The 286,495-nt window shown below is 39.5% G+C and overlaps 18 protein-coding genes across 34 annotated transcripts; 11 read left to right on the top strand and 7 right to left on the bottom strand.

The window, feature by feature from the left end:
• Positions 1-43,296: 43,296 nt before the first annotated feature.
• Positions 43,297-68,199, bottom strand: deptor (DEP domain containing MTOR-interacting protein). Of its 2 annotated transcripts, none has more exons than XM_088013635.1 (10): positions 67,827-68,199; positions 67,528-67,617; positions 63,668-63,846; positions 62,882-63,005; positions 56,621-56,799; positions 52,961-53,143; positions 52,029-52,166; positions 50,605-50,675; positions 50,239-50,343; positions 43,297-46,180 (listed from the first exon to the last, which is right to left on the bottom strand). In XM_088013635.1, the coding sequence occupies exons 1-10, from the start codon at positions 67,838-67,840 to the stop codon at positions 46,052-46,054; spliced, it is 1,212 nt and encodes a 403-aa protein (XP_087869761.1). In that variant the 5' UTR covers positions 67,841-68,199; the 3' UTR covers positions 43,297-46,051. The 2 variants fall into 2 exon arrangements, with proteins under 2 accessions (XP_087869761.1, XP_087869760.1); XM_088013634.1 differs by having other exon boundaries at positions 67,528-67,620; positions 67,827-68,198.
• A 4,208-nt stretch (positions 68,200-72,407) lies between these two features.
• Positions 72,408-91,051, bottom strand: limd1a (LIM domains containing 1a). The gene is made up of 8 exons (XM_014976111.2): positions 89,372-91,051; positions 83,148-83,249; positions 79,932-79,999; positions 78,163-78,225; positions 77,465-77,595; positions 75,551-75,602; positions 74,683-74,751; positions 72,408-73,718 (listed from the first exon to the last, which is right to left on the bottom strand). The coding sequence occupies exons 1-8, from the start codon at positions 90,462-90,464 to the stop codon at positions 73,584-73,586; spliced, it is 1,713 nt and encodes a 570-aa protein (XP_014831597.2). The 5' UTR covers positions 90,465-91,051; the 3' UTR covers positions 72,408-73,583.
• Positions 91,052-95,545: 4,494 nt separating this feature from the next.
• On the bottom strand, positions 95,546-131,985 carry lars2 (leucyl-tRNA synthetase 2, mitochondrial). Of its 2 annotated transcripts, none has more exons than XM_014996001.2 (21): positions 131,730-131,985; positions 126,943-127,180; positions 123,606-123,737; positions 119,358-119,449; positions 119,220-119,280; positions 118,702-118,791; positions 118,381-118,524; positions 114,629-114,736; positions 112,639-112,798; positions 112,253-112,357; positions 111,831-111,946; positions 111,424-111,707; positions 107,094-107,192; positions 103,595-103,732; positions 103,410-103,513; positions 102,468-102,647; positions 102,108-102,277; positions 100,617-100,694; positions 100,407-100,518; positions 98,713-98,840; positions 95,546-95,922 (listed from the first exon to the last, which is right to left on the bottom strand). In XM_014996001.2, the coding sequence occupies exons 2-21, from the start codon at positions 127,174-127,176 to the stop codon at positions 95,743-95,745; spliced, it is 2,715 nt and encodes a 904-aa protein (XP_014851487.2). In that variant the 5' UTR covers positions 127,177-127,180; positions 131,730-131,985; the 3' UTR covers positions 95,546-95,742. The 2 variants fall into 2 exon arrangements, with proteins under 2 accessions (XP_014851487.2, XP_014851486.2); XM_014996000.2 differs by having other exon boundaries at positions 126,943-127,184; positions 131,730-131,984.
• An 8,593-nt stretch (positions 131,986-140,578) lies between these two features.
• Positions 140,579-143,826, top strand: tmem158 (transmembrane protein 158). Its single transcript, XM_014996005.2, has one exon. It carries the CDS (start codon positions 140,908-140,910, stop codon positions 141,619-141,621), a length of 714 nt encoding a protein of 237 aa, XP_014851491.2. The 5' UTR covers positions 140,579-140,907; the 3' UTR covers positions 141,622-143,826.
• A 1,351-nt stretch (positions 143,827-145,177) lies between these two features.
• Positions 145,178-154,026, top strand: LOC106923114 (CUB domain-containing protein 1-like). The gene is made up of 7 exons (XM_088013698.1): positions 145,178-145,368; positions 147,101-147,304; positions 147,954-148,298; positions 148,387-148,737; positions 150,270-150,357; positions 152,578-152,721; positions 152,808-154,026. Exons 1-6 carry the CDS (start codon positions 145,296-145,298, stop codon positions 152,714-152,716), a joined length of 1,200 nt encoding a protein of 399 aa, XP_087869824.1. The 5' UTR covers positions 145,178-145,295; the 3' UTR covers positions 152,717-152,721; positions 152,808-154,026.
• Positions 154,027-156,647: 2,621 nt separating this feature from the next.
• LOC106923123 (CUB domain-containing protein 1-like) lies at positions 156,648-164,332 on the top strand. Of its 2 annotated transcripts, none has more exons than XM_088013920.1 (6): positions 156,648-157,749; positions 160,125-160,328; positions 160,669-161,007; positions 161,098-161,448; positions 162,319-162,406; positions 163,678-164,332. In XM_088013920.1, exons 1-6 carry the CDS (start codon positions 157,677-157,679, stop codon positions 164,006-164,008), a joined length of 1,386 nt encoding a protein of 461 aa, XP_087870046.1. In that variant the 5' UTR covers positions 156,648-157,676; the 3' UTR covers positions 164,009-164,332. The 2 variants fall into 2 exon arrangements, with proteins under 2 accessions (XP_087870046.1, XP_087870047.1); XM_088013921.1 differs by lacking the exon at positions 163,678-164,332 and adding an exon at positions 163,039-163,550.
• Positions 164,333-168,695: 4,363 nt separating this feature from the next.
• On the top strand, positions 168,696-175,188 carry LOC106923113 (CUB domain-containing protein 1-like). Its single transcript, XM_014996002.2, has 7 exons — positions 168,696-168,892; positions 170,208-170,414; positions 171,696-172,034; positions 172,126-172,476; positions 173,460-173,507; positions 173,600-173,687; positions 174,561-175,188. The coding sequence occupies exons 1-7, from the start codon at positions 168,814-168,816 to the stop codon at positions 174,940-174,942; spliced, it is 1,494 nt and encodes a 497-aa protein (XP_014851488.2). The 5' UTR covers positions 168,696-168,813; the 3' UTR covers positions 174,943-175,188.
• Positions 175,189-179,656: 4,468 nt separating this feature from the next.
• On the bottom strand, positions 179,657-183,285 carry LOC148155073 (SUN domain-containing protein 3-like). Its single transcript, XM_088013815.1, has 5 exons — positions 183,110-183,285; positions 182,900-183,012; positions 182,589-182,762; positions 182,249-182,338; positions 179,657-180,797 (listed from the first exon to the last, which is right to left on the bottom strand). Exons 1-5 carry the CDS (start codon positions 183,177-183,179, stop codon positions 180,684-180,686), a joined length of 561 nt encoding a protein of 186 aa, XP_087869941.1. The 5' UTR covers positions 183,180-183,285; the 3' UTR covers positions 179,657-180,683.
• Positions 183,286-223,110: 39,825 nt separating this feature from the next.
• On the top strand, positions 223,111-226,084 carry LOC106912802 (SUN domain-containing protein 3-like). 3 transcript variants are annotated; one of them, XM_088013904.1, is made up of 5 exons: positions 223,111-225,019; positions 225,107-225,227; positions 225,325-225,437; positions 225,575-225,748; positions 225,994-226,084. In XM_088013904.1, the coding sequence occupies exons 1-5, from the start codon at positions 224,912-224,914 to the stop codon at positions 226,000-226,002; spliced, it is 525 nt and encodes a 174-aa protein (XP_087870030.1). In that variant the 5' UTR covers positions 223,111-224,911; the 3' UTR covers positions 226,003-226,084. The 3 variants fall into 3 exon arrangements, with proteins under 3 accessions (XP_087870030.1, XP_087870029.1, XP_087870028.1); XM_088013903.1 differs by lacking the exon at positions 225,994-226,084 and having other exon boundaries at positions 223,111-223,953; positions 224,091-225,019; positions 225,575-225,770; XM_088013902.1 differs by lacking the exon at positions 225,994-226,084 and having other exon boundaries at positions 223,111-224,264; positions 224,510-225,019; positions 225,575-225,770.
• Positions 226,085-226,395: 311 nt separating this feature from the next.
• On the top strand, positions 226,396-228,293 carry LOC148155072 (SUN domain-containing protein 3-like). Of its 2 annotated transcripts, XM_088013906.1 has the most exons (5): positions 226,396-226,503; positions 226,591-226,711; positions 226,809-226,921; positions 227,059-227,232; positions 227,485-228,293. In XM_088013906.1, exons 1-5 carry the CDS (start codon positions 226,396-226,398, stop codon positions 227,491-227,493), a joined length of 525 nt encoding a protein of 174 aa, XP_087870032.1. In that variant the 3' UTR covers positions 227,494-228,293. The 2 variants fall into 2 exon arrangements, with proteins under 2 accessions (XP_087870032.1, XP_087870031.1); XM_088013905.1 differs by having other exon boundaries at positions 227,059-228,293.
• A 3,152-nt stretch (positions 228,294-231,445) lies between these two features.
• clec3ba (C-type lectin domain family 3, member Ba) lies at positions 231,446-234,262 on the bottom strand. Its single transcript, XM_015010513.2, has 3 exons — positions 234,018-234,262; positions 232,242-232,340; positions 231,446-232,134 (listed from the first exon to the last, which is right to left on the bottom strand). Exons 1-3 carry the CDS (start codon positions 234,112-234,114, stop codon positions 231,734-231,736), a joined length of 597 nt encoding a protein of 198 aa, XP_014865999.2. The 5' UTR covers positions 234,115-234,262; the 3' UTR covers positions 231,446-231,733.
• Positions 234,263-234,928: 666 nt separating this feature from the next.
• On the bottom strand, positions 234,929-241,163 carry fez2a (fasciculation and elongation protein zeta 2a). 3 transcript variants are annotated; one of them, XM_015010508.2, is made up of 9 exons: positions 240,475-241,138; positions 239,112-239,220; positions 238,839-238,955; positions 238,633-238,759; positions 238,262-238,527; positions 238,028-238,108; positions 237,812-237,887; positions 237,671-237,736; positions 234,929-235,835 (listed from the first exon to the last, which is right to left on the bottom strand). In XM_015010508.2, the coding sequence occupies exons 1-9, from the start codon at positions 240,804-240,806 to the stop codon at positions 235,819-235,821; spliced, it is 1,191 nt and encodes a 396-aa protein (XP_014865994.2). In that variant the 5' UTR covers positions 240,807-241,138; the 3' UTR covers positions 234,929-235,818. The 3 variants fall into 3 exon arrangements, with proteins under 3 accessions (XP_014865994.2, XP_087869947.1, XP_087869948.1); XM_088013821.1 differs by having other exon boundaries at positions 238,262-238,759; positions 240,475-241,163; XM_088013822.1 differs by lacking the exon at positions 238,028-238,108 and having other exon boundaries at positions 240,475-241,133.
• Positions 241,164-241,590: 427 nt separating this feature from the next.
• ubxn11 (UBX domain protein 11) lies at positions 241,591-245,374 on the top strand. Its single transcript, XM_088014018.1, has 14 exons — positions 241,591-241,646; positions 241,742-241,782; positions 242,319-242,429; positions 242,520-242,617; positions 242,723-242,774; positions 242,872-242,951; positions 243,554-243,638; positions 243,733-243,950; positions 244,037-244,114; positions 244,182-244,296; positions 244,399-244,502; positions 244,579-244,670; positions 245,018-245,161; positions 245,242-245,374. Exons 1-14 carry the CDS (start codon positions 241,591-241,593, stop codon positions 245,372-245,374), a joined length of 1,407 nt encoding a protein of 468 aa, XP_087870144.1.
• A 915-nt stretch (positions 245,375-246,289) lies between these two features.
• cep85 (centrosomal protein 85) lies at positions 246,290-257,587 on the bottom strand. Of its 3 annotated transcripts, none has more exons than XM_015010514.2 (14): positions 257,462-257,587; positions 255,903-255,962; positions 255,665-255,796; positions 252,034-252,800; positions 251,143-251,273; positions 250,904-251,021; positions 250,629-250,814; positions 250,091-250,243; positions 249,830-249,984; positions 249,616-249,733; positions 249,035-249,085; positions 248,850-248,957; positions 248,232-248,475; positions 246,290-248,136 (listed from the first exon to the last, which is right to left on the bottom strand). In XM_015010514.2, the coding sequence occupies exons 2-14, from the start codon at positions 255,940-255,942 to the stop codon at positions 247,973-247,975; spliced, it is 2,367 nt and encodes a 788-aa protein (XP_014866000.2). In that variant the 5' UTR covers positions 255,943-255,962; positions 257,462-257,587; the 3' UTR covers positions 246,290-247,972. The 3 variants fall into 3 exon arrangements, with proteins under 3 accessions (XP_014866000.2, XP_014866001.2, XP_014866002.2); XM_015010515.2 differs by lacking the exon at positions 257,462-257,587 and adding an exon at positions 257,286-257,444; XM_015010516.2 differs by lacking the exons at positions 255,665-255,796; positions 255,903-255,962; positions 257,462-257,587 and adding an exon at positions 253,394-253,997.
• Positions 257,588-260,094: 2,507 nt separating this feature from the next.
• Positions 260,095-268,590, top strand: wdtc1 (WD and tetratricopeptide repeats 1). 7 transcript variants are annotated; one of them, XM_088013864.1, is made up of 17 exons: positions 260,095-260,158; positions 260,489-260,590; positions 260,735-260,841; positions 260,951-261,034; positions 261,786-261,832; positions 262,211-262,322; positions 262,470-262,657; positions 263,147-263,329; positions 263,405-263,499; positions 263,723-263,838; positions 263,920-263,995; positions 264,100-264,181; positions 264,259-264,429; positions 264,528-264,763; positions 265,011-265,176; positions 266,698-266,890; positions 267,156-268,590. In XM_088013864.1, the coding sequence occupies exons 3-17, from the start codon at positions 260,794-260,796 to the stop codon at positions 267,351-267,353; spliced, it is 1,995 nt and encodes a 664-aa protein (XP_087869990.1). In that variant the 5' UTR covers positions 260,095-260,158; positions 260,489-260,590; positions 260,735-260,793; the 3' UTR covers positions 267,354-268,590. The 7 variants fall into 7 exon arrangements, with proteins under 7 accessions (XP_087869990.1, XP_087869989.1, XP_014865979.1 ...); XM_088013863.1 differs by having other exon boundaries at positions 260,489-260,841; XM_015010493.2 differs by having other exon boundaries at positions 260,112-260,590.
• A 1,133-nt stretch (positions 268,591-269,723) lies between these two features.
• On the top strand, positions 269,724-274,551 carry LOC106932031 (transmembrane protein 222). The gene is made up of 6 exons (XM_015010498.2): positions 269,724-270,005; positions 270,227-270,311; positions 270,469-270,500; positions 270,586-270,682; positions 270,788-270,918; positions 273,468-274,551. Exons 1-6 carry the CDS (start codon positions 269,887-269,889, stop codon positions 273,553-273,555), a joined length of 552 nt encoding a protein of 183 aa, XP_014865984.1. The 5' UTR covers positions 269,724-269,886; the 3' UTR covers positions 273,556-274,551.
• Positions 274,552-275,505: 954 nt separating this feature from the next.
• On the top strand, positions 275,506-278,629 carry tpbg1a (trophoblast glycoprotein 1a). Its single transcript, XM_015010495.2, has 2 exons — positions 275,506-276,423; positions 276,635-278,629. The coding sequence occupies exons 1-2, from the start codon at positions 276,161-276,163 to the stop codon at positions 277,602-277,604; spliced, it is 1,233 nt and encodes a 410-aa protein (XP_014865981.2). The 5' UTR covers positions 275,506-276,160; the 3' UTR covers positions 277,605-278,629.
• A 1,256-nt stretch (positions 278,630-279,885) lies between these two features.
• Positions 279,886-286,319, top strand: kdf1a (keratinocyte differentiation factor 1a). Its single transcript, XM_015010497.2, has 4 exons — positions 279,886-280,365; positions 281,605-282,647; positions 283,027-283,101; positions 285,656-286,319. The coding sequence occupies exons 2-4, from the start codon at positions 281,624-281,626 to the stop codon at positions 285,739-285,741; spliced, it is 1,185 nt and encodes a 394-aa protein (XP_014865983.2). The 5' UTR covers positions 279,886-280,365; positions 281,605-281,623; the 3' UTR covers positions 285,742-286,319.
• The last annotated feature ends 176 nt before the right edge of the window (positions 286,320-286,495 follow it).

Raw genomic sequence — 286,495 nt, 5'->3', positions numbered from 1 at the left:
TCTGCTTTGCTCTGTGAAAGCACTACCTTCTTGTTTAAACAAGCATGTTCTGGGACAGTAAAAGATCTTGGCATTAAAAGACTCAAATACAAAGAAATGATGAACTGCTTAGAATCACTGGAGTTTAATTATACTGCTGTTCTAGTCTATATTACATGAGGTTTTTGTATTGATTATGTTGGCTTCAACTCATTAATTTCCCCTTACTGACTGTCTTGCTGTCCATTTATCAGTCTTACAGCAAAATCTTTGCAATCCAGTGAGTCCGCTGAGTTCTGTAGTAGCCGAACAGTGAAGATTTCCCTGCATTTGTGCAACTGCTGGGGATTTTAAAAGAAAACTGAAGGATGCATGGAAATGCTCTGTCTGAAGAAAGGCTAAACAGGAGACAAAATTTGAAGGATGATCTGCAATATACATACTCTTGAGAATAAATTGCTACAAATTTGGAAACTTTAATCAGCAGGTGAGAGTTTCTTGCTCTCTGCAGTGGTGACAGATAAGACTCGCCTGCTCCTTCATGACCAGTATGTCAGCTGAATCTCATTGGCCTCCAGCTCAACTTTAACAGCATCTATCTCTGGGGTTCAATTTGCTTTTTTTGCATATGTGTGTTAAGTTCACCTTCTGTTAGAAATACAAAAACTGCAATGAAGCACCAAAGCCTTTAAGAAAGAAGATTCTGCGGCATTCAGAAGTTTCCAATCAGCATGAATGTCATAATTTTGATCTTTAGTTTGATGCATTTCAACATTTCTTTTTGCTGGGTGTAATGGTGATAAAGCAAACAAATTCATAACAAGAAGAGGCACATATTTGATACTTTTGTATTCCACACACAATCATAATTGTATATAGCAGGTCTTATGTACACTGACATAAATATTGGGTTAAATATCCTTCAGCAAATTACAAAAAAAACTACAAACATTCGAGGTAGTGCTCATTAAAATCTATAGATTTTCTGATTTGGAGATTTTTTTTTCTTTGCACATAGCCCATACATATTAAACACGGTTGAGGTCAAGGCCAATCTTAAGGTCAGTGTTGGTTTGACTTGAGATTTGAGAGTTTGTCTGGTTGGAAAACCTGATGGCTCAAGTTTGAACCGTCCAGCTGCTGATCAGAGATGTACTCGAAAACCCTCTTGGGTTGCTGCCCTCCTCATCAATGCCCCCTCTCTGAATGCAACAGTTTGGAAAAGGACAATCACACAACTACCTCAAGAATACACCAACACTGTTTTCAAGTGGATGCATCTAAAATTGATTTCCTAGATGTGATAAGTTGCGTTCTAGAGTTTCTAAGACTCGAAGGATGAAGGGATGTTAGTGTTGCACCCCTGAGCTGTTACCACAGGAAGTCACAGAACTGAATTTTTGCCACTCTAGACACCAAAGCTGTTGTATTTCACATCATGTCTTTGATTCTGCAGTGCCAGCAAGTTAAGAAACCTCGTGTTCAGACAGTCCAACACCCCTTCGGTACAGTCGCTGTGAAGCAGCAAAGGCGAGCAACTGTGATAAAAAAAGAGCTCTCTTGTGTCACAGCTGCTCGCCTTTTGCATGTCAGCAAACGGAAATATTGATTTACCATTTCTATTTTTAACATATAAAACTTTCAAACTATGATTGAATTAGGAAACAAACACTGCTTTAAATTGTTATTAAAAAAATTTAAGGCTTTCGACTGTATTGACCTCTCTCAAATATCATGGCTTTCTGAAGTAACGGTTTATGTTATGTCTTTATTTAAATTATGCCTTTGAGCTCTGTGTGTAATACAAGTTTCTCTGCTTTGGCGCTTTGAAGGACGCCTGCCAGAGATGATGTCTGCACCTGCAGTGGACAGATAAACAGACACTAGTTCTCACAGTGCGTCTTGTAAATATTGTTGCATTTCTTCTTCTTGGGGTATAAAACACAGCAGACAGGGTTCTCACCTGCGGTTCTAGATAAATCTGTCTGGGTGTTTCCAGCTTCAACAGATTCATTCTTTCTATTTTCCCACAATGCAACCAGCTGCTTTAATACTAAAGGCTGCTTAGCCTCCAGCACTTACAACAAATGCAGTCATAACCCCACACATATCCCTTGACAGATTTCTTAAAAGAGCTATTGTTGCACAGCTGTACAAATACAAGATTCTTTTTTTATCCAATAATATTGTTTAGGACTGATTTCCAGAGAAATACATCAGCCTCCATTCTTTGCTAAGCAAAGCATGAATATTAACTTTCCTCGTCCTTTTCTGATGATGTTGGAATGAAAAACAAGGTAACCCTTCAGGAACATGTAATCCTGCAGCAGACAGAAAAATCTCTGCACACTATGATCCATCAAATGAACCTTAAATTAAAAGACAACTATGTGAAAAGCAACTAAAAAAAAGAGACAATATGTTCTCTGTTTGTTTGCCTGTGGTTCAATAATATTATGAAATAACACTCATCTGTCTTCTTTAACCCTCAAATAGAGTTATAATTTTAACATGTTCAGTCACAGATCTGCTTCAGGCAAAAACCAACGTGTGGTTGGTTTTTACCTGAAGTTGTTGTCCTGTCAACATGGGGTTAAATATTCATCTCAGTATCAGTTTTTCTTTTTCTGAAAACATTTAATTTTGATTCATGCCATTTCAATTAAATACACCCATCCACTACAGCATGTAAATATTTTTCTGATGTATCTTTAGTTCCATCATCTTCTCTTCCCCTGCTGATTAAAAGGAATCCCACAGCATAATACTGCTATCGCCATGTTCCATCGTGATGTTGGTGTGTTTAGGTCTATATGGGGTGTTAGTTTCTCCTCATGCATAGCGTTTTGCAAAGTAAAAACTTCCAGTTAGGTTTGATCGGACCAAAGCATGTTCTTCTGTTTCCCCCGTAATGGTTTGTTTCAAACTTTGAGCTGAACTTCGTACAACTGTCTTTCAGCGATGGTAAAACAGAGGTCAGATATTGACGTATGGGGCATCAGACATCGGTTTTGGATTTTTATCAGTTCCCTGAGTTTCAAGTCCATTTTTGTAAGTTGATGCCCATCGTCGATGTGCATCGACTTCTCTGCTTGCAATCAAACACGGTCCACTGAAAATTGTTTCGTCATTTAAAAACTGAAGAACAAAACCCACCCAGACTGATCAGCTGCAAAAACATAAGCTCAAAAGAGAAAAATACCTAGCTGCTTTTAAGGAAGCTACATTTTATTACACACAAGTATGTGTTATTAAATTAACACAACAGGGGAATTTTATTTTCACACCTGAATGCTCCTGTTGGGGCTGCAGTGGACTGAAAACATATTCTGCCCAAACCTTTTGTGTTTTCTAACAGCCCGAGTCACTTGGTGTCACCACAGAAGAAGACGGAAAACAAGTTTCCTTTGACTGAATGGAGAATTTTCATTTAGCTCAAACAGATGCCGAAGTACGGTAACATATGGTTGGAGAGTACTTGCAGAAACCAAATAGTGGATGGCAAAAGCAGGTATTTCATTGACAGAGGAAATTTTTTGGCATTTATTTTGGCTAACGGCCTTATCTGCTGCTTTCTCGTTACACCCCGTTCAACAGCAACACCTTAACCAATCTAATCCCTGAAGAAGTTGCTTGTATGATCTAGACAATAAGATTAAAAAAAACATGCTTGACAAGAGATATCAAACTTTAAATTGTTCAAATTGAAACTGTAGGATTTTCTTTTATCCTAATACTAACCTAATTCTAAATATAATCATCAGCAATCTATAAAAAAACAACAAAAAAAAACTTTTTCCTGCCAATGATGCAGCTGTGAATCACCACATATACAGGAAGGTATGACCAGCTTTTATAATTAAGGTATTCTTACATGAAAGCCCTGATTGCTACTCTGGAACAAAGATGGAGCAGGTCAGCAACTCCACTCAGCTACACCTTCGTCTACGAGCACACTCTCTCACAAAACACATTCACACAGGAACCCTGGGAGACTGTCTGCAGCTCCATCTCTGTGGAGCTCAGTGGGACGCCGGTGTTATCACCGTGGAATATAAATACACATGCAGAGCATCATGTGGAGAGAAGAGGAGAAGCAGTCACACATTATATCTCAATATAAAGGAGCGTTCTCCATTGAACTAAAGAGATGCATTATTATTATCGCTGCAGCTGAATCCAGACAGAATCTACAGAAGCACAGCAGGATATTATTGTAATCCCCAACAGGTAGAAAAACAAAGAACCAATCAAAACCTCCAGTGTTGCATTGAAAGGTAGCTGGGTCTAATAACACAAATCTGAAGGAAACCCAACTTTATAATATCCTTGCTTAGAAGAAAGGGAAGCAAGGGGAACTTAATATGAAAGACTAAAACCTGTGGGTGGGTCTAGATACACAAAGCCTGCTTTATGTGGTTTAATTTTTTTTTTCATTTTAAAATAATTGGAATACAGGTTGAATTACATCTGCAGAAAGTTTTTTTTTTCCTTTCAGTGGCCCAGATATTTGGTTTTAAACTTTTCTCACTTAAATTTTCTGAACTTTTTTCTTTCAATGTCAGCTGTGAAACATGGTTTCTAGTAAATATTATTTTTTAGCTGTAAGGTAAATCTACAAACTGCATCTGCAGAAAAAAAAACCCCATCTGGTTTTACATGGACGCAAATCACTTTTTCACTTGTTTTTTTTTTATTATTCTTATTTTTTAATTAACAGTTCTTACTTCTATTTTAAGCTACTCCTCTAATATAAGCAGCATGGAAACTACATTGGCAAATTCTTTCTAAAAGTCTCATTTGAATAAGAATACAAAGAATCAAATGTAAAACTTTAGACAACAATAATTTCTCATCAGTGAAAGGTCCATTGGAAAATTGTTTCATTTTCCAAACAGCAAGCATCATAAGTAAGCACCAGATTGCACCAGATTATAAACCATTTTTACTGTGGAAGTTGTGGATTCCCTACTTTTAATCAAAGTTAGCTGCAATGACGTGTTTAAAACTACATTAAAAATAAAGCACAAAAAGTATAAGAAAAAGTCTCAAATGAATTATATTCTGTATGGTATTTCCCTGCCTCATTCAAACTGCAGTGGGCAGAGAGAGCAAGACTTCTGTAGATAACAGGAAGGCTGAGTACATTACCGAAAAGTAACTCCGTTTAATTCCTTTGAGTGTTCAACTTAAACCTGTGATGAATCATACTGGGTTGGTAAAGTTTTAGTCTCTTTTGCAGAGGTATACTAAGGCCATAAGAAGGTTTAAACAGTATCCTGGTTATTTATAATCACATTTATAGAACATTTTTAAAATGTTTGACTAGGATAAAGACAGATGTAGCTAACACAACCAAAAATACAAATTAATATGTGTCATTAATATGATGGTGCATTTATTTTATTTAAATAAACACATTTATCTACATATATGTAAAACTAAATATATAAGGAATCTTAAATCTTTTTGATTTTGACTATCTAGCATGGTTGTATCCGGCATACTAACGGACAAAAAACAAACCACAAAAGCTGAAAAAAGTTCATTTCCCTTTCTATTTCTTCTTTGTCGTTAGAGTTTATCATTTTGTGTTTTTATTTCTCTGTATCACCATGATGACACAGCACAGGGAAACATACTCCCCAGAAAAAAAAAAAACATAGAAAATGTTTAATGTCTGAAACTGCACTAACACAATTATAAGCATTGTAATCATAAATGAAATTACATCAGATAAATCCTTAATTTATCATTTTAATCCAAATTAAAAGTAAAAATTTTAATCTTTTAACTTGTTTGGTATTGCAATTAACAAAAAATTTCTAAAACTTACAGTCAGTGCAGGAGTTCAGATTTATTAGCTATGTGCTTCACACCCAAAAGCCAATTTATTATGTTTTTTATGGAAATTAATTGTTCATTGCTTCTCTCAGTGTGCATGAATAAATTGTGCTTGTGTGCTCCATCAGCATCTCTGAAATGCACATTTAGCATATTACAGAGGAATTATATGGTGCAATCAATATATAACTGTATAGTCCTTAAAATAATTGCACTCTGTACATTTAATGCACTGCAGAGGCCAACACAACAGCTGAACAGGGTGGAGGCTGGTATCTTGATGGCTGATTGCTCTTATACGACGACTTAAAGAGTTTCCTCTCACGCCAGTTGCAATTTCATTTTATGCATCCAGGAAATGTCCAGTAATTGTCTCATTACAACACCAGCACAAACACCTGTCACCTGAATTAAATTTGCTACTTGGTATATACACAAAAATAACACGCTGTTTGAGCGTTATACAAATTTCGAATGCACCTTTAGGTGGTGTAAATCAAATGAGTTTAGATTGAAACAATTAGCATTCTTCCCCAGCAAATGCTTTCTATTAGACTTGGGCTCTAATGCGGCTGCTGGACTGAAACTAAAGTGTAGATCAAAATTTAACCACACTTCTGGCAGAGCAATCGTTTTGTTTCTTCTTACTGGAGGTAATTTTGACTTTTAGGTCTCAATATGAATCTGATAGAGTCTCCAGAGGGAACTAAAGATTAGGGTGACGGCAAGGAGGCCTTCCAACCCCAAAGACTCTGAGCCAAAGTTAAATTGTCAAAATACAATAAAAACATGCAGAAAGCTGGCCAGCAGTTAAAATAAAGGTTTTACTACTATGATTCCAACAAATGTTTCCATATATTATTGAGAATGAATGGAAGCATTGTTTATTATAATGTAAATAAAAACAGATTCATGGTTGATTCTCCTTTTATGTTAATTTATTATCTTTTGAGAGATGCAGGGTTATTCCACAGAGACAAACCTCTTTTTTCCTGGTTTGTGTTGGAATGTAATTATATGTCATCAGTGAGATGATGATGTTGTATAAAGTGTAAATGAGAAGGCGAGGGAAAGACAAGCAAATATTTTGGTTGCACGAAAATAATTTTAAAATCCACATCTGTCTTGGGTATGAATACATTTAAACTCACATTTAATAAAACAAACACATTCACGCACTAACAGCTTTCCTAATATCTGAAATGTTGCTATGAGCATCATCTGTGTGACGCGATTTTTTTTTCATGATCTTCACACATTAGTAAAAACCAAAAGCATTGCAAAAATGATTACAGACGCAAAACAAATCCCCATGTTAACTGGGAATGTGTTAGCAGGAAGACCACCCAGTAAAAGATCTAAGACATCTATCTGTAAATCTCTTTGAAAACAAATCTTAAAAAAGAACATCTTGGAGCAGCTTGGTTTCAAACATAAAGCAGATTCTTTGAGAAAAAAGCAGCTTCAGCTCATGCTGACAAGAGTGAGCAGTGAATGACACTCTGCTTATATCAGGAGTTCACGTTAAACACTAAATGTTTCCAGAAATCACAACTGTGATGGATACATAAGCGAGGAATACGCGGTTCTGGCATCTTCGTTCCCACTTGTTGGGTGAAAACCTGACGTGTGCCAGTCAGGGCATTTCTCCGACGTTTTCCATTACTGATTGCTCACAAACTCTGCATGTTGTTGGATACAACCTGATCTGCACTGACACTACACATGCTGATCTGCCAGCCTCCAAAACATTTTTATAGCAACAGACCGGAGAAACCATCCAAAAGGTATTTATCTCATTTATAAGTTCAGCTTAAAGGCAGCCTCCTGTCATGGAAACAGTGTGTGTTTTCGTCATACCTCCAGAGATCTCGTTGGCATCGTCAGGAGGTCCATCTGAATCAGTCAGTCTCTGCGGCTCGGACTCGTCGTCTTTGTCAGCATCACCTCCAGCAGCTGGTTTAGCTGGAGAGAGGCAATGAGATGTTAACAGAGCAGAAATATAACACGGATTAAGAAACTTTATTTTGCCATAAATATAATGTGGTAATATGGTTTAGGTCAAAACTGTTAGTTTCCCTGATGAAATCACACAAAACTCTTAATATTTCCATAGAAACAACCACAATAAAAACTGCACATATTTGTATTGTTTCCAAAACACCAGATAAAATCTCCATAAAGTTTTATGTGTTTTTTATTTATGTGCTGAACTAAACAAGAAGCTTAATTTACTTCCAATATATATCAAATAACAAATTAGCATTAAACCTCAATTGAATATTCAACGAACTTTCACACCATATCTAGGAAATCAATTAGCACAGAACCTCACAGAATGAACGTCAACAGGACCGGTGCCATCTGAACACTTTGACTAATCTGACATTTTTGGTCAGAAGCAAATTCATCATGCCAAAAGAAAATAAAAGTCTGGCCCTTAGAAAGAGGATAATGTGAGGGTGAAGGCTACATTGTTATTTCCAAATGTTTCATGATGTGTAGAACAGCTGCATGATGCATCATTGCATAGCATCAGGGCGCAGATTCTTTTGCAGATAAACCTGGGAGTGGCTGAAAGCACAACTTTTTAAAAACTGAGGAGGAAAATAGCCAGAGATGTCACCCTTTGTGTCTCTGCCAAGATGATTGTTGCTAAAATAGCCTCTACTGGACTTGATGCGTCAAGAAAGTGTCAGAGTTCTTCATCGTGAAGAACTTCAAGGCCCCCAAAAAAAATTCCTTTGCTGAAGCAACAGGGCATCAATGTGCAACTAAAGCTGAACATTTGAAACACGGTGCTGTGCTTTGGAAGTGCGTTCTTTGGTTTGATGAGTTGAGCTCTTTGGGCACAGGGGTGTTGATTTAGTTTGGAGAATGAAGGGAGAGACCTTCAGCTCTAAAAACACAGTTGTACTGTGAAACGCTATTAATACCAGAGTGCTGGTATTTATGTTGAAACTGATTTCAGAGACATTTGGTCCAAGCCAAGATGGGGGGAATGAAAGAGAGTAGAAACTAACTTTTAAAATGAGACAATGCAGCAACAACAAAACCAAGCAGAAGAACAAATAAGAGAACACAGATGGAAAAAGACACTGCATAACAAAATGACCTGAGAGAATGTCTTAACAGCTTAAAACAAGAAAAAGCCAAATGTAATAACGAGAACAAAACAAAAAGACTATTTAGTTAAGTAGAAAAACAGAAAAGACAAGACTATTCCAGAAGGGCAGAAAGAAAATGAAACAAACCTTTAAATCTCCCCCGAAGTGGTCTGCTCTGCTCTCTGCCTCTAATAGCAATGACGCTAATAATGTAGTCCTTAGACGGATTGTAGTCCGTTATTAAAACCTTTGGGTCAGATTTAGACACAATGACCTCCTTTTGCTGACCACCTAAAACAGAGAAAGATACATAAAAATACATAAAATACATAAAAATAATGTTTTATTGTAAGGAGCCATCTAGGAAAAAGTAAACTCATCTGAGGAGCTGCTCAATAGTCAAGGTGGAAATATTTTGTTATGTGGATTTATTTATGCAATTCTCATATAGACCATATACCTGACAAATACAAGCGGTTAAATGTGGATAGAAAAAAAAATTCTAATATTATTATCTTGATTTTGTGTTTGGTTTTCTGTTCTTCCCTTCTGCTAGATGCTTTCTGTGCTTTTATTGACCTTCTGGATCTGCCTTTGACAGGTTACTAAATTGTTGCAGGTTGACGATGGTAAAATTTCATCCTTAGAGTTGACATAAATTTCACAAATGTTTCTAAACTGTAGCTGCAGAAACAAACTAATGTGTTATACCATTGTGGAGACAAGTTTACATTAATCATATAAAATCCTGCAAATGTGAATTATTCCCTTGTGTGTGTGTGTGAGTGTCTATTCTTCTCTTCCTGCAAACTCTAAGCTTAGTGTGTCCCAGCCAGAGAGCTACAGAGTAAACTGCAGAAGGTTACACACAACGTCCTGCAGTCAGGAGAACAGAGCGGTCATATGAGCCACATGGTTTAATGAACACAAGTCTAAAACTTACAAAACCTGGAAACCCAGAACATGGAGAGGCGGCAGAGCGCAACAATAAAACAGAACAACGAATGAACCACGGGAGTGGACGTGATAAAGGAGCTAATCAGAGGTAACCAGCTTCAGCTGTGAAGGGAGTAAGACTAGACAAGAAAATGACTAGTAGCTGGGGAGCAAATGACAACGCGACTAAAACAAAGATGAAGGCAGAAGGAAGAGAGCCTAAACAATAACAAGAATAAATACCAAATCTAACAAAAAAAACCAAACAGCTAAAAAGAGAAACTAAACTAACAGAAGGAATAAACTATAATGAGAAGATAATACTGAGTCCACAATACAAATCCAAAACTCAGGTAATGAAGAAACTGGGTGAATAAACTGGGCTGGAGGGGAAAGATAATCAAAATGACAAATCTATACAAAGAAATGAAAAAAGCAGAAGTGCACAATAACAAGGGATGAGACAGAAACACTCTCCTCATTCACAGAAGTTAATTATTGAACCATTTCAAAATTATACACAAAGACTCAAATATATGCATACACACCCTGCTATTTGAAATTAGATCAGTTTCCGATGTTGCAGAGAAACCACGCACTTTTTAAACCTTGAATTGAAAAAGCTACCGACAATTTGATATTTGTCAACTCTTCACTGTCATGTGCTCGCGCTGCTTTCCTGGGTTTATAACCAGTTTCTTATAATTTCGACACTACTCAACGCCAACATAGGGAGAAGTCAAAACAGAAACTTACAGCAGGACCAATCGAAAGTCTTCTGAGATTTTACAGTCAGACAAGACAAAGATTGAACTCATCAGGTGCACGACATATAAAAGAAATGTCTGGAGGATTCAATGCGATGCGTTCAGCCTAAAAAACACTGTTCCACCTGTCGGGGATGGTGTTGGGTTTCTGTGTTGCATGTCATACAAAAACCCATCAGCGAGGTGAAGAGGCAGAGATTCTCTCCTGAATTTAATCAGCCGCAACGACAACCCGATTTTAAGAGAAACTCACTGGGAACAAAAACAGGAAGAAGATTAAGAAAACATCCAGCCAGTCATTTTCCCCTGTGAAATCGATCTGATCTTCTTTCATAAAAACCTAGCTCTGTCTGTCTTTGTAGAACAGGAATATTATCCTGACCCAAAGGGTCAGTGACTAATCTAAATGAATCCTTTGTGATCTATAGAGATGTTACCTCAGCAGCTCTGAACCAGCTCCATCATTCTTCCCATCTGACTCAGAAACAAGAAGGAAGGAACACAATTTCATTCTTTTCACAGTGGTCAGAAAAGGCTTTATTAACCATATGAATGCAGCAAAGATTGTGCTGAAATTAATTACCTGAAACTGCATTTTCAGCAGTAAGCTGTTCTTTTCCCTGAGACGGAAGGAGCCATGAAGCTGAATTTTAGTTCTATTCTCATGATATGAGTTTTATGCGAGAATGCCTATTCCTGCATATTCCCTTTTAACGCAGGATGTAAAAGAATCGACTGTAATGTTAAGCCCAGCTTTATTACCAGATGCAGACGGTAATGCAGTAGCAGTGAAGTGCCTGAGTCTTGGCTATGAATGCAGGCGCACTGCGACTACAGGATGAGGATGTTCTCAGCGATGATTAGGGTGATTTCTCCCAGGCTGTGGATGCACTGCATCTGCACATTGATCAGCGTGTGATAGGTGCAAAACAAAGCAGGACATGATGCATTCCTCAGCTAACCCAGACTGACCTTCAGTGTGAGTTAGAAAGTGGCCCAGCTACTGTCCCCTCTATTAGTCCCTCTTTTAAAAATCTGCTGACAAGCCACACATATTCAGCAGAAACACTCCCCCACGCCCTCCAAATTGGCAAGGGTGCAGAACAAACTTTGAGGTCTGCAGATCTCCCAGAAGTGAAATTTGTTCAAAGGAGTTTTGATAAGAAGTAAATTACATAATCCTTCTTGGCAGATAAAAAAAGAAAAAAATCCAGTTCCTAATTCTTTCCTCGGGTTCCTGCAGTTACACTACTCTTTGACATAGTGTTTTATCTGTGTGTGCGTGTGTGTGTGTGTGTGTGTGTATATATATATTCTGTTCATGTGTGTGCTGTAGAGGATCCTACCTGGTAAGCTGTTGTAGAGAAATAAATAGCTGTCGACATCTCCTTTGGGCTCCCTCCATGAAACTAGGAGTCTGCGGGAACTGTGCACTTTGAAACGGAGCCTCCTCGGAGCTGGAACTGAAGAGGAAGGCAACACTTACCAGACACAAGGATGCAAAAAGAGACCTGTGTCTAACTCAAGAAAACTTTGTGACCTGAAAAGTTCCTAACCATCATTAGACATGTCTTAAAAAGTATTTAGAAGGGATGTGAAAGCTGCAGAATAAGATGAAACAAGGAAACAGGAAGGAAGAAATTGGAATGAAGCTCAGATTGGGAGTTCAAACAGCTAAAGATGGAATAAATATGATATTTTTACACCCTGTCACTATACAGCCACATATGTTGATGGGATGTTATGGCATGTACTTGTATAGCACTTTATCAAGTCCAGACGACCCCAAATCACTTCACACTACACTCAGTCATTCACACATTCATGCACACATTTACACACTGCTATAAGCTACATAGTAGCCTCAGCTGCCCTGAGGCAGTCTGACAGAAGCAGGGCTGCCATGCACCGGCGCCTCTGGGCCCTCTGATCACCGCCAGCAGGCAAGGCGGGTGAAGTGTCACAAAAACGACAGAGCGGGGGTTGAAACTGCAAACTCCTCCAGAACAAAGTAGCACATAATTGTCACTTGGTTGGGGGGAAAAAATATGGATTACATTTTTTGTGAATACACACCGGTAACTTTGTAGGAGATGCAGGTAGGAGAATCTGTAGAACAATTGTAGAGTCATGCACTCAAGTAATCTGCCCTTCATGGAAGATTGGTATAAAGAAATACTTTGCCGAATGAAAGTCAGAAAAAGTTTAGCTTCCAGTGTCCCACAAACCATGTACAGGAGTAAACATGCTGTGAAAGCTGATTTGTTTTTTCCCTCCATGGGAAACTTGATATGTGCCAGCAAAAGACGTAAGACTGGGGTGGAAATTAAACTTCAAATTAGACAACGACAATATATGTACACACAGAGATATAACGGATGTAACGGGACAAAACCTGCAGAAGTGATTGAATTTATGTAAAGCATTTATAAATGTATGGTTCAGACAATGGATTTTATAAATGAATATGTTATGTTGTATGTGTCATTTTGTTTTAAGTTGTTTTTCTCTCTCCATCCGTCCCAAACGGGCCTTCCCGGGTCTCTGTTTTCTGTATTTGTTAATTTTAAATTGCATTTCAAGATACATCTTCTGCATGTGTAGAAAGTCCTGATTCTGCTGCTTCTGCCTGAGGGACCCTCATTGGGCCTCAGTGGACCACCTCTCCAGACTCCTTGATAACATTGATTTTAGGTTTTCGTTCTGAGCCTGGAGTTCTGCATTTGGCAGCTAATATCTCGGGTTTCTGGGGCCAAGACTGGCCATGTGTGAAAGAGAAGGTGGAGCATTAATGCTGGATTTTCTGTATGCCTGCAATGGATAGCTGGACCTTGAAATTACTTTATTCCAAACTTCTGTCTGCTCAGTAGGGGCAAATGAACAAAATTGGTCAGTCTTAATTTTTTTTTATTTAATCTCCATGAACATCCATCCATTTTCCTGCACCCTTATCCTGGCAGGGGTGCCGGTGCCTAACTCCAGCTGTCGACGGGCGAGAGGCGGGGTCACCCTGGACAGTTCATCTCCATGAACAGTTCTTTTCAAATATAATTTTTTTGCAAAATTTGTTTTATGGTATCTGAAACAGCAAAAGATTTAAGGTGCTGTGATGGTGGTGGTAACAGCATCCACCACACATCCGTTTCATGACAGAGGTTAGCAGTTGCCTAGAAAGTTGCTTTTACTTTGCATAAATGTGAAACTGCGTTGGCACCGTGTTCCTCTGGTTTGCATCATGTTTTGTATTTTGCATTGTGGGTTTTGTTTTTTCAGTTGTCGTTATTAAATCGGCCGCCTTTGTTTCTGCACCAGCCTGCCTGCCGGCGTTTGGGTCCTTTATTCAACATTCGACTGATAAAACAGCTACAAGGAGTCATTCTGGGTTCACGGGGTCCATCAGCAGTCCTGGCTGACAATTCAGCAGCTCATGACTCATGGTCGATTATGTCGGCTTTCTTCCCACATCGTACTCTGAGGCAGTTTGTGTCATTAGTGCCTTTACTGCCGGTTGTCCAGAAGACATTTAGAAAGAAACTGCATGTTATTCTTATTAGTGAAGAGAATACAATTTATTAATATATTCATAGTAAAATGCCACTGTCTTAACAAAGCAAAAGCACGGATTTATTTTTAATGTGTTGACATCATAATCGCATTAAAATAATCAAAATGAAAAAGACAAAACAGGGAAAAACATTTAAGCTGCACATTCTAAAAGTTACATCCAATACATATGAAACTGTATGTGGACCTGTGTTAATTAACATTCTAGCACAGACCAGGTTGAGCTACAAATATCTGCATAAGATCATAATGCATGTTTCATGTGTCTAGTTATTGATTCAGCCATTCAATAAAATTGGCTAAGCATACAATTAAAGCTACTAATTATTTACAATTAAGTTATTAATTAAATATTTTTTATCATGTCCCATCACTGACCTTAAAAAAAGAACCAAGTCAATCAAAAGCAAGCCCAGCAAAAAATGTTACATTTTCAAGAATTTTCATAAATTGACAAATTGTAAAATTGACTGCCTTAGCATCTTATAGTTTTTGGAAAACATGACATTTAAAAAAAAAAAAAAATCACATTATTTTTGTTCAAATATATAGAAAAAAAAATGTAAATGCATCATTTAACAGACGCTAATGTCAGTGCTTGCTTAACTTTTTACTTATGGAGTCGAGCAACTCCTGGCACTTAGGCACAAAAGCAAAGTCAATCAAAAGAATCACATCCCTTTGTGATATTTCATGCTCTATTGTAATTTGCAAAAATGGCAATATAACACTTTAAGTTGTACACTTTCCTTGCCGCGTTTCTTAAGAGACGACACTATAGCACCTATCCAATATTCTAAATGCACGGGCTGAAGATGTATAATTATACCACACAATAAAAATCTATGAATAATTTTCAGTGCATGATGGCGCTCAGAAGATTACTACCTTGGTATCACTTAGTGTGTTTGATGGTAGGTGAAGTGAGTAGGTAGGATCTTTATAATTGGGTGAAAATTGCCTGGAGTGCCCCTACTTTTGCTTTGCATGTGAATGATCACACTCACCTACTGAATTATGGAACAAACCTATAAGAAAAATAAATTGAGCCCACTATATGTCTGGATGTCGAGATCTATGAGCAGGATGATGATTGTATCGGCATAAAATTTTGATGAATGACTTTTGGAAATCACCCCAGGATGCCAACAGAACACGAGGGCCTCTGATTACCCTTCAACAATCTCACACGTCTGTTCTTGTTTATCACCATATGGCCGTAAATATTATCCAACCGCTCCACATTTCACATTTTCTTTCTGGATAGGAGTGCCCACATTTCATGCATTCAGTAGTGTTTCTCTGTGTCTCACAATATCACGTGCTGTGGACTTCATATTGTGTCTAATATCAAAAGCAGCAGCAAATCTTGGCAGATTTTGGCATGTCAATAAAGCTCTGCGTGGTTAAACAAACGACTGCAAGAAGCATCATTAGGCTGAAGGTAGAAGTTCATTGTTAAATTTTTTTTTAAACTAATATACAAACGATAGATTATGCAGAGACTCCAAGAAGTAGGTTTCTAATATCACCTTTGCAAATCCAAAAATCCTTTGTGCGAGCATTTATGCTTATGCTCCCTCAAATGGCCAACAATTGAACCAGCATTACTTAAAACTACATTTACACAAAGTTACCTTGATGAACCGCTATTTCTGCTTTTCAGATGCTGTGATCGAGGTAAATACAAAGCTAATTGAACCAAGACAGCAGGAACAAGTGAGTAATTTCTAAAATACAAAACAAAAACCACAACAGAATTAGTAAAGACAAACAATAACAGAATAATTAATATTATACCCATAAACCCAAACAGCAATTTCTTCAAGTACTCCGGGAAAAAAAGTTGCCAAATCGTCAATGTGAAATAAATGTGTCATGTTCCGTGTTTCCGTATGTTTATTTTTGAGTTCTCTGTGTTCAGTCCTGTGTTCCTGTGAGTCTCTGTCCTGTCCTCCCCGTTGATTGCTCCCCAGGTGTGTCCCATTCCCCTGATTACCCCGTGTGTATTTAAACCCTCCTGTTGTCTGTGTTCCTCGTCGGGTCCTTGTCGTCGTTTGTCTAACGTCTTGTGTTTGTTTCCGTTCACTCGCCAGTAGAACTGTTAAGTCCTGGTTTGTGTTCGCTCACACTAAGTCCTGTCGTTCAGTTGCTACCGGTATTTGGCTGTGTGCCTGTCTCTCTGCCGTGCTGCCTGTTGGACTGTTTGAGCATCTCCATTAAATATCTTCATCTTCACCATAACCTGGGTCTCAGCGTCTCTCCTCACCACCAACAACCACACTTCATGACAAAATGCTTATTCATTCCTAATGTATAGTTCACATACTCTCCTTTTTCAAGCCATCAGTTAAATTATTTTCTAAAATTTGAGCTTGGGTTATCTCTCTTTCAGTGTGCAGACTAAAGATGTCATTCAGCTGTATGAGCTGGAATTATGTGGGCCAACGTGAAGCAAACACGGTTTGAGATTTCCGGTCTGAAAAGGGGGATGATTCCTGTCAGGATTACGAGCAGAAAGAGTTCAGAGGGAATCCTGACTGATGAGTAAATGCTCACCGGTGCGTCACTCTCCCACCCTCCTCTCAGTCATTGTCCTCCACTTCTGCTGCAACAGAGAAACTTCTCATCTTCTGATTTGATTTGATTTGAAGTTGTTTTTTCCCCCCAAACATCTCTTCTCCTATTCTTTACTTCCACCTCACCCTCCACTCTTATTCTTCACTGCTCTTTGCAATCTATTCAACATTCATTCAAAAATCTTTTTTTGTCCTAGCCCATGTTTATCTTTGAACTTGCTGACTTCTCAGTCTCCTCTTTACCATTCCTTAGCATCACCTTCCTTCTCATTTTAATCTTTTATCCCTTTCTTCTCCAACTCTCTTTTTTTTTATAGCTGTTTCCTTCTCAACCTCATCTCATATCAGTCACACTTTGATTTTCCTTCCTCTTTTATCCTCTCGACAACATTTCTACTTCATTTTTTTTTCCTTCCTTGCTTTAAGTCCCTGGCTACCCTCTCCTTGTCTCTCCAGATAAGCCTGGTACTGACTCCGCCGAGTATTCAGGCTGCAGGAGCTCTGCTAATGCTCAGGATTTATGGATGACAAATGCTCGCTCTGTCACCGCAAGATAGCTATCCTGTACCGAACCCGAGGGAGAACGCCCGGGCATGCTCACTCAACGTGGCGACCGTCTCGTTTGTACACAAACTACTCTGTTCACGGAGGAGACAGCACTTAGCGCAAATCCACTCCGGCTTCTATCCACCTCTCCCCTCTTTTTATCTCCTCCACCGCTCTCATGGAACCGTTCTCTGTTTTATCACATCTTCAGGTTTAAACTGTCTGCCTCTCATCCCATTCTGCTCTTTTTTTCACATTTTATTTCACCCCCTCCATCACCACCTTACACTCCTGCTTGTGCTTCTGTGAATTAATGCCTTTTTGCCGCCTTTCATTGCATCCTTGTGTAAGTAATGCCTTTTTCTTCCAGCAGTCATCTGGCTGCTGCACTGAGTGTGTGTGTAAGACTGAATACTAAGCTGCATGATTACACTGTTGCCCTATCAGTCCCCTTCAGTCATTTGGTCAAGGTTGAGCATTTAAATAATACTAGCAATAATAATGAACAAGAAGAAGAACCAATAAGATAATCAAACCTCTGTCATCACTGATTATGTGTTAAATCATATGCAAACGTTTATGTAGTTGATGTGTTCAAACAACTCAGTACGTTAGAGTCTCCATTAAAGAAACTCGTGATTTAGATTCATGTACACACAGAGTGAAATATATGAAGTGTTTATTTCTGTTAATGCAATCAGCATAGGGCAGCTCATGCTTTGAATATTTTAATGACAGAACCGAGGAACATTACAATCTTCCAGGCGGTTTTCTAAATCTATTAAACGGTGGTTAGGAACAAATCACTTCTGTGATCATGTGTGGATTAGTGTCTGTTGAATATTAAACATGTTTTTGTTTTGTTTTTTTGGTCTTGTTCTTCATTCTTCAGTATTTTATAACTTAATCGTGTGACTTAATACATTAATCATATTCGAAACCATCATCCTGGTACTGCAGATGACCTTTAGCTTTCATAGCCTTATTTAGCACAGATGCATGCTAAACTGACATAAGATGATTAAAGTGAATTGCCCTGTTAAAACTGAACTAAACTAAAAGAAATAAGATCTATAGTGATGTTTTAACTCATAATTGTTTTTGCTGTGACCTGTGCAAGGAGAGTCCTTGCAGGGTGACTCACAAATGATCACTGCTGAACAAGCTGGCTGTTCACAGAGGGCTGCATCCAAATATATCAGTGAAAGATTGAGCGGAAGAAAAGATGTGTGAGGAAAAAGTGCATGAGCAACAGGGTCAAATGCAGCCTTGATATGATTATAAAGAAAAGCCCATTGAAGAGATTGGGGTAGATTTTCAAGGTATTGAAAGCAGCTGGAGTCAGAGCTTCGAGGACTCAGCCAGGACTCTGGCAATACGACTGCTGGACTCCTGGTGTGAAGAGGAGGCCTCAGTGGTCCGAAGTTATCTTTTCAGGTAAAAGTTAATTTTCTGTTACAAAATTAAGATCACAGAGTCTGTAAATACAGTGGAGAGAAGCCACGTCGCTTGAGGTTCGGTGTGAAGTTTCCAATTAGTGGTGATTTGGAGAGTTTTGTAGTTTTCATGCTTCCTGCTTGCTGACAAGTTTCACGAAAACGCTACTTAATTTTAGAGCAGGACTTTCCATCGGCTGACTCTCTCAAAATGAATCAATACTGGTTAAAGGACAATAGTATCCCTCTGTTTGAATAAGCCAACAAACTGCGAATCCTACAGAGAATCTATTAAATGAGATTACTATATAACAGTATTTTCACCATGAAGATAAATCACATCAGAAAACTGAAGGCATGGTGTTAAAGGAACCTCTGCTTCCCTAATGCCTCCGCAGAAACACGGGATGATCGTTTCTATTTTATGCTGCAATAAATGCAGCAATTCAAGCAAAAGGAGCCCTGATCAAATATCGAGTGGATACAATCACAGTATGTCAACAGAAGGCTGACTTCTGTGTAATAAAATCTTTTATTTGGTTTTAGGTAATATTTAGATTTTCTGAAAAACTAAATGTTAGGTTTCCATTAGCAGTATGCCAAAATCATCATAATTGCAGATGGGAACAAAGGATAACAGCGCAAACTGTTTAAGCCTGCAAAAATATTTGCAGCGTTTTCATTTGCTCAATATGGATTTGTGGTGCATCTCGGAGCTAAAACCTGCACTGACATTTGAAGGTTGCTGCTTCAAAAATCAGATTATATGACAGGTACTAAAGGCTTATAAATATTCACACTATTGTTAAACTCAGTAGCACTGAGGGATTGTTTGTTTTGTGGGATATTTTATTTATTTATTTATTTATTTTGCAGAGTGTCATGAATACAAAAGTCACAACCTCTTCATATGTCTCAGTGGGCAAGAAAAGTAGGTTTTGCCCCCCCTGCAGTGCCATTTTCACCATTTGTCTAAAGTACAATTCAAAAATATGTTCTTGATATGTTTGTCCAAGCTCATCAAATTTAAGGCACAAACTCGTTGTTGTTCCTGAACATTTATATTCGTTTTGTTATGTGGGGAAGAAAAAAGGCTAGGAGAAGAGAGTTGCGCTCAAATGCAATATCTGCTCAACTTTAACATCAGCACAATGTTTTAGAAAAAGAATATTTATGTTCTGAAAAGCTTGTAGTCTATTTCATGCTTGTCACACAGCTGCTGCTTTAGCTGACGCTTCCTGTTTGTACCTTCAGCGCTGTGTAATTTAGCTTATGCATGCATTCTGGATGTAGAGTGACCTGGATACGGTAAAGGAAGCGGTGCACTCACCAGTCACGCTGCTTTTATAGTCTGTAACTTTCTCCTAAAGGGCTTTCAAAGCATTCATCAGTTAATGCTGCTCATTTACAGTCACAGCAGGCCATGAGAATCATCAATACTCTCCGTCGGTACTAGAGGGCCGCGGTGCCTCTCCGCTAACTCAACGCTCTTTTTTTTTAGTGTGAGGCTGCAGATGATCGTGACAGGCTGGATTGCAGTCAGCAGAGCCAGATGAGAAGGTGACAGCAGCTGCGGCTCTGATAATTTGACAGTTTTTAAATTCAAAACAGGTTGTCCCATCTCATCACCGCTTTTGTTTATGAATAAATGATTTCCCATCATTGGCTTCTCCCCTTGGTCATTAGAAGTGAAACTACTGCCCAACACTCTCAGTAATAGTAATGCCCTACACACACACACACACACGCGCGCGCATACACATACACACACAAAAAGTGCAATATTTGTGCAAATATGCATTTTAGCACATAATCTCTTTTGATATATCCTGAAGCTAAATATTGATCCGGGCTGCCAGCTAATCGACAAAATCAATCCCGGTAATTAACCATGCAAGTGAACACGCACAAAGCCATGAAGCAACAAACACCAACCCACGTCTCCAATAAAATCTTTACGATGCATGACTTATTCAGAGCTGAATATATGAATACATATTTTAAAAAGAGATTTAGCTGCCTGGGAATGAAGTCGGCTGAAAACAGGAACATAAGGTATCGGTCACTACCCTCCGGAGAAGAATAAACTGAGAGCCAAATCTGCATTTTCTTTCGCCGGTCTGTCTAAAGTTTTAGAAATACATGTATTTAAAGAAAATTAAGAAGAAGATTGTTGACAGCTTAATTTTTTTTTTTTTTTTTTTAAAGAACAGTCGTAGCGGTTCCCATGGGTCGGACAGAAGAAAGCTGCAGCACAACAAAGGATAAGAATTATGTCCAAATGCTGCTTCCTGAAATTACACAAGTGTAAATTAAGCTATACTGAACTTAGACAAAATTATTGATAGAGAATTGAGGATATTAGACATTCAATACTACCAGTGTAACCAGTAGAGTTTCTTTGGGGGTGTTATACTTTAAATGACTGGTATTATGCAAAATAGACTTTTTTTTTTTACATCATGTTATAATGTTATTCCCTCATCAAAAACATACCTGCAGTGTTGCTTTGACTCTTTCATGCAAGTTTGAGGAACACTTGACAATCTACTGTGCGCTCCACTGCTACGGCTCCACTGCAAACCGATGAAAACATGCCAGGTAGACCTTCAGACTCCAGCATGCTAAAAGCCATTCTTGAATTAGTTTAGTGTGGACTGCTTTTGATGGCTTAATCTATTGGATGCATTCTCTTTTTGAACCAGACTAACTCTGTGAATGACTCATTTTTCGTCTCATTACTATTGCTAACAAGTGATAACTGTACTGGTGCAGTTTTCTGTAGCCTTTTCCTATCCTGTAGCAATATTTATGTTAGTACCACTCCATTGTGTTTGCCTTGAACATTTTTGCTTCTTTTCAAAACTTGTTTGGCTCAAATATCTTCAGAGCTTTGCTTCATGGACCTGATTTTCTTCAACATGGCAGACGAGTGCAACGCCTACAAAACAAGGTGCCAGTTCTTCAATCCATCTCCTGTAGCATTCCACCATCATTCATAAATAAGACATAAAGATTCTTGAGCTACTCCTCTTGAGGCACACTGTTGCCCCGAAGCCCTCAACATAACAATCCTTCTATGTTGCACTCCTCATCTGTGGCCAGGAGAGGCAGCTCAAATGAGCTTTCTCCATTGGCTGGCTGGACCTAGCCTCTGAGAGAAGGTGAGGGGCTCCATTATTCATCTGAACTCAGAGTAAAGCCTCTGCAAGAACAAGTCAGTTTAGGTAATTTGAGCAAGAATGCAAGTCGGCTACTTCTGTTTGGAGGTTTTGTGGGTAAGATCCACTGGAAGAAGACCCCAAAGTTGACTTAGAACTCACTAACAGGACAATATTTTCCTTCTGCTCTGGGAATTACTCTGGACCTCCGTAATATGCTGGAGGGTATCAGCAGGGAGGGAGATATCTAGGTTTCTCTCCTGCACCCCTGTTACCTCCATGACCTGATGGCGAATAGAAATTATTCAGAAATATTAAACCAGACATCTGTGATGCTGAATCCTAATATTGTTAGGAAACCTCCTGACCCTCTGTTGAACGAAACCTGGAAACTCTCATAAAAAACTGAACAGCACAGAAATTTTTAAGGACGTATGAAGAGTGTAAATGTTTTGTTCCTTTCCCTTAAATGTCTATTTCCAGAACGGCACGGACTACCTGCAGCCTTCAGTGGTATACTAAATATAGTGGGAAGTCTTCTTGTCAGCAGTACTGCTGCGAGCATGATAGTTTGCTGATATTCTGGTTTCTCTCTGCCGTGGCTAATCCCATCCTCAACCTACATTCACAGGCTGAAACAGGAGCTTGCTAATTTAAGCAGCAGGTGTAACATTCAGGCTTATCAAAAGTGTACAGAACGACACTACAGACTTTGCTGACATTGAGAAGAAGCTGAATGCAAGTCAAACACAAACTGACTGCCCAAGTCATGAGTACATCTGCTGAAGCTGACAGCATTTACACATGGTTAGAATGAAAGCATCTGCATCTTTGGATAAATATTTACTGTATGTCTGGGGAAACTTTAAGGACTCAGTCAGAAAGAGAAGCATTTTGAAAGGGTAAATGTTGCGTTAGTGGCAGCTACTGGAGACACTATATGGCAGACGAACCGAAGGATGCACAGATGAAGAAGCAATCCAGGTACCGATTGTCTTGCTTATAAGTTCCAGACCAGTGGCAGGATTTCCTTCCTTGTAATAAAACTTCCTGCTCTGGCGCACCCCGTTGGAGGGAGACCCTGACAACATCAAGACATTTCAGTACCATATGCAAACATCCTGAATGAGCGGAGCGCTCTCTAATCCTCCAGCTCAAATCCACGGTGACCAGATGTTGCAGCTTACAGAAGCAGACCCAGCAGACATTAATGACCTCCCTAATGAAGGGACGGAGGAGCACTTCCTCCAGCATCTGGGGGGTCACTCCTGTTTAGTTGTGATTGACTAGGATCAAACCGCAGTCTTCCAACGCAACATGAAAGAAATGCTGATTAGAGGTGAGAAATATGGAGTGCAGGAGAAAGAAAAGAAAGGAAAGAATAAACTAAAACGCCCTGTTAACATTGATGCAAATAGTTTTAAAAAAGGCAGATGCGGATTGAGTTTGAACCCTGTCCACACTAATTAAAATTTTGGTGACTTAAACTGTGATTTTTAGACATAAAGTGGAAATTTAAAAACTGTATTTGTGGTAAATCCATCTGGAATTAAAGATTAGGTCATAATAGCTAACTTCATACCTGTCAGCAAATTTTAAATAAAATCTTTAGCCTAGCGCTAAAGATTTGCTTGCTTTCAGTTCTGATATTGTTAACATCAATATTATTGCCTCCTTATGGTGCAGCATCGGTAGCGCAGTCAATAATATTGGATCAGTATGAAATTCTCCCATCATCAGTACTGCTATGTTTTCTGCTACTATTTTAGCAGAAAACATAAAAAGATGCTTAAAATAATCTAATTGCTTCAAAAGATAACATGAAATCAATTATTCATACTGCTGCTGAAATTAATGTATTATAGTTATTATGAAAGCTATAATAATCTATAATATTTGGACATTTTGAGACATTTGAGAGAAAACACAAGTAAGTGTGCTGCTGATGTAAACGTGGCAGCATCATGGCAAATGCAAAGGAGAAGCTTTAAAGCTGCAGTAGTCCGTAATGCAACTACTGATACAGAAAAAGACAGAACAAGAAGAAAATGACCATAAAGTTGCCAGCAAATGTGCAAACAGCTGAATTTGGCAATATTCTTGTAACAAGAAAAAAGTGAAAAGGAGAAACAAGTGGGGAGGGGGCAGCACTACACTAATACATTAGATGTACAGCTAGAGAAAAGTTATTTCAGCTCTTCTCTGGTGTCTCATTAAAAGGATTTCAGACCACAGGAACAGTATGGGAACCTTTAGTTTTTAAAACCTTGGTACAGGTTTCATTTGTTTACTTTTTTTTTTTTTTTTCCCAAATAAAGAGAGGAAAATATTAAAGAAAATTAACCTGATTCATGTAGATTGAGTCTGAGCACAAAAATGTACTCTTGATATTTTCTTTTAAAATGCTTGTTTACAGCAGAACGATAGACGTACACAGCAGACCAACCCAATCCACTCAGGAGTAAAACTCAAAAGAAAACCTTAAACCGAAACACAGAAACAGTTCTAATCATTAATATTCATATGTGATAAACTGATTAGAGAATGCATTTTCAATATTTCGATGAGAGATTCTTTAAATGAAACCTGCAGCTTCTCTGGTTATCACTCAGCATGAATGGAGATCCTGAAAGGGCGTACAAGCTGCTCACACACCCACATACTGTATACTTCCACATAAATGCAAAGAGAGGAGAGCTAAATATTTAAGACTTCCTCTGCATCATGTCTGTGTGATTACCGTCCACACACGACCCGTTGTTTTGACGGTAGACGCCAAATGCAAATAAACTCTCCCGAAGTCTGATGAGTGACATAATGTCACACACTATGACTCAGTCATGAGACTAATAAGGGAATCCAGGGAATTATGCCCGAAGGGAAATACTGAGCCTTTTCTTAGACCTGTTGTCAGGAGAGGGCAGGCAGTGGAACAGGTCACTGAATTCAAGGGAGCAATCGTAGATGACAAGCTGACCTTCCAGCCCAATATGGACCGTGTGCATAAAGAGGCAAGATAGCGTCTATTTCCCTTATGAAAGATAAGGAGCTTCAACACAAGTAAACACAGCTGGTCTACTGGGGATTCATTGAAAGTGTTCCCCCCTTTAGTATTGTTTTTGGTTTGGGAATCTTTTGGCTAAACATAGAAATAAGCTCAACCAGATAGTCAAGCGGGCGGGTAAGATAATCATCACCAGCAAATGTGTCCTCTCCTCGATTTACATGAACACGCTTTAAAGAAAGAAGCGGCTCAGATTCAGGATATCTTCTGCAGTCCTCATTTAAGCTGCTGCCATCTTGTAGAAGATGGATGGTCCCATTAACATAAACAAAAACCCATTTATCCCTTCAGCTGTGTTGATTCTGAACAAGCCATGCCTTAAATAGTAACACAATCACTAGAACATTCTTTTATTTATTTTTTAACAATGTAGTGATTTAAATACTGTTTTATATGCTTTTATTATTTCAAGCTTATGTAGTTGGAGTTTTGTTTATACTGGTTAATTCTGTGGGGTTTTTTTATTTTTATTTGTTTATCATCTATTAAAAATTTCTGCCATATGTCCAAGACATATCTCCATATCAAATGGGATGGACGATAAAGTTATCATATCTGAGCTCAGACAATAATTTCTGTAGTTATTGCAACCCGCTGTGAGTGAAAAACATCAGCACTGGATGTGAGTCATTGTGCACTTTGGGTGTTAAATGTTTAATTCCGATGAAGAATGAGTAATGCAGATTAGGGCTGGATTCCCACACACCATTTGCCAATATATGGGATTTTACTTAAGCCTTTATTCAGGTCAAGATAAGTATAGATAAAATAGAGCATGGGAAAATATCTTCCAGACTTCAGTCGCTCTCCTAGTGTGTAAATCAGGGCTCTTCAGGTCCGCTCCTCAGGAGCCACTATCCTCTAAATTCAGGATTCATCCAACACAACTGGACTCACTCATTAGATGTATGTGTTTTGGCTGCATTCATTTCTACGTTTAAAACTTTGCATCCATCTCTTCATCGATCCATTTATCAGTCCACATGCACTCATCCACACAGAATAGTAATTAATTGATTCATCTAAACTCATACATGCATCCGTCCACCATTATGTCCCTAATTATTTATTTTCCTTAACTTTCTTACAGTCTGTCTGGTTTGCAGGTTGCATGTTTTAAAACTTGAGTTTAAAACAACTGAGAATTCAGAAAACTTGACGAAAAATTTGAAATAAAAAAATGTGTAGGGACCCAGGTTAAGAGAGCAAAAGCAGACATCAGTAGTAAGAAGAAGCATTTTAACATGTCAGCTTCTTATTGACAAGCACAAATCCATCAGGATTTTTAACATTCTCTAATTAAAACGCTCACCCAGAAGAATCACTTCTTCTCGGTTTGATCAACCTGGGCTTAACGTGTCTAATTGCGAAGCACACTGAGGTGTGATGCGTTGTGCAGCAAATTGCTCTGAGAAATTACAACAGCATGAGGCGTGCAATCACAATACGTTTAATAAAAGGATGATACTTTGACAGGAGGTGCCATGCTTCCCGGGTGAAAAGGTATAATGATACAAAGGCAGTATGATGATGATGAGTCTGATGGGATCTGATCAGAGTCTGAGAGTCAAAGAGAGAGAGACAACAAAGGGACCTGTACGGATCAAAACACGGGAGAGGAAACAGTAGAAGGGAGGGAGCATGATGTGGAGGAGCGAGGGGGGTTTACTGAACATGATCTAGAGGAGCTGAATGACTGGATATGGGGGAGATGTTATTAGGATGGTGAGAAACAGACAGAGAAAAATGAGTAAGGGGTTCTTACCTTGACCCTGAGCCTTACTGGGGTCACAGGAAACAAAGACAAGTAAAACCAGCGGGGCCAGACAGCACCACCTGACCTCTCCCATCAACAACATCCTCAGCATTAGCAGTCTAGACCTGCATGGAGAGGGAGAAGTTTGAGTTAGTTAGGGAACCAGGTAGAGATCGGATGAATTTAAAGGAATCTGTATAAAGAAGCAAACAGAAGCAGCCTGAGTGCCACCGAGGCGTTTCGGACTCTGGGGGTCAAGAGCAGCTCAGTCCAATCCACTGATCTGGAATCAGTTATTCATGCCTTAAACTCCTGCTTTACAGAGCAGAAGTCTGTAGTCTAGACTGCCCACAGAGCAGTGGTCGACCCTCCCGCCTACACTGAGAAAACTGGGGCAGAAACAGTAGAGGACTTTGTGTGAAAGAAGAGAAAAGCTGAGAAATTAACAAAAGGCCCAACAGAAGGAAGGGACAAAGTGACAGAGAGGAGGACCGTAGTTTGACTGACAGTTCCAAGGGATCATTTGATGAGTCCTATTGTCTGACGAAAAGAGCAAACACAACAGAACCTCTCCTCTTTTCCTCTATCTCCCCATTTCACCTTTCACTTTTTGTTCTCTGCATCCACTCAGTCACCTGCCTCCCCCCCTCCCCCAGTCTGTCTCTCATTATTACAGAAGAGATGGAAACATTAAAGACGCCTTATCATCTGACTCAAGGGATCAACACAACCTGGCTGACAGTCACATGAATAAAAGAGCACATGCACCAATAATTATTTGGATCTGAACAAAGTAAATATAACCCTGAGCCAGTGGCACTTAATGCTATGAACGATATGGCTACCTGTCCAGGGCGTCTTCTGTGATGGGGCTGCACAACAGCAAACAGCTTATTTGCATCTCCAATAAATGGAGATTTGGTGTCTATCTTGTCCAGCTTAGTGTATGAATAACTTAGTTGGTTACTTGACTTGACTCCATTTCAATTTTTTTATGAATCTGGAACCTTTGATCAAAGCCACTAGTCTGCAGACATAAAGTTGGAGTTTGATTTGAAGATTATAACTCAGAGATTAAGCAAAAGGCTATTTCTACTCCAAATATATTTGTATCTATAAACCGCATTTTAAAAGAAAAACGTTTATAGTGCTGCACGGTATTGAGCCAATACATAAGTTAATATAACAACAACAACAACAACAACAAAAATAAAATAAAATAAAAGCAGAAGCAAGACTGGAATGACTAAAATTAATGCAGGTAAGCTCTGGGAAGCGCTCTGCTGTTTTAACTGGTAAAAACTGAGGGTCGAAATGAAGGAAGCACCTGTTTTTAAAAAATATGCAGGGATGGCATCAGAGGAAGACCCTGAAGGTTTCATTGCACCAACTACTTTGTTTACAAATTAAAATGAAACAGGCTCAAGCTGATTGAAGACAGCCAAGCAGGCAGCATAGACAGATGGATCAATGACCTGGTGGACTGAACCTTATCAACAAAGAAGTGAAGGAAATTGTTACAAATGAGAGTCTGAGAATTGATGGTTGTAAACAGAACCTGTGGATTATGATCATTTGAGACTATAATTTGAAGAAAATATTTGCTTTTCTCCCTTTTAAAAGTCCTCCGCTAACATTCACAAAACTTTTTCCATGTTTCTGGATCATGACCATGTTCAACAGCAATATATCTAGATTGCTCAGACTTGAAATGAATAAATGACTGTACAGATAATCCTCAAAGCACAAGCTAGGATGTGTGAAAGCTTTGTGGGGGTTTTTTTTTTTTCAAATAAAAACAGAAAATTAGCATTTTTTTTCTCTCTGCAGCACTTGCATATGCTGAAAGTTTTAAAACAAAATAAGGAGATTATTTGTTTACTCAAAAATAATGTTAATGCCGTTCCAGTTTTCATCACTCTAGATCAAGCATTTAATCACAAATATCTCTTATAAGTCGTTACATATCAAAACAGTCCATTCAGGAAGGAAAACCTAAAAGTGTTAAAAGAGCAGAAAATTGTCGGCAGCTTTCATTGTTTTCAAAATGAAAACAATCAGACTTTATGAAGGGGGACTTAAAAGGGACTGAGCAAAAATAGGCCTTTCTAAGCACCACACAGAAGAGAGCAAACAATAAAAAACAAAGATTTGTTTTTGTTTGTTCCTTTTCAGACCCATTTTCTCTTCATGCAATTCTTAATGAAAGGCAAAACTGTTTCTCTCTGCCTTGTGTCATGTTCCTGGTTAACAATGATAGAGTTGCCACCCTGTAATTTGGTGGATAGAAATACCAGATTTAAAAGGTCACCCTGATTGTTAGCTAATCAGTTTATTAGGGGTAAATGCTGTTGTCTAACACTGCATGCAGGACACAGTTTGCAATCGTTCTCTGAAATTGTTAGGAGGCATAAAAACAAAACAATAGCAGATGTGCACATGCATAGATTGAATAGAGAGCGTGTGAAAGTCAGTGATGCAATGTTCATCTCTATAATTTGCCAAACACAGTCATAGACTTTCAGGTGTACTTTTTAATTATGTTTGCTTAAGATAAGGTTATTTATGTATTGGGGTCATATTTTTTGCCATTTCTAAATATAGCCTCCACCTTCTGTCTATCTAGCTGCAGCATAAATAAACTTAGTTTTGGTTTTTGTTTTCAGAATGCCACCCTAAGATTAAAGGGCCCCCATGTGGTCAGTCTGTCTGAAAACTTTCTGGAGGCGCCCCTGTTGGAAATCACCAACTACGTTCTTTCTGTGCAAAAATCATCTCCCCATTTTAATAATAATAATTAAAAAACTCTTCTTTATCAAGTTTCAAATAAATTTTATAAATTGCCATTTGAACTGCCATCGGCACACAGGTGCATCTCTGGTTTCCTTGTCAGCCTATCGCTCACTGATTCATAACAAAGTTTCCAAGCACAATTTGAGCCAAATAATCAGTCAGCATACCAAATGCAGCGCCGTTCAAAGACTCCTGCGTATATTAAAATAAATAAAATTGCGCTCCTACCTCTGGACTCATGAATTCAAAGCGTCTTTTTTTTATCCCCAAAGGAGATCCTCTGAAAACCAAAAAATGTCTGAGAGCTGCCGCTGCTTCCTCCTGAAGCGCTCCTCTCTCTCTCTCTCTCTCTCTCCCTCTTTTTCTCCCACTCCTTTTGGGACGCGGTCAGTCTGGAGAGTGGGTGTTTCTCTCCTTGTTATTCAGACATCCCTCCCTTCGGCTGATCCTCCTCGTCCCAACCCTTTCCTTCGGCGGGGCACATCTCAGATAGAGAGACAAACATGAAGCAGTGGCGCTGCAGAGAATCCTCCTCCAGGTGTCAGATCGCTCTCAGCCCCCCGGGCTCCTCCAGTGCGCTCCCTCGGACACAGTGGGACCCGCCGCGGACGATTTAATCCGTGAGCTGCGGCTTCAAAGGACCCAGCAGGTCACTTGTGATGCTCGCTTGTTTTGTGTGTTGACTTGTAAGGGGGAAAGTCTCAGGATGGCTCTGTGCGCTCGGAGCAGGTGCCTGGCCATGCCCTGCTGCGCTGCCAGCTTTGATTTTAAAGGAGCAATGACACTGCTTTTTAATCGGAACTGAAAACACACAGAGACACACCCGTAGGTGTTGATCCTCCTCCCCCCTTCCCCAAGCTGTTTACACTTTATTGCTTCACCATTTTCAGGAACAAATAACCCTGGAGGGTTAGTTTTGGTAATTTTTCTCATTAAAGGAGAAACGTGCAAAAAGAGTCGACCAGTTATTTTATTTGTTGACTTTGGGAAATCTTCAAAGTCTTATTTGAAATAAAATGGAACAACAACATAAGACAAATAACATTTCTTCTCACTCCAACATGAATCAGATCAAATTATGACCACAATAATTGATATATGCTTAATGCCAGAGTAATGAGCGATGTTGTTTTTTTTCTCAACTTTGATTTGTTTTTTCATATTTGGTAGAATTGTGTCAAATGTTTGAATGGCGATGTCAACCCTGCTACATTTACACTCACTAATTCAATTTGTGTTGAATTTACCTTTTAAATGCAGCAACACTTTGCAAACTAATCTGTCTGATTGTTATTTTTAGAGTAATTTCTTCCCATTAAGCCCATTTTGGGCACAGGATCCACACACCATGGATAATACTCACCAGCTTCATCCAGTTCATTTTAATTTGTGAAACACCAAATCTGTCTTCTTCCCAAAAGCTGTGGCTGACATTCCCATAGTGTTTATAGATGGATATAATTGTTTGAACAGATGAAATTGGCACCTTCAGGCATCTGGAAATTACCCAGGGATGATCCAGACTTAAGGAGATCCACAGTTCCTCCTGAAATCTTTGCCTTTTCTAAGATTTTACATAAATACTGCCTTGAGGTGTTCTCTCTTAGTAAATACACAGCTTTGCCTCCATTTAAGTCAAATTCTGTGAAATTAACTAGAAGCTTATACAGAGCCATCATTATCTGGGCTTCACAAATCTTTTAAAGGCGAACAAAATAATTCTGGCATATTTAAAGTTATGATTTTAAGAACAAAGAGAAAATTATTTTTGCCAAACCTAAAAACCTAAAAAGACTTACACAAAAGTCTTAAACATTTATTTAGTCTTGTACTTCCAAGACGCCATGTTTGTAACACTTAAATGGTTTTGATGAATTCAGTCAAGTGGTTTTCTGAAAGTCTTTTAGCCTTTAGCATTGGTTTAGCTTTCCATTCATTGACAAAACTACTATAAAGAAACATAACAAAATAGATAGGAAAGTGAGAAGAACAGGGATGTGGTGAAAGGAGGGAGAAACTTGACGAAAACAACTAAAACTTCTCCCTGGTAAGAATAAAATAAAGAGCATAGACATAGGTATGCATCAGTGTCATCATAGAGATTTTCTTCTATCATTAAAACGTAACTAAGAGTCCAAACCTTCAGATTTCATGCTGACACACAAAGAGACGAAAAACTCAGGAGGACTAGAAACTGTGGGAGAACTTACAGGACAAAGGAGAAACCTAAGGGGAAGCAGTGACGTGTGAATGTGCGTTACTACTGAGGAAGCTGATTGCTGGAAAGCTTTACAGGTGAGTTCATTTGTTGTGAATGAATGTCAGCCGTGAGGGGAGCAGAACTGAGTGAGTGGGGGGAACAGGATATTATACAGAGGAAGGAAAACACTGGAATCTATGGAACTGAGATTAAAATGATAGAACCCAGAAAACAACCCGGCAGAGGAGCAGATACCGGCTGAAACATGACAAGCAGACACATGAATTACATGGAAAGAGTCATCTATAGACTAATATCATGCACAAGAAAGCCAAAAGCAATGACTATACAAAATTACAACATGGAGGATCATGATTGATAATATGACTATACAGTGTTGGATTTAAATTCTGTCAAAATAAAGATTTTGGTGCTTTAGTTTGCATAAATTGCAATAAGCTGTTTTTAAAGTGTAATAGTTGTTTAAAGTGCATTTATATTTACAAAAACCTTGGTGAAAATGGATGAAATCAGAGTGTCTGCAGCAAAATGCAGCAGTATCCTACCATGACTCTATTTGTGGTACCAAACAGCCAGCCTCATATTTTTTAAATGATTTTAATCAACAGTTAACATTTTTGGAAAAAAAATCTACCAAAATTTACATTTGATGGTAGTTTTCATTCATTTCATTTTTTCATTCATTGATGTTTTAGTTATTTTAATGGTAAAAGCAAAGTACGATTGGTCTGAGTGCATAAAACCAGACAGCACAGACTTCACCTCGTTATTTTATAAACACAGAGGAAGTTAGTGAAACCCCAAACCGTCCCTTCAGACGTCCTTATATCACAGGATTGTTTGAGCATTTTTATCAGTTGGTCCAGCAGGATGTTGCTAATTCAAGAAGGAGACAAGAACGGGGATCAATATGCAGACGGACTCCGTCCAAAGCTTAAATGAGTCCCACTAACAAATCCTCTAAAGGCTGCTAATCCTATAAATTTAATTTGGATGGAACTATACAAAATAATGGGAATTGACTTCAGTGAACTGAAGAAGTGCTGCAAAAAAAAAAAAAGTTTCCTCTGTCATCGTGCCAAGATTTATTGACCTTAGAGAAGCGGCAGGCGAATGCGGCGCTTTTCATTCAGGCTCTGGACAAACTCCCTCAGGTTCCTCCCTCTGAAAACAACTTAGTACATCAGAATAATGAGTCAATAACAATTTACCAAAACGTTTTCACATCTACAAAAACTATGCATCACATGGCAGTTCTCGCTATATTTCCCAGGCTTATTTGTTGTATTTTGTTGTGTATTATTCTGTATTCAGTGAAAAAACAAAACTTCAGTATAATACTGTTCCTGTCAGCTGGAGCCAGTCTGTTGTGCATTCAGATATTTGACCAATAAAGCTGATTCTGTTCCAGTTGAAGTCTCTCCATCAGCTTTGTCTTGCTCAGGGTCAAAGGGCAACTGGATCCTTTCCCACTAAAAGTGAGAGGCAGAGAGCCACCCTGGAAAGGTCACCAATCCCTCATAACGTCTCCTTTTGTTTTGCTCTGTGTTTCAAGCTAATTTGAGTTGAACTCTTATGAAAGATCTCGGGTTGTGATGTTACAAACCTGCAGTAAATTCAACCATTCTCTTATATTTTTATTTTTATTTTTATTTTTTTACATTTGTGCACTAAAATTCTAAACTTTTCCCTTCAGAAGAAAATTAAGAATCACAATGAATCAGTGTTTTCCTCAGTGTGTGTGTGGGAAAGACACATTCTAGCTGTGTAACTCTGCCCCTGCAGATGGCTTCGCCGCTGCAGAGCCGTTGCCCTGACTTTGCCCTGAGGGGTTACAAGTAGGAGTCATGGGAAAGAGAAATGTGCCAGTGACTGGCTGATTTAAACCGCTGAATACTTTTGTTCCAGGTGTGCCTCTTGAGCCCAAACAGACACACATGCTTGACTTATTTAAACAAGAGTCCATCTGCTGCAAGCACTATAATCAGGTGAGGAAGAATTGTGCTCCTCCCTCCTTCCTCTTCCTCTCTTCCTGTCCTCCTGTCATCATCTGTTTATTTATCAGCTGCTCGGTAGCAGCGGACCACACACTGATGCAGCTTCTCCTCTGAGCTGATCCAGCAGAATACACAGTTTGGTCGGATTCAGCTCTGCAACCTGCTGCAAGCAAGTGGCTAAAATTGATTTAGAAAAAATGAAATCTTTATAATGTAGATATAATGCCGATTGTTGGCTTGAATTTCTACAACAGGATACTAGAAGGACTTGTAATGTTTTACTAGATCTAGGTTTTTCTTTCATTTGTTTGGAAACTTCAAACTGTTTTTTTCACATCATTTTCCACAAATATCCATAGTAGAATCCTCATTTTGCAAAAGTTTTGTTTTCTTCTCTTTTAAAAGATAAAAACAAAACAAAAACAATTTATTTCCTTAAAAACAGCAACACATTTCCCACAGAAGATACTTATCAAAAACTATAATCTGTCTTTTTTCAAAAGGTCATAGAACATTTTCAACTCCAGACACAATTTATTTAGCTGGGTTGAGGAATTTCTTATCACGTAGAAGGGATTCTAATCATTTTAAGAATTAAAATAATTCGTAAAACACTTGCCTGTGTTTGGAAATCAGAAAACTTCCTGCTGAACCCCAAGAAATCATTTTAAAGAATTGCAAGATCAGTGGAATAAACAGAAACATGTAAAACAATTCATCCGCATCTCTGGATTCAGCTAAAATATTTAGAGTAACACCTCATACTAACTCACCTGTTACACTCTATTACCTGTGAAGTGGCTGAAAGAAGGACAAGAAAAATAAATTATATATACTTTTGGCAATCTTTCAGTGAAGTTTTATTATTCCCTTGAAATGTAACCTAAACTTAAAGAAAAGGTTTCAAAGTGATGCTTATTAAGTAAGAAAGGGACACAGGAGTTGCACAATGTCTGAGTTAAAGTCTGGGTTTGGTTCCCACTGAAGCAGTAAGAAGGCAAAAACTGGCTTCACGTGTGCTAATAGAAATATATTGAAAAGATTTTATGATAAGTTGTGCTAAACACTGTGATTTCTTTTTTTTTTAATGTGCTAATTAAGTAACCAATCTATAATAATGCTTTTTTTTTTTCAAAAACAAAGAGAGCTAAACCACGACAGAAAGTGGTAAACATTGTTATAACTAAACACCATGTTCACATTGACCAGGATACTGAGAATCAGATGTTACGCTTCACATCGAGTTCAACATTAGGTGGATTCACACTCACCACTGTTAGACTTTATTCACTGATAATTAATAAAATGTTGTGTTCACCAAACTTTGAGGTGGCGAAAGAGAACGTTGAGACCATGAAGGGTAAAATGTTTCCAGAACAAATGGACACTACTCATCAAGCATTTCTTTCTCTTCAAACATAAATTCAGTCTTTTATAATTTATTTTTCCTGGATCCATTTGTTGTTGTTTTATTTCCCTCATCCTTCTTTTTCCTTCCTTCAGTAATTTTCTGCTCCCTTCATCCTACATAAAATGCGGTACTGCAGAATAAAGGCATGACTCACAGAGTGAAAGTTGGTCCACACGTTATTTACTCCAATGAGATTGTTATGATTCACAAAGTCATTTCATGACGTCTATTTATATATTTAAAAAAAACACTATTGCAAAGTAGCCTAGAGCCTTTAAGGCTATTTGTTTTTTAAGCTTTTATCTAAAAAAAAATTAATAACTAAATTAAAAAGCGAATAAATAAAGAAAATAGCAACATGGACAGTTTATTCATGCCATGTGGTGTCGGCCCGATAACTTTTTAAATGTTACCTGCATAAAAATCCCAGAATAGTTTCCTTCTTACCTTTGGTATTTGCATAACTCTGTAATCAGAGACGTAAGCCTTACTTTAGGGACGCCTTTGCACATGACCAATCATTTAAGGCTCTGAAGCAGGTCATCATTTTTGGAGTGGTAAAATCAAACTGCGGCACAGTCCCTCGCACTTCCTCTGTCTTACTGTAATTGTTGGGAACAAGCCATCATTGTTGCTCTGTCAAACAGAGAAAGCATCATTTCCTGAGCAGAGGAGGATTTCTCCCAGGAAACACCAGCCTAGTTATTAGGCTTCATAAGGACACTGTTTTTACCAGGCAGTGTGCAACACGACAGAGGAATAAATGTCAATTAAAAAAAATAAAATAAAACAGAGAAATTTAATTATTTTTAACTAATTGATTAAAAACAGACAGTTGTGTAAACGCAGAAATACAAGAAGGATTATTTATTTGAAAAGGACAAAAGTTGGAAATTCGACCTTTCCAAGTCAATTTTGAAGAAGTCGGCTGAGTTGAGTTTGTTTATTTGGTGTAAATTCACAGCGTATTCTCAAGGGGTATTACGGGGCAAATGGATATATTCACAGTTGATGAAAGTAATCAAATGAGTCAAATGTAGACAGACTTCAGTTCAGTTATATACAGTCCAAATGGATGCTGGAACACAGTTCAGATAAATACAGCTAATGATGTCAGTCGATTTAAGGTTATTTGTGATTCAGTTCTCTGCATCTCTGCTGTCATGGGTCCCATTCCCAGTTTGAGCCGTTTGCTGCTTCTTCCCTTATTTCATGTCAAGTTGCTGTTCAACAAATGCAGCAAGTGCCAAGAAAACTGTTATTTATGCAATTCCTTTGTATTAGGAAATGCATTTGAAGGTATTTTTTTCTGTCCTATGCCCAAAAACACTGCTGCTGGACTATAAAGTGTGATCTTACAGGTTTTTTTTTTTTTTTTTTATGTGCAGATGAACTAACAGAACCATGCTTTGTTTCTCTCATTGCCTAAAACTAAAGACCGGCACAAGTTCAAAATAGCACACTCACACACACACTTGAATGTATGAACCTGCATCCACACACTTCTCTTGAGCTGTGTGTTAATGACAAGCTGCAGGTTAATATGAGGGCAGCTGAGAACAGAGCTGAATCACAGCCTACTGATTAGTCCGACTGGTCACAGTTATTAGTCCGCTTGTCATCTGGTATCTGGTGCGATGCCGAGTCCTGACCGAACACCTCTGGGGCATCACGAAATACAACACGAGCAATTCAAGGGAAATATGTGTAAACCTGCAATGCCCAAGCAAAACAAACATTAGCAAATAATATTATTACATCTCAGCATTTCTTCTTCTGAAGCTCCGACTTATAACCTGAACCAAATGTGGACCAAAGCAAAGCAACGCTTCAAGTGGACCGACTAATACTTTGACCACTTCCAGAAATCCTCCAGCCCTTCAGTAATCAAAGGTCTACCCTGTAATGTCATTGCTGTCTGCACAGTGTGTGCTGGTTCAAACACAGAGAACAACCAGCCTTGTTTTATTGTCTGGAATAAACAAACGCTCCTTTCGCCCCACATGTAAAACAGATTTAAGCTCGCTGAAAAAGCAGAATGCAGCAGAATTATCTCAATCTGCTCCTGAGGTCGTGAAATGTCACAGCAAAGACCTGCCAAGCCAGTCAGCAGCACCTCATGTCTGAAAGCTTCTGTTCTGAACAAAAAAGGGTTGAAATTGTAAAATGCTGTTTAATTGACTAACATAGTTTCTCATTCGTGCAGAAGTAAAAACAAACAAAAAAAAACCTACAACCTGAGTGGAAACAGAAATTATTTTTCTGAAAATAGCTGGTAAAGGTCAACAATGGCACAAAATTGATCAGGAAAATCCAACCTTAAGTTTGAGAACAATTACAAGGACAGAAAAATAACATCATGTTAAGAAATAATCTCATTTTTTGCCATCTAACTCTTGTCAGAATTACCAACCACTTTTTCCCCCATAAAATAATGCAACCGAAGCGTTTTTCTGCTTCATCATTTGCTTTTTAGAAGTTCAGCAGAATGTTTGGGGACTTTTAATCACTGCTTGCTTCTTGGGAGGGAAATGCCACGACTCACAAGTAATTTTCCTTGAGTTCCTCAATAAAAATGGAAAGACAGGGGAGCATCACACTCAAGTAAAGGAACTGCTGAGAGCATCCACTTTACTCAAACGAACTGATCGGATCGCACTGAAGACATCACTGCTAAAAGTCACACCCAGAAACATCTTCTTGCATCATTTCTAATCTGATGAACAAGCAGAAAACACAGTTTTGTTTATGCGTCTGAGCTGCAGTTAAATAAGAAATTTTAGTCATCCTTACTTTTATGTTTGCTTGATGCTTCTTGCTGAAGAGTTGCAGATTGTACGCTGTGGTTAATACAGTTCTTTGTCACTTTTGACGCCGCATTGCTGCAGTCGTTGTGAAGTGATCTGTACCTAAAGCCTAGAAATCATCCCTAGAAGTACTAACTAATAAAAGTAGGTTTTTAAAGGCGGTTGAGCAGCTTAGCTTAAAACCTTGAATCCCAGAAAATATTTGGCAACCGAGCGCTCACATTTTTGTCTTGTCCTGAGCTGAACTCACCAAAAAACACCGTAAGCGTACCTAAGAGAGATGCAGCCCATCCTCAACTCAGCAGCACAAATCCTTCTTGTTCTCTTTCTTTTTTGACAATCAAAAGACGCTCTTATTTCCCCCGAGCGAGTTCTCTGCCGACCTCTATATCATCAAAGCTGCTGGCACACTTATTGGCACTGTGTGTCAAGAAGCTAATTAAACTGGTCCAGAGAATTTCCTTGGTATTACAATATGTGCTCTGTCATAATGTTACATATCACGCGATAAAACGCTATTAGAATATATTAATGGCCTGGAGCCATATCTTTTCATTAGGCCATGCAGGGTGTGTTTTGACAGACGACGATTGTTAATCCTCAGAGAAATTTGCGAGTAATAACCTTAAGTTATTCTGAGAGTAAGAGCAGACGCAGAGGAAGGCGGACTGATGGACAAATCGTCCACACAAAGAAAATCGTCCTTTTTACTGGTGACCCATCAGATAGAGGGGAAATTAAAAAAGAGGGACAAACTGTTTTTCTTGCCTCTGAAGCGAAGCACCAATCAAACTGCCTTCAATGCAGCTAGCTTCTCTTAAGCCCCTTCAGGACCTGCACTGCTTTAATTATACAGATGGTAAATGAAAACTCAGCAGAGCAGCATTGATTCGGCATAATATCAGAGGAATACGACAGATCTTATTATTATCCTGTTGTGGGTGTTTTTTTGTTTTTTTTTCTGCGGTTACTGCCACGTGAGAGATTCCTTTGTTTTAATTGTTTGGTTCTTGCTTGTGCCACATGTACTGGGTTCACTTCAATTGGAACCACTGGGCTTTTTGAACCAGATTCAGCTACTTGCAGAAATATTCATAATCCTTGAGGGTTTTTGTATTTTTTTTCTTCTTCTTCTGTTTACACCATAAATTTCAACGTGGTTTTATTTTTCGTGGGACTTGATGTCGTTGTGCTAAAAGAAATCAGCACATAATAGTCGAGTGAAAACGATGGTTTTCAACATGTTTTACACTTAAAATATTTGAAAAGTGTGCGATGGGTTTGTGTTGTCAGTCATTTTGTCAGAGCCATCCTTTACTATCTTTGAGTTTTTCTGGACTAACTATGCAAATTCATAGACTAAATTATATTTTTTTCAATTCTTCTTTGCAAAATGATTCAAGCTCGGTCTGACTGAAAGGAAAGCGTCCATGAACAGTAACGTCCAAATCTCAGCACAGATTCCCAGTCAGATTTCTGTCTTTGCTTTAACTGAGCCATCCAAAAACTTTACATGCCCATTCCATTACAACTTTTGTTGAATGTTCAGGGGTTTTTTTGTCCTTCTGGAAGAAGAACCTGTATTCAGCACTATTAAAACTCCCACTAACTCTGACCAGCTTCAATGCAGTGGATGCCCACAGCATGATGCTGCTGCCATCATGTGTCACAGTCCGGATGGTGTGTTCAGGGTGAAGTGGACTGTTAGTTTATTTGAATTTACGCCAGTTTTCTTCACAGCCTCTGATCAATACTGTCTTTGTCCCAGATGTCGTTTCGGTGGTTTCACAGCCGTCACATGCTTTATTCTCCAGCACTGAGCTGAGCTCTGACGTTCAAAGCTCAAAATACAGGACGTAAACTATTTTATTTTTTGTAATTTCTCCACAACTTTCTCCCTGACCTGCATGCTGCTTTGTCTTCGATGTTTGTTGTTCTCCGATGTTCTCTGAACAAACCTCTGGTAGATTTTCATACAATTTAGATTTTCTGAAGTATTTCTCCTGAAAACAAATCTAACACAGATGAACTGTGCTTTCTAGATGAGTCACTCGACCTATTAAAATCTGTTGGTTGTGCTGGTTTTAATTTATCAAAGTAAAAAGGGGTGAATTTATGTGTGTATTATTTGTTTGGGAATAATACATCTTTTGTGGTGTGGTTATAATGTGATAAAATGTGAAGAATTTCACTTGGAACAAATACTTCTTACCAGCGATGCGTTCATGCCAGGTTTCTCTCTGATCGTGCGTTTGCCCCGTTTAGAATATTTTCTATGAAAACAGTAAAACTGACAACAATAATTGAGGTTTCTGTGCAGATGTGTCTATTTCTTTCCAACACCAAGCCTGCCTGAATTTTGTGTCTACAAACAAACACAATCACTGCAATCTAAATCTGCTGACGCCACTAAATAAATCTTTTACTTGGACTGTATCAAATGGTAGCCTGTGCACTCTCTTTCTATTTATCTCTCCCTAAAGCAAAAAGAGAAAAAAAAAAAAAACAATAGCAGACCAAACAGCGTGGAAGTTTCTGCTTGGTGGCTTTTAATTTCCTGTGTGTATATCACATTATGTACACTGACTACAAATATGTACATCTGACTGGAGTGATGGATGGAGGCAAAGAGACGGTCGGTTGCTGACCTTATCAATGGGAATTATGGGAGAGATAAACAGGCAGCTGGGTGAGTCAGTGGCCTAGTAACTGCAGTACGGTCATTCAACAACAGGCACGTTGCTGACATTGCTTTAATGAGTCTGAGGTGTTCTCCTAACGTCCACAAAGCTGATTGGTTTTGATGGAACCTGTAAAATGCACTTTACAGCTGCAGAAAAAAGAAACAAACACAATCATGTGTTCCCAAAGAGTTTATTGCTAAAGTGCAGCCAGTCTACTCCTTTGAACACCAGAAAGAATAAAAAGAAAGACGAGGAATATTCTCCTGCAGCTCCCTGTTCCCCTCTCAGTGTTAAACGTTGCCTAAAAGATATTGTATGCGTTTCAAATCAAAAAATTGATTTCCTTCAGCAAAAATTGTCCTCTTTCCAATCCACTTCTCACCTGAACTGAAGGACGACAAAGAAAGATCCAAGACTTACAGCTCAGATCTCACCTGTACGACATAAAGGGTATTTTGTGAAGATGATACATGTCTAAAAGGCAATGCACTGTTTTTCTTAAACACATAAATAATGTGGGCTTCACTGTGACACAAAGCAAGATATTGTTTGTTTTTAATTGTTAATAAAATAAACTCTCAAAGGTGTAAGGAAGGCTATCTGAAGCAACCAGCCCGCTGCCGCCTTGCTCCTGCTCGTTCACGCTTCAGACAGCAACGCGGCGTCGCCGTCCGGATTTCGGTACCCAGCCTGGATACTGATGAGAACCCATGTCTGTGAAAATGCTGCTTTAGTGTTGGAATGCAAATAAAGAGAACCACATCACTAGAAGGTTGTTTTGCTCCTTTTAGTCGGCACCAAAGCAAATAGACTTTCCCATAGGTTTTTTTCAAATTGCAACCAGAACAAGGGTGACATCAATCCCAGATCTGGACTTCGTCTTCTGAGGCAAATCGAACACAGCGGAGGACAAGACCATGCCGTTGTTTTGGACTTGAACTAACAACTTGTCTGAATCCATCTAAACATGCAAGCAGAGATGGCATTTCATATTTATGCATCCAATGAAAATGTGACTCTCCTGCATCTTGTAAAATAAGTTAAGGAAAAAAGGTCAGAAAGCCTTGGTCCAGTGAACCAACGTCACAGTTGTGAAACTTTCTTCACATGGTTAAAATGAATGTTTTCAACATCTAGATCACAGTTCAGCACGAAAGCTTCTTATTACGTTGCCTCATTTAAACACTTGCACATTCTGCTCAAACTTTTTTCAGGCTTTTGCCTATTTTCATTTGTTTGGTGGTAAAAAACAAAAACAAAAATAAAAATCTGTGATGGTTCCATAAAGCTGTGGCTCTGGGCTACACTTTAATGGAGAAGATCTAATTAAAAGTAAAAAAGCAGCAAATGTTGCTATTCCACAGGTTTTTGTCTGTAAATGGCTAATAATCTTCACTAGGTGGTTCAGAGCTTTTTCAGTCTCACCTGGAGCTTTTTTTTAAAGAATGTCAGAACAGTTTTGGAGCTGCAGTGTGATAATAGCTTAGCGAGGTAAGTTGGGGTTTTAATGTCATGACGATGTCTCGATTCTTTTTGGGGTTTATTTCCGTGGTGACTTGTGTTGGATATGTGCACCAACGCAGGAAAAAAAAAAAATAAATAATGAATACAACTGTGACAAAAAGTTAAATCAGAAGCATAAATGATGTAAAATTATTTTCAACAGCAAATAAAGCCTTATTCTGCTTTATGATGCAGTTTGTAGCTATCATAGTCACCAATATGAATCAAACAATGCCTCTACGATATCGCCGCAGAGAATCCTAAATAAATGTGTTTTGCATCAGAGAGATTAGAAAGATCAGGCTTCAGAAAACATTTCAAAGGAGTCAGGCAGTTCAGAGGATTGTCTGTCTGTGCTGGAAAAGAAAAGGTCAGTGAATTGCATCAGCGCAAAATGAATGAGGATGTAAGAGGGATGGAAATATCTGGATTTTAACAACAGGAGACATGAAGGCGGTCGTGAATCCACCGCCAAGCATTTGGCTGTTTGTTCTTTTTTATTTCTTCTAAATTAAAGAAAGCTAAAGTGGCATGGGGAAAAAATCTGCCACAGAGGAACGTGCAAGTTGGATTGTGCAGAGCAACATTGCCCTCTTGTGGTACCAGAGTGTTGGTGCATCAAGAGGCTGGACGCGCAGTCGGGCATCGATACCATAAAGGTCACCATAAAATATCACAAATGAGAGTGAAAAGAACTGCAAGAAGTTTGTCACTGACGCTTTAAATTTCAGATGTAGCTGTGTGAATCTGTGCCCTGGTTGGAAGTGACGTGATTTATCATAGTTTTCTCTGTTTTATTGTAATTTGAGAAATCTGAGACACAATAACACATGTTGGAAGGGGTTATGTGTGACATAAAAGGTTTTATGTTTGCATCCAAAACCAAAATGAACATCAAATGCAGTACAAGAATGCAGCCATGCAGTAAAGTATGCAATAGTTTATTTGAAACGGATGATAGTGAGCTAAACTCAGTTCAGTGGGTCATCATTCTTATAATTTATCATTATTGGGTTGTTGTTCAGTTTTTAGGTGCTGGTTTAATTTTTATGTCTTAATTCCTGTAACATGCTCAAAAGGGGATCAAATTATCACGTCCAAATATTGAAAATGCACAACGAGCAGAAATAATGAGACAATCCCAGAAATGAGGTTTTTATTAAACACTTAACCTTTCTGTACATTAAAACATTGTAATGAAACAGGCGCTAAGCTTATATTGTCTCAAAACATCGAACCTCTGGAAACAAAGGAAAACAAACACAAGTGAGTCGCCAGTGTCAAGAGTCCCTTTAGTGAGTAGAAATTTCCATAAAACTAAAACTAATAAGGACAACATAGATATTAAGTTACATTCTGTCAAGCTGCTTTTATGAAAAAGAAAAGAAACACTAGCCATTTCCACACAGCAGGGTTAGGACAGGACAGGTGTTGTATTTGTTTATCTGTAGGTCAAGATGAGAGTCAAAACTCACACTGTCAGTGGTGTCACTAAGAATCTGGGGCGAGACACAAACTCAAATGTGTCATGAAATTCCCCAAAATGATCTGAATTTTGACATTTCAATTTCACTAACTGTGGAAGAGGAACATCACCATCACTGTGTTTTTTGGTTACATCTCGTTTAACCGCCGTGTGAAAACGGCCACTGATTGTCAGTGGAAGTTTTAATGCATCGAGTTGAGAAATCGGGTGATAACCAACCATAATTAGCAGCTAAAAAAGGTCTTAAGGCAAACATTTCTAGATAAAAAAAAGGCCTGGGAACCTGCTTTAAGTCAACCCAACACCACAGTTCCCCCTAAAATTATCATTACATGTTAAAGCTCTGCAAATTTCTACTTCCTGAAAACGCAGCATCACCTTTCCTTTTATGCCCTTTTATCCCCAAACCTGGTCCAACATCTATAGTATTTTCTAGAACCTTTCGCCAGATTATTTTAGATTATCACTGCAAACACATGAAAGACGCTTACATCAAACCCTGGCAGATTAGACCTCAAATGAGACAGACTGACACCGTCTCTCCAGCAGAAAAACTAGGATCCGTCATGGCTTCCCTCCCCGCTTTAAGAGAAAGACATGACGCATGTCAGTTTTCCTCGCGGTTCTGTAGAGACGTTTCATTAGTTCTTCACGTTCAAGAGAATCAAAAGCTGAAACGAGTTCTGGGTTGTCTGATCAATCAGTTCTGTGACACTAAAGAAGAGCTTTGGGTTAAAAGATAAAGCTACATATGAACATATTTACAGCATCCAGGCCTTCCTGTCAAAAACATTTAGCTAAACAAACACATTGGAAGGCATACGACACAATAATTGCACAGCTTAGTGATATTAGAGGCATAAAAATCTGACTTATCTGAAGTATTTAATGCTCTTTAAGGTCTGAACCAAGTCTATCTATTGACACAGGCAGTGTGGCTTTTAGCTCAAACAAACATGTAAACAAGTGTTGCTAAAGATTATGGCTGTACTGCATGAGCAATGAGAAACACTTAGCTACAGGTTTCTTCTAACTCAGTAAAGATTTCAGATGTTATGTACCGATGGCACATTTTGGCACGGCATAAAAGCATCCAGTAATATGTCGATGTTGTGGACGCTGACCTTCTGACGCTACCACAGCCCCAAAAGAGAATATTCAGGTCCTTTCAAGTAGATCCCCAAAAAATACCAGAAAACCTGTCGGTGCATCTTACAACAAAGAGAAAAATTAATTACCAAATGAGACAAAAGCTGGAACTGGAACTATATAGCAAAGATAAAGTCTCACTAGTTTTGGTGCAATTCAAAATGACATTAGAGTCGTCGCTGTGGGGATTTGAGGTTGTGTGTAAATACTTTGAGTGAGGTCAATCATTTAATTGTTGAAAATATGCAGCTTAGTTTAACTTGCAAAAGTGATTTTTTTTTAAGTTTGTCACATTATAATCATATTTTTGCAAGAATAACATCTACTTTCCCTAATATTCTTCACCAGTGTAATTATTGATGTCCTCACATCTAAATTGTCTTTGATCACCAAATTAAAAGCTTTATCAGCAATAAAAGATGAAAAGAATGTACATTGTCATTTGTAAAAAAAAAAAAAAAAAAAGAATGAGTAGTGACTGCTCAGACAATTTCTTTTTTTTTTTAACAAATACGACTTTTTGGTGTTGTAAATAAAGAAATCTTCAGCTCTTTAATTTGTTTTCTTTTACTAATGCAAGCAGCACTTTTCCATTTTTATATATTTTTCCAAAACATTCTCACAACTTAAAAACACCTATACATTTAACAAATGTATCCTTTAAAATGATGTTTATCTTTATAAAAAAAAAATTAAAAAAAAAAAACAGGATAAAACTAAAACCAACAGCATGTAAAATGTGCGTCTCTCTGTTCTGTTCAGTAGAGGGCAGTGCTGAACAGCAGGAGGAGTCTGGGGCAAAGGTCATGGACTATATTCTTGAACAGTACAAACCCATTTAGGTCTACCCTGCTTCCCTTATGATTGCTTATCTCCACATTCTGATGAAAGGCGCTGCGTCGAGTCCTGTAACATTCATTTAAAACTCTCAGAATCAGCAAACAGATTCAATTTGAGCACAAAACCAGGAATACAGTTTGGTAATTTATTTTTTCTGTTTCCCCACACTTGTGTTTGATGGGATTCTTGCTCTTTCCCTTCTGAAGGCAAAAATAAAAAATAAAAAAATAAAGAGGAACGGCCAGCAAGATGAGCCGTTTACCCAAATCAGACATCTCAGTGTCCGCTTAGATCAAACCAGATGGAATGAGAGCTTCGCTGCAGGTTGTCCACGTTTCTCTGGTGAAGAAGTTCAAAGTCCTTGTTTTATTTCCTCACTTCAGTTCGACATGTTGGTATCTTTTTTTCCTGGTTGGCCTCGTCAGACCGCCGCCTCCTCCATCACCTCCATGACGATGGTCCTGGGGCCGGTCAGGATCAGGTTGCTGACGGTCCGGTAGTCGTGGCAGAGGACGTTCAGGCCGTTCACAGACACCACAAACTGACACACCTGGAGGCGGACAGGAGAGCTGCTTCAGGCTCTTTCTAAGGTGATTTCACAGTTTCAGTTACTCTTTAAAATGAAATTATCTTTAGCAGTTGTTTTTCCTAAATAATTAATTTAGCGAGAACACATTTTGCAGTTATGAATACACATAAAACACAGTGATGCTTCAGAGATAAAATGAGAACTGGAAAAAAAGAAACTGCAGACACACTGTGTTTAAAATGTCCGTTTTCTGGCGTGCAAGAAAAATACTATTGAAAATATTCTTGGTTTTAGTTTTCTGACTTTACTGAACATTGCATAAAGATCACAGTGGCTCTTGTAAAAATAATTAACTAATATTTCTGGTATTGCTTAATAAAAAGAGAAATAAACATCTGAAACAATTGGTTGGTGGATTTTCTTCCTCCTTAGTTGCATGTTTTTGTTCGTCTGATGGTTGTTTTGATTATACTTGAAACAGAAACAGTTTCAGATAGTTTCTGTGATTACACCAAAACACAGAGTTTTGGTGTAATCAGAGGAAGTTATTAGTTAGTGCAGCCAATAAAAAACTTCCTAAATTGACATTACATCAGAGGAATAATCTTTAATAACAGAACAACACTTTAAATCTTGTTAAACGGGTAGTAACCAGCAAAGCGTCTAACTGAGCAAACGTTTAGGCGCAGAGAGTCATTACTGTTATCAGCAGTAACGCTATAAAAGCACGACGGCCACAGCCCAAACACACTTCTTACACACATAAACCTTGAGACTCTTATCATTATTACCAAAGCTGCAACAGCGTGGCGACTGATAATAACATGACCTCATGTTTTAACCCTTTTGAACTCCTAGATGTTTAAAAACAACAATATTGTTAGATAGCAGTTAAAAAAAAAAGAGATGAATGTAAAACTTTTTATTCTTATTTTGGCTGCCTTGTATATAACTAAACTAGACCCTAAGCTACAATGCTGATAGTCCAAAATGTCTAAGAGACTTGTAATAAGTTAAATAGATTAGTTTGTTCTGAGGATGACATGAGGTAAACATTTCATTCCTATGAGCTTCCTCCAGATTCAGTTCTTTATTTATCCCAAAGTGAGAGTAAATGTTGCCGTAATTTATATCACCCAAGTGTCTTCAAAAAGTTGCTAGGGACTCCATGGTGACATTTCCCGGACGACAACCAATCTGCCTCATTCCCTTTTGATGCTCTTTTTTTAAATCTCTGTCGGCTACGCATCAGAACAAACGTCTGAAAGTAAGAATGCAAGAGAATAATTGTCCAAACATACAATGTCTGAATCCCAAAAACGATGAACAAAAAGAACAAATAACCTAGCACAGCTGCTCCAACATGAGCTGTGCAATTCTAGAAATATTGGACAATGGATGGATACTAGAGTCATGTAATTACATTTCCTTAAGTGTGAGTAGATAGCTGCATCCATCTCTAGTCGTCAAAGACGGATAATATTTCCCCAAAGCTAGCCATGAGTTAAAATGTAGTCAGTGCAAAACCTCCAGTCTAAGACCGCTTACCGCCAAATCATAAACGTCGGTTAATGGGGAAGAAACGACCATGCTGGTTCAGAGGAGCTTATGGTAGCATTTCACTGTAAACTAAACAAAAACAATTTTGGTTTTTCTGATAAATCAGAGTGAAGGAAAGAAACGGCTGGGAAGAAAACGAGGTGATCAACCTCATATCTCTCTATGCATTATTAAGAAGCTTAAAAGAAACAAACAGTTTCCCTTAAGGCAGTCCTCGAGGTTCTTCTTCACTGCTTCTTTCCACCAACCTGCTTAACTATCTCTATACACATTCCTCTTGGACTCTCCCCCTGCTGCTCTTTTTCTTTCGAGCTCAGGGATTATTAGTGTTGGCAGGGGCCCAGCTGGACTCTACGGCTCGTTGTACCAAGAGAGTTAAAAATCTGTTTTACAGAGAGAAGGGAAAGCAAACCGTCCTCAACAAAACTAAACAGGCCGTAGATGCAGTGAGGCCTTGCGGAAAAAGAGATGATGCAGAAAAACAGAGTGTAAATAAAAATATATAAATGCTACAGTGCAAACTAACAGGAGCCCTTGGTTACTGAGAAAGAAGGGGGTTTACACCAGTTTCAGGTTTGTTTGGGCAAACGCAGCAGATTTGTGGACAGATGAAATAAAAACAAACCTACACTTACATAGAGATAGATGTGACATTCAATCTCAGTCTTTATGATGTTGCATGAAATGAAATCTAAAAAAAACAACAACAAAAAACAGTGTTTTCACTGAATGGTCCAAACACAAATCTCTGCCAGCAGTGGGGATTCTGCTGAGCGCACAGGTTTCCTGGAGACCTTGAAGTGACAACAGAAATCCAGGAGAGTCTCAACAAGAGTGTTTACCAAAAATGTCAAACTGTAACTTTAACAGCCAGTCTGATCCTGCTCATTCCCACAATCCAGCTCAATAAACCCAATCTGTGTGAAACAACGTGGCTCCTACTTCGTTGCTAAAATTGTTTCAACTTGAACCGACAGCAGCAGCAGCAGCAATCTTGTACAAATTTACAATCGGGACGCAGGCAACCCGTTCGGTACACACAGAAATCTCTTGTGAAACAGGCTCATTGGGGAGAAAGACAAAGATGCAAACACTGAGATCATAATCAGGCCGTTAAACATGAGGAAAGCCTGTTAATGATTTTACAACCTGCAGCATGAGCTCGCCCTCTCCTTTGACCTCCGGCCTGAGCTGCAGGGCCATCACTTTACAAGCTCAGACGTTTCTCTCTTAAGAATCATTACACATCACTAAAGTACTCAGGTGAGATGAAACTAGAGCAACCTTCAAGGAAATGCAAGCAAATAAACCCACCAGGCTGACGAGAAACTCAACTAGTCACTGTTGATGGAGTCGCTGGAACACAGTCGTTTATATTTATACTTTATATTTCATAATGTTTACTGTAACATACTAAATTATATGTCTGCAACTGAAACTACGTGATGTTTCCTTTCACATGGCAGAAATACTGACTTGTAGAGAATAACTATATAATCACAACGGCGCTTCCAAAACGCAGCAGTGTAGAAACACATGTGGGATTCTTTTCAGCAGCGCGGCCTCTGTAACCTTCGTACAGAATATTTCCAAGGTAATAACAGCAACCAAAGAAGAACTGACAGTTTCCTCTTTCAGTGCTGCTACTAAGACTTCATCTTCAGCTCAGTTCAGCTCACATGATCTGATTTTTTTCTTTTCTTTTTTTTTTGTTCTTCTTCTCTCGTCTTGTTCCTTCATTTTTCATGTCGAGGCGTAGGTCCCCACTGAATTCCCAGAATTCTTAGCTGTGGCTCTTGTTGACATATTTGCATGCCAGCTGAGGCAGCAGAGGAAACATTACCCTGTTTACATTTCATTTTTCTCGGTTTTCCCCTTGGACGTGGCAGGTTCTTTGCTGTCCTTGCCGTCTTCCCTTTGCGGACAGAAGCCACAGAAACGGTTCCTCTTTTCTATTCCTGTCTAACGCTTCTCCTAAAACATTTACTTCTTAAAGAACATTTAAAAAGCATTCAACTGAGACACTACTGGAGATTAGTCGTTAGAAAATTATGTTTTAGTTTTCCCAAGTGAAAAAAAATGCTTTTCACTGTAGTGTGTTGGATAATAATTAGTGGATATTACAAAACGACTACCTTTATCTTTATGTGAGACAGAAATGTTTCTCAGTGATTTGAATACTTTTCTTTTAAATGCATTGAAACAATCAAATTGCTAAATGTCAGGAGACCATCCATGTTGAAAAAATATAAATACAGATTCCAGAGCACATCTGCTAGTTAAACCATAATGGCTAGATAGTTAATATACAGTTTAAAAAGGCAACTTTTAAACTTTCTTAGCCAATTATGCATCCACTTCTGCTTAGTGTGCAGATTCTCACCAATCTGTCCTCTGTGGTCATAGTTGAAACACATCTATCTATCTATATATCTATCTATCTAGATCTTATTTGCAGGAGGTTTGATTTTGCAGTAAATGTTGGTTCTCTGTCGGGTCTAACCCCAGCGGATGTTTACCTTCATGCCAACTGCAGCAGCCGGTCCACCAGGATCCACCGCCTGGATGTGACAGGGTTTGCTTCCTCGCACCACGAAGCCCCAGCCCACAGCATCACCCACAATCTGAGAAATCAAAACCAAAGGGGAAATCTTTAAAATACATCTGCGTGCTTCTGATCGCAAATGATTTGTCAATAATTTCAATTATCACATAAAGCAGGTAGTTAGTCATATGCTAAATATCATCAGTGAATATTTGTCTTCTTGAGGCACACACACACACACACACACACGCACACACACACACACACACACACACACACACACACAGAGAGGACCAAAGTGTTACAAATGTAGAACTGCTCTCTGTTTGTGCGATCGTACAGTGAAAGTCTTCTTTATAAAAGGCCCTCCTGGTGTCAGAAGCTCCTCTGGAGACACTTGTCTTTTCACAACTGTTGAGAAAGAAACACCAAGACAAAACACATCGTTAGAGTGACAGTGAGACAAAATTATAGGCCTGAACATCATGAGTGAAAACACCTTCCTGTAAACTGAACCACTGAGCGCATACACTGAAAACACAAATACAGAAATTATTCATCTGCTTAAAAACGTTTGTGTTTGTCTGCGTGTAGAAAATGGGAGAATAGGTCACATACTGACAGCCAAAGGCACGTTACTTCCTAAAAGAGTGCTGCTGTCCCCTTCTTTGACTTCCACTAATCAATACACACATCCCTATAACTTTATTTTTGAATTGCATATTAAAATATGCAATTCAAAAATATTTTGAATTGCATATTTTAATCTGAAAAGAGAGAGGAGAATGACAGGATGCCATATGTTTCAATGCATTTAGGTTATCAGATAATTTGCTTATTGCTGTAAAACAACAAACCTCTACAAATAATAAAAAGAAGTGCAGCTGACCAACCTTTAGATCATTTTTATACAAATGAAAAAGGATAAATGAAAAAATTTTTTTTTTTACTATAATCTGACATTTCTGCCTCCCATTTAAAGACCGGCACTGTGGAGGTTCTTTGATCTGTCCAACTTCATAAACGGCTATGAATGCATGTGACCATGAGCTCATCTTGCTGTGATCACTAATCATCTGCTATGAATGCTTGGATTTTCTGTCTCACTTTTACATCATAAGATACAAAAAATAAATGGTTTTGTGTGGAAACATATGACCTTTAAAGTCCAAAAGCACTGCATTTAAGATAATAGACATTTCTTGTTTATTTAAGAAGCAACAGTATTTATAAAGTAATACAGTTGTGGAGGAGTCCAATGCAGGGTCAGATTACAGTACAATTTTTCAAACCAAAGCATATGTGTATTAATGACCTAGTCAAAGTCCAGATCTAAGTTCAATTAAGTATCAGTGACAATACTGAAGAAAAAAAAACAAACATACAAACTGACTGAGCTTTATTGAGTAAAAGATATGAAACATTTTGGAAACAGTACGACATTTTGCTTCACTTTATGTTGTTCCGTCACACAAAATACAGAACAGTTTTTGTTGGTAAAGTGACAAATGTCAGCAAATTAAAGGGTTTATGAGTGAGAGTGGGGTAAATGTTTTCGAAAGGCAGTGTTTGTTTTTTTAGCTTTATACCAGTCATAATTGAGCAATGATTGATTCTTGATAACAAAATAACCTGATAAAACCTTGTTTGCAGAAAACTGAGCTTTAGAGACCTGGATTCTCCCATTTACACATGAACAAGATGGCATATTTTATATAAATCTGAGTGAACAGTGCAGCTGGTAGTGCCTCCATGCTGACCTACCAGATTTGGGGTTGCAGAGGACCGGTGGGCTGCTGCTGAGCGTTGGGCTGCTGCTGTAATAGCCGCTGCTGCCACAGCTGCTGCTCATGCTGCTACGTCGAACTCCAACCGCGACCTTGATCTCCTTAGTGGGACTCACTAACGCACAATTAAAAAGTCAAGAGGTGAAAAATGCAACTACATCACCTTGCCTGTGACGTGCAGAAACATGAAAAAATTGTTCAAATTTAACTTTTATAAAGTAGGAATTAAACAAAAAATGACAATTGGTATTGTAATATAAAATGTAGAAATCACGGAAGCTTTGTTTCTTAACAAGCTACCTTACTCCGTTTTGTTTTGGGGGTTTTTTTTTTATAAAACACCAAAAATATTTTCCATCTAAAATTTCTTTGAGATAACAATAATACACCAAATCCAAAGCTGCTAGAAAAGGCCTTGACACCTTCAAACATTTGCAAAATTTGTTGTGGTTATAAAAACGGGAGAACTTGTTAGACACAGACCAGATTATACTGCAATAGAGGGAGGAATCAAATTAGAAAATCCCAAGAAACGGCCTCTGAGGTCATGATGGGAGGCCAGTGACTGTGTGACTCTGCATAGCAACACAATCAGGACTCCTCCTCTGTTATCTTTCTAAACCATGGACACCAGTATTACCGAGTGGGAGTGTGCCTCTGTTCTGGTATATGAGTCAACAGGAGATAAGGCAAATTAGGTAAATATGTCACTGTTTACAACAGAATGATAGGGGTCATCGCCAACCTTTACAACTAGATTGTTGTCTTGATGTGTACACAAAAACATCTCCGCAGTTAAAATTATATGAATTTACAGCTTCCCAGAAAATGTGATGACATCTTCAATTGTCCACATATCCTCTCACAGGAGAGGTAAACCGGGTGTGGGTCAGGCGGCTCACTGGGTACCTGAGAGGAAGCTGGTGTTGCCTCCGTCCGACTGCTGCTTGCGGAGGCAGAAGGGGCTGTCGTGGCTCTCGGGGATGCCGCGGCCGCGTTCGTGGAGAAGTTCGATCAGCCGCCGCCGTCGCCGGAAGTTCATCCGGAACTGGTAGAGGAGCGGCCCGTCCACAAAGTGGTGCTTGTTGGTGACTGAAGCAAAGAAAAAGAGGAAAATGAATTTGTTTTTCACACATGTAAAAACAAGCAAAAAAAAAAAAAAGAGTAAATTCATGAAGTGTGTGGCCTTCCTTTGACGCTTATGTTAAAAAAACCCCAGAAAAATATGATAAACATATTTTATTAGTCTGCTACCTAAGATGATCAGATAAGACCAGTCATTATTTGACACAGTTCAAGCAGTTAAACCACAGCTGCAAAGTACAACCAACGCAAACTTATGAAACCAAAACAGGAAACAAAACATTAAAAACAGAGAGCTGCTCAGGGACACTGCTGCTGCAGAGTCTCATCTTTTTATGCTAATAATGAAAACATTTCCAGCTAATTCAGTACATTTTCTGTAAAGAGTTAGACACGCAGTTTAAGGTTGGTGGTGTTGAATTTTGATTTATATTCTACCGTGTTACTGACTTGGACATTTCATGACATTCTTGTTCAGTCATGTTCCTGCATTTTCACAGATTTATCCCGTTTTCCACTTTGCTTCTTGGTAATGTTTTCATGGTTTCTGCGTCACGTATCATTAACGCCTATATGTACTGTACTCTGGTAGTACAGAGAAATTTGTTCTTAGACACAAAGTTCTTTCTGTCCAGAACATTTCATACTTCACAAGAACTTTATTATCTCCTTATTAACCTAAGCATGCTCATTAACAAGAGGAAAGCAGATTGTTCTCTGCAATGTCAGCAGTCCTGTAATGTGTTTCCTTCAATTAATTAATTCAAATCCACTATTCGGACTACTTCATTATGTTAGGAAGTACTCTTTATGTGCAGCAGAAGAACTCTCCGTGATCCTATAGAGATCATCTATGCCTGATATTTAATATTGTGGTTTTAGTTTGGTCTTCATGGGGCTGAGATTGTACGGACCCGTGCCTCTCAGAGTGCGTTACCATGTTTGTGCTGTGTCGCCACATTCTTCTGCCCTCCAGACACTCAGCTCTGCTAAGGAGCTGGAGGACAGGAAGTGAGTCACAGAAGAGGGAACAAATGGAGAAAAAGAAGGAGCAGAAATAACTTTTTCACATGATGCAGCATCGGCCCGTTGTGTGGCCCGGGCTATGCAGGCAGCCCGAATGCCCATAGGAAATGCACCATTTTTTTTTTTCCTTTATCAAATCAGTTCCATTTTTAGATACCTAATAATGTATGAAAGAGCATAGCATTTGGCATACAGACAAGGAGAAATTAAATTATAAGTGGATAGTAATCTCTAAACATCAGCCAACGGCGCCTTCTAAATATTTAGAATTTAAATACAAAAATTTTTATTAATCTCAAAGAAAAATAAATGTTGTTGTATCTCATATCATTGAAGGTTCTTCAAAGAGTTGCTGTGTATAGTGATGGCTGTAGGCAGGAAGGATCTCCTGTAGCGGTCTGTATTACAACGGCTCTGAAGAAGCTTCTGACTTAAAGGACAGTTCGTTTTTCTATGACAGTCTCAGTAAGAAGATGGTCAGGGTTGTCAATGATTTTCTTGATTTTATGAAGAATTCTCCTTTGCATCGTCATCTCCAGAGGCTCCACACAGTACTTCCCAGAACAGAACCAGAACAGATCCAGCCTCCTTTATCAGGCTGCTGAGCTTTTTTAAGTCTGTGGCTCTGATGCTGCTGCCCCAACAGATGACGGTAGAAGAGACGACGCTCTCAGCAACAGACTTATAGAAGATCTGCAGCGTCTTGTTGCAAACCTTGAATGAGTCTAAAATGGACAGAGCAAAAAGTAATGGCGAGAGTACAGGGCCCTGTGGGGCTCCTGTGCTGCTGACCACCTAGTTCCTTCAGTCTCACAAACTATGTTCTGTACGGAAGAGTGCTGCATACTGTGCACATCTGAAGCAAAAACTGGCTACAATTTATTCTTCAGCCCTTAAGAGAGCTGAAGTAGAGGAGTGTCATATGTTCTACTTCTGTATTTGCCAGAAGATTCATTTGAAAAGGAAAAAAAAACAGCACAGTATAGACACAGTATAGACTTTCAACATGAGAGAAAAATCACTGAGAGAAATGGGAGAAGAAAAGAAAATACATTTTAATCCAATCTTCCAATCAACAGTTATGTTCCCTGCTGTAACACAGTGTCTGATCTGATTAGATGCCATTTCCAAATCAAACTGTCTTTCATTTGATGAAATTGTTTGACAGAATGTAAAACATGAATGCTCTCACCCAAACTGCACAAAAGGAATTTAAACCAGCTGGTGGACGAACAAGCTCTCAGCCACAGAAGCCACTGAAGAACTTTGGAAACTTTGCTGTCGAATCTAACAGAGACAGAAAACCTAAAGGCCCACTGGCACACTTTGGGGAAAAATGTTAAAACAGCAAAGTGTCTATTATACCAGTAAACAGGCTGATCCACAGGCAGGTGAGGATGACTATAAACCAGAGAACAAATTTAAACGTGATCTTGGCTAATGTGAGATAAAATATGTGTCAGTATCGACTAAGATGAGCAGAAGCGAAGTTTAGGAGAAGTTTCCATATTTCAAACTTTCAGATACCACCTAAAGACCTTAGTAACCTATTTTTTTTTATCTTCAGGTGTGATATTTTAATAAAATATAGAAAATAAACCTGTTAAAACCTTGCTATGAACAATGAATTTGTTCAAATAAGACAGACTGCCAAAGCTTTACATGCCAACAAGGTATTTTTCACAATAGTGATTAAATGAAAGTTTTTAAGAGTTGGTGATCCAGCATCTATAACAGTAACCAGTATCCAAGGGGGAAAAACATAGACTTTTAACCCCAGAGGTGAAGCTCTTACAGCCAGATGAAAAAGAAGACATTCCTCCTCCCAAAAAAACCCACCTTGCATTCAATTTGAACCAGAAATCACTAAGTTAAGTATTGAAAACCCAAAAAGTGGTAGATGAAACTCAATACACTTTAACACATACTAAACGTTTTCTATCAGGTAGAGACCAGTGTTGTGTAGTTGCTAATCATCGCTGTTTGGGAGTGGCCGAGTTTCTGCTGGTTTATCACTGCGGCCCAGTCTCATGCAACCATTTCCTTAAAGGAGCGGTATTATGAGCCTGGAATTTTTTTCCAGGCACATAGTGTCCTTTTATAGTACAATCAAGTAACTACTTTATCTCCAGTTGTTATAAAAATGTATAAATAAAACATGACTTAATTTTGCAGTTTGATGCCTTGAAACTGGCGTCTGTCTCTTTAAGAAGCTCCTGCTGTTTCCTTCACACCGCCTTAAGAACGTCATGTGAGACCAAGAATTTAGGCACCGCTGAATGTCCGCCATGAGAGAAGTACAAATTAAAGGATTTTTCAAATGCACATTAGAGGAATCGAATCAACGCTCTGGATATGTTTTATGATGAGGAAATAAAATTATATCATGGCCTACAGCTCAAACAAGTTGATTTCACATAATAAGATCATGTCAGGGTGAACATTACTTCTCCTCCTCACCATGCTGAATGATGCCATGTTCAAGCAGCCTCCGTCCCAGCTGCTCGGCCTCCTCTCTGGTGGGCATCTCCGCCTCCTGCAGCAGCCAGTCGATGAACTCTGAAGCAACCAGGGCGCGCTCAAATGCCATCCCTTCTTCTTCTCTGGTTTGTATCAGGTTGTTCTCAGTGTTCATCAGCCTGTATTAGGAAAAACAGATAAAACCATGGCAAACTGTGAAATAACTAAGAAATACATCCACCAACCATAATGGCTACAATGCTATTATTACCAAGTTTTATTTCCATAGCAGAATATTAAGTGGAGAATTAAGAAGGTTTATTTAAACTCAACTAAACCAAGATAAGAAAAAATAAGCTAAGATGAAGTGCCTAAGAAGAAAAGTAAAACTAAGTTAAAAGTATAACAAGCTAAGTTAAAGGAAAATAATAAAAAAAAAACTTAGGATAATGCAGTGCTAAAGATAGGCTAAGCTAAATTAAGACTAAATATGCCAAAATACACAAAACTAGAGAAAAATACAGCAATTTAGGATAATCCAAGATGTAAGCCAAATACAATAAATTAGGTCATGTTAAGGTAAGATAAGAAAAGAAAAGCTAAATTACAGGAGGGAAAACTAATTAAAAATGTACTAAAATAAACAACATTAAATTTAACTAAACAATCAAAGAAAAGGCTAAGAAGAATAAGGGGGAAATAAGCTAAACAGAAGTAAAATAAGGCAAAATTACCTAAGCCAAGCTAAAAGAAGCTAAAACTTAGCTAAACCAGATAAAAACGATAAAGACTTGAAGGATTAAGATAAACTAAACTAAATTTGGTTAAACTGAGACACACTAAGTCTCATTATAACAAGAAAAAAGAAGTTCAGTAAGCAAAGATTAAGAAAAACTCAGCTTAGCTAAAAGAACCTAAAATATAATTCATTTGCTTTCTAGAACCTCTGGATTCAAAACTATCCCTTCCCACGCTGCAGCGTTCATGGCTCAAGGAGAGCCAGAGGCTTTCCCAGCTCAGCAGGGACACAGACAGGTTTCAGCTGAAATGCATGATAACAATCACTCCACTGCTCCGAGGGCTAAAAACCACATTTCTGTCATAACTTTCAAGGAACATGACAAAAAAAGGGTGAAGGCGATGCTAAAACTTATACATCTGCTAAATTAAAAAGGACATTAGCAGTTGGTATAAAACACTTGCTCAAAAATAAATAAAAATACAATTTAAACATTTTCCTGCTGGTGCGTACTTTAGATAATTACCAACTTACTTTTGTAAGTCAATTAAATCAGCTTGAAGTAGAAGTGTGTGTTCTGAGTTGAACTGTGTGACACACGGAGAACTAAAAATAAAGTGACACACACACACCTATGAAGACCAGAATGTCTGAATCTTTTCTCCTGCTGCTGTTTAGCAAGTACACCCATAAACTAATCATCTACCTGCTTAAATTATATAAGACATGCAAGTCATTGCAGACACATTGCGCTTTCGTTGCATCATTTGCACGTGTCAAAACATGTCCTAGTGAGAAACTGTGGCATTAAACTTTCTGCCTTTCTGCCTGTTGGCTATTATTTGCAGAGTCAAAGTAAATTTCTGCAACCGGTTTTAGCTCCTAAATATTAATTGCTGGATAAACATGTATACACCTGCTCTGGCTGCAGGGAACAAAAAGCCCCCAGCAACTGGTGACCAGTTAAGAGAGATCCAGCAGACTAGAATAACCAGTGCTTTCTGCCTGTGTGACGACTGAACAGGTAAAGTGTAAAAGTTTCATGTTTCACAGCCGGAGATGAAAAGCAACAAACACAGAGCCAACACATGACCGAACAAAAGAAATTAAAGTGAACTTTGAATGAGTTTGCCAACTTTCCATTTCCTGTTCTCAAAATTGAGTGATTTATATGCCGTTTGTCGGGGCATTTAAGAAAAGTAGTAGCAATTTTTTATAACCCAGCAGAAAATATATTTATTTTCCACAAGACAGATGATTGCGGGTATGGGGGCATTTTGCACTAATCAGTAAATGCAGAAGGCTAGTTTAACTTGGGAAAAGGACTTAAATTTAGACAAAGGAGACCAGCTTCTGTGTTGTTGGTTAGGCAGAGTGGGATCCTAATGAATCCAATTTGAACCAAATGAAACCGTACTCAGGTGCATTAACAAGCCTTCATTCTGCAAAAAGCTTCAAATTACCACAGGCACTTTATTCTGTCCTCTTAGTTTGGTTCGATCCACTGTGTAATGACAGTTCAGAGAAAGCCAGAGGCCCCGATGACGACGACAGACCAATGCTCTCATTACACATCGCCCGGGGACACAATTTATCTGCCAGATTTGGACCAGAGCTGCGAAAATAAAGTAGAGCTGGAAGCATTCAGGGATTAACATGTGGAGTGAAATTAGTACTTTTAAACTCAATGCAACAAAGATTGTTTTTCCCAAAGTCAAAACACAAATGTCGATTCATTACCATGGAACTTGAAAGATTGAATGCTGTTTGATCCACATCAACCTTTAAACTCAACAGACTGTGTTATGCTAGCTCAAATGCATTAGCTCAAAGTACTGCACTTTGTACTTAAATAGAAACTTAAGCAATGCAATGCATTATTCATCTCCTGAGACCTTAAATATTGTGCAAATACTGTGTTTGAACGGAGAACGATAACAGAAAATGGGACACTTGGGCAACTCTGGCCTGCAGACGCTCTTAGCTATTCATTCGACAACGCTCACTCCAACGCACAACGACGACTCTACAGCCATGCAAAAACTTTCAACAATGTCGGTGTCATGTTCAGGGTCACTGAGTGGGCGAGTGAGAGCTTTTAAAAGTTAAATATAAGGAGAAGGTTTCTTTAAGGGCTTAGTGGTAGAAGCAAATTCTTAACATACCGGATTTCGATGAAGAATTTAATTGGACTAAATCAAGTTCTTTCTCTGAATGAATGTTTTTTTTTTTTTTTAAAAAAAGCTCAATTTACAAGATTTCCACCTTAAAAGCAAATACTTACACAGCCTCAATACAAAGTACAGACTGACTTGTAAAAACCAAGAAACAGAAAACTTGGATTGATTAATGAAAGTTACAGTTATGTCTTTAAATCAGATATATCTATTTTAATTAGGTTTTACTGTTAGATGTTGAGGAAAGGTTGAGTCAAAGCAGTTATGTAAGGAGCTATGTTTCTTTGTTTCCCATTTTCTCCTATTGAACGTCTTTTGTTCTTACAAAGTTTAGTCCAACTTGCAACCTTCCACTGTCCCGTACCACGCCACAAAACGCTTCTATTTACAGGAAGAGATCCAGATAAAGCTGCCAAACTAACCAAATTTGTGCAAACTTGACCCTTTTAAGAATAACTGAATTACGAAATGCTTGATTGTGTTCTACAAATATGTTCACAGAACTTTGACTCTTTCTATACTTTTAGGATGTAGTTTCTACCCATGATAATCAGTCATTTTAAGAACAAACAGCCTCCATTTGCAGTGGAAAATATATGCAACCATCAGTGGAGCATGTCAGTGAGTGTGGTTCACCGAGGTTAGAAAAGACTCTGACTAAATTGCAGCTTAAGGAATGTATTTTTTTTTTCTGATGTCGTTTTTAGCCTTGACAACCAACAAACGACAATCCTCGCTATGGTAAATTATCTTAGCAAGTGCTGTTCAAGTAAAGTGGACACGTGTGGATCTTCGTAAGTGACGAAACAGTTGCTTCATGATCACACGTGGCCAAAATGTGGCATGCAAGGCTGGACACATTTATTTTGTCACCACGTTACATAACATGGATGTCCATACCAAAAACAGAAAAAAAGGAAAGAAAAAAAGGACCCAAAGATATAAGGAAGAACGAAACCAGTGTGTTGAGAAAAAATACTCATAGTCCTCCCCACAAGATTTAGAAACTGCTGGCTGTCCAAACCAGATCTGTCTGCTGCCTGTGTTTGGAGTCTATTTATGTTGTTTTGATATTTGACAGAATAAGAAATAAATGCATTTATGAGGACGACTGTTTTTGTTCCAGTGGGAAAGCTTCGTGGAAAAGGTACGAAACATAACAAACTGTATGCTCACGTACTTTGCATGCAGCAGGGTTTTTGCAGCTGCAGAAAAATTTCAGTGCCGTCTTACTAAAAAAACCGAAGCAGCTCACAGGATTAAAATGGGTGTCAAACAGGACTGAATCACCGTGTTCGTGTGTTTCGTTGATCTCGTTGCTCTTGTTGCTCTCGTTTGGTTTGTTGTCATAATAAATAAAATGATTCTGATCTGTTTACATAAACAAACAAAAGCTTGACTTGTGAAAAAGAAAAAACTAAACTTTCCACAGAAAAAAAAAACAACTAAGTGGTTCATTCAAGCTGCAAGAAGTCAAGCGAGAGCAAGACTTCATGAGGCTTTGCTGTATGTTTGACATGTTGGCAGTCTTCTTCAAGATCTCAGAGTCAAAATAGAGCTCTGCTTTCTCCTGGGAAAACAGTGAGAGACAACTGCAAACAACAGGAAGTAGGAAAACCCACATCACCTAAATGACAAGCAAGTGTACAAACTGAAAGCTTTTTCTCCCTGTCTACCAATGCTTTAATTGAAGCCTTAGAGTAATTTGAGTTACCAAACAAGCGTGTAAATGAGTGCGAGGGTGGTGCGCTGCACCATGGCAATTGCATAAACATGTAGCTTTAAGAGCGGACTTGACAGCTGTGTCCTCTTCCACTATTTCATTCTCTTACGCAATAGTGGAGTGTATGGGTGTGAACATGTGTGTGCGTATTCCCAGAGACGCTAAAATAATAATAATAATAAAAAACAGGTCTGTGATTAAAAGTGTGTGCCACTTCAGCTAGAGGCACAAAAACACAAGCTTGCTTGTATTCCTGGGCGCGAATGCGCTCGCAGCGATTTCCAAAATCAAAGATGTGCAGTAGATACAAAGTTGATGACAAGCAGAGTCGTCCGTGTTTACGGTGTTCTGTAAACAAAGCTCTTGCACGGACAAAACCAGTGCGTCATCGCTCGGTAAAGATGCTTCCAGTCATTTCTGCCGCTCCCCCTTTCCCCCTCCCCCCCAACACTCCTTTCACTCTCCCCAAATTTGCAGGCTTTTATCTCGGCCAAGCTGAACTCTGTGTCCTAATTTAATGAAAACCATTTACAACGAAACTAATTCTCAGAAAAACATGAATGATGCTTTTTCTTCCTGATGTAGTCAATCAGCAGAGCATCAACAACAGTAGGGTAGATGAACAAAAGAGAAAAAAAGAAACGGGAGCAGTATGAGTGGAGTGGTCATTCACTATTCATCAGGCCATCTTCAAGGAGAAAAAACTCTTACATCCTGTAGCTCAACATTTGATGTTTTAATAAGAAATGTCTGAGTACAAGCCCAAGTATCACACTGGGGAAACAATCACAATATCTTTAAAGTGACAACTTTAGGGAGTCACAAAATGTAACTCTTGGCTGTTTCCTCTACTGTCTGTGATATATACTTACATTTCTCTAAATTAAAAAATTACAGTTTATTTGTTTTGCAAATCATCTTTTCAGCTTTTTAAAAGATGAAAGACGTTCCCAATGAGAGGAAGACTGTAATGGCTGCTTCAGTTTCCTGTTTGTCTGGGTCATTTATCTTAGCTTAGATTCAAAAGCTCTTTATGTAGGAGAAAGCTGTGCAGAAAGCAGCAGAAACACGAACCTTAAGTTTAGCAACCTTCAAAGCAAAGTCTTTGAAGCACAAAAACAAGTTTTTGCTTCACACAATTAACATTTTGTTTGCTGATCTCATCCAGGCTGGTACCTGTAACAACACCTGACCAAGACTGAAAGTGTTGAATATTGATTGCTGATAATCAGATGATGCAAAATTTCGATCTTGGTTCTACTCTTTAGTCACCCGTATTTATGCAGTCACTGATAGGAAATTGTTTGTTAAATATTTCCTGTTTTATTAAATAAAAACTCAGACAAATTGGATCATTCCCCCTGTTTTCAATCTTTAAATTAATCTAAGTTCTGAAAAGCTCACTTACGGCATACTATGAGGCAGCTATTGATTGTTTTTTCCCTAAACTCTGTCAATAACTAAAATAACAGTGTGTTTTCTCATCAAATGCAGTACCATTTCAGGTGAAATGCATGCTAAACAGACTAAAGCCATGTGTAGATTATCCCTTCGTTTTCTCGTTTAACAGCATCAGACACGGTTGCATTAGCATGTGCACGTGTTCTCATGTGTGTCCATACTTTTCATATAGCCTCTGTCCCCTCATGAAGACCTTGGCTTCGCTGTCCAATGGGAATGTGCCGTCGTCCTTTCTGAAGCGGTACAAGAGCTTCATGTCTTTGAACTCCCGGTGCTCATCACACACTGAAAGCACACAAAGGGGAAAAAAAATTTAAGTTAGAGTCTGAACATCTTACTGGCAAAAAACTTAAGAAGTAGAGTAGAGTAGTAGAGTCTGTAAGTAGAGTCTGAATCACAGCATCTCTGTGATTCAGGAGTAGGGGAAGAACAAGGCAGCTGTAGTTGGACTGAAGAGGTTACTGTTCTGGTCTGTCTTGGTGAAGATGGATCTGAGCCAGACAATCTTGACTTACAAGTCAGTCAACATTCAGATCCTCACCTATGCTCAAAAGATATCGATCAGGACCTAAAAATAATATATATGTACTGAGATAACCCAATATACGTCAGAGAGTCAGTAGGTAGGTAGATACCTGCATAACTCCATGATGCTCATGCAAGATGACTTTGTGTGATCACTTCTAAAAACATTTCCTAAAAGGTTGATATAAAACTGTTCTGTTCCTGTCCGTCTCTGTAGTTTAGTCAAATGTAAAGCAGATAGAGGAGCCACTGCTTTTAAGCCAAGTTGACCGAGAAAACATGGAGAATCATCCATTAGGACACACTGCTTGTTCCCAGAAAATGTCAAGTGAGGCCCTCACTGTGAAAAGACACACTAGCCATTAACACCCAACATTAACTCGCCCAACCTTTCTCTGGGATGCAAAACATTTTAGCCTCACCGTGGTGAACAATGCTCTGGTCCAAGAGTTTCTGCATGATCTTAATGGCCGTGTCCCGGTCTGAGGCTTCCTTATGTTCGATTAGCCAATCGATGAGCTCCTTGGCGACAAAGCAGTTCGGGTAGGTTCGGAGGTGGTGCCTCCGGTCCTTGATCACCTTCCCCTCATGGAGCCGCAGCCTGGAGATAAACGAGCAGCAGAGGAAATGTGATTGACGCTCGATTCCTAGAAAGTAAGACAAGAATCTTTCCGCTCTATTTTTAACAGTTGGTAATTTATGATTTAGTTCTGACAGGCAGTTAAATCATGAGCTGGAGAACCTTATCTCTGATCTCTGGACATCATTACATTTCCTGTTTGGGTTGAGCAGCATTATGGTCACTAAATCCAACATCTCTATCAGAGCAAACAGAGAGTTAGTTGAAGAATAACCTGAACTCTAAAACCTTCATAACATTTGGCAGAGCACGTGTCTTTTCTGGGCTCATGGTGGACGTATGGAGCTGAAACACAGTTTTCAGGGAACTACAATGCATTTGTTTCAATATTAAAAAATCATGACCTCATCATGCTTCAGCAGCTGCCCTAGATTCCTGTTTCCCACCATCTCCGTGTCCTCTACCTGAACTGGAGTGTTGTGAATCGGCTTTAGCCAGGCTTCCTGCAGCTTGCTCGATCCTCACCATGCTGAGTCTGTGTGCAGCTGGCCAGCATCGCTCTGAATTAGCAATGACAGCCGGCCTAACTGTTCCGCCAAATCTGCATGATGGGCAAACAAACGTGGCTAACAATTCACAGACCTCAGATCTAATCTGCTGTTTCATCGGCGTTTCTTTCCACAACTTCTCAAAGGTTCTGACTGTTATCCTTGAAAAATAACCTCCTCTAAAGCTGGAATGTGAATTATTAAAGTTGGAAGTTTATCAGCACATCAGTGAATGACTTACTGACTACTAGTATCTTGATTTCTAATCTAATTGCTCTCAATGCTCCACAATGCATTTTGCGACGGCGCTACAATGTCCCTATTCATGAAAGAACGAGCTGGTCACAAGACTTCCTGGATCCGCTGCATGTCTCTGTAGGCCCTGATAACTTTCCTTAGGCCAACATGAGTAAGAGATGTATGTGCTGATATACAAGCAGTAATCCTATCTGCCACTTCACTGTTATCAGTTCAGGAACTGAGAGGCATGTGTTGCAAGAGACAAAAAAGAATGGACAAATAAAGGTGTGGACTCCGCAAACTCCTCGTTTCTAATAGAAGTAGTTTCACAGCCATGTCTAATTCCTCACGATTTCTTAAAATACTTCAAACTAAGCTACACAGTCAAGCTAAGCTCACATTGAGCATCCAGCTGTCTAGTGTTTGCTTGTGTTGTACAGTGTAACAAAAGCTGCTTCATTCAACCAGAACAGAGCTCTGAGCTTCGTGCAGAGATCAGCATTTTACCACGCTCACCGTAACAAAACAACATGATTGTACTGAGCAGGTAAAACTTTTACCCCTGACACGAGTAACAGGATGTTAGCATCTGCTTATTTGGATTTATAGGCACATTTAACGGGGGGAAAAAATTATAATTTAAGTTGAATATCAATCATATTCACACTTTAAAGGCAGTGAGAAATGTATTTTAAGCACATCTATTTAGTTAGGTGGGGAGATCATACTTTAAAATTTTAGTTTTTAGCAGGATCAAAATTATTACTATCCATATTAATGGAACTGAAGCCTTTTTAAATGTATCCTTTATTTTTCTAAAGTTGATCTAAGTTTCTGGGAAATTACTGCAGCTAAACACGGTGAGTAGGATGGTAAGGGAGGTAACACAAAATATCACCAGAGCTCATTGTTAGAGAATTACACAAAAGAAAACCATAAATTGTTAAGTCTTTGCATTGATAATAGAAAAACCATAACAATTCTGTTCTACCATCACAAACAAAAACATGCTGAACTCTATTAAACAAACTGGAGCCATGTGTCTTGTTAGGATGAGAGCAATGAAGCCTTCCAGCAACAAACACTACAGACCCACCTGTATGATCATGAAAGCACTTTATGTCCACTGTTATGTATGGTAGAGGCTCTGTGATGCTGTGGGCTTGCTTCTTTGCTGAATTCACTTGACACCTTATAGAGTACATCGCATCTTATGTGGATTATTTAATATTAAAATCTACTGAACTCATTCTATTAGAGACGCAATCAGCCACAAATCTGAATCTGGCAATTTGCCTTTGATTGACTATAAAATCATCAGCTAGCAGCACTTGATGCATTTTTTTAGTTTAACCTAAAACTCCTAAACAACATAGGAGCATGAGATACATAAATTGGGGAAGATTGTGTAACTCCTAAAGAATCAGCAACATGTCATTTCCATGTGTTATAGTCCTTAAAAAATATAATTTTTAAACATTTTAAGTGACAGGTGACATCTCAAAGAAAATTAATGATCACTGCTTCTCTCAGCAGCATACTGATTCTAAATAAATTACTATAAAAAGACACAAAATTGCTCTCTGTGTGATCGAGTCTTACTATATGTCATAGGAGAAAACAAATGGCTGTCCTGTTGGCAAGAGCACATTGTAAAGATGGATTGTTTCTCACCTCTGAAAACAAACAAACAAATTCTAGATTATTATTATTTTTGTATGTGCAAGATAACTTGTGCAAAAAAGATTTTAGGTTTTTTTTTTTTTTTCTAAATCTTTGCCAAATGTGCCAGTATGGGCCAATGTATATGGTTTAGGTGAGGGATGAGGCAGTCCATTAAAGATAAGATGGAGTGGGTCAAGGTCTAATTTTATTTTTAAAGAGGGGCGAACAAGATCTTACACAGGCAGATGGAAACACGCAGTATGTCACGTCAAGCGTCCAGAACAGGGACCGCTATCCCAAGCAGCTCTGCATTCACTGACACCAGTGATGCAGCCAACTGGCAGCGTTAGCATACAGCTGTGCCAGAAATCCTAACACACACAAACACATGCATGCTGCACACAACATACAGTTATAAACACAGAAACTCTCTCTGGAGCAAAAGAAGAGCACACTGCATTCACCTCGTAGAATGTGCAGCAAAAACCAAAAAAAAAAAGGAAGAAAAAAGAAAACTATAAATCTCTGCAAGATTATGCAACTCCTTAAGTGGGTGCCTCTGCAGAAAAAATAAATAAATAACACCACTTACACCCAGTTGGATAAAATCTTTTCACCAGCATGCCTGTTTCCTTTTAGTTCAACTGGGGGGCTGAAATTCCAGGCATTGGTGCCATGCTTCCCTACTGAGCCTCTATTCATCGGCTGAGGTCATGAGGCAGTGAAAGCCAGGGTTCTGGAGCCTCTCTTTATATACAGTAGGCCTGAGGTTTCAGACTGTCAACAACTCCACCAGGGGAACTCCTATATGATTCACTGACAGCGGCGATAGGCAGGGATTATAGTATGTTACTGCAGCTAATAGGGAACTGTATCAGTGGAGCAACCAAAAAAAAAAAAAAAAAAAAGGAGGGAGTTATGCAACCCTGCAAAAGGCAGCAATTACAAAGCTAAGATTTCTATGGGTGTGCATGTATGGATGTCTTTGTTTGACTCAGCATGCTGCAGTAAGGCTGCTCAATCTGGCTGTAGTTGCAGGGAACATTATATAAAACATGTTTACCACAGCAGTGTCTTGTTCTGTCATGCCTTTATTTATTTTTTTTAAGTCTCTTTCCAGGGGAATGCAGGAGGAGATAAGGACCTAAATTATTTGCGACGGTTCAAATGTGCTTAGGATTCACGCTGGAGGTACAAGTAGAGATTAATACACAAGTGTGTGTTGTTGGGGCAGGGCTGAGAGACCCACCTCAGCTGCTCTCCGGTGACAAGCACCTCAGCCAGCCGCTCCAGTTCGGCTGCCTTCTTCTGCATGGTGGTCCCGATCCGGTCCATCGCTCTGCTGAAAACAAAAGGCGCCAGACCACAATAACATTGGTGTTAATCGAAGACAAGTCCGCTGTCTCTGTCGGGACTGCTGCGAGGAAGAAATGTTGGCAAAGCTGAAAATTAAATGTCCGTCAGAGGCGTTTCAACTTGCATTAAGAAAGTAACAAAGACATGCCTTCTGATGATGGACGCTGCAGTCTCACCTGGGGTTCTACTTACCCTTCAAGCACCATGGAGAGCGAATTGATGAGATTATTCCTCGAGTAAATTTTTGAAATGATAATTATTCCATGCGAGGAGAAAACTGGGAGTCACAGCAGCAGCAGAAGCAGCCCCATCAACAAACATCCACGTTTAACCTCAGAAAGCATCCTCCCCAAAAATAATAATAATGAAAAATATCAGCTCATTAATGAATGCACTTCTGCACCGCACCTTAACAGCTTCTCTTCTAAATTTCAATCTGAGTTGTTTGGACGCAGTGCAACTGGAACAACTCTGTCCTTTCAGAGCGGCTGTCTGAGCGCGGTCTGTTACTGACACTGTCACACCACAAGGCGTGAGCACACGCTTTCCTCCCCGCACAGCGCGCACAAAGCCCCCGCATTGGGAGGACTCTGCTGGCGTCACGGGGGGAGTTAACCGGAGAGGGCGGGGTCAACTGAGGGTGAGCTCCATTCCGACACCGTGTGGGTATAACAGGTTGGTGGGGCTTGGAGAAAAGTCATGTCACTTTTAGGAAGTTTTCAAATAAAACAAACCAAATAAAATAAAATAAAAGTTTTTTTTTCAAACTGTTTTTTTTTTATGTTGAGCTGATCGTTGGATGTAACTCATATTCCACACTAAGATAAATGGCATATTTATTCCTTTGCCATAAATAATAATAATAATAATAATAATAATGATAATAATAATAATAATAATAATAATAATAATAATAATAATAATAATAATAATAATAATAATAATAATAATAGTATTTATTATGTATTATGTATTTTTTATAACCATTTTATCGTTGCATATTTGATGATTTATTTATTTATTTATTTATTTACTTGACTTTTTCTTGTTTTCTCTGATTCCATTCAGTTCTTTGTAAGCCCTTCTTTAAGAAAAAATATAAATAAATACATCTATATTATTTAAGATACAATTGTTTTATTTGGGCACTAACGCAAATCCGCACTGGATTTGAGCATACTGGTCATGCGCAAAGCAACAACTGTTAAGTTACAACTTCGGAGTTATTACTTAACACAACTTAGTTGTTTCTTAACAGGAACGACTATAAGTAGTTCCTCCATTGAAATAATGTGTCACACACCACAGAAATGTCCGATCATTTCATCCAGTTCATTTGATTTGAGTCATATTCACCAAAAAAAAAAGAGAGAGAGAGCAACAATATCCCTGTACATGCAGGCTGCCTGCATGGTTTGCAGAACATGCAGAGACTTGCCTTTTGTCTAAAAAAACACAAATCTGCTGACTGCTACTGTACCTGAACACAGAGCCATAAAATGGAAAGCTTGTATGATCAACCTTTCAAACTTTACATTCACACACAAAGAATTAAAGCAAGTGCAGTGTTTGATTTTAGAGTGTAACATTTCTGTGCTCGTGAACAGAAGGTTTCCACTCTGTAAGGATGACGTCATCCGAGTTTTCATTGTTATTGGCTGCTTTCATTCCAGTCAACTTGCACACGTGTCTAATCTGCAGAGTAACTTTCAATTTTGATCATCTTCACCGATTTCAAGCAGAAATGTATTAACTGAAACAAATGTGAAATAGTGAGGAATATATTAAAATATATTGCTGATATATGCTCTTCAAACATATTTGTCAAATGCTTCATTTACCGCAGCTGTTGGTCTGTAGGTGGATCTGTCATCTACCAATCAGATCATTGTTAGTTTGAGGATATTCAGCAGCTCCTCCAGGGATTAAACTGAAGAGCTACATTGTTGCCTCAGCGCTGTCTGGTGACCTGCAAATCAAATACTTAAGAGACGTTTTTAGGTCCTTCTCTGAGCCATGTAAAGATACACAACATCCCGGGTGTTGAAATTGCCAAATTAATTTCCCTAGTATTCCCTCGGAGACAGACAGAGAAGCCTGTTGAAAAGAAGTTTGTTTCAAAGCACTTAAAGGGCTTTGAGAAAGGATTTTGACCACATTGATGTAATTGCATAACCCCAATTTATAGGCGGTGTCGTGGTGGACCTACACAAAGTACCCTGAAATAAAGACGCAGAAGGAAAAGTATGCATGACTTTGAAAATTCCTTTACCAGTAAAAATCTGAAAATGTCTTGCATTAGTATTAGACCCCAACATCAACCCCCAAGCCTAGCTTTTCAAGTGTTTGTACCTGATACATTATTTCAGTTCTCCTTGAGTTACAATGGGAACCATCCATTTAGGTGGATGGCCACAACTTCGTAGGTTTGCGGTTGTGGCATTTACTTTCCGTCTTCATGTGGAATATGCTCATTTTTATTGATCATGTAAAATCCAATTAAATACAGCAGTCTGTGGTAGTGTTGTTCAGTGTCAATGCTTTTTATTAAGGCTAATTGTACAACAGTTTTGCTCTTACACAATTTTTTTTTTTCCTTTGCATGGATAACATTTTGTAATCGTGTCAGGCATCAGACCTTGGACTCGAAGCCTTGAAAAGTTACCAACAAGTACATTTTAACAAGTGCTTTGCTCAACCTTAACATTTGTTTGTTGTTTGTCTCCTGCTGGGAAAGTTGTGCTCTCAGCTAAATTACAGCATCCCAGAGAGAGGTTGGCGCTGCAGGCAGGAGTTTTATTTGTTAACCACTCATTGTGTTTCCTGTGTGCTGCTGCTCTTTGGGTTTTGTCACTCAGCATGAATCATGTTCAAGAAGTACACGTCTTCTATCTTGAAAATATGAAGTTCGCAAGCTTTAGAAAAATTGCCTCCTACTGTTTTCTATGGTGCAGAGTGATGTAATTTTCCACCTTCATCTTTCCTGGTCTCTGCTTTTAGCGTTTGAGCTTGTAGCAGGATTGAAGCTTTGTATAACTGAAGCATTTCTGCAGCCTATTGCACAAATGTTTAACAACCTGCAGAGCCTGTTCCCTACAACCACAGATTTCTCTAGAAGATTATTAATTTCAGTTTGTATTGTGCATATATCTCATAAATTGATGAAACAAAATATAAATTTATTTATAGACTCTCTTTTCTTCATGTATAAATAAAGGGAGTTAAAATTGGTATTCCATGCAGGTATTAGGTTGCATGGTGGTACAGCTGGATTTGCCATGACCTTGCTGCCAGAAGGTCATAGCAAGGTCACAGCTATGTTTGAATCCTGACCTTGGTTCCTACATGCATAAAGTTTACAAGTTCTCTCTCTGAGTACTCCGACTTCATCTTACAATCCAAAAGACATGACTGTAAGGTTAACTTGCTACTCCAAAATTGCCCGTGTGAGTGTGTGTGTGTCCATGTATTTTTTTTTTTAATCTGCCATTTAGAGAGCTCGTTTTAATTCTTCCACATAATACTTTTTTATGCTTTTAAGCATGTCTAAAATACATGAAATAAGTAAAAAAAAATGAAAAGTTTAAACAAATACAAAAAATTCACCTGTTAGTTTTCTTTTGTATTCTACACTCTTTAAAAAAGCACCGTGTAAAGTGGAATGAACGTGAACTGTGCATTAAAATACTAAATGCAACAGTGAATCGCACTTTAGTTCATGTTAAATCAAAGAAGGAAGTTTAGATGTGTTCTTGGTGCCATCTAGTGGCCTATAGCATGAACTGGCTGTGCATGAAAATTGAAGATAAACTCAGAGGGAAACTGACTTCAGTGCAAAAGTTAAAAGCTTCACCAGCTGTGATGGGAGAAAGTCTGAAACAACGACTGTCACCCCAGTTCTTCAACAGTCAAAGCTTACGGGGAGAGCGGCAACCTCTCATCAAACCTCAACAAGAGTTTGACTCCACGGTCAAATTGAAGAACGCTTTCTGTCTTTTTGCCCATCAGACAAGACGCTAAGGACGACACCAAACACCTCACATAACCACAAACACACAATTTACACACGTCCATCAGAATTTGGGACTGAACTTTAAGGAGATGTTCACAGCCGACAAAGCTTGAAAAGTTAAGCTATGAAGAATGAAGTAAAGCTGCAGCCTGACAGAGACCTCAGGTCAGACTCTCTGCTGTGATTTTAGCCAAAGGTGTATCTAACAAACACTGATTTGGAGGGGCTGCATATTTATGCAGTCACTTATTTTAAGCTAAATACTTTTCCTTACTTGTCATTATTCTGTAAAAAAACAATTCCCACTTGAAGGGTTTCTTGTAATTTTTTTTTTATGAAAAAGGCACATTTTGTTGATATGTAAAAACATCATTGAAGGGGGTGAATAGGTTTTAAACTGTAATGGCTTCAGCAGAGTGACTTGCAATGTTAAAATCATAATATTACATCAATGCAATGCAATGCAATGTAATGTAAGTGGTGAAGCTCATGTGGTATCTGCAAGAAACTAACCCCAGCCCTGAGAGCAGACTGAGAATCTCTTTACTGCAGGAAAGATTCTTCAGTCCTTTAGGTGAGGATCAGAGATTTCTTCTCTGAATAATTTAGATCTCAAAAATGTCAGCACTACGGGAGGCTTTCGATGTATGTACATGGCGGGAAAGGAGAGGGGACTGATGATAAATGCTGCCATCATTTCTTCATCAGGTCAGAGCTGAAACGTGATTTTAAAGGAAAGAGAAAAACACGCAGAAACAAAAGCAGGTCTATTAAAATTTATTAAATATCTTTACAATAATCACACAGCTCAAAGTCTCTGCTTTGCTCTTCATCTTTTCCAACAGCTGGTTTAGACATGAAGGTTTTAAAAGACGAGCAACAAAAGTGTTAAGTTAGTAAAGTCAAATTATGGACAATAAAACGCATGGAGACAAAACCATTTACTCTGCAAACCCAGCAAGCACGCATGTAGGATCAGGCTGTAGGCTGTGCAGAAGCTCAACATATTCCTTATCGGTCTTATATAATCAAGCCATGTTGTATCAAAACAAACGAGGAAAAACAGGCCAGAATATATGTATCTTAAAAAAATAAATACTAAGTTCTGCAAACCTAATGTTATATAGGAAATCGAAGAAAAGCAATTAGTATTTACAACTGTGAGGGAAACACAGAAAAATAGAGGCAGCAGGTATTTTAGAGATTCATTTTTCAGATTTAGGAAGAGAAGAGGATGTGCATTGATGTGAATTAAAAAGCCCTTCGAAGAGACTGGAGGTTAACGACCTTATCTGACACTAATGTGAGGTGGTCGTCTAGGAGTTGTTTGGTTTGCACATTATTTACATCAAGAAAATTAAAACTTTTGTTCTGCCAAGCAAAAACATGAAGAAACAGACGCAGAGACAAAAATAAAAATATTAAAGAAGTTTATGACGGAAAACAGAAAAAAAAAAATTCTGATCAAAATCATAATTGTCAGTAATGTTTGACAGAATTCATGAATTTAGGTATCAAAACCTGTAAAAGGAAAACTCTTGTACCTGAATTAAACTGGAAGCTATGAAAGCTATAGAGGCACAAACGTGAACCAGAAGGCATTCCAAATAGAAAATTAGCAGATCAGAAAATATTTACAAAGAAAAAAGCAGCTGATCTCTCTTGAAAAATAATTAAAAGGCAACACTTCTGCAAAGTCTGCAAGCCGTCTCTGCTTTCCAAGGAGAGCTTTGGTGTAATCAATATTTTATTACCGTTTCCTCCCTACATAAACGTAACTTCATTAATAATGTCATCTAAACACACAGCACAACTCAAGAGTGACTTAATAAACCCATCAATTCTCTACAACAAGAATCGAACACATCCACTGCTGCTGCCAAGCTTGGCAGTTCCTGTTCAGAACCACCAGGTGTCGCCCTCCCCCCACAGAGCTGTCAGTAAGTGGAGGCAGGGACTGCGGGAGGACAGCAGGGCTTGATGTGCTTCAGGTGGCAGGAGTGGCAGAGGAGGTGGCCGTTCAGGGGGTAGCAGCGGTGACCCTCTTCATCGTTCAGCTCCATCTTGCAGTCCTGGTCAACGAATCAGAGTGAATCATCCTCTCACAATCAATCAAAAAGACATCCCACTCCATGTTCTACGTTCACATTAATTATTTGATTCAGTACCTATAAGAAAAGTATTCACACATCAGTCATGATCAACAAAACGTCATCAGCGTAGCTAAAGACGTCCTCTCTCTCTGGTCTCCTTCTTGCTCTGTCAATCAGGTTGTGAGGACAACCTGGTGGACCATATTCCATCCGTTTCTTTATGGACTCCAGGGGATGTTCTGGCCCTTCGAGATTGTTTTTTTTTTGTAGCCATCCCCTGACCTTCATCCATCCATCCATCCATTTTCTTTACACCCTTGTCCCTTAGTGGGGTCGGGTGGGTTGCTGGTATAGGGTTGCTGAGATAGGCAGCTATCTCCAAACGATAGCTGGAGATAGCTGCCTATCTCCAGCTATCGTTCTGGGCGAGAGGCGGGGTTCACCCTGGACAGGTCGCCAGTCTGTCACAGGGCAACAGGACAAACAACCATGCACACACTCACACCAATTTGGAGAGGCCAATTAACCTGGTAGTCATGTTTTTGGACTGTGGGAGGAAACCGGAGTACCCGGAGAAAACCCACGCATGCACAGGGAATCGAACCCAGAACCTTCTTGCTGCAAGGCAACAGCTCTACCAACTGCGCCACTGTGCAGCCTGCTGACAAATCCCATCTCCAGCTATTTAAGAAAGACCACAGCTACATTACCCAGATTGTACTCTGATAAAATCAGAGCAAAGCTGCTGTCAATCAGTCTAGAGAAGGGGGGAAAAATCTTCTACATACCTGCTTGTCTCAGCATTGCATAATTATGAAGAGTGTAATTAAGATTAGGGATCTACTCATTAAACTTCCTTTAATGAGCTGCTCAGACTCCAAAGCTCAAAGTCACCAAGCGCACACTGTCAGGTGCAAAGCTTCATTTCCAGTTTGTGACTCACCTCACAGTGGTAGCATTCTACATGGTAGTCTTTGTCCATGGATACGACTCGGATGGTTTCATCAGAGCCCTGAAAGGAAATCAGAGCCGAGCTCAGCAGAGGCGGCTGAAAGGTCTAGTTCGACTCTGCACTTTGATAAGAGGACACCAGAACTGGATTTTTTCTTAAGAGCAAATGTTGCTGCATTTTGTTCTGCTGTACCTTTCACGTGTACAGCTTCTGAAATGTAAAGCCTATATTTTCATGATATATAACAGATATTGTGCTTAACTGGTCAATTAAATATGCCCATCCTCTGAAGATACAACTCTGATATACTTTAAAGGCAAATCAATACAGTATTACAACGTGCTGCAGATCTTTTATAGTAATTTCAACTCAGTCGAGATTACTATGAAGAGTGATCAGATGAAACGCAAATAATCCCCAGATTAATGAAAGTTAACTTAAGGAAAAAGGCTTTTTAATAATAAGCATTTTTACTCAGAGGTAAATGTGAACGAGGATGGGCACACAGACATTACGGTCGTTCTGCTTTAAATCAGGCGTTTAAACCATGTTTACCTCCAACAAAACGTGATGTCACTATTACTTTACATCAAAATGGCTTCTGAGGACAGGATATTACTGCTAAGTAAAACTGCACTCAAATTAAACATTCCTTAAATCATCAGGAACTCAAAGGAGAGAATGATCTTAAAGCATTGTCGTGTCAAAGAAATCCAAATAACACAAACACCGTGGTTTTCCTTTAACTCTGATGTAGAGTTTAAGGAAAACTACATTTCTGTGTTTCTCAAAACCTTTGGTTGCAACTGTGCAATTTAAACATTATAAAAAAAGAAAAAGGTGTGGAAAGACTGCTCACCTCTGAGGGCAGAATTGGCTGGTTACAGGCTGCACATTTAGGAGCTAGGACCCTGATGGAAAGAGAAACTTTTTTTTAAATTGGAAAAAAAAAGAAAGTAACTTTGGATGTTTTTGCAGCAATTTCCAAAAAAGGACTCCTGTACATATTTTTGAATTCTTTAACTCGTTGACCTCCAGGACATTTCTTCTCTGACTAGATTCAAAGATCCTAACACACAGAGCGACTTGCCGGCTTTGCAGATGTACTGGCAGGAAGAGTGGGAGAAATGAAAAGCAAATGAAATTCTCCACACATGACAGGATCTCCGAGGATACAACGAGGCTCAGTTCAGCGTGAGCGATCGTGGCTGCAAACAAACACTCACTGTACACGTAATAAGGCTGATTCAATCAGGGAGGAGAGCATGTGGGAGCTGCCAACAGGCACGCGCTACATGGCGCTGGACGAGCCGTCCACACAGAGCGCCAGCTGCAACCGGCGAGAAATACTGAAAACTTTCGCTCATGATCAGAGAGGGAGAATTTTGTGTCTGTTTTCTTGAGTTGTGAACACCTTCAGGGACAGAGAGAACTTATTTTTGGACAAATACCAGCAGCAGACCTGAATTTTTCTGCTTTTGGACCTGAGCAGCTGAGTCTGTGCTGCTCTTTACACCTAGAGCTGAACAGTGATCTTTTCTCCCCCTCTCGTTCTCATGTGTCTGCCAAACGCGGCCTAGAGCACCCTCTGAGAGCTCCGTCGGGCCTTCACGGTCTCAGCCTTCACCAGCGGTATAATTATAACAAAGTTGACAGTTTGTGCTGGGACCCACGAGACCCTACATACTTGACACGGTGTCACATTTTAGTTATTCAGCCCAGAAAACGGAGGCCGGGCTCTCGCGTATCCAAGCTGCAGTGCAAAACTTTTCATTTCTCCCAAAAACCTTTTCCACATTTTGTCACGTTACAACCGCATGCCTTACTGTATTTTATTAAAATTGTATAACTGAGCAACAAAAATAATTGTGAAGAGAATGGAAGAATGATTGTTTTTTTTAATAAAAATCTGAAAAGTGTGGTGTGTTCAGCTTCCCCTGAGTCAATACTTTGTAGATTCACTTTTTGCTGCTGTTACAGAGTTATGGTTATATTTCTTACAATTTTTTCCAGACATTTGAGAAATAGCTCAAACTAATTAGCCTCCTTCGCTCCGCCTCAGTCATTTATTGGTTTTATTAGGTACCGACTCACCATTTAGTGGTGGGTGTGTGAAACACAATTATATTTTTATATGATGTATACTTTGATCCGAGCCGTTCCAATGTAGCTCTGTCCGTCTGTTTGGGGTGATCCTTCCCACAAGCCTAAAACTTTTAGCGCCTTTCTGGAGATTTTATTCCACGAACATCTGTTATTTAGTTCTCTCCATCTACTCTGAGCAGCTTCCCCATAATTGGTGAAGAATAGGGTTTCCAAACTCACGACTGACCCTCCCTCCCAACTGCCCAGGCAGTCATTTTAGGATGTACTCTTTCCATTTGTGGTTAATGGATTGACCAGAGCTCAGTGGGATCTTCAGATCTTGATTATAACCTGAACCTGCTTTAAACTCCCTGACCTTCTGATGTGTATTATTGCTCTTCACGATGCAGTTTGTTTACTAAATGGCTGGATTTCAACTGGACTTCTGTTTCACACAGATGAGCTATTTATTAAATAGGAAACTTCTGTAAAGGCCAAGCAGGGAATAATTTCAGATTTTTTAAAAATATAAATCATTTCACAACCCAGCATTTGTTTTCCTCGCATTTTACAGTCATGTGTTGTTTTGTGTTAATCTACCAACAAAATCTGAATAAAATACACAAAAGTTTGTGGCTGCAATGTGACAAAATGTAGCAAAGTTTAAAGCATGTGACGATTTGTTCACCTGTGGTAGTCCTTGACACAGTAGATCTTGTTTTCCGTGTCCACAGTGAAGGGAACTCCATCGAGGCTCTCGTTGCAGATCACACAGCGGAAACAGCCGGGGTGGTACGACTTCCCCAGAGCCTGCAGGATCTGCAGACGGAGTCAGATTAAGGACATCAACACGATCCTGTCCACATCGTACACCTCTCTGTCAAACTGGTTGATTAGTTGGTGAAACTAGTTTGGCATCAAAATACGGTACTGTTGAATTGTACCACTGTTTTTTTTTTTTTTTTGTGATTGTCCTTAACAGAATAAATTCAAGCTAAACCGTCTTAATAGATGAAGAAATCACACAGGTCATTTTTAAAGAAACACACAATATTTACATAAAAAACAAGACTCAATGGTTTGTGTGTTTACACATAGAAGTCTATATTGTTGAGGATATGGAGACATTATCTACTGATGTGCAACACCTGCAGATTTATTTCCTGAGAAGTCCCTTAATTAATGACATTGCTTAAACCTCCATTTCCACTCTGTGTCCGCCTGCTGCTGTGTTCAACACAGACTGTGCAACCTGTCCACACAGGTTTTACATCCACATGTGCACACACAGACCGCACTGAAGGGAAAACACATCAGAAGTTTCTGTCTGCTTTGCTTCTGAGTCACACACCCAGTCGGCCAAAGAGAGGAGAAACAGACACTTACCATGTCCATGATCAGATGTCCACATGCGTTGCACTTATCAGCAGACTGCTGGAAACCAGAGTACTGCAGAGAGGGAAAAAAAAGATGAAAAGTTTCTTTGAATTTGGTGGCAGAGAATGAGATTTCAGTCTGTTTTAGTCTGAGATCTGATCAACCACATGCTGCCTGTGCGCCTCCGCCTGTTAAAATAAGCTATTGCTTTGAACAGCTGGAAAGCATTCAACCAGAATATCATCTCTAAACACTTTTGCTCCTTTTGCATGAAATCCTGCATCAGTGAAGGGTGGCTTGTAGGTGGTCAGTCTGTGATCCTGATGAGTAGATAAGGTGTATCTGAATGGGATCGTACTGGCTAAAGTCATATTGTTTTTCATTATTATTATAAAAAAGCCCAGGTTGCTTTAATGATGGCTTCCAGCTCATCTGCATTCTTGGATCATGTGTCCCTCTTCTTCCTCTTGACAACGCTGCACATATTTTCTGCAGGCTTGATGTCAGGCCAGTTTGCTGGCCAATCAAGCAGAGTGACAGAGTGATTATTGAACAAAGTATTGGCACTTTCGACTGCAGATGGTTGCCACGTCCTGCTGAAAAATAAAATCACCACTTCTATGAAAATTGTCATCAGAAGAAATCATGAAGTGCTCAGTAATTTTCCGGTAGATGGATGAGCCGACTTGGACTTGATAAGACATGATGGACATCAGCAACACTAGCAGATGACTTAGTAAGTAAAGTTTATTTATAAAGCGCTTTTCACAGACATAAAAATCACAAAGCGCTGTACAGTAGAAATCAACCTTAAAACCATACAAAACATAACACCAACATAAGAAACAATAAAATCAAGAGATAAAAGCCTCTTGGCTCCCCAAACCATCACAGATTGCAGAAATACACCCTGGAGGTTCAAGCAGCTTGGAACCCAGACTCCTCCACTCTCCCTCCAGGCTCCGGAGATTGGTTTACAAATGACATGGAAATTGCAATTTTCATGTCATTTGTAATCCAGTACAAAATGGGAAAAAAAAGGAAAGATTTCGATTAAGAAAACGGACCAGTCTTTTTCTCCTCAGTCAAGGTGATATGGTAATATTGGGTATGGTTTAGAAGTGGCTTCACTCAAGGAATGTGTGTGTGCTGGCTCCTAAATCACAGACTATTGTCAGAGTAGAGACCTTCTGATTCTTCCTTCTGCCACACTTTTTTCCTTCCACTTGACTTCCAAAAAACCTAATGTCTTCTTAAACTGAATCTGGGGTTTTCAAAAGCTATAAGCCCTAATCATTTAAACTAACATAAATTAAACTAACAAATCACCCTACGTGTTATCAACACATCTCATACAGATTTTTAAATAAATTATTTTGGTCATACTTTATGATTTATTGTGAGCCGTGGTTTTATAAACAACCACCTCAACTTTTGGAAGTCGCCTTGTTTTTAATGTAATCCTCTCTGAGGTTTTTGCAAAGTGCTTGTTGTCATATTTGACCGGTGAAAATGGCCCGACTGCCCTCTAACCCATAAAGCAAAGCTAAACAGCTTCTCAAGTTACCGACCTCCTTCCAGCTGCGACCACAGGAGCAAACTGACATGAAGCGGCCGCATTAGGCGCTAGAAACAGGTCACAGGGTCAGAGTTGGAAGGTCATGCCTTTATTGTTAGTGGACGCAGCACCCCACAAGGTCTTTTTGTTAACCTCCCTCAATAAGAACACACACACTAATAGAGGGACTGAGAATATTGATTATATATTGATCACCTACCAGGAAGTCCTCTTCACAGAAGACCTTCCCTCCAACGTAGTAGAAAGCCTTCCCTCTTAGCCTTCGACCTGGAAAAACAAGAAAAAAAAAAAAAACACTTTATCACCATAAGACCTTTTTGTCACCTGTGGAAACACACGTTTTATTCATCATAAAGATATGAGGAGAAAGTAAATTAAAGCAGACTAAGAAAAAGGAAAGTCGATGTCAAGATGTCAGAGTGGAAAATCCTGCATGAGCTACAATCCGAATCTGAAAATTCTTTTTTTTTTTTTTTTTTAAATCGTTCCAGGACTTCGGCACAGGGAGCTTGGTGATTAATTACAGCCATTGGAAGGTAATGGGCCCTCTTGTAATATTCACCATATCCAAGGAGATAAATCAAAGGGTGGGGATTTATGGTGTGCTGGAGTCTTCATTTAATACTGCGGGGGGGTGAGGGGTGGGAGGACGCGGAACAGCCTGCCGCAGTCGGGACAAGAAATGCATCTGGATCGAACACGTGCGTGGAAAAAACTGATTGCGTCCAATTACCAGACAGGTGCAAGAGATTAAGCACTCTGCTCTGTTTGATTTCACGGCGGGAATGGGCCAAAGCCCACAAAAACTCCCCTCTTTGTTCCGTTCCAGTGTCGTTCCACATGGTTGGTAGGTTTCCTGTCTGTCTGTGTATGGTCTGGATCTCACTTCTCAATACACACACACACACTGGCAAAATCACTTGCAAGGAGTGATCCATCCATCTACCAGAATGACTCTTTCTTGCTTACTTCACATAGCTATACTTGACCAGGTCCCACAGGAAGAGGGAACATTCCTCAAATTTTCTGAGTGGAGTGGGGTGGGGTGGGGTAGGTGGGGTCGGCGGGGGGGGGGGGGGAGGGTTGGTTGGAGACGACAAGAGAACCCTTCTTTCCTGCTGTTTACCTGATTATCTGGATACACACGACTGCTTCCAGACTGACAGATTTATCACAATTAACTTGCAAAGTAGCGCAACAAATTGTATTATTATTGGTATTTAATACTAATTCATTTCATTCAAATATTTTTTAAGTGTTCAATTATTTACATGAGCTGACTTAATGAGAATAAGACATAACTACATTGTGTCATTCAGGTCATTTTTCAAGGTGTAAAACTTGGGTAATTATTGACCAAACGTCTCAGACCAAAGTCCTCTGTTAAAGTCAGTTTGGATAAGGGAAATGGAAGTAAGCTCTGGGTCTTTCTCTTCTTCAAATTCTTGTCTCTTTTTTCTTTTTACTCCAGCGAGTTAAAGAAGGAAAACTCCAAGCTTTTCTGAAAAGATAAGGGCTTAATTAAAGTCAGGCGTCAGGACTGATGGCTCGAAAAGCAGCAGAAAGGACTATGACTGTAGTTCTTTCATAAAAATGTAAAACACCTGTGGGACAGAACAAATCACAAAGGCATTTTTCTAATTAAAACCATTCCGTTAGCCCTCAAGACTAATCCCATTCATGAAAAATGACATAATCAATTCAAAGTGACCGTGGGACGCCTCGAGCCGTCACCCTGGTCCTCCCTCTTTCCCCTCGGCTAATTACTCAACTGAGACACCCCCCTCCCCCCAAAATAAAACACAACAGTAGAAGAAAATCCTGTTAGGAATATTCATAGCTAAAATGAATAATTAATGACCGCTAATGAAAACAAGAACAAAGTTCCTTATAGAAAAGAAAAAAAAAAAAAAACTAAAGCTGCTAAAATCAGTGCTGGCACATTAAAGCTTCACAAAAGCCAGAGATGTGAAATCTTCAACAAAAATCTCAACCAGAAATGTTGGAGTTTCCTTCATCGCTCATGGCTGTGCGTGGTGCGATGCATGCTCTAGCTGAATGGCCCCCCTGTCCACATACTGTCCTCCATCTATTTACACTTTGTTGGACCTACATGGGCCCCTACTCCTGCATTCCTCTCTGGACGAGATGTTTTTTTTCCCCGTGGCCACTTAAAGCGAGCACAACCCTAGTGCCCCCACATGGAGCGAGCTATGAGAGGTATGTAGTGTGTAAACTACGACCCCCCCCTTCCTTCCCCACCTAATGTCAGACATCAGCCTCAATCTGAGCCACAATGCCTCCGTTCTCTTTTGTCTCCCGTCTCATACGCAGGACAGAGAGGCTGGGGAAAACAAGAGATGTTTATCACATGTTTCAGAGCATAACCGTCCGAGGTCAAAGGAGCTGGAGAACAATGAGCCTCAGCGGGGGTTCGCCAAAACAGTGGCACAAATACTCGGCATACCCATGAGCTGAAAAATGGAGCGAAGATTTTAATTTGCCGTCGTGAGGAGCCAGGTCGTATTTCAGTCATTCTGTTCTAGACATGAAGATTCTGGTCAAGAGAAATATTTTTGATTGGGATAATATCTAACACGAAGCATGAATTTAAAAATGAGATAAAATGAGAAGACACCAATACACGGTTTTTGTTGCACTTCATAACTATGCAGTGCAACTTACTGTTGTTCTATTGCATAAATTCCCAATAAAATACCACAAAGTTTATCGAAGTGGCCTCAAAAAGTTCAAGTATTAATACATTTGCAAGACAGTCATATATTTGTTTTTGTTTTTGTTTCTTCAAAAGACCTTCTTCTTGCAATGTTTTTCAGTCCAGGGAGGGAGTGCACAGAAACTTAGTGAGAACAGAACAAAAATATAAAGGAAAACATTTCACTGGAGAATTTTTGATCAAGACTATTAGAAAATTCTACATTTTCAAAGCAATTACAAATGTAAGCACACCATGTAAAAGGGGAATGTCGTGTTACTTTTCTAGAAGCGACAAGTGGTCTCAAGGTTTCTGAGTAGAAGCGAAGATATTCGTCAATCAGCGACTTTCAGCGTGAAGTTCTGAATCTTTTCATCCAAAAAGAAAAAGGTATTCAATTGACAGGTTGATAAATCGGGCAGGTAAATAGTTCAACTCTGTCTTTATGTGGGCTCAAAGATAGACCGACACACCCGCAAACCAAACACCAGCAATACACGATAGTAATCCCTCCATAATTGTGTGCATTTACGAAGGGAAGGAAACGACCGAGGAAGGTGCCACTTTCTTTCACAGATACAGGAGCTCAGCAGCCTGTTATTAAGGAGTCATAAGCTCCATGTATGGGGCCAAAGGGGTTTAAGTGAGAAGAGAAAATCTCACAGTGAAGGCATGGTGTGTGTAGGTGTATGTACTTACTGCAAGCACTGCAGGTGAAGCAGGTGTCGTGGTAGAGGCTACCCATAGCCTGGCAGGCCTGGTTAGCTCCGTAAACCGCCTTGTTACACTTCATGCAAAGCCCTGGAACAAAAAACAGTGACATGGAGAGGGGCTTCACTACATATTTACATGAAAATACAACTATATACACAAACAGTAAAAAAAAAATGGTATCCTAAAACAAACACAATACACCACAGAATTAGCTTATCCAGACAAAAGTCAGGAAGTTGATTTAGTAAAAAGGGAAATATTTCCCAGTCTGTTTGCTTGACTTGGCTCTGAAACCTGGACTTGTGTTAATAAAAGGAGTTGATAAAAATCAAAGTGTGCCTACTCTCACAACACACTCTGCTTGGCTGGCTCGACATAACAACACTGGAGTGGAGTCTGTTTAATGATCACACGGACACTCAAGCCAAAGTATAGACACTAAAATGTGTAGATAAAGTAAGCCACATGTGGATGTCGAGAGCAATAAGACCGATCATAGCAGCGATGCTCCTTTGATCGAAGTAAAAACATCCCTCCTTTGACACAGTTTATATCCTAACCATGTTTTATTTTCATCTAAATATTACCTACTTGGTAATATCTACACAGGAAGTCATACAATGATAAAAGACAGGCACCAAAAGGTGAAAGAGAGGTAAAACCTGGACTTAGAACTGGTCTTGATACATCAGCATTCAACACCAGAATCACAACAATCAAGTCAAAACAAGTGAGCCTTCCTTTGGTCCGTCAAGGCAGGAAAAACAATAATCGTACATAATCAGAAGAATCTCATGATCAGTTGTTCTTGCTCAACCTTCTCTTAGCTTAGAGGACAAACTGGGTTATTAGTAGAGCTACACAACACATTGAATCATATCAATGTGTGCCAAGTCGTAGCTCCAAATGACTGCCTCTCTTGCATGTCCTTAGTAACCAATATTTATATAAAGAAAGGGTTAGCGATACACTTCTCACATTTTGCAGATCCTGGCCACCAGATGTGGGGATTTGTCTGAGTGAACCTTTAGTTCTACAAAGACATTTTCAACGGACTGGTCAGAATCTAGTTGGTAAAAGATCAAATCTGCACTTTACTGCTCTATATTTATGCCTCTGAGCATCCACTACACAACTTGAGAACAAATCCGATGACAGCTTATCACCACTAAGACGCAGTCAGATGGGTGTCAAATCAATCAGCTATGGTATGGCTATATGGCCTTCCACTCATCAACCACTGACTCAACACAGGGGCTTATGGCACTGATGGAGGATGAAACCTTGAGACCTCGAGTTTCCCTTTTAGTTTAAGAATGTACACGCAAGGGCACCGAGTTATTTGTGTGTGTGTATGTTTTTTTTTTTATAGAAAAACTCCTGAGGGACTCTGAATTGGAGCCCAGCAGAGGAGGTCCGCCCAACTCTGCTCCTCCTAAATCACTGACAAAGACCCTTCTGTTTCCACTGTATCCAACAAACATCACATGGCTGACTCCTTCAAAAACAGTTTCACTTAATAACGCTGCTGAGCCAAATTTTCTTCTATAATTTAGTCAAAATTTTGGTAGAAATTAGAGAATCATTTCAACAACAACAACAAAAAATGAATCTAGTGCTCCAATGGCTGGAGAGGAGATTTAGAGATAACAGAAGGATATTATTAGAAAGTAAAAGAATGCAGCACTTATGTAAGCTATTTGGATTATAATCAACTACTAAAATAAGCAAGTCTGGTCATTTAAATCCCTTTTTCTAAAAGCCCCAATGAGATAAGAAAACACATATAGGACATTTAACATGTTTTGCTTTAAGATTTGCCTCTGAACAAAAATATACATTTCATTATTTTTTTTTATTTCTAATTAGAAAGATACACTAAAAGTCACAAATTTTTTGTTTTTTTTTAATGCATTAAAATTCCTGTCTCTGCATCAACCTTGTTGCTGCTTTGGTCATTTACAAGCCTGCCTTTTAAATGGTCTGCCTGGGTTAAATTTTGGGGGAAGGGAAGCAAAACACACAGCCGTACTTCTCATTCTACCTTCCTCACCTTTTCCAGCTGTCAAAACTCTCGATAGATGGCTGCTTACTGCCAAATATTCCACTGACAGGGGAAAAAAAAATGTTTTAAACATCTATTCATCCCATGGATCTCTCTTGAAAGTTTCTAACAGAATAACCAGACCAGAAAAAAATATTTTTTAGATGAAGTCTTACTCTCAGGTCAAACTTTAAATAATCAGCAAAAGATTTCCACTCTTTCTGGTGCTTTAAGCTCAATAAATACATGTCTTCGACCTTTGCTACAGCTAATTACTTTTCCATGACGTTTCTACGGGAATACAGAGTCAGGGTGTCTGTGACTCACACTGCTGGGACTCAAAAGCCGCATATGGAGAAGCCAATTACAGCCTGCAGCTTGTCCATGTATAAAAACTGCTGGTGTAGTGCGCCCGTACTGTACATACACACACATTTATTAGTTGATGACGAGGAAAAATTATACAGTGCAGTAGCATAACCTCACACTGAAAAACCAAAAAAATTAACCTTCAATCTGAGATTATTTCCAATGTTGAAATAATAAAAAAAGTAACACAATCACGTTTTTTTATTTTTTTATTTAAAACTTCATTAAATCAGCGTTTCTATGAGATTTTATTTAGTAATCCACACCAATTTGTTATTTGGGAGTGCTACCAGAAAAGAGCTTTTCCTGTCCAACCATCACAAACATAAACATGTGGAGTTTACTCCACTCTACTGGGACTTCCATTGAAATATGCATTTTGTACAGACGACAGACTCAACTTTTGGCAACAAGCTCCTGGTGGGATCGGTGTGGGAAAAAAAGGGGAGAATATATGGGAAAACGTCTCGTTAAGTACAGTGGAGGATCTGTGACGCTACGGCCCGTTTGTCTAACAAAAGCCTTGGGAACTCTAATAGAGCGATTATTACTTAAATAAAATTTTGTGTTGTATCTGGATGATGTGAAGAGATCAAAAATGAACTTCTGAATACCTCAAACCTCTGAATTAATATAGAAGACAAGTTAATATTTTTGTACATTCATCAGGGTGAGATTAGAGTTATTTATTTCAGGGTTTTTACATATCTTCACTAGAATTAGAATATGTCTGTAGCAATTTTAATGCTGATGGTTGCAAAAGAGTCAACTTGTACCCAATACATTGGGATAATTGAAACTGGGAATCCACTTTCAATCCTGTAAAATATGCAGTAATGTTTCATTCATGGATTCATTTCCTAACTTTCACCAGTGCGCACAGTGCGACTCCAGTCTAAAGTCTGAGCTGACACAGGATATTACATTCTGTCAGCTTCTGCAGGCCATATATTCACAAAGATGCTCACATGCGCATGAAGGGCTATCACACACTCACACACACGGGACCGGGACTCCAAAAGGCCTGCCAGAGAAGAAGCCAAAAAATCCCTGGGAAGAGTTAATATGGTGCTTTTTGACTCCACAGCCAGATGGGATGAATTAATCCTTCATCTTAACACAACATTAAACCCTCCAGTGATTGTGTGTGCGTGTGCGTGCGTGTCTGTGTGTGTGCGCGTGTGTGTGTGTGTGTGTAAAACTCCGGTCCCACCACTTCTCCCCATCTTGGATGAACTTTCCTGTAAATCTAGCATTCTTTTATTCCCTTGGGGCCAAATACAAAAGACACATCCACAAATTTTGCCCCCAATGCTCTCCGACTGGCCACTCATCCATTCATCTGCACACCAGGCACCCCTGAACTTGTCTGGGTACCACCACACCTCCCTTTTGTGTCTAAAAGCCTCATTTTAAAAATTCCTGCAGACATTCCTTCGTGTTTCCCCAGTGCAGCCATTTGGCACCGAACACCATTTCCCAGAACCTACATCTGCAGTTATGCCGATCGGCAAAGAGTAGTCATGGGAAATGTGATGCATCTGCCTTCAGGACACTGCTTGGTGAAAGTTTCACTGGCAAAGACTTTTTGGAAGCACACAGTCTTACTAAAACGAAGAAGAAGAAAAAAAAGTAATTTAATAACCTACAGCAGATGTGCTACTGCAGTTCGGATCAAAAATATACAAAATGTGCCTAAAGAAATGGCATTTTCTTGTACATTTTCCTCACGGAATTAGAAAGATACTTTATGAGGACAAGAAAAAAGGCCTCCACGCTGTTTTTTTTTTTTTCTTTTCTTTTAAATCTAGCATGAATGCATGACTCAGAATGAGCCACAGTGTGGTGGGAAACTCCAAATAGGAACAACTGCATGTGTGGGCTGTGTGGGATTGAGCATGTAGAACTGTGTATTTATTTATATACACATTTAGTGTATTACTTATAATCTACACATTTCCTGGCTGCACATGGGTCCTGTACTGTCCCACACGTCTGTAACGTTCACGTCAGGAGGATATTTATGAGCCGTGTCGTGACAGTCCCATGCGCTGCAACTTCTTCCCTTACACACTAACACAAGTGTGGGGGGGGGGAGCGAAGAAGGACTGCGAATTGCAATCGTGACATTCCAACAGGAAATTCCTCTTGGACGGAGGAAACGATGATGGCTTTGCAGAGCTGCTTCATAGCGAATGCATCAACTTTCATTTACTATCCATTATAGAATACTGTTGAAGTAGGGCACACTTATTTACATTTTATCTTTTCTTATATCTCTTTCTGCAGATTAGAGCTTACAAACTAATCTTATGAAGGATATCCTTCTGAAAGCTCAACTACAGCGTCCAAAGTCATTTATACTTCCTTGAACTAAACTGATAAGAAGGGCAATGAGAGCGTTAAAAAAGAGAAGCAGCCAACAGCTCATAGGAGATCTGGAGGAGCTGCAGAGATCCAAAGCAGGGAGAATCTGTTGACACAGTCACACACTGCAGAAATCTGATCTTTGTGGAAAATTGACAAGAAGAAAGACGAATGTTGAAAAAAGCTAAAAGAAGTCTCGTTCTACAGTTGTACATTTAGGACAAAGCAAACATGGAAGAAGGTGATCATCGAATGAAACCACAACTAAACTTTTTGGTCAATATGCAAATTGCTATGTGTGGTGGAAAAACTACGTTAACTGAGATGATTGATAATGTTGAACCTAAGTAACATCTAAAACTAAGACGGAGGTTGTCCGTCCTTGGCTTAGATTAAACATTTATATGCTAGAATGGTCCAGTCAAAGTCCAGTTCTTAATCCAATGGAGAATCTGGTGATGTTCAGAGACTTTTCATTCAATCTAACAGAGAGCTATGAGAAGGTGCAATGATTGTGGTCTGAAGGTGCAATGATTGTTGTCTGTAAATGTGTCCCAAAAGACATGCAGATGTGTGTGGAGTAAAATAAGGCTTTTTCAATGTTATTAATTCAAAGTGGCTGATCAAACGCACACCACAGACACCACAAAAATATCAAAAATCTTCCGTATCACAAATATGTGCAACCTTTTGTTTCCCCATCGTATGAAGTCCCAAAGCATTACAGGTCGTGTCTGCAAAATGACAGAATGTGGCAAAACTTCTAAAGGTTTGCAAAACTTTTGCGAGGCACTATGAGCAGAACATCACCGTTCTGCTGACGTTTCTCTGCACCTTCGGCAACAATGGTGGAACTCAACACGCGCTCAAGCAGGTATTAAAACGCTCAGTTTGGGATAATTGAAAAATGTGCAAGCACAGGTCTATGGAAGCCATTAGCTAAAAACAGTGGAGGCCATTGTCAGTCAAAGTAAACACTGGAAAAAACACGATAACGCACAAGCTCAAACACTGCAGTGAAGATATTTGTATGCTGAAGCTCTAATTGCTGTGTTACTATCCTTGTGTCAACGATGATAAAGTGATCTCTGGGAAGAGACAATATGAAAGCATACATCTGCCTGGCTTTGGCCATTTTTTACCGCCTGAAGGCTTTGTTTGGAGAAGACAAAGAAGGATTATTGTCTAGCAGACTAAAATAAAAATTGTTCTGCAAGACAAGTTCAAGAATTTATCAGTAAAAACATAGGACATTGTGAAAACATACAGGACATTTGTTTATGTGTGACATGTGGCAGTCAGTGTGTATAATATGAAATATGAAATCAAAAACAAATGGGTTTGTGTCCATGAATGTGAGTGGGTGCTTTTGTCATTCAGATGGTGATAAACTGACAGAAACCCCCTTGTTGGTGTCGGCTAGTCTTACCAAAGTAGTCCGATTTTGGCTGGGCATCCATCTCTTTTTCCAGTTGTTTCGTAAGTGCCTCTAGTTTAATTTCAGCTGCAGAGGGCCCCTGCTCCAGCGGCTGCACAGGCTGAGCGGTAGAAGGTATCTGGACAGGTTTAGGGGAGGACGGACCTCCAGGACCATCACCGATGACCTGCATGGCCTGTACGCCACCAGGCATTTGGCTCCGAGCTGTTAGCTGGTTCTTAGAGGCAGATGGGGCTGCAGAGGTCACCTGGGCTTTAGGTTGAGGCATTTCTGGGACAAAGGAAGTGGCTGCAGGACCATTGTGGTTAACAGATTGTAAGTAATGACTCACAGGCTGCTGCACATGATAGTCAGCATCACCTGTGAAAGTGGTCAAAGGAAAGGAAGGGATGCCCTCTGATGATGGAGCACCAATGGGCTCTCCGGTCCAAGCCCTGGCTGTCCCAGCAGAGCACAGTGGACTCTGATTGGTTGCTTGTGAAGGACTGACAGTGTTAGATGTGTGCAGGCGCTGAGGCTGATGGTGGGATGTGCTGCTGCTCCCTGAGAGAGTGGGGGGCAGCTTGCCCTCTCTGGATGGGGAGACAGGGTGCAAAGCACTGGTAACTGGACTTCCGCAACTTGGCATGGAAGAGTTACTGTGATGGGAGGAATGTGGCTCTAAGCGCTCGTTATCATAATTGCTTCCGTAGCCGTACGCCCTGCTGGCTGGAGCTTCAGCCTGAACACACTGGTTCACCGGCGCGGCGCTCGGCACCGGGCCCGACAGGATCGGGGGCTTCGCCGCCGCTTCCCCCGGCTGCCTGTAGCTGTTGATGGGCGGTCTGTCCTTGGTGTAATGAGCGCCGCCGTGGTGACCTCCGTTCATTTTAATCACCTGGTTGCTTTTTGCCATCTCCTCTTGCTGTTTCTGCATGTGTATTTTGGTCATTTTGGAGGCAAAAACCCTCCTAGTCTCTTCAAAGTCCGGGTTATTTCCTGCATCCCTCCTCATTCGAAACAAGCCATCTCTGGATGCTTCATACATGTTTAAGTCTTCGATAAACTTACTCGCTTCGAGTCCCAAATCCTCGTATTTATCCATTTTGTGTAAGAACACCGAACCGCTTGCTGTGATAAAGTTACAAGAAGTTATATATGAATCAAAAACGTCCGTAGGAAGAGTGATACCTCCAGAGTTTGAAGTCTTGACACACACAGAGATAAAAAAACCCAACCCGAACAAAGTCAAAACTACTTTAAATTAATCCCAACCTCGTTGTATTTCTAACTGAATCATCCGCGGGAAGAAAAAAGAAAAAGTTTTCCCTCGGTGAATCCGACAGTTCAGCCTCGAAGAAGCCGCCGTCTGTCTGACTGAGCAGATCCCGGATCAGATACTCTGACTGGACAGGACGACCCCTCAGCCGTTTGCCCCCTCCTTCTCCGCCTCCACCTCCTGCTCCGGTTTCACGGTCCCAGCGGGAAACATTCAGACAAAACTTTGTCCTCTGCGCTTCAAACGAAGATGAAGAAGAAGGGGGAAAAAAAAAGTCCACCACGTTTGTTAAAGACAAATAAACACTTGGCTAAGGTCAGGGCGGTTAACGGATAGGACTCGTTAGCCGCTGTTACCGCTGTTGAAAGGAGCCATACGTGGCCACCGGACGACAGTTAGGACACAAAGCACAGAACTGTGTTTTTAAAGGCGCAGTACTCGCATTAAGCGCGACTGAAAAAATATCACTTTCCTTATCTGTCCTAACCGAATTAGCTTTACCGACAGACAAAAAGTCACCATGTAACCAAAGAAATGCCTTCATTTTTTTTTTAAAGTTTTCCCAATGTAAAAAATGTGTTGCGTTTATGTATTCAGTCGTCTGACACCCCTATATAAAATTCAGGGCTTCACTTGCTTTCAGAAATCACGTCTTAAACTTGTTATTAGAGTCCATCTCCTCGCAGAAGTTTGTTAAAACATTAGTGAACTAACAATACAAAGATATGATCACACCAAAAAGTTTTAGGGATGAAGTTATAACCCAAGTACCTTTACGTTACCTCGGGATACTGTTTTATAAACTAAAGACACTTTAGGTTATATTTTCGAGCTCTGTCGAGAATCTGACAGAGCTGTGTTCAAACCATCATCCAAATAAGGAATGATGTTTTGCTCAGGTGTGATTCACCTGAGCAAAACATCAGCACAATGCAAATGCACTTTTAATTTTTTTACAAGTTCACATTTTGAAAGTCATTTATTATTTCACTTTATGAATTGCCCCCTATAATAGTTATGTACTTCTGGTGGTAATATGAATAGTTTTGCAAGGCAGTGTTCATCTATTTGATTAATAAAATGCTCCAAACTTAGCCACTCCTACACACATTTTTCCCCATATTGCTCTGGAATAGGGAGGTGTACTTTAAATTGCAAGGCAACTCTGGCACACACACACACACACCCCTACACACACACACACACACACACACACTTGAATATTGTTTGTGAGATATTTCAACTTTGCAGTAGTGGATTTTTTTCCCCTTTTAATAAAAGCTCAGAAAGCTGAAAAAAAATTTAAAGTTTTGCATGAAAAGTTTAAAAACAGCATGATGAGTTTACAAACTGCTATATTCATATATGCAAATATGTCACAAATTTAAGCAAACAGGATGTCAAGGATGCCTAGGCCTTGGCCAGTGGTTAGATTAAAATAGTTTACACCACAAGCCTTGACTATCCATGTAAAGAAGATGCAAAGACAATAAAACTTTTAAGAGTGTGTGCAGACATCATCCTAAGAATTTGCTCCTTCTGCCTAACCACAGGCTAGTTATCATCCAGAAGTTAATCAAACAATAAAATAAAAAATAGATTGTGATCACTGCATTTATATATCATATAAACGTTTTTTAACCAAACTATATTAAAAATGTTGAAACGAGGTGCTCAGATTGTGCTTTCACAAACATTGGATACTAGCTATTTATTGTAAACTGAATATTTTATGTAAAACATAAATATACACAAATGTGAAAAATAAGAGAAACCACTTAAAACAACAAAAGTTGTACTTATTCTCAAATTTAACTGTAGATTTCTCAGACTACACACATTAACTCATAAATGTAGATGTATCTCCCCAAAAAAGAGAGAATAAGTTTAGACAGATTAAATTGTCCTAATTTTAAAGGAGAATTTTTGCAGCAGAAACATTAGAAAGAAGCAATATTAATCCAGTTGTCAATAGACATGATTTGCAGATTGATTACAAAAGATGAAAACAGTTTAAATTGCTCAAAGTATCAGGAGAAAAAAAGTCCACAGCATTATATATAAATCATGCGCACTGAGGGCAGATGATTTATTTCTTTTGAAACCGACTGTTTTGTTAGTTTAATTATACAGGGTAAAAGTCATATTATCTGTGTCAAAACATTGTTGTGGTTTCACTCTTCACATCCTGAATATTTAGCAATTTAACAGGGGTGTGTACACCTTTAAGAGTCACTATATTTCAAGATACATTCACACAGTTTTGGTACTGAGGACTTGAAAATGCTGTCAAAAACAACAACAACAACAAACTACATGCCCTGTATAAATATAGATTCCAGTGCAAAACAGGACACACCCATATGGATATTTCTGGACATGTGGGATATTGTTGCTTTAGAATTTTACAAGTTTGCATCTACTCAGTTTGTATTTACTTAGCTTTATCCTGAACGCAGTTAAAGGAATAGCTACAATTTGCTTAGACAGTGACGTCAGGAACATCCTCAGAGGATCAAACAGTCCTCCTTGCGGTCAGCCTCCCGCTTAATGAGCTATAGCATTACTGTGCCCTCCTGTGGGAATGCATAAGACAGTCCAGAAACTAAACTGGCGCAGTGAAGGGTGACTGGGACTGCACTGCTGCATGCCCCACCCTTTCTCTTTTCTTTTTCTTTGTCTCTTAAGAGTTTCTCAAGAGGAAAGGAAGTGATTTACTTTAACACACTAAAGATAACTCATGGTGCACAAGGCTACGGCTGGGGTTTGAAGACAAAGTGAGTCACTGGCAGCACTTCCCTGTTCAAAGTTGTCATGGAAACTGCAGAGCTGACAAAAAGTGTTAAATGGTATGGCGGAGGCCGACGGTGACAAAATTAACTGTCAGAAGAAATGCATCACTGCAGCTTAGGCCTTATTTCTTAAAATGAGAAGAAACATTTTCAATTTTAACTTGTAGTCTGGGATTTTCTGGCAGTTCTAAACAATCCAAAATAGTCGCATAAACTAATGCGACTGATAAAGTGTTGCATTTGTATACGAGTTGAGACAATGACTCGAAATAAATCAGATGTTGGCTTAAAAAAAAGAAAGATTGTGTGTGGACTTTATTTTCATTCCACAAAATCAATTCTGGACGTTGAAAGAAAACAAAAATTTGAGATGACGGAAGATAAAGAGCCTCTATCCTTGGCCTTTCCATTTTGTGCTGTGACAGCATTTGGCTGAGCTTAGGTGTGCATATTTATCAGAGAGAATAGCTAAAACAGGTTTGGCTCTGGTTCTCTTATTCCTGGCCTTTCTTCCTGTTATTCTGTCCGTCCTGAAAGCGCTTCCTGTCACCTGATGGTGGGTGATAAATCACAGAAATATGAAAAGAGGCTAAAGGAATGTTCTGCTTTTCTCTCTCTCCCTTTCTCTCTGCAGTTTGTTTTGGGCAAATACAGTTCACAAAATGACACACAAAGCGTATTTTGAGACGACGAAATTGTTAAAATGCTGATATTAGAAAATTATTGTGTGGGATGCAAACTTTCAGCACACACCTACAAAAAAAAAAATCCTGTGGGTACTGAAAGGTTGTGAAAGACAAACGCTTGCATATATCAGATGACTGCTTACTCACACAGGCTTTAAAGATAGGCCAGTGGGTGGGCACGCAGATAGATTTCAGCGCCTCCGGCTTGTGGGCTCTTTGAGTGCAACGCTAATGGCCAAGTCATGGTGGCCCACTGCCACACAGACACAGAGCTAATGAACAGGCGCCGCCGGTGATGGGGCACTGAGCAGCTATAGATAATCAAGATGTGATGGCAGAGTAAAAACAGACACCCCCCCCCCCACCAACCACATTAGTTAAATCCCACTCACCTTTTGATGGCAGCAGGGTTGGACAGGCAGAACCCAACAGCGCTTCTTAAAACCCAAACAGCAGCTCACGTACAAGAATATTCAGACACTTTGAACGTTTTTTTTTTCCAGAAATTAACTCAAAATTGCGGAGAACAACAACGTCTAATGAGAATAATCCGATGGACAAACTTTTCAAATCCGATGACATTTTTGTTTCAAAACCGATTATCAGAAAAATGTATCCCCATCTGTGTCCATCCTTCTGACTCCCCTAAATAAAATTCATCACAGATAATTATTAAACAGAAGCCACTTGTTTTGAAATTTAGTCTCAGCATAAACCCAACAGTTTGGTAACGGTCCACAGCTAACAACAGCTGTAGGCTGTGCGCTTAACAAACTTGGTAGCAAGAAGAAAGCCATTCCCATAATGAAACATGGCGGTGATGGCAGCATTATACTATCGTGATCATTACTGATTTTTAATAGAATGATAAGGGAAGCTGTTCAGAGTTGATGGATGGAGTTAAATACAGAACAATCCTGAAAGAAAAACCTGCAGAGACAGCTAAAGACTTGTTTCTGGGGAGGAGATTCCCCTTCCAGCAGCAGGTTAATGTCCCTAAACATACAACCAGAGCTATGATGGAAACATTTAGATCAAAGCAAACCCAAACCCAACCGAGAACCTCTGGGAAAGCTTGAAAATAAATGTTCACAGACATCCTCCAATCCATCTAACTGACTTTAAGCTATTTTGCAAAGGAGGATGTGCAAAAAAAGGAGGATGTGCAAAAATGTGAGGCTCTAGAAGTGCACTCCATGTTGCTCAGAATAGCTTTTCAGCACTGATAAGGGATATCTATACTTGGCTGAGAAGCAGCACAAACAGGGAGGTGTGAAATGGTGGCACAGAAGAGGTTATACATTTGATGAATGCGTGAAGGACGTCCGAGTTCGACACTTGGGTTCATAATTTATCAACAGAGGTTGAGTAAAACTGAAGGCTTTCTGAACCTATCCTGGTCAGGTTTGCAAAGATTATCCACACTCCGTTTGTTGAATGTTTTATTAAAAACTGTAAAATATAAATAAAATGTTCTTGGAGGACATTTACCTTGATACTTTAACAGACCAACATACCTTCTCTCTCATATAATATCAAAATATCAACATTATTTGTCAGTCTGTGGGTGCAGCAGGAAGGCACCGCCCGCCAGGTGCTGCACACAATCTGGTAAACACCCACACATCATTCATTAACCAGGAAGTTGATGAGGGGAGTCCTGGTAGAGAGGATGGCTTTCTTGATGTCACGCTCACTCAGATACTTCTGTCCGATGGGGCTCTCCATCACCAGCTGCTGGACCCGGGCGGGATCTTTGGACACCTGCAGAGGGATGGTCACCGTGCCACAGCGCTTGTTGTTTATCTGAGGGCAGGAAACAGAAGGTAAGTGATGAGAGAATGTTCCAGTTCTTCCTGTGAAAGGTTTTCATCATCTGGCAAACATTCGACCCGATGGATCTGTACCTAAACTCTTTCTTGGAAAAAAACACCACCCTCTAAAATAACACACTCCATCTCTACGTCTGCATATGCAGCGCACTCTTTCAAACACGTAGTTAGTGGTAGGTATGGGAAGGCCACTTGGTCATGTGTGCTCAGAGGCAAGTGCATGCGTGCGCATGGTGAATGTGATCACGTCTCTGGAAGTGCTTACAAATTAATGGTGTGTGGATGCATGGATGTTTCCGAGGCCCCTCAGCTCAGCCACGGCCTCTATTCTCCCTTGGGTTTGTCCCACGTATTTGGGACAGGCCCAAGTGCATGATTAGAAGAAAGAGGGCGCGAGGAATCCCACAACAGACAGTTGAGTCCAAGGGAAAACCAGCCTCATTATCCTCGATGACTGGGAGTTCAAACGTGTGCGCTTACGCCAAGTTTGGAAAAGGGGGAATATCGGGAGATCTTGACCTCAGTCAGACCCACTCAGGAAAATAAAGGAAGTAAAATCTAAGTTTTATGATTAAAATCAATGCAGAGCACAGGGTACCCATCTGATGAACCATAATCAAATATCACTATGTGTCTAGATTGATTTTATACTCTTTAGAAATGAAAAACAGCAGAATATTATTTTCCTCTGCTTCCACTGATGGCTATTGGTAGCTAAAAGCTTAAGTTAAAAAGACAAGAAAATTGAAAAATCAGTGTAGATTGTTCAGACTAATAGTCTTCAACCTGTGGCTCCAGAGTCTCACACCATTTGGTCAAAAAAGGCTACAGAACCAGGCAATGTATGAGCATAAGTATAATCACAAATGGCATTATATTTAATGATGTGGGTTAAAGAGCTCTGCAGTGGGACTTTCTTGTAAAGCAGATTTCTGCAAATGTTTCCTATGCCTTCTACAAAATCTTTTCAAGTTTTTCTTCAAACACTGGCTGATAGTCCCACTTTCTCTTCAGAATCAAAAATTTTTTTCAGAGGAATGTCTTTTTTTTATTTGTTTGTTTCTTCATCCACTCAACCCTGACCTATAAAAGACTCAATCTTGAAAAAGAAAAATGTTTTTGCCGAAGCGCTTTTAGCTGGAAGCTTGAAATAAAATGCAACTAAAGATTGATACATCTCTAAACTCCTGTGTAAGGTCTTTGCAACTTTTCTCTTCTGTTTCCAAAATACATTATTTTTAGATATGATTTATCGGCCACAAATAGTTTCATTTAAGACCTAAAACAATTCCTTTTGTTTTCACACTGTCAACATGCTGCCATAGGTAGGTGCAAGAACTGGATAAAAAAAAAGTGAAAAGGCAGCCAGAAGGAAAATAACTTTTGCAGACCTTCAGAAAGTCAGAAGGGCTCATTTTATTTTTTTTCATGGAAGTGTACTGGCCAAATTACTCCTACAGAGTTCTGACTGATAATAAAAGCTCCAAATCTGCACATATGACACACACACATATATTCCTTCACAAGGCAAAACAAGTTTATTTTAATTTCCTGGACCAATTTGTCCATTCATGCTGAATCCCATTGCTTTACCTGCTAATTTGCCTTTTCCTAAGGGAGTCTAAACTTAAACCTTTATTGAATCTAACCAGAAAACATGTTTGAAGCTTTAAAACTGAATAATTTACACCACGTCGTGGACATCCTTTTTAAGCCTCGTGAGGAAGACACACCCTTGTGATGTGACAGATTTAGGTCTCCACAACATGAGTAGTAACTAAGCCACACACCCACAAAAATTTTCACTGTTTTCGAGTTCACAGTCAAACCAAAAAAAAAAAAAAAAAACTTCAAAGAGGAAATACCAGTGAGGAATAACACCGCAATTCTGTTGCAGACCTAATTACGACCAACACGTCTGTTTAGTTTAAACTGCACCGCTTGCCCTGCTGGCACATAAACTGACACACGCAGGTATTTGCATTAATATAGTCACGTGCACACTCAGGCTAATTATAGTCTCTGTTGAAAATTACAGAGTTTGAATGTAATCATGAGCTGAAATGTTGGCGAGTTTGAGGGGAAAATGACTAAGGTTTTTGGTGTTCAAGAAAAAACTATATTTAGAATAGAAATTACTCAAAAATACACTCAAAGAGTTTGCTTGACCTCTTTATTTATTTAACTGGTTCCTGTAATGGCAATTAATTAGAGCAATTTAGTGTTTGTGTTGCCAAAGTACATCAAACAGATTATATGTACCCGATTTGTAAATTGGACTATTAAAAAGAGGTTTGTTAGTATCGGCGTTGTTAACAAACCTGAGCTAATGGACTGTGGAGTTCATTTGGAGGTCCAAAATAACAAATGTATTTCAAAATTAGAGACTCAATCTTATAATATGAAATTTCTTTATATGCTGGACTTTTAAAAAGTAGTTCACTGATACCTTTCAAAGTAAAAGCACCATTATTTCAGGAATTAGGTAACTGAAACATAGTGGCACATTAGTAGATGTACTAAGCAGGTAATAAGAAATGCACAATGTTTTCCTTTCAAAATAAAAAACTCAGTATGTTCCACATTATTAGTGTGAGGAAAATGGGTTTTCCTCACACTAAAACAAGTGGCAGGCACAATTAAAACCCTTTCAGAAAATTTTCTAAGCATCACTCAGACAAAGTTTGTGACTTTTCTTAAATGTTGCTAATAAATCATCAGCGCATCAGTGAGTTCGTCTCTGACAGCGTTCATGCGGTCCTACCAGCACAGACAGCTCCACAAATTCAGGGGCCTTCAGATACTCGGGGTCCACGATTGGCCAGGGCTGCTGCAAGACATCGCCTCCCCGCAGCAGCAGGGGGCTCTGGGGGTTTGTCACTGTGCAAAGACCTGCGGAGGAGAGAACACAGGAGGGCTTTCAGACTAAATATAGAAATGCTGAGGCGCAGGTAAGCAGCTGTTAAATACGTCTTAACAACAGTTTGGGGGAAAATACAAAAAGACGACGTTAAAAGGCTGAAAAACAGCTAAACGTTGCACCCCGTGTTCCTGATTTCTAGTTAAACCAGTGCATCACTCTGCAAGAATGATGCACACACTCGGAGGAAGGATGTGTACTTCCTCCATCCTGAACGGTGTTTGTGTGAGTGCGTGTGTGCGTGCGTGCGTGTAAAATTACACAAGCCACCCAGAATGAAAGGCCCAGCACAGCTGAGTGCAGCAGAGGTCGTGTTGGTCTGTCCTGTTTATGAACTGTTTTAGGAACTGAAATGCGTGAGCACAAACAAAACTGAACACACGCTCCTTCCTTCCAGCCATCATCTGTCAGGTTTTCCAGACTCTGCCCATCAGCTGGACCCGTGCGCTTTTCCAGTGTGTGGAAAGCCCATGTACGTACGTGTGTCAACAACAATAAAGGCTAGGACCCGGCCAAGTTTCCACAAGAGGCACAAAAGGTAACACTAGATTTTCCACTCCATTGTTCGCTCACCACAAAAAGTAAAACAGAACCGACTGCTAAACAGAGAGGTAAATCATTCCAGTTAAAATGTACTAAACAGACGTGGACACATCTCTTAGCACCGCTGGTAAAGAACTGTAAAGGTTTGTGAAATGATTGCTGTAGCGTAATCTCCATAGTTAGAACAATCCACCCTTTAACTTAAACACAGTTATTCAGAGAGAAAAACAATCCTTCAGTGAGAAAATGAATTACGAAAATTACACGACATAAATATTGCTCTTCCACAACTACACTTTTCTTCAATTCTTGCTTTATTCTTGATTTTTTTTAAGTACCAGTAGTCAAGGTTCTCAAAACTTCTAACTTCTGGTTTCTCTGGGTTTTAAACTTGGACCCGTTTCTAATGTCCACTATCCACAAAGCTGGGCGAGATCCTACAGAACCCTCCAGTGAAGAAGATAATAGGGAAGGTAAACAAATTTCCAAAGTCCTCTGTTACAGAACAGCAAGCAAAAAGGATGGATATATGGAAAAGCACAGTTAAACATAGAGGAGGATCTGTGATGCTGTGGGATGAGGACCTAAAATTGCAAGGTTGACTATTTCTACAATTGTTGTGAGATTAAGCTTCTGCAATAAAAAGATGAATCTATATTAAGGATTTTTGCACATCTTTCACTGAATGTGCCAATAACTGTGAATGGCACTGTAATAGTGCTAAACTTTCTATTAGAATATGTATTACTATGCTGGATGTGTTTATCAGATGTTACTTCCTCTGACATTATGCAAAATAACCTAATTTTACTATGATCTTCCCTAACCAATGATACCTTAAAATGTCATCTGTATTAAAGTGACCCCCCTCCCCCACCTTTGGGACTTTAATCATATAAATATGTTTTAAATTCAGAAGCGCGTCATGGACATGCACACTCCACCACACGTGTGTAAACGGTTGAGCCATAATTAGCAGAACCAATGTCCCTCACCTGCCCAAAGCTCAGAGGCCAAGTGAGGAGCCATGGGTGCCGTCATTATAACAAGGGCAGCCAGAGCTTCCTCAAACTCCACACTGTGCTGCAGGACTCGAACTGTTGCACTCTAATTACCCAGAAAAACATGTTAAAATGTGAGATACGCAGCATGTTTTGAACAGTAACCGAGACAGATTTGTTGAAGATAATGAAGGAGACGCTCACACTCAATGTGTTGGTAAGGCCCATTAGGCGAGAGAGGGCTGCGTTGAACAGAAAGTCTTTAGTGAAGTATGCCGTCACCTGAAAATATGAACACAATAAGCTGATTAGACCAAAAAAATTAGCATTTTGCATTTTATTAATAGACACAGGATGTGTGATATGGATGAAAGAACTTTAGGCTCAGTGTTCCCATTCTGGGGAGAAGAACCCGTTTTTAGAAACGCCTGAGAAGAAGCTTCATCGGTGTGGCTTTTCTGTGAGACGCATCAAAAGACGGCCTCAGCTTTAAGGCCTTTGAGCAAACAGCCTGAGGTCCTTTAAAAGCTCCGAGTCTGACATGCAGAGGGAGGGAGACCCAACCTGGCAGCTGAAGGGGAGCTATTTATAAAGTGTGAAAGGAGACACAGTGGATTTAAAATCAATTTTCATCCTCTTCTGCCGTTGCTCTTTACTCTAGGGGTTTCAGGTTGCGACAGATTCATCAACACGACCGGGAAACGTGTGATGAGTAACGTATTACTGAGGTGTGGTCATGTATATACTTTGTAACTGAGAAACAACAGCCTGTCTGTGCTTACACTTTCTATAAGCATGTCAGGCAAAACTTCTTCCTCCAGAACCACCAGACTAGAGTTTTACAAAGTTTTTTACAAGCCTACCTCATGTTGTCAGACAGGTCCTGTTTCAGGGATTTGATAGGCAATCATCAGCCGTGGGACTGTCTCATAAAACAATTAACTATTCTGTTCAAAAACTGCAGTAGTCATGATTAATCCATGACTGTTTTCATTGCAATGATGAAATAATCATGTAAAAAAATACACTTTTATTTACTGAGGTCATCTTTGTCTGACATTAAAATTATTTTGATGATCTATTTAAATGTGACACAAAAGCAAAAACAGAAAAAAAAGCATCTTTCTGCATTTACCTCCAATTCCACAAAACAATTATGTGAAATTGCCTTACATTTTAGCAATGCAGTTTAAGGTTCTTTCACTGCTTTTCAAGCATTTGGACTAACTTGAGTCAGGTCTGTTTCAATAGTTATAACCCTCTGACCAGCAAATATGGACTAGAATATCCTATACTAAATGCAACTTAACAAAAAATACACTTATGATCTGTGAATGTTGTATATTTGTTCGCAAAAATAAAATTAAAAAAAATGATGCTTTGATGCATTGCTTGGCATTTCACAAAATCTCCTAAAATAATTTTCTATTCATTCCTAAAATGTTGAGATGTTCTGGAAATTGAAGACTTTTTAAAAGATAATTTGAAGGTTAAATGTCACAGAATATCTGAATAAATAACTTTCTGTAAAAAGAAAAAAAAAAAATCTGGGAATTCAAATAAGAGCTCATTCCTGCCCCCTGCTGGTAAGACTCACTTTTTAATGACGTGATTAAAAGTTCATTTTTAAAACACAGGAACATTTTAGCCGACATTATTAACAAAATTGGCTAACCAACACTAAAAAACACCCACCTCTTGAATTGCATAGTTCTTGTTTCCCCAGATCTTCTTGACCTCTTCAAGCTCTTTCTTTTTCAGCAGGGAGCCGTTCGGGACTTCACCGAGTTGTCGAGCTCCTCTTAGCTTTGTCACAAGCTGCCAAAGTCGAGTCTGCCAACGCAGAACCCCTGGAAGTGTATCATCTGGAACACGAGGACAGAAAGGATATTCTGACACTTCATGGTAAAGAAAAACCTAGGAACTCTGACAATTATGTTGTCAAAAAAAAGACACTTTCTTCAAAAAAATACTCTCACAAAATCACTATGTAATAACCTGACCCTTAATTTAAGTAATTTATCCGTGTCATTTTGCAGTAGCAGCCAGACTCACTCTTGACGTTCCAGAGGATGTCTTGTTCGGGAGGCGCAGCGTAAAGGATGTAGAGACGGACGGTGTCCAGACCGTACTGCTGCACCACCTCCTGAGGGTCCAGTCCGTTGTGTTTGGACTTGCTCATCTTCTCAAAGGTCACCTCGACTCTGCCACCGCTCAGAGTCACCGGCCCCTTCCCTGGATCATAAGACTTGCCGTTTCAGGAATCTCATTTTTAAGAGCAACAACATCAAACTCATCATGTTAACACATAAAATGTCATGGATTTATATCTATTGTTTGCTCATGCCATGTTTAGAAATACTGGATAAAAGAAAACTACAAAGCTTTGAAAAAGCATGCAGACCCATTGAGTGGTTTTTATGTGGTTTTATGTCTGACAAGCAAAGTACATAAAGTTTTCAAATCTAAAAAATAACAAAAAAGCAAAAATTGTATTAAGCCCTTAACTTTGAAACCTCTAAATAAAATCCAGTTGCTGTTCTGTGAAGGCTCTACAGGTTCATTTGAGAACTAACAAAGCAACGATAAGATACTGCTAATATCTCACAAGAAAGTGTAATGTGACAAAATGTGATCAGGTTAAGAGACATGAACATCTGATCAGTTATTGTATGATCAGATAAGGGATTTCTGGTTATTCAATTTCTAAGCTGTAGACTGAATACCCTTAATTATTTATGTAATATTTTAGGTTTAGTAACTTATTTTGTTAATTTTGTAGTCAGGTTACAATATCACTAAGTTGGAAATAAGTACAGGAAAGTACAATTAAACAAAAATGGCTTACTAATAAAAACATGTAGAAAACAGAAAAGAGTAAAAAAAAAAAGGCCTCTTTGTTTTATTTGCTGAACTCTATGAACAGAAGCTCTCTTCACCCATCTATTAAAAACACATCACATCAACAAACACGCAGCAGATCGAGGTGCAGCGTACCTGTGAACTCGATTTCCTCTTTCTTCAAATACTGCCCGCTGCCTGCCAGCTTAAATGTCTGACCTTTGATCAGACCTTGTACCAGAAGTTTTGAAAACGGCTCCCTGCAGAGCAGAAAGTTCATAAGCTGATGTGCAAATTAAATATACGTGCATGCCAGGAGAAGATATGCAAATGCAGTCCACCTGTGAGTCACAAGGCCTTGATCCCTGCAGAAATGGCAGAGGAAGCGGGCGTAATACAGGTGCATGACGGCGTGCTCCTTCCCGCCGATGTATATGTCCACTGGAAGCCAGTGATCGGCTAGCTGAGGCTCAAACGGTCTGCAGAGAGAAGGGACAAACTTTGTTTGTTACTCTCCCAGTCTATGAAAACAATGATTCACTTGTCCTAATAAGTGATTCGATTAAGAACAACTGTTTAATGTAAACATTCATATTATTTTTTGATTCTTCTACAAAGATATGCTAAAACAGAACAAACAGATTAGCTGGTAACCATAGAGACACTATTAATCATTGTATCAAGGTCATGTTTTCATCCTATTTAGAGTTAGTGTTGGGTGCCTTCAAACTGTTCACCAGCCATTAGGGCTATTGAAAAAGAACAAAAAACCCATGCTGCTGGGTTGTTTTGGATTGTCGTGTCCATCAAACCCAACACTGACCAGAGAGAGCAAAGTGGAGAGCTGCCTGAGCAGCTGAGAGTCATGTTAAGGGTTAAGGCTACAAAACCTCCACAGGACCTCCAAGAAGCTTCATGTTCCTGTGAACACAGCTTGGGACTGTAGCCAACCTCCCAGGATGTTTACTCAAGAGGAAATGCAACTCCCGGTAGATCAGACAGATTGGCAGAGAGAAATTCAAGGACCCAATCCACTTGAGCTGAACTCCGAGGTCAAGGCACATCACTTTCCGATCGCAACATCCGTCCAATTACAAAACACAGCAGTCTTTGTGGAAGAAGACCCAAGAGAGCTCTACTATTATCAAAAAACACAGGAAATAAACACAATGGATGCCAATAAGCCACAACATTTAGGGAAGAATATCTATTGGTTTGATGAGAAAAAAAAAGTATTCTTCAGACAAGTCAGATCAGCTCAACGTTTATAAAGTAAACATTAAGTTTATTGAAGCTTTCTCAGTTTAGTTTAGGGGTTGAGTTGCTGCTTCTTGGAACAGAGAAGCCTTTATTTGAGCATTAAGTCTCCAAACTTCACACAATCATGGCTGAGAATAAATCAATGCTCTGCGAGCCCGTTGAGTCTCGTTCGACTTGGATACGGGATGAAGAACGAGTGACGACTAAACCTTTTCAGCTTCAAGTCATTTCACAAATGGGTTTTAATGTTTTATTCGGATTGCTTTTCGATTGGTGCCAGCAAATTTGTGTGCATCTGCAAGTCCAAACTCTGAGGAACAATACATTACATATTATGTCTTAGAAGTATCTTCTATTGAGATAAAAGAGAAATCAGCGGTCCTGTGCAGCTACTCTAATATACCAATCATATGTAAATCAGCAGGTCCAAACAAGGAAATTGCTTGGCAATTTGCTGAAGTGCAGCACTCAGGTGTTTGTGAACATAAAAGCAAAGAAGGACAGACTAGAGCGACAATTTTAGCCAAACAACTGTTGCTACCCATCAATCGGCGAAAAGTTAGAAATAACATACACACGGAAATTCATGACAACTGTAAATCTTTCCAGAGGTAGATGTTCAAGTAAGATAACACCAGGATCAGATTGCACAATGTGCAAAGTTATAACCCCAGCAGAAACACCTCAGATTGATTAGACCTCATTAGAAATCTTTATTTATCAAAAACACGCAGGAAAATGTCTCAACTGTGAAGAGCTGATGACTTGGACGTGTGTAGCCTTGACAGGACGTAGGCAGCTGTCAGTGAACATGTTGACCATGAACTCTTCTGTATATACCAAGGTATTTAAAAGAAGTCAAATGTAAGGCCACCTTTCCAACAGCTGAAGCTCAAGTCAGGTCATTCGACAATGACACGGCCCTCAGGAGAGCAGCTAATCTATAACAGGATGGCAAAAAAAAGAGAAAGGATTCCAGGTGTGTTAATGGCCCAGTGAAAGGTTGGACTTAAACCTGGACAAAAATATGATTGAAACAATCAGAAAGCTCTGCATAAATGAATCTCCAATGAACTTAAATGGAGGACATTTATATAATTTAATAGTTCGACAAGCAGCAGAATCATTAAAAATGAAAGGGGAGTGAATTTGATGCTTAGATTTAACTAAAACATTTATTTTATGAATAGTGCTGCTGAATTATTCACTGGAGGGGTAGGAAACTAGACATAATATGTCCATAAATTTATTGCAATGCATTTGCATGTGAGCGTGGCCACAGACATTCCCAGGCTCGTCCTGCAGAGGGCAGGCTGATTCTGACGCACAGACAATTCAAGGATCAGCCTGATGCATCGCTCAGCTTAACTGGTTTCACTCTCGCAGAGAAAAAGAAGCAAACATGTTAACACTTGAGCCAAACGGTGTCGTTGGATCCTGACAGGTCTGCTGCATGCGGTTAGCCTGGCTCTAGTGATAATCAGCCATAATGACGCTCTTTTAGGCAGGCTGCTATCCTTTTGTGTCTTTTTTTAACACCAGTCATTTGTCTCCTTCACACCTCTCTGACTCTCACCTTCCCTCTGTGGCCAGTAGGGTCTCTCCAGATGAAAAAAAAGAAATTCCCAAAATGTGAAATTATTCAGCTTGCTTGCAGGAAACCGAACAGCAATACTCAGCCAAACACAGGGCGCCACATAACCCCCAAAAATTTAATCTGTTTCCACAAACTTTGAACATCTCTCATTTCTTTTCATCTTCCTTCCTCTCTGCGTGAAAGGCTCAGCGGGGCTGACTGAAATGCACAAATAGTGTAATTGCTTTTTCTGTTGTGCCATAATCTGCCCAGCTCTCTAAAGCAACAGAGAGAGCAGTCCGTTCTGTTGCAAAGCAGCTTTACTGCGAGGTCAGGGCAATGGGAAATTAATCTCTTTTGTTAAGCTCCGGGTTTTGCTACCATCCCAGCAGGTAATCTCTGGCGGAAGAAAGCGAAACTTTTACTCGAGTTTGTGAGTAAAAGTAAAAGCAGTGTGTGAACATTTAAGGTAAAAAAAAAAAAACCCTGAAAGACAGTTTACAATGCATGTTAATTTACATGATGAAATTGATCAAATTCAATACAATAAAGTGTTTCAATATGTTTCATGTTAGAATTTCATCCTTCAAAGTTTTCGCTCTGTTTTTAGTCCAGAATTCACTGTATCAAAATAAAAGTTAACTGAATTTATTGCAGACATTTCCAGTGTGATCAGGTTCTATGAACTCATGTAACCACTAATAGATGGGTGGATGAATTAACAAACGAAAGGCTGTGAATGATAAATTGATAATTTATCAATGAATGAATGGATCATTGCGAATAACCAGTCGGTGGAGGGATTTTCTTTTTCTGTACCCAATTTGGAAAATACTTCAAATCTAAACATTACAAACTGAGGAAACCTGAACAATAAAAATTACTTTGAGTCAAGCTTGTGTGTGCATGCAGAGAAAACAGAGAATGCATTCAGATACAAAACAGAAAGATGCATGGTGACCACGTGGACGTTCATTTGATAGGGGTGAGGAAATGGCACGAACCTGTCCCTGTTGTGAGGGTCTGTGTATCTGAAATAATACCAGGCCGAATCCACAAACGTGTCCATGGTGTCGGTCTCCCGCCTGGCAGGGCCCTTGCATCTATCAGGGGAGGGGGAAAAAAAAACACAGATAGTTGGCAGAAGCGGGGCATCAGTTAATATTAGTTGGACAAATCAGAGCGAATGAATGAGCCGTGTTTTGGGGCTCAGACAAACTTGTGTGTTCGATGTTCTAAAGCCGATTCCATCTGGCTGAAAGGGTCACGTCTCTGCAGAACAGCACGGCTGAAGCCCGACTGGCAGCACGGCTCTGTTCCCGTGCCCCGACTAACAGGCTGTGCTAACAGGACAGGCCTCATTTCTGATTGGGTGTTTGAGTTGGAAATGCCGCCTCGTGGCTCCTTTCTGTCCAAGCCAAATAGCACTTTGGATGTACAACGTGAATCTGCCAGCAGCCCTTCCACAGTGCAGGGAAGGACGCTGAGAAAGACGTTCAGAAAGAAGAGCTTCTGAAGGGGTTCTTCTTTCTTCTTTTTTTTTTTTTTTTGCTTTAAAATTAAAGCATTTCATGGAACAGTGCGTGTCTGCCTTTTTAGTTTATAATGAGTCTCAGCTGATTTCAAATCGCAGTCCCAGAAAGATAAACAGAAAAACAGCTCAGGGCTCCACCACAGAGCGAGGAGCGGCTGGTGCAGCTTCCTGCACCGTCTGTGTCACTGTCTGTCCAACATTTCCCGTCTCACAGCGAAACTTTTAAATCACATATTCATCAACAGACTCACTGGGAGACACAAATGCCTCGACCACCTACCATACCAGTCTATAATAAGGATGTAATGATGAGGTAAGAGCTGATGGTTGCCAGGCAACAAGGCTAAGGTGTAGCAAGGTTAATGTTTGGAAGCCAGGTGTTGTTTCATGGGAAGAAATCACTGCAGTTTAACAAAGAACCAGTCATCAATAATAAAAAAAAGCAAAGTTCCTTAAATAAAATAAATTACTAAAGTATGCATGAAGTTGCATCTGTAAAGATCTTTCTTATTTTAAAGACCAATTGATTACTACATTACAGATAAAGCTTTCTTGAAAAAGTAATTAATATCCTTTAACTTTATTAAAACCATAAAACATCACTTAACGATTTATTGGTTTTATGTAATAAAACAAAACAAGTAAAAAGTAATTGTAAAGTGTACGGGAAATGATTTGAAATGATTTGCGAATGAAAATCTGACAGCTGTGACGTACATTTGTGTTCAGTCCCCTTTATTCTGATACCCCTATATAAAATCCAGTGCAATCAGTTGCCTTTAGAAATTGCCTATCCGTCACTGCCACCCAGCTAAACAGACTGAGTAAGGAGAGCATTAATCAGGGAAGCAGCTAAAAGTCCCACTGTTACTCTGGAGGAGCTGCAGAGATTCACAGCATACATGGTAATGGCAGAATCATGATGTGGGGATGTTTTTAGTTAGTAAGAACAGGGAAACTATTCAGATTTGAAAAGAAATGGATGAAGCCAAACAAATGACAATCTTAGAAAAGAACTGTTCAGCTTTATTAAGACTAATAAAGAGATTCACTTTCCAGCAGGACAACGGCTGTAAACATACAGACAGAGTTAGACTGAAAGGCTTCAATCAAAGCACACTCATGCAGGAATGTCCCATTTATGGCCCAGAGATAAATATAGTCCAAAATGTTCTCAAATACTTTGTTGAATATGATTGAGTTTGGGAATTTTTCAAAGAACAAAAGATTCACCATCTCAAGATGTGCAAAGCTGGGAGAAAGATACGCAAAAAGAAGCTTGACTCAGCAGTCTACAGCACTACTGCACGTTTCATTTTTATTTGTAAAACATCTGAAACCCATGTTTCTATTAATATCTTTTGTAAGTCTATCACATACCACTTCAATAAAATAAATTAAAGTTTGGTGTTGTAGTGTGAAATACTTTTCCAAGTCACAGTACTTTATTCTCCAGAACAGATGACCAAACAGAAAGGCTTTCTGTCTGCTGACACCAGTCCTCTAAGCTCTGAGAGGATCCCAACACCTAGCTAACTAAATCTGTGTGTCCATAAGTATTTAAAGAATGCCTTTAGAGTACGAGCCAGAAAGAGCCAAAAGGCTCTCGAACAGATGCGGAAAAGGAGGCAGATGCCCACTCTATAAAACTCCTCTTCCCAGAGAAAACAGAGCTCCATCTGTTGTGTGTCTGTGAGCCTGCCTACCCCAATGTGTTGGTGCTCTGCAGACCAGGTGGTCTCTCTGTTTACCTGTGGATCCATAAAGCTCTCACAAACACAAACACACACACACGCACACACACGTGAAGGCACGCTCTCCTAATCAGGCGAAAGCTGAAGCAGGGTTCAGTTGGCAGGCTAATTTACAGATCTGCGGAGGGTCGGAGACGAGATGAGCGCGCAGGAAATGACTTCCTCAAGGACAGATAAAACCGCTTCTTTCACCAACCCCGCTCGTCTGCGCCCCACTCAAACTTTAATTGGACACGGTCCATGAGTGAAGGGAACAAATTTCGACAGACACTTAACAACTGAGGGGGAGACGGGCGGAGGGGAGATAACGGCGTCTTCGCCGATTATTACCATCAATCATTGCTGATGGGGAGCAATTCTAACAACTTTAGAGTAAACACAATCTGATGACTTGTGCCATCTGCAACTGAGTAGGTCTTTGTTTTAATCAACATGGAGCCCTGACGGTGATTAGTCGTATTCAGAGAGGAATTCCCATGTCAGCGAGGGACTCCAGAGGCGCCAGAGGAGTAGTCGTCGTGCATTTCCAAACACATCCACCGAGTCGCTGAGTGGAGAATGAGCGTGCGTGTGCGTGCGCGCGTGCGTGCGTGCATGTGTGTGTGTGAGATGATGTCTATGTGCAGGGGGTTCATGTGTGTGCATGTTCTCCCTCTGTGTGCCGCTTTCGAGGCACAGCTGGCTTACGTAACCTCCGACATCATGTCATGCGGCCCCTGTCAAATATGCCAATCATTGCATAAGCCAGTCTGAACAAAAAGCATTAATCACACAATTTGCAGACTCTCTGTCAGCGCCCCATGTTCTTGTAAAGCCGCCTGACAGCAGGCTCGTTTTGTCGGAGCCGGTCTCCTGAGGAAACACAGGAAATGCAGAGCAGAGACAGTCACCGGAGAGGGTTCACACATAATTCAATTCTGACTAACAGAACTCTGCATAATTTCCCCGATCACTCATGTTGTGCAAAAAAAATAAACAAGACGGACTCCCATAAACAATATCAAGCGTCTAAATGGGGCTTCTGTGCACTAATGCCTGCAATACTTTGGGATAAAGCGATGATATGATAATTTATTTAAAACCTCTTTAGGGGGATGATTTACTGCCGAGTAAAGACATCGGGACATGAAGAGCCATCGGATTAAATTTATCCAGACAAGATATTAAAGATATTTGTAAGTAGAAAAGATAATTGACCTGCAAGTGACTGAATCTGAAGTGTGTTATTTTACTGATTCACGGAGCCTCTTGTTCTGCAAAGCCTTGCAAACACAACCCTACACTTCAATGAATTGTACAGTAAAATAGTATTAGTTATGATTTATCAACAGAACTAGACAAAATCTGTGATATATTAAAATGTGATTATGGCACTTTGAAGTGGATCGTGGATTTACTCCGTTCAAAAAGCAAAGTACGTTTATTTTTAAGAAGTCATTTTAAGGAATCATTGGAAAGATTGAAAAAATAAGACTGGGATCAGATTAAGTCAAACATAAATATCCCGCTAATATATATAAAAAAATTTTGATATCAAAGTTTGAATAAAAGAGCAATATTGATTCTCTTTGTCATAGGAGAAGTTTATTAAGATGCTACAGCCTTTGCTTTGGTTCACACCAATTATTTTGCCTTCTTTACTCACCAGCGACTCACTTCAAATGAAGCATCTTCCACTCTTGGCCTAAGACTGGTGCATATCAGGCACTCACATGAAGGCAGTTCACACAACGCCGAGGACAGCAAACAATATTTGCATATCAAATAAGCCTCACATAGTCTGATGCGCTTCTCCACTTTTTGCCTGTTCTCTATCTTATTAAGTGACATAACACAGCAAAATAAACAAAACAAAAAAAGCCTCCGTCAACTGTGACACTGATCTCATCTTTTGTATTAAAGAGCGGTGCATAGATTTGGGCTGATCATGAATGTCACCACTCTGATATATAAAAGAGAAAATCAAGTTGTTGAGTGGAACAACTGATAGAGCAAAAAGTTATTTAGACCATTCTCTTCAGGAGATTAAAAATATGAATCTCCCACCTGGGACACTTGCAGTTGACCCAATCATGAACAGCTCCCAAAGGCGACGCCCCTTTTCCTGTGAGAGGCGGCGTTTTCGGCAGAGTAACCGGTAACTCCTCCTCAGGGACGGCGACGGCACCGCAGGAGTCGCAGTGCACCACTGGGATGGGCGTGCCCCAGTAACGCTGTCTGGATATCAGCCAGTCTCTGAGCTTGGAGCTGGTAAGATGGCCCCCGACTCCCTGCTCTCTGGCCTTCTGGGTAATGGACTGCAACGCCTGCTCCCTGGTGAAGTCTGAGAACTACAACACCGAGATCACAAAAAGATAATAAATAAACGATTTTGTCTTTCCAAACAGTAAGACAAAATGAGCTGGAGAGCTGTTCTTATGGACATCGTCATTATCATCATCGTCGCTGCTGACCTTCTGAGAGTTAATCAGAGTTTGTGTTCCGTCTTTGTGGGTTTTCAGCACCGTGGTCCAATTCAGATACAGTGCTCTGGCCACAGACAGGTCTTCCTCACTCACATCTGGAAGACCTGTCACAACAGGAGCAACATTAATTAGAAACAAGACCAAAAATACTTGGTGAAATTTTGTGTTTTTGCAGTGCAGTAATCAATAAATGGCTGTATATATAAAAGTTGTTACAAATTTTCTTGCACAACAGACTTCAATAGCAAAAAGGAGAAGCCGCCCCAAGAGTAATCACTTCAACACAAACACCCTCTGGTGCTTTTTGTCTTGCTTGGAACAAACATACAGTAATATAAATTTTTCAGAAGATTAACAACAGCCTGTTCTACATGTAGCAGCCAGCAGCAGACACGAGCCCCAGAACTCACCGATCACAGCGTCCAGATAGTCATCGAACGCCTCCTTGTGGGAGATCACCACAGGAACCTCCTGGCCGGTGAACCGGTTGAGAGCAGTGACCTCTGTTAGGCAGTCTGGATAGAAAACACAGAGAGGATGAGGAGTTACAAAGTTCTTGCTTCAAATATTCACACCTTTTCAAAACACTAATTAACACAGCATTGCATTGAAGCTGCACAAACATATGGTTAATGTTCAACATCAACATTTTTATTCAAGACAACAATAGATTGGAACATTTCCAAGAGTTGTCTCATGTTCTGCAGTGAAGTGCCTCAACGTGCAAATAGTGACAAAAAAAATACTTAAAGGGTGTCCCACACGACATCTAATGAATGTTTGGGGTCAGACTAACCTCGCCCAGGCTGAAACGCCTGCTGTAGGAGCGAGCGGACTGAGCTGCTGCCATGCAGGAGCCTGTGGGAGGGCAGGATGGCCAGGTAAGCTGCTCCGTACACCATCTCTGGGGCAGAGCAGTAAGCTGACAGGGTCTCACCTGTCTCCTTACCGTTGACCTGTAAAGTAAGAATAAATAGGAGTAAATAAGATCTGCAAAGTAATATTTGGAAACCTTCCACCCCCTGCTGCTTTTCTAACTTCAGTTTGTTTGTTTGTTTGTTTTTCTACAATACTGCTGAAACGATTATACCAACCACAACTTGGAGAGAAAATAAGGTTTTATAAGTCACTCAGTATCAGTGATTCAATCTCCACCTCTTGTTCTTATTTTTAGATACTTTTTATTTACAACATTTAATCATCTCCCGTCAGACTGTACCGCAACATTAAAAATCAGCCAGAGTATTGATGATCTCTGTCAGACCTTAGAGACGTTTTCTGAGGTGCATTTAGAACATGTAGCCCAGACCACATCACACATAACAAAACAGACTGTTTTGAGCATCTACATAACTTTTATGGGGGAAATCTATGCTGTCCACTATCATCGAGACAAGATGTGGGTCCTGGGTTCAAGTTGGTGGAAACCTATCTTTAAAATGTGGCCTGCAGGCTCTGGTATGGATTGATCATGTGATCAGACAAAGCAGGACTGGTCCTGCTGGCTGAGGCAGGAGGCACCAAGGATCCAACCATACAGCCGAAAGCAACTTATGATCTAGACCTCAGTAAATACTGCCATGATGAGATTAATGTCAAATAGACTCCCGGTGGAATACAGCTTTGAAAGAGCTATGGAGAAGCACACGCCTCCAAACTGTGCATAAACTGGTCGACTAAAGGAAGTTGTGAGATTTTTTTTTCTTTACTAAACCTTTTAATGAAAAACATTTTACACATTTACCACTGCCCACCCTGACAGAAAAGGGTGGGCAGCGGTAATGAGACTGAGATCACAGTGCACTACGAAAGATAAACATTTTTCTAATAGGGCTGTGTGAAAGAAAAAAACAAATGTAATTGCAACATCGCTGATGAAGATTGGTGCAACAATATTGTAACAAACTCAGATTTTCCTCACTGCTGTTATTCTCATGTGTGTCTCCAGCCCCCTCTGTAATCTTTATTACTGCGATCCGTATCAGGAGGGAAGCATCTACCGCAATTCAACAGGACGGATATTGGATTGGCACAAAATGATGGGGCTCATGACACCCGGAGTGTATTAACCAACAATTACGGCATTCCAACAGGACTTTGGAGTTATTAATATTGCACACACTGAGATTGTATGTAGCATAATCTTGTCAATGCTATCAAAAAACAACACCAATTGATTATCAGAAGATATCAGGTTCAACAAGTAGTAATAAGTATGCTTGATTCCCTGATGCGCTATGGAGTTTTTGTGTAGGACGATGTAAAATCAGTCATCCAGTCAGTTTAATAATGCAGCATTAATTATTCATCCTACCTCAGAAATCCTTCTAACACACACAGACAGAAAAACACAAATTGTCAATTTTATTAATTTCTCCTAAAGTAAAGAGTCAGGCTTAAGTAACGCATTTCTGAGTAACATGCTTTGACAATCAGAGGCCTCTCAGTGGGTTCATTGTTTCCACTCAGCTTGAAATCACTTCTTCACGGAGAACGGCAAATATGGCTTTCACGAATCCAACATAATTTGTGACATTATCTGTTTGGAAAAATTGCCACTCATAAATGTGTGTAGCTGTTGAAAGCAAGCATTCTGAAGCCTTTTTTTTTAATGCATTTTCAGTCAAATACATCAGTAAACAGAGGCGTCAAAGACAAAGCTTAAAAATGAGCAATCAATTTGGGGAAAAAGACAAAGAAAATAGACGGAGAGACGAAAGCAGTGGTGGCAAAACCTCCTGGTGTGGAAACACAAGCTAAAAGATGGCGAGAATTATGAGTTTCACCTTGAGTTTAAAATCAAAGTAGCATCCAGTGCACTCTCCAATCCAGTTCGCCTGCATGGCTTTAACCCCGTACCACTCAGGAAGGTCTGCCAGAGCATCCAGGAGAGGCTGGGGGAAAAAAAGAAGAAAAAAAGACAGAGACAAACGTGTTTTCAACTTTGGAACAACTGTGAAAGCAGCAAATTTTCCACCTCGCTGTGGCAAGGCGATATTCTCAGAACTACGTGACTGCAGCTTAATGTGGCCTCTTTCAAAGCATTGAAAAATTAATTGGACAAGCCTGCCACATCACCAGAGCTGGACAGAAGGGGATTTTTAAAAACTCTGACTTTCACTGCTTCTACTTTCCTGGAAATGAACGAACTCTGTGGGATCGAGCGCACTGCCCACTTTCCTCCCCACACATACCAACAGTTACTCTGCATGATTAAATGGATCTATGCATATGAACGAGGCTCGGGCCAAAAAGCCGCAGCTGGTCAGTGGAGAGAGATGTTATAATTCTCTATTTCCCTTTCAGTCTGTCACAATCCATTACCTGCAGTCCGGCTCCCGGAGCTTTCTCGCTGTGTGCTGCCTCATCACAGAGTTATTGATACAAACATAAACACTGGCTGGGGTCCTCAGTGGGCACGAGTGCAGAAACGAACGGCCATGTTTGCTCCAGATTGGGAAAACAGAGACATGCTATGTCTTCTCAGATGACAAGTAATCTGAAAAGTGCGGCATGCACTGACATTCAGACCACGAGCATGCATTCAAAGCTGCATGTATTTTGGGATGCGTCTCTGTGTACGTCTGTAGACTTAAATTTCTGCCCATTTCTGCTGGAAAAATCTGAAAATCAGTCATATGGGGGGAATCTGTGAAAACATGTTTTCAGGTTTTGCTACTAATGCTATTTTGGATTTAGATCTGGACTTTGACTGAGCCATTCCAACGCATGAATATACTTTGATCCAAATCATTTCATTGTAGCTTCAGGTGTATTTTTAGTGTCATTGCTCCACTGGAAGGTGAACGTCTGTCCCATCGGGCCTAACAGGCTAATCCATTGATCTTTCTATCAACTCAAAAACAGAAGTATCCCCACAGCCTGATGCTGCCTCCACCAACTGTCACCATGGAAATGGTTGACCTGAGCTGTGGGTCTCTGCGGCTCCTCAGGAGTTCCCACTGTCAGGTTATATGGGTGGTCAGGTCTCATTGGATTAGAGCTCTAATAGACGCTTCAAGTAATGAAATACATTGTCGTTTGTGGATGAAGCATAAAAAATATTGCTTTGAAAAGTTGAAGGACAATACTTTTGTAAGGCACTATAATTATAATAAACCCGAATCAGTGAGACATCAGTGAAAACTCTGGCAGTCATTAAATAAAGTTAGCAGAAATGAAAAATAAACTCCAGGAGGGATGACGGACAAGCAAAGATGGATTTCCAGTGAGAGGGAACAACTGCTTTTACTTTCCTCGACTCAAAAGTACTGATTTGCCACAGAAGCACAAATAACTGTAACATGTACAACAAGGACAGGCGTTACTATGGAAACTGAGAAAACTGTGAGAGAGGAAAAAAAAACATGGTATGGCAAAAACTAAGTATTACTCTATATCTCAGAGGGGGAAAGAGTCGTTCAGAGCAGAATACAATACATTGTAGCACAAAACTCAAGTTGCTTCTGGGTAATTTACTGAAATGATGAAGCGTTTTCAGAAACTTGAACGAGCATGCCTTTAACGAATACTGTCAGAGAACTATAAAAATGGAGACTCACTCTCTCTGTCCAGAATTTCTCTGCCTACAAAGTGTGATTATGCATGAAATTGAAAAACTCTCCTGCAGCCACCTGATAATTTAGCATCCTGCGCGCTGCACGTTATTTTTTTTCATCATTAACAGATCCATTGTGCAACGTGGGGCAACTTGATGGCTAAACTGACTGAACATTGTCTGAGGTTAATGTTGTCTAACGGACCCGGACACGTGCGGGGCCGAGCAGACGAAACGCAGGAAACTCGCAGTCCAATTACATCACTTTTCATTTGGCACGCTGCTGCTCGACATGCTCCTTCCTTTCATCTCCATCTGTCTTTCTCACTTCTTTCCCTTAACACCTCCCTGTTCCTTCCTTCCCACTTCTCTGCTCGTCAGAGAAAATTAGAAATGCAGGAACACATTGTCACAGTAGGCTGCTTCCACCTCCACTCGCTCCTCTGACACGGTCGCACGCGGCCAACTTCGACTACGCCAATCGGATAAAAACTGATGGTGGACAAAATGTCTTTAGATTAATCTGAAATGAAAAACTTGGCAGGCAATAAATCCAAAATGAGTAAAATTTATTTACTAATGGCTACAGTGAACTGAAAAAAAAAATACTTGAACTGCTTCACGCTTTGTCATGTTATGACAAAGTTCATTGTATTTTACTAAGGTTTCATGTAATAGACTAAGAAGTGGATGACATTTAAGTTTGTGGGTAAAATTTGGAAAAGTTTGTACAGTGGAATAATTCTTAATAAATTCTTGCCCCTGTAAGGCTAAATATTTATTTTTAATTTAAACTACAGTAACATTACAGTCTAAATAAGTGAAATATGTTATGAAACCACAAAGCGTATAAAGACTCAATGTGAATCTTTCTTGTAGAAAAGGATACTTTTTTTTTTTTTTTACTAGTAGGAAGGGGAATCATTGGGTTTTGCTTCTTGGTTGTTTTTCGTCACTACAACACAATTTTCTAAGAATTTTCTAATCATCTTAAAAACGAAAAAAAGAAATCAAGGTTGTAGAGGAAGTTGCTTTTGTTCGATGTTGATTCCAGGTGATTTTTTAGTAGATTTTTGTGAATCTATCAAAACTGATTGGCCCATTACAATGTAGGGGAATGTTTAACCCTTAACTTTCAACCCACTGAAGCCATTAGGGACAAAAAAATGTCTCTTTTTCCATAATGCATTACGTCTTAAATAACTTCATCAATCATTCAACCAATATGATGATTTTACCTTTTTACATGCCAGTTTGATAAGTTGATATGACCTTTATTATTTATGAAAAATATGCAAAACATGATTTATTTTCCCTATTACAGTTCGTAGGTGGGTAGGGGACATTTTTTGTGAATAATTAGCCACAACATGGACTTTAACGCATCATCAGTTTTTGTGACGCATCAGATTTAAAACCTATCTCTGGAGTCAAAGTACAAGAATTTCCACTCTGTTTCTCTTTATTTATGAGTGAAATACTAAATATTTAACTGTTTTTTAATTTTTTTTTATTCTTGCAAATGCACCAAATATTGTGGGGTGAAATGTTGACTCCCACTCATTTCAACTAATGTGGCTTCTGCTGCACATAACGTCTCACAGAGTAAACGCATGTGCTGCATGTAAAGCACATTAACCAGTGTTCCCTGTGCCTGTTTCGGCCCGGAGGGAGTTTTCGCTCCCTGCAGCAGGCCTGCTCACCCCGGTGCAGGAAGGTTAGGTTTCATCAGCCAGCCAGACCAACCCCAGGTCTGCTCCTGTATTTACCCCTTTGAACAGAGAGGCCGAGCTAAAGATGATGGTCTCCAGGGGTCTGATTACAGAAGCAGGGAGGCAGGGCAGCAGCTGCTGCTACTGAAGTGTCAGCCATGATTGTTATCAGAGGGCTCCGCTGCTCGTTTTTACACACAAACACACACACACACACACACACACACACACATTACAAATATGGCTCTCGCACATGAACCAGTCGAACCTTAGCATAGTTTGTAGTCTTGATGAACCATTGTGTCAGTAGCTTCTGCTCCACCAGAGCGCCAGACCTCCAGGATCGACCACTTTCATCCACCTGCTCATCTGCCAGCACCGTCTGATCAACGGGGTCCCAGTTCACCACGGCCTGAATGCCGGACAAAAACAAGCACACACAGTCAGATCAAAACCCACACGGTTAAAAATGAAATGAGGACGCCTGATTTCTGCCTCAATAATAGAAAGGCTTCTGTTTTTCAGGTCAAAAAAAAAAAGGGACAACTCCACTGGTTTTGTTATTTCTGTATGAAGAAAACATTCCTACCTCTTTTTGATATGCCAGTCCAGCTTCAAAGAGCTTGATGAACAGATACTGTGTCCACTTGTAGTAGTCTGGGAGACAAGTGGTGATTTCCTGTTGATGAAAGCCAAAAATCAGGTGCGCAGTGCAAAGTGGAAGTCAGCAGAGAGCTACTTTCCTTTTTCCTCTAATCACAGAAGCAGCAGCGGCATTTCTGGATTTCTTTGGGTCTTAAAAGTCCTGTCTATTCCATCAGCTTCCTATGCTACTGAATGGATTTCTTCTCAGTTGTCTTGTTCCTTTTGCACTACGTTTCATTTTTGCTTTCTCAATTCTGAGCTGTGGATCTCAGCAGCAACTCCAAAGTAACATAAATATGAAATACAAATGCAAAAAGGTTTGTGGTTGTAATGTGAAAAAGTACTTGAACACTTTTTCAGGTTCCCTCTTCTTTATGTGTGTAAAAGTAGCACGAACATGGACCCAAACACAACTCGGTCTTTTGTAACATCTTGGCCGATCCTCTCCTATCTCCCACTTACTCTGTCCCAATTGAAGCAGAGCCCAAGGCTGTCCAGCTGCTCCCTCATGGACTCGATGTTACTGAACAGAAAAATAGCAGAGGAAGAAGTTACACATGAAAAACAGACATTTACACTCTTTGTTTTAAATGTACATGCCTTTTTGTCCACTCTTCGGGATCGAGACCTCGCTCTATGGCTGCGTTCTCGGCAGGAAGCCCAAAAGCGTCCCAACCCATCGGATTAAGCACCTGGGAATTCAGCTGTGTATTAATCATCACTGTTGGATAAATAATTAGTTAAATAATCAATCATAAGTCAGCCCACATAAATCAACTGAAATTAATACTAATCTGGATAATGTTGGAAGATTTTATACCTGCATTTTATGTATCAAATATTTTTTTCCCCAATAAGATTTTATTACAGTCAAGCTAAACTTTGCAAAATCTCTCCACAGATAGAAAATCTTTAGAAACTGTCTCAATGACTAAAGCCTGTGATGCTGACCTTTGTGATAAAACATGCTCTAAGCAACAATAGGACACATTCAAAGCCAGCCTGCCGTCTTCTCTGGAAACCCCACAGTTTGCTCATGGCTCCAACCTCTCCACACATCATGTCAAACGAACCCTGAACACAATCATTTTTCACCTGAAGAAGAACAGCTAGAACCCTGTTTGTTCTCTTTTAGCGTTCAATAATACTTAAACACAATCATACATAAAGCAGTTTACCATATGAGAGGTTCCTCCAAAGAGAAAAGGACACAACTGAAGCTACCAGGAAGACTTTGTGCTTCATCAAATTGAACAACAGTGTTCTTCAAGGATGTGTATTTAGTAATTTGCACTTTATCCAACAATAAATCACAGCATTTCTGAACTCTATGAAAACAAGATTATTAAAGTTAATGATCCTACTGCAATCTGAGCCACTAAAAATGGAGTTCAGCTTAAGTACAATAGTTTCTGCTGCAGACCATGACATGGTTTCACACACTGCCAGTGGCCATCACATGGATAGGCTCAGCAGAAATCACTTTTTCAGAGTCTACATCAGCAATTATCCCTTCTGGAGTCTCAGCAAGACACACCAAGCCAAAACACTAGAAGGCCCAGTTGTATGGAATAACAGATTGACGGATATTACATACATTTTTTAAAGCAGGTTTTTGGTCGCATTTTACAACCTTATTTTATATTCCTGTCCTTCCATAGTAATGTATCTTTTATCTGTGGTTTCTTCATGTTATTCCACTTTGACTGAAGACATCACTTGCAAAAATGTTGTCTTTTGCTCACCCAAAACCCCCTGCCCTCCGTATTAATGTTTTCCCTGTCCAGAAGTGCTCCGTCTACACGTCCGTGCTTTTGTCTCGCTCTTTGACACACACACTTAGGAAGTCTCTTTCACTCATTTCTCAAGCCCTTCGGCTGTATTTTCTGCTCACTGAGAGAAAAACGAGATGAAAGCGCAGGACTGGAAGGAGCGAGTAAAGTGGAGGAGAAGGAGAGTGACAATGAGTCGAAGGCTGGAGAGGATCATTGCGGGGACTCTAACGGGTCTGATGTTTCAGATGAATTGGTATCCTTGGTAACTGCTGGGCCCTCATTTGTAAAGCCGAGTGGTGGATGGTATAAGGCTGAGAGGCTGTCGGCTCACTAAGCTCCGGGGAAATACGAGCAGAGCACATGCCAAGGATAGTCTATGATAATTTAAAAAAAAAACACATACTAAAACGATGAGAGCATTATTATGGTGATACAATGCAGGTCTGCATATTTAGCATAAATAGCTGAAGTGGAGTGAGGCTCTATTTATGAAGGTCTATTATGAAAAGGTTGCCAATTTTGTTTTTTTTTTCCTTTATGGATCACATTACACTTAAAGAGTAAAGCCTATCCCGACCTTAACGTTGACCACAATTAGCTCTACTGTAGTATCGGATGACACAGATCCAACCAGGACAGGAAACATACTGTAAACTCACAGCCTTCTGGACCACAAGGGTTCCAGGAGAGCTGGCAGACTCGTTTTGTGACTGCAGAGCGACAGTACTAAATAAAAGCGCTCACCCACGCAGCTCAATTCCATCTGTGTTAGCTTTGAAATGCAACTTCACACTCTTGTTTCCAGATGCCAACATTTCTACGCAAATTCTTACTGTGTCCACTTGTTTCAGTGGACAAAAGTAATTTTACATCAAGAGATGTATCTGTTTTATTGTACCACAGCAATTACACAGCACGCCAAAATGCATTGATGTCTGTGGTGTCAGCAAGTTAAATCATTTCGAAATCCATGGAACCGAACTGGCCAGAAAATTCTGATCTGTGCATCTCCAGATAACATCTTATTACACTATATTTATCCGTACAAACAGTGGCTAAATAAAAGACATCGTAAATTTGATCATCAGTTATCATCGCATTATAATAGGACTTCAAACCATATTCAAAACATCACAAACTGGTAGACATCACCTCAAAAACCCAGCAGAATATCAACAGGTGAGTGCAGATTTCTCAATTAACACATTGGGGAGTTTTGAGCATAAACCATAACGGTGTTTCCTTTTAGACAGATGCTCAGGGAAAGAGCAGTGCTGTGCAATGAGCAGCCAGCAATCAAGTGAAACCAAGTTTCCTTCAGGGAAATCCCACAGAGAAAAAGGGAATTCTCTCAGCAGGTGACGGATAAACGCACATTTGATGTAAAATCTCAAAGGAGCAAAGCTTTTCGGAGGAGTTTTTTCACATATGAGTTTGTTGTCTGGCTAAAAGAAAGGACCAGTGGTTGTTTAGATGAGCAATGATCGAAGCAGAAGTGTGTTCCTGCAAAACAGCCACCAACCTGACCTTGCAGTGGCTGGCCTCAGCGCCATCGACAGCAGCCGGTAAGTGGAATTAAACAGAGAGCAAAAAGAGCTGTGGACTGAAGCACTTTGATCTTAACTAGTCTGGTCATTAAGACACCAGAGGGCTTTAGCTCAAGAGTATGGATCTGCCTTAATTTACACACCTACTGAAAACCAAAAGGAAACGAATACACAAGAGTAAAAGTAAAATTGCCACAGAAGTTCTGAGATCTTTCAGTTTCAACACCCTGCAGCTGTAGACAAAGAGGAAAACAGCTCAGTTTTCCTCTTTATGGATCTGACAATAGCAGCTTCAAATGGTAAAACTGTATTACATAGATATTCAATATATTTTTTTAGCTAAACTAAAAAAAATAGTCAAATTGACTATGTTCTGTGAATAAATACTTTCAGGCATGAAGACACAATATGATAGCTTCAAATATAAAATTAAAACTGAAATATAAAAATACAGCAATTGAAGGCTTAAATAATAAACATTTACATTCAGGATATGCGTACTTTCAATTCTGCAGTTTATGTCATGACTGTGCAAAACTAACTGCACCTTTTAAATTATAAGAACAAATTAAAGCAGCAAATTGCAGGAAATATTGGAGCTGTTAAATGTTTCTCACTTAGTCACTAAATTGCTCTCATTGTTTTTTTCAGTGAGATGCCATCAGAGCTGCCCTGGCTTCACTGACCGGCCAAAGAGTGGCAGATTAATTTCTCTCCATTGCTAATGAGTCAAACTCAAGACTCAAACATTAATTTGAAGAGGCTGCTTTTCATTCTTAAATTTGTATTTTTATTTTGCCTGAATGAAGAGTTCCTTTCACAGAAATTTAGTAGAATCACAACAACACAGGAATCAGCCCAAAAGCTTATATCTGCCATTTGTAAAGAGAAGTCAATACAACACACACACACACACACACACACACACACACACACACACACACACACACACATACACACTGCATCAAAGTTTGCTCTGCTGCTAAAAAACAGAAAAAAAATGCAAAAACAAAAAAATCTTAAATGATTTTTCTATTATTCTAACTAACCTGAAACAGCAAACATTTAGTCCAATTGAATGTCAGACAATGAAAAAAACAGGCTACGTGTCTTTAAACAAAGTGTATGTAAATATCTGGTTTCAACTGCAAATACCTCATCTAAGATCTTTTCGAGAATAATTTGAATCTGAAAATAACCATAAACCTTGTGAGATCAATGATGAAAAAAAAACCTCCCGAATCTGCAATTAACCTGTTTTCTCATGAAAGAGTTTAATCAGTGACTCAATAATTTTTTTATTTTTATTTTTTTTCATTTCCAGTTGCTTAGATCTGAGCTTTACCAGGAAGACACATCGACATTGGCTCTCCGCTCCTTGTGTGTCACACAGGCAGAATATTTGTGCCCTGACAACATGAGATATCTCTGGCTGGCATTGAGCTGCGGCTGCTCGGAGTGCCTGGCGTGTTTCAGGGATGACTGGGGTAATAATAGTGAACACATGTGGACAAAAGCAGACATACCTGATGCCCTCTCATTCTCTGGAAGTGAGCAATGGTGTCGCTGATGGTGTACACTCGCACATGCCCCATGTGAAGGCGCCCCGATGGGTATGGAAACATAGAGAGGACATAAAACTTCTTCTTGACGGAATACTGTGGGGGAAAAAAAAAAAAGATACAGAGACAAGAGCAGCTTAAAGCTGGCCTGACTTTGAAGGATCTGTATGTGGATGAGACTGCATTAAGTGGCTGAGGTGAGGATGCCAGTAATAACTCATCATATTCAGAGCGAGGGCCGCTGACTGTATTACCGTATGAGGCTCGCACAGCGGCTGATTATAGTGTCTAAACGGTGGCAGATAATGGATGGTTTACAATCACAACACGGTTTCTATGGTAGCACAGCGAGGACCACTTCCACCCAGCTATACGTGATTACAGGAAACCTGACTCATGAATTTTTCAATAAATTAATTAGAGCCAGCGCCCTGTCATAAATGCACTTAATCACTGTCAGCTTTGCCTAGACAGCCACACGCTCGGAGCATTAGGACATATAATCAGCCTGTGACGAGCTACCGGGACCCAAACGCCTGTGAGAGATTAGGGAAAAATTAACTAAATAAAATACATAAATGTGGAAACAGGTGGAAGATCTTGCCATAGTTACATCTGGTAAAACAAAAATGCATCCTTTTCACATCAGATGTTTCATTTACCAGAAAAAAAACGAGGTGAAACAATTTCCATTAACTGTGGAGCGATTCTATTGACTGGCCCAGAAAGCCAGTGAGGCAGCAGGCACAAGCCACATGTCATGTTTAATACCGTCAAGTGTGTCTGTGCTTTTCTTCTCAACTGCAGACCAAAATGTCAGCAGCATTAAAAAAAAAAGAAAAAACCCTATCGATCGCTACAAGCTTGGTTTGTGACAGTCTTTTTTTTTTTTTATAGTCGGTAAGAAGTAGGTCATTTTAGAGGCACCATCTGTGTTTTTACAGTGGTTTTAAAAAGTGAACACACACCTGCTAAAAGTTTTTCCGATTTAAAAACTATTTTCGCTTTTAACATGACATTCATATAAAAAAAAAAACTCCAAATATGTTCCAGGAAAAATATAGAAACTAAGGAAGATAAATATAGTTGTGTATATTCTTTAGCTAACACTTTGTTCAAGCACCATTTGATTCAGCTTGAAAATGTATACTATTTTAGTGGGAATGTGTTGGCGTATCAGATCTTATATGTCCCCTTTATTCCTTAGAAAAGAGCTTTAAATTAGGACTTTATCTCAGATTCAGTTCCAAAACTTTCATGTTCCTCTTCATCTGAAGTCGCTTTTATTAATTTAGTTGTAAGCTAGAGCTCATTGTGGAGCTGAAAAGCACAATTACTAACAGACAAGTGAAGTTTTTGATGAGTAATGCCATTTTGTCTTGCTTATTATATCATCTACTTTGAAGAATACTGTGTGACTGTGTGCGTGAATGGGAATGACTGATTTCATGTAAAACATTTCCTGAAAAGGTCCTGAAAAGACCTATATAAGCCTGATGTTATTTTATCTACTGAAAATATACATGAAGGAGTAATAACCAGAAATTCCTGCAGTATCACACACATCAGGTGGATCAGAAGTACTATAATCAAAGACAGTTTAAGCTGAAAGAGGCTGAATTATGAATTGAGACCAAAAGGTACTTAAAGAAATTAGTAGGTCAGCAGTGTGCAGATGTATGTCACCAGGTTAATGCAACATTTTTTAATATTTCCCTCTCTACACTTTGTCTGTTTCTCAGCTGAACTGAGCATGATATCCATATCACTGGAGATGTAAAATTGATTTATTGTGGTTTAAATTTCAGATAAAAGTCTGACATTTAACAGGGTTGTGTCCACTGTACAAACAGGGGTGAAAGCAGGGAGGCTCAAGAAAAAGAAAATGACAAACACATCCTATGAATGTCTATTTTTGAAATGTGATGCCATTAAACAAGCAAACATGATGTGGTTAAACAGGTTTATTTGTATTCACTTGAAAGCCACTGCATCAAAATTCAATTTAACATAGAACTGAAATGTATTGAACAGTACTCAGAAAAAGAAAAGGTGAAAACAATATTAAACAAGTACTTTAAAAGATTTTTTAAAATCAAATCAACTTTTTCTGTGGCAAATAAAAATGAGTACTTTCAATTTATTCTGCATTTGCTCTCTTGCAAAATTAGCTCTAGAGCAGACTGTCAAAACACAGCTCACAGGATCTGTGGGTACTTTATCAGAAATAGGCCCAGAGCACAAGTGTAACAGAAAAGGACTGCAAAAATAAAAACAGTGCCATTTTACAAGAAATATTTCTGTCCACAGCCCAAAAGGAGACTTTTTTTCCCAACAACTTTGAGATAAATAAAACCTCAAACTGATTTAACTATAAATTATTTTTAAAAATGTGTTGTTTCAATGCGAACTAAAGCTTACCAAATTGACAATGATAATTATTTCTGATTAGTACTAAACAATAGGGTCAGGGCTGCCAGTCACTTGACTCAGATGGAATTATTCCACTGATATTCTTGTTAAAATGATGACTAAAAAAGGTTTACATGAACAGACATGATAGTTTCTCTGTACAATTTGTTCAGGAAAGCAAATGTTATTTTGTTCTAATTTGGCAACAAGATGACAAAAACCTGCTCACACACAAGCCTCCCAGCCAGGATGTACCCAACATTTCATTCTTCTGCCAGAATCATGAAGTGAAAGAAATTTCTTGTTCTTGTCACTTTCCCCCAAACAGCTGATGCTTAGTCTCACAACGGGAGATAGATGCCCGTTTCACAGTGGAAATGAAACGTATTTTGTTTCGGACTTTTTCTTAGTTGATGACAAAAATATGTTCTAAAGACCTAATTTTAAGTTTTGGAAATGTGTTCATTGTTCATGAGGTTTAGAAAGACAAGACCTTGCAAAACTACCTTTTTCTGCAAACTGTGAAGTGTGCGACTAACAGCTGTCAGTAGAGCTGTGAATCTCTGCAGCTCCTCCGCAGTCACCATAAACATCTTCCCTACAACTCTGATTAATGCTTTGAGGCCTTCACAGAACAGTTGGATTTATGCTAAGACGACCAAATTCCTTAGGTAATTGTATTAGCACTTTAAAAAAAAATTAGTAAACCGGGCAAAATGCAAAAACACACCGTTAATTTTACATTTTTACTTTTAAAACTGTGAAATGGACAATTTTCCTTTTACTTCAATCAAATAAAACAACAACAAAGTTTGTGGTTACAACGTGACAAATTGTGAAATTGTGTCAGGTTTTCATCAGGATAAATAAAACATATTTACACACTTACTGCGTTCAGCGCATCCTTTCGCCACTGCTCCATGATCCGCGACTGCCACCATTCTTCTACTTTCCGCCTGGTCTCGGGTCGATAGTCGTTTTCCCAAACGCCCGTCTCACTGAACAGGGTGCGGATGCTGGGGGACAGGAAGCGGAGCGCCGAGCTCCACAGAGCAGCTCTGCTTCGACAAGGCTGGACTGTACACAGAGGGACGGGAGTCAGCCTCCTCAAGGACGCCTGCATGATGCTGCCTTCAGAAAAATGAGGAAAGAAAGGACAGAGAAAACAAGAGGTCAGCTGGCAGACATGTTGAGAGTGTTGCCTGTAAAAAAACCTGATACTTCTGGAGAGTGTTGAGTCAAATACTTATGTGCAGGTGTGATACTCAGAACAGGTACAAAACTAATAGATCCTAGTAATAGAAACAACCTAATGGAAACTAACGGATAAATAGAATTTGCAGTTTGTTAGAAAAAACAAGAAGACAGTATAGTTCTGGTTTGCAGGTTTACGTGATCGATTGATAACAATCGGTCATGTGTCGGTATGACACAATTAAGGAAGAAGTCAGGCATTCCCAGTAAGCCCAGGTCATAAGCTTGCATTGATTAAGTCCCTGTCCTTTGTTCACACCGCCCGTTGTTATGTAAGGAAGAAAGGAAAGGAAGAAAGGAAGGGAAGAAGGAAGTGGACGAACCATGTCTCTTTATTTGTTGAAAGCAAAATAAACAACGGTTTTTCCACTCCTGCTCATGTCTGTAGGCGTTAAGTTGGAAATATTTCATATTAGCTTGCAGTTTCAATGTCAGTTGTCAGTCATAATGAAGCACTCTTCACTCTCACACTTTTCTCCTGATTGGCTCTGACTGGTAGTCGGTGGGCCAAAAAAAAGAAAGAAAAAAATATGAAAAAACTGCTTTTTTTTCCTGTTTATTAAATACATGAAAAATAAAAATGTTTTTACATTATGTAAATGACTTAGCGAGCATGTTCTTTGATGCTCTTTGTTTTGAGTTTATCAGATAAAGCCCAGGGACTTTTACTTTGATGCGTAAACAGGACTAACCTTGTAAGCCAATCTTGTTCTGTGAAATTCACAAATACTAGCTCTATGAAAACACCCGGAGCCCTTTTCTCTCTTTTACTGGCAAATTCTTGTGCATTTAATGTTTAGACTAAAGCAGGGTTTGCACAAATAGCTCTTTATGTGTTATAGCTACTGGAAAGAAAAGTAGAAGCCTGATCTTTGCTTCTGTAGTCATTTATATTTAGGAGGAAAAAGCTGAATTTCAGCAGTAAAGATGCAAAAAAATGCCAAAAGAAAAAACAAACAGAGCGGCATGGCATAGAAGTCAAAAATCCCCTCATCTCGAATCAGATTTACTTTCATATTATTTAAATCTACAGGCTTGAGGAGCAGATGATGGGTTTGCTCTTGCTTTGAGAAGACTGACAGCTCTCCTCCTCATTTCTCCACAGGATTGTTTTTTTCCACCGCTGCTGTTGTGTAACAGTTGGCGGTTTTCACACCATGTCAGTCACACAACAGCGTGGGTTTTCTTTTTTTTTTTGTGAAATGAGAGGTTTATTTGCTGTGATGTGATTATGGCTCTGCGTCACTGCGGCGCCCTGGACAGACCGATCAGAGAACTGAATGACAGTTTTCCATTTAAGTCAAATGAAAGCAGCCCTTGCCTGAAACCCAGCATATCATACACAATCCAGTTCAAATAAAGAGCTTTATGATGTGGGGAAAAAAAACAAAAAAAAACAAAATGGGAATCAATGACAAATTAGTTTAAAATGTCACGTTTATAAAACTTAATTAAAACCAAAAAAATAAAATTGGAAGAAAATGTATTATTATTATTATTTTTATTAAGTGTTGCAATTACAGTTACACCTTTGAACTAATATTTTGTCGAGGCAGCTATTGTTTTGATACCACCTTTCGGTTTTCTTGCTGTCTAATCTATAATGAAATTCAGACATCCTTTGATTGGACACCTGACATCCTTCTGCTAAAGCCATAGTTTGGAAAAAGGTTACAAAGGATCACCTAAAACTCACACTGCACCTTTTTAACATCAGTCTGAAAATGTTTTTTGTCCACAGCTTTGTGGATGGACGTGTTCTACAAGCAACAACGACCTTCAGTTTTCTCTTTAGAGAATACAGGTCAAAAAGCAAGGTCACAAGCCAGAAGCCTTTTCTCTCACTGAAACTAACAGATTGTTTATTTTCTAATTCTTGAGACAATGATTTTATGTCTTTTAAGGTTTTAAATTAATTTTGGCCTTTTGTATGTCTTTTTTTACACTAAATGCATGCATAATTCTCCCAGTGTTGTGTAACTTTCAGTGAATTTAGTAGGTTTTTCATGTTATCGCTGTCGGTGTACCGTACAGCACTTTGGTTGACATTTTGTCTAAAAAAAGAAATAAATTTTTTCCAAAGAAATTAGCTGGGCCTGGCTAAAACCTAGATTTTTAGATTTTAACCTGAACTATAATTTTAAATGATACCATGTAGGTCACAATGCCATCTACAAGTTCAAAAATCTGTTTGATATGAACTTGATTTCTTCCACAACCATATCGGTCAGATGTGAACAAAAACATGGTTTCTAAGGCAACCCACAACAATATCCGTACCCTCTTCCTCCTCCTCCTCCTCCACTGAACTTCAGAAGTGCTGCTAACCTGACCTGTGGAGGGAATAATCTCATAGCAGAGACGCCTGGATCTCAGACGACAAGACCTTTAGAGCTGCGGACAATCAGTCCTCCCTGACAACAAGCTGAGATAAAGATGTAAATGAGATACATATACAAGAATTACAACTGATTATCTGAAGCTGGGGAGGAGAAGGTGATTCTACTGTTATGGGAATATATGACTATAAAAAAAGAGAGCTAGGAGTCAATAAATTCCCTTCTTTCATTCAAAAACAGAGTTAAACCTCCTTTCAGTAACATTATTTTTTAGACTTTTAACAGGCCAGATGTTGCTTTCACTCAGATCTTATATAAATGGAATCTGACCAGCCTGAACGGAGGACAACTCTCCTGAGGTTAAAACTCAGTTTTTTTCAACCAGATGAGCATTAAAAATCACTCTCCAAACACCTGCTGGTGGGAATGTTTTTTGTTTTTTGTTCTCTCCTCCCACTAAAACTCCCTGGAGTATTAGCTCAACATCACAGCAAACAGCGCTGCAGCATCAAACTGCAGCTGGGAGAGCTGAGCACTCGAGTCTGGGCACATCTCTGAGTGAGTGGGCTGGAGCGAGAGATGGAGATGATGTTTCTATGGTGACTGGGCACATCCATTCGGGAGTCTCCAGAGAAGAGGGACTGAAAACTTCTGCAAACACTCAGATCGTCAGTACATGTTGGGGTCAGATCATCATAATGGCTTCCTTACAGCTGCTAACATCTTTCTGCAGTCATCTATTCCTTAATAGCACGTTTCATTCCCTTAAAAAGCACCGATTTGTGTCCAAAGTCATAATTTATATGAGGTAAAAAGTATTTTTATATCTATAAAATTAATGGAAACACTGGACTATATTCAGTTGGGTCTTTTGTTGTTGTTGTTGTTGCTATATTTCCCTTGTTTTTTTCATTATCAAAAGAAAATGACTGATCATGTTAAAGACTGCATGTGTATGACAATTCACAATGAGTTTTGGACTCTACTAAACATCCTGAAAAACCAATGCCATAATACTTTTATTATTTTTAGAATAAATCATTATTTGCTTTTCTCAAAACATCAGAAGCATTTACCAAAACATCACAGTGTAACAAACACAAACACAAAACAAACTGGAGAGAATCTGCTCTTCTGGTTAATTAATCAAATACACAATCAATCACAATGTCAGTTAAATAGGTATTTTAATATTTCCCAAGAAACACATTTCATCTTTTTTGTATGAGATTATACCATAAAAACAATCTCTCCTAACATGAACTCTTCAAAGAGAGAAATTCAAAGTAAACAACAGGAAATCTGACCTGACCAAGGCAGTTTCATACCTAATCTTTCAAATCAGTTGCTTGTTAACAATAGCCTGATCTTTTCACTGATTTTTTCTCTCGCCTGCCCTTTCAACACACTTTTTGTTTAACTTTTGATTCATACTGAATTTTTTTTTAAAACTAAATCCAGGAAATGGAAACTCGACTTTTGATGCCAGTAGGAATATCAGTCAGATGATATTTGTCTGCGTGGTGCCATGATCGAAAAACTAGAGCTAATAGAAAATCATCATTCTCTATCATGGGACTCATTTATTCACAGACGAATCAAAACACTGCAAATCACAAAAATGTACAATGCTGCAACATAAGCTTTCATTACCCTCGAACTCTCAGTCCTAAGGCACAAGACCATATAAATCTCACAACTACCCTGGATTAATTATGTTCTGTACCGCAGGTGCTTGTCAATCACAAAAACGTTTTTTTAGTTTTTATTTTTTTACATAAAAGAACATTTTTGCTGGCTTCGCCACTACTTTCAGTCTGAAATATTGTTTATTTTGAACGCTTTTCTGTTCCAGGGTCATCACATTTACCATTATCAAACATGTTCTTTCTGCACAAAGCCAAACTCCAATTCATCTTCTATCACTTAGACAGGGCTAACTCGACCAGTTTCCATATTTTTGTCACTTAAATGAAATGTCGTTTTGTTGTTTCATTATGTTTATAATCGGGTTTCAATGTGAAAGGAAAGAAAATCGAGACGGTGTGAAATATATATAAAATATACGAATTAGACAACTTACCACTTTATCTCAGATTCCTTTGTTTCCGCGTTCTAGTCATAGGAACATATAATCTACTATTCTTGTCCAAAACGTTACATTTCTCATTTAAAACCTACATAAATGATCTGTTTTTCTGCATCACGACTGCTCCAAGGGCGCCGCCATCTTGGATTCAATAATCTTTATTGACACAGCACGAGTGTACAACGGTTTCTTTTTCTTCTTCTTTATCTTCTTTCAGTATTCTTTAATAATTTTGTTTATTTTCTTCTCCAGAGCTCAACTTAGTGAACTTTTAGTGCTCATGCACGTCTTATGTCAACGTGTATGAGTAACATTGTTTTTGTTCATTCCAGAAATTTTGCTGGTTGCTGCAAAATCATTGAAGAATTTATAGTCTTCAATGAAACAGAAAAAGGTTTAAGTTATTGTTTGTTTGATTTTGGCAAACTACAAATATAAAAAGAAAAGTAAAATAGTTTTTGTCCAGACTGAAACATCACATGGCAATTTAATTTGATGCTTTTGCTGTCTTATTCTTTTTTATTCCTCACTGTCTGCTAATTTTACTTCCTTGGCTTGTGCATGTCATTTTTGTGGGTTTGTAGGCTCATTAAAACTGTGTTTCCTCTTCAGCTGTTCAACTGTGCAGTCAGCTGTGTAGCTAAGCGAGTTACAATGAAGCACCAAAGACCTCTCACCTCAAATGTCTGAAAAGTCTTTGTAACCAATTAGACGTTTTTGGCCTTGTATTGTTTTTATTTTTTTCAGATTTCTGCAGGTGTTTTATGATTTTTTTTATTCTAATTTTTACCTAATTTCAACCTCAATATTCTGAAAAGTTCCATTGAAGAAGCCTGAAGTAATACATCTTTTTCCTTTGAAACTTTTGTATTTTTGGTTTGTTTTACGCATGTTAATGTTGAATGAGATTAGAGTTTTATCTCAAACAGAATAAACCCTGCAAAAATATTCTATTTAGAAATTTGTACACAATGTTTTGGATCTTCTGTTTACTTAATTACTTCAGAAAGCTCCAAACCTGATAATCTTTTTTTTTTTTAACTAGATCACATACAGTGACTGGTTGGGGCTGGGACTTCCACTTCTAATGGTTAAATATCCTAACATTCTTCTCTTGTTCCTCTTTGAATTTATTCCTTTGCTTGAAGAAAGCAATCAGAGACAACATCAGAGGAGACAACAGAGAAACTAAACAAAGAGAAACAGAACAAGAATCAAAGCTCTTATAAGTCCAACAAAACCTCACAGAAATCAATTAAAAATGATTCAAACCTCCAGAGATCAATAGTTGTTTCAGATATGTTTTTCTCATTATTCTGGTAATAATAATTTTATCCACATGTAATTATGAAAGTGTTATCATATCTGCACATGCTTTCCAAAAATTGCAGTAACTATAGAGTGCTGTGGGAAAAGTTATTGCCCCCTTACAAATATCTTATGTTTTATGATAATTTTCCAGTAACAAATCATCACAAACAAATTAGTATAAAAAGGATAACATGAGTGAGTCCATAATAAGACTACAGCTTCTTTTATTAAGGGAAGAAAGTGATCCAAACTAATCTGTCCCTGTGGGAAAAGTCCCTCTCACACCTGATTACTGTGTGACCTGTAATCAGTAAATCATTTTATTAGAATCTGACAACATGTAGAAGGCTAAGAGAGAACAACAAAAACATAATCTTCTGAAAAAAGATTCAAGAACAAATGAACGATATTAACGATAGTTGTTGCTGAGGTGGCACATAGGCTTTGGGGGCAATTATTTTTTTAACATAGAGCCAAGTTGGTTTGGATCAATTTTCATCGGTCATCATTTGTTGCATTGTTTACTCATTTAAAACACATGACGAAAAGGGGGCACTTAAGATAAAACGAGTGTTTGATGTTTCGCATTTGCAGCAGGAGAGAAAATCTCTTTTGCAATTTCCGGCATAAAGCAAATGTGGACGTTTGTTCTCGTCTTCATCACAAGTTTGATAGGGAGCCAACTTCTCATCACCGTGTTGCTTCTAAAAGCAACCCCCTGTGGTTGTGTTACCTTTGATCAGACAGAAACCGTTAAAGCTGCCTCACTGCAAGAGAGAAGAGGAGCAAATGGGAAGGAAAGTTCCTCCGCCTGACGTCAGTGAGCTAAACCTGGGGCTTTGCTCCGACTTGCCCTCGTATATCAGAGCAGAAATATGTGTTCGCCTGAGGCACAACAGGACATGGATACAGAGCCGAAATGAGAGGGAAATGGGTTTCTGACACTGAGGAGATGCTAACCCACCAGATATAACCCCAAATCATCAGATACAGACATTCATTTGATACTCACTTCTGCACTTAGTCTATCAATGGAAAACATATGGGACCATCTTTTTTCAATAATTGCATTCATGTCACTGTTTCATTCAGAAAATAATCTCAGACATGACGCAAGAAACATTTCATATTTATTTTCTTGCTATTATTGATACCCACGGTGTCTGGTAACGTTTTAGGCTTTTAAAAGCTTTTTCACAGTTTTTCTTTGACTCTTTCTTTGGTGTATTTGCAATAAGTCTGAATGACCAATTTCCAAATGAAAAAAAACAAATAGGACACCACCTGAAGTTGGAAATGTGAATTTAAAACTAAATTTATATATATAACAGATCTGCATGTAAAGTGTTGAAAAAGTGCAGAGGTAAATTGTGTACCAGGGTTTTTGATGTCACCAGCTTTGCATTAAAGACTGCAAACGTCTAGAGACTGAAATTGTTGCACCTTCTTCTTTGTAAAGTAACTCAATCTTAGCCAGATTGGATGGAGAGCATCCGGGAACATTAACTTTCAAGTCTTGCTGCACATTTTCACATTGTATTTAGCTTGACTTTGATTAGACCGCTCTGTCACATTCATATGAGCTCATTCCAGTTTTTGGAGCCACTTCCCGGACTGTCTGCTCAATCCATCTTCCCACCAAGGCTTCCTTGTCCCACCCCTATTTTTTACTGTGGGTTTCAAAACAACTAAAAATATTGTAACATAATTATGGGAGTAAGAAAAAAGTTGTTTTTAGCTTCAGGTTGAAAACATTTGTTTGTTTTAACACATTTTTTGACACTCGCTACATGCTGTGAAGATTTCTCCTAACGTCAGTCAGTCACTATTTTTCTAATTGATGCTCCAACAAGATGACATGTAAAGAAAAAATTATATTCTGTAGCAGGAACAGATGGAGGCTCGGGTTGTTTAAATGAATTAAGGCGATTTATAGCATAAAGTTTGACATAAAACCTGGAATCAGTTTGTCTCGGGGTTCCTCTTCCTTATGAATCTTTTTCATTGTCTTTTTATGGAACAAAATGAAAGACACTTTTATTTTTTTTCTTCATCTGTATTACACTGGAAAGTAACATTGTTTTTTTGGAATGCAACATTATGCATATGTCAAGCTGGCCTACTTGTGTTTCTCAAACAAATCATGCCGAAAGCAACCAATTACCCCTCTGTTCCATTAGCGAACGCCTCCTGATTCCCGACATGACAAACAGCCGCTGGTAATCACCCCCTTTTCCCGATTGCATGTCAGCAGCAGAGCGGCAGATGACAAACAGCCTCCCAGAGCCACAGTGGCAGCAATGTTCTCGGTAGAGCGCATATGAGGGCGGGCCTGTCGCTACCTATCCAAGGTTGACCTTTTGTGACCCAGAGTCTGATTCTCGATCCGTATCTGCCCGACCGAGGCTCCGGCCCAGGAAGCAATCTCACACCCTCTCAGCTCCCAGAGAGGGAGGACAGGCAGGCTGACGGGTCTCTGCCTGCTGTTGACCGCGTTTCAGGGAAAGTGATAAGTGTGATTTTTATTTCCCAGGCCCATTTCACATCAACAGGCTTGTGCGCCCCTCGCTTATCTGCTCTCACTGGGACTGAAGGCAAAGAGAGGAGCATGATTGCACAAAAGGAGATGAGGAGCTTTGCAGCCGCAAACAAAATCTCAATCTGGGTGGATCTCTGGGGCCGCATCGTGATCTATCCTGATGTTTCATCTGGCACAGCTGCACCTCGGATTAAAAATCGAGTCGTTGCAGCAGAATATGTTGCTGCGTCTCCCAGGAACCCTATCACACTTGAGTTATTTATTATTTATTTACGTCGTAATTGTGAAAGTTGATGACAAGATTCTGAAGTGCTGAAAAATGTTATGTTAAATCACAATTTATCAAGCTAATGTGAATACTGAATAGTCTGATCAACCATTAATGATGCTAATTTTATCCTCTGAATGTAGTTTGTGCATTAAAATATTTATATTCACCTTGAAATCAAGTTATTAAGGGTTTAATTGGATTTGTTTTATTTTTTTTCCTTGTGCAACTTCATTAAAACCAAACACTTAAACCATTAACACACCACTGACTCCAATGTTCAGCCATGATTATGTTTCAAATTGACTTTTCTTTGAACTGCCTTTCTGTGCTTGCATAAATGATCTCCTAATTAGTGTAATATTTATGCCCAGAGTGATTATTGTGAATGTAAGAGTGATGATTAACCAGCAGCCTAATACGACTCTCTGAAGAGGAAATCGCACAGGATGGGTTTTAACCCTTTCATTTACAGATATCTCTAAAATCTTTGTCAAACTGCAATAACGTCTCTAAATTACATGTTTAAAAATGTATGAATATATAAGGCTTTTTGTCACACAAATATGTTTCACAGTGAAGCCATCACCAAATATAAATCTCGTAAATACCTGTGAAAACAGGATTTTCACATTGATTTTTGAGAAATGGGTAATACTTGAGATGTTTTACTCTAATGGAGTAACATTTAGATTTATTTGAAATTGTTTAATTATCTTTTCAGTCACCTGCCTCATTTGTCATCAGATACAAATGGAAATTATTTAAATCTAAATGTGTCAGGAGTAAGAAGCATCAAAAAAGAGTCGGATAATATATGTCCAAGTGAAATCTCTAAAATAATTGGACTATTCCTTAATAAAGATGTTATGTAACTCAGAGTGTAACACAACAAGCTCACAAAGTTTAAAAAGAATAAAGAAAATACTGAATAGTAACTGTCAGTAAAAAGTTATTACTTTCTAATTAAAAGCAAGTAAACCAACTAAAAGACTCAAACGAATGAAATCTTTCAGCTTCAGGTGGATTTTCTGCAGGAGTCACGTTTGGATCTCACAGGTAAAAGAAGGATGTTTCAGATTCACTTCACCTCCTTAAAAAGATAAAACACAGTTGCTGAGACATGTCAGTGGTACACTTTCTAAACATTTAAAGAGGCTGATCGTGCTCCGCTCAATGAGACGCTGCTTACTGCAGCTGCCACAACGCAAGTGTGGACTTGGGTATTTTAGCTTCACTGAGTTTAGAGGGGAAATCTTTAAACCCACTCAGTTAAAGTACTCTTTCAGGATCTCTGCTTGACCCTTGATGTGGAGGTTGAACCGGACTATGCATGTAAAATAAAAGGAATGGCCTCATGCATCAAGAATGGAGACTTCTACACACATTAGGCAGGAAGCGCTCTAACGTGTGGCATATTAAAATTACACAACCTAATATTATTATGTCAATCTGCTTTAGCTTTTTAAGACAAGACCGCTCTAAACCTTTCGGAAACTAGACAACTCCTGCTAATCTTAAATTAATATCTCTGATTAGATTGTTATTATTTGCTTTGTTATCATCACTATTAATTATTCAAACAAACTCCCATATTATTTAATGAAAGGATGAGGGCACCACTTTATTGCCTTGGTGATAAATTCTCAGTGCCTTGCAGTGCGACAGAAACCTCCGTAGACGTCAGATTCACCGGGTTCGGATGTAAAACAGGAGATTTAACACTCCTACTCTCGAAATGCATGAACCCAGTCCTCAACATCTAATTAAGGCGGTTGTGTGTTAGAGCCGGTGGGTCAGAGCAACAGCGTCTGACAAAATGTGGAGCTGATGAAGGCCAAGGAGGAGCGGCTGCAGAGCCTGCTCCCCTGAACACACAGGCACATTTTTAGAAAATGAATCTTTCATACACTTTCCTTCAGCAGGGGGAGACTTTTATCTTACTCCATTTGCATTTTTGTCACCAAAGCAATTTACATTTTTATAGCATAATTAATGAGCAAGGAAGTCATTTACATCTCCCTCCTCTGTTCGCCGCTACATTGTCTGGAGCATATCTGATGCGAAAGGGACCCGCTTTCGGGAGGCGTGTGGGAGGGTTTCAGAGAGACAGACAGGTATCTGAATTTACAGAAAGAGAACCAAACAAATAGGTTTTTTTTTTTAAAGCAAAAAAAATAAATAAATAAAAGGAGGCTGAGTGTGCTGTCATAATTAAACTGGGACAAGAGGACAAGGTCTTTCAGGTGTAAATTGAGGCCAGAGCATCTTTATCTTCAGCGGGCACTCACATCAAACACGGAGAGGCAGGACTCCGGAGCAAATTACACCATTTAAGTAGCACAAAAGGAATCAGTTCGTCCAGGTAGCATTTAAATTCCCCAGCCTGCAAAAGATGAAACAAGATAATTCATCATGATTTGGCTCCTGGTCAATGACCCAGTTCTGTCAATATCTCATAATAGTTTCTGATGCGTTATATATAAATTGTTGGGAGGAAATAAACACACTTATTTCCAGAGCGAAAACTTTAAAACGTTTCAGAAAGCTGAGATAAAATAGAAACACGACAGCTTGAGGAAAATAGAAGTTAAGTGCTGCGTGGTGATAGATTTGAGTTTGCGGTTGCTTTTTAAAGGTTTTATTTGTCTGTTTTAGGAATGAATAACATTAAAGAGGCATGCTGTGAAAAAGTGCGTCGTATTTCCTGGCCTTTGAATTTGCGTTGAGCTACATCCAGTTTGAAACTTTCACTGCCAAAACTGACCAGGTGTTCAACCAAAGATCTAAATGTTGTTTCAGCTAGCATTAGAGCAACCAGGTGACAAAGCCACGTGTTTATTGATGTGCCTGGCTTCCCCTCAGTGCACAATGTGGCGGATGAAGACAAGCACAGGCATAAACAAAGCTTGTGAGCAGAGAGCAGGTGAACACACAAGGGATTATAAACAAATGACTTTCTTTTTCTTTTTTTTTGAAAATGCCAGGAAAAAAGAAAAACAAAGATGTTTTTTTTTTTTTTTTTAAATAACTGCGACCAAACGTATGGCTCTCAGATTTGTGTCATATAACATGTAAAAACAAATGAGCATGGTCTTTTCAGGTCACCTACATTTCAGGGCTCTCCAAAGATGTCTGCACATCTGTTAAACATAAATAAAAATCCTTAAAATAAACTTGTTTTTGATGCAGCAGCATAATTTCATAGTGAAAATGTATATTTATTCAGTGGTGAGTTAAACAATGACTCTTTTTAACAAAACTGGCAGCAGCACACTATCACCAATGATAGCAAGGTTGTTTTAGATCAATTTACTGTACATTGCAGTAAATTGATAATGTTCAAATATGTAATGCAAGATGTTGCCTTAAGAAAAACATTTCTCCAGTAGTGAATAATGTTCTGCCAGTGTTTGTTGAGATTTGCAAATTAATGAAACACTTACTTTGTTTTTCTCCTTAACTGTACAGAAAAAAACTGCTAAGTCTTTTATTTTTAGGGTGGATTGCGTGAAAGCTGCACAGTTTTCCCTTAGAAACTTTCATGTACTTCTGAAGCTCAGCAAACCAAATTTATCCAGAATAAAGAAAGGGTCGGAGGTTAAGCTTCTCTGCATGGCACGCGGATTATCTTCTTATGTTTTGAGCAATTACTCAAATGAAACACCAGGCATATTCGTTGGTGTGACCTTATCAGAAAAGTCACCACTGAATCTGACATTTCTGCCATCTTTGGCAACTTCACAGAACCACTAAAGTGCCCTGCAAAAGTATTCATACCCAGCAGATATTTTTACATTATCCACACCACTCAGTGTGTTTTATTAGAATTCGGTGTGATGGATCATCAGAAAGTAGCTCTTGATTGCGATGTTGGGTGAAAATGATGCTTGGTTTTTAACTCTCTTTCCTAGACTGAAATGAAATTCAGGGTAATAAATTCACCTCACAAGTCACACATTACAATTTTCATATTGAAAAATAGTGCCGGCAGTACCATGCTGCAGAGAAAAGCAACCCAAAGATGTATCTTTGGGTTTTCCAACTACTCTAGTAGTAGTTGTCCTACTACTAGAACTACTAGATCTACAACAGACTGGGTTAAAGCATATCCATGTGCTAATATGGCTCAATTAAAGTCCAGACCCCAATACATCTTTGAATATGTGGCAAATTTAAAGTTCATGCTCGCAGATGCTCTCTATTCAATCTGAATTAACTTGATTTGGTTGGTAAAGAAATTTTTGCAAATATTTTAGTCCCTAGCAGAAAAATGTGTTCCTGTGACTCAGGGGGATGAGGTGCATGCCACAGATTTTTATTTGTAAAATACCCTGCAAAGCAAGCATTTTTGCTCCACTTGACAATTACTTTCTTACGTTGGTGTACAAATATGAAATGTGTTGATGTTTGTGGTGACAGCTAAAGTTTGAGGGGGTTTGAATTATCTGGTATTATTCTGGAGTGGCTTTGATAAATTGAGGACGAAACTGTGCACAGACGGACTTCAAGGACTTCTCTAACTAAGCTCGTTTCCCCCCAATCCTATAAAAGCTGGTTTGAGCTGATAAACTGGCTAATATGGAGCAACAGTTCCATTGGCTCTGACAGCAGACTGAGATGAATTGCTTTTTCTATCAGGAATTAGGGTCTCCTGCCGCCAGGAAGTTTCTAAAAGCAGGTCAGCGTCATTAAGCGGACGGCGTGTGTTGCGCTCGTCTCTGCTGTCCCTGCGCACTGGAGACTCTCCCCACACCATTCCCCAGTGTTTTGGTGCTCAGTGCTCACACCTGAAGTGGCAGAGCCGAGCTCAGAGCGCACAGAGCTGGGTTTGGAGAGCCAGACAGCGGGAAAAGATATTTCCAGGGAGGAAGGATGTGCGCATATGGCGAGAGTTGGACGGGTTCGTTGCGAATGAATTTCTCCTCTGGGATCTCCGTTTATTTAAAAAGAAATCACACGCGTTAAGTGTTTCTGCAAGCTGCCCTTCCTTCCCGCCTGCCGTCCGAGGCTCTTCGAAGCACCATGCGAGCCGGAGAGACGCGCCTTGTGCCATGTTGAACAGCTCCGGGACCCTCCTGCTGGCTCTGACCGCGGTGGCCGCACTTCTCCCGCCATGCCGAGGCTGGAGCGACGAGGACCTCCTCCTGCCGCCCATCAACTCCTCCAACAGGTTCCTGGCCAACCAGGAGGTGGACGTGCGCTTCTCCAAGAGGTCCGTGGAGGAGAGCGACGCCTCGCCCGAAGCATCCCCGCTGCAGAGCCTCGCTCCCGCGCAGTCCCAGTGCAACGTGACGGTCCACAGGCTGCTGCCCACCTCGCTGGTGGCCCGCTGGGACAGCAGCTTCGGCTTCCAGTGTGACGTGCTCGTCTACACCACCAACAACCACGGCAGGGCGTTCTTCTCCGCCTCCTTCAACCGGGCCATCTCACCCGTGGTGATCGAGCACCTCGGGGTCACCGGGGGTCAGCAGGAGATGAGGCTGTGCGTGGGTTGCGGGATGTCCCGGTACCGCCGCTTCGGCCAGGGCAGGTCGAGGGGACAGCAGAGCGGGGACCAGGTGGCTTTCTGCTGCGTGGATTTCAGCCTGGACGAGCTGAGGGGGGACAAAAGTTGGAGGCTGAACAGGAAGCCCATCGAGTCGACACTTGTGGCTTGTTTCATGACTCTGGTCATCATCGTGTGGAGTGTTGCTGCTCTCATATGGCCGGTACCGATCATTGCAGGGTTTCTGCCTAACGGTATGGAGCAGAGGAGACCCAGATAACTGAGAAACCCACGACACTAAAGGGCTATTCCGCTGCATTTAACGACCCCTGCCGTCATAAATCTGAATAATAAGGATGGTCAAATTCCACCAAGATTATTTTATATTTATTGCAGTCTATCAAATACAAGTTGGGATTTGTGAAACCTTTGTGAAATGTCATGGATGAGCAATTTTAAGGCTTATTTTACACGAGAACCCCTCACAAATCACACGACCAAGACGATTATTCTAGCTTTACGAAGCCTGTATTTAATTCATTAAAAAAAACATTAAATACAGATTATGTAAAACATAATTTCTGATTGGTTGATTCAGTTTAAACAAAAAATAAAAATAAAAATAAAGAAAAGAAACTATTTTGGGGTTTGTTTTGACATCACTAAGCTAATTTTCAAACTGGATCACGTTTGATAAATTATGCCACATAGACAGCTCAAACCAGGACATGACTATTCTAAGACAAATTTTATGAACATATAAGCTGTGGTTTTGCAGTCCTAGTTGTATGTCTCTAAAAAAAAAAAAAGAGACATTTCTCTCCTTTTTTTGCTCAGAGACCATCTAACCTGGGCTCCAGCGTGAAGATTACAAAACCTGGACAATTAAATCCTATAGAGAACAACCCTACACTGCTGATAGACAGTGTATGATAGGAGGATTTTCTGAAACTCGGTTTCAGAAAATGCAGAAAATATAGAGCTGTTGTAAGGTTTTGTTTTATTTTTGTTTTATTTATTTATGTATTTTGCTTGAGACCACTTTACATGACTTCCTTCCTGACATTTTATCGAACATTTTTACATTAATGGTTGCACTATGTGTAATTTCTGATTCAAATTTGCTAAGACTCCAAAAAGAGTCAATTGAAGGCTTTTTTTTCCCCATAAGACCAACTTATTTAGTTGAAAAGTTGAAAAGTACACCACTTAAACAGCTCACATCTGAATAAAATATGTTTTATGATATGTGAACCCAGTTGTAAAAACAACTTTAAAAAAACTTGATTTTAAAGCTTCGTTTTGGCTCAGTATCACTTTAAATGAGGTTCATTATGAAATTAAACAATTAAAACCTATAATTACTATACACTGACGACCGACGAGCCTGGACGAGTCCATGCTTTCTCTGTCTGTGTGATCCAATATTCAAGTTGGAGCTCATGCAAATTATTTTTGGACCGTAAACAAATAAGGTTTCATGTTCCAAAGATCCCAACATATTATGTTCCTAGATTATATCTTTAGAGCAGCATAGTTGTATTCATGTTCAACTGTCTAGGTATGTAATCATAAAGCTGGATCTGTAATGTAAGATGCTACAAAGTTTTTCTTCTGTAAAAGGTTTGAAGAAAAGTTTCACTGATAACAAAGTATCTGTCCTTTAGTGCAGAATAATGCTGTAAAAGTCTGAGCTCTCTTGGTGGTGCAATTTTCTAGCTGTAGCCTATATAAGGTGTTCTAGGGTGAAAAAAAGGTACATTTGAGATTTTTCACAAATTGTATTTGATAGATGTAAAACAATCCAGTTCAAATCTGACCAGTCTAAGATTTTAAGTTTCCAACTAGAGTAGATCAAAGGTATTCCTGACTTGTTAAATGCAGTAAAATAGCCCAGCCAAGTGCAGTCGGACGCTGACTTCAGTGTGTTGAAAAAACAAACTTTAATATATGAATATAGCCTGTGCTGCCTATACTATAACTGTAGCCATTCAGTAAATGAATGTGGAGACCCTCAGAGGTTTGGGTTGATCTTGTCCCTTTAGACTCCTCCTCTTTAGGACAAACCAAGGTAAAGTCTAATTATAATAGCCAATGGTAATCTATACTGGGACCAACACCAATGTGTTTTGTACACCCTTATAAGCCTTCCTAGATAATGTCAGCGTAAACTGTGCCACCTTCTATCTTTAAATGGTGTTTGTATAGTTTTTAATCTTTTTAGACTGTTTTTGCCTTATAATATCAAATTTAGGACTTTTGCACAGGAAACTGAACATTAAAGTGTGCTGTCACTGTGGGATACTTAACCTATAATCAAGCTCTGTAACATTTATTATTTAATAAAACCATTATAAATACATGTTAGTTATAAAAAAAAGTTTTAATTATCATATTATTACATTTCTAAAGGTCTAATATATCTGTTTATTTGCATTAATGTTTCAAACTTTTAATGAAATAAATATTTAAATCCTTTAGCCTACTAGTTTTGTCTGACTCCCTTTCTGTGTTGTAAATCAGTTTGTTCAAGGCTTAACTCTGTTATTACAATTATTCTTATATATATATATATATTATATATATATAATCCAGTTAATCATAAGATAGTTTCTGTATGCAAAAAGGTTTAACAAAGTGAGCAGGCTGCTGTTTTTTTTTTTTTAAAAAACATTCATCCATCCATCCATCCATCCATCCATCCATCCATCCATCCATCCATCCATCCATTTTCTGCCGCTTATTCGGGGTCAGGTCGTGGGGGCAGCAGCTTCAGAAGGGAGCCCCAGACTTCCCTCTCCCCAGCCACTTCTTCCAGCTCCTCCGGGAGAACCCCAAGGCGTTCCCAGGCCAGCCGAGAGACATAGTCCCTCCAGCGTGTCCTGGGTCTTTCCCGGGACCTCCTCCCGGTGGGACATGCCAGGAACACCTCACCAGGGAGGCGTCCAGGAGGCATCCTTACCAGATGCCTGAGCAACCTCAACTGGCTCCTCTCGACGCGGAGGAGGAGCGGCTCTACTCTGAGTCCCTCCCGGATGACCGAGCTTCTCACCCTATCTCTAAGGGAGAGCCCAGCCACCCTGCGGAGGAAACCCATTTCGGCTGCTTGTATCCGCAATCTCGTTCTTTCGGTCATGACCCAAAGCTCATGACCATAAATGAGGGTGGGAACGTAGATCGACCGGTAAATCGAGAGCTTCACTTTTTGACTCAGCTCTCTCTTCACCACGACAGACCGGTAAAGCCCCCGCTTCACGACAGACGCTGCACCAATCCACCTGTCGATCTCCCGCTCCCTTCTTCCCTCATTAGCGAACAAGATCCCCAGATACTTAAACTCCTCCATTTGAGGCAGGACGACCCCCTTGACCCGGAGAAAACACTCTACCCTTTTCCGGCTCAAGACTATGGCCTCGGATTTGGAGGCACTGAGCCTCATCCCGGCCACTTCACACTCGGCCGCGAACCGCTCCAGCGAGAGCTGCAGATCACATTCTGATGAAGCCAATAGGACCACATCATCTCTATGAAGGTCCTCTATTTTATTTGGATGTTTAACCATGACAACCAACAGCAGCTCAATGTCTGGACGTCTGACGAGACTTTTTTTTTTTTTTTTTAGGAAATTAAATAGACATCCAACACAGGTGTAAAATCATTAAAGTCAGAATAATTTTTTCTTTTTTTCTTTTTATATATATATATATATAAAATTTTCCAAATAAAAATGCTTGCCGAAATTGTCACCTTGGTCACTTCCTTACCTGTCTGCAGTCACATTCTCTTCCTGTTCCTGCCATGTAAGTTCGGAAGGAAAACAAGCCTTATAAGGAACATCCTGCGCTACACCTGGACTAGGAAGCAAAGATCTGTGACTCCTGACGATAACAAGCCATGAAACAAGCTCTCACTGCTTTCAATTAAGCTCAGGATCATCTTATTAAAATACACAATATGTATTTTAATAAATCAGAAGGAACATCTCTGCAGATTTTACTTTTTATCACGGCCGTCTCCATCGTTTCTGGTGAGAAAATAACATTTTAACAGCAGATAACTAAATTTAGCTGGCGGGCTTGCTTTGTAATTACTAAAGATGCTTTAAAGCATCAAGGTAGCTCAAGTGAACGATTTCATGTTCTGCTTGTACTGTTTTCTTTAAGCTGTATTTTACGTTTTGTGTTTGTGTGTGAATAAGAACACCTGCAGCATGGGCGGGCATTGGGAAGCATTGGCCGCCCACAGAGTCAGCCGAGCCCCCACCCACGACTGGAAGCTATTTCTTGCTTTCATTTTTACCTCAGAGTGGCCAGCTTTATATTAATCCTACCTCGATTTGATACGGTAGGGGCTCCCACACTTCCCGTATCAGAAGTGTGCGTCTCCCGCTCTTTTTTCAGGCAGTAAAACTGTTAAACCACTGTTAACATGTTGTAACGTGTTTTTCCGAGCTGTCTTTAAACGCAACATGAGTTTTAAGGCGGTCGAGCCGGTTTTACCTGTGCGGCACCGAGGACCTGCTGCTGCTTTGCGGAGCGGCACACTGGTGTGTGTTAGAATCATGACAGCAAACCAGCGAAAGGCAAAAAAAAATAAAATAAAATAAAAAACTTGGCACGGTTTTCTTCCCCCAGACAGAGTGAGTTGAGTAATGCAGGTAATGGGCCTGGTTGGTTCAAACCAAATTGCCAAATTAGCATCCTCCTGCTAATTTGGAGAAATAAAGAGATAACAACGAAATAACCTTTTTCACATAATCCGTTTGTTCTCTGAGCTACTGGTGGAGATTCATCTCAGTATAGGGCAATATTTGGCGAAAATATACAAGGGATACAGACGGTGATATCACATTTTCTACGATACAGGCCCTCTTATCTGTGATGCCTTAAACTATTATGGTATTAATAGAAAAAAGGCAGGGAATTGCAAACCATGAGCAGAGACCATATTCATCAGACACTGACTGTAAAACATTCCACTCTTGTGTGTCTCAATAAAGGTGTCAAATCTGTATTTATTTTAATTAATCTGCTAAATAAAACTCACCTTTTTAGGGGTTACATGGCTAATTTGTTCAAATTTGTTCATTCACTTATATCCCACACAGGATACAAAAACATACCACTAAGTACACTGGGAAACAGTTCCCACTCCTTTGCTAGCTTAAAAATTCTAGTTTATTCAACTCTTGGAGGTTTGACAAAATTATTAAAAAGTTAACACAACTTACGGCTTTAGGTTTATCTTTCACAAACTCACACATTTTGCTTCAAAATCAAAAACTTGCAAAAAAAAATTAATTAAAGACTAGCAGATATAACTAATTTTAGCTCAAATGTTTTACAGTGAAGCTGAAATGTTAAATTAATCCTGTTAAAACACAAAGTTGTCTTAAAAAGTAATTTTTTTTTTTCTCAATTCTCCTTCGTCCTCTATTTTTTCTCGTTAGGGAATTCAACCCCATAATGTGTGATAATCTTTCTTGTAGTATTGGTTGTCACAAATGAAAATCTTTGGTGCTGACACTGTAGGCTTCAATTACACAACAAGATACAATCCATTGATGTCACTTTTGTTGTAATTTGAAGTTACATGAAGTAAGAAGTGTGAAAACCAACGTTTATGTGCAACAATAACTCAGCAGAACAGTCCTGCCCTGTCATGACTCACAGTAATGCACAAATATTGCAGAGCATTTTTAATATCTGTGTTTTAAATTTGTTCAACCCTCCTCTCTTTCATTTCCTGATGTTTTCCAGGAAGCCTGACTTTGACTGCATTTCCTTTAGATGGCAGCATCATCAACATCATCAACAGTAAAGCCAGCAGCTGCAAAGTGTGCACATCCAACAATAACCAACGACAATGTTACAACAGCCTCACATTGGTTAACAGAACAGATCTGGAGTTTAATTGCACCAAACCTCAGGATTTTTTCACGGTGGAAATTGTTCACCAAATAGGTAAAACATAACATTTTATTTACTTTAGTTGATCTCAAATGTTGAGAAATGCAGATAATTGAGATTGAGATTTTTAATATCGAGAGTAAATTTCAACTAATGTAATTAATTACTTTGTTAATTATATTGGCAAAAGAGGAACTTTTTCTCTCCTACCATCACAGACAGAAATATGAAGTGTTTATTAAAACTTTAAATTGAACCAAACGCTTTAGATGAGATTTTCAGGCACAAGCAGATCTATCATTAGGGATCCATCATTCTGTGGGCCTGCTTTTCTTCTAAAATCCCTGATGACCTGGATGGAGAGCCTGGCACCATGAACTGGTTGAAATACCAGGAGATTTTGAGAAGAAAGAAAGAAAATCTGGTAGCATCTGCAAGGAAACAATCAAGAAATGATCAAAGATCTCTCTCTTAATGCTACAACATTGTGAAATGTTATGAAAGAATAAATACTTTCCTCTTGGTAAAAATGACCTGTACATATTTCCCACTTTAGTTAAAAACTTTATCCTTTTTCTCTGTTGAACCAATTCTTTCAAATCAAGGGTTGAGCTTCTAGTGTGAGAAGATGGCTCTGTAATAAAAGCTAAATTTACATGGATATATTTTTCTAAATTATAAAATTGTCTCTTTCTTTTCTCAGCATGTAACTTGGAGCTTTGTGGCCTCATCAATCCTTACATTGGATTCTCAGATTTTTTGCCATTCGACCGCAAGTTCATCTGGAAAATTGAGGCTGATTCACAAAAATCATTTCAGATCAAATTTGCTAACACAAGGTTGAATCAGATTGCTCCAGGCGTCAGCTGTGCTAATAAACACACCTACACTCTCCGAGCAGCAAATGTTCTCCTAGGGAAATTCTGCTCATCTGGGACCATCAGGAGTGCAACGATCCAGAGTCAAGGCAGCTTCTCTCTGCACCTCCCAGCAGGACAGGAGCCAAGTTCTGACGTGTTTTTAGTGTCAGCAGTGGAGAGAATACCAAGTTAGTATCATTATATTTTCTGTTTTTGTTAAACATCTTTTGTGTATCTTCCACAGTACCAGCTGTGTGTATTTTCTTTCTTTCACAGCCTTTGCCAAAATTTCAGTCACACTACAAAAAGGTTTGTTGTCCTCAACGCTGCTGACACCAAACTACCCAGACAGTTTTCCCAACGCAGAGCTGATGGAGTGGTATTTTCACATCCCCAATAATTACAAGACGGCAATTAAGTTTTCAATCCCGAAGAATCCGACTTGTTTAAAGGACAAGACATATGTGGAGTTTAGAAACAAAGTGACAAGTAGCAAGGATGTTCTTCTTCGTGGTGATCAGCCAGTACAGAAACAGGGAAGCTTCTCACTCAGGCTGAAGAATTGTCATATGGACACACAACGTCCTGATGGACTCTCCATGAGCCTCACGGTGACTGCTTTCCCAGGTTTGTGTAGAACATTGCTTCAAATGTTATGATGCAGTGAATGTTGCATGTTACAATGGGAATAGGAGCTGGTTTGTTGTTTTAAAGGGGAAGTCTGGTAGACCTGAACCCAGAGACTTTGATACAGACTTTGTGTAGTACTTTAAAAGTTGTTAGTATTTGCAGCTCCTACCATCAGCCTTTTTTTCTATGATGACAAGAAATGTCATCATAGATGTTTGCAGGTTCAATCCTGCAATCATCTATGATTTCTTATCATAAGTTTCACTTTTCCTAACACTTTCAATCATTAAACATCCCGTACAATTAAATTGACAAACATTTTAGGGGAACTCATAAAAGAAAAATAGTCATGTACTATTTTTCCTTTTTAGAATAGCCTAAATCCATGCCTTTACTTATTACATAAAAAGCAATATACTTAAAGTATACTAAGTGTAACTTCAATTTTTCCAAAAAAGTATGCGAAAGTACACTTAGTACACTTTAAACTGTGCTTTAATACAATTTAATTACTACTAAAATACACTAAGCAAAGGTTTTATGTGATCCTACAAACATCAAGACAGACATTTTTACATTTTACTGCCATCTGTCTGTAAAGAGCAGTTTTCAAGTCCTTTCCAAGATACTGAGTAGGAATTACTTCTGGACTTTGACTAGTCCAGTCTAACATGAATTTGCTTGATCAAAACCGTTCAATTGTGGTTCTGAGCTGCATTTTAAGGTTGTTGGAGATTGAATCTCTGCCTGAATCTGGCCTTACAGCCTCCAGGTTTTCTTCCTCCATTGTGTTTAGCTCCATCCATCTTCCCATCAACTCTGACCAGCTTCCCTGATCCCCACATCATGATGCTGCCACAACACTTAGCCACAAAGCCAGAACACAGCAAGTCTTCGTCATGCTTGCTGTGTCCTTTATGTGACTTCTTTTGTCTCTTTTGTTTTAACTACAGACTTTTTCTGTCTCCTCCTCCATAACAGTCAGATTGTTTGGGGTGCTGGACTGAAGTCCTCTCTGATTCTTTGAGTAGTGTGCAGTTGTGTCATTGTCTTTACCGTCTTGAAATGTTCAAGGGGATATAAATATATTTACATGGCACTTTATACTTAAGTCATCAAAATCAGACTAAAAATAATTTCTGGTCATTACGTTTTCCATCAGATCATTCAATATGAGGCCAGTTACGGTTCCTAACTCTTGCTGTGGCCTGAGTGACTGATTTCTGTTTTATATTGAGATAAAATGATAGAAAAAACATCTGGAATGTCAAAGCTACAGATATGCTCTGTTTTGGTTCTTTCATATCCGGGGTCTTTTTGTTCTCTCTGCAAGATTAATCAGTTATTGATATAGATAAGTCATTGATTCATTTTCTATTCATTTTCTTCCTAACAGATGAAAACAGGAGCAATGGGGGGGGGAGGAGAAAAGAGAACATTTTCCTGATGTTCAGAAGTTTTAAGCAAAGGTGATGAAAGAAAACAATGATTAAATGTGGGATTTGTCCTTTTTTTCCCCCCTCTTCTAGAATCTCAACGGTTTACCAGTGTCGGTGTGTTGGCTGCTGTGAACATCATTATCCTCATTGTGCTGTTGGTGGTTTTCATTGTGACGAGGTGAGGTCTTCAGCTTAGTTTTTCCTTATAAACCTTATGTGACCTGCTTAGACGCACTAGTTTAACTTTTTCACATTTTGTCATGATAAATCACAATACATTGCATGTTTTGGGGGATTTTATTTGATGGATAGATAAAGTGTAGTGCAAAGATGTTATCTGGAAGAAAAATGATAGATGGTTTTCAAATGTTTGCAGAAGGGCAGAATGTAGAAAAGTGTGGTGCACATTTGTAGTCACCTGTAAGCCTTTAGGTATCCTTCTGCCAACTTTCCTCATTTAGCAGCTAATATTTTTGCTCATCCTGCTTTACAAACTGGCTTTATTTCGGTCATGCTGGAGATAACTGGATTTAGCTCTGGGCTTTGGATGGGCTATCACAAAACATGAATATGCTTTGATCTAAACCATTTAATTGTAGCTCTAGTCATAGGTCAAGGGTCATGGAGAAAGACCCTTTGTCTCTTTCTCAACTATTTCGCTGCCTCTGACAGGTTTTTCTTCTAGGTCTAACATGTATTAGGCTCCTTCCATCTTCTCATCAACTCTAATCATTCTCCTTGTTTCTGTTGGGGAAACGCAGATGGTGTGTTCAGAGTGATGTGCGGTGTTAGTTTTACACGTGGGTAAAAAAAAAGAAAACTGTTTTGGTCTCATCTGACCAGAGGGCTGTTCCACCAAAGTAGGATTAAGAAACCCAGGATAAGAAATAAAACCAGACTTGACATATTACCAGCAGTTCATTCTGGTTTTATCTGTTTCAAAGGCCAAACCAGGCTCAGGAGGCGCAGCTATGTTGAGCCAAGCTTAAGTAATTTGGGTGAATGTGCGTCTACAGCTTTGTTCAAGAGATTATGAGATCAATCCACTAATGCTACACTGTACAAGTAATACATCACATCAAACAAAAAGCCGTTTTTAATGGAGGATTATGAGGAATTGAAGCACTTACTAAAGAAAGAAAACTGCTGCTAAAATAGCAAATAATAGTGGATTGACTGAATGCATAAGTAGCCCAGAAATACACATTTCCAAACCATCCTTAACTAAATGTCATAATGATACTTGTTCAGTTAAACAGATTTAAAGTTGTTTATTTGAGCAAAATGAATGGAAGATGGAAACGGTGGAAGACAGATTCATTCATGTTTCTCTTTTTTATCCCACATCTAATCGATATTTATACAGAAAAAACACGAAAACGTTAAGATTTGATACAATTTGCATTATCTGGAAGTATATGATTAAAATGTTGACTACAATGTAACATTTTAGTACAAATGACTTGCACTAATAACTTAGGAGGTCCCTGCATATATCGCACTAATTAGTTTAAACTGTGGTTAACTTCATGAGTGTGTTATGATCCCGGCTTAATCTGCTAGCCTGGTTTTGTGAAGCAGTTCCCTCAGAACATCATCTCTAAATGATTACTATGTCCCTCATTTTGACTTGTGGAAAACTTTCCACAAGTCAAAATGTGGAAAGCTAGGAGTTGTGTACTCTATTTAACTCGGCTTTATGGAAGAGCAGCAAAAAGAAAGTTATAGGAAGTTCTTAGATTCTTCTACTTGAGCTGTGGTAGAAGTTACTGCAGAGTTACTGCTGGCCTCTTGGCTGCGACTCTGATTAATGTTCTCCTTGCACAGCCTGTTAGTTTAGGAGGACTGCTATGTCCTGTCATGTATGCCATCTTCCATTTTCAATACACATTGTTACACATGTTAACATTAAGAATAGATTTGCACACATAAAGTTTAAATTATTTGTTGAATATTTAAATAATGATCATGTAGCCCTTTGACCAGTATCCAGTAGCTCCACATTGAGAAGTATTGTGGTACCTGTGTGGAGCAAATTAAATCTACTGTAGGGAAACACATTTTCATGTGTAAAGAAGTTGGTTCTTATTAAGATGTGATTACTCAAATGTTGTGTGTCCTCTCCAGGGTGTTTAGAGAAATGCTTTGGTCCGGACATCATTTAAAAGTTTCTAGAGAGGCCATAGAATTAGAGAAAGTGGAAATTTGAGTTTTTGGTGTATTAACATGACCTCAGAAGATAAAGGGACCAATTACATTTAGAAAATAGTTGCTGAAACAACAAAGAGACCAAGATTCTTTAACAAGATTGTCATTATCAGTGAAACACAAAGTTCTAGTAAAACTCAGCTCTTAGAAAAACAAACTCAGTTTTTTCTTGTTTTTTTTCTGTTAATAGGAAGAAGAAAAGAGATCTTCATGCAGAGGAGTCAATCTACAATCCAGACAACACCAATCTCCAGACAAGACCCAAGAAACCCTCAAATGATGAATCACTGGTTTACTCACACCTTCTACAAAAGCAAGATGGTGTTTGACCTGTGTGAGTCGTAAGAGTTCCTCCCTGATTTAAAAAGGAAACCAATCAGTGACAAAGGAGGTGATGACATCACCGTGTCGTTCTTCCAGTCTGAACAAGAACACATGATTCCAAACAGCTACGTGGAGTTTATTGTGGACAACAACACTGATGATTAAGAGCAAAAAACCAAGGAGGAACATCCTGCGACTCCACAACCACAAGGGCTGAAGGGAAACAACTGAGCAGATGATTCAGTTCAGCTTTTGGACCTTCTTGACCTTTTTTGATTTTACTTCTTCAACATGTGTCTCAATCTTGGCATTTGTGTTTCTCTGAGTTTTTTTTTTTTTGGGGGGGGGGGGGGTTGTAGTTATTTTTTTAGGACACCATTTGTGTTCAAAGTTGACTGCAGCTGTTAATATGTTTTATCTCACATGACCAAACTTTACCTTTAATTTCTTTCTTCTAGTCTAAATATATCTCAAGTTACTCACAGGTGTGGAGTTTTTTTTTGCTTATGAGATTGCATTAATCTTTAGCCAAATGGTGGAGGTTGTTTTGTAAGATTTTTAGTTTTGTGCCATATAACACCCCATTAACATTGTATGATCACTTTTCAGAGTATTGTACTTTTAAAACATAACTGGTTTTGCCCTAGAGGTAGACTCCTGCTGCCTGTTACATGTCTGCCAAAAGTGTTCTTCTTCTTCTTCTTCTTCTTCTTCTGCTTCTTCTGCTTCTTCTTCTTCTTCTTCTTCTTCTTCTGCTTCTTTGGAGTTTTATTGGCGAATGGCAACCAACGTAAGGTGTATTTAGTCAAACTGCTCTTTTCCCCTCCTCCTTTTTGTTTCTTGTTTTCGCCACATGTAGGATGAAAGCTGGGGCCAATTTGCCATGACTGGCTTGTGGATTGGTGAGGAGCCAATCAGGACTCAATGAAGCACTAGGGCTGTGAGATTCTCCACCTGACTGGCTGATACTTGTCTTGCTGTTTGGTTTGCTGTGTGTAAAGGTTTGTGCTGGGAGTTGGTAGACTAGGTAAGGTTGAGGTGCCCGGTACATTTTCCTCACTTAGGTTTCTTTCTGTTAAACACCCTAGATAAGCAGGTTGGCACCACCCATGTAATGTTTTGATTAATCTATTTGTTGGATCAGATTAGCAGGGTTTTCTTTTCTATTTTTCACTTGGAGTAGCTGGTAGTTTGGCCTTGTTTTGTTAGGTTGTGCCAAATCAAAGAAATTAACTGTCCCTTTCTCCCAGACAATTTGTTCAAACTTTCAGGATTTTTGCTAAGAAAAATAAATCCTATTTTTACACATTTGCAAGGAGTGTCATTTTATTGTGGTTGTTGTGTTAATCCCCTCTCTAAACTGCAGAGACTCGAATGCAAACAGCAGGAAGGAACAGAGGGAGGTCAGACTGAACTACACCGTTTGGTAGACAGGGGGCGCTCTCGTATTGTGGTATATGGAACAACAACAATGTTGCACAGGAATGTGCCACAAACCTCACAGTCCAAAGCTCAGACCAGAGCTAGAGAGTAAAGTAGCGCAAGATTGTGAAGAGAACATAAGAAGTGGAGAAAGAAAAACAATGAAACAGCTCAGATTATTTTGTTTCCAGATTTTTTTTCTATCCCTCATAATTGAATGCTGTGCATTACTTTCATGCAACTCAGTTAAAGTTCAGATCCTAATACAACTAGAAATTTAATGACAAATGAGACTGAATGTGCTGAAGTTGAGATTTGTGAAAACTTTGTCAAATGTAATGAGTAATTTTAAGGCTTATTTTACAAAATCACATAATATAGACATTTATTCTAGCTTTATGACATATTCTACAAAATTTTGTAAAACCTGTATTATGCAAAAACACTAAATACATATTATGTAAAACGGTGTCTGATTGTTTTAATGTTGATTCAGTTTGTTAAAAAACAAATAAGAAAAAAAATATTTTGAGGTTTGTTCTGACATCACTGAACTAATTTTCAAACTGGATCAAGTTTGATAAATCATGCCACATAGACTGTTCAAACCAGGACATGACTATTGTTCCCCAAAGACAAATTTTATAACATATAAACTCTGATTGTGGCAGTCTTGTTAGTGAAAACTAAAAAACAGGAGAAATTTCAGTATTCTCCCTTTGGTCAGAGACCATCTAACCTGGGCTCCAGCTTGAAGATTACAAAACCTGGACAATTCAGTTCTATACAGAACAATCCTACACTGTGGATAGACGTCAAAGCATTACTCAGTTTCAGAAAATTAAAAAAATATATAGAGCTATTCTAAGGTATTATTTGTTTTTGCTTGAGACCACTTCATAGGACTTACATCCTGACATTTGATTAGAACAATTTAGGCCTTTATCAGTAAGGCCAACTTATTTAGGTCAACTTGAAAAATACACCACATAAACAAAATATTTTTTTAATATTTGAACCCAATTGTAAAAACACACAAAGAAACTTGATTTTAAAACTTTATTTTTGGGTCAAAACCTTAAATGAGGTTCATCATGAAATGAATAAACTAAAACCTAGAATTATTGTACACTGATGAAAGATGAGTCTGTGTTTAGTAGGCTAAGCATCTGTCCAGACTTGCTCTGTCTGCCTGATTCAGTTTTCAATTTGCAGCTCATGTAAATTATTTTTGGACCGTAAACAAACAAGGTTTCATGTTTCAAAGATCACAAAATATCATGTTTCTAGTGTCATGTTGAGATTAATTTGTCAAAACCACATGCGCAGAAGACACTCTGGAGACGGGTAAAGGTTATGGTGATTTATTAAATACAGTTCTAACAGGTATGTACAAGGAGGTCCGGAACTGGTGCTCGTCTGCGTGGTTCTGGATCTCTGGGTGGAGATAAGACAGGTAAGAGGGGTTCAGAGATCGTGGGAATTGCAGTCCAGCCAGAGACCTACTTGCTGGTGAGCTCATCTGAGCACGGAGAGGTGTACCGCTAGGATCCGGAGCTGCAGGCTGGAACGAGGATTCCAGCCTGTAACATTTATTATTTAATAAAACCATTATAAATACATGTTAGTTATAAAAAAAGGTTTTAATTATTATATTGTTACATTTCTAAAAGTCTAATATATCTGTTTATTTGTATTAATGTTTCAAACTTTTATTGAAATAAATATTTAAATCCTTTAGCCTACTAGTTTTCTCTGACTCTTTTTCTGTGTTTTAAATCAGTTTGTTCAAGGCTTAACTCTGTTATTACAATTATTCTATTACAGTGTTTTTCAGCGTGCTCAGCTTTCTGCTTGGTAAATATTTTTTTTAGAAAAACAGTGGAATTGTAAGTAAAAGAGACACTTTAATATCGCAAGATAGTTTCTGTATGCAAAAAGGTTTGACAAAGTAAGCAGGTTGCTGTTATTTTTCTTGTCAACAAGAAAAAAGTATTTTTATGAAAACAAATTTAATGTTGTGTTCAGATGATGTCAAAAATCACTTGTTCACTTGGTTATCTTGTTTCTTCAAAGGGGAAAAAAAAGCATCTGTTTTATAGGTTTCTAAAATACAGTTTGTGTCAGTTCTTTTTACTTTTGTCTTGCTTTTTCTGATGACATGTTTCATAATCCATCCTGGCCTATTAATAATATAAATTTTAATTATGTAAAGCATTCAGTTGGACTTAAATGCTTTATATTGTGGATGAACTTCATTTTATTCCCTTTGCAAATATACAAAAACTAAAACATGGCCCCTGTCCCTTCTCCCTATCTTCATACGCTTCTCCTACCTTTGTGATTGGTTTGTTGTTTACCCAACCTGTCTTTCCACTTTTTGTGACAGTGAATCATGTATGTCAAGGTACAATAGTGTTTATCAGTCAGTCAGTCTCTGGGCTCAGTGACAGTTTGCCCATCACGTGTCATAGAGATCCAGGATTCCTGTAAATGCAGAAGGAGGGTGTTTTACTGTAAAGACAGCATGCAACTAAAGCAATTCCAGGGAATGAAATCAGGAATAGTACCAGCATTAGTTCATGTTGCTTATTTTCCTTATTCAACTCCATCAAATGCTGAGTTAAAAGCAAACACATATCTGTTTGGCTAAACACGTTCTGGTTCAGGTTTTCTTTCAGAATTGCATTTAATCATTTTTTTTGTTAACTCTCTTCAGTTTTAATAATATTAGAGTCTTTCCTAAAAAAAAAAAGCATAGAATGATGCCTCAGAATATTTTATGGTATTTCAGAGAGATGTGATTTTTTGTGTGCTTTACATAGAATTTACAGCTTATAAAAATCACAACCCATTATTTTTTTTAGAGCCCGTCCTTAAAGTAGATTAATCATCTCCATGTTTAGCTCTCTAGGTGATGTAGTCATAGAAAAAAATAAAAATTTGTTGTCATAGAATTAATTTACCAAATTTAGTTTGGGTTTGTATGTTTTCTTCCTGTTTTCACACGCTCCTCCTCCTACCTTGAAAACATTTTGTTTTTTCACCTTCCCTTCCTCCAGTGCTTTTCATGACAGCCAGTCATGATCGTCTTTAGCTCCTTGATCAGTTCGTAAAACGACTGTTCTGATATTCAGACTTTCAGTCTGAATATCAGACTGAAAGTCATCCAAAACAAGTCTAAAATCATTACTTTTTTATACTTGAGAAATTCACCCATTTCAGGACAAATCCTTTATCCTGAAGCAATGTTTTCTTCTTTTTTTTTTGTTATTTCTTCTTCTTTCTTTTATTTCTTAGTCATTTTCAAATGAAAATACTTGCTGAAATTGTCATGTTGGCCACTTCCTTATCAGTTACTCTTGAACTCCTCCTGTTCCTGCCAGGTATGCTCGGAAGGAAAACAAGTTACTGGTGCCTTATAAGGAACATCCTGTGCTCCACCTGGAGGAGGAAACAAAGATATGTGATTTCTGACGATGACATGAAACAAGCGCTCACTTCTTTCAATAAAGTTCAGGATCACTTTAGCAGAGACACACTATGTATTTTAATAAACAAGAAAGAATCGCTTTGCATATTTTATTTTTTATGACGGCTGTCTCCATCATTTCTGGTGAGTAAATAACATTTTAACAGCAGGTAATAACTAAATTTAGCTGGCGGGCATACTTTGTAATTACTGCCACTTATTGTAAATTAAATTAAAACTTAACAGATTCAAACTTGAGGTTTTGTAATGCAAACTGAACAATTTCATTTTCTGCTTGTCCTATTTTCTTTAAGCTGTATTTGATGTTTATCGTGAGTCATGTGTATAATTATTCTTGGTTCAACTGCCTGCAGTGCGTAGAGATCCAGATTGAAGCGATATTTTATCATTTTTTTGCTTCATTTGTTGTTTGTAGTGCCTTGGTTAATTGCTCAGAACTCCAGTGAAACTCACCTCAAAATGAACTTTTTTGCCAACAAACTGTCTAATAGTTCATTTAGGGTTGTAGCTTTATGTTTCTATGCAAATTTTGACATTTTTGTGACAATATTTTAGTTTGGTATTATTTTTACCTAAAACCGTCTCACTTCTGGCCTCTTCGGTGACAACTCGTCAGGAGTTGCCATGATTGATTGATAGAGTTACTCAGCTTTGTAAGTGTGTGATTTATTTGCAATGTGGACATGGAGTGGATGGGTTGCTCTGCTCTGACTCTTAGTAAAGTTATGGTGTTGAACAGATGACTGTGTGAGACGGGCGGCAATGCTGAGGAAGCCGAGAAGCTAATGGCAGCCAGTGGTATCTCTCGCTGTTCGCTCAAGACAGACATGTTGCAGCTGAAATGTATAGTGTCACCCTAAAAGTCTCCAGCAAAACAGAAAAAGAGTCATTAGATTTATCACTCGTTGCTGTTTTTTTTTTTTTTTTTTTTTTTTTTTCAAAGTCACTAAAAAATCAATAAATACAGCGACAAAAAAATTCTACATGCATCTTGTGGCTCCATCCCCTTTTCTGGAATTTTCCAAAATTTGATGGGGGTGAGGTTCAGCTTTCAGAGGGGTGGTAGTCACACTTTAATTTTATTTTTTCTTGTCTTCATTTTATCATATTTTAACCACAGTCTTACCTTACTACCTTCTCGAATTTTGGTTGAAAGACCAACTACATAACTACAAATAATGACGTTATTATGTTTGTTGTTTTACCACCTCCTTGCCCATAGAGGCAGTAGCAGACCTGAGTATGCAATAAAGAGCAGATTTAGAAGTACACAGAAAGCTCAGAATTTAAGAACTGGGAGCTGCACTGAAGCAAATAAGAAAGAGAAGTTCAAATACATGCTGAGAGTGGAACTCCTTCCTAAAGGTGAAGATATATCACAGATTTAAAAAGAAAATAAAAATGTGAGACCGCGGATAAAAAAGGAAATAGCGCCCCGTTTATTTCCGGAGTGCAATGGTCTAATTTCCAGATAAGGTATGAGACTGCATTGTGGTCCGTCACCGCCCCTTTCTGTTTTTTGCAGCAAGGTGAACTTGGAAACGTCATAGCGCCCATGTTGCATTTAAAGGCGGCTTGGAAAAACATGTTACAACATGTTAACAACAGATAAACAATTATAACTTCTGAAAAAAGTGCGAGGCACAGAAGACACAGATACGGGAAGTATAAGAGCCCCTACTGTATCAAATTGAAATAGGAATAAAAGAAAGTTGGCCACTCTGAGGTAAAAATGAAATAAATAGCTTCTGGGCCTGTTCACCACCCCTGATATAGGTAGTCAGGACTCCAGAGCTGGAAAGCCACTTTCATATCAGTCAGCAAGTTAGTGAATGAAATAACAAGGCCTTGTGTTGGGCAACTGTTCTGCTGTATTGTTCTGCAGTATACTATTAGTAAGTAAATTGTATTCATATAGATAAAAAGTATTTTCATACAAGAAAATATCACAAAGTGCTTCATAGCATAGCATGAAATTAAATACAAACCAGACTGAAATATTACTACAAACATGACTGAAATATTAAATTAAACCTGTTAAAACACAAAGTTGTCTTAAAAAGTTTTTTCCCCCTCCATTCTCCTTTTTCCTCTATTTTTCTCATTAAGAAATTCAACCATATAGTGTATGACAACCATCCTCATTGTAGGGATGGTTGTCACAAATGAACAACTTGTATTGAGAGTGATTAATCCATTCCTAGCTGACACTTTAGGCTTCAGTTACAAAGTCACTTAAAATGCATTGAGAATACTTTTATTGTGACTTGAAGTTACACGAAGTATGAAGTGTGGAAAGCAGCTCTGTTATTTTCCAATATGTTGCTGGTGAAAATGTTGTGTTTTTTATATTATGTGCAGCAATAAATTGGCAGAACCACCTGCCCTGTCATAGGACTCAGTAATGCACATATATTGCAGAGCATAGTATGTGTACTTTGGACTTGTTTAGCCTTCCTCACCTTATGATTAAATTATCATTTCCTAATGGTTTTCAGGAGACCTGAAGTTTCCAATATCTCCTGATCAAGGCACCACCATCAACATCATCAAAAGTAAAGCCAACAGTTGTAAAGTGTGCAAATCTAACAATTACTCACGACAATGTGACAACAGCCTCACATTGGTTACCAAAACTGATGTGGAGTTTGATTGCACCAAACCTGAAGATATTTTCAAGGTGGAAATTGTTCGCAAAATAGGTAAAACATAATATTTTATGAACTTTTATTGATCTCAAATGTTGAAAAATGAAGATGCTTGTGTTCGTATGTCTGATAGAGATTTGCAACAAGCCTGAGAATAAATCAAACATCTCTCTCTTACTGCTACAATATTGTGACATTTTATGATAAATAAATGTTTTCTTATAGATAAAATTTGATTGTATGTAAGCTCTACTTTTTGTTAAAACATTATTCTTTCAAAGTAATGACTGAGGTTCCAGCATGAGATTGTGCCACTGCAATAAAAGCTAAAATTATATGAATATATATTTAGAATTTATAAACTAGTCTCTAAACTATGTATTTCTTTACTCAGCATGCACCTCAACGTCGTGTGGCCACAACCTCCTTTCTGACTTTGGGCTCTCAAATTTCAATCGCACAATCACCTGGAAATTTGAGGCTGATTCAAAGAAATCATTCCAGATAAACTTCGCTAACACAGGGTTGACTCAGGTTGCTCCAAGTGACAGCTGTATCAATAAACAGACCTACACTCTCCGAGTAGCAAATATTCTCCTAGGGAAATTCTGCTCATATGGGACCATCAGAAGTGTAACGATCCGAGGTCATGAGAGCTTCTCTCTGGACCTCCCAGCAAGACAGACGCTAAGCACAGGCCAGTTTGATGTGTCTGTGGTGGAGAAAATAACAAGTAAGTAAGATTGTCTTTTGTTTTTGTTTAATGTCTTTCTTTTCTGTATCTCCCGCAGTAACATATTTGTGAATTTTCTTTCTTTCACAGCCCTGGCCAAAATTTCAGTCAAATTAAAAGAAGGCTCTTTGTCCTCAACGCTGCTGACACCAAACTACCCAAACAGTTTTCCCAACAATGACCTGATGGAGTGGTATTTTCAGGTCCCCTATAATTATAAAACAGCAATTAAATTCCCGAACCTGAAGCAGCCGACTTGTTTAAAGGACAATGTGGAAGTTACGTACAGAAACGAAGGGACAAGTAGCCAGGTTGTTGGACTTGGTGACGTCCAGCCAGAACAGAAACAGGGAAGCTTCTCACTCAGGCTGAGGAATTGTCATATGGACACAAGACGTCCTGATGGACTCTCCATGAATCTCACAGTGACTGCTTCCCCAGGTTTGTGTACAACATTACTTCAAATGTTATGATGCAGTCAATGTTTCAGAATGGGAATAAGAGATGGTTTGTTGTTTTAAAGGGGAAGTCTGGTAGACCTGAACCCAGAGACTCATTTTAATTTTTTTCTGAAGTAGATGCAAACTTTGTTTAGTACTTTAAAAGCTGTTAATATTTGCAGCTCCTATCAACAGTGTTTTATCCATAATGGCTATTCAATCTGTACACATCCCTGTTCAAAGTGCAGATTACCATTGAACTAACAAACTGGATAAGGGAAAACATAAATGTTAAAAAAAATGCCATGTGCATCTTTATTTTTTCATATGACTGTCATAATAATAGCCTATATTCAGACCTTTACTTTTTTCATTCAAAGTCTTACAGGTGCTTGCCTTCTACATCAGGTAGCAGATGTCAAGAACTTGACGATCACTAGATGTGGAAATTAATTTCTTTACATAATTAATTACTAGGACATGTGCCAAATCAGAGAAGGAGACTAAAACTCAATTAGACTAAATGATTTGAATGATTTGTAATCATTTTGGATTACAATTCTGAAAGTTGAATCAGCGTCAAGATGTTTCAACATTATAGATGTCAAAAATCAGTGCCGATGCTAAAGCTATAGATGTCTTTTCTTTCGGTTCTTTCATAGCCAGAATCTTTTTGTCCTTTCTGCCAGATACAGCAGATATGGGTATAGATAAGTAATTGATTAATTTTCTATTAATTGTCTGACAACTGGAGCAATGAGAGGGGAGGTAACAGTATATTTTCCTGAAGACATCAGAAGTTTTAACCAAAGGTGGAGAAAGAAAACATTGATTAAATTTGGGATTTGTTCTCTTGTTTTTCCTCTTTTAGGTAGTCACCTGTATACCATAGTCGGTGTGTTGGCTGCTCTGGTCGTCATTGTCATCGCTGTGCTTTTAGTGGTTTGCATTGTAATTAGGTGAGTTCTTCAGTTTATTTATTTTTTCATTAGAAATCTTATGTGATCTGCTTAGATGCACTTTGCCACTTTAACTTTTTCACATTTTGTCATGCTGAATCACAAAGATTCAAGTATGTTTTGGGGATTTTATTTGAGAAGTGAAGTGCCATCTGTCAACTGGAAGAAAAATAATACATCGCTACCAAATGTCAGTAGAAATGCAGAATTTAAAAAAGTGTGGTGCAGATTTGTACTCAGCTGTAAGTGTTTAGATATCCGTCTGCAAACTTTCCTCATTTAGCAGCTAATATTTTTGACTTCTTTTCAAACTGGCTCCAGTTCAGTCATTCTAGAGATAACTGGACTTAGCTCTGAACATTGGGTGGGCTATCATGAAACATGAATATACTTTGATCTAAACCATTTTACCAATTGTAGCTCTAGCTGTATGTCGAGGGTCATGGAGAACGGACGTTTGTCTCAACAATTTTGCTGCCTCTACAAGTTTTTCTTCTAGGTCTAATATTCTTTAGAGCCCAAAGTTCAAAGAGGGCTGGTGATTTGCTTTTGTCAGTTTAACAAAGTGGCCTTCTTAGCTGGTACTATTTTGGTAACTTGTGCACCACCTTATGAGAACTTCTGCTCTTTAGGAATTTGTCCTGCAATCTGTGGGTTACTGGTTCGATTCCCGCTCTGTCTGCCTCTGTCGCTGTTCTTGGGCAAGACGCTTCACCCTTCTTTCCTGCTGGTGGTGGTCAGAGTCCCGGTGGCGCCAGGGCATGGCAGCCTCACTTCTGTCAGACTACCTCAGAGCAGCTGTGGTTACTATCCAGTAGCTTCACTGTGTGAGTGAATGGGTGAATGACTGAATGTAGCGTAAGGTGCTCTGGGGTCCTATAGACTTGATAAAGCCATAAGTGCAAGCCATTTACCATTTTACTAAAAGCACTTAAAGTAACGCTCTATTTAGCACGGCTCATTAAGAATAGATTTGCACATCAATAACTATTTGCACACAAAGTTTAAATTATTTGTTAATATTTAAATAATGATCATGTAGCTCTTTGATCAGTATTCAGTAGCTCCACATTGAGAAGTTTGAGTTTTTGGTGTATTAACATGACTTCAGAAGAGCTGAGAACAAATACATTTAGAAAATAGATGCTGAAACAACAACAGAGGCCAAGATTCTTTGACAAGACTATCATTATCAGTGAAACACAAAGTTCTAGTAAAAACTCAGCTCTTAGAAAAACAAACTTTTTTTTTTTTTTTTTTTTCTTTAAAAGGAAGAAGACACGAGATCGCCGTACAGGGGAGTCAGTCTACAATCCAGGCAACACCAATATCCAGATAGGACCCAGGAACAACAATGAAGGCAGCGAGGATGTTTACCATATTTACACCCCGATTGATGAATCACTAGTTTACTCACACCTTCTAAACAATGGTGATTGTGACGTGTATGAGTCGTATGAGATCCTTCCTGGGTTGGAAAAGAAACCAACCAGTGACAAAGGAGGTAATGACATCACTGTGTCGCTCTTTCAGTCTGAACAAGAACACATGATTCCCAACAGCTACGTGGAGTTCATTGTGGACAACAACACTGATGATTAAGAGCAAAAAACCAAGGAGGAACATCCTGCGACTCCACAACCACAAGGGCTGAAGGGAAACGACTGAGCAGATGATTCAGTTCAGCTTTTGGTTTTCCACTGGATCTGCTTGACCTTTTTTATTTTACTTTTGTTTCTCTGAGTTTTTTTTTTTCTTTCCAGTGGTGTTTTAAAGACACTCCACAGAAAATGCTTAGTTCAAAGTTGACTGCAGCCGTTAATGTGTTTCATCCCACATGACCAAACTTTCCTTTAATTTCTTTCTTCTTGTGTGAACTAGTGTAAATAAATGTTGAACTAGTGTAAATAAATGTTAAGTTACTCATTGGAATGGTATTTTTTCACTTTTAATCAATTGGTGGAGGTTGTTTGGTAAGATTGTTTATTTTGTCATTTCAATAAAACAGGATGCTGCTTTTACTACTAAATGCAGTGCTTTGCAAAAACATTAACACCCTATTAAGATTATAAGGATGATCACTTTGCAGAGTATTGCAAAGTGATAACATGATAACTGGTATTGCCCTAGAAGTGGACTATCATAGTACATTAATCTCAATCTGTGTTGATAAAAAGTGTAACACATAATTGGTATTGGTATTGTCAAGCCTGATGTGCTTCCCATTAAATTCCACTGTTTATAGAGAGATTATTTCATTTTTACTCCACTTTGTTGGTCTAACTCATTAAATCCAATATGAATACAATCAAGTTTGTGGCTGCAACCAGAAAAAATGTGGAGAAGTTCATAGAGTTTGCATACTTGCGCTGCATGTCCAGGTCTTACCTTTCTTTCCGTTTTTCTTCTTGGAGGACATCTGCTGCAGACAAAGTGTTACCTGAAGGTAAGGTAATTTTATTTATATAGCACATTTTCAGCAACAAGGCAATTCAAAGTACTTTAAATGAGTTAAAAGGACATACAAACAAAAATAACAAACCAAAGGAAAAAGAGGAAAGGACACATTAAGGCAAATGGCAACATTCAGACAAAACAAAGTGCAAAACAGAGACATGAGTGAAGGCGGTTACGTCAGAGGGCCGTGAAACCAGGTGGCTGAACCTCCTGGCAAAGTCCGATAGAGGTGTTGTTTATCGAGGAATGTACTTGGGAGCGCTCAGCTCCACAGCTCCATGGATACAGGAGGGGGTGAGGTGGGAAGGAGCATTATGTTTACATATCTTCAAGGAGATTGGAAATATGGAGCCCTTCCAAGGCCACACAGGAAAAGCCAATTGAGATACAGAATGTCTTAGGTTGGGAAGATTATACATTTCAATCTTCCCTAAAGTCTCTCCAATACATCTCAGTTCCCAATTATCCAAATTAGTTTGGTCGTTCCACTGAGCCGAAACTAGTTCTTCTCCAAGATCGATTCCAACTCTTTAGTGAGTTTTAGAGTCCTCAGCTGGGCTGCAAGTCTCAGCAAGACTCACTTCCAACTCTGTCCACACTAACAGTCTGAGTGTTGGCTAGTTCAGCCAAGTCCGTCACAAATTTGTCGATAATCCAGGAATCCACAAGCTCCAAACAGCAGAAATCCTGTTATCATGCATAAATCCAGGGTGAATCATGCTGGGTGTGTCTCTGCAGGACAAGAGGGCTCTCCTGTGCCCAGACTTCTCGTCAAGAAAATTTTATCCATTGCACTGCGAGACTAGTTGACCAGATCCATAATTTGTAGATTTGGAGGATGTGCAAAGAAAGGCTCCAAAAATATAGAAAAAGACAGGACAAAAACAGCCCTTGTGATGACTTCCGTTACAGCCACACAAATGTGGTAACATTCAATCACACCACACACAAAAGTCCATTATCAATCTCATCACACTTATATTTTGTTTCTTTATATATAGGATTTAATTTACAGAGTAATTGGTTTTTGTTTAGACTGTTTTCTGGAATAAGTGAACACATTTTAGTTTACACTTTTATATGTTTTACTTGATTTAACTTTCGTTACCTCAGTGCTGCTCCATTCCTTCAGGGGAACAAAGATGAGACTGCAAATTGGTCCGTACCACAGCTCAGCATCAGAAGGGGGAAATGGGATTTTCTTATATAGTTTCAGTTAAGGTTTTGTGTGTTCTCCCATTTGTGTCTTCTGTGTGGCCTGATAAGCAAGTAACCCTTGTGTTATCATTGTAATGGGTCACTTTTGACCCATTACAATGTTTAGCTGTAGAAAAAATACCCTAAACGATCTTTTTCCAACTTGAAATTTTAAGACTTTTCCTAAATGGACCCCATCATTAGAAAAAGTGGTACTTTGTTTTTGTTTATGATTCCATTTGGGCTGTACACCACTAGGGTACAAGGATTGTCTTATGGGTAATTTCTGACCCGTGAATTATAAAACCATTTAAACAGCAGAAAAAAGTTCAAAGGTCACACAAAAACTGTCTCTAATACACGCACACACACATCAAATAAACTGGATTGATGTATGAATTGAATTTGCATTTGACCTGCACCTGCACCTACACCTGCAGCTAGCCAGACTTAATAAAAACAAATTCAGTATAGAGGATATAAAGGTGCCCTAAATCAGAGTCCTACACAAGATTTTGAACATCTTATGGTCAAGATGTTCAAAATCTTGACCATAACATTTTAACATCTTGATCTGCAAGATGAACATAAATACCGCAAAATTATTTTGCAGGATGTTAAACATAAGATTTTGAACATCTTATGTTGAAGATGCTCTTATGTTGAACATCTTTCATATTTCATGTTGAAGGATGTTTCATGAGAGAAGTATTTTCATAATTGATGTCCTAAACAGTATAAAATAATGAACTGTTGACAAAAAAGTTGCAGATTGTTGACTTTTTTCCCTTTCAGTATAGTTAATTCAGAAGTAATTCCTTCACACTTATATAATTACAATAATAGACCTTTACTGTGTAAAAGAAAACTTATGACAGCTGGTTTGTTGTAAAAAGAAAACTGTAATGCTGTGATCATCGTTTCGTGTTGTGTAACAAAAAATACATGATAAAAATGAATTAAATTGAGTTGAATTGATAAATAATAATAATATAATAATAATAATAATTGTTTCATCATGCAAAATAGATTTGGGATTTCAAAATCAAGTAAATTGCTTTATTTGGGGGCTTTTGTTAGGGCGGGTCATTTTTGACCCGTAGGACAAGGGAAGTAAACAGAATGTTAAGATCGCACGAGGGTTAAGTTTCCCCTTTAACTCATTTAGGTAGGTATGTTTGTTTGAGTTAGTCTGAGTTGGATTCTGTTACTTTGACCTTTTTTATAGGCCCAACTTTGTCACTTTTCACTATTTACCCAAGTTTCTGTTTTGAGTGAAATAAAAACCAATTCTTCTTGGACTTAAACCTATCTATCCCTGATTCTCCTTTTACTGCTCAGTCTATCACAGCCCTGTAAGATCCATGACTGAGGAGGAAAAACCTGAAATCCACAGTGAAAGAAATTGAGTAGCTGCTGCAGCTCCTCTCAGCTCTGAGTAATGGATCAGGCGCAGTCTGTTTGCTCCCACGTGACAAAGTGAAGGCAGAATGTAAAAGGAAATCTTATAACAGGGAGAATAAATGTTTTACATGTCAAACAGCTGTTTGTGTCGCATTTTGGCTCAGTTTTCTTTATCTTGCTTTATTATCGCTCCGCTTTCTTTGCCTTATGATGACGAATTTTCTTATTATTTAACAATAATACACAATATGTAAGGCAAAGTCAGATTTTTTTGAGTACCTCTCTTGTTGTACCAAGGAGCTGGTAATGGATTTCTACTAAGACAGTCCCACCTCACGGACACTGGTGAACATCTAGGGAGACTTTGAAATAGTGAACTCATGTAAGTGTCTGGGTGTTCACCTGAACAATGAACTGGACTGAACTCACAACACTGATGCGTTTTACAGGAAGGGTCAGAATAGACTCTACCTGCTGAGAAGACAGACATTTTTCTGGATTGTTCTCCTGAAGACGTTCTTCGGCTCTGTGGTAGCATCACTCATCTTCTACAGTATTTGCTGTGGGAGCAGCAGCTTGTCTACATCGGAAAGGAGACAATTAGATAAGCTCATCAGCAGGAAGTGCTAAGATGGACAGAACTGGCCTGTCCCAGGCGGTGGGAGGCAGAAGGATTATTACTACTGTAAACCTTGTTTTCTTAAATATTGCTTTTAACACATTAATTTTGTGTGAAACTTTGTTTGTGTTGCTGCTGTTAAACCTGAATTTCCCTATGGCGGCACACTAAGGCTGTTTCAATTTATTCAATCTTAATTTAATCTAAATAGGTTGAGTAGATGTTTAAATTATGCTTCTTGTAAAAGTTGTTAGCATTTCTTTATAATTCAGTACATTATAAACATAACACAATATAATCTTTTGTGTGATATCTACTAACCCTTTATGAACAAATAACCTAACTATTTATTTAAATTTTCTCCAAAGTTTGGAAAAGTTATTTTTTTATTTATTTTACTATATATAATAAATACTCTGTAGTTAGACGTTTTTATAGTTCAGAAATGCATTTGTTTCAGGACTTTTCATTTATCCTGAAGCAATGTTTTTTTCTTTTGTTAGTCATTTTCCAGAGAAAATGACGTGCCGCTTGGCCACGCCCTCACCTTACCTGTCTGAACTCTCCTGCTCCTGCCAAGTATGTTCAGACAGAAGTCAACAAGTTGCCTTAAAAGGAACTTCCTGTGCTTCACCTGGAAGAGGAAACAAAGAATAGATCCGATTTCTGACAATGACATGAAACAAACGCTCACTGCTTTCGATCAGGATCATCTTGACAGAGATTCAAGATGTACTTTAATAAATCAGGAAGAATCTCTTTGCGGATTTTACTTTTTCTCATCGTCCTCTCCCTCATTGACGCCCAGAGTAAGTAGAAAAACAAACATATTGAGAGCAGATGTGAATTACTGTAATTTATTGTTAATATAATCGGTGGCGCAACTACACATTATTCAGGTGGAAGGTTGAAGGAGCGTGGACAACATACGCATATAATTTAGGTAAAAGGATAGTATGTTAAGATAGACCTTGTAAGTTATAGTTGAAGTATTATCAAATTCACAAAGAAATAAATTAAGTAATTTAGTTTTGGTCTTGTTTCAGAATACCCAACTGAGGCAACTTTCTGAATACCAGGCAACTTAATGAATTAATTTTTTTTTCTGATGAGGTAACATATTGTGGAGTGCTGGAGAAAGCCACGTTTATATTTAGATATTTTTCTTTATTTCATTTTCTATGTTGAAGCCTTTACATTAAATTATGAGTCTTACCCTGTTAACCTTGTCACTTCAATTCCCTTTTGTCTAATAATTTGCTTGCTGGAATGTTGTTTTCAAATTCAAATTAAAAAATATTTTATTGATCTCAAAGGGAAATTAAATATACTAACTTTCATTAATTCAAAGTATTCAGTTAGATGATGATAGCTGTATGCAGGAAAGATTTCTTGTAGCAGTCTGTATTACAGTGAAATTGAACCAACCTCTGACTGAAGACACTCTGTTTTCCCAAGATATTCTCATGAAGTGGTCAGTCAGGGTTGGCCATAGTTTTCTTGTTTTATATGAAGAATTTATCTCTCCATTTCTTAAATTTGTGACTAGTATGTTTACACAAGATGCTCTCATTCCGAAAACGTGACTGAATTGTCACATAGATCAAATGTCGCTTCCTGAGACCAAGAAGAATGCAACAATTTGTATTTTTACTAAGTAAAATGACAAATATAGTAAGGCAGAGTGACTTGGATAAGTATCTTTAATCCAATTACTATGATGGAAATAGTAACTTTTTCAATTACTTGGTACTGATGAAAGGGGTCATATTATCGTAATGACGTCACTGGTGATGACCATTCGTTGTGTGGTGTTGGCTGCCACAAATGCACAAGTTGTGTTTAGTTTCTCCTATCTTTTCAGCAATTTATGAAAAATAATTATAAGGTCCCTCCATTCCAAAGTTTTCATAACTCATTAACGTACAATTCACTGAAGATAATATTGTTTGATAATTGAAACTACATGAAGAATGTCAAAATCACCCCATCCTCCTACCACATGTTGCAGGTGAAAATATGTTAATAGGCTCCATGTGTATTATAGACCATGTTTAATATCCGTATTTTTGACTTGTTTATCTCTCCTCTCTGATTAAATTATTACTTTGTGATGTTTTCCAGATGTCAAGATAGCCAATATTTTTGTTGTTGGGGGCACCACCATAAACATCATCAACGTTAAAGGCAACGGTTGCACAGTGTGTCAGAAATGCAACATCTGGTCCTGGGATTGGAAAATCGAGTTGAAGTCCAACAGTAAAAATGACATTCAGTTTCGCTGTGAAAGACCTCAAGATTATTTCAAAGTGGAAATTGTGCGCAACATAGGTAAAACTAAATATTTTATGGTTACTTCTTTTCAACTGGTGCTTTATTCAGCTAAATAAAGTTAAAATAAAGTTAAAAATAACTTATTTTGTTGTTCTAAAATAAGTTTATGATGTTTGGTTTACCCAAAACTCATTAATCATCAGGTTGATGATGGAGGACAAAAATCATTTTAAAGCAATCGAAGAGTCCTTGGGTCATCAAGCGTCCATTGCAGCCACTGAATGTGCAGAGGATTTGATAAGATATGAATAACCTACACATTCAGTGCTAGAAAGTTTAAAGATGTAAAAAGTATACTGTATTTGAAATATTAAAGACTCATTTTGACCCATTAAATTAATTACACTTAGTCAACGATTATATTTGTTGGTAATCACACTGATGTTTATTTCCTGAAGATTAAATAAATAGACCTCTTAACACAAACATACATTATGACATTTAGGCTTCATATATTTCATTGTTTCAGCCAATTTTCCCTCTGTACCGGGTCATAGATCAGTTTATGATGTGTACTGCAGGTTCAAAAAGAGGCACCAGAACTATCAGACATAAATGAGCCTGAACTTTATCTACCCAGTTAGCCTCTGGCTCTCAACAAAGGTTTTCTTGGCCTTTTAACAAAGTCATTTTATAGCATAATTTTGAGTTTAAAGTAAAGTAGCTAACAATATACCTCAAATTTATTGTAGTGGTAAAAGAAAAATAAACGTGTGTCTGAGGGCAAGTCGTCAATTTTTGAGGCTTTGAAAACTTTTACTGTTCTACCATCACAGATGTAAATGTGTGAAGTTTCCTAAATATTAACTTGAACTATGTGCTTCTTTCAAAGGAGATTTTCAGTCAGAAAAATATGTAGAATAGCGCCTTAAGGCAGCAGTTAAGTATGGTGGTTGCTCTGTGATGCTTTGGGCCTGCTTTCCTTTCAAAAGCTCTGGGGGCCGTGATAGAATCTGTGATGCCGTGGACCCTTTGAAATACAAGATGAGTTTAGAGGAAAGTCTTGTGATCGCTGCAAGACAATAAAGCAGATATGATCAAATATCTCTGTCTGAATGCTACAACATTGTGAAATCTTATCAAATGCTTTTTTATCAGTAAAATAGAGTTGTACATAAATCCAACTTTTTATGAAGAAAATTTACTCTGTTGAGCAAATCGTTTAAAGTTTGAGCTTCTAATGTGAGAACAAACCAATATGCTGTAAAAAGGCTAAAATTATGTGCATATACTTTCAGAATTTAACTTCTCTCCAAAATATATATTTCTGTTTTGCAGTATGCACCTCAACGTCGTGTGGCCACAACCTCCTTTCTGACTTTGGGCTCTCAAATTTCAATCGCACAATCACCTGGAAATTTGAGGCTGATTCACAAAAATCATTCCAGTTAAACTTTGCTAACACAGGATTGACTCAGATTGCTCCAAGTGACAGCTGTACCAATAAACAGACCTACACTCTCCGAGTAGCAAATATTCTCCTAGGGAAATTCTGCTCACATGGGACCATCAGAAGTGTAACGATCCGAGGTCATGAGAGCTTCTCTCTGGACCTCCCAGCAGGACAGACGCTAAGCAGAGGCCAGTTTAATGTGTCTGTAGTGGAGAAAATAACAAGTAAGTAAGATTGTCTTTTTGTTTTTGTTTAATGTCTTTCTTTTCTGTATCTCCCGCAGTAACATATTTGTGAATTTTCTTTCTTTCTCAGCCCTTGCCAAAATTTCAGTCACATTAGAAGAAGGCTCTTTGTCCTCAACGCTGCTGACACCAAACTACCCAAACAGTTTTCCCAACAATGACCTGATGGAGTGGTATTTTCAGGTCCCCTATAATTATAAAACAGCAATTAAATTCCTGAACCTGAAGCAGCCGACTTGCTTAAAGGACAATGCGGAAGTGACTTACAGAAACGAAGGGACAAGTAGCCAGGTTGTTGGACTTGGTGACGTCCAGCCAGAACAGAAACAGGGAAGCTTCTCACTCAGGCTGAGGAATTGTCAGATGGACACAAGACGTCCTGATGGACTCTCCATGAAACTCACAGTGACTGCTTCCCCAGGTTTGTGTACAACATTACTTCAAATGTTATGATGCAGTGAATGTTGCATGTGGTGCAATGGGAATAGGAGATGGTTTGTTGTTTTAAAGGGGAAGTCTGATAGACCTGAATCCAGAGACTCTTAACTTTTCTGAAGTTGATACAGACTTTGTTTAGTAGTTTAAAGGCTGCTATTATTTGCATCTCCTGTCATCAGTGTTTTATCCATGGTGACTATCAAACCTGTAGATGTTCCTGTTAAAATTCCAGATAATTGAGACTTAACAATGTCTTATTTTCAACCATTTAACTACCATGTGCATCCTTCAATTTTTTTCATATGTCTGTCACAAGAATAGCCTAAATCCAGACCTTTACTTATTTCACTCAAAGGTTATAAAGGTGTTTGTTTTCTGCATCAGGCAGCAGATCTCAACAGCATGACAATCACTAGAATAAATGTGGAAATTAACTGATTTATATGATGAATTATTGACTGGTCACCAGGACATGTGCCAAATAAGAGGAGGAAACTAAGACTCAACGAATGATTTGACTAAATTATGAAGCAAATGTGAACATTTGCTTAATTTTGTTCATTTTCAGTTTTGGAGGTTCAATCAGCGTCAAGATGTTTCAATATTTGAGATGCCAAAAATCAGTGTTGAGGCTCAGCATGACATTAGTAAAAAGTTTGGTTTGAAAAGAGATTGTGTGAATGTAGGCATAACCTTTGCAACTTGAACTTTCCAAAATAAAAGCTCTTGATAAACCAATTTAGTTATTAGCTGGTGTACAATATTGTGTAATTATTAGCATCTGCTGAAGATCAAATTAAACCCAGAAGAGACATTACATGACTTAATGAGTGTCCTCATTAATGAAGCCTGAGCTGACTGATTTCTGTTTTTTACTAAGATAAAATGAAAGAAAAAACATCTGAAATGCCAAAGTTACAGATGTGAGTAATTGATTCATTTTTCTATTCATTTAATTCCTAATAGTTGGAAACATGAGCAATTTTGAGCCAACAAAGAGAAATGAGGAGAAAGGTAACGTTTTCCTGAATTCATCAGAAGTTTTAAACATAGGTGCTGAAAGAAAATTGATTAAATTTGGGATTTGTTCTCTTTTCCTCTTTTAGACACTCATCTGCAGACCACACTTGGTGTTTTGGCTGCTCTGGTTGTCAGTGCTGCTGTAGTGCTGATGGTGGTTTACATTATGATGAGGTGAGTTCTTCAGCTTATTTATTTATTCATTGTAAACCTAATGTGATCTGCTTAGATGCACATTGCCTCACTTCTTTGTTTTGCACAGTTTGTCATGATAAATCACAACACATTTTTGATGAGTTAAGTCGTTTCTGTTTTATTTTTGTTCAGTCCTTCTTAGTGTCTATGTTTATTTTTGGTTTCTAGTTATTCTTATTTTCTGTAGTTTTATTATGCTTCTTCAGTCTAGTTATTCTTTAGTGTTAGATTTAATTCCTAATCCCCTGTGCACTCTTCCTCGTCCCCGAGTCCAGGTGTTTTGTTCAGCATTCAACCTCTTCAGTATTTAAGCACCTTATTCTCAGTCACTACTCGCGGGTTCCTTTCGTGTATTCCTAACACTTCGTCCCTCCACCCAGTGTTTTTCTCGTGTTTCCTTAGCGTAGTTATGTTGAGATGAAGTTTCATGATGCACTGAGGCATTTTATCCCATTGTTCGGCTCATGAGCCGATGTGCCTTCATTTGCTCTACTGCGACATCATGTGGACAATGTGAAAACAACGTGATGTGTGAAGCCTTAAACTGAATAAACAAAGGCGTTTGTGATACAAATACATAAATTCTGATTATTGTCTTAATCGGTTTAAAAGAAATAATGGCTGGATCAGAAAGAAAACTAGAAACAAATCGCTTTAGCCAGGCAAGATTAAAGCGTTGCATTGGGGTGGAAGTATAATAAAAACCCGAAAGAAATAATAACATCATTAACTTCTAAAAAATAGAAAAGAGTTTAAAGACATTCTGCTTCTATTAACACTTACCCTTTCAGTGTCGGGGGGGGGGGGGGCAGAATCAGCTCTTTATTGTTTTGTTTTTTTCTGCAAAAAAAGGAAGAAGAAAAAAGAGCCCAGGATGGAGGTGTCAGTCTACAATTCAGGCGACACCAACATCCAGACAAGACTCGAGAACTTCCCAGAAGACTGTGAGGACGGTATTTACTCCCAAATTGACGAAACACTAATCTACTCGCACTTTTTACAAAAAGACGCTGCTTATAACATGTATGAGCTCTGTGAACTTACGCCTGAGTCGAAAAGGAAACCAGTCAGTGACAAAAGGGGTGATGACAGCAATGTGACGCTCTTCCAATCTCAACAAGGACACACGATTCCCAACAACTACATGGAGTTCAATGTAGACAATGTGGAGCAAAAAAACAACAAGGATCATCCTCCAGCTCTGCAACCACGAAGGCTGAAGGAAGGCGACTGAGCAGATGATTCAGTTCAGCTTTTGGTTTTCCACTGGACCTTCTTGACCCTTTAGATTTTACTTCCTCGACATGTGTATCATTGTTGGTGTTTTTGTTTCTCTGAGGGGGTTTTTATGTTGTTTTTTCCCAGTGATGTTTTTAAGACATTGCTGGAGTTATTATGTCTCTTATCTCATATGACCAAACTTTTTTTTTAGTTTCTTTCTTCCATATTTAACTAGTATGAATAAATCTGAAGTCACTCACTGGGGTGCTCTTTTTCCACTTGTGAAATCGTATTAATGTTTTTAAACAAATTGTTAGGTTCTGGGATTTTAGTTTGTTCCTTTGGGTTGCTGAGTTATCTCCCTACTAGATGGAGTCCGAGAGGTGGCGGGCTGTGGCTTCATCGATGACGTCATCATCACACCGGAGGCTGATCATCTCATTTACGGCAGCATAAGAAGGGTGGAAGGGTGGAACGCCGGTACTTCGACGCCAGAGTGTCAACCGTAGATGGTTCCTCCAGATTCAAATGTTATAGATATTGAGATTTGTTAAATCAGTGATTCTTCAGAATAGGGACAAAATGGGTTTTAATTTTCCCATTTTTTTTTTTTTATTATTTCTCAACCTTATGTATGCAAATATGACAAATAATGTTTAGAAAATGTAAAGATGCTAAGGTGCAGGCTCCCAGTTGCAAATTTAAAAAAAAAAATTAATTTTTAATTGACCTGACCCAGAACTTTGTCATCAACATCTGACAAAAATGAATATAAAATTATTTTTAAAATACCCCATTAGTGATATTTTTACTCATTTTACAGACAAATGCTTCTCAAGAAACAAAATAAATATTATTTAAAACCAAAAACAACAAAAAGTCCATCTGACGGAGTTGACAGTGCATGACGGAGTTGACAGAACTGAAGGTGGTGACAAACTAGTAATGCAATTTATGTAAAATACATTAAAATGAATTAATTGCACAATTAAGTGAGATTTGACAACAATTTCACTGAAAGAATCACAAAAACTCTGATGGAGTTGACATCTGACGGAGTTGATGAAATGCCAAACTATCTCGATCTCTCATTAAAGAGATCATTATGAAACAAATGTGCCGATTCACCTGTGGGTCCTGGAATCCGGGTCGCAGGTCCTGGAAACATCAGTCCCGTCTGGAGCTCATATGGAGAGAACCCTATTTAACCTTAGCAGTTGTTTTTGTTAATTGCTATACTAAGTTTACATGGCTTCCCGTGACTACAACTCTGTTTATAAACCTTAGAAATATATATAAAGATCACTTAAAGGTGAAATAAATTAATAGTGGGGGTAAATATTGTTTTCATGAGTAACTGTAGCTAATAAAACAATTCCAATACATCGATTAAACACACTTGGTCATTGCTTCCATGATTGTTCTTCCATTTGTATAATATGACAAATTATGTCATAATTTTATGACATTTACTTTATTAAAAGTAGATGAGCTCAAAACTATGTTGGTTTTCAGGTTCATCACCTTGTTTATAAAAAAGCTGAGGAGCAATGCAGTCGTCACTTGACGTCAATAAAACATGATGTGCTGAATAATCCTACTGAATAAACACTGATTGAAAGGGGGAAAAAAATCTATTTCCGCAAAGATAAAACATGCAGGATGCCGGCCCTCGAGTACAGACTTCGGGCACTTCATTGAAGCAACAAGTATTAAAAAAGCCACACATTTAAAAAGTAGACATTTGTTGATATGTCTCAAATGGAATCATATATAAGTTATATTGGGTGGCCTAAGCCTAAAAAATAAAAGTCAGTCAACAAACACAGATTTCCAACACGTAGTGTGCATTTATAATTTTTCATTTATGATACAAGAGGATGGAAGCTGGCTGACAGCAGGGCACCAAAATAAAGATTTCCTGAAAAGATCAGATTGTAGACTTTTTGGTAAATCCTGTCCTAATGTAAAATATGACAGGTTACTGGATTAAGGAAATGTCTAGTATGCTATCACACATCATTTTTGAGAATTTGGAAACAGTTGCTTTTTATTTCCCAAAGTTATGGGGGGAGAAGAGGAGAGAATGGATATTTTGGCTGCCTGAAATGATCTGTTCCCCCTCTGGTTACATTTGCTATTTATTTGATAAAGTTAGGAGGGGGAACATAATATTTTAGCCGCCTGAAATAATGTGTTCCCCCTACATAAAATGGAAGACGCTGCTTGACATGATCGAAGCGGGAGACGCTGCTTGAAATGATCTCTTGCATCTGAGGGTAAAAAGAAGGGGCCGAGCCACAGCTAAACGGCTTTCATGACAGCAGGCCGAGGTAGAAGGACGGGGAATTGCAAAGCTGTGGCGTGCAGATGAACAGATTGAACCCAGCTGGACACCGGCTGACAGCTTGGGTGTAGATCCTTTTATACAGAGCTTGATTGATGAGTGGATGCGCTGGGTGAGGTCCAGCGCTGAGGTTGGAGATGAGCATGACACCGATGGAGAAAGGAGAGGACGGAGTCTTCCAGCTTGAACTTTCGCTATTAGCTCCATTTTAAGATGTATTTGTGAACAAACAGAGCTAAAACTCAGAGATCTAACTGACAGCATCTGATTGTGGTAACAAAACAATCTAACTATAAATATTGTTCTTTGAACTCTTACAAAGTAAACTTGCCAGCTCCTTAAAACCTTAAATTCAAGTGTTACACTATTTTAAATCTTTTATCTATGCTGAAGCCATTAAATCAAATTTAACTGCATTGATATTCTCTTATTTAATTTATGCCTTGGGCCAGTTATAAATGTGATCAGCATTGCATTGTGTTCAGAGATCAATGAACTGATGACTTAATTTGGATTTAACAGAATCGCAAATAACTGATATTTTTTTAAATTGTGTATTTTTTATTTGTTGTTTTTTAGATTCTATAGTTTTGGGTTTAAGTATTGTCAGCAATGTCTTCCAGTAGCAATTACACAGTAATACCTTACGTTTCCTGTCAACATCTACAAAACCCCAGTGGACAGCCTTGGTGCCCCAAGCCTAGCAAGTTTTCTGAAGGAAACCCTGCACATGCCATGCAATGTTGCAGTTTCTCACATTCAGTTGTGTGTATGTTGGAAGGACTGTACAAATTAGTTGTATCTTGGTCAGATCAGGAATTGCTGCATATTTGTTGACTCATCATTGATGATACAAATCTTCCATGTCACAACATCCCAAAAGTGCTCTAAAGGACTGAGATTTACTGATTTGGAGTGTTACGGGCCCCCTCAAAGGCCATTAAAGAAGAATGAGTGGATACAATACCAGTAACCATTTGAAGTACTTTTGAGGCCTTTATTTTTAAAACACAAGTCAAGAGTATGTGGACAGAAGCCCAGGCATGTTGGCATATGCCCGGGAACCGCTGAACTGACATGTGCACGCCTCCTTCTGGCCCTCTGTCATGCACAGTTCTCCTTCAAGCATGGACCCATCAATCCCTTCAGGTGTAGGCGAGTGCTCCAAGGTGTGGACCCCCTTCAAGTGTGGGTGAGTGGCTCCCCTCCAAGTATTGAGCCAGAACCTCGTGCATCTGGCTCAAATCTCCACTTGTCTCACACGTTGGCCATGTGGAACGGAAGCCCCTTGTACTAATAGACCAAAGTCCCCATCTGACCCTTGGAGCCTCCCATTCTGGTACCTTAATGGAAGCACAGACAGCAGTTACAGGAGGACATTGGAGTACAGTGAATTCATTGAAATTTTGATCAGTGAGGAAGATAACAAATTTTTTTTGAGAGAAACTTCCTGCAAAACCGGACTTGGGATAACGACCTGTCTCCTAGAAACACCTGATCGCTTTGGTCGTCCTTCATTGAAAACCTTGAATCGCTCTTAGTCTGATCCCTCCCCAATGGCAACCTGTCCTGGGAAGCCTCACTACTGGCTGAAGCCCAAGACAAAATCTCCATCTGGGTCATTGGGATGCTCAAACCCCTCCACCACGTTAAGGTGGCGATTCTGCGGAGGGGTCACCAGCAGATCGCGATGGATGTTTAATCCAAGGGATCCCCCATCCTGAGCAAGCACAAGGCAACAGTGGAGAGGAAAACTCCCTTTAAAAGGAGAAACCTCCAGCAGAACCAGGCTCAGGATGAGCAGCTATCTGCCGAGGCTGGCTGGCTTCAAGAGGGCAAAAATAAAAAAACAAACACAATCATGTCAGCAAACCTCTGAAAGAAGAAAGACAGATTTAGTAACAATATTAGTTTACATTACACAAGTTAAAAAAGGGACATAAAGGAAAGTAGTGCTGCTGCACTGTTTACAGAGTTTATGTTTGAATATGTTAATGCTCTCAGACAGTTTGTGTTAAATGTAACAACAGTTTATGTAAAAGTGTCAGTGTTTTCATTTTAAATGGTGCAAAAAAAAATAAAAACTTAAATTCACAACATGGAATTGTAGAGGTTGCCAATCCATCCCAGGGCAACACAGTGACACACAGGACAAACCACCATGCAGCACACACTCACAAGTAAGGAGAATTTGAACGGGCAAACTAGCAGTCATGTTTTTACTGTGGGAGGAAGCCGGAGTACCCGGAGAGAACCCACGCATGCCACTTTTACTATCTCTGAACCTCGTTGCTGAAAGGCAACAGTTATATCAACTGCGCCATTGTGCAACTCCTTAGGACAATCTAAGTAATATCTGGACAGACCAATTGACCTAACAGTCATGTTTTTACTGTGGGAGGAAGCCGGAGTACCCAGAGAGAACCCACGCATACCACTTTTATTATCGCTGAACCTCTTTGCTTAAAGGCAACAGCGATATCAACTGCACATTGTGCAGCCCTCATATTCAATCCATTAGAACAAAGTCTAGACTATTTCAGTATAAATGGACTATGGGAATATACATCATTCCTGCAAAACTGAATAATTTAACCCCATCATTCTAAATTTGTGTATGCATGGTGGAGAAAGAGGCACTATTACATTGCTTAGGACAATGCAATAAAACCAGGGTTTTTTGGGAGAAGGTTAAGAAAATAAGAATTATTTCAAAAGATGTTTTAATGGATCCTGCTCTATTTAGAGGGAGATAGGGCGATCAACCATGCAATACACACTCACACCTAAGTAATATTTGGACAGACCAATTGACCTAACAGTCATGGTTTTACTGTGGGAGGAAGCCGGAGTACCCGGAGAGAACCCACGCATGCCACTTTTATTATCGCTGAACCTTTTTTCTGCAAAGCAACAGCGCTATGGACTGCGCCATTGTGCAGACCTCATATGCATGGTGGAGAAAGGGGTACTATTACATTGCTTAGGACAATGCAACAAAACCAGGGCTTTTTGGGAGAAGGTTAAGAAAATAAGAATTATTTCAAAAGATGTTTTAATGGATCCTGCTCTATTTAGAGAGAGACAGGGCGATCAACCATGCAATACACACTCACACCCAAGTAAAATTTGGACAGAACAATTGACCTAACAGTCATGGTTTTACTGTGGGAGGAAGCCGGAGTACCCGGAGAGAACCCACGCATGCCACTTTTACTATCTCTGAACCTCGTTGCTGAAAGGCAACAGTCCTATCAAGTGCGCCACTGTGCAGACCCATTGTGCAGCCCTCATTCCCAATCCATTAGAACAAAACCTAGACTATTACAGTATAAGTGGATGATGAGAATATACATCACTTTTTCCTCCCCTTTAATCTTTTACCCCTTTCCTCCTTGTTGTCATCTTCATTCAGCAAGTACACCATGGACTCTAAAGTTATATAGGCAGGTGTATTTGGGATTACCCCAGTTGCTCTTGACCTTTAGATTTACTTGTGTGAAGGGGCCAATGTTTTCAGCCTGTAAGCCAAGAGAGATACAACTTAGGGAGGTTAGATTGATAATCCATAGTTACAAATAGATAACAGAAACAAAGAAGATCCGTCTTAAAGTGCAAAAAAGCCTAGTTCAACTGGTCTTGCTGTAAATGTATTTTGCATAGATTTTCTTGAGATAGCAAGGCAAATATACTGATATTTTGCTAACCAGAAAACAAAATGTTATGTAGTAACACTGTGATTTTATTCTTTGTTATCAAGAGACAACAAAATGATTGATTTGTGATAAGTGTTGTGACTTTTTTACACATATATGTTTATTAGCGACTATCAAACAAAGTCGCCGAGCGGCTGAGTAGGGGAGTTGGTTGTTGACGCGCAAGCTGATCAAAACGTAAATCCAAGCTGCAGTTGCAACGATTTTATTGTCCATATCCAAGCAAAACAGTATTGAAAAGCTGCATAAAAACGGATCCGTAGAATCAAACAGTGATCAAAGACAGGTGATCTACAATCACTAATAACACCACGTGATCCCGTGCTACACCTATCCACAACAATGTTGTTAAGTACAATTTGCATTATAAGTGACTTATTTACAATTGTATGTTAAGCATACTTTACATGATGATGATTATTAATTGAATTTAACATGACTGTGTATAATTACAAAAGCTGAAGTGCGAGGCATGATTTATTTGGATAGAGGAAGTCTTTTATTTTGAAGAATGCTTAACAGGATCTGGTTCTGTATTTTGTCAATGTCTTGCTTCTGTTGATTTTGGTTGCTAGGTAACGAACAGCTGTTGCTGTTTCTCCTCAATAAAAAGTGAACAGAAATGTTCAGTAAAAGAAATCAGAGTCTCTGTCCTGACTGAAGAAGCTTCCACTCCGTAACAATAAGAGGTTCATTTTTTTGTCAAGACATAATAAAAGTCTTATTAATAAAACATAATAAAAGCCTTTTTAATGAGATTTATGCCAAGAAAAAAAATATTTTCCTCCTTAAATGATGGCCAAAAAAAAATCAACAGTTTCTTGCATCTGTTCAAGTTCATCGCTCTCTGTGTTTTGGAATAATTAGGGTTCAATAACAAAACTTGTGCATGTAGGTGGGGCATGGTGTTGCATTTAGGCACTATTTCTAGACAACATAATTGCTACAAACTTGACTGACTAATTTTTCAATGCTATCAGTTACATTCTCACTCAATACTCTGGAACTGCAGAATTAACATAATATTTTATGGTTTAAATAGAAATTTTCATTGGAGTATTTTGAATGAACAATAATACTGTATCTGCCATTTTATTTAAAGTGGGGTTTTTTTATATTGAATGCTAGTAATACCCAGTGAAGAAACCTGTGGTTGCATGTTAAGAAAGATGCTCAATATTTATAACAGGATCAGTCACTCTGGGCTTCTGTAATAACTGTATTTGGTTAATAAAATGTTAATTTGACATATTTACAGGAAGTTTGAAGGTCTGTAATTGGTCTCCATCTTCATCATAAAGGAAAGTCCCCAAATGACTCTCCTCATCTTCTAAATGCTTCTTTCCCTGAGACAAAATTAGATGGAAAAGCAGTTTATTATGTTTTTTCTATATATGTGAAAGTTGGTGTCTCTAAAAACATATCAGATCCTGAGATGAGCAGAAAATTCATTAGTGCAGACAGAAAGTTTGAATAGTTTAGAATGTGATCAAATGATGTCCTACTGAATCATTACTATCACATTTTAAAGGCTAAAATATACTACAGGTGGATATATATGTTTCACAGTTTTGACACTCATTTTACTTGACTTACATAGACAGAAAATTCTCTAGGGGCACTAGAGATTGAGGAAGTGGGGGATACCGTCTTTGTAATATGTCCCAGGGACACATGCGTTATGTTGGCTTTGTGGGACAGAGCAATGTCTAAACGTCCTGGAAAATCTGCAAAGGCCCAGCATTGTCCTGGATTCAAATGTGTTCTTCCCTGAAAACAGAGAACAAAACAAAGTTTAGGTGGGGTACCAAGACTAAGAGAAAAGAAAATCCTCAAGCCTAATATTATATCAAAAAGAAACACCACATTTCCTGAAACTTATTTAATGATCTTAATGTCATTCAAACCTTAATAACAACGTTTGGGCCCATAGGTGGTAGCCTGAAAGATGTTCCAAACAATCGACACGCTCTGTGGCTCTGATACGGTTTCGATGTCGTTTTGGCTAAAATCATTGCTCCTGTTCACAAAACACAAAATCAGAAATAATGTGAGTCAGAAAATTGTAATACTGAAAAGTTGAAAACTAGTTTATGATTTTATTTATAATGGTTCACCTTGAGACTCCAGAGCAAAGTTGGGCCACAGATTTGCTTGTGGTAGAAGGTAGTCAAGCTTTGACTCCATCAACTGCAGCTTGGAGAGACGTCCCTGATCCTTACTTCCAGAGATTGTAACCTGTACACAATATAATAGTTAACTGCTTGTTCTCATGTTTGCTTAGAATATTTAAATCAGTAAGATTAGGAAGAGAAAGCCTACCATGTCTGTTAGAGTTGGTGTTACAGGTAACTCTGAAGGTCGCGAGTGCAGGGAAATAATCCAACGAATACAAGCTGATGAACATGAGCAGATGATGTGAGATAACATTTAAAATACAGACTTTCTATAACACTTCCAAACTGACTGTTTGTAGAAGGAGAGTATTTACCAAAAGCGACAAAAACACCAATGATGACGACAAAGACGTTTTGTTGGTGAATGACATTCACCTCTTGACTCTCTCTAAATGTCCCCTCCCGATTTACAGGTCGGTTTACAGGGCGACCTGTTCTGCGCCTCCTTCTGACCCAAGACAGAAAATATACAAGTGAGTAAAGATGTACATTGATCAGCAGTTGACTGTATAAAACAAAAAGTAAAAAAATAAAAAATAAAAATGCTGATTAAATATACCTGAAAGGTGTCTCTCTATATGAAATCACTGGTTGTCCATTGATGTCATAATAGCCATTGGTTCTCAATCGTTCACTTCTTCTTAGCATGACTGTAAAAAACACAAAGACATGGAAAGGTGGTCGGTGACTGGCACAAAGCATGTCTAAAATGTACAACATAACAGAGAACACCAAGTCATTTTCATAGTAAACATTGTAAATTTAATGATGTAATATATCTGAAACTTCATTTAATGTCAATCAGATCATCATTTAGTTACCTATCAAATTGAATTTATCATTTCATGTGTGAAAATCATAAACTATATAGAACTTGAAGAACATTTTTTTTAAAAAACATGTAAATCCTTAATATTTTTCTGCTGTTTCAATACTCAATGAAGTTCGCAAATATGCAACAAAGGTGCTAAATACACAAATGATACATTTGATATTTACGTCAAAAAGTTACTAAAATAATTCGATGAGCTACAAAACTTATTTCTAACAACTTGTCTTGCTTAACCTATTTGCAACATCGCTGGAACAATTCTTTCAAAAAACTCTAGCACAAAATTACATTTCTTTTCTTTGCCTCACTAATTTCTAAATAAATACTTACTTGAAAACCTGATTCTCAACTGAATTTCTTGCAGTAATATCTTTGACGTCTCTCTCTTCAAATGGATGAATTCCTATAGGAACTGCTCTCTTATTGACAAACGTTCCAAAAGTCTCTGATGACAAGTCAGCCTAAGTGACATCACAATGCTCAACAGAACCTGCCCACAATTCATTTCTGGCTCTTTTAAATTAATTCCAAACATTTTAAAAAATATAATGTACAAAAAAAAAGTCCATTATGCTGTTAAATTAGTGAATCAAATCACTGCTCTCAACAAAATCAAGAAATGTTTACTTCCCTACTGGCATTTACATATAGTTATTGCAGTTTTTTAGACATGTTTGATAAAAATTTCCGCTACTACTGCAATCACTTTCTCTGCACCGACTCACCGTATTCTACATTTCCTGTTATAATTTTACAGTTTAATATCCACATTATGTACATTTTGACAAAGTCATCCTACTCAGTTGCACATTATTGAAAGTTTTTGCTATTACTGTTGTTGTTAATCCTGTTTTCATATATACTTAAAAGTTTAGGAACTATTGTGTGAACTTGTATATATGTGTATATGTATATACTGGTAGACTTGTTTGTGAATAAATCAATGGATAACATAACTAGTATGGAGAGCCATTTCAGCCAAAATTAAATAAATAAATAAATGGGTGAAATAAATAAAAATGAGTAAAATAAATCAAAAAATGAACAAAATGAGTGAAATAAAAAAAAGGTAAATAAATAACTTAGCTTTTTAATTCACCCAATTTTTCATTTATTTTTTTCATATTATCGATTTCTCAATTTCTCTTTTTCATTTACCCATTTTTCATTAATCTGTTTTTAATTTAACCACTTTTCAATTTCCCTTTTTCATTAACCCATTTTTTCATTTATTTATTTTTCAGATTATCAATTTCTCTATTCCCCTTTTTCATTTATCTATTTTTCATTAATCTCTTTATCTATTTACCCATTTTTCATTAATCTATTTTTTAATTTAACCATTGTTCAATTTCCTTTTTCCATTAACCCGATTTCCTATTTCCCGGTTTCATTAATCAGTTTCTCATATATCCCTTTTTCATTTACCCATTTTTTTAAATCTATTTTTCATTTACCCATATTTCATTAATCTCTTTATCTATTTACCCAGTTTTCATTAATCTATTTTTTAATTTAACCATTGTTCAATTTCCTTTTTCCATTAACCCGATTTCCTATTTCCCGGTTTCATTAATCAATTTCTCATATATCCCTTTTTTATTTACCCATTTTCTTTTATTTATTTTTCATTTACCATTTGTTTGAAAAAAATTTAATTTTCCCATTTTCCAATTTCCCTTATTCATTAAGTATTTCCTTATTTTTTTAATTTATCACATTCTATTTTCCCCTCTTCGCTTCTGCTTTAATATGATAATGAGGGGCAGTGTCTTCAGGCTACAATGGCAGCCTATTGGTTGGTTAGATGCAACTCAGTTCCTGTGGACTCTCTCTCCGAAAAGCAGTCTAGCAATGGCTAACACAGAGACAGTGGCGGAGCCAGACTTTTAAAGTTGGGGGGGCCAACAGGGGGCCAGGACTACCTCTGGGGGGGCAAAAGGCAAAATTTACGTGCACACATCTATATATCTAGTATATATATATATATATATATATATATATATATATATATAAACACCTTTGACTGGTTCACATGGAGACATGACAAACTTTACGCAAAGATTTCATTGCAGAGGCAACTAAAATCATTTAATAAAAATATCCTATCTGAATATCATCTCATGGACACTGAACTAAATGCGTCTTTCTGACCAGGAGCTGACAGTGTGTTGAAGAGTGATGGACCGGACACCTTGGTTAGGAATCTCATTGCAAATCTTTAGTTGAAATGGCGCCTTTAACTCCAGTCTCCAGTACAGAACAGAGAAAAAGACAATGCAACGTTGTTTTAATCCATTTATAGTCTAAACAGAGGAGCCATCAGTTTATTTTGAGGAAATAAATAAAGGTGCAGAAGTTAATTAGATCCATGCGCAGTCCGCTGCACAACCAATGCGGCACCACTGCGAAGAATTAAACTTAACTCGCCCTGCAGTTTTAACAAATGGAGTTGAAGATGTTACCCTCCCGCACCCAGAAGGAGCGCGGCAGACGTAACATCTGTCCGTTTTGGAGAAGCGAAACCATGCAAAAAAATAAAAATAAAAAATCCTGGTAAAAACGGCCGAACCATGCACATGGTTAAAAACAAAAGAAAAAAAAATCTCGCAGAGTTCAATTGTTCGGTTTGGTTCATACAGATCCAACTGTCGATGAATCAGCGCAGATTTGTCTGCAGATGCAACCAGGAAGAATTTGTGAAGCTGTGCGTTCAGACCGCAGCGGGTGAATTGATGGTAATTTAGGTGGAGTCGCTTAAGTTCATTTCTGTCCAGACTGTGATCAAGCGCAGCTGACACTTGGTGAGCAGGGAGTTTCAAATGTACGCACAGAGAACATCGTGGAGCTCATTATCAATCATACTAAGAACAATATCTGTCAGAGAATCACCTCTGATCTGGACGCTTTAACGGACCAGAGGGTTTGGAGCGACCAGCAGCTGATCCGCTTCTGCGGGATTTTTCTCCTGCAGGCCGAAGGAAGTGATGCGGGATCAGGAAACGATCAGAGTTCTGCCTATTCTAATCACGTCATTTCGTGAAATGTTACCTGATTTCAAAAACGGTCTCACAGAGAAATACTAAATGTTTCGTTTGATGACTACAAATTGGATCCGGCGGATCTGACCATTTTCACGGCGCTTCTGATCAATTTCTCGGTAAAAACTACTCATATAATCATGTCAATGTTGTAACTTTCAGTTTAATCGGCAGCTATCAAAATAAAAATACATACATAAATAAACGAGGTCCTGTGTGGAGGTCTTTTTATGCTGTTTTGTGTTATTTTAAACGTGAAGAGAATCTATCTTTTTTTCAGCTTTTGCCTCATAAGCCTCACAAATAAAAGTCAGTCAACAAACACAGGTTCCCAACACGTAGTGTGCATTTATAATTTTTCATTTCTGATAAAGGAGGAGGGAAGCTGGCCGATAGCAGGGCACAAAAATAAAGACTTCCTGAAAAGATAAGAGTGTGAACTTTTTAGTCAATCCCGTTCTAATGTAAAATGACAGATTACTGGATTAAGGAAATGTCTAGTATGCTATCACACATAATAATTTTTGAGAATTTGGAAACAGTTGCTTTTTATTTCCCAAAGTTATGGGGGGAGAAGAGGAGAGAATGGATATTTCAGCGGCCTGAAATAATGTGTTCCCCCTACATAAAATGGAAACAAATTTATTTACCTGCAAGTCTTTTACTGTGTTGATTCCCCTCATCATCAACAAGAAATCATGTGATTTTCATGACATTTGCTCTTTTTTTTGCCAAAGTTAGGATGGGGGAACAAAATATTTTAACCGCCTGATAAAATCTGTTCCCCCTACATAAAATGGAAACAAATTAATTTACCTACAAGTCTTTTACTGTGTTGATTCCCCTCATCATCAACAAGAAATCCTGCAAGTTTGAAAACATTTGCTCTTTATTTGCCAAAGTTAGGATGGGGGAACAAAATATTTTAACCACCTGATAAAATCTGTTCCCCCTACATAAAATTGTACTTATTAAGTTATTGACAAACAATTTTGTTAAATAACTGTTTTCACAAGTTGATGTATCAAGTTTTGGCTAAGTACATATTTTTTTAATCAAACATAAAATCATTATAGTAATGATAAAAATTTTCATTAACACTCAAAATAAGAATATTAATGTTATAATCACCACTGTTAAGAATAAGTCTCACAGCAATGTCCAACCTCATGCAGTAGACTGCTGCAGTGGAAACAGGAAAATCCACAACCACATTTGCTAGGAGTTTTTCTGCAAACTGAAATATACAGCTTCAGTTAATGATTCAAATTTTAGGTAACAAAGAAATTAATTCACTGTACATGTTCATTTTATGTAGGGGGGACATATTATTTCAGGTGGCTGAAAGAGCTAAAATATTTTGTTCCCCCATCCTAACTTTGGCAAATAAAGAACAAATGTTTTCAAACTTGCAGGATTTCTTGTTGATTGTAAGAGTGCTGCACTGCACAACTGATATACTATGGTTAATCTATTTCCAAAGCTTTATATCCTAATCCAGTTTTGTAAAAATTAACAGCAGAACAGGAACCAATGCCAGGAACAGCCAGTCGCACTTCTTTGGGGCAACATCCAGTTGATAGTAAGTTAATTTTGCTGACAAGATATGATATATATTACTTAATATTCCTAGGGTAAAAGATGGATTAATGGATTAAAATACAACATGAGGTGTTGTGTTGCTGGCATTTAGTTACTGTGTTTTTCCTTTATAACAGCTGAAGTTTCAAGGCTCTTTGCGCCTTACACTAGGCAGTCAGGTGGTGCTATGGGCTGGTCAAGGCAACCAAGGCGTGCCAGCAACCAGCCAACCACCAGTTCTGCCGGTCCACAGACTCACACAGCCACATATAGACACACATTTTGTGCCCTTGCCCACAAAAACAGTTCAATGACTCCCACAAGGACTGAGAAGGCACGCCTTCAAAGGGCAGGGCTGGGGGAGAGACGTTTGTGCTTTCGAGGTATGTCATTAGATAGATATGTGTGTGTACGTGTGTATGCAGATAAAGCACACACACATATATGTATGTAAATCCCCTTCTCACCCTACGTGGGTGGTCTCTCTCTCTCTCTTTCGTCCTCTGAGCTCAGGTCCTCTACCAGAGGCCTGGGAGCTTGAGGGTTCTCCTCCAGTATCTTGGCTGTGCCTAGAACTGCACATTTCTGGACTGAGATGTCTGATGTTGTTCCTGGGATCTGTTGTAGCCACTGCTCCAGTTTTATATGTTACATTGTTTGTAAACGTTTGCTTCTAAGACTTTTGATTTTCCGGCTTGTTTGTTTTTCAGGAAATGGACATAGCCCCCAAAACTTTACTGAATTTATATATTCCAATTATCCAAAGTTCACACAAGCAGGCGGTTTTGAATTGATGAGGACTCGTGGCAGCACCAGGACTCGACAGTCGTCAGTTCTGCCATGCCCAAATGAGGGCTACACAGCCCAAAATCTGAAAGATTCTGCTTCGCTTATTAACTATGCCACATTATACATCTGCCCTGTTCAGTGTAACCTCAGCATTGAACAGGTATTGTATGAGTTATCCACTTTGTTATAATTTTGTATGATTTTGTACCGAGTGTACCTGTCCTGTTGCTGTTTCAGTTGTGGGTGCTGTTGTGTATGCTTTGCATATTTGTTTTTTAATTGTTCTGAAAAGTATAGAAGGATTTAGAGAAAAGTAAAGCAATTTGTAATTTCTTTGTATTTACAGGAAATGATTAGCAGACCATCTGACCTGGGACCTTTAACTCCATGCCTATTTTGTCGAGAGGAATTTCCATTGTCCCAGCTCAGAGATCACAATAGGACATGTGAAAGGTACCTCCCAATTTACAGGGCGGTTTAAAGATGTCATAACATGGCATCAGAGTGTCCATCATCTGGTTTTCTTGGTCAATCACATCATTCTCCTCTTGACTATGAAACCTCTCTCTAAATGTCACCTCCCCATTTACAGGGCGGTTTAAAGATGTGATAACAATGCATCAGAGTGTCCATCATCTGGTTTTCTTGGTCAATCACATCATTCTCCTCTTGACTACGAAACTTCTCTCTAAATGTCACCTCCCCATTTACAGGGGGGATTAAAGATGTCATAACAATGCATCAGTGTCCATCATCTGGTTTTCTTGGTCAATCATATTCTCCTCTTGACTACGAAACCTCTCTCTAAATGTCACCTCCCCTTTTACAGGGCAGTTTAAAGATGTCATAACAATGCATCAGATTGTCCATCATCTGGTTTTCTTGGCCAATCATATTCTCCTCTTGACTACGAAACCTCTCTCTAAATGTAACCTCCCCATTTACAGGGCGGTTTAAAGATGTCATAACAATGCATCTGAGTGTCCATCATCTGGTTTTCTTGGTCAATCATATCATTCTCCTCTTGACTACAAAACCTCTCTCTAAATGTCACCTCCCCATTTACAGGGCGGTTTAAAGATGTCATAACAATGCATCTGAGTGTCCATCATCTGGTTTTCTTGGTCAATCATATCATTCTCCTCTTGACTACAAAACCTCTCTCTAAATGTCACCTCCCCATTTACAGAGCGGTTTAAAGATGTGATAACAATGCATCAGAGTGTCCATCATCTGGTTTTCTTGGTCAATCATATCATTCTCCTCTTGACTACGAAACCTCTCTCTAAATGTCACATCCCCATTTACAGGGCGGTTTAAAGATGTCATAGCAATGCATCAGAGTGTCCATCATCTGGTTTTCTTGGTCAATCATATTCTCCTCTTGACTACGAAACCTCTCTCTAAATGTCACCTCCCCATTTACAGGGCGGTTTAAAGATGTGATAACAATGCATCAGAGTGTCCATAATCTGGTTTTCTTGGCCAATCATATTATTCTCCTCTTGACTACGAAACTTCTGTCTAAATGTCACCTCCCCATTTACAGGGCGGTTTAAAGATGTCATAACAAGGCATCAGAGTGTCCATCATCTGGTTTTCTTGGTCAATCATATCATTCTTCTCTTGACTATGAAACCTCTCTCTTAATGTCACCTCCCCATTTACAGGGTGGTTTAAAGATGTCACAACAATGCATCAGAGTGTCCATCATCTGGTTTTCCTGGTCAATCATATTCTCCTCTTGACTACGAAACCTCTCTCTAAATGTCACCACCCCATTTACAGGGCGGATTAAAGATGTCATAAGAAGGCATCAGAGTGTCCATCATCTGGTTTTCTTGGCCAATCATATCATTCTTCTCTTGACTATGAAACCTCTCTCTTAATGTCACCTCCCCATTTACAGGGCGGTTTAAAGATGTCATAACTAGGCATCAGAGTGTCCATCATCTTGTTTTCTTGGTCAATCACATCATTCTCCTCTTGACTACGAAACTTCTGTCTAAATGTCACCTCCCCATTTACAGGGCGATTTAAAGATGTCATAACAATGCATCAGAGTGTCCATCATCTGGTTTTCTTGGCCAATCATATTATTCTCCTCTTGACTACGAAACCTCTCTCTAAATGTCACCTCCCCATTTACAGGGCGGTTTAAAGATGTCATAACAAGGCATCAGAGTGTCCATCATCTGGTTTTCTTGGTCAATCACATCATTCTCCTCTTGACTACGAAACTTCTGTCTAAATGTCACCTCCCCATTTACAGGGCGGTTTAAAGATGTCATAACAATGCATCAGAGTGTCCATCATCTGGTTTTCTTGGCCAATCATATTATTCTCCTCTTGACTACGAAACCTCTCTCTAAATGTCACCTCCCCATTTACAGGGCGGTTTAAAGATGTGATAACAATGCACCAGAGTGTCCATCATCTGGTTTTCTTGGTCAATCATATCATTCTCCTCTTGACTACGAAACCTCTCTCTAAATGTCACCTCCCCATTTTCAGGGTGGTTTAAAGATGTGATAACAATGCATCAGAGTGTCCATCATCTGGTTTTCCTGGTCAATCATATTCTCCTCTTGACTACGAAACCTCTGTCTAAATGTCACCTCCCCATTTACAGGGCGGTTTAAAGATGTCACAACAATGCATCAGAGTGTCCATCATCTGGTTTTCTTGGTCAATCATATTCTCCTCTTGACTATGAAACCTCTCTTAATGTCACCTCCCCATTTACAGGGCAGTTTAAAGATGTCACAACAATGCATCAGAGTGTCCATCATCTGGTTTTCCTGGTCAATCATATTCTCCTCTTGACTACGAAACATCTCTCTAAATGTCACCTCCCCATTTACAGGGCGGTTTAAAGATGTGATAACAATGCACCAGAGTGTCCATCATCTGGTTTTCTTGGTCAATCACATCATTCTCCTCTTGACTACGAAACTTCTGTCTAAAGTCACCTCCCCATTTACAGGGCGATTTAAAGATGTCATAACAATGCATCAGAGTGTCCATCATCTGGTTTTCTTGGCCAATCATATTATTCTCCTCTTGACTACGAAACCTCTCTCTAAATGTCACCTCCCCATTTACAGGGCGGTTTAAAGATGTCATAACAAGGCATCAGAGTGTCCATCATCTGGTTTTCTTGGTCAATCACATCATTCTCCTCTTGACTACGAAACTTCTGTCTAAATGTCACCTCCCCATTTACAGGGCGGTTTAAAGATGTCATAACAATGCATCAGAGTGTCCATCATCCGGTTTTCTTGGCCAATCATATTATTCTCCTCTTGACTACGAAACCTCTCTCTAAATGTCACCTCCCCATTTTCAGGGTGGTTTAAAGATGTGATAACAATGCATCAGAGTGTCCATCATCTGGTTTTCCGGGTCAATCATATTCTCCTCTTGACTACGAAACCTCTGTCTAAATGTCACCTCCCCATTTACAGGGCGGTTTAAAGATGTCATAACAATGCATCAGAGTGTCCATCATCTGGTTTTCTTGGCCAATCATATTATTCTCCTCTTGACTACGAAACCTCTCTCTAAATGTCACCTCCCCATTTTCAGGGCGGTTTAAAGATGTGATAACAATGCATCAGAGTGTCCATCATCTGGTTTTCTTGGTCAATCATATCATTCTCCTCTTGACTATGAAACCTCTCTCTTAATGTCACCTCCCCATTTACAGGGTGGTTTAAAGATGTCACAACAATGCATCAGAGTGTCCATAATCTGGTTTTCCTGATCAATCATATTCTCCTCTTGACTACGAAACCTCTCTCTAAATGTCACCTCCCCATTTACAGGGCGGATTAAAGATGTCATAAGAAGGCATCAGAGTGTCCATCATCTGGTTTTCTTGGTCAATCATATCATTCTCCTCTTGACTATGAAACCTCTCTCTTAATGTCACCTACCCATTTACAGGGCAGTTTAAAGATGTCACAACAATGCATCAGAGTGTCCATCATCTGGTTTTCCTGGTCAATCATATTCTCCTCTTGACTACGAAACCTCTCTCTAAATGTCACCTCCCCATTTACAGGGCGGATTAAAGATGTCATAAGAAGGCATCAGAGTGTCCATCATCTGGTTTTCTTGGTCAATCATATCATTCTCCTCTTGACTATGAAACCTCTCTCTTAATGTCACCTACCCATTTACAGGGCGGTTTAAAGATGTCACAACAATGCATCAGAGTGTCCATCTTCTGGTTTTCCTGGTCAATCATATTCTCCTCTTGACTACGAAACCTCTGTCTAAATGTCACCTCCCCATTTACAGGGCGGTTTAAAGATGTCATAACTAGGCATCAGAGTGTCCATCATCTGGTTTTCTTGGTCAATCATATCATTCTTCTCTTGATTATGAAACCTCTCTCTAAATGTCACCTCCCCATTTACAGGGCGGTTTAAAGATGTCATAACAAGGCATCAGAGTGTCCATCATCTGGTTTTCTTGGTCAATCACATCATTCTCCTCTTGACTACGAAACTTCTGTCTAAATGTCACCTCCCCATTTACAGGGCGGTTTAAAGATGTCATAACAATGCATCAGAGTGTCCATCATCTGGTTTTCTTGGCCAATCATATCATTCTTCTCTTGACTATGAAACCTCTCTCTTAATGTCACCTACCCATTTACAGGGCGGTTTAAAGATGTCACAACAATGCATCAGAGTGTCCATCTTCTGGTTTTCCTGGTCAATCATATTCTCCTCTTGACTATGAAACCTCTCTTAATGTCACCTCCCCATTTACAGGGCAGTTTAAAGATGTCACAACAATGCATCAGAGTGTCCATCATCTGGTTTTCCTGGTCAATCATATTCTCCTCTTGACTACGAAACCTCTCTCTAAATGTCACCTCCCCATTTACAGGGCGGTTTAAAGATGTGATAACAATGCACCAGAGTGTCCATCATCTGGTTTTCTTGGTCAATCATATCATTCTCCTCTTGACTATGAAACCTCTCTCTAAATGTCACCTCTGTCATAAGGTGGTGTGGTTGGTGGTGAGGAGAGACACCGAGACCCAGGTTATGGTGATTAAGATGTATTTAATAATGATGTTGCTCAAAAACAGTCCAAGGCAGGCAGCACGGCAGGAACCAAGCACGCAGCTAATAGCCGGTAGCAACTGACTAACAGGACTTAAAAGTTTAGGGACTATTGTGTGAACTTATATATATCTGAATGCAGCTGTTACACCTTAAATTTTTACTGTATTGAACTGGTAGACTCATGTGTGAATAAATCAATGGATAACACAACTAGGACTAGAAACTAGAACAAAAAAACAACTCTCTGTCTCTGTGTGTGTGTCTGTGTATATACAGTATATATATATATATATATATATATATATATATATATATATATATATATATATATATATATATATATACACACACGTATGTATACACACATGTATGTATGTATGTATTAAAAACCGTCTGGAATTTTTTTTTATTATTTTGCCAAGAGGGGACATCAGTGTGTTTGTACAGTAGATGCTCAATAGCGCCACAGCAGGTTGGGGCAGAAATTTTTATGGCCCATTCACACGCGACGCTTTTCACACACTGCACTTAACAATACAAAGAACCCTAAAGAAGCATTTCAGGCTATAGAGCAGCTGTAAAACAGGGTACTTTGAGAACAAACTAGGATCTAGACACACTTTGGTATTTTTTATTGCAAAATATAAAAGTTAAATTTAAAGAGGAATTTAAAGGCAGTACTTGGAAAAAGAAATAAGAATAAAATGTAATGTAAAAAGGTCAGAAGTAAATTGTTTTTTTCTTCTGTGTTTTCATTAATCAATTTTTTAAGTTCCCAAACATTCACTAGCTATTTCTAAAACGTATTTCAACCAAATTTATAATTAACATTCGTCATCCATCTTTATTTAAAGGACTACATTTTGTTTGACAATATGTATTACAGAAAAATATTTACTCTGAGGCAGTGTTGTGTTCAAGACCACCTAACCCGAGACCAAGACAAGACCAAGACCAGAGTGTATTGAGACCGAGACAAGACCAAGACCGAGGGGAGTCGAGACCGAGTCAAGACCAAGACCAGCGGCCCGCGCTACATGACACAATAAAATGTAAAATATGATCGAAATTGCTTCTCAAAATAATCTGAAAGATCCATATTACCATAAAACACCTAGATATTAAATACTTAATACATTTTACCAATATTAAATATTCCATTTATGTGCTAAAAAGTGTGATGGTCTCGTGCCATCCCTAAAAACATAACGCCCTGGGCATTTGCCCATATTGCTCATATAAGAAACCACCACTGTCTGCACCATTAAACATAGCAATTGAGGCAATGCCCTGACGGTAAATAACGCTCAACTATGAACACTGACCAAGGAGCAACAAGCAAGAAGTAACCAAACAGAAGGCGCTCATCGTAACTGTTCTCACTCTCTATCCCAGTACATGAAGCCAGGTAGTCTGACACCATGGCAGACATTATAGCTGCCACTTTGAACAAAAACAATCAAAGAGCAATGTGCATGTTCTGCGTGCTCTTTCGTTCTTGTGTTTTAGTTATTTATTAATTTAAATATTAACGTACATAATAAAAGAAAATAATGATGCAGTGTACACAGAGCATTATAAGAACAAAGAACGGGTGTTCTGTCAGGTCAGATCACGGTGTTCTGTCAGATCAGCATACGTTGTCAGATAGTCGTAGGCTTAGCTCAGATATGCATACGCTGTCATTACCATATGATTTTATTTAATCAGCAACATAGAATCATGACGTAGATCATCATACACTTGGTTATTAACAGTTGTATGGCATCCAGCTGCAGCCAGACCTGCTTTAAACACACTTTGAAACCACGACAACGCATGTATATCCATGTAGTTATCACATTATGTCATATTAGAAACAATTTAATTACTTATTTTCGTCATAACTTGTTGCGTATACTAGGGGTTGAACGACTACATATTTTTTAAGGTCGACTACATCATGATAATAGTCGAGTCGATGTCGACTAGTCGCGGTGACGTCATAGTGACGTAAGCGCAAAAACCCTTCACAACTACTTGGAGGCTTTATCAGCTATTTTCACGGCAAGTATGGACCCCCCCCCCCACACACACACACTCCCCTTCTGCTTTTACTAAGTCTATTATGCAGAATTAAAAGAGCAATAAACAGATCATTCTTCGTGAGCAGGGAGAAAAGTTCGTTGTACAAAGTCGGGTATGACTTTTTTTTTTTTGTTTTTTTTCCAAACACCGGCTGATGCTGATGATCTCTGGATAGTTACTCGTATAGGAGTCAAATGATCACACTGACCACTGGTGCTTTTGGAACATCACGAACCAAACTTATTATGAACGGATCCCGTTTGGTTACAGTTGAATTTAACGAAACCTCCTGCTGCTCCTCCGCCCGATGCGCAGCATGATCTCTGCTGACTCAGCAGCGGCTCTCTGAACCGACATGCAGACGGCGGCCGAGATCGCCTCTATGGGAGCTTGGACTTAGTTTCCAGATGTAGTCAAACCATATCTTTATAAGAGCGTAAAGCTGTCAGGTTAAAAGCTTCAATACGCAGGGTGACGCTGATCAGTTGGATGGATAAAAAAGCCTGACATCATGACGCGTTGTAACACATTACTCCGGTAGTCTTTTTTATTTATTTATTTTTTTAAGGATTTTTTTCGGCACTAGTTTATTTGACAACAACCTGACTGTAAGGGGGCAGAGAGAGCAGAGAGAGGCCTGGGCCCAGCGAATGGAGGACGGGAGTCGGACTCCTGATTACCGCGGGCTAAAGTCTCTGTATGCGGGACGCCGCGCTAACCACCGCGCCGCGCAACGCCCCTATTGCGGTAGCCTAAGCTGTAATTTACAGTTTGTAATTATTAAATTATTTACATTTTTATACAATTTGAGCTTTCTGACGAACTCACCTAGTCCACCTTCTTTCATTTTCTGGGAAAAATCTGTTTAGTCATGTAATTGCGACTAGTCGACTGGCCCAGAAAAAAGTCAGTGCAGAGAAAAGAATCGACTAGTCGACTAATTGGTGCAACCCCTAGCGTATACTGACAACTACACTGACGGTCGGACTTAATGCGCATGCGCTGGCATGGTACTCACTGCATGTATGCTATTCTGACAGCGTATGGCTATGTGATAGAACACCGGCTATATCTGTCAGACACGTCATTACCATAAGATTTTATTTAATCAACAACATAGAATCATGACGTAGATCGTCATACACTTTGTTATTAACAGTTGTATGGCATCCTGACTTAGCGGTTAAGTGAGTTTTACACGGGCGTGCGTTGTAGCTGACTCCAGCTGCAGCCAGACCTGCTTTAAATACACTTTGAAACCATGACAACACATGTATATCTATATAGTTATCATTGAAAACAATTTAATGACTTATGTTCATCATAACTTGCTGCGTATGGTGAACTGACAACTCCTCTGATGGTCAGATTTCTTAATGCTTAATGCATGTATGCTATCTTGACAGCGTATGGCTATCTGATAGAACAACGGCTCTCAGTGAGTGACACTCCAGTCCTATCTAATAAGTAAAGAGCCGTGGAGAAGAATCGACTGTTTCTGAATGTCACCTCACTATATTGCACTTTTGGACATAGCGTTGTCCCATATATGCGACAAGTCAGTCAACACCTCCGCACAATAATTCAGCACAGTGAGTGATAACATTTTTCATCACAATGCTTATGTGTCTCTATACAGCTAGCTTTGCTAACATCACGTCAACGGAGCTTACCTTCTTTGAGCTACTTTTCTAAGTGACGAAAAAAGTTAAACGTTGTCCCCAACGTCTGTGAAAGCGAAGCGCTGCTGAGTTAGCTGTGGCTATCGGATTTCTTACTATTTATGCAGCGCTATTATATTACTGACGATTAGACAAACATTTTCTGCCGCTGAGAGGAAACCACTGCGTGTCCTGGAGCGCAAGGTGGGGAGGGGAGGGGGAGGGAGAGTAAAAGGTGGGGAGGGGAGGGGGGAGTAACAGAAACACGTGGTTGCTTGGATTTTAATCAGTGCGTTTTGCATCCACTGAAAACAAAGATGTTAACAAAGTGGACAGAATTCTGTACGTTTAGTGATATTTTCACAGTTGCGGGCTTGACTGGTCTTGAAATAAAATGCCGAGTCCTCAGCGCCCGAGACCGAGACAAGACCGAGACCAAATGCGGTCGAGTCCGAGACGAGACCATCAAAAAATGGTCTTAAGACCGGTCTTAAGACCAAGACCAACTTCGAGTACCACAACACTGGGCTTAAGAGACAAAAGTTGGAAAAAGATCGATTCTCTTTGCGTTTAAAATAACACAAAACAGCGTAAAAAGACCTCCACACAAGACCTTGTTTATTTACTTATTTTTACACCTGCCTTTGTCATGTCAAAGTGCATGGAGAACTAGCTCTATGAATCACGAACGTTGGTTCCTATGGCTTTGTGACTCTAAAGGTAAATAGTAACTGGGGTAATCCAGATTACACCTGCCTTTGTCATGTCATGTTATTTTTTAGGCTTAAGAGACAAAAGTTGGAAAAAGATCGATTCTCTTTGCGTTTAAAATAACACAAAACAGCGTAAAAAGACCTCCACACAAGACCTTGTTTATTTACTTATTTTTATTCTGATAGCTGCCGATTAAACTAAAAGTTATATTGACATGATTATATGAGTAGTTTTTACCGAGAAATCGATCAGAAGCACCGTGAAAATGATCAGATCTGCCGGATCCACCTCTCTGGCTGGAATGCGCACTCCAGACACAGGGGGAACAGATTTTCACAGGGGAACAGAATTTCGCACAAGACCGGCTTCAGTCAGTTGTGACCCCGCTGGTCTGGAAGCTCCGTGACTTCTACGTAGTTCTACGTAGAGAACTCTTTGACATTCTTACATTGATTTGATACACTATGGGTCTTCTCCACTTCCCATATCTGTGTCCTCTGTCACTTCGTACTGCAGTTAAAACTATTTATCTGCCGTTAACACAGGGGTCCCCAAACTTTTTCCTGTGAGGGCCACATAACTTTTCCCTTCTCTGTTAGGGGGCCGGAGTCAGTTTATAACAGAAAAAGTGTGACGTTTACAGGAGTGCCTAATTGTAAAAATGTATTGTTTTCCAGAAAGCACAATCAAATAACATTCTCTGGGTTCTTCACAGAGCAAGTAAGGAAATAAATAATAACCAAATAACCCTCTCTGGGCTCTTCACAGAAAAAATCCAGTAAGGATTATAGTCTGTATTTTCTGAACTATGAGTCACACTGGACTATAAGCCACAACCCCAAAGTTTTTTTTTTTTTTTTAAACCAGTAAACATACACATATAAGCCGCAGATTTCTCTGCCGGTCCCGGTTCAATCAATATCTCTCTTGCTTACAGGATGAGAACGTTAGTTCCTTTCACTTTGTGACTCTAAAGGTTAATAGTAACTGGGGCAACCCTGAATACACCTGCCTTTATAATGTCAAAGTGCATGGAGAACTAGCTGTATGAATCACAGCAAGGAGGGAAGGGGTAAGAGTAAGGCAAGAGTAAGGGTTGCCTTGAAGATAAGAGGTCCACAGATAGTAAAAGTGCCATGCGTGGGTTCTCTCCGGGTGCTCCGGCTTCCTCCCACAGTAAAAACAAGACTTTAAGGTTAATTGATCTGTCCATATTCGCCTTAGATTGTCCTAAGGAGTTGTATAATGGCACAGTTGGTAGAGCTGTTGCCTTTAAGATAAGAGGTCAACAGATAGTAAAAGTGTCATGCGTGGGTTCTCTCCGGGTGCTCCGGCTTCCTCCCACAGTGAAACCATCACTGTTAGGTTTATTTGGTCTGTCCAAATTCTCATTTGTGAGTGTGTACAACTAATATTGTAACTAAATCTGTCTTTCTTCTTTCAGAGGTTTGCTGACATGATTGTGTTTGTTTGTCAAGCAGCGTCTTCCATTTTATGTAGGGGGAACACATTATTTCAGGCGGCTAAAATATTTTGTTCCCCCTCCTAACTTTATCAAATAAATAGCAAATGTAATCAAAATCACAGGCTTTGTTGTTGATGAGAGGAATGAACACAGTTAAAGACTTGCAGGCACATTAATTTGCTAAATTTTTTTAGAGGGGGAACAGATCATTTCAGGCAGCCAAAATATCCATTCTCTCCTCTTCTCCCCCCATAACTTTGGGAAATAAAAAGCAACTGTTTCCAAATTCTCAAAAATGATGTGTGATAGCATACTAGACATTTCCTTAATCCAGTAACCTGTCATATTTTACATAAGGACAGGATTTACCAAAAAGTCTACAATCTGATCTTTTCAGGAAATCTTTATTTTGGTGCCCTGCTGTCAGCCAGCTTCCATCCTCTTGTATCATAAATGAAAAATTATAAATGCACACTACGTGTTGGAAATCTGTGTTTGTTGACTGACTTTTATTTTTTAGGCTTAAGAGACAAAAGTTGGAAAAAGATCGATTCTCTTTGCGTTTAAAATAACACAAAACAGCGTAAAAAGACCTCCACACAAGACCTTGTTTATTTACTTATTTTTACACCTGCCTTTGTCATGTCAAAGTGCATGGAGAACTAGCTCTATGAATCACGAACGTTGGTTCCTATGGCTTTGTGACTCTAAAGGTAAATAGTAACTGGGGTAATCCAGATTACACCTGCCTTTGTCATGTCATGTTATTTTTTAGGCTTAAGAGACAAAAGTTGGAAAAAGATCGATTCTCTTTGCGTTTAAAATAACACAAAACAGCGTAAAAAGACCTCCACACAAGATCTTGTTTATTTACTTATTTTTACACCTGCCTTTGTCATGTCAAAGTGCATGGAGAACTAGCTCTATGAATCACGAACGTTGGTTCCTATGGCTTTGTGACTCTAAAGGTAAATAGTAACTGGGGTAATCCAGATTACACCTGCCTTTGTCATGTCATGTTATTTTTTAGGCTTAAGAGACAAAAGTTGGAAAAAGATCGATTCTCTTTGCGTTTAAAATAACACAAAACAGCGTAAAAAGACCTCCACACAAGACCTTGTTTATTTACTTATTTTTATTCTGATAGCTGCCGATTAAACTAAAAGTTATATTGACATGATTATATGAGTAGTTTTTACCGAGAAATCGATCAGAAGCACCGTGAAAATGATCAGATCTGCCGGATCCACCTCTCTGGCTGGAATGCGCACTCCAGACACAGGGGGAACAGATTTTCACAGGGGAACAGAATTTCGCACAAGACCGGCTTCAGTCAGTTGTGACCCCGCTGGTCTGGAAGCTCCGTGACTTCTACGTAGTTCTACGTAGAGAACTCTTTGACATTCTTACATTGATTTGATACACTATGGGTCTTCTCCACTTCCCATATCTGTGTCCTCTGTCACTTCGTACTGCAGTTAAAACTATTTATCTGCCGTTAACACAGGGGTCCCCAAACTTTTTCCTGTGAGGGCCACATAACTTTTCCCTTCTCTGTTAGGGGGCCGGAGTCAGTTTATAACAGAAAAAGTGTGACGTTTACAGGAGTGCCTAATTGTAAAAATGTATTGTTTTCCAGAAAGCACAATCAAATAACATTCTCTGGGTTCTTCACAGAGCAAGTAAGGAAATAAATAATAACCAAATAACCCTCTCTGGGCTCTTCACAGAAAAAATCCAGTAAGGATTATAGTCTGTATTTTCTGAACTATGAGTCACACTGGACTATAAGCCACAACCCCAAAGTTTTTTTTTTTTAAACCAGTAAACATACACATATAAGCCGCAGATTTCTCTGCCAGTCCAGGTTCTCCACAACGATGCAGCAGCAGCAGAGGGGGGCAGACACCCAAAAATTGAGTCATAACAGGTCAATTGAATATCACATTTATTAGGGTTGAAAAAGAAAAAGTTGCCAAGATTAGATTTAATAGAACTGATTATGGTAGTTTCCGAATGGTAACTGTAACAGTAAAAGTGCTGATTCTTTGTGTTTGCTACTAGCATGTAGTGGTCCCCAACCTTTTAATTACCGCGGACCGGTCAAGACTTGGAAATTTTGTTGCGGCCCGGGGGGAGAAGGGGAGGGGGTTGAACAGTCAGATAAGCCAGATAAGCCAACAAAAGCATTCAGACTTTACTTATTTTATTCACTTTCAGCGCTGAAAGGAGATGCTTTTACCATTAAATTTGAGAAGAGTTTCTAAAAGTCTGTGCAGTGTCTGAGGAGAAGAAGGAGGGTAGCTGATTATATGGACTGAAGACACTTCCTGAAATCTCACCAAGTCTCTATGTCCCTGATAAGTTTCTGTTTCTCTGAAGTTATAGAGGCAGATGTATTTAGGATTACCCAAGTTACTCTTCATCTCTTGAGTCACTGTTTTCAATCCACATATACAAACATATACAAAAGAAATATATCTTTTACCCCTTTCTTCCTTGTCATCTCCATAGAGCAAGTTCTCCATGCACTCTGAAGTGTTGGGATCAGAGCTTTTTTTGTTTTGTTTTGTTTTTTTTTAGTCTTGGGTTTGGGTTTTATTTTGTTGTTGCCTGCTGTTTCCTCACCATCCACCAGAGGTCCTCGATGGGCTGAGCCCCTGGAACATGCGGTGGCAGACCCTGTTGATGCACCTGTGGCTAATTTGAAGAGGGCTGAAGTGGAGTATTTATGCTGCGGCTGGCAAACACTCCGGTGCCTGAGTGTTAACCTTGAATGGTAAACTATCTCTGAGCTAGGCCCTCTGAGTTTATTCTCCTGAGTAATCTCCCGTTGTGTTTTACTCTCGTCAGGTTTTCTGCCGTCTCCCAGTGTGTAGTCTGTGGATTCAAGTCTCCTGGAACCTTCAGCGAGTTTTTCCTCGTCGTCTCAGGTCCGATCTGTCGGAAGCCAAGTCTCCGAGCGATCACCGCTGTAGAGGCAGATGTATTTAGGATTACACAAGTTACTCTTCACCTCTTGAGTCACTGTTCTCAATCCACATATACAAAAGAATATATCTTTTACCCCTTTCCTCCTCGTCATCTTCATACAGCAAGTTCTCCATGCACTCTGAAGTTATAGAGGCAGATGTATTTAGGATTACCCAAGTTACTCTTCACCTCTTCAGTCACTGTTTTCAATCCACATATACAAAAATATACAAAATAAATATATCTTTTACCCCTTTCATCCTTGTCATCTCCATAGAGCAAGTTCTCCATGCACTCTCAAGTTATAGAGGCAGATGTATTTAGGATTACACAAGTTACTCTTTCACCTCTTGAGTCACTGTTTTCAATCCACATATACAAAAGAAATATATCTTTTACCCCTTTCTTCCTTGTCATCTCCATAGAGCAAGTTCTCCCTGCACTCTTAAGTTATATTTTCTCTGGAAAAAAACTAAGAAAAATATGTAGTTTAATGTTTGACAATGACTGATTTATAAATCAAAAGTAATTTCTCAATCATGTATAAAAAATAAATACAAGAAAATAATTTGTTCCTTGTCTTGAAACATAAAATGCACATTGAATTATGGAATTATGTAAATATTCTCTTTAATTAAACACTAAAATGATGTCTGTTCATCAATGTTAATATAAAAATTATCAGAATCATTTCTATCAAATAAAAACAATGTGCTCTTTAGTCAGAAATGCCCCAAAACAATTAAATAATCATATCGAAAGTTAGAAACTATCTTTAGTCATTTCTTTGATTGCCAAATATATTAATGTGTGTGAGAAAATGTGTCAATGACAGGTATCAATTTAAAATACTAAAATACTTTGTAGAACGGCACACACTGAGTTCGGCTGACCTCGGCACCTCGTACTGGCACTTCCGCTAACACCTGCCATTAGTGCCACTGTTTTCGAGCTTAGCCGTAAGTGTTGCCGCTGGCTTCGGAAAATGGACTACATTCCCATGATGCTTTATTACTAGTCGAAGAAGAACTTGAAGACAGACGAAGAAGAAAGAATTTAATAAGAGTTTTTTTTTTTGCAGAAAGACTTATGTTAGCTGAATTCCTACACTTTTTCGTATATCATTATATATGATTCGTTCATCCTATTTATTTACTAGAGTTCATCTGAATAATCCAGACGACTCCTTCCGTCTTTGAATTAATCAAATACACAGCAGGTATCAGGGATGCCATTGGTTTCGGCGCCTTTGCAACAGCTGAGTCTGGCTTCCACTAGCCAGACTCAGCTAGTGTCTGGCTAGAGCTGCGGTTAGGTGTCCAGGATGTTTCAGAGCTGTCACAACTGGTGTCGATGTTTTGGGGGATGGCAATGACAGTTTTTGGAAAACGTGTTACTTATATTGCCTGCTTATAAATTTTTATTTCAATGGTAATTGTATTGGTTAATGGGCTCTTTGCACCTCAGCTTCCGCGTTCGGGGTAAAGCGGCTCGATTGTTTCCGATCCAATACAAATATCATTTACACTAGGTGCTTGCAGGGCTTGGCTAAGGTTTGTACATCGATCCGAAGCCCCAACAAGTCAGCTGGAGAAAGGTTTTAAGATGTTCGCCTCGTTATACATTCACTGACACGAAGGTGAGTTTTACTTAAACTTTGTGGCTAACATTAACGTTAGCTTATGCTAGTAGGCAATATTCTCGGACATTGTTCTTGTAAAATGTGCTATTTAAGTATCTAAACATTCTGACGGACAATGTATTTATCTTATTTTCAAGTATATTATGTGTGTTTATTGTCGTTAGTGTCACAGACTAACGGGGTTCGGTTACGGTTCGGACTTTTTACTTCCGAAGCCTGACGGAGCTCAACAAGCCTCATAGCTTGACAGTAGCGCAGCTCTGGTGTCAGAGATCTGGTTCAGCTGTTCAGGTTCAAAGTTGCTGCTTTTAGAAAAATATGACCGTGTTGCTTCATGTCTCCGTGTTATTAGGCCCGAGCAGCTAAGCGCTGCGAAGGCCTATTGTAATCGCGCTGTTTATTATTCTTATTATTATTATTATTATTATGCTTCCGCCAAATAAATTGGCTTTTAGGGGGCTTTATCATATTCAAAAACTCACCAAACTTGGCGGACGCGTCAGGTCTGTGTGAAAATTACGTATTTTAAGGTCCTCAGAAAAATCGCACAAGAAACGGCTCAAGGGCGCCACCTAGCAACTTTCAAAAGACCCTTTCCTATTCACTTACTTTATCGTAGAGACTTGAAATTTGGTACACTTGTAGAGCTCCCCAAAACACTCTGAATTTACAATTAATGTCATAGTGCAAGTATCACAGATTGTCGGCCATTTTGGATTAAAGTTCCGATTTTGAACCGATTTTGGGCGTTTGCAGGGTTCGCATTTGATCGAACTTGTCCTAGGGATTTCGATCGATCGGCTTCAAACTCGGTCAGATCGTTCAAAAGGCATGGCCGATCCAAAGTTATCGTACGTTTGTGTTTTCGGGCTTGCTGAAGGGGTCTTTCCGGGGGTCAAAGGTCACCGATTCGCCATGAAACATCAAACTGTTATAACTCTTTGAAAAAAACTCATAGAAGCACCAAACTTTCAGTGATTGATCATCATGGGATGCTCTACAATACCCAACGGTCAAATGATGACGTCACTTAGGCCACGCCCCCTGAGAACAGGAAGTGTCATTTTTTACGCTGAACGGTCGCTATCTGACCCCTTTGACCTAATCGAGGTGAAACTGTGTCCACAGACAGAAAACATGTTGGTGTGTTGAGGATTCCAAGCCAAGCTCATTTGAATCCAGCAGGTGGGCGTGGCGGCGTGGCGAAGTGACCCTAAACGCCGTGTCCTTACGTTTGGCTGTGGATTCCACAATTTTGAGGCCAGCTGCACCAAACTTGACATGACTGATCCTGGTAGGGTCCCCTACGAACCTATGTTGTCATAGTCTGACGTCATCTAAGCCCCGCCCCTCAGAACAGGAAGTGCTTTTTTTTCCATGGAAAGCTGCCTTTCTGGCTCACTGCACCTAATCAACATGATTCTGTGTTGGATGACAGATAACATGTTAGTGTCACTTGCTTTAAAGCGCCAAGAGTCTTCTGTAGAGGGCGTGGCCGTGGGACCGCGGCGAAGCAGAGGTAACGCCGCCGCCATACGTTTGGCTCTAGATTCCACATCGTTCAGCCCAGCTGCACCAAACTCACTAGGATGCATCCTTATCCATCCCCGAACAGGAATCCATAACAGTCGTTGATGGGCGTGGCCTAATTTCTCTACAGCGCCCCCTAGAATTTTTTAAATGATCAGCCCCAAGCCATTCTTTAACCTAGAATTATGAAACTTGGTACACATGTGTATCATGTCAGGACCTACAAAAAAGTCTCTTGGAGCCATGGTGCAAACCCAACAGGAAGTCGGCCATTTTGGATCAAAATCAGCCATTTCCTCTTTTTCATAGACATCGCATCTGATCTATCTCCTCCTGCAGCTTTTGAGATAGAGACTTCAAACTCAGTCAGCAGAGACTTGAGACATTAAAGATGAAAAGTTATCGTAGGAATTTTTCTATGTCAAAGCATGTGGGCGTGGCTAAGTCCCAAACTTTGACTATTCGCCATGAAACATCAAGATACAATAACTTCCACATAGAAGGTCACAGCTGCATCAGACTTCCTATATCTGACTACAGACCACCCCTCATCACATTGAGATGGTCAGTTGATGACATCACCTTAACCCCGCCCACTTCCGACAGGAAATCACCTGTTTTTTCTATTGTATGTCTTACTTTTACTCTCTAAATCATATGGGATTCATCCTGTGCAGGCTGACATGAAATTACATGATGATGAACTCTCCCATGATGAACTCGACTGACCCGTGGGGGCGTGGCTAAGTCCCAAACTTTGACTATACAGCATGAAACATGAATGTGAAATAACTTCCAAATGCCAGGTCACAGCTGCATCAGACTTTCTATGTCTCATTATAGACCAGCCTTCATCATAGTTAGGTGGTCGATTGATGACATCACCCTAGCCCCGCCCACTTCCGACAGGAAGTAACCTCTTTCTTCAATTGTATGTCTTACTTTTACTCTCTAATTCTTATGGGTTTCATCCTGTGCAGGCTGACATGAAATGACATGATGATGAACTCTCCCATGATGAACTCTACTGACCCGTGGGGGCGTGGCTAAGTCCCAAACTTTGACTATACACCATGAAACATGAATGTGAAATAACTTCCAAATGCCAGGTCAGAGCTGCATCAGACTTTCTATGTCTCATTATAGATAAGCCCTCATCACAGTTATGTGGTCGATTGATGACATCACCCTTGCCCCGCCCACTTCCGACAGGAAGTGACCTGTTTTTTCTACTGTATGTCTTACTTTTTCTCTCTAATTCTTATGGGTTTCATCCTGTGCAGACTGACATGAAATGAAATGATGATGAACTCTGCCGTGATGAACTCTACTGACCCGTGGGGGCGTGGCTAAGTCCCAAACTTTGATTATACATCATGAAACATGAATGTGAAATTACTTCCTAATGCCAGGTCACAGATGCATCAGACTTTCTATGTGTCATTATAGACCAGCCATCATGACAGTTAGGTGGTCGATTGATGACATCACCTTAACCCCGCACACTTCCGACAGGAAGTCACCTGTTTTTTCTACTGTATGTCTTACTTTTTCTCTCTAATTCTTATGGGTTTCATCCTGTGCAGACTGACATAAAATGAAATGATGATGAACTTATTGATGATGAACTCATTGATGATGAACTCTACTGACCCGTGGGGGCGTGGCAAAATGGCTGTCCCTCGTAATATGCATACGTTCGTCTCGTATTCACAAACGCATCATCCGATTTGCACCAGACATTGTATGAGTGACACTTGTGAACCTCTAAGGAGCCCAATAGAGTTTAATTGTGATTTGACTCCACTGCGCCCCCTAGGTTAATCAAACAGCTGTATCTCCTCTCTACATGGCCCGATGTGCTCCAGATTTTTGGTTCATCGCCAGGGAGCTCTGCCGAAGCCGTAAAAGCGGATAGCGTGGATGAGGGCGCGCGAGCGTCGGCGGTGGCGGGCGGGGGGCGGTGCTGGTACCCCCGCGGTGGCTATAGGCCGGAGCAGCGCTAGCTGCGAGGGCCGCTTGAGGCTCCGCGGAGCTTTAATTAGGCCCGAGCAGCTAAGCGCTGCGAGAGCCTATTGAAACTGTGCTGTAAATTATTATTATTAGGCCCGAGCAGCTAAGCGCTGCGAAGGCCTATTGTAATCGCGCTGTTTATTATTCTTATTAGGCCCGAGCAGCTAAGCGCTGCGAAGGCCTATTGTAATCGCGCTGTTTATTATTCTTATTATTATTATTATTATTATGCTTCCGCCAAATAAATTGGCTTTTAGGGGGCTTTATCATATTCAAAAACTCACCAAACTTGGCGGACGCGTCAGGTCTGTGTGAAAATTACGTATTTTAAGGTCCTCAGAAAAATCGCACAAGAAACGGCTCAAGGGCGCCACCTAGCAACTTTCAAAAGACCCTTTCCTATTCACTTACTTTATCGTAGAGACTTGAAATTTGGTACACTTGTAGAGCTCCCCAAAACACTCTGAATTTACAATTAATGTCATAGTGCAAGTATCACAGATTGTCGGCCATTTTGGATTAAAGTTCCGATTTTGAACCGATTTTGGGCGTTTGCAGGGTTCGCATTTGATCGAACTTGTCCTAGGGATTTCGATCGATCGGCTTCAAACTCGGTCAGATCGTTCAAAAGGCATGGCCGATCCAAAGTTATCGTACGTTTGTGTTTTCGGGCTTGCTGAAGGGGTCTTTCCGGGGGTCAAAGGTCACCGATTCGCCATGAAACATCAAACTGTTATAACTCTTTGAAAAAAACTCATAGAAGCACCAAACTTTCAGTGATTGATCATCATGGGATGCTCTACAATACCCAACGGTCAAATGATGACGTCACTTAGGCCACGCCCCCTGAGAACAGGAAGTGTCATTTTTTACGCTGAACGGTCGCTATCTGACCCCTTTGACCTAATCGAGGTGAAACTGTGTCCACAGACAGAAAACATGTTGGTGTGTTGAGGATTCCAAGCCAAGCTCATTTGAATCCAGCAGGTGGGCGTGGCGGCGTGGCGAAGTGACCCTAAACGCCGTGTCCTTACGTTTGGCTGTGGATTCCACAATTTTGAGGCCAGCTGCACCAAACTTGACATGACTGATCCTGGTAGGGTCCCCTACGAACCTATGTTGTCATAGTCTGACGTCATCTAAGCCCCGCCCCTCAGAACAGGAAGTGCTTTTTTTTCCATGGAAAGCTGCCTTTCTGGCTCACTGCACCTAATCAACATGATTCTGTGTTGGATGACAGATAACATGTTAGTGTCACTTGCTTTAAAGCGCCAAGAGTCTTCTGTAGAGGGCGTGGCCGTGGGACCGCGGCGAAGCAGAGGTAACGCCGCCGCCATACGTTTGGCTCTAGATTCCACATCGTTCAGCCCAGCTGCACCAAACTCACTAGGATGCATCCTTATCCATCCCCGAACAGGAATCCATAACAGTCGTTGATGGGCGTGGCCTAATTTCTCTACAGCGCCCCCTAGAAATTTTTAAATGATCAGCCCCAAGCCATGCTTTAACCTAGAATTATGAAACTTGGTACACATGTGTATCATGTCAGGACCTACAAAAAAGTCTCTTGGAGCCATGGTGCAAACCCAACAGGAAGTCGGCCATTTTGGATCAAAATCAGCCATTTCCTCTTTTTCATAGACATCGCATCTGATCTATCTCCTCCTGCAGCTTTTGAGATAGAGACTTCAAACTCAGTCAGCAGAGACTTGAGACATTAAAGATGAAAAGTTATCGTAGGAATTTTTCTATGTCAAAGCATGTGGGCGTGGCTAAGTCCCAAACTTTGACTATTCGCCATGAAACATCAAGATACAATAACTTCCACATAGAAGGTCACAGCTGCATCAGACTTCCTATATCTGACTACAGACCACCCCTCATCACATTGAGATGGTCAGTTGATGACATCACCTTAACCCCGCCCACTTCCGACAGGAAATCACCTGTTTTTTCTATTGTATGTCTTACTTTTACTCTCTAAATCATATGGGATTCATCCTGTGCAGGCTGACATGAAATTACATGATGATGAACTCTCCCATGATGAACTCGACTGACCCGTGGGGGCGTGGCTAAGTCCCAAACTTTGACTATACAGCATGAAACATGAATGTGAAATAACTTCCAAATGCCAGGTCACAGCTGCATCAGACTTTCTATGTCTCATTATAGACCAGCCTTCATCATAGTTAGGTGGTCGATTGATGACATCACCCTAGCCCCGCCCACTTCCGACAGGAAGTAACCTCTTTCTTCAATTGTATGTCTTACTTTTACTCTCTAATTCTTATGGGTTTCATCCTGTGCAGGCTGACATGAAATGACATGATGATGAACTCTCCCATGATGAACTCTACTGACCCGTGGGGGCGTGGCTAAGTCCCAAACTTTGACTATACACCATGAAACATGAATGTGAAATAACTTCCAAATGCCAGGTCAGAGCTGCATCAGACTTTCTATGTCTCATTATAGATAAGCCCTCATCACAGTTATGTGGTCGATTGATGACATCACCCTTGCCCCGCCCACTTCCGACAGGAAGTGACCTGTTTTTTCTACTGTATGTCTTACTTTTTCTCTCTAATTCTTATGGGTTTCATCCTGTGCAGACTGACATGAAATGAAATGATGATGAACTCTGCCGTGATGAACTCTACTGACCCGTGGGGGCGTGGCTAAGTCCCAAACTTTGATTATACATCATGAAACATGAATGTGAAATTACTTCCTAATGCCAGGTCACAGATGCATCAGACTTTCTATGTGTCATTATAGACCAGCCATCATGACAGTTAGGTGGTCGATTGATGACATAACATTAGCCCCGCACACTTCCGACAGGAAGTCACCTGTTTTTTCTACTGTATGTCTTACTTTTTCTCTCTAATTCTTATGGGTTTCATCCTGTGCAGACTGACATAAAATGAAATGATGATGAACTTATTGATGATGAACTCATTGATGATGAACTCTACTGACCCGTGGGGGCGTGGCAAAATGGCTGTCCCTCGTAATATGCATACGTTCGTCTCGTATTCACAAACGCATCATCCGATTTGCACCAGACATTGTATGAGTGACACTTGTGAACCTCTAAGGAGCCCAATAGAGTTTAATTGTGATTTGACTCCACTGCGCCCCCTAGGTTAATCAAACAGCTGTATCTCCTCTCTACATGGCCCGATGTGCTCCAGATTTTTGGTTCATCGCCAGGGAGCTCTGCCGAAGCCGTAAAAGCGGATAGCGTGGATGAGGGCGCGCGAGCGTCGGCGGTGGCGGGCGGGGGGCGGTGCTGGTACCCCCGCGGTGGCTATAGGCCGGAGCAGCGCTAGCTGCGAGGGCCGCTTGAGGCTCCGCGGAGCTTTAATTATTATTATTCTTATTCTTCCGTAAAATAAATTGGCTTTTTGGGGGCTTTATCATATTCAAAAACTCACCAAACTTGGCGGGGGCATAGAGCCCGGTGAAAATTTACGTATTTTAAGGTCCCCAGAAAAATCGCACAAGAAACGGCTCAAGGGCGCCACCTAGCAAATTTCAAAAGACCCTTTCCTATTCACTTACTTTATCGTACAGACTTGAAACTTGGTACACTTGTACAGCTCCCCAAGACACTCAGAATTTACAATTAATGTCATAGTGCAAGTATCACAGAATGTCGGCCATTTTGGATTGAAGTTCCGATTTTGGCCGTTCACAGGGTTCGCATTTTTTCGAACTAGTCCTAGGGACTTCGATCGATCGGCTTCAAACTCAGTCAGATCGTTCATAAGGCATGGCCGATCCAAAGTTATCAGAGTTTTGCGTTTTTTTTTCTTCTAAATGGAGTTACCTGGGGTCAAAGTTCACCTTGTCGCCATGAAAAATAAAAGGGTTATAACTTTTACAACAAAACTCACAGCAGCACCAAACTTTCAGTGATTGATCATCAACGGGTCCCCTACAACACCCAATGGTCAAATGATGACATCACTTAGGCCACGCCCCCTGACAACAGGAAGTGTCATGTTTTACTGTGAACGGTCCTTATCTGACCCCTTTGACCTAATAAACATGAAACTGTGTCCACAGACAGAAAACATGTTGGTGTGTCATGGATTCCAACCCTGTTTGGCTTTGATGGACCAGGTGGGCGTGGCGGCATGGCGAAGTGACCTGTAACGCCGTCGCCATACGTTTGGCTGTAGATTCCTCAATCTTGTGCCCAGCTGCACCAAACTTGACATGAGTGATCCTGGTGGGATGCCTGACGATCCTATGTCGTCATAGTCTGACGTCATCTAAGCCCCGCCCCCTCAGAACAGGAAGTGCCTTTTATTGACTTGTACAGCTCCATCTCTGGCTCTCTCGACCTAATCAAGATGATTCTGTGTTGGATGACAGATAACATGTTGGTCTCACTTGCTTTAAAGCGCCAAGAGTTTTCAGTAGAGGGCGTGGCCGTGGCAGCGCGGCGAAGCAGAGGGAACGCCGCCGCCATACGTTTGGCTCTAGATTCCACATCATTCAGACCAGCTGCACCAAACTCACTAGGATGCATCCTTATTCATCCACGAACAGGAATCCATAACAGTCGTTGATGGGCGTGGCCTAATTTCTCTACAGCGCCCCCTAGAAATTTTTAAATGATCAGCCCCAAGCCATGCTTTAACCTAGAATTATGAAACTTGGTACACATGTGTATCATGTCAGGACCTACAAAAAAGTCTCTTGGAGCCATGGTGCAAACCCAACAGGAAGTCGGCCATTTTGGATCAAAATCAGCCATTTCCTCTTTTTCATAGACATCGCATCTGATCTATCTCCTCCTGCAGCTTTTGAGATAGAGACTTCAAACTCAGTCAGCAGAGACTTGAGACATTAAAGATGAAAAGTTATCGTAGGAATTTTTCTATGTCAAAGCATGTGGGCGTGGCTAAGTCCCAAACTTTGACTATTCGCCATGAAACATCAAGATGCAATAACTTCCACATAGAAGGTCACAGCTGCATCAGACTTCCTATATCTGACTACAGACCACCCCTCATCACATTGAGATGGTCAGTTGATGACATCACCTTAACCCCGCCCACTTCCGACAGGAAGTCACCTGTTTTTTCTATTGTATGTCTTACTTTTACTCTCTAAGTCATATGGGTTTCATCCGGTGTAGGCTGACATGACATGATATGATGATGAACTCTCCCATGATGAACTCGACTGACCCGTGGGGGCGTGGCTAAGTCCCAAACTTTGACTATACAGCATGAAACATGAATGTGAAATAACTTCCAAATGCCAGGTCACAGCTGCATCAGACTTTCTATGTCTCATTATAGACCAGCCTTCATCATAGTTAGGTGGTCGATTGATGACATCACCCTAGCCCCGCCCACTTCCGACAGGAAGTAACCTCTTTCTTCAATTGTATGTCTTACTTTTACTCTCTAATTCTTATGGGTTTCATCCTGTGCAGGCTGACATGAAATGACATGATGATGAACTCTCCCATGATGAACTCTACTGACCCGTGGGGGCGTGGCTAAGTCCCAAACTTTGACTATACACCATGAAACATGAATGTGAAATAACTTCCAAATGCCAGGTCAGAGCTGCATCAGACTTTCTATATCTCATTATAGACCAGTCCTCATTACAGTTAGGTGGTCAATTGATGACGTCACCTTTGCCCCGCCCACTTCCGAAAGGAAGTAACATGTTTTTTCAAATGTATGTCTTACAGTCTAATTCATATGGGTTTAATCCTGTGCAGACTGACATAAAATGAAATGATGATGAACTTATTGATGATGAACTCATTGATGATGAACTCTACTGACCCGTGGGGGCGTGGCAAAATGGCTGTCCCTCGTAATATGCATACGTTCGTCTCGTATTCACAAACGCATCATCCGATTTGCACCAGACATTGTATGAGTGACACTTGTGAACCTCTAAGGAGCCCAATAGAGTTTAATTGTGATTTGACTCCACTGCGCCCCCTAGGTTAATCAAACAGCTGTATCTCCTCTCTACATGGCCCGATGTGCTCCAGATTTTTGGTTCATCGCCAGGGAGCTCTGCCGAAGCCGTAAAAGCGGATAGCGTGGATGAGGGCGCGCGAGCGTCGGCGGTGGCGGGCGGGTGGCGGTGCTGGTACCCCCGCGGTGGCTATAGGCCGGAGCAGCGCTAGCTGCGAGGGCCGCTTGAGGCTCCGCGGAGCTTTAATTTCGTTTTATTACCTTTGCATGTTTCTTGTGAAGAGCTCAGATAGGACGGTGTTTACAGCAGTACGTTCAGGCGGATCAGTTGCTCGGCTGTCTGGCTCTGGTCTGCTCTCTGGTTCCCATAAACTCTTTCAGGCTGAATATAGAAGTGATTCCATGGAAATAACTCAGGGAGGCTCCTTTATTTATCATCCGTATCCCTGGTAGTTTTAGGCTGATCCGGAGTGAAGTGAAGGCTGCAAACTTTGCTGTGCGGCGTTAGCTGGTAGCGACAGATATTTACAAGCCATCTTCTTAATTCAGGATCGCTTGGAAATTAACGAAAACTTAAAAGCCCATTATATTAGGAAGACAACAATGTTAATAGTATTGTTTTTTTGCATCTGAAATACGACTTAGTCTTTTCTACCAGTCATGGTAACTCAAAGCGGAAAAAAGTGAGCCGCATTAGCTCCTGGAGATGTGACGTCAACGCCTTAGGTGCAAAGAGCCCATTATCCTTGAATATTTTTGACTTGATTTAATTGAAGGAAGATGGCCAAAGTAATTGAATCTACCACTAAGTGTCACTATTACAGTGGAACCTGTTGAACCCCGTTGGGTTGCCAGATAGGGCTTTGGCCTAAATGGAAATTTGTAGTAGTTGTGCAAAACGTATATTGTAGAAATTAATAAAGTTTGAAAAATAATTTTTAAGCGTAATGATTATAATTTCTCATGGATGAATAATAAGTTATTTGATCCTGATGTAGTAAATTCACACGTTGACTAAACATGAATTTTACAGTAGACTTCAAATGATTTCAGAGAGGGATTTTATAATACACAAATATTTTAGTTCTTGGCTATTGAAAACTTAAATCATATGTTATTGCTGTTTAAAGTATTTACATACAATGGCTAATAAATATTGACAAATCAATTACTATGCATATACTTTGTGACATAAACTTTAAAAAATGTTGAAACATATCTGCCAAATAAAATATGTAAACAGCACAATTTTCTTTGCAAAAAGCATTTGCATCTTAAGTATAACTCAAAGTAATTTTTATTTCCAAAAATATGTAACAGTCTTGTTGTTAATGCTGCTTAAGATTCACACATTGCCAAAGTTTTTGAGGTGTACATACTTTGTGTTTTGACTTATCAATATTCAATATTGGTGTAAAAAATTTGAAGGTGGTTCAACTTGAAAGTGAAAGTCCTTTCACTGCCTTGAAAATGCTATTGAAATGCATTTTGTAGCTCAGATTTTAGTCATTCTCTCATCTTTGAATAAGAAAACTTTGAAGACAATGAACAGAACCAGAAACAAACACAGAGAAGCAACCTTCATGTATGCCACACAAATCTGTAATGAACTTGACAAATAATGAAAAATAGCAGATTAAATTTATTAAATAAGTAATAACTTTTTAAAACTGGTTAACAGGCATTTTTGGAACTTACCCGCTTTAATAATCAATAGCATTATATTAAGGTCATTGTATGAAAATAATTATAATCCGGAACTGACAGGAGCTTGTCAGCACTGACATACCATGGCAACCTAGTGTCAGTTGTAGTGGTAGGTACCTAGTGGTAGCTATTATCAGCTGTTGCAGAAGAGGTCCCATCTGACAGTGCAGGAGTTGTCTTTCTCTGTTAAGTCTGAACACTGGCTGTATATTTAAATATGTATGAGAATTATGTTTTAATTAAGATATATTTTATTTCAATTTGTTTGAACTAAAGTTATTCATATGCTACATTCTATCTGAAACAGATAGAGAATGAGGTTAGCAGCCTGTGGCACCCATGGCCACCTTACTTGTGCCACCTTACCCAGTGGTAAGGTGGCACCTTATGGCAGCTGTCAACATGTTTTCACTGAGGCTCTTTATTGGAAACTGAAATAAACCAGGGCATATTTGCTTTTTTGAGGGAACACAACGCTTAAGAGGAAATGCAATATGTTGTGCCAGATCCACCATTGTTTTCATTAATTATAAATTCATTCATATTAAATCTGACACAGAAGCTGTCACCAAAGAATATTCTCTTCCTATTCTATTGTTTTCCCCACAAAGCATATTTAAATATGCTTAATTATGTATAATACAATTAAAAAAAAACCTTTAAAATAAAATTTTTATAAATATAGCTGTTTGTATAAGGTTTCCAGTGACAAAACAGCGTGTTATGAAAGATTAAATGCTCAAATACGTCATTTTGCCTGTCCAACATATAACGCTGAGTGGAGCGGTCGACCGCTCTAAAATGGCCGCCCTAAATCTTGTCAGTGGAAATAGGCGAGAGCGGTCCGTGAGGCGTGGGAGGTGCCAGTATGAGGTAGCGGCAACCCTTGGAAGGTGCCGAAGTCAGCCGAACTCAGTGACAACACTGGCAGCTAGTCCCGAAAACAGTGGCATTAATGGCAGGTATCAGAGGAAGTGTCAGTATGAGGTGCCCAGGTCAGCCGAAATCAGTGACAACACTGACTGCTAGCCCCGAAAACAGTGGCACTAATGGCAGGTGTCAGCGGAAGTGCCAGTATGAGGTGCCGTTAATTTGACCGTTAATTTGTTTCTTAATTAAATTAAAAATATATATATAATCCATATCTTCGCTTTATAAAAAGAGCACAATGTACTCTGACACACTCATTTTAAACTCAGAAGTACATTGAGACAACAATCTCGTTTACTGTAAGCTATTTTAATTCAGCAGAAATATACAAAATATGTGAAAATGGTGTTGCAAGTTAAAAAACAAAGACAATTAGTAGAGTAATAACCCTACTAAATACATCCTTGTTTAATTATTAAAACTACTATAAAATTACAGGTGAAATAGCTCCATGTCACTTTTATAATCTGTCAACGTTCATTTCTGAGTGAGTGAGCATCAGCAGCACTCTGCTGGGCATTGCGTCCTTACACATTACACACTTACCAGGCGGAAGAAAAAGTAGTTCCCATTAACAACGTTTCATTTAGGCAAGATCTCAATAATTTAGTTACTTTCTAACGTGCTCTTGTTAATCTACATCATCTCAAATTACTAAAGTGTGGAAAGTATTGATCCTTGGATCTGACAATAGATTTTAAAGAATTAAGTTCTGGTATCGGAAGAGTCGATATTTCAGTATCAATCCGCACATCACTAGGCAACGCCAGAGATCATTTAACTGCCCTGATTAACGGTTAACTCAGTTGTAACAGCCTAACTAAGCTATTATCTACAGTACTTTTATAAGATTTTCTTTTGGCAAATTCTCTAATCTCGGCTGGACATGGATGAAGATTAAAGACTTTTTTTTTTTTTTTACGTGTATAGACACTAGCGCTGCTGTACTGAGAGGTAAGCTTAAAGTTGTCTGTCTTTCTAAGATAAGCTAACTGTGAAGCTAGTTAGCATGTCGTGATATGCCAATTTTCACCCGCGGGTTAAAGAGCCGCTCTTGTTAATATGAGCTTTGAACAGTGATTAACCACAATAGCTGTGGCTTAAAAATAATACACTGTAAAAAAAAAACTGTAAAAAAACTGGTAAATGTACCGTAGAAATTTGAAGGAAGTTTTCCGTTTTTTAGTTTTACAGGTATTTCTACTGTATTTTCAATTTTACGCATTGCATCATGGGAACAAGAACCTTCGCGAAGCGCGAAAACTGGTCAGACGACATTTCAAGCTCCCGAGCCGGACCCTGCAACATATATCTTTTGGACTTCGGTTGGATTAAGAGTTGGAGTTGCCTTTCTGCCACCTCCCTGGTAAAGTAAAATAAATAAGAACACTTTCTTTTCTATGAATAATATTTTTGAAATATTTGTAGTTGACTTCGTGAGACTCCTGGTGTGCCAGGAGTCTCACGATAATTTATACCTTTTTTTTTTTTTTTTTTTACAATGCTGCGTTTGCTTGTGTATTATACAAGTAAAACACGGTGACTGCTGTATTACTATTATTTATTTATTTTACCGAACTCAAAGTACCGACCATTTTTTCAAGTCAAACTGAACTGGGCCCGTGAAAGCTAACCGTTCATGGCGTCATGCTACTTGTGTCTCAATCCTGCTTTTTAAAAAATGTCAAGCTGCAGTTGTTTTATTTGCTAAACATGATTTGATGTCCCGGTTGTTAACATAAAAGCAGGTTGCCATTTAACTTCGGTAAATATACTTTCGATGTCAAGTTTGGGGTTTTAGAATATGGGAAATGTCGCCTGGAGTAGGGGGTAGTTAGAGGTGGTGGTGGGGAGTAGGGGGGTGCGGGGGGGAGTGTGGTCGAACGACGAACGAACGTAAACTGGGAGCCGGGGGAAGCGGGAGCAGCCGTTAGACCAGGGGACGGACGGACGAACGTAATGGGGGCGGAGGGAAACCGTTCGAGGGGACGACCTTAAGACGGGTGGGGACGGCTCGTGTTTCAGTTAGCGTTAAATTTGTTGCATGTTCGGTGCTCTAATCAGGCATGTTGAGATTAGGTTAGGTTGATAAACTGTTACAGTGGGTCAGAAGCTTCTTGCCTCATATAAATTGTAAGTCAGTGGATCGTACATACAGATAGTTAATTTTCCTGTTTCTGAAATAGGAATAAACATCACTGAGAGTAAATAAGTGACTTTTGCAAAAAAAAAAAAATGCCTGCTTGCAAACTCATTATCGGTTATTGTAGCTTAGCTTAAAAACTATATAACTAGTACTGTTCTAAATTTGTTGTCAGAACAAATGATTTCATTTAATTGTTAAAAAAAACAAATGATTGATTTAATCATTGGAAGACTTGCATGTTTTGGTGTTTATATTTTTTCTCCTTGTATAGTTATTTTGTTTTCTCTCCAACAGCTGTGTCCAGACACTCCTGAACTTTTCCTGGCAAGCAACTATGCATCTTTATAATAGGTGTGTACATTTCTTTTTGTTTTACTCAACCTGTTAAACCTTTAGTTTAAATTAAGAAATGTGTGGTCTTTTCTACAATAATATAGACATAATGTTTTGTTGTATCTTTCTAATAATGTCTAACGCAGCACTATGTAACTTATGATACAGTTTTTTTTTACATATTTGTTGAAGCTGTTACTGTGTCCTGATATTGCATGAGAGATAATGTGTGGAAAAAACATGTAGCTCTTCTGTTAGCCAGTGCTAACTGGATTCAAACAGTCAGAACCAGGAGGCAGGTGTTAGCGTGTCAATCACAAACTCTTGTGGTGCTGCTCATCCCACTTCTCCCCGATCTCTTGCGTTTGGCTACGCTACAGCTAACGGAACCTGTCATGAATGTTGAGATTAGTTATCATGGACACCGATGACAGTGGATAAATGATTTTCCTGTAATGGTAAATTGATTGACAGCGCTAAGACTCTCCTTCTGTTTCTGATTGGTTGTTTTTGGTTGGGAGTGGTGAATTTCTTCAGATGGAAATAGTAGCTCAGGGAGAGTGGAGGAGTTTATTTTCACAAATTATACATAACATAAAATCATGACATGGTGACTTTATTTTAACAAATATGTAAAAATTAGTGTATGTTTTTATTTTCTCAAGAAAATATTTGTGTACTTGTGTATGTTAGGGGTGCACCAATAAATATATAAATATAATATATATATAAATATGATATATATATAAATATAAATATAATATATATATAAATATATCGACACGAGTTTTTGGTAGCTTCCGTTTTTTAACATAGCTAAGGTGGCTTCTCATTCGTAGCTTCTGATGCGAAATGGTTAAAGGGAAATTCCGCCTAATATTTCACTAACTTTTAGGGTGTTTGATGTGCTGTAATTTAAAAAACTTAAATGCAATGAGTCTAAAAGCCTATGTTAGATTAGATATTCCACACTGTTTCCAGGATATTTTAAACACTATTTTTGATTGGTGAATTTAAGTAGTCCTATTTTGATTTAATTAAAATGACTGTCTTGCTGTCTTGAATTCATGTAATATTGTAATTGAGCACATTAACTAAAATAAGACTTGTTTTATTTTTCAAGTAAACCAAACTGTTGCCATGTTGCAGCTTATGCCAGACACTTCCAATCATGTATTGCACCATCTACAAGAAACTTTGGGAATGAACCTTACCACAGGGGCAGCCTTTCTTTGGCTAATGCCCATTTCACGTCACAGCGCAGCTACCACGTGCGTGACTGTCTCACAAACACAAGCTACAGTAGTAAACACATACTAATGTACATTGTGGACTAGCAGACCGGCAGAAAGTTTTTGCATCAGGACTCGAATAAGAATGGTTCTCCACTGTCAGTGGGGTATCTGTTCAGGTAATGTCAGGTATCCTGATAGTATTTGTGGAACTAAAATTCACAGATTTCCAAAATCTGAGACGGGAAGCCTTGCTTGGATGAAAGCTTGTTCACGACCCCATTTGCAGCTCGGAACCGTGGTAGGATCAATAAGATATATTGTAATAATTTTAAAATTTGAAATATTTTAAGGAGGCCTATAATGTGTGAACAATGACCCCCAAGTCTGAAAAAAAGAAAGTCAATAATAAACACATCCATTATGAAAACCTTTTAGCTAAGTACAGTATAATGGCAGTACCGATACAACTACACCATGAAGCCTGTCTATTTCAGTCTTACGTTAGCTGAACAGATCAATATGCAATGTGTACCGTTTCTGACATACATTAAAGATTTTATTTTATGCTGAGGGTGTGAGGATCTGTTTTCCTCATCGACCGGTAGCATTTCGCTGTGACGCGCACAATTTTGGAGGCATCGCGTGGCTCAAATATCTATATGTCGTCCAAAAAAGATGATATGAACTAGAGATGTGCCGATCAGGTTTTTTCCTCCCGATACCGATACCGATCACCCATGATGGCCGATACACCGATCACCGATACCGATCACATAATTATTATTTATTTATTTTTTATCATAAACACTACCGGTTACATTATGTGGAAAAAGGAACCATGAATTCACCTTAATTTAGACAAAAACTTGTTTTTAATAACTTTTTCCAAGAAGAAAACTAAACAAAACAGGCATTGTGCAAATTCTACTGCTATTGGTAGTGCTATCTTTAACAGACTGAAAACATATGAAGGCATAAAACCTCTCAACATTGCCAAAAAAGTTCAAGTATAAAACTTAACATTCAAAGGCAAATACAGGATCCATTACAATAAACAATCCAGAGTTACTGAATGAAAACTTCCTGTTAGCATGGCGGCTAGCTGATTACTGCTAGTTCTGATTGGCTGTTTCTGACTGAGCGGAGTAATTATGCAGGACAGGGAGGAGATCGATTATTTTTTCAGAGATTATTTGTCTCATGTTAGGACAGCGGAAGTTTTAATACGTAGGTAAAATTTATTTTTTTAAGTTAGATGCTGCAGCTTTAAGCAGGTTCGGTGTGAGAATCACTACCAGGTGGAGCAGAAGCGGCGCTCCGTCTGTGAAATATTACTACCTGTAGCGTAGCAGCGGTTCAACAGCGAGAGCAGAACCAGCGTCTTACATCGCAGCACGAAGACAAATCATTTTGCGGGTTATTTGTTTAGTTTTCTGACCGTCATGCTAATCCGGGTGAATGTTTGTAGCTGTGCGCTGCTTTACCTGCTATCTGATCCTCCGTATGTCTTTTTTACTGCAGTGAGCCTCGATGTAGCCAAACTCCGTCAAGTATGGCTTTGTTTTTATGTCGTATTAGCTTCGTTGTGTTGATGCATTTTGACGTGCTTCAATTTTCCGCAGCAACACGCAGCAAACTTCCCCATTCACTCAGTGCGTTATAGTTGCACATCGCTTAAGATTTGTTGTTGCGCGTTTGCGCAGAGTGAAGGAAAGAGAAGACCAGCTGCACAGGCAGGCTGCGAAATGAGAAGTAGGTGATCGGTATCGGTAAAAGAGACAATGATTACCGATCATGCACTTTTTCACGAAAATCGGCCCGATTATGATCGGTGACTGATCAATCGGCACACCTCTAATATGAACTCAGGGTTTCCCCCAGAAAACTTGCTAAGCCCGGTGGTCGGTCCACCGCCGGTCCACCGTGTTTTTGTATTGAAATAAATTAAGTTGACAGGAAATGTAAAAGTATTACTGTGTAATTATATGTTACGGGGAAAGATCTCCAGTGAAATGCTATTTAAACCCACAACTAGTATTAAAACAACAAATTTGCACTTCTGTTTAATCCAAATTAAGTCAGCGGCTCCATCAGACCCCCAGGGCTTCAGGGGCCCCATAAACTCAAATATTTTAAAACAGACCACAGATACACAAATGTAACATTTGTTTATTGAGATTATCAATGCTGTTAAATTTTATTCAATTGTTTAGGCATAGATAAATGATTTTAAGTTGTTTAACATTTAATTACAAGATTTGAAGGAGCTTTCAAGTTTACTTTGTAAAACTTCAAAGAACAATATTCATAGTTAGATTGTTTTGTTACCATAGCAACAATCTAATGCTGTGAGTTTAATCTTTGAATTTACAAATACAAATTAGTAAACTGCAATTATAACATTGCTTTTTAGGCTGGCCAATTAAACTACTCCCTTCAGTCACCGACCACCTTTCCATGTCTTTGTGTTTTTTACAGTCATGCTAAGAAGAAGTGAACGATTGAGAACCAATGGCTATTATGACATCAATGGAAAACCAGTTGTGTCATATTGAGAGAAACCTTTCAGGTATATTAAATCAGCATTTTTTTTTTTTTTTTTACATTTTTTTTATACAGTCAACTGCTGATCAATGTACATCTTTACTCACTTGTATATTTTATTGTCTTGGGTCAGAAGGAGGCGCAGAACAGGTTGCCCTGTAAACCACCCAGTAAATGGGGAGGGGACATTTAGAGAGAGTCAAGAGGTGAATGTCATTCACCAACAAAACGTCTTTGTCGTCATCATTGGTGTTTTTGTCGCTTTTGGTAAATACTCTCCTTCTACAAATAGTCGGTTTGGAAGTGTTATAGAAAGTCAGTATTTACATTTACAAATAAGATCATGAACTAGTTTTCAATTTTTCACTATTACATTTTTCTGACTCACATTATTTCTGATTTTGTGTTTTGTGAACAGGAGCAACGATTTTACACAAAACGACATCAAAACCATATCAGAGCCATAAGGCATGTCGATTGTTAGGGGTACCTTTCAGGCTACCACCTATGGGCCCAAACATTGTTATTAAGGTTTGAATGACATTAAGATCATTAAATAAGTTTCAGGAAATGTGGTGTTTCTTTTTGATATAATATTAGGCTTGAGGATTTTCTTTTCTCTTAGTCTTGGTACCCCACCTAAACCTTATTTTGTTCTCTGTTTTCAGGGAAGAACACATTTGAATCCAGGACAATGCTGGGCCTTTGCAGATTTTCCAGGACGTTTAGACATTGCTCTGTCCCACAAAGCCAACATAACGCATGTGTCCCTGGGACATATTACAAAGATGGTATCCCCAACTTCCTCAATCTCTAGTGCCCCTAGAGAATTTTCTGTCTATGTAAGTCAAGTAAAATGAGTGTCAAAACTGTGAAACATATATATCCACCTGTAGTATATTTTAGCCTTTAAAATGTGATGGCAATGATTCAGTAGGAAATCATTTGATCACATTCTAAACTATTCAAACCTTCTGTTTGCACTAATGAATTTTCTGCTCATCTCAGGATCTGATATGAGACACCAACTTTCACATATATAGAAAGAACAAGATAATGAACTGCATTTCTATCTAATTTTTTACAGTCATGCTAAGAAGAAGTGAACGATTGTGAACTAATGGATACTATGACATCGATGGACAACCAGTGATTTCATATAGAGAGACACCTTTCAGGTATATTAAATCAGCATTTTTTTTATTTTTTTATTTTTTTACTTTTATGTTTTATACAGTCAACTGCTGATCAATGTACATCTTTACTCACTTGTATATTTTCTGTCTTGGGTCAGAAGGAGGCGCAGAACAGGTCGCCCTGTAAACCGACCTGTAAATCGGGAGGGGACATTTAGAGAGAGTCAAGAGGTGAATGTCATTCACCAACAAAACGTCTTTGTCGTCATCATTGGTGTTTTTGTCGCTTTTGGTAAATACTCTCCTCCTACAAATAGTCGGTTTGGAAGTGTTATAGATAGTCTGTATTTTAAATGTTATCTCACATCATCTGCTCATGTTCATCAGCTTGTATTTGTTGGATTATTTCCCTGCACTCGCGACCTTCAGAGTTACCTGTCACACCAACTCTAACAGACATGGTAGGCTTTCTCTTCCTAATCTTAACACTGATTTAAATATTCTAAGCAAACATGAGAACAAGCAGTTAACTATTATATTGTGTACAGGTTACAATCTCTGGAAGTAAGGATCAGGGACGTCTCTCCAAGCTGCAGTTGATGGAGTCAAAGCTTGACTACCTTCTACCACAAGCAAATCTGTGGCCCAACTTTGCTCTGGAGTCTCAAGGTGAACCATTACAAATAAGATCATGAACTAGTTTTCAATTTTTCACTATTACATTTTTCTGACTCACATTATTTCTGATTTTGTGTTTTGTGAACAGGAGCAACGATTTTACACAAAACGACATCAAAACCATATCAGAGCCATAAGGCATGTCGATTGTTAGGGGTACCTTTCAGGCTACCACCTATGGGCCCAAACATTGTTATTAAGGTTTGAATGACATTAAGATCATTAAATAAGTTTCAGGAAATGTGGTGTTTCTTTTTGATATAATATTAGGCTTGAGGATTTTCTTTTCTCTTAGTCTTGGTACCCCACCTAAACCTTATTTTGTTCTCTGTTTTCAGGGAAGAACACATTTGAATCCAGGACAATGCTGGGCCTTTGCAGATTTTCCAGGACGTTTAGACATTGCTCTGTCCCACAAAGCCAACATAACGCATGTGTCCCTGGGACATATTACAAAGATGGTATCCCCAACTTCCTCAATCTCTAGTGCCCCTAGAGAATTTTCTGTCTATGTAAGTCAAGTAAAATGAGTGTCAAAACTGTGAAACATATATATCCACCTGTAGTATATTTTAGCCTTTAAAATGTGATGGCAATGATTCAGTAGGAAATCATTTGATCACATTCTAAACTATTCAAACCTTCTGTTTGCACTAATGAATTTTCTGCTCATCTCAGGATCTGATATGAGACACCAACTTTCACATATATAGAAAGAACAAGATAATGAACTGCATTTCTATCTAATTTTTTACAGTCATGCTAAGAAGAAGTGAACGATTGTGAACTAATGGATACTATGACATCGATGGACAACCAGTGATTTCATATAGAGAGACACCTTTCAGGTATATTAAATCAGCATTTTTTTTATTTTTTTATTTTTTTACTTTTATGTTTTATACAGTCAACTGCTGATCAATGTACATCTTTACTCACTTGTATATTTTCTGTCTTGGGTCAGAAGGAGGCGCAGAACAGGTCGCCCTGTAAACCGACCTGTAAATCGGGAGGGGACATTTAGAGAGAGTCAAGAGGTGAATGTCATTCACCAACAAAACGTCTTTGTCGTCATCATTGGTGTTTTTGTCGCTTTTGGTAAATACTCTCCTCCTACAAATAGTCGGTTTGGAAGTGTTATAGATAGTCTGTATTTTAAATGTTATCTCACATCATCTGCTCATGTTCATCAGCTTGTATTTGTTGGATTATTTCCCTGCACTCGCGACCTTCAGAGTTACCTGTCACACCAACTCTAACAGACATGGTAGGCTTTCTCTTCCTAATCTTAACACTGATTTAAATATTCTAAGCAAACATGAGAACAAGCAGTTAACTATTATATTGTGTACAGGTTACAATCTCTGGAAGTAAGGATCAGGGACGTCTCTCCAAGCTGCAGTTGATGGAGTCAAAGCTTGACTACCTTCTACCACAAGCAAATCTGTGGCCCAACTTTGCTCTGGAGTCTCAAGGTGAACCATTACAAATAAGATCATGAACTAGTTTTCAATTTTTCACTATTACATTTTTCTGACTCACATTATTTCTGATTTTGTGTTTTGTGAACAGGAGCAACGATTTTACACAAAACGACATCAAAACCATATCAGAGCCATAAGGCATGTCGATTGTTAGGGGTACCTTTCAGGCTACCACCTATGGGCCCAAACATTGTTATTAAGGTTTGAATGACATTAAGATCATTAAATAAGTTTCAGGAAATGTGGTGTTTCTTTTTGATATAATATTAGGCTTGAGGATTTTCTTTTCTCTTAGTCTTGGTACCCCACCTAAACCTTATTTTGTTCTCTGTTTTCAGGGAAGAACACATTTGAATCCAGGACAATGCTGGGCCTTTGCAGATTTTCCAGGACGTTTAGACATTGCTCTGTCCCACAAAGCCAACATAACGCATGTGTCCCTGGGACATATTACAAAGATGGTATCCCCAACTTCCTCAATCTCTAGTGCCCCTAGAGAATTTTCTGTCTATGTAAGTCAAGTAAAATGAGTGTCAAAACTGTGAAACATATATATCCACCTGTAGTATATTTTAGCCTTTAAAATGTGATGGCAATGATTCAGTAGGAAATCATTTGATCACATTCTAAACTATTCAAACCTTCTGTTTGCACTAATGAATTTTCTGCTCATCTCAGGATCTGATATGTTTTTAGAGACACCAACTTTCACATATATAGAAAGAACAAGATAATGAACTGCATTTCTATCTAATTTTTTACAGTCATGCTAAGAAGAAGCGAACGATTGCGAACTAATGGATACTATGACATCAATGGACAACCAGTGATTTCATATAGAGAGACACCTTTCAGGTATATTAAATCAGCATTTTTTTAATTTTTTTTTTTTTTACTTTTTTGTTTTATACAGTCAACTGCTGATCAATGTACATCTTTACTCACTTGTATATTTTCTGTCTTGGGTCAGAAGGAGGCGCAGAACAGGTCGCCCTGTAAACCGACCTGTAAATCGGGAGGGGACATTTAGAGAGAGTCAAGAGGTGAATGTCATTCACCAACAAAACGTCTTTGTCATCATCATTGGTGTTTTTGTCGCTTTTGGTAAATACTCTCCTTCTACAAATAGTCGGTTTGGAAGTGTTATAGAAAGTCTGTATTTTAAATGTTATCTCACATCATCTGCTCATGTTCATCAGCTTGTATTTGTTGGATGAAATGAATGAAATGCAGCAAACAAAAAAGAAAGCACCCCCGAATGAAATGCAGCAAACAAAAAAGAAAGCACCCCCGAATGAAATGCAGCAAACAAAAAAGAAGACACCCCCGAATGAAATGTAGCAAACAAAAAAGAAAGCACCCCCGAATGAAATGCAGCAAGCAAAAAAGAAAGCACCCCCGAATGAAATGCAGCAAACAAAAAAGAAAACACCCCCGAATGAAATGCAGCAAGCAAAAAAGAAAGCACCCCCGAATGAAATGCAGCAAACAAAAAAGAAAGCACCCCCGAATGAAATGCAGCAAACAAAAAAGAAAACACCCCCGAATGAAATGCAGCAAACAAAAAAGAAAACACCCCGAATGAAATGCAGCAAACAAAAAAGAAAGCACCCCCGAATGAAATGTAGCAAACAAAAAAGAAAACACCCCCGAATGAAATGCAGCAAACAAAAAAGAAAACACCCCCGAATGAAATGCAGCAAACAAAAAGTGTTGAAAACGGAAGTGCTCCAGACCACTAGGGGGAGTCTAACAAAAAATAGCTGTGTCCGAATTCAGGCTCTGCATCCTTTCAAGGGCCCTGAGAAACTGATCCTTCGAAGCATAGACATAATAAAAGAGTAGACCCCCCCCCCCCCCCCCCACACACACACACACGATTGGCTGCTCCGGCGCAAATACGCTCTTGGAGCGGTCGTCCCTCCTGCTTTGCTCAACCAAAACAGCAGAAGATGCCTTCAGCACTGCGGAATATTGTTGATCGGATCGACGGACTACTGACGTGAGGGCTCGACAGACTTTTCGCAAGTAAGATGGACATATTACTGTGTATTTTTGTGATTAGAATATTACTATACTGTATTTATGTCCACTGGCGAAATACCAGCTAATGCTAGCTATAGTGCTTGGTGTTCAGCCCCCGCTCTGACAGCTAACCGAGATTCCGTAAATCTTAAAATGTTTCAGTCATTCTCCAACATTTAGATTATCTGATACAAGAGCCTACTATAGAAATGAAACAATATTATAAAAATCATAACATTCACCAGCAAAGTTTACACAGATGACAATGGCTATTATTTAATTATTTAACTCTGTCAACGTAAGATAACTCGAAAATGTCCCGTTTTTGTTTTGAAGGTTTCCTACGACGTGAGGAAGAAGGGAGAGAGATTCACTGCACAGCACGGATGAATCTCTTATCGGATTTTGGACCCAATCTCAGCTGCTGAATCACTCTTAAACCAGAACTCGTAGGCTGGAAAACATTATACATTATACATTATATATATATATATATATATATATGTGTGTGTGTGTGCATAATCATGCATAGCCTAATGTATATTATTCAGTATTAATGATTATTTATTTATGTTTGTATACTTATATAAGTATGTATTGATAAGACGAGAGCGGTCCATTAGGCGTCTGTCCTTTTATTATGTCTATGTGAAAAACGGCCCGATCTACAGAAGACGGGTCCTTCGAAGGCCACGAATATGGACGACCAGAAGAGAGAAGCTGTAGCCTCCGGCTAGCTGCCTAGCCTCCATCTCGGCGTTATGTTGCTTAGCAACCGTGACAACGTGAAGCACAGAGCAACGAAGGAAAAAAAACGGACTCAGTTGTTTTTTACTCTGTATTATTCTTCACCTTTTGTAATAAAGGTTGTTCCATAGTAAAAAGAAAATCTGTCTGATTCTAAAATGTTTAATGTATACAAGGGATATTATTCATTTTCAAATACTCTCCAGATCTCAGATAGTAAGACATTACAGTTAAATAAACTATGTTTGAAGGCTTAACTTTAATCAGTCAAACCTTTTGCTCAGGAATAAATTAAATACTTTACTTAACCAAAAGATTTTACTACTACCTAACTTAATATCTACATGGAGCGCCCGGCCAGTTGACAGCTTGCGAGTGAAGCTGGCTGTTAATGCAGCGGGAGAAGACATCTCCGAAAACGTCGGAGCAATATTGCAAGTAGGTGATTTATTAATGAACCGAGCAAATATTTCAGATCTATACATCTACATTCTCGCCTAAAAACATTGTAAAAAAAATAATTTTGTGTAATTTTAAGTGTAATACAGCAAAAATTATTTTGTCGCCATTGCTGCTTTTCTGAACACCCGCTTTATAGGATGCAGAGCCTGAATTCGGACACAGCTATTTTTTGTTAGACTCCTCCTAGTGGTCTGGAGCACTTCCGTTTTCAACACTTTTTGTTTGCTGCATTTCATTCGGGGGTGTTTTCTTTTTTGTTTGCTGCATTTCATTCGGGGGTGTTTTCTTTTTTGCTTGCTGCATTTCATTCGGGGGTGTTTTCTTTTTTGTTTGCTGCATTTCATTCGGGGGTGTTTTCTTTTTTGTTTGCCGCATTTAATTTGTGCGCGTCTTTTCTTTTGTTTGCATGTTTTCTCTTTTGCTGCGCATTTGCACCTGTCGGCCACCGTACAGAACAGACCCACAAACGCGTACACCCAAATTGATAAATCACTAGTTTACTCACACCTTGTAGAAGACCATGTTTATGACGTGATTGAGCCGTGTGAAATTGTCCCTGAGAATAGGAAACTAATCAGTGACGAAGGTGGCGATGACAGCGCTCTGTCGCTCTTCGGGTCTAAACAGAGTCACGGGATTCCCAACAACTACATGGAGTGTACAATGTTGATATGAAGGATCATCCGTATTTTTTGTGTTCTCAAGCCTGACATACTTTGAGTTAAACTTCACCTTTCATAGAAAGACCATTTCATTTTTGTGTGTTCATTGCGAAATCCTTGTCTGCCTCCTCAGCTGTTTCCGGAAACGACTCATGTAAAAATATATAAATAAAATGAAATTGAAAATTAAATAATTAAAATCTGTATTTTGCAATAAATCAATTTTAAAATGGTCCTGTCATAAAATTCTGATTTCCAGCTGTCACAATACGCTACTATTGTTAGTTTGTCTAACTAAAAACATGGAAAGAAAGTGTATTTGTCACAGGATGCTATAAAAAACACATTTTAACAAAAGTTGTTTATGATAATCGGTCATCTATTAAGTTCAGGAGGCTTTTTATTCATGAAATGTTCAGAGCTGTGCTATTTTTAGTAACTGTACAGTATATATTTTTTTCTTTTGTCATAAATGTATTATTTTTGGATATTATTTTCTTTTTGTCACAATTTTATGTTGGTATGTTTAAAATAAAGAATTGAGGGTAAATCGAGATGTTACTCTAAAAGAAAGGAAGAAGAAAATATGCATTTTCTTATTTTTCCATTACAATTTATTCTTTATTGTTAAAGGGATTTTACTTTTGAGTGTTAAATGTTTTTACTTTAAGCCTTATTTGTCACTGCCACGTCTTCCTTTAATGAGGATATAAACCCTTTTTTACATATCCAGAGGATTCCCATGGCAACGGTACATATTTATCAATATTCTGTCAAACATACAGCTTGTGGAAATAAAAGCCAGAAAGATGCCACAGAAAACACACAGTTGTTCTTCAGTTACAAAGCAGATTTTATTACATACAGCACACAACACACAGGCAAGCCATACTGATATGTTCAAAGATAACTAATTATTTTAACATAAACACGAGTATTTTTATAATTCACATAAAGGTTCCAGTGACTAGCTTATACTGCGTCATTTAATGTTCTGTTCTTATAATAACCTGTAGAAACAGAGGTCTAAGGAAAACTGCAGCTTAAATCTGTTTCAGTTTAACGCTAATATCATCTGCATAGAGAGATATCAGAGTCTAAAGAGCAGTAGTAAAACTCAGACGATGTTAAACTCACACACAGAGGCCTTTTCAGCTCTGCAGTTCTCATCGAACCACTTCCCATTGGCTGTGGTGGACAAGATGGCGCAGTTCTGGGCGTGTCCTCCGTCGGGCTGGTGGGTGATCTCAGTCTCCCAGTTCTTGAAGCGTACGCTGGAGCCCGTCTGGTCCACCCAGTGTCCGTCCGTCACCATGTCATTGACGCCCAGCCAGATGTGCTCCTCCGGCCCAACGCTCTGGCGAACATAGCTGTGAAGCTGGTCGTTCTCGTCTGCCGTCAGCGGGGTGCTCAGGCTGCCTCCCTTGGCGATGCAGTCATCGTAGGCTGCGTGGTAGGTCTTCTTCACTGGATCGGCCAGGAGACACTTTCCCAGGACCTTTGTGCCTTTCAGACAAACTGGGAGGCAAGAATGAATGATTCAGATGCTGATTCTGTCCAGTAATGAAGACACGTGGCCTCACATCCTAGAGGATTGTATTTGACATTCATTGATAAAAACCTACCTGTCTGTAAAGCTTGGTGCTCTTTCAGCAGGTTCAGCTCCCGAACGATGTCATCAATCTGTTTCTGCAGCTTCTCAATCGCATCACTTGTTACATAGTCTGGATGAAGAGGCACAAATATCAGCCTTAGCGTTACCTGATACCTGCTACAGCAGAGTATTACGTAAATTTAAAGTCTCTTTTTATCTGTTACCCCTTAAACTTTTCACACTTTGTCTAAATCTATCTTTAGTCTTTAACTATTATCTTCTTTTTCGGTGTTTTAATGTTTTTATCTTTTCTTTTTATCTATTTATTTCTTTTTATTTCTCTTTCACTGTTAACGTTTTAATGATATACATGATAACAGAAACAAGTGAATTTTAAAAGAGCTATATCTATGGGTTAGAGTCCTTGTCAAACGGCGTTTTGACTAAAGTCCAAAGGGTTGGAGTCCCAGTTGACAGCTTTTTTTTCTCTCACTGTTTATTACATGCTGTTTTTATTTTAATTATGTAAAGTACTTTTAAATGCCTTGCTGCTGAAATGTGCTATACAAATAAAATTTGATTGATTGATTGATTGATTGATCTACAGCCACAAACTATAGTTGATTTTATTGAGGTTTTATGGGACAGACAAATACTGCACTTTACTCTGATATCCATAAGTTTCAAGGTAATGCAAGCAACTTCATTCAGATGTCAAGCAGTCTGTGTATTATTTCATCTTAGCTTACACCTGCCCACCTAAGCTAATGTAGCAGGTAATGAGAGCATTTCATTAGAGAAACAACCAAGAGTCCCGCTATAATTTTGCAGTAGCTGCAAAGGTTTCCATTCACAGGTGGAAGAACCTTTTGACAAAACAGCTGTCAATAGTTGACTCTATAAATACTGCCTTTACAGAAGAGTAGCAGAAAGAAAGCAATAACAAAAAGCGAAAACCTTTAAACTTTGGCTCGAGTCATGAAGGAGACACAGCAAACAGGAAAAAGGTGGTTTGGTCAGATGAGACCATGTAAAACAGAACATTAATACTCATCACTCTAATGCCAGCTGTGAAACCTGGTGGAGGCAGAGTGATGCTGGAACTGAGCAGGAAAATGAAGCTGGTTAGAGTTGATGGGAAGGTGAATGGAGCCAATTCTGAAGGAAAAATTGTTAAAAGCTGCAAACGACACTAAATGGTTAAAACTGGAGTGGAGATTCATCTTCCAGTAGTACAGTGTTTCTGAACTCTGGTCCTCAACGCCCCCTGCTCTGCATGTTTTAGATGTGCCTCTATTCCAGAGCAGCTGATTCAAATGATTGCATGACCATCAAGTACTGCAGAAGCCTGTTGATCACCCAGAGATACAATTCAGGTGTGTGGCAGAAGGGAAATACCTAAAACATGCAGGACGGGGGGGGCGGTGAGGATCAGGGTTGAGAAACACTGCAGCAGTACAATGATCCTAAACCTAAACATACAGCAACAGCAACATTGGAATGCTTAAGGAATGCAAGTGTTAAAATGGCCCGGTCAAAGTCCTGACAAACTTGATTCATAATTTGTGGCAAGACAATGAAAAGTGTTATTAAAATACAGATGCTCTCCTCAAAGTTTTGTTTCAGCGGGGCAGAAAAGCATGCTGCAGTTTCTAAGCTTCATTTTCTCTCCATCTCTGACTTTTACACTTTGTTGGTCAAACACATTAAATCCCTAATGAACACATTAAAGTTTGTGGCTGCAACCAGACAAAATGTGGAGACGTTTATAGAGTTTGCATACTTGCGCTGCATGTCCAAGTCTTACCTTTCTTTCCGTTTCTCTTCTTGGGGGACGTCTGCTGCAGTGAGCCGTGCAGCATCAGAAGAAGACAAAGTGTCGCCTGAAGCCCTCTAAGATCCATGACTGAGGAGGAAAAACCTGAAATCCACAGCGAAGAAACTGAGTTGCTGCTGCAGCTCCTCTCAGCTCTGAGCAAAGGCTCAGGCGCAGACTGTTTGGTCCCACGTGACAAAGTGAAGGCAGAATGTAAAAGGAAAACTTATAACAGGGAGAATAAATGTTTTACAGATGTCAAACCCCTGTTTGTGTCGCTGTTTTGCTCAGTTTTCTTTATTATTCCTCAGCTTTTTTTTACATTACAACAAAGGATTTTCTTGTTATTTAACAAGAATACACGATATGTAAGGCAAAGTCACATTTTTCTGAATGCGTCTCGTGGAAGCACAGATGTAATCTCTTGTTTTCCTTTCTGTTGCCTGCAGTGATTGGCTTCTAGGCGCCAGAGGTCGGATGCTTTGGAGATTTCTCGAAAGTCTACATCTGGATCTCTTCAGAGAGCTGGACGAGGCGCAGCAAACACGTGGCAAAGCCTTACATAACGAAGAAACACTACTGTGAGGTTCAAAGCTGATTGAGATGCAGGTTATTTTTTATCACATCTACTTGATATTTAGTGAAAGTGTAAATAATGTTCAGTCATTTCTGCTCTGTTAATTCCATACAAAAGTTAGTGAGTTAATGCAAAAATCTTCCTTTGACATGTGCGATACGCGGTAGAGGCCTGAATTTCTGCAATACAAGATGAAACTGCCCTACGGTTTCTACTCACCTTTGTAAGGGGTTCTACTAAAAGCAGAAGTTGCTGTGCGGGTCATTTACAAAGTTTTTCACTCCACTAGATCATCATCAAAACCACAAACCCTGAACTCGGCACGTTTCCGCATCACGTTCTTTATTATTTAATTCTCAGTAGTAAAATTAAGCAAACATATCAAGAGTTCTATTATTCAGATACAATATTTACACAAATAAATAAATAGCGTAGCAACGTGGCCTCTGTAAGCAGAGTTTTCAACATGACATTCATCAGTGAAAACAACAAGTTCTCCATGATGTAGAAAAGTTCAGGCAGAGGCAGCTGGTAGGAACACAGTAAGAGTCGAGGTGAAACGCCTCCTGTGCGCTCTGATTCGGAGCTGCAGGCGGCGTCTCCCAAACGCTGACAGCTTGTGGGTCAGATTCAGTGATTACTCAAATGCATAGATTGTTTCCAGTCCAGCCTCCTTCAGCTCAATATATTATATAAATACAAATGGTGTTGGAGGTAGAGTCCTGATAAAATGAGGAGATTGTTGACACACAATGATGCAGACTGGATTCAGATTTGTTATATAATCTTATAAATATATATTTTCTGTTTTTTCCACCTCTGATCTTTCAACTTATAATACTGGGATGCTGATCTTGTCTTTTTTGTTTATACTACAAAATGTTTTGCTCTTTAGAAAAGTGTCCTTGTTTCTTGGCTCAGATGATCAGTTGATGCTTCATAAATACTAAGCCCTTTGCTTCACAGCTTTGCCCTGAATAAATTCATCTAATATCTGATTGAGTTCTTTAAAAACAAAGAAACACCTTTAGAAAAACCTTGTACATGTCAAAAGGTTTGCAAGAACACACTCTATTTGCAAATCACAATCATCAACTTAAACATATAAATCAATAAATTCGCACATGGAGGTAAAAACATTCAGGAATAAATTAAGTGTGCTTCACAGGTCCTCTTCTTTCTAACTTTAACTGCCTGCAGATCATCAGGATCCATTTATGTCGGACAAAACACTGAAAGAAAGAAGAATATGAATATTAAAAAGGAATAAAAAATATAAAAAAAGTAAAATCTATGTTTCTGCTCTTTTCTTCAAGATGCTTGTTGGGTGAGATAAAGACTGACTTCTAAATAAACTGCAGAGACTCAAATGTAAAGAGCAGGAAGGAACAGAGGGACATCTTTGAGGTCTGACTGAACTACACCGTTTGGTTGGCAGGGGGCGCTCTTGCATTGTGACGTATGGAACAACAACAATGTCACACAGGAATGTGCCACAAACCTCGCTGTCCAAAGCTCAGACCAGAGCTAGAGAGTAAAGCAGCGTAAGATTGTGAAGAGAACGTGAGAAGTGGAGAAAGACAAAAAAAACAGCAATGAAAAGATCGAAGAGAAGAGACAGAAGACACAAACTCAGATTATTTCACGTTTCCAGATCTTTTCCTGTCCATTTTTAGTTGTTCTTACTAAGACTGGACCACACAGATTCATTTTGACTCATAACTATTTCCATCAAAATCAAAGACTAACAAGCAAAATGAGGAGAAATGGAGGACATGTAGGACAAAGACAGGCAATAAATACAGGCGAAAAACATGAAGCTTACAGGAAATGGAAAAAGCAGAAAAGCTGACTGCAAAAGCAAATTCGTAAGAAACATCCAAGCATAAATACAGAGTGATAGAAGCAGGAAAACCAGGAGCGGACCACGGGAACGAGTTGGGCTTGTTGGAACAAGCAGTGTCAACAGAACAACTAACAAAAGGAGATGGGATAAAGGACTCACACACACACACACACACACACACACACACACACTGTATGATTTCCCACCCGTCTGAGATACACACTGATTATTTACTGTAACTCTGAGTGTTTTAACTTCTCAATATCAGAGTCATATAACTGCAGCATGGAAACATGGAAAAGCTGGGAGTCTTTTCAAGGATGCATACAGTGTCTTCCTGATGTGTTTGCAAAACTTTATCTTTTTTACACATTTCAGCCACTAATTGAACTTTATCTTAATAGGATTATATGTGAGACCAACTCAAAGAAAACTGTGTAGTTTAATCTTGTAAAACAAACAGTTATACTGGAAAACTATCAGAGATTTATTAAAGAACATTAATGAACAAACAGCAAGACGAAGTGCAGGGAAAACCACAAACAGGTCAGGAAGAAAGCAGTGGAGAATGTGATGTGGCTCTGTTCAGTCAATTATCCATAAAACCACAGCACAAATGAAAACCCCACAGACATTGACCAACATCTAAACTGATGTCACAGGATGGGAAGGTTTAGTTATATCTGAGAATTACGGCACGATTTGCAGATGCTCTTTGTCCAACATGGCTGAACTTGAGCTTTTATGACCAGACTGACTTCACATCAGCCTCTAAATGTGAAAACTGGTAGCGAGATGCCTTGAAAGTGTTAAAGTTGTAATTGCAGTCAAAATATGGTTCAACCAAGGTAATGGTTCAACTCAGAAAGAAAAACACACTCTTCAGACTGAGGTGCTAAAACATCTTGAAAACCATATTTTTGTTTCCATTCATTTTTGAAAGGCACTGCAGCTATATTTTAACTATGACCGGTGGATCAAATTTAACCCTAAAAATGGTGCTCAGGTTTCTCTCCTGGAGCCTAGATGTTACTTTCCACAAGAATAATAGAACTTGCTGGTAACTTTCAGGAACTTTTCAGGAACTTCGTCTGAAACATTCATGAAATTAGGGTATTTAAAAATCAGAACTTACTGGGTATGTTTTTATTAGTAGGCTCTGGAAATTGACCTGGTGTGATCCAGGTCAACAGACCAGAAACAGAGGACAGAAACGCTCACCATTGAGGATGTAGTCCGTCAAGAGACCAGGCACCTTGTCGCTGTCATCTCTCATAGCTTGCAGAACTGGAATAGATCAATAAATCAACGCTGACTCAGCTAAATCAAGCCAAACATCAGAGCAGAGATGAGAGGGCTTACTCTTGGTCAGGATCTGGAGGTCTTCAATCGACGGAGGTAGTCCCTTTTTCTCGTAGGGAATGACTGTGGTCAAATACTGTGAACCACAGGAAAGGAGGGACAAGGCTGAGCAAAGCATTTGTGTTGCTGGAAAAGCTGCATTTCCAGAGCAAAAAAAAAAAAAAGAGAAGAAAAGAACAGAAAAGTGAAAGCTTGTGGCTATGTGAGGAGTAGAACCTGTCTGTCGCTGCAGCCACTGCCAAATGTTTGCCGGAAGCTGTTTTGAATAACAGAGGAGAGGCCGTCCATGCTGAAGCGCTAAGGAGGAACGAAGAAAAGTGAAGAAGAAACGAAAGGGGGGAAAAACAAAAGTTTAATCAAATAAAGTATTTAGGAAGTACAGGAAAGTGTGGTTTCCCCCAACAGAATAGCAAAGTCCCGTTGTCAGAATGATTCGTTAAGATTATTTACTGATCCAGGTGTTCTCTCCGGCAGAGCCTGAGCTGCTCCGGCTCCGCCCTTCAGCTTCTTCTTCTTCCTCAGCGACTCCCTGTGCTTCTTCTGTCGGTTCTGCACGTCGATGAGCGCCGAGATGAAGCTGTTCTTCACCTCCTTCTCGAAGTCCAGCTCGTCTCTGACAGCCAGCTGCTGCACCAGCTCCTCAGAGAACCTCCTGATGTTCACCTCCGTCTCTGTCAGACGCTCCAGCAGCTCGGCAGCGCTCAGCGACCTCAGCCCTGGAGTCATCACACACACACACACACACCCCCCCACACACGTACTGAGCAAAAGCTGTTTGTGAGAAAAACCCCCCGTTATTGCTCGCTGTAGCGGCCACTCACTGTCCTCGAAGCCGGGACTGCTCCGCCGGATGTCCACGGAGAGCATGGACAGATCTGACTGGGAGGGATTCCTCTCTGCCTCTGCATCAGGTGAGTCCTGCATCATTTCCTCGATCTCCTCGATGACCTGCGCAGAGGGGAAAATAAAACAATGCATCAGAGGATCAAATATCTGATTCACAGCGCGATGTGACCTCATTTTGCACCTGCTCCGCCGTGACGAGGGGCTCCTGGTCCACACAGGGGACAATGATGGAGTGCATGTCCAGCTGCTCCCTGAGCTCGTCCTCGTCGGACAGCTCCGCCGCATCGTCCGTCTCTCTCTATCCGGGGACAGAAGGTTGTGAGGGGGGGGAGGGAATTTAATCAGGCACAATGAGAGAGAATATCAGCTTTGTGAGATAAACACGGGGGGGGGGGGTTTGCTGGGAGGATGAGGGGTGGGGAGGAGTGGAGCGGGAGGCGGCGGAGTGGCTCACCGGTCTCTCCTCAAGGTTAAACGTGGAGATGTAGAGGGAGCGCGTCCGAGACTGCCGCCAATCCACCGGCACGGCCTGGCCGTAGTTACAGGCGAGGGCGTTCCAGATCCTGCAGGAGAGAAAGAGGAATGAATGACAGCTGCAGACTTTGCGCTCTTCAAACAGCTTTTCCAGGATTTCTGAGCAATTTGTTTGCCATGATCTCGTCTAGGTATGTAGCAGGAAGTCAGTGTAACTCTGGGAAATGCGTCACATCAATTATTTAATCAATCGCATGATAAATTAGAATGAGCTCAATAATTTCCATTCTGATCGTTACAATTCTTTGAAAGGCAGTTTTGTTTATAGAGGCTTCATAGTCCATTTTTAATTATGTTTTAGTTGTGTGTGGTTTTTAGTTTTGTTTTTACTTGTTGTTTGTGGTTGTTGAGTTTTATTTTAAATATTTATTGTCCAGTTGCAGTGTAAAGTGTTCTACACAAAGTTAACATTTATTGGTCTTTGAGGGGGCGAACTTGCATCATTATGCCACTTTTTTAAAATATTAGTTGACAATAGTATCAAAACAACAATATTAAGATTTAGCGCAATGATTTTTAAGACAATTTATCTTCCTTCAAAATTTGTTATTGTGACAGATCTACATGCAACGCATTTGGAGTTTGACCTGGTAGTCAACTTCCAAATTTATCTTGAGACGCATTTCCTGCAAAACTATTTTTATTCCTCTGAACTTTATTACACTTTATGAGATGGACATTTTTAACCATTCTGTGCAACATATGAATATAGTTTGATCTAAACCAATCCATAGTAGCTCTGATCCATATTTAAGGTTGTTGTCGCACTAGAAGATGAACGTCCACCCAGTTTAAACTCAGTTCCTCCCATCTTCCCTGTACTCGCTGAAGAAAAACATCCCCACATCATCATGCTGCCACTACCATGTTTCAGTATGAGGATGGCCATGTGATCAGGGTGATGTGCAAGTGTTAGTTTTTCCATTTTGGTTTCATCTTCTCCAATATGTTTGCTGTGTTTTCTGCCTGGATGGTTTCTAGCAAACTGGAAACAAGACTTTTTATGTTTTAGGAGGAGGGGGGTGGGGATTAATGAATTATTGTCGTTGTTTGTTGGCTGTGAATACTTATGCAAGGGCTTGTATGTGGAAAAACAATTATGTGTCTTAATGTCTCAAAATCAAATCAGAATATCTCTGAGGTCCTCAATCCATCCAGCATTATTATCCTAAATAAACATCTACCCTGATATGATCTTTGTGTGTTTTTAACCAGCTTTACTACACATGGTGGGGGGTAATAACATGGAGCCTGCTCCTGACAGGCCAAACACAAACACTCACTCGTCTTTCTCCAGCAGCGTCTCCTCCGTGAACACACTCACTGGACCGATCCTCTCCGGTTTTACATTTCCGAGGCATGCCGATAGCTTCCCATCCGCTCCATTAACCTGTTCCTCCGTGGACCTGCACACACCGGCTTCCTCCGGGGAACCGTCGCTGTCAGCCCGCCCTGGAGGATCATCCTGATCCTGGAGGAGCCGAGCCACCGCTTCCCCCGCGGCGGGGCTGACCCCTGCTCGGCCGTGCTGCGGTACCGAACCCGCGGTCACGTCCGCCAAGTTCGGCCGGTCGTCGTCGAAATGCGCGATCGGTGCATCCATGGCCCGGACCATGCTAACCGCCCCGGGCAAAAGATGGATTAATCGGGGCAGAACTGGCAGGCCTCATCCTCTGTGTGTCTGACGGGGCAGCAGCAGCAGCGTAGCACCGGCTGGGCCCACTAGTGGTGATACCCAGGATGTTATGGACCTGATGTGTGGAGAGAGACAAAATATGTTGACAATAAATAAGCTTTTTGTGCTGGAGTCTGTGATCGTAATCATGTTTTTTCCCTTCCTCAGTTAATCAATTTGTTGTTTGGTTTTACTATTCGGCACACAAATTGAGCTTGATGTCTCCCCAGGACTTCTTCATTGAACTATAGAAGTAGAAAAAAAAACATTCATGGTTATTTAAAATCAATCATATATGCTACAGAAATCCTAAACTTTGATAGATTATGCATGCGCTGTTTTTAAATCAACATATCTTTGTCGTGTCACTAATCAGATATTATCTCTTTACCATGCGAAAATATAAGTAATGTAAAAAATAAAAATCACAATAAGGGAAATTCTTCCCTTAAAAAGGGAAGAATATAATATAATATAATGATTAATAATATAGTATAATGATTAACTACTAAATTTTTAAAATAACAATAAATCAATCGATGAAAAAAAAGAAAGCCCGCCCTCTAGCGGCTGGCGCCGGCATCTTCACGTTTTCAGCTGGGATCTGCGTTCCCGGTTGCTTATGACAACAGACTGTAAACAAACTGAAATAAAACAAGGTGATTCCCTTTGAATACGGTCGAACAACAAAGTCTTTTGTTTTAAAATGAGCTCTCCTTTATCGATGCTGAAGAAAACAAGGCGCACTCCCCTGCAGGACTCTCTGATGGACGAACAGGGGTGAGATTATAATTTCAACCTAAGCTCCTGTGTGCTTCTGTGTGAAATATTCAAACAGATCATGTAGATACACTAAGTCACTTTTTGCCCTGCAGGGCTAATAGAAAAGTGCCATTCAAGAGGAACCTGCTGCAAGGTAGGCTACAGTCACAGACCACCATTAAATTATTAATATATTACTGACGCTGCATATATCTGTAAAAAAAAAGACCTTCAGTTAAATATACATACTTAATGATGAGGGAAAAAAAGAGTATTCGTTATTACATTATGCAGTTTTAATACAATTTATTGCCTTTTTTGATGTGACATTAGCATAACTTTGGCCACAATCCAAACCCTAGGAAATGGGAAGAAGTACAAATATATAATGTAATCCCTAAACAACTGATTTGTACAATACTTATATATATATCAATTAGATTAACTTATCCATCTTTTCACAAGGTTGAATCATACAAAGTATATTTTCAATAATTGCCTCAGTTGCTTAGATTTTGTGGAGATTTTTTGCTGGTGATTTTGCTAGGAGCCATTATTTCTTAACACGACAATTTTTCTTGATTGAAATAAAGGTTGCATTTTTCACAGCTTTTCACCAATACAATATTAATTTCATCAAGGTGTTTTTACACATTATAAACCATTAAGATGCATGTTTTAATGCCTCAGAAATAAAGGCAACACTGGTTGCTGACAACCCGCTAAGTCCCAGTCCTCCTCAGTCTCACGCTGCGACCAACGTCGCCTCCACTTCAAAGTCCGGAGCAAGATTAAAACAAGGTGCCGCATTCATTTTAATACCAGTGTAAATTATATCTGTTTCTGTTTAATTTCAGCTTCAGGAGATTTGTTTTGTACTTTAACGATCAGGTGCCCCAAGTGACTTTGAGCTCATGGCAGCCATGATGCATCGAATAACTATGTTGGAGAACATGCTGAGGAGTCAAGCTCTGGAAATGCACAAAAAGGTAAAAAAAAAAAAAAAACACAACTCCTCCAGATGAGTAGAAAAACTTTAAAGACACCCACCAACAGGATGAAATCTCACAGAGTTTTTCTGCTTTTATCTGAAGGATGAGATGATCTCTGTTTTGGAGGAGCAGCTGAGGCCTCAGGAAGAATCAGGTATTTGTGTGTAACAGGCTCAGACCTGTCCAGGTCGAGGATGTTTGTCTGAATTAAAGCAATTCGCTGACTGCTATCTTTCGCCGTGTAGATTCAGAGGGCACGCCGTGTCTGAGTAGCAGATATGAGCTGAAGAAAAGGTGCCAAGTGCTGCAAAATAAAGTGCAAGAAATGGAGGTAAGATTTACAGAAGCATCCAATATCACTTCATATTAGGACCAATACAAATAAAATACCAAGTTATCTCATAGTGAAGTGGAAGAAAGAATGAAACATTTTATGAATAAAGATACAATAAGTGTGGCATGAGTTTATATCTATTCCACTTTACTCTGAATTACCTAAATGAAACCCAAAAGTAGCTAAAAGTTAGCCATGCACTCCACATGATTTCTCTTTATTGAAGATTGGCAAGAAGAACCGTTCAATTAAAGCTGTGGGGTCTGAGTTGGTAGAAAGCTGGATGGTGCTAAATAAAGGTCAACCCAAGACGGAAACCTGTTAGAAGCTGCAGAAGACTACAGGCTGGAACGGTCCAGTCAAAGTCCAGGCCTAAGTAGATGAATAACTTGAGCTATTTGGAAAGAAGAATGAGCAGAAAATTCAGAAAATTCCTATGATATCTAAAGAGGCACAGCTGTATCCTCTCATATGGCAGTGGGATGATACAAATACCCATATTTTTAAGACTTTAATTAAACTTTGTTCTTCCATTTTACAACTTTCTGCTAGTTTGTCAGAATGAAACAGGTTGAATGCGAACTTCCTTTTTCTCGTAGAACTTTCTGGGTGACTACGGTCTGATCTGGGTGGGAGACGAAGACAGCAGCAACTCAGAGGACAGTCCACAGAATACAAACCCTGGTATAGTTTAATCTTGCTTTGCAGACACTCGGCTCTCTTCTAATCAGCGTAAAAGTTTACTTTCTCCGTCATACTGACTGTGTTTCCTGTGCAGGACTTTCTCCTGACGGGGGCTTCCACATGAACTTTGACCTTGTCCTTCTGAGGATCAGGGAGCTGAATGTCCTCGCAGGGGAAGGGGAGTCTTTCGTTCAAGCAACAGGGACCGGAGCCAAGCTGACGAAAAGAGATCCCATTCAGCTCAGACTCTACAGGAACGGCATCGTCATGTTCGACGGTCCGTTCCGCTCATACCAGGAGCACAGCACCCAGGTTGGCTTTCTGCTCAAGTCATTCTACACTTTACTGGGCTGGATGGTTCTTAACGTGTAGGGGGTGTTTTTTACTGATTTTTACAGCAATGCATGCAAGATCTCATGGATGGCTACTTTCCATCTGAGCTTCAACAGAGATTTCCAGACGGCGTACCTTTCGAGGTGCGTCTCTGCAGCACTTTCTCCGTTTGCAAACGTGCAGGTGTCTCACAGGGCATCCCTCGTCCAGGTTCATGACCGTCGTGATGACGAATTCATGGTCAGGACGCCATGGCACACGTTTCCTGGCGACGGACAAGCAGTTTGTGGGAAGGAATCAACAGACTCAGTCGGCTTTGTGCCAGGTTTGGTCAGAACTCCTCACAGTTGCGGCCTACAGTAGAGGATTGGTCATCATCTTTTTTTTTTTCTTTTTTTTTGGTTGGTGTTTTGGTTCTGATTCACAGATAGGAGGCTGACCACAGATCAGTTCCTCAACAAGCTGCCAAAGGTGGTAGTAAAGGCCGGCAACGTGATCACCATCAGGGGTTCCCTGAGGAAAACCCTGCAGGTGAGCAGCAGAGAGCCATTACTTACGCTGACAAACCCAAACCTCTGCTTAACAAACACACCGGTTCTCTCATCAGGGCCTCTCTGATGCTCCGAGCAGCAGCAGCAGCAGCAGCAGCAGCTCAGAGATTCTCATTGACACACCAGCGCTCCGAGCGATGACGGAGAGGTAAACAAAGTGACTGTGAAATGAGGTCAAGCCTCTGCTCTGCTCAGATATTCTGCAGATCATGATTTTATGAAGGAAGCCCATGTTTAAAAGGCAGAAGGGACTGGCCTCTGCACAGCTGTATTTGATGTCAAAGCCTGATTAAATTCTGATTTGCCCGTGATGACTGATGACGGAGATTCTGGAGATTACTGCAGGCTCTGATGTGAAAAATGGGGCAGGCCAATCTGGAACAGCTCGGGATTATGTTCGACGACAGAAGCAGCATCAGCAGCAGAAACACCTCGCTGCTGATAAACAGAAAAAGATTCAAGTTTCAATCCGTCATTTTCACAATATTTCCTCAGGACACAGAAGATCGACTCTGACAAACCTGCCCAAGCCGCCGTCACTCTCAAGCTGAAATCAGAGGATGGGAATCTCACCTATGTGATGAAAATGAGCCTCTCAGAAACGGTCGGCCAACTGCGAGCCTATCTGGACAAACACAGGTGGATAAAGCATCCTCGTGAGATTTTGACTTCTGTCAAGTTTAACTTTCATAAGCATGTGGTTTCTCGCTGCTCTGCAGAGGGGCAGGTCAGCCGGGTTATGACATCATCAGTGCATATCCACGCTGCAGCTTCGGCGATGACAATCGGACCCTCGAGTCCTGTGGACTCTCAGGAAACGTCACACTGAGGCTCCGTCAGCGACACCAGTAAAGAGTTTGAGCCTCTCTTCTTCCTTAAGGTTCCCTGCATCCTTCAAACATTTGGATCAATAATTAATAAAAGAAAATGTATGTTAAACACACATGATAGTTAAAGCTACTCCTATTTAAATCTCCACAAGTAAATTTCCAGGGGTCACCAAGACACCAAAAGCACCTCATGCCCAGAGGATCTGTGATTCTGGGCCTGGCTCTCTTGTTAGACACATGACTCCTTGTAATACCAGATTTGGTGGGCTCTGCCAGAAAAGTAAAGAGGTCATCACTTGGTCTTTCACCCGGGTGAAGATCTAAAACATTCAGTCAAATGTACACTAAAACATCTAATAAGATCACAAATCAATCCAGTCTCAGAGCACAAAACCTAAATCCTGCAGAAAAACTGAGGGTTGAACTGAAGAGAGGAGAGGAAAAGATTCAGGACTCTGGATGATCAGAGATCCCTCTCTGTACACTGCAACCTAGTAAAAATGACCCATCTGCAATTTTGAACATGCACTAAATAAATGTGATTATTGAAGCATGGATTTTTCTCAATTTTGCAGCACAAGATAATGCTCCTGCAATAAAAGATTTAACAGAGGTGACAGTAAATGCAGCCAGTTCTGCATCTACTGCAAAAATGTTCCTTGGTATTTTTAGACTAGAGAACTGTACACTGGAAGCACAAAGCAGATTTAGTGTTTATAGTTCTTATATAACATGATACAGACAGCCAGGACTGAACAACTGAGCTGTCCTGAGTAATCATTACAAAGAAGAAAATGACTTGACCTGAATGGGTTCACATCTGCTGCTCTGATGTCTCACAAAGCTTAGATTAGCATGAGTCCCACACCGAACTGGGAACAAATCATTTCTCAAGACCTTCTGCAGTCACAGTAAACAACAAAACCACTGCAACAGATTCAATGAAAAACAATGTCAAAAATCTTTATTTCTACAATATTCAGTTAAAAACAGAAAACACAACAGTATGAAAATAGACGTCTTTTTCCCTTTTGCAAAACATTTGAGATGTTAAGGCATGCGGAGCCTGACGTTCCAAAGCGAAACCTTGTGCTAGTTAAGTTTTAAGGTCCCATGAAATGAAGTATGGCTTGAGTATCCCTGGTTAAAATCTTTTGTCGTATGTCTTCTTTTTTTTTTTTTTGCATATCTTTATTTTAAAAATCCCTTTCACCTCCTGTAAAGTGTCGAGTTTTTCCTAAATGGCTTACCCTATACTTGTTGTGATTTGGGGGTGATCCCGCCATCCCTGCTGATGATCACCACGGGATGACAACAAACACGTAGGAGAACCTGCTCCCGTCTCAACATCCTATTACAAGTGACCAGAACAAAAATGACACTTCATGGGACCTTTACAAAATCTTCTGAACACATAAACACATTATTACATGAACAAGTTAGGCAGGCCCCCCAAGTTCTCCCCCCTCAAAAAAAAAAAAAAAAAAAAAAATCGTTCACACCAAGTTATCAAAACAAAAATAATAAATAACACAAAGGTTAATACTGTTTCTTAGTCATTTCTCAGTCAACTACTCTGCCGAATGCAAGTCAGCCATCATAGACGTTAAAACAGATCCAACAAAAAGCTTTCCCAGACTAACAGTTTTTACTCCAAATCGTTAACCATGAACAGAAAAGAGTCGGCGTTTCCTCGGCTGCTGTAACGTGTCCCTCCGTTTCCTACATTCAGAGTCAGGGAATGTATTGATTATTCTACTGGTTGGTACTCTGAGAGAAAGGTCATATTGGAAGACTTCAGCTGCAAACAACCCTTCCGGTTGGTCTGAATCGAGTTAGCATTGTAGTTGCAATCAGGACAAAGGCACACACTGGTGTTCAGTCAGAGCGACGGCCCGCGGCGGGGAGGCGAGCTCGCCAACGTTCCCGCTTTAGACCAGAGAGTCTCTTTGGTAATAAAACTGCTGTAGGCCTGTTGGTGTGAGAAGCTGATTTGGTTTGAAACCCTTGAAGTCGTTACGTCCCGTATGTCACAGCACAGTCCGTCGTTACAGTGTTCACCATTGGAAATAATGGTGCATCTGTAACATTTCTTTGTCAATTCAGTTAAAAGCACAAAGTTAAAACATGTCCAGTTGATTGTCAACCACTAAAAGGATCATTCCCCCTCAACGGGGAAATAACGATTTAAATAAATTATATTTCTGGGGCTTCCAAACAAAGCGTCATCTACTCGAGTAAAACAAAGAATAAGACTGTTTGGTAACTGGTAATACAATAATACAATGTCAACCTCGCCAAACCCCACACTAACACACGCACACACACACACAATGCTTAAAGGATCAAGTAGTAGAGGTAAGTTATTTCTGTAAGCCCTTGGACTGAAATAGATGAACTAACCGAGGATGGGAGGCGTCTGAGCTACAGGTAGGCTTGGGACTCAATGTTCAGTCAGGTGAGAGAAGCTAAAGAGAAACCATTTTGGTTTGTCCTCATTCTAGAAAATTAAAAACACGGGCTTTCTTCAAACATTCAGTAACAAGGAAAGAAAGCCTGAGAGATGCCAGAGGAGAACAAGCGGTTGCTGCAGGTTTCCTCTGTCAGAGAGAAGTCGCCGTTACTGAGTGATGCAGTTCTCCCCCATGTCCTGTGCGTAACGATCCAGAATGACGTTACGCAGTTCCTCCACGTCCCGCCGGAGCTGCTGGGCCTCCACCAGCTTCTTCTGCAGCACGTCTGGTTCCATCCAGTCCTCGTTCTGCTCAGAAACTGCTGGAGGTGCTGGGAGAAAAAAACAACAACAAATAACTAGTTTATCTCCAAACAATTCCAGATGGAAAGGTTTAAGTAAATGTTAGAATTTCAGCTGAGCTTACAAGTGAAATCAAGCAGCAGAGAGAGGTTGGGGTTCTGTCCCCGGGCTCGCTGGGTCAGGATGCTGCACAGCGAGCGCAGGTCCCCCAGACAGGAGGCGATCTCACAGTGCAGCCTCTGTGTGAGATGGGCCCCTGCCGGCTCGAGGACGGACGAGGCCTGGTTGGAGATTCTGTTTTCCGGATCGCTCATCTGCTCCTGCAGCGTCAGATTCTGCTCGATCAGCTCCTGGTTCTGGGCCGACAGCTACAGAAACAAAGAGTCGGACATGGACACGTCAGGATCCGTCCATGTTAAATGATTAGAAATGTGTAGAAATCAGAGCTGGATGAAAGAGGCATCAGCAGGTCAAAGAATTACAAACACAAGAAATCAGAAATAGGTCATAAGGTTCTTATACACACATCTTAAATAATCTAAAAAAATAAGGTTCCACATTTTTTGTCACTCATTTCCCAAAGTGAAACTCCTATAATAATTGATTATATATGGAGTTTCACTTTCTAAAATAAGTGACAAAAAATGTAAATGTTTTCCATGATAATGCAATGTAGGTGAATATATCCAAGTAGTTTTGGATTTCTCCCCAAATCTAAAGGAGAAACTTTTTTAATCCTCACCTCCTTCATGGCTGTGTGGAGCTCCAGGACATTCGTATCTTTAGCCAACACTTCTTCCCTAAGAGCCTGAGAGCTGCTTTCTTCCTGAGAAATCTGCTCCTCCAAAGCCTACAGATACAGAGACAACACAATGTTAAAACAACTGGAAGCACAAAGACTGTGTGTTGTTTTGAAGAGAGCAATACCTGGATTTGGGATCCAAGCTGTTCCATCATTCGATGTTGCTTCTCAATAACCTGAAAGGAGAAAAACTTGTCAAAATACACAGTTCATCAGTACTTTAATTGATAAACCAAAGTGGAGTCTGATTGTGAAATGGGTGGAAAATGTCAGCAAGAGACTCGGATGGAATGGTTTAGATTGAAGATGATTAATGTGCTAAAATGGCCTAGTCAATGTCCAGAACTATATTCAGTTGAGAAACTGCCTTGAAAATTGATCTTCACAGGTGTAACTGCAGCAAAAAGTGGCTCCATACAGCTTTGATTTTTCAGATTTTTATGACCAAAGACTTTTTCTGCAATACAAATTGTGCAGTTCTTTGCAACACTTTATCACACAGAATCCATAATGAGAAAATGTAAAAAATTAAATTAAAATTAAATTAAATAAAATGTGTTCTAAATATTTTAGAAAGATAATGCCAGTCATCTTCAAAAATCCACTCCCCAAGAAGCCTTAAGGAACAAGCATTAGAATATTATAATCCCTCTTGTCCCCACTCTCATGTGCTCAGCTCTACCAAAACACACACACACACACACACCTTTTTGAGCCTCTGCTGCTCCTCTCTCAAAGCGTCGTTCTCTGCTCTAAGCTTCTCCATATCCAGACACGGGAGTCTGGCTCCGTCCTCTAGGCCCTGCTGCACCCGCTGCTGCATGCTGATGAAGGCAGTAAATAATTCTCATTATGCATTTTCACTAAAGTGAACACATAATTCACCTGCTGCTGTGGGGAATGGCACATCTTGTACATACTCTGTAATGGTTTTCAGCAGGTCTCTCTCCCTGCGTTTCTGCTCCTCCAGCTGAGCATCTTTTTCCTGGAGCTGTGAGCGTGTTTTCTTCATAGTGGCTTCCAGTTCTCTAACCTTTTCTTCTAGCTGAGTCGTCTGCTGCTCGGCCTCCAATAGCTGTGAAAAAAAAAAGGGAACAAGTCGTGTAAGTTTACACTTATAGTCTACATACTAGGATTAATGTGCAGCAGCAATTTAGATTAGTTAAAGTAAGTGTTCTTACCTGCTTATTCTGACTCTGATAGTCCTCTAAGGTAGGCAGGTCAGCGAGGTAGCGCTCCAGAGTTTCAATACGCTGCTGGTTCTCCCTCTTCAGCTCTGCCTCCTTTTGATATTTCTTCTTCAGGTTGTTGATGTGTTTGTCTCGACTGCGGATCTGCAGATTCAACCAGGCGTGTAGCACAGAGTTATATGACCAGTAAAAGTGACTACAGTCGTTTAGAGCACACTCTGAACATAAACAAGCTGAAAGCTTGAATAAAGTCATTTCAGTAAAATGAGGAAGTTGACAGAGCAGATTGAAAGTTATGCTCAACATTAAAAATCCACTCCTGCGGTAAAATTCGGGTGGGTTTCAAGCACCCGAGGGTTACAGCTTTATATACATCCTCCCTTTTACCCACTGAAGTAAAGTCGATGAAAACATATTGCTGCTAAAGAGGAAGGTCAAATTTGCAGTTCTCGGTTCAGTTTCCTCGTAATTCTGTGGTTCCTTTGATTGCAACACTAGTGTTAGGTAGACATGTCAGATAAGCACCAACCCTTTCTTCCTGTTTCTTCATTTCCTCTGCGTGCCTCTCACAGGCTTCCTTCAAACTCTCAGTGAGCCGCCGCGTCTCTGCCTCCACCGCACCGAGCCGGCGCTCCGCCTCGGCCTTCTCCAGCGCAGCGCAGTCGGTGCGCTCTGCGAACTGAGCTCTAAGGAATGCATTTTCCCTCTGAGCCTCCTGCAACGCCACCATGTCATACAAGGGAGTGAGAAACAACAGCGTAATGTAGAATTTAATAACGTGAAACAGAAGCGGCGTGTTCTGACCTGAAGACGCAGCATGAACATGTCGCCGTACGAAGCGCCTCGACCCAGCAGGGCGCCGTGAACTTGCAGTTCGCTTTCCCTCAGCCGCTGCTCCAGCTGGGCCATGTGCTGCTTCTGTCTGCACCATCAACACATCCAACAATGAATCAAGCATGAAGTCGATAGATAAAGATTCCCTTTGTTCATGTGCTTAAAAGAAAAGTCCCAGCAGGAATAGTGAACCTGTTAGAAACGCTTACCTCTCAATGATGAGCTCCTTCTCCTTCAGCAGACTCTCGCTGGCTTTAACCAGAGCATCCCACTTGCCCGACTCCGAGTGCAGCGGCGTCGAGTAGAGCGGGGGATACTGGCTCACTCCAGCATTCATCAACTAAATTGGAAAACATAAAAAACAAAAAAAAGTCAATGTCATTGAGTTAAAACTGAAATATAAATCAGATGTCTGCAATAACTTACAAAGTCACATTTACAATCCTTTAATTTCACAAAGTGCTCAAAGCTTCTTCACATTATGTTACTGCAGCACAAACTTCAGGCTATGCAAGTGATGAAACTTTGAGTAGAGATGATGTAAAGAAACTGCACTTCCTGGGACATTTATCATATAAAAATTAAGACTCAAATTGGTTTTCAAAACCTTTCTCAAGAGACGAGTTGTCATGGCGACCAGCACGTAGTTTATTCTCGCCAGGTGCTGGAGGAATGTGTAAAGAGCATCAGGCTCAAACCTGAATAATGTAAAACCTTTAGAGAATCTGAAACACTTTTAATGTCTTCTTTGGAAAATATTTTTGACACCAAACTGATATAAAGAAAGGCAAGATGCTCAAAGATATACAAGTCCTCCGACATGTGGTTCTTTCAAAAGAATCCATCAAGACTGTTAAAACCAGACTTAATTTCTTTGCTGTATGCTAAAGAGTTTCATTAGGATCCCCTGAGTCATCCAATGCTTCAGAACTTAAACAAGTGCCGTAATGGCCCTTTTTGTCCCCATAAAACTTTTTTTTTCGGCTTTTACAAACAGCCAGATAGTTTCACCAGTTTCCCATAACTTCAGATTTTAGCATCTGCACAAATCAAGCAAAACATTTGACAGCTGGAAAACAAAGTCTTCCTAATACGCTTACCTGCATTTGTTCCACTTGTAGGCGTAAAGTCTCCAGCTGCTGTTTTTGCTGCCAGCTAGAAAGTTCACTACATCTGTCGTAGCTTTTGGGACTCGTGTGCTCCCTGAACAGAGCTTGAGTCTGCAGACTGAGCGGGCTTGAATAAACCCCGGCAGATCCGGCCGCGCCTGGTTGACTCCCCCTCTGATTAGAGGTTTCTGCGATTCCAGGGAGGCCGGGCCGTGCTTCGGGCAGAACCTTGTAGCTCTGCTCCAAACCCGCCCTGTACGCCTCAGACACACAGTCTGCAGGGTCTCTAATCCCGGAGGTCTGTAACCTGAGCCTGACATCGGGACACAGCCCTCCCAACAGGGCCGACTGATTCAGAGTGGGCTCCACGGGGGGAGAGTCGAACCTCTGGCCCTCATCCAGCCTCGTGTGATCCGTGGGAAAAAGCGAGTGGTCCAGCCCGTTGACGAGGCTGCGGTAGCGACTCAGGCAGTCCGGCTTGGGTCCCACGTGTTCAACTACTGCAGCCGGCTGGGCGTCCAAGTTGGGCGAAGAGGCTGATTTAGAGAGCGAGGAAGACTTGGATGTGGAGCCACTCGGGGTTCTGGAACCAGACGACGACCTGTGACCCTCGGTCGAGGACAACGCGTCGTCCGGGCCGAAAGAGCGCGGCTTTGAGGCCGAGGCGCCAGCCGTGGAGGGCATGACATGAGCAGTGGGGATGGGGATCTGACTGCGGATGGGCTGGAAGGAGGGACTGCTGCTGGAACTGCAGAAATCTAAAAACAAACAAAAAAAAAATACAAGAAAAATTTAAAGAAAATGACATTAGGTGGCGCATAAAAGGTTACTTTCTTTCCACTTAATATAAAAGTAGACTTTGTTAGATCACACCAGAGCAGGACTGATATTCATGCTAAAATTTAGAACAATCATTATTTTAGTAGATAAAAATAATTCTATTTACTAAAATAATAATTAGTTGCAGCCCTATTCCAGAGTACTAATAAGTCTGCTGCAGGTTAGTTTCTCTATTTTCAGACAGAAGTAGATGGAGCGGGGTTTATGGGTGGCCTACTTTGATGAGGTGTCACCTCTGAAAGAATTAACTGGCTCCGACTGACTCAACTCAGGGAATAGGCTTAGAATAGACTCACACCAAAGCTCTGAATGAATGCTCCACATTCGATCCAAAACAAATGCATCAGGTGTAAAAGTGGATAAAGAACGTGAATATTAAAGAGGGTCACTCTGCTAGGCAAGCAGAATGTCTTTGTACAAGAAGCTCAAACATCATGTTAAGCAAACAAAGAACATCAGTGAGAAAGAAAGACAGAAATTTAAAACGAGCCTGTAGTTCAGGATGACAAACCTGAGAGATCTGTTGAAGTCTGAAAGTCGGGGAGTCACTCCAACTCAGAAAGACAGTTTGCTGTGGCATTTTTTACCTAAAGCTGAACTGAGGTTAGAGCAGCAGTAAAACGCGCTGAATCAAAACAGGAAACAGTCTTCTGCATTTCCAGGCACCACTGAAACTTTCTGCGACGCGTAGGCCGACGGCTGCGTGGCGAACGGACCCTTCTCTCAAATCTGTATTGTCCCCAAAAAGCCAAACCAGCCTGGACCGAGCTCCGAGCCAATGCACACAAACAAGCGTACGCAGGAAAGGTTAGAGGTATTTATAGCTCACCTCTCATGTTACAGACTGATCGGTGGGCGCCGCTTATTTAAGCACCTTGCCTCCTCCCAACGCAACACCCATCACAACATGGAACATTTTAAACCACAACACCATTAGACCAGAGCTTCAGCACCGTAACAGAATCACAAGATGATCCAACGCATTTAAACATGACGGAAAAATTACAATTTCAGCTAAATGAATCTTAAAATATATTAAGAAAAAGGCCTTCAGGCTACCCTGATTCACGACCGGCTAAAACAAGTCTAAACCGTTCCGCAACAAGAACTTTGTCAAGCAGTTTACTCAGCAGACATTCCTTCCTTTTGACAGTGTATAAAGTAACCCAAACTCAAAGCTTCTTCACTCTAGTTTCACATTAAAGCTTCCTCTACGTGTTAAAAACAAGTCAATATTTTGGATTGAATACAGTCATTTTACAAGAGCACCAAGGCCAGAGTCATGACAAAGCCAGTTGCAAGTACTTTAATGCATAACAGAGAGGGAAATAATAGAAAGGCACCAGGGGAACAGAGCAGAAACAGCATGAGCAAATGAGAAGTTGGTCTAAGTTGGGCAAACCTAACCCAGAGGTCAGCAACCTTAATTTATATTTTACTATTCATTTCATGCATCAAAAACAACTCGTACCCGTTTCCAACTATAACTATAATCATCCACTAATAGTGTGTCCTCAACTCAGATGCACTATGAAGCAGAAATTAGGATAATTTTTTTATAATGCCAACTAATACAGAGCTACTATTAAAGAAATAGTGCAACAATTCTTTCTCCTTTGTTTGTAACAAGATCATTTGATCTCTTTACACACTAATGAGAAATGAAGAAAAGCCTAATTAACCAAATAATGCAAACAGCTTGCACCCAAATGACATCACAGCACTGCACCCATGCACCTTTTATCCCATTCTGTACAACAAATTCTATACAGAAAATTAATTGCATGACAATTTAAAGCCTTGAAATTTAAAAACGCTATTCCTCTCTAAATCATTTATGGTTCAAGTTCTGGTGTTGGGTGTCTCGAACTGTAATTTGCAGACAATGCAACTTCAGTCTTGGAAAGTTGCCTTGCTAGCCCCGAGTTCAGAGATCTGCTTACAATGGTTATTTTACAACTTTAGACATCTCAAAAGTAAGTAAAAATATAATTCCCTCGGAAAACACACATTAATTATTCCCTGACACTTTTCCATGAAGGATGGCAGATGGATCAGAGTTTTTTATTGTCCAGTGGTAGAAAGGATGGCAAGAAAATCCATCAAGTTTTGTCAGAACTACGACCACATCATTGGGTTAATTATTTTGCAACGCCGACCATTAGTACCAACTTTGTTAAGATCTAACCTAACAGGCCCACTGTGCTTCTGATAAACCATGTCATCTATTATTCTACTGTCTTTTCCGTGGAAACTGGAGCCTCCCCTCCCAGGTGGCCATTCATAACAAACCACATTTTAGGATAATATTTTTTCACCAGGTTCTAACAACAGAACCACCTCCAGAACAGCATTTCCATTTAAAAGCATAATGTGTGGCAAAACAAAAACAATGATCAGTTTCCACACCCAAGACAGGGGACTCCTCCCTGCTCAGTTGCTGAGTAATGGCGTTCCAACAACTCATCTTCTCATCTCAACACAGAAGTGAAGCAGAATCTTGGATCAGTGGTAGCTGGAACATTTATCTATTTCTATAAAAACCCTTCGGCGTTAGATCACAAGCCTCTTCCCTCTCCATGAATAACCCAGCAAACAAGTCAACAGATAAAATCTATTTGATTTCTGCTACCTAAAAGTGTTGAGGGCATGCATCTGGGCATGCTAGCATCTACAGTAATTACCAAGTACAAGTGCAGGCTGCTGTCTATGCCAGACATTCTTCAAAACAATATTACACAACACGCCACAGGGCTAAGGAAGAGCTATCAGAAGTCATCACCTTCCATGCTGTCAGATGCTGAAGTGCCGATCCCGGTGTCCCCGCTGTCGGATGTTCCCGGCCGGCGGCCAAAACGGCTTTGGAACTTCTCCGAAACAGCTTGCGTCTGCCACTCCATGTCAGCGAACCGACCTAATGTGTGTTTGGAAAAAAGGGCACAAAGACAGCGGCGTGTTACATCAACACGCAACAAACTGATGCACAGTGTCAACATTTTCACAGCTGAGTGTCAACTTACCAGGGGATTTGGATTCAAAATATCTCTGTGAGGTCGTCATTCCATACAAGACAATGTCACCTGATGGAAATATACATGCAAGAAGCAAGTATAAGTCAGCAATATTCAAAATGTACCTTTACTTTTAAGCATTTCCTATGAAAAAAAAAGATACAATACAAAGTATTCAAAACTCTTGTCATTAACTCTTTTGTACATCTGTCATCATGTTCCAATAATACAATTCAATGTCATTAGCATGGAGGCCAACCCAAACGAGCACACAATTATGAAGTGCAAAGAAAATGCTATATGCTTTCAAAGCGTAGCATCTGAAAAGTGTGGTGTGCATTTGTATTCAGCCGTTTCTACTATGGTACTCTTAAATAAAAGCCAGTGGCAACCTCATTAGCAAATACTGAGTCACATACACGATTTGATTTAAGTATGAAACCACATATATTGAGTGAGAACCTAAAGATTTGGTAAAGAATGTTATTGGAAAAACAGCATCATAAAAACTAAGGAACACATCAGAAAGGTCAAGGATTAAGTTGTGGAGATGTTCAAGTTTAGAAAAATAAGTTTGGGGTAATATGCACTGATCCAAAAAACCATTGTGTAGTTCATCACTAGAAAACCTAGCCAAGAAGACCATGTCAACTTTGGAGGAGACCCAAAGACCCACAGCTCGGGTAGGAAAAGAAAAACTGGATTACGTACTCCACAAATGTGTTACTTCTGGAAAAGTGGTGACCAAAACTGACCCAAGAGTCGACAAAATATTACAGGGATCAGGTGACATAATATTATTGCAACGTACTATATTTTGGTTCTTTGAAAATATCATGTGATTCAGCTGTTGGTGTGTTTACCAAAATATCAACACGTACATTTAACACGAGGCTCTCAGGGTAAATCCTCTTTAAAATATTAAACCTGGCCTCACACGGTGTAAATTAAGAACAGAGTGGTTTTGTAACAGGACTCAACAGCTGTTCACAAGCAGGACTTTCTGTTCTAAGTTACAACAAAAATAACAACATGGGCACATGTCTTACATAATAGCCCTCACAATAACTTGTTCTCTTTATTTGGCTGCGTGAAGCTGTACGTTGTTTTTGACGAGCGAGTGTGACAAAAACGGATGGACCCAAACAGAAAAATAAGCCGCCAGGAAGCTAAAACTAATCTTAATGAGTAGCTAATTCAGAAAGGAAATGCCTTGTTAACGAGTCAAAGCAAGCTCAGAGCTAACCACGAGTAACCGTAACTAAAACCGATGCTGTAATTTACTTAAATACATACTCTGTTCTTCCAGACTAGGCAAAAAACCCAACACATAAAAACATTTTTTGCCCCAGCGTAACATTTTTGGTGTTCTGGGATGCGCAGCGCTCTTACCCTGATTAGCTAATCCGTGGTAAATCCGTTTCCGTCGAGCGAGCTAACAGCTAACTCAGCATTGCGATTTACTTAGCTAAAGAAGTTCCTACATCCTCATAATTGCCAAACAGCTTATGCGATTGAATTCACAGGAAAAAAACGATATTTACACGCTTAAAAGCATGATAACTTACCCGACTTTCTACATAAAGAGAAACTGCATTAGTAAATCTCGGATAAAGGCTCGTAACTGATGCCGAATCTGTACCATCCACTGCTGCTGCTTCCGTTGTTCCGCTAGCCAACGGTTCCTCACCAAGACAACCCTCAAGACACAATGGCTGCTCGTTTAATGTCACAGCACCGCCCGCCCACCCTTCAACCGTATTTATCTGTGAACGCGTTTTAGGATGTACTTAAACTAAACGGTTACATTTCTATAATTGCATAACGATTACCCTTCTATATGTGTAATTTGTTGCATCTTTCAATATTGTAAGCTAACATTTCAAGGTAAGCAAACATCCATCTCTCGTTTGACCGAATTCTACTGTAGAACAAAACAAGCAAACCCAAGCAAGATGTGCTGAGAAATCTAAAGTAACATGCAAATAAGCTATGCAAAGGTTTCAAACGCATTTATACCTATTGTGATTTCTAAACAATTTTTACAAAACTGACATAGCTAAAAATACATTTCTGTTTATATGTTAAATAGAATATTAATGAAAATTCAATTTAAAAAATATTTACCTACCAAAAAGGGAAATAACTGGTATTGTAACTCATAGAATAAAAATGTCTTTGAAGAGTTGTGGTGATTATGTTGTAGGAGGGAAGGATCTCAAGTAGCAATCGGTGTTACAGTGAGTCTGAAGAAGCCTCTGAAGACACTCTTCAAGAACAGGATGCGGAAGATTTTATGAAGAATCCATCTTTGCACAAGAATCTCTGGAGGTGGTACAGCAATCCCTAAAACAGAAACACCCTAATTCATTAGCTTGTTTGACCTTTTCAAGTCACCAGATCTGATGCTGCTACTCCAATAGATGATAGCAAAAGAGGATTACACTCTCTACATCAGATTCTTAAAATATAAGCAGCAATACAATATAAGCAACAAAAAAGTTTTGTAAGCAGGCGAAGGGTGTAATATTCTCGAGCGAAGGCGCACAAAAACCAAGGGACTAAAAAGGTTTTGAGGAAATTAGAAATTCAATAAAATATTCATTACATTTTATAAACAACATAATAGTCTTTATGTTCAGTCTTTTTATGTCACTTTAAACCAAATTGCCAGGTTGGACGTAAGAAGTAGTGGCCACTAAATACCTTTTTAAGTAAGAAATGTTGCTATCTACTGCAGAGCATTCCATACCAACTGTGTCAATTTGCATTGTTCAAGATACAAAGTGACAATCATTTATTGTCACTTTGACAATAGACGATTTAATGTAATCATCTATTGTCTGCTTAAAGTTTACCAAAAGACTATATGTTTATATAACCTGAAAATTAGGAGCCCTTAAGAGTTGTTTTGGGTTTTTCAGGGCTCCTCAACTTTCATGTTTTTGCAAGAGACAACTGGCCCTAAAGGAGATTCAAACAAAATAAGTGGGAGTTAAGTATAGAACAAAAGGAATAACATAAAATCAAAATAAATGATCACATTTCAGTATTTTTTCGAACCACATTTCTCCATGATTCAATGAAAGTCTTAACGACATCAAAATTATATTCTGTGGTTTAAGTGCATAGGTACAAAAAAAAGAATATACAACAATGTGTATAGGCACAAAATATGTATTGGTACAAATTAAAAATTTGGGTTTGGGGGCTAACTGACATTCACAAATAGTCAAACCTTTCTTTGTTTCAACTCAAGTGGGTTCCATCCTAGAATCCCTTTGTGACTTCAGGTCTACCTACTTAATGTCCCTTCAGTTTGACCAAAATCCAGATAAAGCCTACCTGTGTTGATTAGGTTGCACTGACCAACCATTGGCAAGCATACTCTTATATTCTGCTTTTTAATCACCCACTCACCTTATTGACTTTACTTCATACAACTCTGCTTTTACTTTGTAAAGATGAATTAATAGTTTCTTATGGTGTAACAGTTTGATATTGCAATAAAAAAAAAAAAGAGAAGTGATGCTATGACAAATGCTGATGCTGCCTTGTTGGAGATTATGACATCGACAGCACATCTGTAATTCCCTATCACTTTGATCTTAGATTGTAAGTGAAGTTTGTTATTAATTTACTTCGACATAGAAAACTTTAAAGGGAAAATAAAGATTTGATTGTAGTTTTTCCTTTATCTTACCATAAAAATGAGTGCCATATTTTTTGCTCTATAGCGATTATTGAGACTGTCAGTTTTATGTGTGCTGCTGGATTACAGGGGTGAATCTTTAATTTTGATGTATTCGGTCAAGTTTAAATAAAAAGAGAGACAGAAATAATAATAATAATAATAATAATAATAATAATAATAATAATAATAATAATAATAATAATAATAATAATAATAATAATAATAATAATAACATGTATTATTATAATTTTAACACAAAGGAATACTCGTTTTATTTGATTATCTCATGTCAGCCTTTTGACTTTTTATGATGAAAGAGATTTTAAATAGTTTGCTTTTTTATTTGTGATATTTGTAACTAATGTGTGTATTTTGGAGGGTCCTGGTTTTCTGCTGAAATTTTACGAATTTCCCCATTGAAAAATGTCTATTTATATTCGTTTTTACTTTGTGGCTCCCTCGCCTGTGGGATGCTTTTATTCTGAAAATCTCTCGGCCCGGATGTGTTTGGTCCGGCGGAACTAGGTTGATTATGTCCAGTGGGAGGAGGTTTGTGTTCAACTTAAAGAAGGTATTTGCCTGAATCCTGTCAACAAACTCACAGTGTCTGTTAGTGGTGTTTGTTAAATGGACAGTTTTTGACAGAAGTATTTTTATGACAAGCAAACCGGTGAGATTTATTTGGTTCTTGTACTTAGTCATGAAATCTTCGCGGATATTTACGAAGGTCTACACGAAGTAGACGTTTTGTTTAGCTAGCAAGGTAGCGGCAATGCGCTAACACCAGCTGATATATTAACGACATGGCTCTTAGAGGCCCGATTTAATCGGGACTCAAAAGGAGTCTGTGAAGCTAACAGTGCTATAACCTTTAGATAAGTGCTTTTGTTGTGGCAAACAGAGGGTTGTCGTTGCTGCAGTGCTAACAATAGCTGCTCAGCTAGTGTCTTCGGCTTACTGGAGTTCGTGATAGGAGCTAAACGCTCCTCTCTTCAACACTGTGGTGAGCAAAGTCTAACCTTATGCGTATCTGCTGTGCCTGTGTGTTTATCGAGAGACGCATTTCGTATTCATGATGTTTATCGTGGACAACTTTTTCTGTCGCGATGCTACAAATGTCAAATTACAGTTTGATCACAACAAACAGACGTAGATGCTGTCTGAGCTCTGACCCCAGAAACTTGATTTCTGCTTCGTGGTGAGGCCATGGCTGCTGTCAACATCACCAGGGAGATCCTGCACAGGCAGATCAGGGTAAGCACACCAAACCCGAAACTCTTAAGGGTTTCTTTATATAATTCATCTGAAATAAACTTTATTGTTGTTTTTTGTATATTAATGAGATGTTGCTTTATGTTTTTAGGACAGGAGAGCGCCGAGCTTCCAAAGGTCTTTTCATGTGACTGACCCCTTCATTAAGAGACTTGGACTGGAAACTGAGCTCCAGGTCTTTAACATCAAGCACTTTCTACAGTTTGTTTTGTTTATTTAGCTGAATCCGAGAAGGGAAGCATGGTTGAAAATTACAGCTGCATAATGTTAAAAAAAAAAAAAAAAAATCAAAAGTTGGTGGTATTATTGTTAAACATTTCAGTGATGATATTGATTGTAATAAATCTACCTTTCAATTGTGATTACAGTGCATCCAGCTTACCTTTACAGTTTGAATCCTAGGTGTTAACATCTGTGTCATTATCCAATAATGCATACCATTTGCAATCAGTATTAAGACTGAGTTACTTGAAGTCAGGGATGCTACTGCTACGTATAAAAGAAAGCCATGAAATTTGCAGCTCAGTTTACTGAGTTTGTTTCTCATTCAACCAGTGACATACATTGTACTGCACAACTTCTGTTTGTGAACAATTTCTTTTAGTCTTGAAAGGCATACAAACATATGTTAGGTCACACTGGTTTTCAGACTTGCATATCGAAAGTACTACGCCGGCTGTGTGTTGGCGTCACCCACATCCTGAGTTTTCATATTCTAGAGATGAGCGTGGAAACATGGATTCATCACCACTTCATTTTTTTTTTCTGATGTTGTGCAGTCTGTGGAGAAAATAGCTGTCAGGAAATACTCCATTCTCAACAGTCTTTGACATTACGCACCAATGATGTTACATTTACAGCATATTGTTCACAACCTAATGTATCTTATTGTATCTTTTCACAATCAATGTCACCTTCCTCTACAGGGCCATACTGGCTGTGTGAACTGCTTGGAATGGAACGAAAAAGGAGAGTAAGTCTTCAAGACTTGAAAATGTATCAGTATCTTGGTGTGCTTTCTATTTCTCACTGTCCCCTTCCTGCATGTAGGTGACCGTTTTAGTCTCTTAGCTACATTTGGAGAGATTTTACTTTATCCACGGACCGATGTATATTAGGCCTGTATTTGCTTGTTTTTAAAATTCATCTCTGTACGAAGCCCAGTGATGCTTGTTCAGCGCTAAAACTGTGAAGCCAATAAGACTTCAATGTTGTGTCAGTCAAGCAACTTCAGGCCGGCAAGGCAGAAAGGCAACAGTATTCATGCAATTTCTTTTGTTTGAAGTTTTTTCAATCATGAATTTTTCAATGAATGCAGCTTAACTTGTGTTTGTTGTTCTTTTGTACTCAGCCTGCTGGCTTCGGGCTCAGACGATCAACATGCCATCATCTGGGACCCATTCAGACACAAGAAGCTTACAACTATGCACACGGGTCATGCTGCAAATATATTTTCTGTCAAGGTAGTGATACGGTGGAATAACGGGAAAGTTTTAGATTAAACTATCGAGACAATGGGGCCACAGATGTAAACTTTGACTTGGATTGTTGTCTTAGTAAAATACTTAATCATGTCCTGACCTTTAGCCTGCGTGTCCCTCTGTTTACAGTTCCTGCCTCACACTGGGGACAGGATCTTGGTAACAGGTGCAGCTGACACAAAGGTCCATGTCCATGACCTGACCGTGAAGGAAACCATCCACATGTTCTCTGATCACACCAACAGAGTGAAGCGCATTGCCACAGCACCAATGTGGCCCAACACCTTCTGGAGTGCTGCAGAGGATGGCATCATCAGGTGAGAGCCCAGTTACTGGTTTTAGTTATTTTTAGTCAGAAATTTGGTTTTAGGTTCTAGTTAATCATCCATATGTCCTTCAGTCCATGCATGCATCTGTTGTTTCATTAATTTGTCTCCGTTTATCCATTTACCCATTTCTCCATCTACCATTTTTGCAGTTTTTCTTTCTAAAATCTTAAATTGTTAAATACATGTGCAGGAATTTCTAGTAAGCATTTGAATTTGTGCTCAAAACTGAGAACTCAGTTCAGATTTGAGTTTGGAAAAAGTACAGAACCTGGACAGGAACATGTGAAAGAACCTTTTGTTTTTTAGTAATCAACACATGTGAAGCAGAAGTGGATCCTCAGTGTTACAGTGAGCTCAGAGACAAGTTTTCCAGGCGTTGATCATTTCCCTCACAATGCCTGTGTGATGTAAACACATCCGGTCCAAAGTCAGAGTTGACGATGTTTGAAAAAGATTTGTTTTTCTTTTACCCCCCAGGCAGTATGATCTGCGGGAGAACAGTAAACACTCTGAGGTTCTGATCGACCTGACGGAGTTCTGCGGTCAGCTGGCTGAAGCCAAGTGTCTCGCAGTCAATCCTCGGGACAACAACTACCTGGCAGTGGGAGCCAACGGGCCTTTTGTTCGTCTCTATGACATCAGGATGATTCACAACTACAGGTAAGTTGCTGCCAATGTTCTCCCAGATTTGAGGCTTGTGAACTGAAATAAAAGTAAGTTTTGCTCCTCACTCAGGAAATCTTTGAGCCAGAACACATCAGCGGCTGTTCACACTTTCTGTGACAGGCAGAAGCCCATCCCTGATGGAGCCGGGCAGTACTATGTAGCAGGTGAGTGCAAGGCCAAATCGTCTCGTATCGAAATATTTGACATATAGATGCATCTCAATGAATTAGAAAATCATTTAGAAAGTATTTAATATAAATAATGAAATTCAAAAACCGAAGCATGTAGAATGAAATATTTTAAACAATTATTTTTGAGTTGAACACACTGCCTGTAGTGGAACATTGTTGCATTGTTGGAACGACGACATTCTCCTGTGTTCTCCAGGCCACCTGCCAGTGAAACTCAGAGATTACAACAACCGCCTGAGAGTCCTGGTGGCCACCTATGTTACCTTCAGCCCCGACGGCACAGAGCTGCTCGTTAACATGGGTGGGGAACAGGTGACGTCTCCCACAACAAACACCCAATCACATCTTGTTTTCCGTTATTCCCTCACTGATTAATTTGTGCCCTTCCTCCAGGTCTATCTTTTTGACTTGACATTTAAGCAGAGGCCGTATACGTTTGTGCTTCCAAAAATGTGCCAGTCAACAACAGGTAGCGCTTTACATGCAGAGTAATGCCTCAGTTTGTCGCGTACAAAGGAGTTGCTCTATCTAGAACGAGTCTTTGTAATTTCTGCTGCTGTTGCCTTCAATTAGATGTCCAGAATGGAAAGACGACAAACGGCATCCACTTACCGCCCGGCCACATTCGCTTTACAGAAAGCAAAACACAGTCCAGGTAGGATTCAGCTCTATCTGCTTTAATACATGGGTTAGCTTTACAGAAGCTCTTGCTTTTTTGCTTCATTCTTCTAGTTTTACGGAGCTTTCCCCTCACTTGGAGAAAATAAAGCAACAGGCCAATAACGCATTCGCCCGCCAGCAATGGACGCAGGCCATCCAGCTGTATAGCTTAGGCATTCACGAGGCCAGGGGCAACGCCATGCTGTACGGGAACCGGGCTGCAGCCTATATGAAGCGCAAATGGTTTGTGTTACATCATTATTACAAAAAAAAAAAATACTATTATCTGTATGATTTTAAAGTAGCAATGTAACATTTCTATTTTTGTATGTGACTTACAGGGATGGAGACCATTATGACGCCCTCAGGGATTGCGTGAAGGCTCTCGCCCTGAACCCGGGACATCTGAAAGCACATTTCAGGCTGGCACGGTGTCTGTTTGAGCTGAAGTATGTGGCCGAGGCTCTGGAGTGTTTGGACGATTTCAAAGGAAAGTTTCCTGAGCAAGCGCATAGCAGTGCCTGTGACGCCTTGGATAAAGACATCAAGGCTGCTCTTTACTCCAAGTCGGATTCAGGTGGGAAGATGGGACACCTCTCGTTGGCTGATTTGTAACCTGTAGATATTCTCCTTTTTTTTTTTTGTTTCTGACATTTAAGCTGCTGTAGCAATAATCTTTACAAAGCTTTACATTTATAGTAACCTAAAAAAAGAGAAAAAATAGGGAAACTGGCAGTGGTATACGTAGCTTTAGCATTCTAATTATTTATTAGGAAATATCTCAAAGTAGTTAAAATGTGTAATGCTTTTGTCTTCACCTGCAGAAGATAAAAAGGGCAACAGCTCCATTCGTTTCCAGTCGTTCAGCCGGAAAGAGTCCATCCCTGAGGACGAGGTGGTGTTGAGGGAGCGCAGTTTTGACTACAAGCACAGATACTGTGGTCACTGCAACACCACCACCGACATCAAAGAGGCCAACTTCTTTGGGAGGTCGGTGCTCCACACTGTCATTCAGCTGTTCTCTCACTAGGGGGCAGTCTACAGCTGCCCCCTAGCTCTGATCACACTGTTTGTATCTCTGCCCATTTTTTAATCATGCAACAAGATAAGTGTCACCAATGCAACAAAATATAAAATATTTATAAAATGTCTGTCCAGCTAAACTAATGGGAGTAAGTTTAGCTGATTTAAGTTTTGATTCAGTCTAAGTCATTTTCATTTTGTCTTCTAAAACGGTTTGACGGGTGCCGGTCTGCGTCTCATCTGGTACTGCAGACAATGGATCAGTAATTAGTTTTTACATTTATTATTGATGATGGTCACGCCGTGAAACATCTGTTATTTTGAAAAACCAGGATCCATTAATCTGTTTGTGTAGCTGGGCCGTTGCACAAACCTCGCTATCGTGGTTGCTGCTACCACCGCCATGTTGGTCGCTCTTCTGGTGCATTTCTGTAACCGCTCCCAGAGATTTTGGAACAAGTAGCCGGTTTGCTGGATGACAGCGGAGACTGATGTGAAATGGTTCAGATCAGCGGCTGATTGATTGGTGTTCTGGTTGTGTTTCAGGCTCTGTACTGTGTGTTTAGGGTCATTATTTGGCTGGATCTCGGTCTCAAGTGGCGTGCTTGAGACATTTTCTTCCTTTATTGCCCTATTTTAGCTCTGTCCATCTTCCCATTTCTGTTGCTGCAGAAGAAAGACATCCGAACAGATGCTGAACAGTCCTTTTATGGAAGGACTGCTCTGACCTCTGAACGCAGAAGTTTGCACGGTTTAGAGCATCTGACTAAATGGGACTGAATATAAATCTATAGAGCTTTTCAGATTGTTATTGGCACAAAAACATGTAAAACTACTTAGCATTTCTCTTTCTTTCTGTTGACCCGTCTCTTAAATACTTGATGGTTTTTAAGGTTGTAAGTTTAAGAAAGTTTGGATACTTGTGCAAGATGCTGTATGTCTGTTATGTTCTCCTTTATGTAACCTTTCTCAGATGTCTTGACAACAATCAGACACTGTTGTGTATTTGTAACACAGCCAGCAGATAGAGAAGGTGTGAACAGACTGAATGCCATAACAATTAACTGAATATTTCAAAAGTACTATGACTTTAGAGCAGCTGGTTAATTAGTCCTGAGCTTTCAGACATTTAAACGTTTAGTCGGTGAACCTACAAGCGGCTGCACGTCCTAATGTGTCATGCCACATTATGACTCAGCATTGATTAACCTCGTCCGGTTTGTCGTCGCGTTTTGTTGTTGAGCTGAGTAGCCAAACGGATTCTGTCACTTCATTCTGAACCTCACATACCAGAATATCCTGCTGTTACCTTTCATAAAATTACTGGGAAAAAATCTGCATTCTGCCAAAGTCGTTCAATTGGAAAAAGGGCTGCACTGGTTTCCAAGTGAAATCTTAAAATTTTTCTCGGAAAACTTTAAGATTAGCAACCTTCCCAAGAAGGTTAGACTCAACAAACGAGTCTAAGCGGTTTTATTTCCTCTCCAGCAAGGGCCAGTACATCGTGAGCGGCTCGGATGATGGCTCATTTTTCATCTGGGAAAAAGAAACGACTAACCTGGTGAGGATCCTTCAGGGAGATGAGTCAATAGTCAACTGCCTGCAGCCGCACCCAAGCTACTGCTTCCTGGCTACCAGTGGTATTGACCCTGTGGTACGATTATGGAACCCCAGACCAGAGGTAAACAAACTATTTATTTATCTTTTGAACACTGTTGATCAGCGAGGTAGAAATGTGTAGAATTGGATGGGTTTGATTAAGAATGAGATTTATTTATCTTTCAGATTCCAGTGTTCTTTACACAGATAAAGTTTATTGGTTTTTAAGAGTGCAAACTTACATTATTATGCCATAGCAAATACGTCACTTGAAAATGGCCACAAAGCAACAATATTGTCGTCCAGCTCATGTTTTATCATGACAGGGCTGTTTTCTTTTCCGGCAGACCGACCGTGACAACGGGCGCGTGGTGGAGGACATGGAGGGAGCTGCTCAGGCGAATCAGCGGCGAATGAATGCCGATCCGTTAGAGGTAATGCTTCTGAACATGGGTTATCGCATCACAGGCCTGCGTGGCGTCGGCCCCGACGGTTCAGACGACGAGGACAGCTCGGAGGGGCCGGTGCAGTGCAGGACGAGCTAAACAGACCGCCGTCCGTTCTGTAGAACGGCTTCAGGAAGCAGACGACTCTCCCAGACTCCGTTTTTAACACCTGAACCCCGCTTCCGCTGACAGAACATCGGCCGGCTGCCGTGTCACCTACCTGCACTATGCACCGCCTTCCCTTCGTCCCACGCCAGGACCGGTGGCACTTTTTGGGAGAGGAATTGACGAAAAGGCAGCAGCTCCCTTCTCATGCTTTCTAAGTACCAACAGCGCCCACTCCGCTGTGACGGTGGGCGGGGGCGGCTTTTGAGGAGAGCACCTTCCACGTCACTCCCCAGTTTCTCACAAGGAAGGAGGTGTGCAGCACTTATACCTTCTCAGGTTTTTGTCGGAGAGTCTCGCAACACAAGGCGGAAGCGGCGTGGATTCCTTTGACCTATTTTCAGGTCACAGAACAGATCTACTGTCTTCTCCACGGATGGAGCGAAGCGTCCCAGCGTCCCGCTCCAGACGGAAGAGCCGCATGCACACGTACACACACACATGCGCACACACACACACACCAGTCGCTGATGCTACGTTGGACTCGGATGGAGTTTGCATTACAGGAAGTCATGGAACGAAGAGTAGCTCCTCATGTTGTGAAGATTGTTGCTGAGATAAAATGTATTTATAGTTTGAACTGTCAGGAAAAACAAGAGTTTTCTTCTGCCAAAGTTTACCATCTGTGTTTTAAACAGCCAAGGATTAATATTTAGGTTCCGTTTTATTCTGACCTAATTTGGTTCATTTTAGTTTAGAGCTTATAAAAATGCATATAAAATGAGTAGATTGTTGACAAGGGAGTATTTGTAACACAAATAACTTTGTAACGTTTTTTTTTTTTTTTTCGATTTCACTCTATTTGCATATAAGATGAAATCTCAAACTTTTTTAGGAATAAGCAGGAGATTTGTGTTATAACTTGGCTCAAATAGTCGTGACCATGGAGTTCCTGGCTGCATGGCTTCCCCGTTCGTCCACTGCTGCCGTCAGGTTTTTCAGCTTGCATGAGGCTTCTCACGACGAAGCGGTGACGTTAATTTAAAAAAAAAAAATGCATAGCTGCACCTCATCAAGAGTACAGCTCACTGAATTTCCTTTGACCCTCAATTAAAATAACATGGCTTCCATGTGTTTTACTTTCATTTGTGCTTCTCAGTTTTTTTCTTCCTTTCTTCCAGGGAATCCTGTAATGAGCTTTGATTAAATTAAATTAAAATGAGATTATTAACTTCTTTGTCTTTTACATTTTTGTTCCATTATTCCCACAAACATTTAACATTTGCACAAGTTAAAACATCAGTGCAGACAGAATACTATCTAGGTTAGGAAGATGTAGCCCACTGTCTCAAGCTGCTGTATGCTCATTCGTCACCGTGTGCTTTTCTCCTCATTTCTGCTGACTATCGCGCAACAAAATGTCCTAAAAACAGCAGAAATGAGAGTAGCCAGCTCCAAAGAATAGTGCCTCTAAAAGGAACATTTGGATAAAATTATTTGAGTTGCAAAACCTTCTCTAGTTGCTAATTTGAGGTTTTTGTGGTGCTATATTTTATGTTGAAATAGAGAATGCTTCAGGGGCCTACAGTCTTCTGGCAGTGTGCAGTATGTCTCTAGTAAAGTAGAATTGATTTAGGTCTCAATGTGCATGCTCAATTAACCACACACTGACTGATATTGTTCTGTCACTATTCCTATTATTAATCACACAGATTAAAGCATTTACACTAAACTATACACATACAGAATGGTAATAATACCTGGTAGTAATACCTTTTGAACTCGTCACAGTCCAACCATAAAACTGATGGTATTTTACTGAGACGTTCTGTGATGCTCTAACACAAAGCATACAAGACCCTGTACTCCGATTGCCCAAAAATAAAACTTGTGAAACCTTTAAAGATTTGTTAGCGAATAATAGCAAACAGCATCATAATGGAGCTACGGCCAGGGATAGGAATTTAGAAATTTTAGACAATGTTACTTCAAAATAATAATAATAATAATGGGAACTCATACTTAAAAGTATAATTTAGACATTAACACAATTGATGATTACACTTGATTTTGATATGTACTATAAAGCACTTTCAAAGTTCTGAACGTGTAGATTCATGAAGCTGTACGCCCATGAATCTACCAATTTATGGGTATCAAATTAAACAGGGCCCACTTTTCAGATTTTTATTTGTGCGGGGCGATAAAATCTTATTTTTCCTTCCCATTTCACAGATAAGCACAAATTTAAGTATGTAATAAAACACATTGAGGTCTGAGCTTGTAACATAAATGAAGACGAGTTGAAGAAGTTTGAATACTTTTGCATGGCACTGCATATCGGTCACTGAGTGCCGAGACGGTCAGCTGAAGTTTTTATGAATTTTTACACGATTTTAAATGAAGTTCAAACAAGACGCACGCGTCCCGTCAGATTATATGCCACAACAGCCTGCCATACCCTTCCGTTTCCACGCTGCGTTTGCGTCAGCGTCGTCTGGGTCTCCCTCTGGGATCTCAGGTTGTGATGGCGGAGGTGGACGACGCCGACATCATGGTGAACTTCCAGGGTGATTTCCTAAAAAGCGGCAGGAAAAGCTGCCGCTACCCGTACTGCATTGTCTGGACGCCTATTCCGATTTTATCGTAAGAAGCTAATAAATCCCAATCCTGCTTTTCTAGAGAGGTGAACGCTGCAGCTGACAACTCTTGTCAGCTGACTGCTATTTTTCCCCTCAACATCCGGTTAAAGCAGATTAGTCCTGGCCGTGTTGTTTTGCGTTCATTTGCACAGATGCATTAGATGCACAGCACCGATCGTGTTCTGTTGAACCTGAACTGACTCATTCTTTCAATCCATCCTGCAGGTGGGTGCTCCCCTTCATCGGTCACATGGGCATCTGCACCTCTTCAGGGGTCATACGAGACTTTGCGGGATCTTACTTTGTCTCGGTCAGTCACTCTTCTCTTCTGATTCTTTGGATTCACGTGTCAAAACATCAGCTGTAATGACAACTAGCATGTAGATTGTCAAATTTTCTTGCATTTCTGTAGCTTAATTGAAAGTTTTGGCTGTTAGTCCATATAAAATATTTAATTTCTCTTTCAGGAGGATAACATGGGGTTTGGTCGACCCACAAAGTAGGTTTGATAACTAAATTCTGGTATTTTTTATTGTTTCAAAACGCTGTTATTCAAATCAACACACCAATGACTTCTGTTGTAGGTACTGGAGGCTCGATGTGGATAAAGTCTGTGGTAACGGTGCAGCAACGTGGGACCAAGCAGTGCACGATGCATCTGAGGAATACAAATGCAGGCCGGTACGACTGCATACAATGTATTTTATTAATCTTAATTCATGCTGCTGCAGAATTATTCACGTCTTCTTTTGTTGTTGTTGTTTCCTCCCCCTTGTCGCATTGAAGCACAACCTGTGCATGGATAACTGTCATTCCCACGTTGCGATGGCTTTAAACCTGATGCGGTATGACAACAGCTCATCCTGGAACATGGTGAACCTCTGTGTGCTGTCCTTCATTCATGGGAAGCATGTGAGGTAAACTGTTCACACTCACTTCACCCTCCGGTCCTAGAACTGTAAACATGTATCAGTATCACTTTGTTTTTGTCCCTGCAGGAAACTTTTCCCTTTCAACCAAGTGGAAAGAAAAAAATAATAATAATACATGCAGACACAATCATGCTGACATTTTCAAAAACATTAAAGAAAACTATTAAAGTTATTAATAACTTTTAAAAATGTATATTAAAAACAATCACATTAAAATGAAGAGGCAATCTTTTGCTTCTTGATCCAGGCGGTCTAGATCGCTTTCCAGGTGGTAGCAGCTCAAATTCACCATGAAGTGATCGACAAGGAGAGGGAAGAATGTCTTCTGTCTTCTCTGTGGCTGTTTTTGAAAATGTTTCTGTTAGATCAGATGATAAGATAAAATAAAACTTTATTATCCACTAAGGCGGAAGGTTTTCTTTCTCTCTTCAACCGTAAAGGAAAACACTTTCATACAGTCGCAGTGTCAACAATTTGTACATAAAATTAAATACTTTGCATGCTATAGGCAGATGTTATCATTTAGTTTGATTAAGAATTTTTATTCTGATGTTCACCTGACCAGGTGGGTGATCTTCTCCCTTTAGCAGACTGACAGTAAAAATGTGTTGTCCTGTATAATGACTCCTGCAGTCGTTGCAACAGGTATATGGGACAGAGAACGCAGCCCAGAGGAGAGACGGCGGAGGAAAACCCCTCGTCTGACTTAGACTCATTCACCCAGACGTTCTTGGATCTGTCACCAAGAACATCTAAAACCCTGCCAAGAACAAGTTGGGCACAGGTTAAAATTAGTCAGTAATTTAGGAGGCAAACTGTAAGACTGGATTAAATTAAAAGCAGGAGAAAAATATAATAACAGCAGCTGTGCATGAAAACCAAGGTGCGTTTAAAAATGAACTTAAGAAGCGTTAGGATTAGATTTTAAACCCTTCTATCACACCTGTTGGAAATTGTAAAATGTCGAATTTATACGTCAATTAGACATTTGAAAAACTTATCGACAAGCTTTTCAAAAGCTTTCATGATGATGTAAGTTAGAGCCGAATGTCTCCGTGTTTGCAAACTTTCAGCACAGATTGCTTAGCGAGTTTTCATAAAATCCGACTTATTTTCTCCAATGTCTCCAGGACATGTTCGATTGTAAATTACGGCGTCTTCCAAAAGCATAGCTGCTAAAGTCTTTACTTGTTTCTCATGTTGCAGCACAAGCTTCAACTTATTTGACTTGGACCCAGTGTGATACATCAGAAAACAACCAACAGTGTTGTATTAAGTCGAGGCAAAATGATAGAGTTCAAACTTTAAAAAAAAAAAAAAGATTCTGAACAGCGCATCAGGCTTTATATCCATTGTCTTTGAGCTCATACGTTGCTGAACAAACTTTCTCTGCAGTTGTAGCTGTATGTTTTGAAGGGTTTGTCTGTACGTGCTTCCTGCATTTAGACACTGAAATGTCCAATTTGCTTTCAAAGTTCTTACTTTGACTGAACACATTCTTTTAAAGGAACCGTTTCTCATCCTTCAGATCCTTCAGAGAGGCGCCGCTTGTTTGTTCTCCTGCCTAAAAATATAAAAGGCGGCAGCAGTCACAGCTGTTGCTCCACCATCAGAGAGGGACTTTATTTGATGTGCTTTTTTTATATATTGTTTGATGGAAATAAAAGACTCATATTTATTCAGTTGGCCTTCCAGCCCGTTAACCCTTTAACCCTCCTTTTTACCAACAATCTGCATTTATTCCTTACCTTTAAGACTTGCAGAATTAGTTTTTTGCATTCGTACCTACAAGTAAAAACTTTACTTCCTGTTTGCTTTTTAATGATTGAGTTGAAGGAGTGTGGGGTGATTATGCCATAAACAACTTTGAGAAATTTTATGATCTCTTACTTGATGACTATAGCTAAAGTATGGAAATAAAAAAGAGGACGTTATCTTGCCAAATCGTATTAGTTCAAAATAAGCAGGTTGAATTAATTTTCTTTATTGACTCAAAATCACTTTTCCTTTTATTTCTTGTAGATAAAATCCTAACACCTTCCGCGTTGAGAAAGCAGAGAGATTAGAAATGAAAAGTGACACAGAAGGATTAATAAAAATGTGTGTGAATATGTGTAGCCCTAAACTTAAACATCAAACATAAGGCGTCTTGTTTTTAGCCGCGTATACGCCGTCTGGAAAAATGCCCTGCTGCCAGAGTCCAGCTCCATTAAGAGACATATGGCACAGAGAACCCCCCCCCCCTCATTATTCTCCGCTGACCCACATAGAGAACAATACAGCCACAGTTTGTGCTGCCGCTTCCTACACACTCCCACAGCAAAGGAGTCTCGGGCAATTCATCACTGACGGCGGCGCTCCCCTCCGCGCCACCGCTGGAGGTCACCTCTCAGCTGGATGGTTTGGTGGGACGCAGGTCATGGAGCCTATGGGGATTAAAATGGTTGTGTCCTTTAGAATCGACTAGAAGGGCATCTGTTATAAGAGATGTTTGCAGGTGTTGTCTTTAACACACGGTCTCTCTTTCCCCTCAGCTGGGCAGCGGTCCTGAAGACCTGGCTCCCCTTCGTCATGCTCTGTGGGGTCCTCGCCACGTTCATCCTGACTCTGAACCTACAGTAATGCAGCGAGCGGCACCAGGAGAGGGCTTTAGTGATGCTGTGTACACTGTCACTGACATGAGTGGTGTGTGTTTTGATGGGACGTTTGCAAAATATCAAATGGAACGACTCGTTATGTTTAATTTAACAAGCTTACTTGTTGTTTTTAAAGGATTTGTATCATTGTTTTTGCAGCTTTACCTTATCATTTGTATCCAGTGTTGCAGTTCCCGATAGTTGTATTAAATCACATGTGCAATATCAAGAAATATATAAAACAACATAAAGGGGGGGAGAAAGGCACAGTTCTGCTCAGAACGCAGCCAAAGGTTGCAGAAGAGTGATAATTTAAATCTGAATCACCAAACTCTGGCTTCAGCGCGTAGCGCAATGTTCACCTAGTACAAAAGCAGCGATAGCAAAATTAACAGCAAGAATTTGAGATCATACAGTGAAGAAGTACATAGGAATTTATCCATTGTACTTTGGGAAGTCAGGCGAAATCTTGCCTGTGAGCAGTAGCTTGGAGACCTACCAAACAGGCATTCTACACAGGGATTTAAAAGCTTTCTGAGAGTGTATGAAAGCTAGTTATAGAGACTGTAATTTGAAACACTAACATTCTGGCAGCATTCAGACAAATGTAATTTCCACTTCGGTTCTGTCCAACATTGTTTCTTGGATAAGCACAGACATCCATCCGCATGTTCCTCCAAACAGCTCACCAGAACAGCCTACTTTATCTTATCAACCCGTACAGTGGTTATGCAAGCTTTGCCTTTATCCATATAATCAGCTTGTGTTTGATATATCACTTTAATATAGTTGATAAAACATTACTCTGAGGACAGCATCTAGCTCTGTCTGCAGTTATTTATCACCCAACGAAATGTTTATCCCTAAAAGTCGCTTCAAATTATTACTAATGGATGGAGGTGAAAATGTTGATCTATAACCAAGACTGCAGACAAACACTCCTATGTAAAGACAGAAGTGAAGTAAATATCACGAGCAAAAAGCAGGGAAAACATTTGGAGAGATTAATCTGTGGACTTTAGCACAGGTTTTGACAACAGATACATAAAAAATGACTAAGATCTAGAGATGTAAAGGGAATTATAACTAAAATCAGTTATTATTATAACAAGCAATGGCCAATTTAAAAAGAGTATTTTCTTACCTGATAAACTTTATGCTGACAAACAGCACCCGGAGTCGTCTGGCTTTTTACCCCCCTACTCAAGACATCTGTCTAACAGCATGAACTGTGCTGTGAGCCCATCCCTCATCTCTGGCTTGAAATCAGATCCCCAATATTTCATAATCCCTGGCCAAACAGTGTTTCCAGTGGAGAGACTGTTTTTGGTTGAAATTTATCTTTTTTTACTTGTTTACTTCCAACCGTCTTTCCTACACAGATCATCTCTACAGCAGATGTGCTCACTCTGTCCTTTTTTGTGCGATGCCAGTAAGAATCTGCATATTCATTCAATATATTTCTGTTAATTTTTAAATGATGAAATCAGTCCTTGTCCTTAGCATAGCAGAAGCCCAACAGACTGACTTCAGAAAATACTTCGTCATTCATAAATACTTGCCTCCTATTTTTAGGAGGCAAGTATTGGCTCATATGTCTTTTTGTTCTCAAAAAGTGCTTTTAAAATCCTTTGTCTGCTATGAAAAGCTGGTTATGATTTATTTAAGTTTCATATTTTCAATATTTATGGATCTTATCTAGCTCTAAAATGTGATATTTGTCCTTTGTGGAAAAGAGTTTTGTTTTGTTTTAGTAACGGTGCAATACAGGGTCTGCAAATCTTTTCTCACGCTCGTAATTTTTTAAAAGTTTTGTTAACTTACAATATGCTGGATGCTTTTTCTTGGGAAAAATAGTCACATTAAGGAGGTTCATTTTCTCCGTAATATGCCGCAGGGGAGCGGCGAGTTGCATTTTTCATGAGCGACAGTGATGAATCCGTTTCTGCGGCACCTAATGTTGACTCCGGTGATGAATCGCTATGAGATGGATTTGAAATCTTAATGCTGAAAGTTCTCATCCTCATCAGTTTTTTTGTGAATGAGATGCGAGTCGCTACCAAAGATAGAATGATGTGGAGGGGGAACTTGGGAGTGTCCTCGTTTGAATTTGTCTAAATTATTTATTCATTTATTTGCGAGCAAATACTAAATACTCACTTAACTTTGCAACCTGGAATGTCACTGGAGTAAGACTCAGGACTATGAACAGATCTGCTTTGAAAGCTATCTAACTACTGATTAATAATTGTTGTGTATATTTTTTTTGTATGTTTAGCAAGTAATTGTTGATATTCTTCCACTGTGTCCTCTGTCAGACGGTGGTGTAGGTCAGTGGCTGTGGGCGCTCTAATCTAATCGTCCCCTGTACCTTTAAGGGAACCACATACCTTTTTTTTAGCAAGCAGATTCAGTTCGATAGGAGCAACCATCAATTTGTGGGAACCCTTATTCCCACAGTGGAGCAGATGAGAAGCCACTACTGCTGGAACAAGCAGCCCTTGCCACTAACTCAGCGTTAGAAGGAACAGGTCGCATTTTTCTCTGCTGTCATTTTCATCTGCAACTTCTTTGTTTCCAACTCTGCAGACATGTGCATTTTGGCAGCTTGTGTTTTTCTAGGAGTTCTCCTTTTGCTTGCACCCTCGCAGTGCTTGGCGTGTCCTTTTGGCTGTGAATGTTTTGCAGTCACCCGCACGGTGAAGTGTGTCTCTAAGGATCTGCTCGTAGTGCCACAAAACATTCCAGGATATACCCGGAGTGTCGTCATCACAGGGAATAACATACATCAAGTCGGACCAGATTCGTTTACAGAACTGCAGAATGTCACTAACGTCATTTTAAGCAATAACAGGTGAGAATGTCGGTGTCATGTTTTTTAGTTGTGTAATTTAAAGCCATATTTGGTTAATGTAACACTTTGTTGGTGTGTGTATGTAATAAAGAAACAGTGGCTTTATCTGTGGCCGTGTTTGTTCCTTTAAAGATGCTATATGTGTTATTCAGCATAAGAATGGCATCAGAACGTCTAAGAGCGGTTGTCACAGTGTTAGTCGTCTTCTCAGGATCACAGAATTGGCCTCCCACACCTTTGCCGGTCTCACCAGTCTGCGCTCCTTGGACCTCAGTGGTAACCAGCTGGCGTTAATCCACCCAGAGGCACTCAGCATACCTGGAAGCCCCCTTCAGGAGCTCAACCTGAGCCACTCGCTGCACAACTTCACCGCCCTGACCGACCTGGCCACGGCTCTCCGCTGGGGCGGACTCTGGGGGCTCCGCCGCCTCGACCTTTCTGGAAACCTCCTGGGCCTTCTCCCGCCCGGGATGTTCTCCCACATTCCCAGTTTGCAGCAGCTCTTGCTCAGGAACAACTCCTTGGTGGCTGTCTATGCGGGGACCTTTTCCGGCATGGACCATCTGGAGACCCTGGACCTCACGCACAACAACTTCGAGGCGTTCAGGGTCGACGCGCTGCAAGAACTAGAGAGACTCGGCAACGCTCAGATCTTTCTCGGTTACAACCCGTACACCTGCTCCTGTGAGAGCCGGGACTTTGTGACCTGGCTGAATAAAACCAGAGCCCGGGTGGATGCTGACGCGGTCAGATGTGCATCACCGGAGGCGTTAGCCGACACCCGGCTGCAAGGGCTCACCGTCCAGGCCATTGGTTGTGTAGTTCCGGTCCTGGCCGAGGTGGCTGACCTGACCTTGCAGACGTCGTACGTTTTCCTGGGGCTGGTGCTGGGCTTTGTCGGCATGGTTTTTCTCTTTGTGCTCTACCTGAATCGAAACGGCATGAAGAAGTGGATCATAGAAACGAGGGACGCGTGCCGGGACGTTCTGGAGGGCTATCACTACCGGTACGAGATAGACTCTGACCCTCGGTTGGGTCACATTGCGGCCGGCGGTAGCAGGTCACAAAGGCATCTGGGAAAAGAGCCGTCCCAACAGCTGCCAAATGACACGTGTATAGTCCAAGCCTCGACAGAAACACAAGTCAAACCAGTGGCAACCTCTCCTGCTGTAAACTCCTGATCTTGGAGTTTCATTGAAGGAATAAAAGATACAAGTGCATTTTTTTTAAATGAATTTGGATATCATCCAATAATTTATTTAGTTTGCAAATTCAGTTCAAAAAGTAAAGGTCACATTCACTGCCAAGAGTGAAATGTGTCGAGGGGTAATTTGTTTAATTTTTTTTTAATTCTTAAAAATATTGACAGGTTTCCACAAGCAGCACGAACTACAGAAAGGTCACAGCAAGAGAAGATGGCTGCTTTGTCCTAGCATGTCAAAATGTGGAGAAGCAACAGGGATGACAAGCAGCACTCTTTTGCTGCATTGTTGCAATAATTCATGCAAAAGGAGCCCCAACATAGAGTGGATATACTGTACAGTACATGAAGAATCCTTATGAAGCAAAGATTTATGAATAAGAAATGATTTTTTTCATTAATATTATGTCATTTTCCAATTTTCTGAGAAATTGACTTTTGGGTTTTAACTAGCCATAAATCATAATCATCAAAATGAAAAGAAATAGGTGGTTGAAACCTACCACTTGGTGTGTAAAGTACCTGTAGAGTTGCATTCTTTAAGTTAAATTATTAAAGTAACCTAAAAAATATATAGAGAGGTGTACTTTTAGAATCTCAGAATATTTATACTTGCTGTGTATCCTTTAAACTTCACCATAAAAAGTGCCTTTGTGTTTTCTTAGGCACGTGAAATTAATCTGCAAATAGTTTTCTGCTTTTTAGATAAACGCTCTTGGTTTTAGTCATCGTTTATTAGTTAGTCTTATCATCATAACTCCACACATTTGGAAGCTCCTCTACTGATAGCGTTGATGGCAGCTCAGACACACGGAGAATGCATGAGAAAGCATAAAGTATTAAAATATGTCTTGTATCATTAATACTGTTGTAAAGTTTCGATGCAAAAAGTTCTCGGATGACACATTTTGTTGCATTTGTCTTTGTTGCGTCACGCGTAGCACAACATGTTATATGAAACACATATTTCTGTTCCAAATAAAACATTTGTTTATTTATATTTCATTTCTACGCTCCCTTACTGTGACTGGAGTCCAGAATGAAGAACTACGGAAAACCATTTGTTTTCCTCCATGTGGCACGTTCCCACTATTTCTGCTCATAGAGTGCGTGATTAAGTGTCTGCATTCAGTGGAAATAGGACAAAATGAAAGATGTTGTTTAGAAACACACCTGCTGGCTCTGCAGCTGTGCACCCCTGTGAGCATGCCAGGCCTGCCTTGGATGTGTGCGCATTAATTACAACGGTGGTTTCCAAAGTTCCTCCGCTCCTGACCTACAAAGTAGTAGTTGCTAAAGGCTTGTGACCCAGACGACTGAAGAGTACAAATATTGATAATAACCAGCAGGATGGATAATTGCAACACTAATGGCCTCTTCAGAGCTTCCATCATATCTGGAACTGGTGTTTCTACCACTTTTATACAGACCCTCACAAAAGTTTTCATACAACTCCATTTCCTGACATTTTTCACTTTAAAACCGTAATTTTTAGTGTGTGTTAGTTTTACTTTGATTTTTCGTCGCAATTGTCCTGTGGTTTAAGTAGGTGAACAATCTCCATCCTGCCTAAAGAAAAATAAACCCAAAGCTAGTGTTGTGCATGAATGCATTAAAATAAACCCTTCTTTCATGAAGGTGGAATACATTTCTGTTGTTTTTTGTTTGTCTGTTTGTTTGTTTGTTTTCTTTTTCACTTACCAATGCTGGGTATTTTGAGATGAACTTGAAGGAAATGCAGTTCACACTGACGTCTTTTAAAGGTACACTAATCAGGGTTGAACAAAAGATTTACACATACTTTGCAGGTAGAAACTTTGGATGTTTCATACAGAAAGTGATGCAGCATTTTCCTTCAAGGCACACACTGAGTGACTGCAGAGAGTGTGTGTGTGTCCGTGAAGTGGAGATGGCGTTAAGGTAGGCCTATCCATTTCCCTTTGCTATAAACTTGACTATGTCGCCTTTAACTCTCTAAACTAAAAGTATTAAACGATTTCACTGCAATGACCAAAATTATATTAATTTGGTTTTGAAGTGATATTAATTGAATCTCTCTTCTTTTTTTTTCAGAAAAGGAGATAACAAAATAACAAAATAATATTTTTCTGGCTATTTTGCAAATATGTGTTGACTGTAAGCCATTATAATTTCGGACCGTGGTGGTTATGTACTACACCACAATGCTCATCTTGGATCTTTTTGCTTTTTATAACAAATGTTCGTGAGAACCATTTAGATAGTGTAAATAGGGGTTAAAAGTTTTTTTCATTTGTTTCTTTGTTTTTATTTTATTTTATTTAAATTTATTGTTGCGTTAACTTCCTTTTTTTTGTCATTTGACCGTTTTTATTTTCTTGCTCTGTACCTAAACATCCGGCTCAGGTGACGTCAACACGCACCTGTGGGTGGGTCCCCTGCTGCGGTATTAGCTGTAGCCGCAGGTGATAGTCAAGCACTGGGAGACGCTCGGCAGCTCCGGGGACTCGCTTTTTCTCTTTTTGACCAGAAGAGACTGTTTGGATGTGCTGGGTGATCTCGTTCGGTGGCGGCGCCGGACTCCGGGCTTCGACTTTACCGAGTTTCTCCCTTGTTGGATGAAACAGAAACTCACCTGGAAGTCCCCGGTCCTGTCGACACTCCGTCCCAGTTTGAGGCGCTAGCAGCAGGAGCTGCGTCGGTGTGAGACTTCCGCGGTTCGCTCGCCAGCGAGCACAACCACAACTGTTTCTGCTTATGCGGTAAGTGGAAGCTTTGCAAGTGAAATGTGGAGCAGTTATGTTGAAACGGGGTTTGGCACTGATTGCACAGGTATTCTGGACCTAAAGGGAACACCCCAAAAACTTCTGTGAAGGCAGCAATCAGCGCACCCTGTTGTTGTATTCATATAGGTTTTTTTTAACTGCTTAATTTACCAGATCTCTGAGAGCTTAGTGCTTTAAACTCTGGAGTTTTATTCTTCAGATAAAATAACTATAAAGTGCAAAACAGTGGAAGAAGCATGCAAACAAGTGCTGAGCTAATAAAAATAGATAATATTTATTAGACAACCAGAATGAAATGTAGAACTAGGGGATCTAAATAGATGCATCTCTCGTATATAAATAATTTAAAATACACACATAAACACGACTGTGTACTTAAACATTTCAACAAATAAACCATTCATTTTTATTTGTAATAAAAAATAGTTATATAATATGCAATGCACTATGAACAAGTGTAAAAGTAAAAGGAGACTTTAGTTATTAATATTAATTTAAAAGTACAGTAGCATCAAATAAAAACGTTTAATCAGATAAAAACAAAAATCTAATATGTAAAACACATATTTTTTACATATGTAAAAAACCACATTACAATAAACAGATAAAACACAAAATGTTCTCATTTTTCAATGAATCTGAAGAGTTGCAAAAGCACAAAACCAAAACCAAACTTTAATGTTTTACAGTTAAAAAAGTAAAACATTAAAATTGACAGAACTAAAATCTAACAGACTGAATAACATGCTGCAGCTATCAAGACAAATATAGATGAAATAAAAGGACATTTTACATATAATGAAATCAAAAATATCAAATATATCACATTAATTTGATCATGTTCATAGTACATTAAAATTGCAATCGAAAAATATAGAATATAAAAGACTAAAAAGCAAAACAAAACGAGCAAAAACATAAAAATGTGAAAATCCAATAACATTCTTTAACCATAAAAACATATAAATAGAACAATACACTGTTTATTCATGATGAAATCAAAGTTGATTGTATTCAAATCAAAATGCAATGTTTAAATAAATAAACTTCTTCGGTTTCGTAGAGTATCAACACATTTAGTATTTCTGTTTGATCATTGCACAAATATATAATGAGATTCAAGTTCTGCTCTAAAGGTTCCTTCTCTGCAGGCCTGTTTCAGTTATTTAAAGGAGTAATGTCCACTAACTCGCCTGGCTCCCTCTTCCTCTGCAGGTCCCGGGCCTTTTGAGCCATGCCTGGCCACAGCTCAGGGGCTCCCCAGACGTCCCGCCACTCAAAGCACCGCTCCTCCCAGGGCAACCACAAACCAAGTCGAACTATATACAGGGAGAGCACGGGCTTACCTGACCTCAGGGAGCTTCATGGGGAACATTTCCGCGAGCACCACAACAACCACCCTCGGCATACGGAGAGCAAGAACGGCCCCAGTAGAAGATACCCGCGAAACGGCACGGCCCGGGCCTCAGAGACTATAGGATTTATTCCAGGGTCGGCTGACAGCGCGCCGGCCAGCAGGCCCTCATGTGGCTCCTGCCCCTCTATGGGCTGGAGCAGCTGCAAGGCCCTGCTCTGCCGTATGCTCAACTGTGGCTGTTGTGGCAGCCGAGAGCCCTCTCTGCCCATTAACGAGAGCTCAACAGACCACCCAACCAAATCAGGCGGTGAGCCTTCCAACGGCATGGCTCTGACCAACTCAACCTGCGTTGTCTCCATGGAGCCCGGCAAGCCCACCAAGTCTGCCAGGGTGCCCACCAGCGAAAGTTTCCGTTACCAAGACGTGCGTTTTAGAGGCGAGATTGTAAATTATCCAGTGAATCCCTCCAAACGGACCCGTCCACCCGCAAAAGGGGAAAGCCAGAGACCGATCAGCAACACCAGCCTCTTGTCCAACGACTGCTACGACTTGGACGACCCGTGCGACAGCACAGACGTTGACTCTCTTATCACCAAGAAGCTCTTGGAGCTGTACGCCTTCCATCAGATCGAAGAGCTCGCCAAGTGTACGTCCGATTCCTCCTTCTTCCGCAAGACGAACGAGATAAGCGACCTCATCTACAACATTGCCCAGAACTACAACCTGGAGGAGCAGGAGGCCGAGTGCAAGCTGGTGCACGGGGTCATCCGCATCAGCACGAGGAAGGCCAAGAAGAAGGCCAGCCACCCGTCGACGGGGCAGCGTGCAAACGGCAGGAACGACGGGACTCTGCCCGATAGCGGCAACGAGACCATGACCCAAACCTTCATGAGCAGTGATTGTAAGGAAATCGCAATGAATGTTTTTGTTGCTGTTTTATAAAAATATGCTGCAAAGATTTATGATTCATTTAGGTATTTTGGAGCCCGGAGGTTGCAGAATACCAAATATTGGAAACATCTGACCTGTCGTCTCCCGGTGACTCATAGCCTGTTGGAACTTTGCAGCCTTTGTTTAGCTCAGAGTTGTAAGCCTCAACACACTAGGCATTTTGCAGGCAATGGCCTATTAACAATCAGATAATCTGGGGCAAGTTGAAACATGTACGCATGTTTTACCCAAAACACTGAAGTAGCAGATGACCAGATTATTTCTACGTCTTAAACCCATAGCAACACTGGTGCTTGTCTTCATGGTGTCCATCTGGTTTCCCTTCGCAGTTCCAGAGGTGAAGGTGTCTGAGCAAACGCCGTCAGACGAGCTGGCGAGGAAAATGAGACCATACGGCTCAAGAAGTGAGTACATTTGGGGAATTTTCCACCGGCGCACAGACACTTGTGTGACTTTTTTTTTTTTCCTGTTTGTTTTTGGTGGGGGTGTTAAAAATTAAGAATTAAGAACTTCAGAATTAAAGCCATCAGGATCTAAAGTTATTCACTTACAGTTTTCAACTGTCCTGATCTCAGAGGGATAATTTCCCCCGGTCTGTGTGACCCATTGTGGCCACTGCAGCTGTAGGCATCTTCTCAACTTCTCCCTCCTTTTTTTTTCTTTTTCCAGTAACACACCTCACCTTACATAGCAAAGTGCTGCATTCCTGCCCTTTTCTTCACATATTACAATTCTCGGCTGCTATTGAACGCCTACCTCATCTGCCTCGTTCTTTTTTTCCCCCCCTCCAGCTCTGCAGTCATGCTACACAATCTGCTTAAGCAGCAGATTAAGCCACATTAAATGCATGTCCCCTGATTTATTATGTCATTTTAGCAAACAACTCTGGTTACAAATGGATTACAGTGCAACAGGCCCTCTTCCCCCCCCTCCCTCCTCGCTCTTATGTGAAGAGGTTGCTAAAGGGACTGGGTGTCCTGTTACATGTCTTTGAATGAGGGTACAGCACATTGTGTTTCCATAACTATCACAGTGAGGCCTGGGAATGGATCAGCAGCTTGGGTTAAACTCGGTGCCCCTTAACCCTTTGATACTAATATACAGTGGCTGCTGAAGTGTTCATAACTTTTGAACATGTACGTTTTGTCACAACCACAAACCTCAGTGGGTTATATGTGAGGAAAGTGGTCCATGGGAACGTCATGCTGTTGGGATGCAGGGAAGCTAAATAGATGCAGCTAAATGTAAATCCAATCTTCTAAATTTATAATCTGGTCAAGAGTAGCATTAAGAAGAGGAGTGGGTCAGGTGGAGGACAGATTCCACAAATCTGGCCTTTATGCGAGAGTGTCCTGGATAAATAGTTAGTTTGAAGGAAACAACACTTAAAAAGTCCCATTTATGGTTTGCCACATGCCTCGTGGAAGGATGTTGTCAAATGACGCCATTTTTTTGTTCGGTTTAGATAAAGCTTTAATTCTGGCAGTGTTTGAGACGGTAGTGAGCTGATTTAGTAATAAATTGTAAATAGATTCAGGGTTCAGTTATGACACTTAGGGTTGTTTGGCTGTGTACTGATTCAGTGACTTTATTAAAGGATGACAAAGTTTATAAAAATATAAAGTTATGTGTGATCAGCACAGATAATATAGATGTTATAGAAGCCCACCATCTGCGTTCGGAGGCTTATGTAGATGTTGAGGAATGGTGGCCTAAGAATGGAGCCTTCAGGAGCCTGGATTTGTTATTGATTTTTGATTATCTAATGACACAAAGCCATTAGGTAAAATAAGATCTGAGCCAGTTTAGGACAATCTGACCGACTTTCCAATCGATCAATCTGTTTCCTATGATCGGATGTGTCAACTTCTATAATGAGAAGTTTTGCATGCATTGCTTTTAAGAGGTTTATCATTCAAAAACGTTTTATCAGTGTGATGTCAGTGCTGTGGTGATCCAGATGAAGCTTTTAAAAAAAAAAAAAAAAAAAAAAAGAAAGATGTTTGATCGCTGACATTTGCAGCCTCTGTTTATAATTCTCCATCTGAAGACAAGTATTTAATATTTACAACATTTGACTCTCTTCAGAGCGTAAGGACAAATGTTTTGGTTTTAATTTGTGTGGAATTAATGTACAAAGTCTTTGCAGAATCTGATTAAAAGTTGGTGAGCCTGTCAACAATAGTAAATAATGTCTGGGTCAGAGCAGCCAGAGCTGCAGTGGAAGAGTTAGGATCAGATTCAATAAATCAATAAATAAATCGAATAATCTTTTCCAGCGTCCCATCTGATATGTATATATTTTTTAAACCAAAATGTTATCTATAGTGGGCTAAGAGAAGCAACTTTGTTGCCCATAGCTGCTGTTTGCTGATGTCACTTGGGCGTCAGATTTATGGGTGTACGAGAAACACGGCCATGCAAAGGTTCCGCTTGAAACTTTTGCAATTAAAAAAAAAAAATTCCATTAATTACGTTAACATTTTTAACACGTTAAAAACTGTCGTTAATCAATCAAAATTAACACGTTAAAGTCCTGGCAATAGTTTAGATCAAAGCACATTTGCTGGCCTAGCCAAAGTCCAAAATGAAATCGAAGCGAGAATTCCTGGCAAAACTTAAATTGCTCTTCGTCCAGTCTGATGGAGCTTGGACTGTTTTAAAAAGACAATCAAAAATCTCAGTCTCTGGAGGCAGAACACAGAATAATAATGTCTGTGGTTGTACAACTTTGTGGAGTTGAATACTATTGGTTTTTATATGTGGGATTGTTTTCGAACAAAGTGTCATTTCCCCTCTGCTTCACAGCTTTGCTCTACTGTTAGTCTGTTGCATAAAATCAGAATACAATAAGTTGATATTTGTGGTTTGAAAACAAGTGGAAAAGTTGAGGAAATCCACTTTGCGCATCTATTCATCTGTATTAATTTCTTTCTTCCCCCCTACTTTCTCTTCCAGCATATTCCTCCAGCACTTCCTCAGCCTACTCTCCCTACCAGCACGACACCGGGACAAACTCCTCAGGAGCCCCTCTGCTGATTTGAAAAGCTACGCAGAGAATCACATGTCTATACGTTGACAAATCATGTAGCTTCCTTTCATTTATACTGTTACTGAGCAGAGCACCTTTATCCGACATGGGTATAGTTCTCCTTTCATTGGTCAAAATGATTTTTTTATCTTTCCTTTAAAAACGACCAACAGAGGAGATTTTTTATTATTATTATTATTATTTTGTCATTTTCTCATGGCAGAGGGATGTAAGTGTTTTTCTTTTGTTGTTTTTTTTTATCAATGCAGTGTTTTAGGTTTAGACAGTAAAGGCTCAGCAGTGAGGAGACCAGAGCATCGAGGCTCACGTCAGGACAGAACCGTCCTCAGTCTTGTCTTTGTTTTTGTTTGTACGAGCTGTCTTATTCTGCATGTACAGCTTAATGTCTCCTACCATTTCGCTCCACTGCTGAGGGACACTTTGGTCTGTTTCACCTGCAGACTGTATTGTCGAAAGCCATATTTTGATGTACATATTAAGTCAATGTTTCTCTGTAACCGTTTGGATTTGTTGTTTGTTTTTTTTATTCATGTTTTGAACAAAATAAAAATTTCCGTCGTTGTTTTTAAAGCCTTTTGTTTTTACTAAACGTGTTGCTGATACGCAACACAGGCTGCCTTTCTATTTGTCAGCGACACAGCAGAAAATGTAGATCAAACCGAAATCTGCTCGCAACAACTTCCTCGGCTCCAGCGTTTCTTTTCCTGCGTCGACAAATGTTTCTGTAAAGTTTTCTCCTTGGCCCA

This window comes from Poecilia mexicana, unplaced genomic scaffold, assembly GCF_051168715.1.
Source record: "Poecilia mexicana isolate PSO_F unplaced genomic scaffold, ASM5116871v1 scaffold_16, whole genome shotgun sequence".
Lineage (NCBI taxonomy): Eukaryota > Metazoa > Chordata > Actinopteri > Cyprinodontiformes > Poeciliidae > Poecilia > Poecilia mexicana.
The sequence above is the reverse complement of the archived record's forward strand: the minus strand, read 5'-3'. Positions and strand labels throughout refer to the sequence as shown.

Coding starts and splice junctions, on each gene's coding strand:
- deptor (XM_088013634.1), bottom strand. Junction 53,144..56,620: donor ACATGGCATCATTCAGCATG/GTGAGGAGGAGA, acceptor TCTTTGCTTCAG/TCACCAACAAGCACCACTTT. Junction 50,344..50,604: donor TTATAAAGAAGACTTTCACT/GTACGATCGCAC, acceptor TTGATTTCTCAG/ATTGTGGGTGATGCTGTGGG.
- fez2a (XM_088013821.1), bottom strand. CDS start 240,806: ATGGTCCGGGCCATGGATGCACCGATCGCGCATTTCGACGACGACCGG. Junction 239,221..240,474: donor ACGCTGCTGGAGAAAGACGA/GTGAGTGTTTGT, acceptor TCTCTCCTGCAG/GATCTGGAACGCCCTCGCCT. Junction 238,956..239,111: donor TTAACCTTGAGGAGAGACCG/GTGAGCCACTCC, acceptor GTCCCCGGATAG/AGAGAGACGGACGATGCGGC.
- cep85 (XM_015010514.2), bottom strand. CDS start 255,942: ATGACGACCTCACAGAGATATTTTGAATCCAAATCCCCTG. Junction 252,801..255,664: donor AGCATCTGACAGCATGGAAG/GTGATGACTTCT, acceptor GTTTGTTTTTAG/ATTTCTGCAGTTCCAGCAGC. Junction 248,958..249,034: donor AGCTTGGATCCCAAATCCAG/GTATTGCTCTCT, acceptor CTGTATCTGTAG/GCTTTGGAGGAGCAGATTTC.
- LOC106923123 (XM_088013920.1), top strand. CDS start 157,677: ATGTATTTTAATAAACAAGAAAGAATCGCTTTGCATATTTTATTTTTT. Junction 157,750..160,124: donor GGCTGTCTCCATCATTTCTG/GTGAGTAAATAA, acceptor AATGGTTTTCAG/GAGACCTGAAGTTTCCAATA. Junction 161,449..162,318: donor CACAGTGACTGCTTCCCCAG/GTTTGTGTACAA, acceptor TTCCTCTTTTAG/GTAGTCACCTGTATACCATA.
- LOC148155073 (XM_088013815.1), bottom strand. CDS start 183,179: ATGGAGTCAAAGCTTGACTACCTTCTACCACAAGCAAATCTGTGGCCC. Junction 183,013..183,109: donor CTTTGCTCTGGAGTCTCAAG/GTGAACCATTAT, acceptor TTTTGTGAACAG/GAGCAATGATTTTAGCCAAA. Junction 182,763..182,899: donor GCCCAAACGTTGTTATTAAG/GTTTGAATGACA, acceptor CTCTGTTTTCAG/GGAAGAACACATTTGAATCC.
- LOC106912802 (XM_088013903.1), top strand. CDS start 224,912: ATGTTATCTCACATCATCTGCTCATGTTCATCAGCTTGTATTTGTTGG. Junction 225,020..225,106: donor CACCAACTCTAACAGACATG/GTAGGCTTTCTC, acceptor TATTGTGTACAG/GTTACAATCTCTGGAAGTAA. Junction 225,438..225,574: donor GCCCAAACATTGTTATTAAG/GTTTGAATGACA, acceptor CTCTGTTTTCAG/GGAAGAACACATTTGAATCC.
- kdf1a (XM_015010497.2), top strand. CDS start 281,624: ATGCCTGGCCACAGCTCAGGGGCTCCCCAGACGTCCCGCCACTCAAAG. Junction 282,648..283,026: donor AACCTTCATGAGCAGTGATT/GTAAGGAAATCG, acceptor TTCCCTTCGCAG/TTCCAGAGGTGAAGGTGTCT. Junction 283,102..285,655: donor GAGACCATACGGCTCAAGAA/GTGAGTACATTT, acceptor TTTCTCTTCCAG/CATATTCCTCCAGCACTTCC.
- ubxn11 (XM_088014018.1), top strand. CDS start 241,591: ATGCTGAAGAAAACAAGGCGCACTCCCCTGCAGGACTCTCTGATGGAC. Junction 244,115..244,181: donor CAGACGGCGTACCTTTCGAG/GTGCGTCTCTGC, acceptor TCCCTCGTCCAG/GTTCATGACCGTCGTGATGA. Junction 244,297..244,398: donor CTCAGTCGGCTTTGTGCCAG/GTTTGGTCAGAA, acceptor TCTGATTCACAG/ATAGGAGGCTGACCACAGAT.
- clec3ba (XM_015010513.2), bottom strand. CDS start 234,114: ATGGATCTTAGAGGGCTTCAGGCGACACTTTGTCTTCTTCTGATGCTG. Junction 232,341..234,017: donor GAAGAGAAACGGAAAGAAAG/GTAAGACTTGGA, acceptor CTCTTCATCCAG/ACTATGTAACAAGTGATGCG. Junction 232,135..232,241: donor GCACCAAGCTTTACAGACAG/GTAGGTTTTTAT, acceptor CTTGCCTCCCAG/TTTGTCTGAAAGGCACAAAG.
- wdtc1 (XM_088013864.1), top strand. CDS start 260,794: ATGGCTGCTGTCAACATCACCAGGGAGATCCTGCACAGGCAGATCAGG. Junction 260,842..260,950: donor TCCTGCACAGGCAGATCAGG/GTAAGCACACCA, acceptor TTATGTTTTTAG/GACAGGAGAGCGCCGAGCTT. Junction 266,891..267,155: donor TATGGAACCCCAGACCAGAG/GTAAACAAACTA, acceptor CTTTTCCGGCAG/ACCGACCGTGACAACGGGCG.
- tmem158 (XM_014996005.2), top strand. CDS start 140,908: ATGTTGAACAGCTCCGGGACCCTCCTGCTGGCTCTGACCGCGGTGGCC.
- limd1a (XM_014976111.2), bottom strand. CDS start 90,464: ATGGATAAATACGAGGATTTGGGACTCGAAGCGAGTAAGTTTATCGAA. Junction 83,250..89,371: donor GCCAAAATCGGACTACTTTG/GTAAGACTAGCC, acceptor TTTTTGTTCCAG/GGCTTTGCATGAAGTGTAAC. Junction 80,000..83,147: donor CTTCACCTGCAGTGCTTGCA/GTAAGTACATAC, acceptor TTGTTTTTCCAG/GTCGAAGGCTAAGAGGGAAG.
- LOC106923114 (XM_088013698.1), top strand. CDS start 145,296: ATGTATTTTAATAAATCAGAAGGAACATCTCTGCAGATTTTACTTTTT. Junction 148,738..150,269: donor CACGGTGACTGCTTTCCCAG/GTTTGTGTAGAA, acceptor CCCCTCTTCTAG/AATCTCAACGGTTTACCAGT. Junction 150,358..152,577: donor GTGGTTTTCATTGTGACGAG/GTGAGGTCTTCA, acceptor TTCTGTTAATAG/GAAGAAGAAAAGAGATCTTC.
- LOC106923113 (XM_014996002.2), top strand. CDS start 168,814: ATGTACTTTAATAAATCAGGAAGAATCTCTTTGCGGATTTTACTTTTT. Junction 168,893..170,207: donor CTCCCTCATTGACGCCCAGA/GTAAGTAGAAAA, acceptor GATGTTTTCCAG/ATGTCAAGATAGCCAATATT. Junction 173,508..173,599: donor AAAGAGAAATGAGGAGAAAG/GTAACGTTTTCC, acceptor TTCCTCTTTTAG/ACACTCATCTGCAGACCACA.
- LOC148155072 (XM_088013905.1), top strand. CDS start 226,396: ATGTTATCTCACATCATCTGCTCATGTTCATCAGCTTGTATTTGTTGG. Junction 226,504..226,590: donor CACCAACTCTAACAGACATG/GTAGGCTTTCTC, acceptor TATTGTGTACAG/GTTACAATCTCTGGAAGTAA. Junction 226,712..226,808: donor CTTTGCTCTGGAGTCTCAAG/GTGAACCATTAC, acceptor TTTTGTGAACAG/GAGCAACGATTTTACACAAA.
- LOC106932031 (XM_015010498.2), top strand. CDS start 269,887: ATGGCGGAGGTGGACGACGCCGACATCATGGTGAACTTCCAGGGTGAT. Junction 270,006..270,226: donor ACGCCTATTCCGATTTTATC/GTAAGAAGCTAA, acceptor TCCATCCTGCAG/GTGGGTGCTCCCCTTCATCG. Junction 270,919..273,467: donor ATTCATGGGAAGCATGTGAG/GTAAACTGTTCA, acceptor CTTTCCCCTCAG/CTGGGCAGCGGTCCTGAAGA.
- tpbg1a (XM_015010495.2), top strand. CDS start 276,161: ATGTGCATTTTGGCAGCTTGTGTTTTTCTAGGAGTTCTCCTTTTGCTT. Junction 276,424..276,634: donor GTCATTTTAAGCAATAACAG/GTGAGAATGTCG, acceptor TCGTCTTCTCAG/GATCACAGAATTGGCCTCCC.
- lars2 (XM_014996001.2), bottom strand. CDS start 127,176: ATGCAGGCGTCCTTGAGGAGGCTGACTCCCGTCCCTCTGTGTACAGTC. Junction 112,358..112,638: donor GGCGTTTCAGCCTGGGCGAG/GTTAGTCTGACC, acceptor TTTTCTATCCAG/ACTGCCTAACAGAGGTCACT. Junction 98,841..100,406: donor GGCCTCTGAGCTTTGGGCAG/GTGAGGGACATT, acceptor TCTCCTCCGCAG/GTCTTTGCACAGTGACAAAC.